Source organism: Grampus griseus (genome assembly GCF_964374135.1).
Source record: "Grampus griseus genome assembly, chromosome: 2".
Lineage (NCBI taxonomy): Eukaryota > Metazoa > Chordata > Mammalia > Artiodactyla > Delphinidae > Grampus > Grampus griseus.
This window is the reverse complement of record NC_139018.1, coordinates 3,285,661-3,571,972: the sequence shown is the minus strand read 5'-3', so window position 1 is coordinate 3,571,972 and position 286,312 is coordinate 3,285,661. Positions and strand designations below refer to the sequence as shown.

At 47.6% G+C, this 286,312-nt stretch overlaps 3 protein-coding genes across 8 annotated transcripts; 2 read left to right on the top strand and 1 right to left on the bottom strand.

The window, feature by feature from the left end:
- The first annotated feature begins 60,372 nt into the window (after positions 1–60,372).
- On the top strand, positions 60,373–193,027 carry PPP2R5C (protein phosphatase 2 regulatory subunit B'gamma). Of its 6 annotated transcripts, XM_082647304.1 has the most exons (16): positions 60,373–60,468; positions 61,411–61,476; positions 74,252–74,414; positions 140,288–140,487; positions 160,260–160,370; positions 161,368–161,460; positions 161,549–161,679; positions 166,143–166,202; positions 167,994–168,102; positions 169,501–169,554; positions 175,395–175,565; positions 176,967–177,094; positions 177,772–177,873; positions 179,835–179,907; positions 185,182–185,298; positions 190,565–193,027. In XM_082647304.1, the coding sequence occupies exons 1-16, from the start codon at positions 60,442–60,444 to the stop codon at positions 190,694–190,696; spliced, it is 1,737 nt and encodes a 578-aa protein (XP_082503430.1). In that variant the 5' UTR covers positions 60,373–60,441; the 3' UTR covers positions 190,697–193,027. The 6 variants fall into 6 exon arrangements, with proteins under 6 accessions (XP_082503430.1, XP_082503426.1, XP_082503431.1 ...); XM_082647300.1 differs by lacking the exon at positions 185,182–185,298; XM_082647305.1 differs by lacking the exons at positions 60,373–60,468; positions 61,411–61,476; positions 74,252–74,414 and adding an exon at positions 98,053–98,200 and having other exon boundaries at positions 185,182–185,304; positions 190,564–193,027.
- Positions 69,043–70,999, bottom strand: LOC309818470 (ATP synthase subunit g, mitochondrial-like; the record flags this gene model as incomplete). The annotated part of the gene is made up of 2 exons (XM_082648233.1): positions 69,043–69,427; positions 70,968–70,999. 2 exons carry the CDS (start codon positions 70,997–70,999, stop codon positions 69,043–69,045), a joined length of 417 nt encoding a protein of 138 aa, XP_082504359.1.
- Positions 193,028–220,092: 27,065 nt separating the features above from the next.
- On the top strand, positions 220,093–285,787 carry DYNC1H1 (dynein cytoplasmic 1 heavy chain 1). The gene is made up of 78 exons (XM_082649223.1): positions 220,093–220,474; positions 227,845–227,932; positions 229,903–230,076; positions 230,312–230,567; positions 231,102–231,288; positions 233,009–233,280; positions 233,372–233,599; positions 236,605–237,681; positions 238,380–238,559; positions 240,013–240,162; positions 241,803–241,949; positions 244,425–244,565; positions 244,916–245,092; positions 245,226–245,336; positions 245,420–245,539; positions 245,952–246,191; positions 247,794–247,949; positions 248,080–248,193; positions 248,429–248,539; positions 248,618–248,827; positions 248,994–249,140; positions 249,491–249,657; positions 249,760–249,933; positions 250,643–250,808; positions 250,891–251,079; positions 251,173–251,367; positions 252,036–252,318; positions 252,828–252,928; positions 253,523–253,682; positions 254,700–254,943; positions 255,119–255,302; positions 255,572–255,784; positions 256,540–256,778; positions 256,962–257,118; positions 258,761–258,988; positions 259,486–259,716; positions 259,865–260,005; positions 260,189–260,422; positions 260,509–260,715; positions 260,805–260,926; positions 261,391–261,556; positions 262,646–262,809; positions 265,147–265,276; positions 266,709–266,842; positions 267,514–267,628; positions 267,714–267,875; positions 267,957–268,171; positions 268,256–268,460; positions 269,775–269,948; positions 270,059–270,178; positions 270,431–270,551; positions 271,731–271,926; positions 272,408–272,525; positions 272,608–272,823; positions 273,558–273,770; positions 273,902–274,029; positions 276,186–276,339; positions 276,985–277,131; positions 277,228–277,378; positions 277,531–277,784; positions 277,861–277,995; positions 278,098–278,192; positions 278,367–278,541; positions 278,693–278,768; positions 279,471–279,631; positions 279,762–279,873; positions 279,976–280,036; positions 280,131–280,254; positions 280,394–280,507; positions 280,941–281,111; positions 281,200–281,417; positions 281,506–281,609; positions 283,119–283,330; positions 283,757–283,910; positions 284,469–284,611; positions 284,756–284,924; positions 285,133–285,260; positions 285,429–285,787. Exons 1-78 carry the CDS (start codon positions 220,222–220,224, stop codon positions 285,555–285,557), a joined length of 13,938 nt encoding a protein of 4,645 aa, XP_082505349.1. The 5' UTR covers positions 220,093–220,221; the 3' UTR covers positions 285,558–285,787.
- The last annotated feature ends 525 nt before the right edge of the window (positions 285,788–286,312 follow it).

The following is a 286,312-nucleotide window of genomic DNA, read 5'->3' as shown; positions in this document are numbered from 1 at the left end:
TCTGTGACCAATAAGGACCCCACTCACTCAGCAAATGTTCACTGACAACTCCTGGGTGCCAGGCCCTGGGCTGGGTGCTGGGGACACAGGGGTGGAGAGTGCCCTCAACGGGAAGGGACAGACCAGAACTCAGACTTTCCTTGAGGTCAGAAGGCCCAGAGGAGGGCTGCCCTCTAGGAAGATCAAGGAGGTCATCCTGGAGGAGGTGGCACCTGGTCAGCCCTCACAGGATGGGAGTGATTTAGCCATTATTATTATTGCTGTTGCTGTTTTTTGCCAGGCACCAGGCAAAGGGCTTCCTCTGCGTTGCTGTAACCGGTCCTCCTGATGACACTTAGTGGGTCACTGCCCCGTTTTGCCAAGGAGGACAGTTTGGCCTGTGCAGGACCACAGAGCATGGAGGTGGGTGATGGACCAGGTTGCCCACCGCTCCAGGGCCCAACGTGGGTGGGGCTTCAAGAATGATCTGCCCACCTGGCCCCCCTGGGAGCAGGAAGAGGGTATGTGGTCTGTAGAGTTTAAAAACAGTAACCAAACCAACTAAAAGTCTTTCCAGAGTCTGAACCTCGACATAAATACCCATCCAGCCCCACCGCAGCCCCCAGGCCACGCTGGATACAAAGGCCAGAGCAAAGACACTGTCTCCACCCTCAGTGACCTTCCTGGCGGTGACGGCATAGATTCTCCATCCCACCTCCTCACAAACTTCCCTTGCAAAACACAGGTGCCGAGTCTTCTAAGATCACGAATCAGCTTAAGTGCAGCCCTCGGCGGTGGGCGGTTGGGGTGGGGGGGGTCACAGCACAGGAGCCGGAGCCCAGTGGAGGCGCACACCCGGGTGAACCTGACCTCTCTGGTCCAATAGCCTCAGCACAGAATCGAGGGACGGTGCCGTCTGTAAGTCCTGAGGCCCCAGGGTCCTCGTGAGACACGAGGAAGCACCTGTGACGGAAGGCATGTGGACAAGAGCAGGGAAACGTTGGCTGTTAACACATGACAGCCACAGGGAATGTGGCGCAAGGGTTCAGGCCTCATCGCCAGTCCAGTGGACACGGACAGGATGGTGGAAGGGAGTGGGACCCTAGCAACCACCCTCTGGGACCCCAACCGAGGGCTCCCACGCCTGTGCCCAGCGCTCCAACCCCCATGGAAGGCCCAGTGCTGGGCAGAGACCCAGGCCATCACCGTCCAGAGAGACACATGCATCAGGGCTCTGGCAGCCCCAGGCCCCCCCAAGCGCCATCCATCTTCCCTCCAGAAACTAAAACCCACGTCCCCCGCTGTCTCCCCAGCACCCAGCGCAGGGTCTGGCACACAGTAGGACTGTTGCCCAGGACAGGGACGGGGGGTCGGGAACCCACAGGGGTAGCAACAGCTGGGTTTAGAAAGATCTGGAACGAGGGCCATCCCGGAGACCTGAGGCTGGATCTCACACACACACACACACACACACACACACACACACACACACACACACACACACACGGGGGGGGGTGGTGGTGGAACCGTCTCTAAGGCTCCTTAACCACCTGCAGTCCCAGCCCAGCTGCTATACGGACCTGCTTTGTTAATCAGCCCTGTGAGGACCTCACCAAGGTATCAGGGACAGGAGTTAGTTCTCCAGAGTCCAGGACAGGGTGGGAGAGAAGAGGCCTGTCCAGTCAAATCCCTGAGGAGGCTGCCTCTTGCAGGGTCCAAGGGGTCGAAATGGATGAAGGAAGGCCAATGACCAGCAGCTGCTGGTGGGTCCACAGGCCGCAAGTGAAAAATTACCCACCTGTGCATAATATAGGGTGTAATGATAGACTTTGACCACCAGAGGGCGGGCAATGATCATCTTTGCTTTTAGTATCGCAAAAATTACCACTTACTTATACAGCAGCAGAAAAGAAAGGTTTACACTTACTGATCATTCAGCACGTGCAAGGCACTATGCAAGTGCGTTTCTTTATTAACTCAGTCTTCACAACCACCCTATGAAGTACTGTAGCCATTTTACAGATGATGCATCCAAGACTCAGAGAGATTGAGTAACCTGCCAGAGGTCACACAGCAGTGACTCACAGATGTGGGATAAACCCAGGCCTTGTTTCCAGCGTCTGCACTCTGCACCCACTATACTGTTTCCCATTTGCCCTGTATGATTTTTCATGCATTCAAGTTCATGGTCTAGCAAATTCTCTCCCCGAGATGTCAAATTTTAACTTGAAATGTTAGGGGCAACACAAAGGAAGGTCCCTTGTGCCACAGGGCACACAGAACCCTCCAGGCTCCCTCTTCCCCAGCAGTCTTGCAGGTTCCTGACTGCAGGAAGGAGAGTTGTGGAGATCGAGGAACAGAGGCGGTGTGAGTCAGACAGAGGGCAGCAGGAACAAACACAGCAAGGTCCATTTGGGGACCGACACGTGGTTCCAAGGAGCTGGCCTGGGGCATGGCAGGAGCTGAAGAAGGTCGATCTGTGGCCGGCAAGGGGCCGCAGGGGGGAGCTATGGGAGTTTGAGGTTTTCCCTGCAGCCGTGGAGTGCTTATCTTGGCTCTTGACAAGAGCTGACTATTGCATTTTCAGGAATTTCTAAGACCGATTGTTACACACACATTGTTAAAAAGTAAGTTATATAACTTACAACTAAATTATATTAAAAACAAATATTCAAAACGTCACCTTGTTATTTTACTAAACTTCGCTCTGGTCTCTGCTCTCGAGGTCACTTCTATCTGTTTATCGGTAGAGTGGAGACAGCGTACAATTTACTACTGTGAGTCTCTTCCCCAACCCAGTTGAATAACTTCAGGTCGGTGGTTTGAAATTGGCCACGGTGAGTGTATTTACGCCAGTGAAATTGGCCAGCGTTACAAATCAGGGCTTTTTACCCAGAGAGTCAGTTGTTACACATTTACACAGTGAACCCCTGCCTGTAGCGGAGGGCACAGCGTGGTAAGAGCTGCACTTTGCAGAGATCTTGAGGTCAGGAGAACAAGAGACAACGTGCAAACAGGGAGCGCAGCAACAAAAGGATGCGCAGCTCAGCAAGTGGGACCCGGACACATTTGAAGTCCCAAGTACTTTCTGAGAGCCACTGGCTGACGTCCAGACACGGGAGATTAAGCCACCCCAAATCGGGTCCTCTGGCTGGGCTCCAAGGAGATAGTTCAGACAACTTGTTGGAGTTTTTTTGTTGCTGTTTTAAATTTTATTTATGTATTTATTTTTGGCTGCATTAGGTCCTCATAGCTGCGCGTGGGCTTTTCTCTAGTTGTGACGAGCGGGGGGCTTCTCTTGTTGCAGATCACGAGCTCTAGGCACGCCGGCTTCAGTAGTTGTGGCTCGCGGGCTCAGTATTTGTGGCGCACGGGCTTAGGCGCTCCACGGCATGTGGGATCTTCCCAGACCAGGGGTCGAACCCGTGTCCCCTGCATTGGCAGGCAGATTCTTAACTACTGCGCTACCAGGGAAGCCCCTGGTTGGAGCTTTAAACCCCCCAGCGGCAAGGGGAAGTTACCGCCCCACCTGCTCCGTGGTCCATCTGCTGCTTCAAATGCGGCCTGGGGAGGGCGCTCTAGGCGGTGCAGGCAGCAGCGCGTTCGTCTGGGGAGAGAGCACTGAGGGCCGTGACCGCTACCTTCCCCTGCCCAGATGTGGGCAGCTGTGCTGGTCAGCAGTTACAGGCGGAAGCCAAGGTCTCCGTTGCGCAAGGACACCTGCCAGGTGCCCACACTCGGACTGGGTGAGACCTGGACGGAGTCCCCACCCCCCTGGGCCAGGACAGCCCGGAGGGGAGCTGGAGCAAGGGTGGGGTCACTCCACCCCTCCTCCACCCCCTTCCCACCCCCACCCCCGTCCCGCATCCCGTGGGGAGGCTGGGCGCTGGACCTCTAGCTCCACTTCTGCCTCTTGGCTGTGGTGTGACTCCTCTCTCAGCTTCAGTTTCCTACTCTGTAGAACGGGAAGAGTGTCGTTTTTAAGGGTTATTCTTCTTGCCAGAAGGCGTTACCAGGGTATCTGAGATGCGTCGGGTGGCATTTGGTGGTGTCTGTCTGGGGGACCCCGTTATGCTTGGGTCCTGCTCCCTCAATCACCTTTGGCCTTTCTGGGAAGACACCCTTGGGAACAGTGGACAAACAGGACACAGAGAGCCCTTGGTCAGTGTCCAGCAGGGCCTCTGGGACAGCTGAGCTGGGGAACACCACTGGCCTGAAATCTGCAGATGGCCGTCGTGTGGAGCTGAGGGAATGACTGGGACACTCTGGGGTATTTCTGGGGTGCAGGCAGGCAGTAGAGGGCAGTCAGAGTCCCCTTGTCCACTGCCCCGTGGAGACTGGCAGCAGCCAGAGAGGGCAGTCACCAGGGCTGGACATGACCCTCTTAAGGGAAGAGCAGAGATGTGGACAGGGCAGCAATGCCCCAACATTTGCCCCTTTTTTAAAAATAGACTTTATTTTCTACAGCAGTTTTAGGTTCACAGCAAAATTGAGCAGAAGGTACAGAGATTTCCCATATGCCCCCCACCCCCTCCCCACACGGCGCCCCCCACCCCCTCCCCACACGGCTTCCCCCATTATCAACATCCCCCCCCAGAGTGGCATGTTTGTTACGGTTAACGAACCTACACCCATACCTCATAATCACCCCAAATCTGCAGTTTACATCAGGGCTCACTCTTGGTGGTGTACATTCGATTGGTTTGGAAAGTTTATAATGATATGTACCCGCCATTATAATATCATCCGGAGAATTTTCACTGCCCTACAGATCCCCTGTGCTCCGCCTGTGCACCCCTTTCTCCCCACCCCAACCCATGGCAACCACAGATATTTTTACTTTCTCTACAGTTTTTTTCTTTTCCGGAATGTCCTATAGTTAGAATCATACAGGACGCAGCCTTTTCCGATTGGCTTCTTTCACTTAATAAGATAAAATCAAGTTCCTCCGTGTCTTTTCGTGGCTTCATAGATCATTTCTTTTTAGCGCTGAATAATATTCCATTGTCTGGATGGACCACAGTTTATTCGTCCATTCACCTCCTGAAAGTGAACGGACAGACTTGGCTGCTTCCAAGTTTGGGCAATTATGAATAAAGCTATTGTAAATATCCGTGTGCAGGTTTTTGTGTGGACGTGAGTTTTCAACTCCTTTGGGTAAAAACCAAGGAGCACAATTGCTGCATCGTATGATGAGAGTATGTTTAATTTTGTGAGAAACCACCAAACTCTTCCAAAGTGGCTGCACCGTTTTGCAGTCCCGCCAGCAGCGAGCGAGAGTTCCTGTCGCCCCGAACCCGCACCGGCGCTGGGTGTGGTCAGTGTTCTGGATTTTGGCCGTTCTACGAGGTGTGTGATGGTATCTTACTATTTAAATTTGTATTTCCCTGATAACATATGATATAAAGCAACTTTTCATAAGCTTATTTGCCATCTGTATATCTTCTTTGACAAGGTGTCTGTTAAGATCTTTGGCCCATTTTTATTTATTTTTAATATTTATTTTAGTTAGTTAGTTGCACTGGATCTTAGCTGCAGCCGGCAGGCTCCTTAGTTGTGGCATGCAAACTCTTAGCTGCGGCATGCGTGTGGGATCTAGTTCCCTGACCAGGGATTGAACCTGGGCCCCCTGCATTGGGACCGTGGGGTCCTAACCACTGCGCCACCAGGGAAGTTCCTGGCCCATTTTTAATTGGGTTGTTTGTTTTCTTATTTTGAGTTTTAAGAGTTCTTTGTATATTTTGGATAATAGTCCTTTACCATGTATATCTTTTGTAAATCTTTCTACCAGGTCTGTGACTTGTATTTTCATTCTCTTGAAAATGTCCTTTTGTGTGTGTGAAGTATATTTGCTTTGCAATTTTGTACTAGTTTCAGGTGTATAGAATTGTGATTCAGTATTTTTACAGATTATATTCCATTAAAAGTTATTACAGAACAATGACTATAATTCCCTGTGCTATACAATATGTCCTTGTTGCTTATCTATTTTATACATAGTAGTTTGTATCTCTTAATCCCATACCCTTAATTTGCCCTTTCTGCCTTTCCTCTACCCACTGGTAACCACTAGTTATTTTCTGTATCTGTGGGTAGGTTTCTGTTTTGCATATACTTCATTTGTATTATTTTTTTGATTCCACATATAAGCGATACCATACAGTATTTGCCTCTCTGACTTATTTTACTAAGCGTAATACTTTCTAGGTCCATCCACGTTGCTGCAAATGGCAGAATTTCATTCTTTTTTATGGATGAGTAATATTCCTCTGTGTGTGTGTGTGTGTGTGTGTGTGTGTGTGTATACACATATACATATGACATCTTTGTCTATTCGTCTGTTGACAGGCACTTGGGTAGGTTCCAAATCTAGCTATTGTAAATAATGCTGCTTTGAACATTTGGGTGCATGTATATTTCTTGATGCTGTCTTTTTTAATTTTAATGAAGTCCAACTTATCAATTATTTCTTTTATGGATCAACCCTTGGTGTTATATCTAAAAAATCATCACCAAACTCAAGTTCATCTAGATTTTCTCATGTGTTATCTTCTAGGATTTTTATAGTTTTGCATTCTACATTTAGGTTCATGATCCATTTTGAGTTAATTTTTGTGAGGAATGTAAGGTCTGTATCTAGATTCATTTTTTTGCATGTGAATGTCCAGTAGTTCCAGCACCATTTGTCAAAAAGACTATCTTTGACCCATTGTATTGCCTTTGCTCCTCTGTCAAAGATCAGCTGACTGTATTTATATGAGTCTATTTCTGGGCTCTCTATTCTGTTCTTTGATCTATTTATCTATTCTTTCATTAATACCACACTGTCTTGATTACTGTAACTTTATAGAAAGTCTCGAAGTTGGGTAGTGTCAGTCCTCTAACTTATTCTTCTTTTTCAATATTGTGTTGAGTATTCTGGGGTTTTTTGTTTTTTGCCTCTCCATATAAACTTTAAAATTTGTTTTTTAATATCCACAAGATAGTCTGCTGGGATTTTGATTGGACTTTCATTGAATCCATAAATCAAGTTGGGAAGAATTGACGTCTTGCAATATCGAGTCTTCCTATCCATGAACATGGAATATCTCCCCATTTATTTACTTCTTTGATTTCTTTTATCAGAGTTTTGTAGTTTTCCTCATATAGATCTTGTACATATTTTGTTAATTATAAACCTAAGTATTTCATTTTGGTAGGGTGCTAATGTAAACAGTATTGTGTTTTTAATTTCAAACTTGTTCATCGCTGGTGTATAGGAAAGTGAGTGACTTTTGTATATTAACCTTGTATCCTACAACCTTGTTATAATCATTTATTCCATTTTTGGTCAATTCTTTCATATATTCTACATAGATAGTCATGTCATCTGCAAAGACATTTTTATTTCTTTCGTCCCAATCTATATACCCTTCACTTCCTCTTCTTGTCTTATTGCAGCATTAGCTAGGACTTCCAGTACAAATTGAAAAGGAGTGGTGAGAAGAGACATTCTTACTTGTTCCTTATGTTAGTGGGAGAGCTTCAAGTTTCTCACTATGAAGTATTATATTGGCTCTAGGTTTTTGTAGGTATTCTCTATTAAGTGGAGGAAGTTATCTCTCTGTTCCTAGTTATTACTAAGAGTTTTTATCATGAATGTGTGTTGGATTTTGTCCAATGATTTTTCTGCAAACACTGAAATGGTCATGTGATTTTTCTTCTTTAACCTGTTGATGTGATGGGTTATTTTAATTGATTTTCAAATGTTGAACCAGACTTCCATACCTGTGATGAATCCCACTTGGTTGTGGGGTATAATTCTTTTTGTACATTGTTGGATTCAATTTGCTAATATTTTGTTAAGAATTTTTGAATCTATGTTTATGAGAAATATTGGTCTGTAGTTTTCTTTTCTTGTAATGTCTTTGTCTGGTTTGGGTATTAGGGTAATACTGTCCTCATGGAATGGGACAGGAAGTATTCCCTCTGCTTCTATCTTCTGAAAGAGTTGTAGAGAATTGGTGTAATTTTTTCCTTAATATTTGGTAAGAGTCACCAGTGAACCCATCTGAGTTTGGTGTTTTCTGTTTTGGAAGGTTATTAATTATTGATTCAATTACTTTAATAGATACAGTCTTATTCAGAATGTCTATTTTTCTTGTGTGAGTTTTGGCAGACTGTGTCTTTCAAGAAATGTGTCTATTTCATCTAGGTTATCAAATTCATGGTTCATAGTATTCCTTTGTTATCTTCTTAATGTTCATGGGATCTGTAGTGATGTCTCCTCATTCCTTTCTGATATTAGTAACTTGTATCCCCTCTCTTTTTTTCTTAGTTAGCCTGAGTAGAGGCTGAGCAATTGCATTGATCTTTTCAATGAACCAGCTTTTGATTTCATTGATTTTCTCTATTGATTTCCTGTTTTCAATTTCATTGATTTCTGCCCTAATGTTTATTATTTGACTGCATCCTACATATTTTGATAAGTTGTGCTTTCATTTTCATTTAGTTCAAAATATTTTTAACTTACCTTGAGATTCTTTCTTTGACCCATGTGTTATTTAGAATTGTGTTGTTTAATCTCCAAGTATTTGGGGACGTTACAGCTCTCTTTCTGTTATTTATTTCTAATTCAATTCCACTGTGGTCCAAGATCGGACCTTGTATGATTTCTATTATTATACATTTGTTAAGATGCATTTTATGGCCCAGAATGTGGTCTTTCTTGGTGAATATTCCATGTGAGCTTGAGAAGGATGTGTATTTTTCTGTTGTTGGATGAAGCAGTCTATAGGTGTTCATTATATCCAGGCAATTGATTGTGGTTGAATTCAACTACGTCCTTATTGATTTTTTGCCTGCTGAATCTGTCCATTTCTGATGGAAGGGTGTTGAAGTCTCCAACTATAATAGTGTATTCATCTATTTCTCCTTGTAATCCTATCAGTTTTGCCTCACATATTTTGACACTCTATTGTTAGGCACATACACATTAAGGATTGTTATGTCTTCTTGGAGAATTGATTCCTTTATTGTTATATAATGCCCCTCTTTATCCCTGATAAGTTCCCTTGCTCTGAAGTTTACTCTATCTGATATTAATATAACTACTCCTGCTTTCTTTTGATTATTTTCACCATGGGATATCCTTCTCCATCCATTTACTTTTTTTTTTTTTTTTTTTTTTTTTTTTTTTGCGGTACACGGGCCTCTCACTTTTGTGGCCTCTCCCGTTGGGGAGCACAGGCTCCGGATGCGCAGGCTCAGCGGCCATGGCTCACGGGCCCAGCCACTCCGCAGCATGTAGGATCTTCCCGGACCGGGGCACGAACCCGTGTCCCCTGCACCAGCAGGCAGACTCTCAACCACTGTGCCACCAGGGAAGCCCCCATCCATTTACTTTTAATCCCTGTGTGTTTTTATATTTAAAGTGGATTTCTTGTAGACAACACATGGTTGGGTTTTGTTTTTGAAGCCACTCTGACAATCTCTGTCTTTTAATTGGTTCATTTAGACCACTGACATTCAAAGTGATTACAGATGTGGTTGGACTGATATCTACTATGTTTGTTACTATTTTCTATTTGTGCCCTTATTCTTTGTTCCTATTTTTGTCTCTCTACTCTTTTCTGTCTTTTTGTTGTTGTTTATTTGAGCCTTTTATATGATTCTATTTTCTCTCCTCACTTAGTGTATCAGTTGTACTCTTTTAAAACTATTTTTTGTGGTTGTCCTAACATATGCAATATATGTTTACAACTAATCCAAGTCCACTTTCAAATAACACTGTACCATTTCACAGGTAGTGCAAGTACCTATAATAACAAAATAATCGTAATTCCTCCTTCGCATCCCATGTACCATTACTGTCATTTATTTTGTTTATACATAAGTACACATTATGTATCAAGTAAGATGAATTAAGAATTAGGTTGATTAAGAAAAATAAAAGGTTTTTATTTTACCTTCACTTTTCCTTCTCCTATGCTCTTCCTCTCTTTATGTAGATCCAGTTTCTGACCTATATTATTGTCCTTCTCTCTAAAGAGCTTCTTTTTACATTTCTTGCAAGGCAGGCCTACAGCAACAAATTCCCTCAGTTTTGCTTGTCTGAGAAAACCCTTACTTCTCCTTCACTTTAGAAGGATAATTTGGGGGAGCCCCTGGTAGCCTAGTGGTTAGGATTCCAGGTTTTCCCTGCCATGGCTGGGGTTCAATCCCTGCTTGAGGAACTAAGGTCCCGCATGCTGCCCCATGTGGCCAAAAAAAAAGGAAAAGAAGAACTCCACCTTCCTATCCATACCGCCTCCCATATTTACCCAAATTCCTTGGTATACTTCTGGAACCAATGAGATGAGCCCACTCCAAAGCCTCTGAAATGGATCAAAATAAGGGAACCCTTATCTTACCTCTAAGCCACACCAGTGGCTGTACCCAGGCTTAACACCCCCATTCTATTTCCCATTTGAATGATGCTTAGCCCTGGGGCCAGGCAAGCTGCTGGGAGAGTCAAGGGACAGCCCAACCCATAGGGTTCCAGTGCCAACATTATGCAAGATGAACCCCTGCGAAGCCCCTCCCATTAGTCAGTTACCATAAAGAAGCTGAAAAACAAAAATCCCCCACAGAAAGTAAAGTTCCAATGGAATGAAAGCACCCCATCTCCCGCCCCGCAAGCCGGCAGACTCAACGGTCAGGCTCCAAGTGTGGTGAGGCCAGTGGGGGGCTGGGGGGGGTTATCCTTCACTAATCAGGTGGGTCCCCAGCATCACTTCCACAGGAGGAATTAATCCAGCCTCGAGAGTCACACGCTCCCCACAGGTCCCCAAAGTGGCCAGGATGATAAGGACAGGCCCCCATACCCCAGATCAGCCCCCACAAAGACTGAGTCTCCCCTCTGCTCACCTCCCCCCACCCCCAGAGCAGGGGAGGGACTGGGCACACTTGGGCGGAAGCAGGGAGCCAGGAGGAGGGAATTCCTGGGCTCCTCGGCACCAAGATGCTGGTTGTTCTTAGTTTACAGCTTAAGTTGAAACTCAGAAAAAATCTCCCACCAGGATGCAAACTGTGGGCCTCTCTCTGCTTCACAGATTGTCAGAGGAGCCTCCTTCATACGGCTGTTTGTCCCGGAAAGCAGGATTCGATACATTCCTCACCACGATGGAGTGGTACCTCATGCCCAGGTTTACCTCAAGTCCTCTGGCTGGGGGTGTCTGCTGCTTTCGTGCCCCAGGGTCCATCCTCCCAGCACGTGGACCCCACTTTCCCTGGAGGAACGCCCCTCTCAGCCATGTCAGCTGTGAGGCCACCCCCAGAGTACAAGGCGGTGATGATGCAGGGATGACAACCCAGAACACTCTGTTGGCTCGGGAGGAGAAGGGGCACAGGACCCTGGGCTTCAGTTTGTAAGAGCCTGAGAATCCCACTGACCTCCTGGAGCTCCAGTCATGTTGCACCTGAAGCCGGATCTAGACTTTTCCTGCTTTTGTGAACTGATAGATTGATTCCCTTTTCACTTAAGCAAGGCTGAGTCAGATTTTCTGCACATCCTACAACTAATGAAGCCTTCTTCCACTTAGAGTCCTGGGCGTTTAAGAATTCTTTGCTTTTATTTCCCCTTTGACACCCCCTGCCCCACACACAGTGTGTCACATACGTATATGCCCACAGTGGGAAAGTCTCCAAGGAAAGTTCTAGACCTCACGGTCCCTGCTCTGACCCTGCTCTGCCCTGGGCCTGGAGCTATTTGTTGCCGTCTCCTCTTCTAGAATATTCCTTAGTGGATGAGGCTGCTCCCAGGCAGGGTTCTCCCAGCTCCCCAAGCTCATCCCAGTTGGGAAGGGACCCTCTGTGTACTGGCCAGGCCCCACAGCCTGGTGGGTCCTCTGCTCCTGAACTTCCCTTGAATCTCCCAAGGGCAGCTGAAGCCTCCTCCCTCCAGCCCCCTCTTCTTCCTGCAGACCTGGGCTTCCCTGCTGTTCCTCACCCTCTGTCCCCAGGCCCCTGGGGTTCACTGCTCACCAGGTCTCCTTCTGCCCCTGTGCTTGCAGGGTGGACAGATGAGGTCTCATCCCTCTGTTCCCCATCCCTGCTTTGCCTGCAGGACCAACTCCTGTTTTTAAACTTAGACCAGGTCCCCCAAGGTTGATGTCCTACTCCCAGGGACAAGCACCTTCTGAGGCCTCTCCCCCTCTTACTTAGCTTCTCCACCCCCCATTCTACCCACCCCCCACCCCCCACCTCTTGGTGCACCTGATCCAGAGCCCACGGGTTCCAGCTCTAGGCCTTTTGAACTCCCTTCTTATCTCCTGAGATGGTCCTCAGGCTCAGCTGAACACGAAGATGAAGGGTCAAAGCTGTCCTTTCCCTTTACCTGGTCATTAAACACACACCACCACTGTTGAGAGTGAGTGTAGAGGGGCAAAGGCAGAGGCCAGGACCCCAGAGATGTTGCTGCAGGGGCGGCGAGTCGTGGTCAGATTCTGGATCTATTTTGAAGGTGAGTCCAGTGGGTTTCCTGGTGGCTTCCACAAAGGATGTGTAAATAGAGAGGGGTGACTCGGGGTTTGGGCCTGAGCACGTGGAAGGGTGGGGCTGCCATCCATTGCCCTTCACTGTCACAGAGGTGGGGGCAGAAGACAGAGCTGAGTCTGGGGCTGAGATGTTTGCCACCTCATCAGCTACCCTGAGCAACAGCTGGGGGTGGGCGGGAGGTGCAAATCCGGGAGGTGTCGGCATGTGGATGAGACCTCCAAGGGGTGAGTGTAGATAAAGACAGGGAGTGAGGATGGGGAGAAGAAGCTGAAAGTGCGTGCTGGGGACACAGCTCGATCCCTGGCTGGAGATGTGCACCAAACAGAAGGGAGGACTTAACTGGGGGGGGGGGGGGGTAATCTTGTGCCATCTGCACTTGGATTCCAAAAGCCCCAAATCTTGGGTGCCACAGACCACAGTCCTGGCGGAGAAAGGGGTGTGGGAATACAAATACAAGCGTTCCCACTCACCAAACAGCCCACACCTGAGTTCTGCGTGTATTCGAATGGGGTCTCCCTGACCCCATGATGTGACGTGGGCCCCCGCTGACAGTCTTTGCTCGACCACCTGAGGCTGCAGCAGAGGGCTGAGTGGGAGGGAAACGAAGATCTGCCCCAGTTCCCACAGGTGAAGTGGCCCGGCCACCTAGGGCCTGCCAATAGCCCTTGGGAGGGACAGCAACCCAGACGGAGCTGACACGTGGGAAAGGCCAGGCCAGCTCTCGGGGACCTGCGTCTCTTCCACCTGTCAGCACAGGACCAAGCGGGTGGAGAAGACTTGGGGCCTTTTATGCAATGACTGGACTGCTGACCACGCCCACCGACCACGCCCACCGCGAACTGCGGCGCCACCAGCCGCCCACCTCCGCCCGTGCAATCCGAATTTGTGCCCCCATGGGACGCACTGGGTAGGCGGTAGGCTCAGAGCTCCCTCACCCCACCCCACCCCGCTCCAACCCCAACCCAAACACCTCAGGCGGGACCCACACACAAGAGACAGAAGCAGAGCTGCTCTGGCTGAAAGGGTCGGGGGCTCAGAGCCCACCTGCTTAACCTTTACCTGACTGGGACCAGTAGGGGGGCACGCCCGCGAGAACACCAGGAGCCCACTTAATCCTTCAAACCGCGCTGAGAGGCCAGTGTCATCGCTGTGCAGAAGAGGAGACCGAGGTTCAGAGAGGACACAGGGCTCTGGAGTAGCACCCTTGTCAGTCTCCCACGTGGGGCCGGTTCTTCATGTGGTTTTCCTGCGCGTTCCTCCCCAGGCACAGGCTGTCTGTCTGGGAGACCTGGTTTCCTCTAATTATTTGTCATTTTACGTTCTATTTTGTTTAATTTTACATTCTATTTTATTTCATGTTATGTCTTATTATATTGCATTATATTATTTTGAGCACCAAGAACCTGGAGTCACATCCTGGGCCTACCTGCGGTCACTGCCCAGGTTGAGACACCAGGAGTGGGGCTGGGATAGGACCTCCCCGCCCCCACAGGTCAGCTCCTGCTGCCTCATAATGGGTCATCTAGTCACTGGATGGAAATATCATCAGAACCCGCCCCTGGGCCCCCAGGATGGGTGTAAAATAAAACAAATTTTTAAAATGTGTATGCAGCCAACCAAAAAGATGCCAGTGACTCAAAGGAAGCCGGACTCTCACATCCCCCAGGAAGTTGCGTTGGAGGCCAGTCGGCCCGGTGCTCCGGATGTCCACTGGCAAAGGAGGAAAAGCAGGCTCCCAGCACCCAGGAGATGCCCCGCTGGCTCTTGCTGACGTCTCCATGACCTGCCTCAGAGGGATGCCCAGAGGCCCTGACCTCCCCAGCCTCCCTCTTCCGGACTGATAGGCCTGGAATCCCATGTTCCCCAGGGCTGCCCGTCCATCCTCTGGCTCCACTGGGAAGACGTAGTGGCCTGGCCCCTGCCTGCCCTGGGAGCCCAGGCTGATCATCTGGTGGGCAGGCAGCCACCCACACTGGTCTGTCTGTGATGCAGGGGGAAAGGGAAAGGTCTTTGATTGAAATTCTCCTCCCCGTGAGGCTGACCTGGCCAGGCCATGGAGAATTTTAACACCACTCCTCCTCCTCGATCCCAGGTTTCACGCCCCCCTCCCCTTCGTGAAATGACATCCCTCGTTTCTCTTGTTGCCGCCATCCCCCTCCATGCCCTTTTGAGCATTTCCTGCACTGCTGCATCCCCCTGCCTTTGGGAGCTCACTTGACATTTCCAGAAGGAAGAAAGGAAGGGAGGAAGAGGGGGAGGGATGAATGGATGAAGGAACCAAGTAGAATGAAAGCCACTCTGAGCGCGGTGTCCAGGGCCAGATGGGAGACACTTCTCTATCTGGTGAGGGGTGACAGCTGGGGGGTTGCACAGGGGAGCAGAAGCTGGGGCTTAGAAGAGGCTCAGCAAGTGTTTGCCAGAGCTTCCATCACGTGTGGGGTGGCCCTTCCTGCCACCTAGAGCGTCAAATGAACGGGGAGAGGTGCAGGGCTGGGGAGAGGGAACAGCTGTCCTCAGCACAGCCTCACTGTAGTCTCGCACCCCATTTCCTTCAGGCTTCTTTGAACAAGTCCCTGAGAAGATGCTGGGGATCCCCAGGGGCCACTTGTGGGGATGAGAAGGTTCTGGTTTCGGGTTGGCTGCCTACCGCCTCCTGGGTAATCTTAATAAGCCCCTTCCTCTCCCTGATGTTCCGGAACTGCACTGTCCTTGTGTGGCTCTGAGCTGAGCTGAGCTGTAAGTGCAACACACACCCTGGAAAGTAAAGACAGCGGGAAAAATAGAATGCAGAATATATCGTTAGTAAGTTTTATACTGATCGCATGTTGAAATGATGGTTCGGATGTGTTAGTTAAATCAAATATATATTAAAATTAGGGTTACCTGTTTCTTTTTACATTTTCAATGTGGCTACTAGAACATTTTAAATTACATATGTGGCTCTCATTCTATTTCTACTGAAGGTGCTGCTCTAGAGAGTTCTAAGGCCTCTTGGTGTGAGTGCTATGATAACCCCCCATACACACACACAGCAAGGAGGATCTTGACCTTGTTTGCTGGTCGATCGATGAGTTGAGTAAGTGTGACATTAAGGTGGGGAGGTCCAGGCAGCCCGGGGAAGCAGGGGCTTCGGGAGGATGTTGCTTAGACAGGATGGGGAGGGGCTACTTGCCTTTCTTCCGGATCTTCCAGTTTCCCTGGGAGCTCCAGTGAGGGCTGGAGCAGAGAGAAGCCTTCTGTTCTGGAGAGCTTGCCACCCCCAATAGCGCCCACTCTTCTTCCAGGGGGTCAAACGATTTAACCTTCCGGAGGAGGTTCCCAAGAGGGTCACTTCCTTCCTCAAGTTCTAGAGCTGGGACGCTGCCAGCCACTCCAGGACTTGCACCCTGTCTGACCCACGGCCTGGCCGGTGCCAGCCTTACAGGGGCCGGAGGTCACCTCCTGTCAACCCTGGATTCATCCCAAAGGAGGCTGGTGGCTCATCTTGACGGATGCACGTCCCCAGGTCACAGGGACCCAAGGGTGGTGGCAGGAAGTGGAGCTCCCCCTGGGAAAAAGCCCAGTGCAGGGGTCAGGGGATCTGGGCTCGTGGAGGACTGGCTAGGGAGAGGACCCAGGCTCTTCCTCCCTCGGGTCAGCACAGTCCCCTCTAACCAGGTCACCGGGGCTCCATGCCTCCGCACAGGTGCTGGCGACAGCGTGCGTTCCCACGCAAATTTACTTCAAGGCTGTGGTCCTCTCCACCTTTTGAGCTCTGGAATACTGAATTTACAACAGGCTGGGTGGGACAGCGTGGTAACCCCCTTGCCACCCTCTGCATTCCCTCCCCCGCAGGTCCCCCCTGCTGGACCCGTCCCCCCATTCCTCCCACACCTGAGCCGTCCTCTTGTTCCCAAGATGCTGTTTCAGCTCAGCTCACGACTGTCCTGTTTGTCCCTCCACCTTCCAGAGCCCCCATCTGCCCCATGCCTCCCAGCTGTCCCACCATCCCTCCTTCCCAAATCCCCTGTGAGCGCTCCAGCCGCCCACCACCACCAGGCAGGCTCCCCCAAATGAGAAGCTACTCAAGACCCAGCCCTGGGGAGCCTCCCTCAGCTTCCAGAATGCCCGCCTCCCCCCGCCAACGCCTTGGCTGGCCTACAGGGAGTCTCTGTGCCAATTAGGAAAAGGCGCCCCTGCATGGTTGCAGGGGAGGGAGTGTGGCCTCCAGCAGCAGTTCCCACACCATCTGCAATCTGGTCTTCACTGGCCCTTCTTCCCTTTCCGACCGTGAGCTCTGCCAGGACAGTGACGGGTCTGCTGTGCTCACCACTGGGTCCTCAGGTGATCAATCAGTGCTGCTTCTGTGATGGAAGCGCCCGGGGGTGATGCCGCAGAAGAGGGGATGTGCAGGCGCCTGTGTGTGGACCAGCCTGGGAGGGGCTGGTGTGTGGCCGGGGTGAGGAGAGAAGCAGGGAAAGAAGGGGGCCCTTGGCAATGGGGGGATAGGTGGACAGCCACCTTGAGGTCCTGAGATGAGGTCCAGAGAGCACTGTTTGGACTGCGCAGAGCTGGGACCAGTGACCAGACAGTTAGATACAGATAAGTTAAAGACCGTGTTAGTTTCCTAGGGCTGCCATGACAAGTACCAGAAACTGAGGGCTATTATGGACTGAACTGTGTCCCCTGAAATTCACGTGGTGAAGCCCTTACCCCAGGAGCTCAGAAGGCGACTGTATTTGGAGACAGGGCCTTTAAAGAGGTGATTAAGGGGCTTCCCTGGTGGCGCAGTGGTTGAGAGTCCGCCTGCCAACGCAGGGGACACGGGTTCGTGCCCCGGTCCGGGAAGATCCCACATGCCACGGAGCGGCTGGGCCCGTGAGCCATGGCCGCTGGGCCTGCGCGTCCGGAGCCTGTGCTCCGCAACAGAAGAGGCCAAAACAGTGAGAGGCCCATGTACTGCAAAAAAAATTTAAAAATAATAAAAAATAAAGAGGTGATTAAGGTAAAATGAGGCCACATGGGTGGGCCCTCATCCCTGTGCCTGGTGTCCTTATAAAACGAGGAGATTTGACCCACAAAGGTAAAATGGGTCAAAGAGACACCGGGGATGCTTGAGCACGGAGTGGAGATGATGTAAAGACAGGGAGAGGAGAAGACGGCCGTCCACAAGCCAAGGAGAGAGCCCTCGGGAGAACCCAACCCTGCCAACACTGTGATCTGGGACTTCTAGCCTCCAGAACTGTGAGAAATAAACACGAGTTGTTTTAAGCCCCCCAGGCAATGGCATTTTGTTATGGGAGCCCGAGCAAACTAACACAGGGGCTTAGAATAGTTATGTACTGTCCCACAGTTCCGGAGTTTGGAACTCGGAAATCAAGGTGTCAGCATGGCCGTGGGCCAGGCCTCTCTCCCAGCTTCTGGTGGTTCCTTGGCTTTGGGCAGCCAGACTCCCATCTTCCCATGGTGTGTCTGTGTTCAGATCTCCTCTTCTTATAAAGACCTCAGTCATATTGGATTAGGGCCCACCCTAATCTCCTCAACTTAGTTACATCTGCAAAGACCCTATTTCCAAATAAGCTCACATTCTGAGGTCCCAGAGGTTAAGACTTCAGCACATGAATTTGTGGGGAGACACAATTCAACCTATTGTGGACTGAACGGTGTCCCCCCCAAATTCATATGTTGAATCCCTAACCCCCAATATGACTATATTTGGAGTTAGGCCTTTAGGGAAGTAATTAAGGATAAATGAAGCCAAAGGGTGGGGCCCTAATCCTGTAGGGCTGGTGTCCTTATAAGAAAAGGAAGAGAGGGCTTCCCCGGTGGCGCAGTGGTTGAGAGTCCGCCTGCCGATGCAGGGGACACGGGTTCGTGCCCCGGTCCGGGAAGATCCCACATGCCGCGGAGCGGCTGGGCCCGTCAGCCATGGCCGCTGGGCCTGTGCGTCTGGAGCCTGTGCTCCACAACGGGATAGGCCACAACAGTGAGAGGCCTGCGTACGCAAAGAAAAAAAAAAAGGAAGAGACACCAGAGATACCCTCTCTCTCTCCACACACACACTGAAAAAGGTTACGTGAGGACACAGCAAGAGGGCAATGTCTGCAAGCTCGGAGGAGAAGTCTCACCAGAAACCAGCCCTGGAGGCACATTGACTTTGGACTTCCAGCCTCCAGAACTGTGAGAAAATAAAATGTTGTTGTTTAAGCCGCGCAGCCTGTGGGGTTTTGTTATGTTTTGTTTTATGGCAGACCGAGCAGACTAAAACACAGCCCATAACAAAGCCTTATCAATTAAATCATTTTGTTACAAGTGACAGGAACTCAAACTAAACCACTTTATTTTTTTAATATTTATTTTTTATTTATTTATTTTGTTTATTTATAATTACTTTTTTTTTTTTTTGGCTGCATCAGGTCTTAGCTGCAGCATGCGGGATCTTCGTTGAGGCATGCGAGATCTGTTGTTGTGGCACGTGGGCTTCTCTCTAGTTGTGGCGTATGGGTTTTCTCTCTCTAGTTGTGGCGAGGGCTCCAGAGTGTGTGGGCTCTGTAGTTGCAGCACACGGGCTCTCTCGTTGAGGCGCACGGGCTCAGTAGTTGTGGCACACGGGCTTAGTTGCCCCGCAGCATGTGGGATCTTAGTTCCCCGACCAGGGATCGAACCCGCATCCACTGCATTGGAAGGTGGATTCTTTACCACCGGACCACCGGTCAGAAAGAAACCACTTTAAACCACTTTAAACGAAAAGAAAATGTCTTAGGTCGATAACTGAACAGACCAAGACCCGAGTACCACAGGACCCAGGAGTTGTCCGGCTCTTTCTGTCCCTCTTTCTGCATCTGCCTCTCCTGGCTCCTGGCTCCTCGAAGTGGCTCTGTCCTGGGGTAACTTCTCACCAGCATGGGGGCTGAGGCCACGCCAGGTGAGCTCGGCGTCCCCTTCAGCAACTTCTGTGGAAGGCGAGCACCTCCTGCAGGAGGTCAAGGTGCAGAGGGGCTCAGACGCCAAGGCCACACTTGGCGTGGGGAGTGGGCAGCTCAAAAAAAAGAACCCCAAATGAACACAAAGGCACCCAGGAGCCAACTGAGAGAGCTCCCAATGGCCAAAGTTGGAACAAATTGGGCAAGAAAATAAATAACCTAGCGTTGGATTGTAACCCAAAGTAGAACATAAAGATCCATGAGTCCATATGGATACAAATAAATGATTGAATAAATAAATGTGGGGAAAGAAACAAATCTCCCATGCAGAAGAATTCCAGATAATTGACGTAGCTGCTCCACCCTCAAGGAGGCGGGGCACAGCTCCCCACTCCTCAAGTGTCAGCTTCACAGCGACTTCCTGCCAAAGACCACGGTGTGGGAAAGGGGGAAGTCATTTATTTTTTTTTGTCAGGAGAAACCTGACAAACATTATCTCAGCCGGTTTATCAAGGTCCACGTCAACCAGGATGTTGATAGCATGTACCCTGGATACGACGTGATGGAAGTGAAACTTTACCTCCGTGGTTGTCCTTCCCCAGTCCCATAACACTTGTGTCATCATGAGAAAAACATCTAACAGTTGACAGATACCTTACAAAATAGCCAGTCATCCTCAAATGTCAAGGTCATAAAAACAAGGAAAGTCTAAGAAACTGTCACAGCCAAGAGGAATCTAGGTAGCCATGACAACTGAATGTAATGTAATGTCCTGGGAGGGATCTTGGAATGGGAAAAGGACATTAGGGAAAAACTAAGGGAATGTGAATAAAGTATGGAATTTGGTTAATAACAATATGTCAATATAAGCTCAATAATTGTGACAAATGTACCATGCTGATACAAGATGTCAAGAATAAGAGACACCATGTGGAGTTTACAAGAACTCTCTGGACGATCTTTTTAATAATCCTGTAACTGTAGAACTATCCTCAAATAAAAGGTTTATTTAAAAGTTTCAATAAAATGGGGACCAGTTGGGTTCTGTGATGGTTAATTTTCTGTGTCACCCTGACTGGCCAGGAGGTGTCCTGATTAAACGTTCTTTCCGGTGTGTCTGGGAGGGTGTTTCTGGATGAGATTACCACTTGAATCAGTGGACTCGGTCAAGCAGAGTTCCCTCCCCAGTGAGGGTTGGGCATCACCCAATCCGCAAAAATGACCTAAGAGTCTCCACGTGTGCCCTGAAGGAGATGGTCATGTTCCGGAGCTGCAGGGCTGGAACTGCTGAAACTCAAACAGCAGTTCATCCTGTGGTTGGCGGAATTACAAAGCAAATTGAACTCCCAGCCTCACAGGGCGTCTCCTTTCTGTTAAAGCGAGGGTGTTATCACTTTGCTGTACACTTGAAACGGACACAACATTGTTAATCAGCTATACTCCAATATAAAATTAAAAAGTTAAAAAAAAAGAAACAGAAAAACCACGAAGCCTTGTTAATATTGAATGTAGAGATGATTTACATAATTCTCTTAGACAACAATTGAAAATCATTCTATAATAATGTTAATATATTTGGATATTGTGCAGTCTTTATTTAAATAAAGATACATTCTTAAATGCTTTCGAAAAAAATAAAGTGAGGGCGTTGACTGGGGGAGCATGAGGACGTGTGGAGAGACCCTGATGAGCTAGGAAAACTGAACCCCCAAATTCTTTTGAGTCTTCTCTACCAGTGGCAGGGTCTGCCCACCTTGTAGGGGTATTGGACTCTCCAGGCTAGAGGTAGCGAACTTTCCACCTCCATCTGAGGGGATGAAGCCTACATGCCTAGGAAACTACCAGCTGCCTGATTCCCCTCAGGACCCACCCCATCACCCCTCTTTGCTTCTAGACCTATAACTAGACTCTAGTCCCAATGGGGCCCTAAAGATGGGGTACAAAGTGTGACTCATGAGGGGGTGAGCTGCGTTCCAAGAGAACTACGTGAGTTTCCTAATTTATAGACAGAAACCAGGAGCACGTGTGGGAATCGATACTAAGGGTGTGGGCTATGGGGGAAGGAATATAAGGTTGTTCAGGCTGAATTTTTTGACGTGGACTCACTACGCAGACATTCCGCATTTATGTAGCAGCTTAGAATGTTAGAAAGGGCTCTAATGGCTCCAACACGGACCAAAAGGTAGCCCAAACCTGAGGGAGTTAAACTATTCTTTGCTTGAATGTACAGAAAGGGACTCAAAGGCCTAGGCAGACTGGGAGGTTAGAGTGGCTTTATCATTTAAGATATACTCACCCACATGGGAGGGTCAGAAGACAGCTTTCACCGAGACTGTGAAGAATCAACGGGTGACAGGAGCCCCACCATCCTTGCAGGGCTCTGTGATTGTCCTTCTCTGTAGACCAGACCTCCCTGGGAACTGGGGTCACTAAGTTGGGAAATCTAAATGCAGTGGGAAGCGTTGGACCCAGGGTTGCCAGGGGCCACGGCGGCACTCACCAGCCCCTGGCAAGGGGGGCGTGGGGACCACAGTGGACGCAGAGTCAAAGCCACGGTGAGAATGGTCTGACTCGCAAGACCTACAGGCTGGCGCAGAGATCATGACGTTCCTAGAAGGGAAACAGTCAGGAAGCCCTCGGTTCTTACTTGGTCTCTATCAGCAGAACATTTCTGGGTCAGTACTTCCCTGGTGGTCCGGTGGTTAAGACTCAGCGGTCCCAATACAGGGGGCACGGGTTCAATCCCTGGTCAGGGAAATAGATCCCACAGGCATGCTACAACTAAAGATCCCATGTGCCACAACGAAGACCCTGTGTGCTGCAACTAAGACCTTGGGCAACCAATAAACGAATGAATGAATGAATGAATAAATAAATAAAACATTTCCAGGTCAAGTGAATACACGTCTGACCACAATCATAAAAGCAGAGTTATGGCCCCTAAATGGATTCCCAGACTTGAGGCAGTTTACAGACCCAGGACCCCCTGAATGAAGGGGAGGCCATATCCCCGTGAGGAAGGACGCTGTGCACTACTGAAATGTAGCACGTTAGGCTTTCTCCCAGCCTTCCCCCAGGTAAATACACACTGAGAGAAGGGAATAATCAGACCTTTTGAGGACTACTGGACACTGGTTCTGGACTGATTCCAGGAGACCCCAAATGTCACCCTCCCATCAGAGGAGGGGCTTGCAGAGATCTGGTGGTCAATGGACCTTTAGCTCAAGTCTGTCTCACAGCGGGTCTCCAAGCCCATCCTGTGGTTAACTTCCAAGTCCATGCGTAATTGGAAAAGACACACTGAGCAGCAGGCAGAATCCCCATGTAGGTTCCCTGGCCTGTGGAGTGTGGGCTACGAGGGTGGGAAAGGCCAAGCGGAAGACACCAGAACCTCCTCTACCCAGGAAAACAGTGAACCCAAACCACCACCCATCCCTGGAGGGATGCGGAGATTGATGCCATCATCAAAGATTTGAAACATGCTGGGTGGTGATTCCCACCACATCCCATCCAGCTCACCTATTTGGCCTGTGAGAAGACAGAGGGATCTTTTTATATAGATATAAATTTATTTCTCTTGGCTGCATTGGATCTTCGTTGCTGCACACAGGCTTTCTCTAGTTGCAGCGAACATGGGCTCCTCTTTGTTGCAGTGCACAGGCTTCTCATTAAAGTGGCTTCTCTTGTTGTAGAGCACGGGCCCTAGGCGCAGGCTTCAGTAGTTGTGGCACATGGGCTCAGTAGTTGTGGCGCACGGGCTTAGCTGCTCCGTGGCATGTGGGATCTTCCCGGACCAGGGCTCGAACCCGTGTCCCCTGCATTGGCAGGCGGATTCTTAACCACTGCGCCACTAGGGAAGCCCCAGGACAGATGGATCTTGAGAACAGCAGTGGATTGTCGTTGGCTTAGCCGGGTAGTGACTCAGTCGCAGCTGCTGCACCAGATGTGGTTTCATTGCTTGAGCAAATTAACACCTCCCCGGGCACCTGGTGTGCAGCTGTGAACCTGGCAAATGCCTTTTCCTCCATTCCTGTCCCTGAGGTCTAGCAGAAGCCAGATGCTCTCAGCCGGCGAGGGCACACACACACACCTGCACTGCCCGACCTCAGGGGTGGATCAGATCTCCCACCTGGGTCGTAATTTAGTTCACAGGGACATTGCCTGCTTTTCCTTCCACAGGACATCACACTGGTCCATTATATTGCTGACATTATGCTGATTGGACCTGGTGAGCAAGAAATAGCAACTTCTCTAGACTTATTGGTAAGACATGTGCATGTCAGAGGGTGGGAAGTCATTCCAAATAAAACTCGGGGCCTTCTACCTCAGTGAAATCTCTAGGGGTCCAGTGTGATGGGACATGCTGAGATATCCCTTCTAAGGTGAAGGACCAACGGTTGCATCCAACCCCTCCTGCAACCAAGAGAGAGGCACAATGCCTGTGGGCCTCTTGGGATTTTGAAGGCCACGTAGTCCTCATCTGGATGTACTGCTCTGGCTGATTCACCTAGTGACCCGGACTCTAGTTCTGAGTGGGACCCAGGACAAAAGAAGGTTCTGCAGCAGGTCCAGGCTGCCATCCGGGCTGCTCTGCCACGGGCCACATGATCCAGCAGACCCAGGGGCACCTCAAGTGCCAAAAGGTGATGCTGTTCGGTGCCTTTAGCAGGCCCTGTAGGTGAATTGCTGTGCAGGCCTTTAGGACTTTGGAGCAAGGTCCTGCTATCCTCCGCAGATAACTACTCTCCTTCTGAGAGACAGCTCTTGGCCTGCTGGGTCCTAGTGGATACTGAACGCTTGACCATGGGTCACCAAGTTACAGTGTCTTTCGAGCAGCCCATCATGAACTGGGTGACCCACCAAGCCATAAAGCTGGGCCTGCGTAGCAACACGCCATCACCAAATGGAAAGGATGTATAGGTGATCGGGTCTGAGCAGGCCCCCAAGACACAAGAAAGTTACGTGAAGAAGTAGCCCGCGTACCCACGGTCCCCACTCCTGCTACACTGCCTTCTCTTCCCAGCCCGCACCTGTGGCCCCATGGGGAGTTCCCTACCACCAGTTGACAGAAGGAGAGGAGAATCCAGCCTGGTTTACAGATGGGTCTGCACGAGATGCAGGCACCATCAGAAAGTGGGCAGCTGCAGCCCTGCAGCCCCTCTCTGGGACGCCCCTGAAGGACCGGGCAAAGGGAAATCCTTTCAGTGGGCAGAACTTCTGGCAGAGCACATGGCCGTGCACTTCGTTCGGAAGGAGAGATGGCCGGGTGTGTGATTATACACCAGTTCACGGGCTGTGGCCAGTGGCTTGGCTGATGGCCAGAGACTTGGAAGGAATAGGATTGGAAAATTGGCGACCAATTCGGGGAGGAGGTATAAGTGTAGTCCTCTGTGAACGGGCAAAAAGCATGCAAATATTTGTGCTTCCTGTGAATCTCACCAAAGGATGACTTCAGCAAAGGAGCATTTTAATAATCAGGTGATTATATTTTAATAATCAAACGGTGGTCTCTTTCCCCAGCCACCCCTGTCATCACCCAACAGGCTCATGGACAGAGTGGCCATGGTGGCAGGAAGGGAGGCTCTGCGTGGGCCCAGCAACATGGAGTTCACTCACCACAGCCAATCGGGCGACAGTCTGGCAGAGTGCCCAGTCCGCCAGCAGCAGAGACCAACACTGATCCCCTGATGTGGCAGCGTTCCCTGGGGCGATCAGCCAGCGGCTCCCTGTGGCAGGTTGACTACATTGACTCACTTTCACTGGGGAAGGGGCAGTGTTTTGTTCTTACTTGAATAGACACTTACTCTGGATACGGAATTGCCTCCTTTGCATGCAATGGTTCTGCCAAAACTACCATTGATGGACTCACAGAAAGCCTCCACACAGCATTGCTTCTGATCGAGGAACTCACTTCACAGCAGAGAAGTGCAGCAGTGGGCCCAAGCTTATAGGATTCACTGCTCTTACCATGTTTCCCGCCGTCCTAAGACAGCTGGCTTGATAGTGGAGTGGAATGGCCCTTTAAAGACTTAATCACGGTGCAGTTAGGTAGCAGTATTTTACGGGGCTGGTGCAAGGTCTTCCACAAGGCTGTACACGCTCTGGGTCAGCATCTAATATGCAGAGCTCTTTCTCCGGTAGCCAGGATTCACAAGTCCAGGAATGAGGGTGTGGAAATGGGAATGGCATCTCCCACTATACCCCTAGTGATTCGCTAGCAAAATTTTGTTTCCTGATCCCACAGCTTTGTGACTTGCTGGCCTAAAGGTCTTACTTCCAGAGGGAGGAGTGCTTCCACCAGGAGGCACAATAATGATGCCACTGAACTGGAAGTTAAGACTGTCGCCTAGCCTTTTTGGGCCCCTCCTGCCTCTGAACCAACAGGCAAAGAAGGGAGTTATGGTGCTGGCTGGGGGATTGATCCTGACCTCAAGGGGAAATTGGACTCCCACTCCACAATTGAGGTGGGCAAGGGTATGTCTGGAACACAGGGGATCCCTTAGGGGGTCTCTGTGATTAGTGTTCACGGAAAACTGCAACAACCCCATCCAAGCAGGACTACCAACGGCCCAGACCCTTCAGGAATGAAGGTTTGGGTCACCCCACCATATAAAGAACCATGACCAGCTAAGGGGCTTACTGAAGGCAAAGAGAATACAGAACGGGTAATGGAAGTAGGTCATTATAAATACCAGCTGTGATCATGTGACCAGTTACAAAAACAAGGACTGTTACTGTCATGAGTATTTTCTCCTTATTTTGCTGTGAATATGTGTGTGGGTTTTCTTTCCTCTCTTATTCCCTTATCATATATTATAAGATGTGTTGACTTGGTATCACAGTAGTGAAGTATTGTTCATTTTACATCATAGTATGTAAGTTACAGGATATCAAGGAGAAGAGTGAACATCACTCAAGGACGTTACCTCCTCTTCTGGGGAAGGAGTTGGTTTTTCTGTTGTATACAGGATAGTTATATTGTGTTAGGCAGAATTATGACCTTGTTATTATTTATTTGGAGATAAAGTATGGTTTTAGGAGGTCTGTGTGGTGCCTGGTTGACAAAGAATGAACTTGTGATGGCTAATTCTGTGTCAACTTGACTGGCCCAGATTAAACATTATTTCCAATGGTGTCTGTGAGGGTGTTTCTGGATGAAATTAGTATTTGCATCAGTGGACTCGGTAAAGAAATTTGCCCTCTATAATGTGGAGGGTCATCATCCAGCCCATTGAGGGCCTGAATAGAACAAAAGGTGGGTGAAGGAGGTGTTTCTCCCTTTTCTTTGCCTGACTCACTGTTGAGCTGGGACATCCCTTGCCATCTCCTCCTGCCCTCAGACTGGGATTTACACTGTCAGCTCCCTGGTTCTCAGGTGTTTAGACTCGGACTGAATTGCACCACCAGCTCTCCAGCAGACTGTGGGACCCCCCAGCCTCCAAACCTGGGTGAGGCAAGTCCTCATAGTAAATCCCCTTTCATGTACATAAATATCCTATTGGGGCCAATTCTCTGGAGAATGCTAATACAGTTCCTTAAAGAAACGCTGGGCGCCCAGGAACTATGTACCTACACACAATCTTAAACCTCACATCAAAATACACTCTGGATTCTGGATGGGCATAAGATTTTAAATGAAACCATAAAGTGCAGCTAATAGAAAATGGTGGTAAATATTTATATAATCTTAAAATAAGGAAGCTTTTCCTGAATATCACTTCAAAGGCAAACCCATAAACGATAGCTTTTACTACATAAAATGTGATCTCTGTATGGCCAATAAGAAAAACATAATATAGATACTAATAAAAAAGCAAATAATTATCTCATATACATTGTATTCCAGGCACTGTTATAAGGACGTTATTAACTCATTCAATCCCTAAAACAAACCTAAGGAGTATTAATATCATCTCCAATTACAGATGTAAAAACAAAGGCTCTGGTATGTAAAGGAATGTACCCAAAGTTACACAGTTAGGAAGTGGTAGGTCACTGTGACCAAGTCTGTGCTCTTAACCACAAAAGAAGCACACACCATAGACTGGGAAGGCTGAGAACATTATGTGAAACACATACAGAAAGAAAAGATGCATATCTTTATGGCAGTAACACACGTGGGCACTCTCACCCCTAAAAAAGAGACACACACCTTAATAGAAAAACAGGCAAATGAAGTAATAATTCAAAAAGGCAATCCACAAAGGAAGTAATTCAGCCAATGCCTTTTAGAAAAGATTCAACCCCCCAGTGATCAAAGTGGCAAATTCATACGAGGCACCTCTCCACCCTATCAAACGGGCTCTTTTTATTTTTTTTGCGGTACGCGGGCCTCTCACTGTTGTGGTCTCTCCCGTTGCAGAGCACAGGTTCCAGACGCGCAGGCTCAGCGGCCATGGCTCACGGGCCCAGCCGCTTCGCGGCATGTGGGATCCCCCTGGACCGGGGCATGAACTCGTGTCCCCTGCAACGGCAGGCGGACTCTCAACCACTGCGCCACCAGGAAAGCCCAAACTGGCTCTTTTGAACTCGTCTCTATGGGGTGAGCATGGCCAGGAGGATTCTTTGGAAAGCAGAGTCTGAGATGGGATGTTTATTAGGGACTGGGCTTGGGATCGATACCTGTGGATGGGAGGGGAGGGAAGCTCAGGGCTCGGGGAGAGGGAAATTGCAAAGCAGACACAGTGGCGGCTCCCACAGGGTATGCGCGAGCTGGAATGGTCCCTGGAGAGTCGTCCTGAGGTGGGTGGAGTTGGCTGACGTTATAATCCCATGCTGATGTGTCATTGCATAAGGCTGCCCCGAGAAGGGTCGGGACTTTGGGCAAGGTGGCTCTGCAGCTGAGCAATCCCTGCAGGACTGAGCTGAAGGCATTCCCAGCAGCTGGGGTGAAGGTCCTTCCAGGAAGAGGGATCTGTGTGACTCATCCCAAAGATACAGTAAAATGCATATTAAAAGTCAGTGAAAGATGCAACCCGCTTCTCCAAACGCCATGAGAGAGTTTCAAAGACAGCTCGAGTTCTCCATCATTCTTGTAAGACCTCCATGCCTCCCACCCCCCACCTCCAGCCTCTGCTGTCACATCCTTCCATGCCATCTGCTTTGGAGACCACCAGGATCTATCCTGTGTGCTTTGGAGACCACCAGACCCTGTATCCAATGATCTGCTGCCAGAACCGGTTCGTACCAGCTTACAAGAGCCGATTGTTCAGTTTTGGGGCAGGCATTCTGCAAGCCGGTTGTTAAACCATGGGTAATTTGAAACAAGCCATGGTGAGAGTATTTACACCACAGAAACGGGCAAATGCTACAAATCAAGCCAAAAGACAGTGTTTTCATCCCTGTTCTCCTCATCCACCAAAGAAGCCCAGGACTCCTGGGTCATCTCTTGGGGAGATGGGGCTGGATTAGGAGATGAGCACAACCTTATGGGAGCATCTCTCCTGTGCAAGTTCTCCCCATCTTCGTGGTCTGTGTCCAGACAGACCAGCTCTCGGTAGTGTCCTCCTCGTTCCTCATGTTTACTTTCAGATTATCCCTCCCACCTTCCCCAAACACTCCAGGTCCTGCCTGTGCTTATCTGCAAATCCCTGGTCCCTCTTACTTGTCCGAGAGATTTTCACTCATGGTTCATTTTCAGCCACTCTAAGCCTCTCCTGTCCTAATTCTTGGTGATCTGAAATCCACAGAGATGGTGTCTCCCTTGCTTGGCCTCCGCTCCTCCGACGATCTCATCTCCCACTCCTCCTTGACCTCTCCCACCCATGGTCATTCTCTCTGTCCAAGGCAGTGGCCGCAACGCCTGAAACACTGCTGGTCCAAAATGAGATGTGCTGTCAGTGTGACATACACACCAGATACACATCCAGATACAAAGATTTCAAAGACTTAGTACAGAAAAAAATGTAAAATATCTCACTAATAATTTTTTTAACATCTTTATTGGAGTACAATTGCTTTACAATGGTGTGTTAGTTTCTGCTGTATAACAAAGTGAATCAGCTATACATATACATATATCCCCATATCCCCTCCCTCTTGCATCTCCCTCCCTCCCACCCTCCCTATCCCACCCCTCTAGGTGGGCACAAAGCACCGAGCTGATCTCCCTGTGCTATGTGGCTGCTTCCCACTAGCTATCTATTTTACATTTGGTAGTGTATATATGTCCATGCCACTCTGTCACTTGGTCCCAGCTTACCCTTCCCCCTCCCCGTGTCCTCAAGTCCATTCTCTACGTCTGCGTCTTTATTCCTGTCCTGCCCCTAGGTTTTTCAGAACCTATTTTTTCTTAGATTCCATATATATGTGTTAGCATATGGTATTTGTTTTTCTCTTTCTGACTTACTTCATTCTGTATGACAGACTCTAGGTCCATCCACCTCACTACAAATAACTCAATTTTGTTTCTTTTTATGGCTGAGTAATATTCCATTGTATATATGTGCCACATCTTCTTTGTCCATTCATCTGTCGATGGACATTTAGGTTGCTTCCGTGTCCTGGCTATTGTAAATAGAGCTGCAATGAGCATTGTGGCACATGACTCATTTTGAATTATGGTTTCCTCAGGGTATATGCCCAGTAGTGGGACTGCTGGGTCGTATAGTAGTTCTATTTTTAGTTTTTTAAGGAACCTCCATACTGTTCTCCATAGTGGCTGTATCAATTTACATTCCCACCAGCAGTGCAGGAGTGTTCCCTTTTCTCCACACCCTCTCCAGCACATATTGTTTGTAGATTTTTTGATGATGGCCATTCTGACTGTTGTGAGGTGATACCTCATTGTAGCTTTGATTTTCATTTCTCTGATGATTAGTGACGTTGAGCATCCTTTCATATGTTTGTGGGCCATCTGTATATCTTCTTTGGAGAAATGTCTACTTAGGTCTTCTGCCCATTTTTGGATTGGGTTGTTTGTTTTTTTTGACATTGAGCTGCATGAGCTGCTTGTATATTTTGGAGATTAATCCTTTGTCAGTTGCTTCATTTGCAAATATTTTCTCCCATTCTGAGGGTTGTCTTTTTGTCTTGTTTATGTTTTCCTTTGCTGTGCAAAAGCTTTTAAGTTTCATTAGGTCCCATTTGTTTATTTTTGTTTTTATTTTCTCACTAGTAATTTTTTGAAGCCTCAATGAGTCTCAGATTTAAAAAATTTTTTCCACCTTTATTGAAGTATAACTGACAAATAAGAATTACATATATATATACATACAGTGTACAATGGGATGGTTTGATATATGTACACATTGTGAAATTGTTACTAAAATCAAACTAATTAACACATCCACCACTCCACATAAATTTCGGGGGTTTGGGTGTGTGTGTGTGTGTGTGTGTGTGTGTTTGTGTGTGTGATGAGAACATTTAAAATCTACTCTCTTGGCAAATTTCAGGTACACAATATAGTATTATTAACTAAATCAGACTTATTCATCATGCATAACCAGAACTTTGTACCCTTCAACCAACATCTCCCCATTTACCCCATTCCACAGCCCCTGATAACCACCCTTTGCTCTCTGCTTCTATGAGTTTGACTTTCTTAGATTCCACATATAAGTGATATATTGCAGTATTTGTCTTTCTATGCCTGGCTTATTGCACTTAGCGTAATGTATTCCAGGTACATCCATGTTATCACAAATGACAGGATTTCCTTCTTTATATGGCTGAATTTTATATACATACATATATATATACATAAACATATGTATGTATGTCACATTTTCTCTATCCATTTATCCTTTGATGGACACTTACATTGATTCCACATCTTGGCTATTGTGAATAATGCTGCAATGAACATGGAAATACAGATATCTCTTTGAGATACTGATTTCATTAAATTTAACTATATACCCAGAAGTGAGATTGCTGGATCACATGATAGCTCTGTTCTTAATTTTTTGAGGAACCCTCATACCGTTTTCTACAGTGGCCATACCAATTTATGTTCCCACCAACAACACATGCCAACAACTTTCATATCCACTGAGCTCTACAAGTCATTAGTTGTTCTCCCCACTTTTTAACTTCCCCTCCTCCCTTCCCCTCATACCCTCACTCTCCTTCCTCCCCAGGTGGCACTCAATGGGCCACCATTGCAGCTCCTGTCTCATGCAGATCTTCAGATCCCTCTCCTCCCTCTCGCTTTACTGTATTTGCCTGGGAAAACCTTGAACTTGGTTAAGTATAACATCATGGCAGCACCTGTTAAGTTGAATGAGGATGAAGGAAAACTTGCAAACACTGCGACTGGTCTCACTCAAGTACGCCCTCCGTGCAGACTGGCAATCCCACTACATGTCCACTCCGTTCCCCCCAAAACCCCAACACCTCCTTCCCCACTTCAAGACTTTGCACTCAGCTGATGAACTTATATCCTATTTCAGTGAGAAAGGGAAGCCATCCAAGGAGAGCATCTAGCCAGCTGCCTGTCCTACCATACCCTGGCTGTGCCCTAAGCCCAACCCCCCACTTACGTACCAGCTACCCACACTCCAGCAACTTTCCACCAGCCCTCATTCCCCTCTCTATTGGATAACTCCCATTATTTCCCATTAAAACAAAACAAAAACACAAAAAAACTCTTGATTCCTCATTCCACTTCCCTCCTCTTTTCAGTAAGACTCTTTGAAAGTATCCATTTTTACTGTTTCCAATTCCTTTTCTCCCATTTTCTCTTGAATCCATTTCAATCAGGATTTTATCTCTTACCACCACAGAGAAATGCTCCAGTGGCGCCTCTATTTCACTTGGGATAAAAGCTAAGGTCCCTACAATGGCCCACAAGACCCTTCATGATCCCTACGTGAGCTGGTCTCCTATTATCGTGGCCCCTCAGCAGCCACCATTCCACGGAGCAGGCAGGGCAACTATTTTGCAGTCCAAACCAGGGAGAACCTGGAGAATAGGTGTAGACCAGAGGACCCCTTCTTCCTGGCTACCAAGAGGACCCAGACATCCTACAGCCCTCCCCTCAAACACCAGCTACAATCCCGAGTAGAGGAGTCAAGGATGGGAGCAGTAAGAGATCTGAGTGGTCAAGCACTTCAGCCTAAGAATGATGAATTTCTCAAAGAATTGTTTAAATTATTGTGAGACTAATGTTATTGGAATGGACTCCTGTTTTCCCCGCCTCTTATTACCCAGCAGATGGTACCTCTGAGGAAAGCTCAGATTAATTCAGTGGGAAAATAAAGAAGCTCTGTTTTCTTTGCACATCTGATGTATTGTGAGTGGTCTTGTGACCCTGCTACACGCACACATATGCACAGAAAAAAGATGACAGAATACAGACCAAAACATTAACAGGGGTTATGGACGAATGATGACATGAGGAGTGATTTTTATTTTCTTCTTTATATTTTTCTTATTTTCTGATTTATTTTTCAATGAGTGTGAACTCATTTTATAACTGGAAGAGTATTTTCAACTTTAAAAGAAGGTGGAAACTTTCACTCCCAAATGAGATTGAGAAATAGAAACTGGATTTACCCTCCTGCTTGAAACAACCAAAATAAACTGGACCAAATATAAGAAATAAGAGTTCTAAACTCACTGGATTTCAGGCAACAAAACACAATAATCCTTGAGAATGTGAAAACAAATGAACCCCACAATTACCCTAGCTTATTTCCTCTAGAGGGTTCCCAGGCCATGGCACAGAAAGGGGTACCCAGGTGGAAGTTGGCATTCTTGTTGAGTTGAGAAAACAGAGTTGAGAGTCCAGGGAGACTAAGACGGCTAGAATTCTCAGGACAGAGTTTGAGAGAAGAGAGAACTGCATAGAGACAGAAGCCAGAGATCTGCAGAGAGTCCCCCTCAAGCATTCCGCAGGGAATTTTATCAGGACTTGCCTCTGAGAAGACAACCCAAGGCTGGGGGAAAAGCCATCTGAAAGGATTAGTGGTGACAGTGCCTGGTACTCACATAGGGCTAGGAATAGTGTCTGTTCCAACCAGCCAGACTGGAAACTTACAATTCATGGGACATTGGGTAAAGTACTCAGGAACGACTTTCCCTCCTTGGGAAATAATTAGTCCTAAAATAAAAGCTACCATGGAACCCCTTAACATATCATAAAAGCAAGCCCAGAAAGGATCAAACTGTGTCTAAGCAACTTAACTGTATTCCAAAAGAAAGTTCAACAATATTTGTAGCAATACACGATATCTAGCACCCAACAAGATAAAATGGACAGCATCTGGCATCCAATCAAAAATTTCCAGACATGCAAAAAAGCCAGAAACCATAAAGAGGAGAATACTCAATTAATCAAAATCAACTCAGAACTGAGAAAGATGTTAGAATTAGCGGACAATTAAAACAGTTATTAAAACTGTATTCCATATGTTATACAGAGGCATGAAAGACATAAAAAAGACTCAATCAACTTTTTACAGATGAAAACTATAATGCATGAAATGAAAGGAACATTGGGTGAAATTAACAGCAGATCGACCTTAAAAAAGAAAGATTAGTTCATTCAAAGACATAACAATAGAAACTATCCAAAATAAAACACAGAGGAAAAAAAAGTTTTAATGAAAAGAGCATCAGTGACCTATGGGACAACTTCTAGTGACCTAACATACATATAATTAAAGTCCCCAAAAGACGAGTTCAGAAAAATATTTAAATGGCCCCAAATCTTCCAAATTTCATGGTAACTATAACCCAGAAATCCAGAAATCTCAACACATCTGAAGTCCAAAGAACATGATGAAAACTCTATCAAGACACATCATAATCAAATTACTGGTCAAGACCAGTAATAAGGAGAAAATCTTAAAAGCAACCAGAGGAAAACAAATACATCGTGTACAGAGGAACAAAAGTAAGAATGGCAGCAGACTTCTTGCCAGAGATAATTCATGCAAGAAGACAGTAGAGCAACATCTTTAAAGAACTGAAAGAAAGAACTGCCAGTCTAGAAGTCTACACCCAGAAAAATTAGATTTTTAATAAAGAAAAATAAAGATAATTTCAGACATACACACAAGCTTAAAGAATTTACTAGCAGATGCGCACTATAGGACATGTAAAAGGATGTCATTTATGCAGAAGGAAAATGATATCAGGTAAAAATATGGATCTACGGAAAGGAATGAAGAGCACAAATGTTAACTACATGGGTTCATAGTTAAGTTTTTTTGTATTCTTTAAATTTTTAAAAAATATAATTTATTATCTAAACAAAATCAAAATGATGTGTTGTAGGATTTTGTAACATATGTACAAATAAAATGTACGACAACGTAAAGGCCATGAGGGGAAATATAGTGATATATTATTATGTTTCTTATAATATACATGATATAACACCACATGAAGGTAAATGGTGATAAGTTAAATATGTACACTGTAAGCCAAAAACAGCCACTAAAATAACAAAACAAAGGCTTGTAGCCAAAAAATCAACCAAGGAATTAAAATGGAATTATAAAAGCAGAAACCAACCCTAATGGCACCTTGATCTTGAGTATCCAGCTTCCAGAACTGTGAGAAAATAAATTTCTGTTTTTAAGCCACCCAATCTGTGGTATCTTGTTATGGCAGCCTAAGCAGATTAATATACCCTTAAAACAGTACTTCGGGGGAAATGTATAACATTCGATGCCTAGACTGGAAAAGAAGAACAATTTTAAATTGATGCCTTCAGCATCCACTTTAATAACCAAAGAAAGAAGAGCAAATTTAACTTGAAAGAAAGGAAACCATATGGTTAAAATGGAAATCATTGAAATAGAAAACAGAAAAAAACCATAGATAAAATCGATGACAGGGCTTCCCTGGTGGCGCGTGGTTGAGAGTCCGCCTGCTGATGCAGGGGACACGGGTTCGTGCCCCGGGACGGGAAGATCCCTCGTGCCGCGGAGCGGCTGCGCCCGTGAGCCATGGCCACTGAGCCTGCGCGTTCGGAGCCTGTGCTCTGCAATGGGAGAGGCCACAACAGTGAGAGGCCCGCGTACCGCAAAAAAAAAAAAAAAAAAGTCAATGACACCAAAAGCTGTTCTTTGGGAAGATCAATAAAATGAATAAACCTCTCACCAGACTGATCAGGAAAAAAAAAAGAAAGAAGATACAAATTACCAAAATCAGGAATGAGAGAGGCGATATCACCAAAGACTCCACAAATATTAAAAGGATAAAAAGGGAACGTTATGAACAACTTATACCCATAAATTAAACAATTGAGATTAAATGCACAAATTTCTTGATTGACACAAACTATCAAAGTTGTTTAGGATAGGATTCATTTAATTTAGAATTAACTAGAAATCCCTTTATTTGAATGCTGTCTATTGAAAGACTTCGATAATATAAATGCAAATATTTCTGTCTCATAAAGGAATATTTTTTGTTGTTGGATGACTTGGATCAGTCCCTCAATATTTATTTAATACCGTCTACTTAGACACCGGATGTTTCCAAGAAATAAAAGATTAAACATCCTAAAAAAAAAAAGTTGTCTCAAAAAGAAATAGATAACCTGAATAGATTTGTCTATTATCTATCTATTATCTCTTCATTACCTTCATCTATTAAAGAAATACATTTATAGTGGCAAACCTTCCCTCAGGGGAAACTCCAGGCCCAGATGTCTTCACTGGTGAATTCTACCAAACATTTAAGAAAGGAACAATATTCATTCTACCAACTCTTCCAGAAAATTGAAAAAGAATATTTCCCAACTTATATGAGACCAGTATTATCTTGATACTAAAACTAAGATATTTAAAAAAAAAAAGGAAGAAAAGAAGAAAGGAAAGGAGGGAAGAAGGAAGAAAAGGACAGACCATTACTTCTCAGGCATATGAACACAAAAATTCAAACAAAATTGTAGCAAATGGAACGAACGACGTACAAACAGGATGCTGAAAGTTGGATGAATCTCAAAATCATGATGCTGAGTGAAAGAAAGCAGACATAAAATACGTACACACTGCATGATTCCATTTGTATGCAATTCTAGGACATGCTATGTAATGTATAGTAACAGAAAAAAGATCAGTGGTTGCCTGGGGGTGTGGGCACCAGGGAAGCGGGAGGGAGGGCTCCGAACAGACACAGAAAACTCTGAGGGTGCCGGGTCTGTCTTATCTGGATTGTGGTGAAGATTTCACAGGTGGGTGTCTATGTCAAAACTTATTGTACACTTCAATTATGTGCAGTTAACGTAGTCGATTAAACCTCAGTAAAGCTGTTGTAAAAATAAGATGAAGAATCCCACACATGAGAAGTTGCTCTTCTCTTGTCCAAGACCTGCTTCCTGACTATCTGCTCTTGAACGATGAAGCGCTGGACAGGCGGATGCTGAGACACCTGCACCATGCCCCACGGCCCCCTCCCACCCCCGGGATGCCTGCCTTCTGAGAAGTTCAGAGTTTCCAGAGAGATGGGGGTTGGAGCCGGGGAGCACACGGGGCCCAGCTGCAATTTGGTTTAATAAGCCAGAGTTGGGCTTTCCTGGTGGCGCAGTGGTTGGGAGTCCACCTGCCGATGCAGGGGACACGGGTTCGTGCCCCGGTCTGGGAGGATCCCACATGCCGCGGAGCGGCGGGGCCCGTGAGCCATGGCCGCTGAGCCTGCGCGTCCAGAGCCTGTGCTCTGCAATGGAAGAGGCCACGGCAGTGAGAGGCCTGCGTTCCGAAAAAAAAAAAAAAAAAGCCAGAGTTACTTATTTCTAAGAGGCCCCAAGTGGGAGGCTGCCGTGCTTGGAGACACACCCTTTTCTCCTTACTCCCTGTGCCTTTTCATTCTGGAGCTCCTGATGGCTTTGCACTTCCTCCCAGACAGTGCTTTTGGTGTCCGTGCAAAAGAGCCCAAGCCTAGTCCTCGATGCTCTGAGCAATGGTTCAGGTCAGGGGTTCTCAGACTTTGGTGCACATCTGCCTTGAAGGCGGGGTGGCGGGGGCAGCCGTTGAATAAAAAGCTCCAGAGCAGACTCAGGAATTTCTGTTTTAACAAGACCCCCCGAAAGATTCTAACACCCACAACTGTTTGCCAACCCCTTGCATAGGGCCTGGGTGACAAAAAGAGTGATCACAGTATTCTCCCTGCGCGCAGTGTGGAAATACGCTCCACTTCCCCGAATTCTCCCGCAGAGGTGGCTCAGTGGAGGAGCCAGAGGAGGGCAAATGTCCAGCAAGAAAAGAAAGAATTGCTTTTCATGGAGGCAGGAATCACGGACCAGGGGTGTGGCCAGGGAAGCGTGGGAGGAAGATAGGCTTCCCGGCGCCAGTGGTGCCCTGCGGGGACCAGACAGCCACGGCCAGACCAGATGGATCCTGTTTCTACTTTCAGAAGGAAAAGAAGGCCCCCTGTCAATAGCAGAACCTGCCAATAACGTTTTCCCTGCCTTTCTCACTTAAATGATTTCAAGGGGTAGGAGGAGGGAACTAGAGGCAGGAAGGAATACCCTTTGCCTGCCTGCGAAAGCAAAAGACAGCAGCCTGGGAGGGATATGAGGGGAGTAGGATGGAGCCGTCCCCAAGAGGCAGCGACCTGCCAGAGGATCCCCATGATGGGGCAGGTGCCCTGGAGATACCGCGATGCTGTCAGCAGCCGGCCACCCTGCAGCAGGCACGCTGAGAGCAGAGGCCAGCTCGCTCTGCCCATCCTGCAGACGCAACTCCTTGGAAAGTGCCACATCCCTAGTTTAGACTTGGCCTGCTGTTCCCCATCAGACAGGAAGACTGGCGTGTCACAGAAATACCTTGGACTTTGCATTGGACAGGAGTTCAAATTCCAGTGTTACCATTTACAGGCTCAAAGGTCCATTTAAGGGGAAGCTAAACAGTTCACCTTTGGGGTCCCTGGCTCCCAAGGCCCTGGACCTCACTTTGTATTCGAAAATGTATTCTTTCCCTTCAAGGAACCACCCTAATTTAAAAGTTTTAGGACTCATAAAACTGGACCCACCCCTGAGAGGTGCCCAGGTCTAGGGCATGGGGATAATCATTACCATCTTGCAGGGTTGTCCTAGGGATTTAATGAGGTTGTGAGCAACGGCTGTGCACCCAGAAGGCACTGGAGCGCTGGTGCCTGGTGTCATTACAGAGCACATTGCATCACCCCTGACCACAAGGACCTGAGGCATTTGGATTTCTCTCTAAAACTTAGGGCTCTGGAGAGAAAATCATGTTGCCAGTACATCTTAGCAGCTTTTGGAAGCACAGAATTTCAATATTTAGACACTGCAGTTCTCTGATTGGTGTTGGGATTAAAGTAATAAAAACTCAGTCTGCAAAAGGAGGAGGATAGAAATCAGCAGATTTATTATTTCACAGTTGTTCCTCTCAGGTAAACACAACTAATAATATCTGCTTAACTAATTAATGAACACGGCATTGTCTTTGGGGCCTCGGGCTCCGCCGATGCTCTGCATGTCTACAGCACCCCACCCCGACCCATCTCAGAGCGCTTCGTTGATAATTAAGTGGGCGGATGTAATTATGCCTCTAATAGGCAGTAGTATGTGTGCATATTCAAGCATGTTATGTGCAAACAACAGGGTGAAATCAACTGTGTTCATTCAGTCAGTTGCCTCCCGTAAGCATCGTTCATATCTCTTCCAGTTACTTATTGCCGTGAAATGAATCACCCCCAGAACTTAGTGGCTTAAGACAACAATAAGCATTTTCAATGAGTATTGTATCATAATCTCCCCCGGTTCTGGTGGCTGACTGGGCTCAGCTAGTGTTCTTGCTGGTGAGTTGCAGTTGGCATCTTGGGGTAGAGCCATCTGACGGCTTCCTCACTGACACAGTTGGGCTTGGTGCTGCCTGTCAGCTGGGATCTCAGCTGAGGGTGCTGCCAGGACACCCACACACAGCCTCCACATGTGCACTGGACTTCCTTCTAGCATGGCAGCTGGGTGCTAAGTATAATGCAATGTCCTGAGAGAAAGTCTTTTTTTTTTTAATATTTATTTATTTATTTTTGGCTGCGTTGGGTCTTCGTTGCTGTGTGTGGGCTTTCTCTAGTTGCAGTGAGCGGGGGCTACTCTTTGTTGTGGTGTACGCTGGCTTCTCATTGTGGTGGCTTCTCTTGTTGCGGAGCACGGGCTCTAGGCACACGGGCTTCAGTAGTTGGGCTTGCGGGCTCTAGAGCGCAGGCTCAGTAGTTGTGGCGCATGGGCTTAGTTTCTCCGCTGCATGTAGGATCTTCCCGGACAAGGGATCGAACCCATGTCCCCTGCATCGGCAGGTGGATTCTTAACCACTGCACCACCAGGGAAGTCCGAGAGAAAGTCTTTTATGACCTAGCCTCGGTGGTCACCCAGCATTACCCCCACCATAGTCACAGACCCACCCAGTTTCAAGGGGATGGAACATAAGTCCCACGTCTGGATGGGAGGAATGTCACCGTCACATTGTGAAAAAGGGAAACCTTGTTGGGACCACGCTGGAATGTGCAATCTGCCACACAAGCCTTCCGAGTACAAACAGTAAATCATTACATTTTCCTTCAATTTAGACTCTAGGGAGGCCTGCTGGATGATTCTTTGTGAATCTGGTTGTCATCGCTGTCTATATAAGGAACTTACAACTACAGCTAATGAGCATGCATTTCTTTGAATGATAATAATCTATAATTCTGACTCTGCACTGTTCAAATTTATCTTCTTCCCACGTTTCCCAGGGAGAGCAGTTTTGCCATATCTCAGGGCATGTTTACCACCATCCCCACCCCCCAGCCCTGGGTAGCTGTTGCTGCTCCTGAGGCTGGTAGATTTGCTCCACATAAGGCTTTTCTCCGATCATACAGGTTACTGCTAGCTGGGGCACGTCTCTGTGGAAGCATGGGAAACAGTACACAACTGGGATTCAGCTACAGCAGCCTTGGGCCTTCGCCTATTTGACAGTCAAATCAGCAGAGGTGTGGGGAATTCCCTGGTGGCCCAGTGGTTAGGACTCAGTGCTTTCACTGCCATGGGCCCGGGTTTGATCCCTGGTTGGGGAACTAAGATCCCGCAAGCCACATGGTGAGGCCAAAAGAAAAAGAAAAAAAGTAGGAGGGCCTACAGGTGCTCTGTGGCCCCAAGGCCATTCTGCTTGGGCTGCAGCAGACGTGGACAAGGAAGGCTGTCTGGGCAGCAGCGGGCAGGAGGCCTCTCCCAAGAGGCCTGGATGCTCCTCTGCACGCTGGGCACCCCCGGCTTGCTGAGCTGAGGCTGCCCTTCCTGGAGGGATGACTCACAGTTCAGGCCTCCCAGCACTCTCATCACACAGGAAAAGTCCTTTCTGCACCCCACTTGTCACCTCCAGAAAACCTCTCTCCACAATCCGGGTCTGCGACTTTGAACTCCTTGAGCCCTGCAGCACATGGGATTCAGGGAGTGACCCTTTCTCTCATAAGCCACACCACCTCCACCTGTGGCCTCCTAGTCAATCCCTCCCCACCTTCTCTCCCCTTTTATTGTAACAGCCCCGTTCCTCCCGCCCAACGCCCCACGGTCACACATTTTAGAACCCGAGCCAGGTCACCCCAACAATCTCGATTTCAGCGTGAGCTTGTCCCAAAGCAAGGCAGGGAATTCCATGTGGACCCCACGGCTGGGCCTCCTCTCCGTGAGGTCATGTTCCCTCCAGGCCCACCCTTCTCTCTGCTCTGCATTTCCACAGCCCTGACTGTCCCTCTACCTAGTCTGCGTGGAGGGGGATTTGGGGGACAGTGGGGAAAGCATGGGGTCCTGAAGCGAAAGGCTCTGATGTGGGCTCATCCTTGTCATGTGACCTGGGCAAGCTCTTCACTCTCTTTGCGCCCCCCAACCCCACCCCTGCTCACAGGGTAGCCGCTCCTGTTGTTAGAGGTTGAACTGTTTCCCCCCCAAGAAAGCCATGTTGGAGTCCTAAGCCCCAGGACCTGAGAGCGTGACCTATTTGGAGATCAGGCCTTTGCCGAGGTCCTCAAGTTAAAGTGAGGTGGTCGGGGTGGCCCCTAATTCCACATGTGTCCCATGTATGGGACACATACACACACGCACACACACACAGGGAACACAACATGAAGACACAGGGAGAGGATAACCGTCTACGGGCCAAGGAGGGAGGCCTGGCTTCCTTCCCTCGTGGCCCTCAGAGGAAGCAACCCTGCTGACATCTTTGTTGTTGTTGTTTTTTTAAAGATTTTTTTGATGTGGACCATTTTTAAAGTCTTTACTGAATTTGTTACAATATTGCTTCTGTCTTACGTTTCGGTTTTTGGGCCGCGAGGCATGGGATCTTAGCTCCCCCGCCAGGGAATCGAACCCGCACACCCTGCATTGGAAGGCGAAGTCTTAACCACTGGACCACCAGGGAAATTCCTGCTGCTGACGTCTTAAGACGTCTTTCAGACTTGTAGCCTCCAGACCTGTGAGGCAATAACTCTGTTGCTTCAGCCTCCTGGTGTGTGGTCCTAGGACGGACACTAACACACCTGCCCGGTTGACTTCCCAAAGCGAGGTAACACACGGAGGTCCTGCGTGAAGTGTCGCTGACTCATTGAAACCATGAGCAATCATTGAGCGCCTATGGTGTGCCGGGAGCCACGCCTGAGTGCCAGGGGTCTGCGTGACCAACTCTTCTTAGGTCTTCGTTTGCTTCTTTACATGAGCAGCCCCCTTTTAAGTGGAATCAGTCTCAGACTCTTACAGTCCTCACAGCTCCTAGTTAACCATTAAGCACACAGTAGGCACCTCATAAATGCCTATCGAATTGATTCAGCTATGGATGTGTAATAGCTGCAAATTATTATTTTTTTTTTTTTAAGGAAGATGTTGGGGGTAGGAGTTTATTAATTAATTTATTTATTTTTGCTGTGTTAGATCTTCGTTTCTGTGTGAGGGCTTTCTCTAGTTGTGGCAAGCGGGGGCCGCTCTTCATCGCTGTGCACGGGCCTCTCACTATTGCGGCCTCTCTTGCGGAGCACAGGCTCCAGACGCGCAGGCTCAGTAGTTGTGGCCCACGGGCCTAGCTGCTCTGCGGCATGTGGGATCTTCCCGGACCAGGGCACGAACCCGTGTCCCCTGCATCGGCAGGCAGACTCCCAACCACTGCGCCACCAGGGAAGCCCTGCAAATTATTTAATGTACAAGTCTGTGTGTGGGCATGCTGAATAGTTTATCGTCTTCAGCGACATCCAGAACAACTAATCATAGTTTAGGTCCAAAATGGCCTCATTGATTTCTCACCACGACAGGCCTGCCTTGTTCTGTGGGGCGTGGCATCTGAGCCCGAAGGGGCAGCATCTCCTTTGCTTTCATGGCCTCATCTCACCTTGCATGGGTACAGATCATGGCTTTGGAGGGTGTTTTGAAACGAGGTTACCTTTTCTGGGCATAGCCGACTGTAGGTAAAAGGCATTTCATGCGACGCATCGCACAGAATTTTTATTCTAATAACCCTGTAGGTCATTTAAAACTGGCCGAAGGAAGGAAGGAAGGGAACGGGAAAGGCGAGCAACACATCTGGGGTGAAAGCAGCCTCTGCAGCGTGTGGACATCGAGTGATGCTGGGCAGAAGGGTTTTCCGCACGACTAGGAGAATGCCAAGCGCATAAATTAGAATGCCACCTTTTCCCTTCAAAGAGTGAATAATTATAGATGCCAAGTGTCTCAGGGAAAATCTGCTGGGCATATGGCCCCTTTTTCCTTCGTGCCACTTTTCTTTGCTCCTCCAGGGTCCAAAGAAACCAGCATGAATTAGCAGCTGGCCACAGCATCCTGACCCATGAGAAATAAATGAGGACATGTTTTCAAGTTCAATCTAAAACGCATTTACTGATTGCCTAAAATGTGCCAGGTCCCGTGGGAATACCGGAAGGGTCCTTCACAAAAGGGGTGTACAATCTTGCCTGACAGTCCAGTTCCATGATCGTTTATTGAGTGATTACTGTATACCAGGCACTGTGCTCAGCTGGGGCTGGGGGGGAGGGGTGGAGACATCAAGACAGATGTGCCATGATTCCTGCCCCTAAGGAGACTATAGAGTTATGGGGGAGAGCAGCTCATAGTCACTATTTTCTCTTTCATTCTCATAGCAATCGATAAAGGAGGCACAATCACTACGCCCATTTTACAGATGGGGCAACTGAGGCATAGAGTTCAGTGGCTTCCCTGCAACGGGGGTTGGAAGTGGAGAAGGAGTGTGGACCTAGCCTTGCTCTCTGCACCAGGCTCAATGGTAATCCCAGCAGAAGAGACACGAGAGATCCCAGGTGAGAGATGAGCGGGATACACAGTTGAGCAGCCACCAAAAATGCACGAGAGGGGACTTCCCTGGTGGTCCAGGGGTTAAGACTTTGCCTCGCAATGCAGGGGGTGCGGGTTCGATACCTGGTCGGGGAGCTAAGACCCCACATGCCTGGGGGCCAAAAAACCAAAACATAAAACAGAAGCAATATTGTAACAAATTCAATAAGGACTTTAAAAATGGTCCACATCAAAAAATCTTTAAAAAAGAAGAGGACAAAGAAAATGTTTCTCTAGGGGTGCTGAGACGGTGTCCTTGGAACCCAGAGGAGGGAGTGACTCCAGCAGGGAGACTGGGAGAGACACCAGGGCTGGGGTGGACTTTGAGCTGAGTTTGCAAATCGAGGAGGACTTTACTAGGCAAGGAGGTCGGGGAAGCGCAGAGCAGGCGCGGGCTAGAGCAGAGGCAGGACTGTGTGGAGAGGGGGTGCCGGGAAGACACGAGGGAGGCAGAGGAAGCAGAGGCAGGGGCAGAGCTCAGAGGGCCCTGCTGGCATGCTGAGGAGTCAGATCTGTCTTGCTGGTGCCGTGGAAAGTCTGTAAGGAGGAACGTGACCTGATCCAGCCCGTATTTGAGGAAGGTCACCAACAGTGAGCAGAATTGATCAAGTCAGAAATAGTTGGACATCTGGGGGCCATTTAAAAGGCTACTGATGCTCCAACACCTTCTTATGGGGAGTAGATGACCAAACCAGGACACTGACCCAGGGAGGCTGGGGCTAGGCCCCCGGGGCCAGAAAGATGGCAGATGTCCACCCAAGGCAGCCAGTGGCAGAAAGATCCAGAGGAAGGGTCCAAGGCAAGGCTAACAGGGACCAAGAGTGAATCAAGGAATCCACATCTAACAGTCCAAAGACAAAAGGAGGAGACCCTGGGCAGAGCCAGAAGACAGGCAGAGCTGGGAGACCACCCTGGACAAGAACCCCACATGAGGGTGGAAGGTCTCTGCCTTGTGTTTACTTGTCCTCGGCAACAGTGGTGCAACCCGGCGTCCAGGAGAGAGAGAGAATAGGGACTCAAAGGAGGGAGGGGTGTGAAGAGGGTGGCAGTGACGCTGACACCAGGAAGGGAGATTAAACAGAAGGACCAATTTCCTGGGTAGGAGTACCCACAGAGCTATGCATAGGAGCAAGGTAAGGTACCAAGAAATTCAGTTATAAAACTGCAGGTTTCATTGTTCCCATTTGTGTCAATGAAAACAAAAATACATATATATATATAATATATGCATATGCACAGAAAAAATGGAAAGATATACACAAAGCATGAACAACAACTGCCTTTAGAAGATGGGATTATAATTTGTTTTAACTCTTCTTTCTCTTATTTACCAGTATCTGCTAAAATCTGTGCAACAAATATTTTACTTTTGGAGTGAGTTAGATTTTCAAAACATGGAGAAAATGCAGACCCCTGTAACCAGGCCTACCCCACCATGCAGACACCTGTAACCAGGCCTACCCCACCATGCAGACACCTGTAACCAGGCCTCCCACCTTGTCAAAGCTGAGTCAAACAGCAATCTGTGAAACGCAGTATTATCTTGCTGGTCGGTGTCATGTCAGTAGCAGAACGGCCCAAAGATAATGAGAACATGAGATTATCCAGATCAGTACAAGCTGTAATTAATGATGGAGAAAACAGCCCAAGTCAAATGTACATCCAGCCAGGACCACTGTGAAAGCTGCCAACGAGCATTCTGGCTTCCTTTGCCCACCCCCACCCACGCCTCTATCCACCCTCATCCATCGGCTGGAGCAATCCTTTCAGGGTCTAAGTCAGATTGCATTGCCAATGTCTACTCATGCCTTAGGGCCTTTGCACCAGGTGGTCCTTAGGCTGCAAAGCTCTTTCCCAGTGTCTTACATGGCTGACTCCCTCATCGGGTCTAAGTTCAAATTTTAGCTTCTCAGAGAAGCCTTCCGTGATCATTGCAGCGAAAGTAGCCACCACCCACCCCTAACCGGGCGCTTGATGGAGTCTAACCTAGCTAGCACTGTCCATAGAACTTTCTGGGATGATGGGAATGTTCTGTATCTATGCTGTCCAATGTGGTAGTCCCTAGAGATATGTGGCTACTGCACACTTGAAATATGGCTAGGGTGGCTAAATAGTTGAATTTTATTTCATTTTAATTTAAATATAAATGTCCATGTGGCTAGTGGCTACTGTATTGGACCACATAGGCTAAAGCATTACTCACTTTGTTTTGGTTTTGGTTTTCTTCATACCCTATCAATAACCGAAATGACCTCACTCACCTGTTTGTCTACATATTCATTGTATGTCTTCCCCCATTAGGATGTAGGTTCTATAAGGGAAGGGGCTTGTTTATCCTCTTCACTGTTATAATCCCAACTCCAGATACACAGAGTAGGAGTGCCATAAATGATGCACTATAATAGGAGAAAAGGTGGACTTTGAAGTTCATTATCTTTACTTTGATAGTTCGGTTAGATCTTGTATTGTACAGCTATTGCCCAATATGCTGCATAACAAAAACACCCCAAAACCTAGTGACTTAAACAGACATCGTTTCATCTCATAGATCTATGGGTTACCTGAGGGTTACAGGACGGTGAGCTGATCCATGCTGGGCTTGGTGGAGATCACTCCCACATCTGTGGCTGCTTGGGGTGGATAATGCAGGTAGAGTTTGCAGGGACCATGCACCTCCAAGAACCGGAAGCTGGCCCGGGCACCTTCTCCCCATGGTAATGGCAGAAGCACAGAGGCTAAGGGGAGCACTCAGGCTTGCTGAAGATTAGGCTTGGAACTGAAACACCTTCACTTCTGCCTCATCCTACGGGCTGATGCAAATCCATGGTCGAACCCAAAGTCACAAGGCAGGGAAGCACGCTCCACCCACAATAGGAGGGCCCTGCAACAGTCACATGGTAGAGAGTTTGGGTACAGGGAGGAGTGAAGAATTAGGACCATTAATGCAATCTGCCTGTATTACATGGTAGAGGGTTTGGGTACAGGGAGGAGTGAAGAATTAGGACCAGTAATGCAATCTGCCTGTATTACACGGTAGAGGGTTTGGATACAGGGAGGAGTGAAGAATTAGGACCATTAATGCAATCTGCCTGTATTACATGGTAGAGGGTTTGGGTACAGGGAGGAGTGAAGAATTAGGACCAGTAATGCAATCTACCTGTATTACACGGTAGAGGGTTTGGATACAGGGAGGAGTGAAGAATTAGGACCAGTCATGCAATCTGCCTGTATTACATGGTAGAGGGTTTGGGTACAGGGAGGAGTGAAGAATTAGGACCAGTAATGCAATCTGCCTGTATTACACGGTAGAGGGTTTGGATACAGGGAGGAGGGAAGAATTAGGACCAGTAATGCAATCTGCCTGTATTACACGGTAGAGGGTTTGGATACAGGGAGGAGGGAAGAATTAGGACCAGTAATGCAATCTGCCTGTATTACACGGTAGAGGGTTTGGATACAGGGAGGAGGGAAGAATTAGGACCAGTAATGCAATCTACCTGTATTATTTTTGTAGCAGTTTGGGCTGCTGTAATAGAATCCCATAGATTGGGTGGCTTAAGCAACAAATGCTTATTTCTCACGGTTTGGAAGCTGGGAAGTAAGTGCAAGATCAAGGCCCCAGGAGATCTGGTGTCTGGTGAGAGCCTGCTTCCTGGTTCATCGAGTCCTCAGAGACAGGAAGAGACAGAGAGAGGGGAAACAAGCTTTCTTGCATCTCTTATAAGGGCACCAAGACCATCATGGGGGCTCCACTCTCAGGACCTAGTTACCTCTCAACGACCCCATTTCCAGGCACCGTTATGCTGGGAATTAGAGCCTCCGCATATGAATTTGAGGGGGATACAAATATTCTGTCATAGCACTACCATTAGGGCTTTTGGCTGCCAGGACAGAAACTCAGTCAGACTAGCCTGAGGAATAGTCCACGGCAAGCTACACAGAGGACAGACTCACATGGAAAGCCAAGGACAGAGGCTCTGACGGGGCCTGGCCTCCGAGAACCGGGGCTAGAGGACAGGTGTAGTTCCAGGGTGGCTCTGACCTCTGCAGTCCTGACTGCTTCCAGCGTGCCTAGGGTTTTCCATTCCCTTTAGCAGCTGGCCTCCTTGGCCTCTAATCTCTGTATCTTTCCTCTTCCTTCTGTCCCTGGTAAGTTTGGCTTAAATGTGGCCAAAACAGCCTCCCCAGCTCCCCGTCCTTCCTGATGTTCCAGCCTCAGCCCCTTTGACTTTTTGCTGCATTCTCTCTGAATTTCTTAGATCAGATGGCCCAGCAAACCTTCTCACATCAAAACACACCCCAAATTGTCGCCCAGACCACAGATTGGCCCCCCTTATCTGAGTCCCCTACATCTGGGCCGATTCGCTGTGGCTACGGGATAATGTGGCAGCAAACGTGCCTGAGAACAAGGCAGCCCCACGAAGGGCCCAGCACTCACGGGTCAGCAGCACAGAGGCTTTGCTGGTGCCTTCATGAGGAGAGAAGCAACGGGGGTTCAAAAGGCCAAGAAAACGGTGGAGTGTTGGCCACTGGGTATCTGCTGTTCTTCCATTTGTCCTGAATCTTCTCCTTTGGGGAACCCTCCTTCCCTAATTCCATGTAACTCAGGGGACTACGGGCTGCCTGTCAAACACAGTTCCCATTCCCTTCCCCCGCAGCTCTCTAGAGAGTCTGCACCCCAAAAAGGAGCACCCCGGTGGAGGAGCCAGAGCTGCGTCCGGCAGAGAGTGACGCTCTGGGTGCTGCATCCGGCACCCAAGAGACTGCCCAGGGCTCCTGCTGTGGGGACCCAGGCCACCCTCGTTTCGTGTTTGTGTCCCCCAGGACCCTGCCAATAAACCTCCGTATTTCGCTCAAGTTAGCGTGGAGTGCCTCCTGTTGGTTGGAACCAAGGAATCAATATTGTGAGCGTGCTTGGACAGAGCTCATCAGGGATGAAAGAGGCAAAGCACACAGAGGGTTTTAAATGGTCTTATTTCTATCTTGGTGTGAATGGTTAGAAAGTCTTCTCATAGATCAGGTTTGCGTTAGGGTTATCTAAGCAGGAAAGAAAGGCACAGAGGGAGATTAGGTTCACCCAGAGAAAACTTCCTCTTGCTTCCTCAGTTTGACTCAGACCAGCATCTGGAGTCATCACTTAAAAGCTGAGGGTACTGGGACTTCCCTGGTGGTCCAGTAGTTAAGACTCTGCACTCCCAATACAGGGGGCAGGGGTTCGATCCCTGGTCGGGGAAATAAGATGTCGCACAGCATGGCCAAAAATAAAATAAATAAAGTAGTATCCTATTAAAAAAAAAAAAAGCTGATGGTACTGCTGTCTTCCAGTGTGTTACTCCAAGACAGACACGAGAATGCACAACCTCAAGCAAATCAAATGCACAACCTCAAGCAAATCAAACAACAAAAATGAGGAATGTACCATTTTTAAAAAGGGAAGGGGGAGTTGTACTCTTTAAAAATGTCAATATCAAAAAAAAAGAGAAAAGAAAGATGGGCTTCCCTGGTGGCACAGTGGTTGAGAGTCCACCTGCCGATTCAGGGCACACGGGTTCGTGCCCCGGTCCGGGAGGATCCCACATGCCGTGGAGCAGCTGGGCCCGTGAGCCATGGCCGCTGGGCCTGCGCGTCCAGAGCCTATGTTCTGCAGCGGGAGAGGCCACGACAGTGAGAGGCCCGCATACAGAAAAAAAAAAAAAGAAAAAAAGAAAGAAAGAAAGGGCTGTAGAAATATTCTAGATTGAATATTCCAGATTGAAGAAGGCTAAAGAGACATGACAATTTTTTTGTTGTTTGTTTGTTTGTTTTGTTTCAATTTATTTTATTTATTTATTTATTTTTGGCTGCATTGGGTCTTCGTTGCTGCGCGTGGGTTTTCTCTAGTTGTGGCGAGCGGGGCTACTCTTCGTTGCGGTGTGCGGGCTTCTCATTGCGGTGGCTTCTCTTGTTGTGGAGCATGGGCTCTAGGCGCATGGGCTTCAGTAGTTGTGGCTCACAGGCTCAGTAGTTGTGGCTCGCGGGCTTAGTTGCTCCGTGGCATGTGGGATCTTCCCAGACCAGGGCTCGAACCCATGTCCCCTGCATTGGCAGGTGGATTCTTAACCACTGTGCCAACAGGGAAGCCCCGAGACATGACAATTTAATGCAATACCTGACCTTAGGTTGGATCCTATAGTGGAGGGGGAAAAATGCTCTAGAAGGTATAATTAGGTCAACCAACAAAACTGGAATAAGGGAAGTAGATTACAATACTGTATCAATGTAAATTTATGCATTGTGCTTATGTAAGAGAATACCCTTGTTTTTAGGAAATACAAACTCTAGTATTAGGGAGAAAGACCATAATCTAAGCAACTTACTCTCAAATGGCTCAGACAAAAATTATGTCTGTAGATAGGTAGATAGATGATAGATAGATAGATAGATAGAACAAATGGGGTGAAATACTAACAATGAGTAAATCTGAGTATAGGGCATATAGATGTTCTTTATACCATTTTTATTTTTTCAACTTTTTATAATTTAGAAAATATTTACAAATACATATTTAAAGGAAAAAGCTGTTGAAATGGTTATAGAATGGCTTTGATAGATTAAAATATAGCTTGCTTTTAATATTTGTATCTTGCTTCCAATGGAAGTCACTGATTCACACACACACACACACACACACACACACACACACAATTGGTTAAACGGCAGCTGATCGGATTGGTATTGTTGTGGAGTTCTTTAAGCACCTCCTAACCCCATGCCAGGCATGTTCATATATCATTTAAGCTCCACAACAGTCTAGAGGAATGGCTATGATCGTTTCCATTTTGCGTGTACATAGGAGGCCCAACTTCAGTATAAGCCACTGTCATGCCACGGTTCAGATGTGCTCCCACGGACTCATGCCCATGGCCTAAGGAAAGTAACAGTCAGAAACTCTTCTTCCCTAAAACCTTTGTGAGACCCCAAGAGCCCCAGGCAGAGAGGCAGCCCTGCTCTGAAACTGGGAAGCAGAGCAATGAAAAGAGAGGGTCTGAGTCCTCACCACCCCAGGCAGGACGAGGGCTCCGAGACCCCGCGGGCATCTGACACCTGGTGTGTATATGCTGTGGCTCGGAGTGCAGGTGCCTCCCAGGAAGCCTCTCAGGACTCAGGGGGCTCCAAGGGGAGGGGTGGGAGAGGACCGGCGGGTACCGGGTGGTACAGAGAGGGCAGGAACGACCACCTCCTCCACCACCACAGCAGCTCCCACCATGCAGCAGACACAGGACCGCAGCGTGATTCGTGAAGCCCGGTGCAAAATGAACATGAGGGGCCCCTTGTTCAAAAATATTAATAATTTCAAGAAGATAATGTCCGAGCATCAAACAAAGCCTGCGGCCTTCTGCATTTGGGCCCAGCCCAACCTCACAGGTCGCAGGCCTGTGAAGCCCTGACCAGACTCTGTATTGGAACTTTATTTTACAAAGCCCTTTGGGGGGTGGGGCATCTTTATCTCCACTCAGTTGATGAGGAAGCTGAGCCCCGGGGCGATTAAGTGAACAAGACATAGCTGGTGCGGCTCAGTAAGGAGTGAATGGAAAATGAGTGAACTTGCTCAAGATACACAGACAGCAAGTGGCAGAACTGGGATTCATGCAGGACCCTCTGCATGGATTCTCCGTCCTGCCCAGGAGTTCACAGCTGTAGACACCTCAACCTGGGAGCTAACCATGTGAGGGACCCATCTGTCATGAGTCCTAAATTTAATTTACTGTGAGTCAGAACTCATACCGTTATAAGCCTGCAGCAACTTCTACTAAATACCTGAAAGGGTGGCAAACCCTCTTTACCTTCTGAGTGTGGATTTGGTATCTGGAAACGCCAAAAGTCATTTTACGTCAAACGTGGTGAAGTTGAGAGTAATGTCTGGGTTTGCTTCTTTTTTTTTTTTTTTCCACTTTAAGAAGAAAACAAACTATGGCAAAAAAAAAAAAAAGTAAAGTCTCTAGAGTTCATTATTCCAAAAAAGATGTTTTATAAATCTTCTGAGAAAAGTACATAGCTATAAAAGGTACATACTCCTCCAAAGTGAAGGACTATTCTTCTGAAGGGGAAATTTTGGGGATGTAAAAATTGTAGCATTCATTCTAAAAGGCAGTCTCACTGAATCGGTCACCAAAACCTCTCAACAAAGAAAAGCCTAGGGCCAGATGGCTTCACTGGTGAATTCCACACTTAAAGAAGAATTAACACCAGTTCTCCTCAAACTCTTCCAAAAAATTGAAGAGAACAGAACACTTCCAAACTCATTGTATGAAATCAGCATGATACCAAACTAGACAAATACATTATAATGAAAGAAAGCAATAGACCATTATCTCTGATGAATATCGATGCAACAATCCTCAACCAATTACCAGCAAAAGGAATTCAATAGTACATTAAAAGACTATATACACCGCAACCAACTGGGATTTATTCCTGGATTACAAAGATGGCTCAACATGTGAAAATCAATTGATGTAATACACCACTTAACAGAATATCGGGGAAAAAACACCTGATGATCTCAACTGACAAAGAAAAAGCATTTGACAAAATTTAACACCCCATCATGATAAAAATACTCAACAAGCTAAGAACAGAAGGAAACTACCTCACAATAATAATGGCTATGTATAAAAAGCCAACAGCTGACATTATACTCAATGGTGAAAAACTGAAAGGTTTTCCTCTAAGATCAAGAACAAGACAAGAATGTCTACTTTCACCACTTCTATTCAACATAGTACTTGAAGTCCTAGCCAGAGCAAGTAAGTAAGAAAAAAAGGCATCAAAATTGGAAAGGAAGAAGTAAAATTACCTTTGTTTGTAGACAACATGATCTTATATGTAGAAAATCCTAACAATTCCCTTAAAAAAAAAAACTGTTAGAACTAATCAATGAATTCAGTAGTTGCAGGATACAAAAATCAACACACAAAAATCAGTTGCATTTCTATAGACTAACAATGAACAATCCAAAAAGGAAATTATGAAAACTATTCCATTTACAATAGCATCAAAAAGAATAAAATACTTTAGAATAAACTTAATCAAGGAGGTAAAAGACTTATACAGTAGAAACTACAAAACATTGTTGAAAGAAATAAGACACAAATATATTGAAAGACATCCTGTGTTCATGAATTGGAATGCATAATAGTGTGAAGACATCAAAACTACCCAAAGCAATCTGCAGACTTAATGCAATCCCTATCAAAATCCCAATGGCATATTTTGAAGAAATACAAAAATCCACCTTAAAATTCATATGGAATCTTAAGAAATCCTGAGCAATCCAAAGCAATCTTGAAAAAGGAGAACAAAGTTGGAGGTCTCACATGTCCTAATTTCAAAACATAGTACAAAGCTACAGTAATCAAAACATTATGGTACTGGCATAAAGACAGACATATTGAACAACGGGATAGAATAGAAAACCCAGAAATAACCCCTCATATATATGGTCAAATGATTTTCAACAAGAGTGCCAAGACCATTCATAGGGGAAGGACAATCTCTTCAAGAAATGGTTGTGGGAAAACTGGATATCCACATGCAAAAGAATGCAGTTGGACACTTACCTTACACCATATACAAAAATTAACTCAAAATGGATCAAAGATCTAAACATAAGAGAGCTAAAACTATAAAGCTCTCAGAATGAAACATACGAGAAAAGCTTCATGACACTGGATTTGTCAATAATCCCTTGAACATGACACCAAAAGCACAGGCAATAACAACAACAAAAAATGGATAAATTGGATTACATCAAAATTTAAAATTTCTGTGCATCAAACGACACAACGGAGTGAAAAGGCAACCTATAGAATGGGAGAAAATATTTTCAAATCATATCCATAAGGGGTTCATATCCAGAATATATAAGGAACTTCTACAACTCAACAACAAGAAAACAAACAACCCGATTGAAAAATGCCCTTGACTAGATATTTTTCCAAAGTGGATACACAAATAGCCAATAAGCATATGAAAAGATGCTGAGCATCACTAATAATTAGGGAAATTCAAATCAAAACCACAGTGAGATATCACCTCACACCAGTTAGGTTGCCTACTATCAAAAAGGAAAAAAACAAGTGCTGGTGAAGATGTGGAAAAATTGGAGCCCTTGTGCACTCTTGGTGGGAATATAAGATGGTGCAGCCTCTATGGTAAAAGTATGGCAGTTCCTCAAAACATTAAAAGTAGAATTACCATATGATCCAGAAAGTCCACATCTGGGTATATACCCAAAAGAATTGAAAGTAGGGTCTCAAAGAAATATTTACACACCCATGTTCATAAGAGCCTTATTCACAATAGCCAAGAGGTGGAAGCAATCCAAGTGCCCATCAAGGGATAAATGAATACACAAAACGTGGTATATCCATGCAGTGAACTATTATTCAGCTTATAAAGGAAGGAAGTGCCGGCACATACTACAACATGGATGAACCCTGAGGCTGTTATGCATAAAATGAGCCAGTCACGAAAGGACAACTACTGTGTGATTACACTTATATGAGGTAACCACAGTAGCCAAATTCATAGAAACAGAAAGTAGAACGGTGCTTGCCAGGGACTGGGGGGAGGGGAAAATGGGAAGTTGTTTCAGTTTTGCAAAAGGTGAAAAAACTCTGGATGTGAGTATACTTAAGAGTGCTGAACGGTAATTTTAAAACGGTTAACACAGTAAATTTTATGTTATGTGTATTTTACAATTAAAAAAGTTGTTTTGAAAGTCAGTCTCATTACCTCTCAGTTAAAACTTGGATCATGGTTCGTTCAGAAAGGCAGTCTTTTCAGGTCTCCCAAGACGGAGTCATTGCCTGTGAGGGAATTACCACGGTTTGTGCAGAAAGGCAGTCTTTTCAGGTCTCCCAGGACAGAGTCATTACCTAGAAGGGAATTTTGCTCACTAGACAAGGTGTTGCTCTCCTCTCTCTAAGGCACAGTTGAGGTTTTCTCTTTCTCTGTGTAAAGGGCAGAAAGATGGCAACAACGTGTGTGTGTGTGCGTGTGCGTGTGTGTGTGTGTAAGTACATTCAGCAAACTGTAGAGTTCTGTTCAGATGGAGAATTTCTTCTTAAACGAAGTCTGTAGACACAGTTTCGGCCCATTATCTCCTATGGTGCTCACAGTAACCATGGAGGGAGCAGGGCAGGTTGCATCATATCCATCCTATGTGGGTGTAGACCGTGGGTTCTCCATCTTGGCAGTGTTGACGTTTGGGGCAGGCGGATTCTTTTTTGTGGGGCTGCCCTGCTCACTGTGGGATGTTTAGCAGCATCCCTGACTTCTAACCACTAGATGCCAGTAGCACCCACCCCCCACCCAGCTGTGACAAGCAGAACTGTCTACAGACATTGCCAGATGTCCCCTGGGGGGCAGAATCACCCCCTTTTGAGAACCATTGGTTTAGAGGGTCTGAGCTCAGATCACATGCAGTCTACACATAAACCTGAGTCTTGTGATTCCAAGTCTCCCATTCCTCTGCAATACAAGGTTTGCCCACTTAAGGCCCCTCCAGAGCACCAGGCCCCCAAGCACACACACACACCCTTCTTTGCCCTGCTCCATGCCCTGGAATGGGACATCCAAGGAACGCATCACTGGTTCCCTGGCCCTCTCCCGGCCTCCCTCCCTGCACACAGGGCTCTGACAGTGACTCTGGCAGGCTCTGGGAGCACCACGGCCTCCCTCTGCCCAGGCAGGCATAGGAATGGGGGCAGCTCCCAAGCCATCACCCCAGCCGTGCTTTGCTCTCTCTCAGTCCTTTGCTTGGCCCCTGCCTGCCTCAATACACAGATCCTTCATTCATTTACTTCTAGTTAGACCTTCTTGACAGGGCCATCTCTTTCCTCCCTGTTAAAGCCAGTAACCCCAAACTTAGGACAAGAGCTCAAATTCAGCACTGAGCACGCTGCAGCTACTCACCAATGCCTTGCCTTCCTGCAAGCGTTCTGTGCCCGTCACCCCTCCTCTCTCTGAAACCTCCTAATCCTGGGTCTCTAATGCTCTTACCGTGTTCTTCTCTCTCCACCTCCGGTTATTTCTGTCCTGTCTTATCTCCTCCACTGGACTTAGGGACTTAGGAGGAAAAAAGAAAGGGATTGTATTTACATGAAAATGAAATATTTTGTGTTGTTTGCCCATTTTTCTTCGATACCAGTTACGAAATTTATTAAAATATTTTTAGAACTTTTTATGACTTTCATAGATTGTTTTAGAGCAATCTACAAAACTTTAAGTTTTTAAAATCTTCATAAATATCTCACCTTTTGGCTTCCATGGGGAAAGTACTCCAGGCATGCCCTGCAGAATTGGGTGGTATTTATCCCCAGCTGGTGGGACCACCTGGCCCATGGCACTTATCAAAGCTCTTCAGGGGCTAAGTAAGAGGCTTTTCTTAGTCTAACGAATACTCTGGGTGCCCTTGGGCCTTAAGTTGGTGACTTTGGGGGGCTTCCTTGGATCCTCAGAACTGAAGAGCACCTCATATCAAATCATGGTCCCCTTGGTGGCAACCAAACGGAGTGCTCGTTATGTGCCAGGCTCTGTGGCCAGCACTCCACACAGATACTTCATTTTATTGTAATCTGACTGAAATTGATTCCCCGCCCCTCAACCCCAAATCTGCAGGCAAACTTGTAGTGCGTGAATAAATAGATCCAAATTCAACAAGAAATGAGTGTTTAATGACAGTTCTCTGGAAATGAAGGGAGGAAACGGTAAGGGAGTAAATGAGTTGAACTCCTAGGGTGGGGAAGGCCTGAGGGGTAGCCTTGAAGTTACTGTCCAGTCCAGGCCATGGGCAGCCCTTGCCAGGAGAGGGGAGGAGCACAGGCTGGGAGCCTAGTGGGCAGAGTAGAGGGCCTGTAAGCACACCCCAGGCTGAGGGGGAGACAACACGCAAAGAGAGGCAGTGGGAGGTTGTACAACAGTCTGAGACCATGAGCCAAACCACAGAAGCAGGGGGATCAGTCTCTTCAACAAACACTAGGCCCTGGGAAACACAGAATGCCTGTGACGTGATCACTCCCCCAGGAAGCTCAGCTGAAAGCCCAAGTATGCGAGACCACCTCAACGCCCAGAGAGCCCAGAGGGGCAAGGACATGAGAAACTCAGGCTGATGTCCAGAGAGCCGACAGAGGGAGCTCTGGGTCAGGGAGGCCAAAGCAGCAGCATGGCAGGCAGGACCAAGGCAGGCCAGCCTCAGAGGAGGTGGTGGGGGTGAGGCCCCTGCGTCACAGACGACTTTGAAGGTGAGAGAGTGGGAAGCACTCCTGAGGGTGAACGCACAAAGGGGCACCACGGCCGATCCCAGGTCGGAGCCATCTTCTCTCTGCCCTGCTTTTCTGCACCAGCCTACCCCCCCCCACCCCCGAGTGAGGCAGCAGGACTCTGCGGTCCTATGGCTGACGACTGCAGTGCAGCCAAAGACCTAAGTCCTCTGGGACCTCTCTGAGCCTGAGAGAGACCTCAGGGGCACAAATGAAGCCATCCACTGTACAGAGAAGCCGGATGTGGAAAAAGCATTTCTAGGTTACCAGGGGCCACCTCAGAGAAGTGTTCCAGAAGGGCCGGGGGTGTCTGAAGAAAAGGGCTTCTGTGGAGTATGGGCAGTGTCTTTATGAACGCGGAAGGTGGGGCATCTCAGGAGAGGTAACCTTCAGGCACACGTGCACACACTCACCACACACATGCACAGATGTTGAGTAGGAACGTGTGCGCAGCATCTCTACGGCCCTTTGACGGCCTATTTCGAATCCCTTCTTCTGAGAGCAGGAGCTGCATCTGCCTTTAGCGTTCCTGTAAACGCCACAGCAGCCAGGACACTGCACGGTACCCCGGGTCCCCCGTGAACATTCTATAACTAACTGTTGGCTAACACTGGCTATGGGATGGCCCTCTCTAATGTGGACAAACGAAAACCAGTTCAGTGGCCATTAAGGAACACATGTGCCAGGTGATGGTGTTGATTCCAAGTTCTCTGGTAGCTATGGCGTCAAGGTCATTGGGTGGTAACTGGCAGCTTTTCTGGTATCTTGTCCTATACTTTCCCTCAAACTCAAACCGACCTGATAAATACGTACCCTGACATGCACGGACACTCTGAGTGTCAGATCTGCATCTCCATTTGCCAACTAAGACACCCCTGCTGGCATGTTGCAGATGCAACTCAAACTCAGCATGTCCCCAAACGGAAATCACATTCCCTCAAAAGCCTGCTTTCCACTCGTGGCCCTTCCTCGTCATGACGTTGCCCAAACTACAAACTCGAGCATCAGCCTTTTATCTTCGATTCTGGCTCTCCCAACTGAGCAAGTCGGCCTCCAGTGTATTTCTGATCCTTCCTCCTGTTATTGCCACAGAGATGCCTCGCTGGCAGGCATCTGGACCATAATTAGATCCTGGTTGTTCCCCTCCCCCAACATTCCTGCCACAGTGTCTTCTAAAGCACAATGCGCAAGTCACTCCCCAGCTTAGTATCCTTCAGTGACCCCGAACCAGAGTCAAAAACAAAGTCCAATTTCTCGCCAAGGAGTACTAGTCTTAATCGGAAGTCTTCGCTCCTTCACTCTCAACTCCGGCCATAACAGAATACTCCTGTGTTCTTTCACGCTTATGAGCCAGACCACTCTCACTCCAGACCTTGTAGACTTGTCATGTTGCACGTCACGCCTCGCGATTGCTGACTTTCTTGTTTCCACCCCAAGGACGTGGAGTGCTTGAGGACAAGGGTCGTGCCTTGTCTCCCCACAGAATCCCTTGCACTGGGCTTTGCACATAGTGGGCATCCAACAAATGTTTGTTGAATGAATGGATACTGGTGGCATAAACTTGTCTCAGGGAAGCCCCTGAGCCCCCTTAGAGCTCCATGGTCATAAACTAATAGTTTCAGAATTACCCTTTTTGATACAGACTTATACTGGGTTTATTAAATTGTCAGCATATATTTTATTTTAAAAATGAAAGGTTGGACTTCCCTGGTGGCGCAGTGGTTGAGAGTCCGCCTGCCGATGCAGGGGACGCGGGTTCGTGCCCCGGTCTGGGAAGATCCCACATGCCGCGGAGCGGCTGGGCCGGTGAGCCATGGCCGCTGGGCCTGCGCGTCCGGAGCCTGTGCTCCGCAACGGGAGAGGCCACAGCAGTGAGGGGCCCGCGTACCGCAAAAAAAAAAAAAAAGAAATGTTATTAACTAGAGGCATTGCTCTACCCCCCCGCCCCCCACTATTTTTCACTAATTGTTTTGGAGAAACTATTAACCCACTTAAAAGACTAATCAAAAACCGTTTCTTCTGCACAAACAGCTGTTTGAGCCTGTGCAGTTTACCTGAGGATATTCTTCTAAAAGCACACATTCAGACACCTGCAGGCACAACTCACTTTCAGGACCTCACACGACACTACTCACTTTAGATCTTTTTTTTCTTCTTTTAGCTTTCCCATGGCAGAGCCACACAGAATAATCAAACTGCTTTGCCTGGCGCCTTTCAGGAGTGAAAACTGGGGCCTAAGAGAACACAGTGGTTTCTAAGTGCCCAGTAAGACTCAGCACCTAATCATCACAGGTGAGACACCAATGCTTCCCGCATGTGAAATCCGCTCACTGTTGGGAGCCTTAACACCTAATGTATTTCTGCACTAGACAGACTGTGGAAGTAGTGTATCCAACAGTTAGCCTTCTTTCCTTGGAAAACTCATCTCCCCAGAGCTATGAGCGAGGCGAAGGAAATCACGTGACTCCTGGTCATGATGCAGAGGTTTCCTCACATGGTTTATGATCAAACCAAAATAAAGAAGAAAATAAAATCCCATTGGCGAAGCTGGAGCCTGATCTGCGGGGCGGGGCCAACAAGGAGGAGGCGGGCCTCGGAGGGCGGGCTGGACATCGGGGGCGGGGCCGACGGAGGAGTAGGCGGGGCAGCCTCAGTAGGTAGGGCCTAGCGAGAGCCCGTGAAATCGCCGCTCGCGTGGCTGACTGGCCTCTTCAGCCGCTACCGGGCACTTTCGAGCTCGGCAAGCGCCGCGGCGGCGAGGGTACGAGGCCAGAGGTCGGCGTTCGCACCCCGCCGGCTGCAGAAGTTGTAGCCATCCGTTTCAAACGTGCCTGTTCCACGCCTCACTTGCCCCCTGCTCTCTCCGTCCCGAACCTCCACAGCGGTCCCCGGTCTGTCGCCTCAGTTTGCAGCTCCAGGTTCCCTCCCCCAACTCGGCTCGGCTCACCCAGCCGCCACCGCCCCCGCCGCTCCACCTGAGACCGACTCCAGCCGGAGCGCGGCGGGGGACATCGAGGCCGCGCAGGGGCGGGGATACAGGAGAGCGTTAGGGCACGTGAGGGTGCCTCGGCCAATGGCGGGGTGTCTGGAGGGCGGTGGGGCGGGGCCGGCGCGGGGGCGGTGCGGGCGGTGCAGGAGGTGCAGGGGCGGGACCGCGGACTAGGGGCGGGGCGCGGCAGAGGGCTGGGGAGCGAAGCGGGAGGGGGAGAGGAGGGTCGGGCCGGGCCGGGCCGGGCCGGGGGAGGGGCGGAGAGCCGCCGCCGCCGCCGCCGCCGCCGCCGCCGCCGCCGCCGCCGCCGCCGCCGCCGCCGCCGCCGCCGCCGCCGCCGCCGCCGCCGCCGCCGCGAGCCTGGGAAAGGAGAACCGTGAGCGAGCGAACGATTCAGTCCCCGGGCGGCGGCGGCGGCGGCGGCCGGGGAGGCGCGACGGCCGGGGCGGGGGAGCTGCTGCTGCGGGGGGCAGGTGGCGGGAGCGGCGGCGGTGGTCCGCACCAGCCATGCCGAATAAAAACAAGAAGGAGAAAGTGAGTCAGGTACCGCGCCGCTGGACTGGCCGGGCGGGGAGGGCAAGGAACCGCGCGGAGGGCGGCGGGGAACTGCCCGGGAGCGGGGCCCGGCGGGGCTCAGGGGTGCTGCGAGAGCGGGGGCGCTCTCTGCCCCCTCCCGGGGTGGGGGCCGGGGGCGGCGGGTCGCGCCGGGGCCGCGGAGCCCAGGCCGGGACGGGGGTCCTGATGGCCCTGGTGGCGGCCAAGGTGGGGGGCGGCGTGGGTGCCCGCCTCAGGGCAGCGCGCGCGGTGGGCGTGAGGGGGCAGGTGGGGCCGCGCAGGTGGTTGACCCAGCCTCGCAGACGCCTGGGCAGGGGCTCCAGGGGTGAGGGTGCAGGCGCCTATCAGGGACCCCCGGCCGGGGAGATGGGCAGCGAACGGACTCCGCTTAAGGCTTAGGAAGAATCGTCTGCCTTCCGGAGGGACGCTCTGGGGCTCTGAAATACTATTATTATCCTGGGTGGCGGCGGCGGCGATGCATGTGAGTGTGCTGCGTTTGCATTTGCGGGGGGGGGGGTATGTTTTTGCTTCAGGTGGAGCTCTGTAGCGTTTCAGAATCACCCCAGAAATCCTCGCTCGCAGGGTTTAGGGTGGGAAGGAAAAAAAGGGATGTGGTGTGGATCTTTCAAGATGCTGAGAGCGCTGTATAAATGTGGGTTTACCTGTTTCTGCTTAAAGTTGTCAGTGCCACATAATGCAGACGAAGAAAACAAGGAGAATCTGAATTTGGGTGGGTGGGTGTCGCATCACAATATTGTATCTCTAAACCATACGATGTAGAATTTCTTGATGGTACTGATTAAAACTATCAAAAGTCATTGTTAAATTGTATAACTATTTGTAAAACTGCATTTTGGTTTATCTGATGTTTAGCAGTCTAAAAATTGAGAAGCTTAATTGATTCTGCTTTATGTTTCCCAGGAATCGCCAAAAGCAGGGAAAAGTGGAAAAAGTTCAAAAGAAGGACAAGACATAATAGAATCAGAGGTAACTATTCTTAAATATTCACTTTACATTTTTTCATGAACACCTTTTAACTTAGGGTAGAAAAAATGAGGGTGAGAAAACCTAGGGTCTTCTAAAATGTTTCCCTGTATGAGATTTTTTTCTAGTGTCTTTCATAATCCTCCATTTTAGTTATTTGGGTTTGTATTATTCGCCTTTGGGGAAATATAAATGTTTTAATGAAAGTTGTGCGTATCTGTGCTGCTAGTATTTTTAAGTTCATCCCCCACCCCCCAAATCTCAAATCTAGCAGCCCTCCTGTGGAGACTGGTTTCAGGAGCTCTCTCATACTGGAGTTGTTCAAGTTCCTATTAGTTTTCCCATCCTCCCTCTTCCTTTACAAGGGGCCGGATCTGTCTCTCAGCAGCTCAGCCTCTTTCTCCTGTCACCCTTGCTTTCCTGGATGCAGTCTCTGCTGCTCGTGCCCTGTGCTTTTCTCTGTTGATGTCTGTTCCCCTTAGCCTCTTTCCCCAACAATGTTGGTATATTTTGGCTTATCTAGTTTTGCTATTTTTGTGCAATCTTCTATCATCTTTCACATTTTTTTCTTTGTAGTGGCCAATTCTGACCACTTTTGCTTCTTGCCTTTGGGCTCATTGAGGAAACAGCTGGGATGCTCCATGAGGATTGTGTCTACCTGGTGGGATTGGGCTTTGATAGCATTTGCAGAGCCAGCACTTGGCTTTGCCTTTTCTTCCTTGTGACTAGTTGTTGAACTGGAGGACCTTGGGCTACGGGTCTAGGAGCTGCATGGACCCAGGCAGAGCTAATAGGCCCTTTTGAATCACTGGTAGCAGAGAAGCTGCTTAATTTGGTGTCATAGTTCTCCAGAGCTGGATTGTTGAAGTCCTTTGTCTTATCACAGATGACAGTAATTTACAAGTGTCAGACCCTTTCCTATAAGCCAAATTAGAGTAGAGTTCAGTTCTGTCTGGCAGATAAGACCATTATCTGCAGTAGCCTTTTTTTCTTTTTTTTTTTTAAGCCCCAGGTTATCTTTTCCTTATCATTTGGTACATTCTAAGCCTCCCTCCTCTTCAGGAGGTGGTTTATTCCAGCAAATCTGTTGCCCTCCCCAAAGCAAAAAACAGAAATCCGAAAGGTTCCTTAATTATCAATATTTTTGTGCCAGTCTTTCCCTGCCCTTTCTTTATAGCAGGCAGTCAAGCTTTACTGTGGCATTCTTGCATTTGACTTGATTACTTCCCTGTCACTCTTTTGACTAAATTGATTTAAATGAAATTTAGTTGCTGCGCAAGGGTGTATGCCTTTCCTTTTCCCTTTTTTGGTTTATTGATCTTGCATTAAAACTGCTTAGACTTCCTAGTGCTCCCCCGAACCTTTCTTGCTCACATACCTGTCTCTCACTGTTCGTGTCACACACACAAAAATCAGCGTGTATGTTTCATTTATTCCTGTTTTAGTGGAAAGAACCTGGCTGTAAGGATGGGAAAATGTTAAGTTTGAATCTGAAGAAAACCTCTCAGTAACTCAAAGATACCAAAGCCAATGATAAGTAAAATGTGTGTTTAAGGTGGATTGGGTTCTTAGATGGTCAGTTGCTTAAGATTCTTGAGGTGTGGCCTGCAGTGTCTTGAGTGTGATGCCCCACTTGTCTTTTTGTATCTTTTCTAGCGCTACTGTCTAAGAGCTGGAGCTACAGAGCTTGAAATTACCACTGAAAAATACTGAAATGTTGGGCCCTTCACTACTTCCTCCTAAGGATCCCAGAGGCAACATGGCATATTAACATGACAGTTGGCAGATCACTGTGTATATTTCGCAGGCGCACAAATTGAGGCACTTCCGTTCCTTTGAACTTGGAGTTGACCATTGCTTTTCCATTGTCTCTCTCACCTCAGTGTTCCTCTCTGTTCTTCATTTCTAGTCCCACCCCCTTACCAAGTGTGATGGACTCACGCAGGTGAATTAGACCATTACACACACTCGCTTCCTCTACTGTCTGCTGATACTACTCTGAACTCGAATATTTTAACCCCAACCGTTCACATAGGTCTGCAGTTCCCACGCTGCTTTTCAAACCTTTCTGATGTCACGTCACCTTCACAGTCAGCGTTGGTTCAGGTTACCCTGTGGACACCCCTCTGTTAGGATAGTTAGCATATCCAGGGCTGCCCAGCCCAAAAGGTGCAGAGTAGGTGCTCATCCGGGGCAGAGAAGTAATCCCAACAGAGAAAACTTGGCCTGTGGTTGACTTAAACAATACACCCCTTCAAATGTGGGGAAGGTCCTTACACAGAGGTCCTGGCCGGTGATAATCTGGCCTCGCGGAAAACAAAGGAGCAGGTGGCTAACATTGCAGACCACTTTGTGGTTAGAACAGGGGGACATTTGATGGCGTGGGTTTTTAGCAAGAAGTCCTGCAGTAAAGGATAGAGTGCTTCAGCCAGGGGCTTAGTGAATAAAATGCTGACTCCTGATGGCCATAAACGATGGCACCTAACTTCTGTGGCCCTGTTTCCTCTTCCCTAAAACGACTTGGTGAGTTTCAGGTTTGGCCATTTTTAAGTTTATGGGATAGATTAGGCGTGACCTCTCTTGAAAGTTTTCCCTGCAAGATATCTGGCAGGATATGTCTTCCCATGTAACAGAATACCATTAAGAGTCGTAACTGCTGCTGCGCAACTTTTGTCTTTTGGTAGAAACTCCTATTCCTTGAACGATGTGTATTGGAACATCTTTCTTTGCTTTTTTCTCTTTCCAATAGAATGTTTAATGTTTGATTTGCTTATCCATACGTGTCCTGGGAATCTGTTTCCGCCCAGTACATCCTGCTGGTTTATTTCATAGCACACTTTTAAGGAGTGAGGATGCAAATGGGCTCACAGGTAACTTGACCTTGGAAAACTGTGGAGATGGACAGAGGGAACTCATCTTTGAGCAGCTGTTCTCAGTGCAACACTCAAGTCTGTAGAAACATAGCTAGGCTCATTGGATGAACACTTAGAATCCTAGTAAATTGCTCAGAGATTCCTAAAGTCCATTTTAGGGGATCAGACCATGCAGCCGTGGGTTTTGATACCGTTATTTTAATTTGTGTACTGTGTCCAAAGTTACGTTTTAAAAAGTGTTCGCGCTTTTTGTAAAGTGATTCGTTGTAAGCACATTAAAGGTCGTTGTGTGTTTTTCTCCAGTTGTGTATCTTACTTATCCTGCTTCAGCTCAGTTTTGTTTGAAAGTCTCTACAGCAACTCTTACGTAATATCTGTTGCTGAAAGGAAAGCTGAACAATCCTCTCTCCAACTTGTTAGCTTATTTTGACCCCTTCCACCTTTAGTGGTAACTTTGCTTTCTCTTTATGACCTATCCGTTTACAGTCCCCTGGCCCCTTGCCCCCAGGGTTCCGGAGACAGGGAGCCAAGTCTTGCTGGGGTCTCATCGGTGTTGGAATTGTGTCTTAGAAATTTAAACTGAAATTTTAGAAATATTTACTAATTCATCTAGTAGTAACAGTAACACCCGTTACATGTTAATGGGAATAACGTTTTTATGAAAGACACCTTTCCATGAAACATTTTTTGACTCTCCAGTCATGTGACTCTGTAGCAGGCGTTTTAAGCTGAGTGAGTTGGAGGAGGACGAGGAAGTGGTTGTGTTGCTGTGTGGGTTTTCTGGGGAGGCGGCCGTGACTGTCCCCTCCCGAGAAGAGAGTCCCCGACTCCTGTCCCCAAACACCAAAAGCCTCTGTCTGGAGGCTGAATTCTGAGCTCAGGCTCTCACTGGGGGCCTCCCATGCCGCTTTTTCCATCGTTCTCTTCCCGACTTTTTCCAGTACAACCCTAAACTGGACTCCGGTGAAACGCAGAGAGGACTCAAAGGAATAGTACTTTAAGAACTTTTGTGGTGGGACTTCCCTGGCGGTCCAGTGGTTCACTCTGCGCTTCCACTGTGGGGGGTACAGTTTCGATCCCTGGTTGGGGAACTAATCCCGCATGCCACGCAGCCAAAAAAAAAAAAAAACTTTTTTGAAATTCTTACGTAATTATTTTATAGGAAATGGGAGTTCCCTGCTTTTAATTGCCATTCTTCCAATCAGTCCGCATCATCTTTGCTTAGAGCCATGGTGTTCAGGAAGGATGGCTCTGCAGAGAGGACAGTCCGCTGCTGACTGGAAGGACTTGGGGTCCGGAGGTGCCGTGAGCTCACTGTCCTCGGGGGAGTGAGGCTTCCCTGAGCCGCCCCCTCTTTGGCGCCCACTCCTGCCCTGCGCTACAAGCTGGATGCTTGGTAGGCCCTGAGTGTCTCCCACGGGTGACACCGCTGCTCTTGAGCGGCAGCCCACCCTCAGCACCATGGCCAGGTGTTCCCTGCGGGGCCGCCCTGTGATCCTGTGCATGTTCCCCAGCATCCTTGGTCAGCCCCACTAGATGCCAGTAGCTCCCCGTCCCCTCCAGTGGTGACAACCAAAAGTGCCTCTCGACGTTGCCCAGTGTCTCCTGGAGGGCAAAATGGCCCCGTGTTGCAACCACTGCTCTAGAAAGATCCCTCCACAGAGCATGTGCATTTGCTTGCAAATCATGCCTGGCACGTGTTCGTGAGAAGAGCAGTGCTGCTGAAACAAAAGGGACATCAAAATTCATGAGGGTCCCAAAGAGCTCTGATCTAGGTGGGCTGTAGCTTTCAGGTGTTTTTCATATTAGAAACTAAAATTGAAAATTTTTAAATATGCATTAATTCATCTAATAACACACCCATTACATGTTAACATAAATAGAGTCTTTTTTTTTTTTTCGGTACGCGCTCACTGCTGCGGCCTCTCCCGTCGCGGAGCACGGGCTCCGGACGCACAGGCCCAGCGGCCATGGCTCACGGGCCCAGCCGCTCCGCGGCATGTGGGATCCTCCCGGACCGGGGCAAGAACCCGCGTCCCCTGCATTGGCAGGCGGACTCTCAACCACTGCGCCACCAGGGAAGCCCTAGAGTCTTTTTATGAGAAAACTATTTACAGAAGTTCACGGAAAAAATGGCATTGCTCTATATTTTTGCAAATCTCTTTAATGTCTGGCTTAATAAAAGACAGCTGGCCTCTCAGGTCTGCGCCTGCGTTCAGTCTGTTTTGATACCACATCTCTGGTAGCCTTGAAAAATCAACATAACAATGGTTATAAAGGCAAAGCGTGTCTTGGTGTTATCATAAAAATAGTAGATCCCAGAAGGGGCCTAAGGGACCCCACTTTGAGAACTGTTGTAGAATACTTTTTCCCATCCTCTTTCTTGTTTATCTGAATCCTTTCATCTTTTTAGCTCCAACTCAAGTTCATTTTTTCTAAAATTTAAAGGAAGGTTTTTCTCACCATCTTGGAGCGTATTTTTTCCATATTTTCAGTTTGAATAGCAGTCATTTGCTGCACCAACTATTATGTATAGTGCCTTGGACAGCCTTTATTTCCCTGTGAGAGAGAGAGAAAGGTTTGTTTTGAGCGTCTCTCGTCCTGTGCAAGCACTGGTAAGATAAAGAGTATGCTATTGTCCTTACTCGTGAAGCACTGTTTTCTGTTACTTGTGAAGTGTCACATCTGTTGAGCTTGGACATTCAGGAGACTTGGGAGTAACTTGCCCCCGCCCCCCCGCCCCAGTCAGTCACACGTGCAGCCGCTGAATAGATGGGACAAGATGGAGCACGTTCTTGTAAAGAGCCACCTGGAGCTTTGAGTGAGGAAATCAGATGTCTGAAAGCATCTAAGCAAACACAGGATCGCCATTAAATTGTGGAGTTCCTGAGTGCGTGTTGGATGTGGCGTGTGTGTAGCAGGTAAGCTGGCAGATAAGATCAGTCAGCATCCCTGTCCCTCTTAAATAAGAGCTCCGTTACATGATGTGTAATTCTAGAAAGAGTCCTTCAAGCGACTTACGTGAAATCATGTAAAGTGTTGCAGTTCGTGGAAGCAGCTGCGAGCGAATGCAAGCCTTGAGCCCTGCCCCACGGTGGTGGCGAGGTTTCCACCTGCGTGTGGGGAGCTGGGAGAGTCAGTCTGCACCAGCATGTCATGGGGACATTTTCCTAAGTCACAGGGAAAATTCCTCTGACAGATCACAACTCGAGAAAGTCTTCAGTGTTTCCTTGAATGTTGGGCACCTGCCCAGGTCAGGGAGTGATGCCATCTGGTTTGGCCCAGCATTTTGGTAACAGCCTTGCATCTTGCTGTCAGTCTGTCGTGTGGAGCGGAGACTCCCCGGGCCGTGCTTCTCCCTCAGGTTTGAGAACAGCTGATGCTGGGAAGGGCTGCTTCCCAAACGCCGGCGACAGTGTCATCTTCGTCTTCTCCACCTGGGGGAGTGAGAGAACCGGCCTAGAAATTTAACTCTCCAAGGGTGGGAGGAAGAAAATCTTTGTTAGTTGGAAGACTTTGCGTTTTCCTTTATCATAAGTGTTTTTTAAAGATGAACTTGAGCATGGCTCTAAAGGGGCGTTAGCTCCAACCTAAAGCTGGTTTTGCGCAGTGGGTACCTGGCGGCTCTGAGGTGCTGGACCTGCGCCATCCAAGAGGTTAGTTAGCCTTTAGCCACACGTGGCTGTCTAAGTTAATGAAAAATACATTAGATTGAGAAATTCAGTTCCTTGGTCACACTAGCCACATTTCAAGTGCCCAGTGGCCACACGTGGCCAATGGCTCCCCTGCTGGACAGTAGATAGGGAGCATTTCCCACTTCACAGAAAGTTCTACTGGACAAAGCTGCCTTAGACCCTAGCAGTAGCTTCCAAAATAACTCTAATGTGAGCGCACTGAACTTAACTTTGTTAGCTATCACTCTTCTTAATATGAAATATCAAATTTAAGATTAAATTTAAGAGAAAAGACATAAATTGGCAAAAGAGAAGGAGATGGGTAAAATAGGGTAAAGAAACAGGTGAGAAGGGGCTTTGGTGGTGAGGTGGGAAGGAGGCCCTGCTTACCACTTGGTCCAGGACCCGCCTACGTTCTAAAGACCCCACCGGAAACACAGAGGAGGCCACGCCAGTCCCCACAGGAGTGGACCCAGAGAGGCCCCAGGGAGACAGCCACCTTGTCTGCTTCTCGTCTTCGTCTTTCTTTTTAGACATATATCTTTACGGCGGCGGCGGGGGTGCGGGGGGGGTGCGGGGGTCAGAACACACATGGTTTAAAAAAGAAAGTAGTGCGAAGTCTGTACTTTCCCATTTCACTTGATCCACTCTGAGCCCTGCATGACAGAGCAAACCTCTCTGGACTGTTCTGGTTTGCTCCGGATCGCACCGGAAGCAGTACGGTGTGGTCAGAGGGAGAGGATGGGCTCTGTAGTGGGAGGGAACATTCTCTCTCCCAGAGTCATCTTCCTCCCTTCATCTGGCCTTTCTCCTTCTCCCTCCCTCCCTCCCTCCCTCCCTTCCTTCCTTCCTTTCTTTCTTTCCTCCCTCCCTCCCTGACTTCATTCCCTCCTTCCTTCCTTCCTTCCTTTTTTTTTTTTTTGACACATTGCCTTATTTTATTCAAAAAACAGTCTGCTCATACATGGTCCAAGAATACCGAAATGATAAAGCAAATATAATCACATGTGAAAGATTGGTCTTCAAACATCATAGCCAATGATGCCACACATGCCTGTGATCGCTCCGGCATGAAACCACGTCCACACCTCAGTGGCCACCAAACCATTCAGCAGAGCTTCCTTAACTGTGAGCTGTTTGAAGCTACCGGTTTGAGCACCACTGACAATTTTTTTCAAGCTCTGAATAGCTGTAGGGATCTCAGCAGGGGTTGGAGGGACCAGCTCAACCTTGGCATAGTGCCAAAGTATGGCCAGTTGAGGCTTCAGGTAAGTCACAGCAGTGTCGACCTGCGCTAGGGCCTTTTCCGCGAGGTTACGGACAAACTGGTCTGTGGTTCTAGGACAGAAAGTCCGTCGCCCCGACTGGCCGGTTGCATGGTCATTCTCTTTCACGTTGCAGGCTTCCCTTCAGTAGATTCGCTCACTCATAGTCATCCAGCAGGTACGTTCTGAGGTCCTACTACGTGCTGAGCGCCATCGCAGGTGCTGGGGATTCAGCACGGGACACAGCAGGGCCCCTGCCCTCAAGCAGTTGGCTTTCGGTGAGTGCTGTGTGCACTCGTGTTTCCAATTTCTCCACATCCTCCCTAACACTTGTTTTCCTTTTTCTCTTTTTTTTTAAATTATAGCCACCCTAGTGGGTGTGAAGTGTTATGCCATCGTGGTTTTCATTTGCATGTTGCCTAATGGCTAAAGATCTTGAGCATCTTTTCATGTGCTTATTGGCCATTTGTATATCTTCAGAGAAACGTCTGTTCAAGTTCTTTGCCAGGTTTTTTTTCCCGGATGCACTGGGTCTTTGGTGCTGCGCACGGGCTTTCTCTAGTTGTGGCAAGTGGGGGCTACACTTCGTTGCAGTGCATGGGCTTCTCATTGCAGTGGCTTCTCTTGTTGCGGAGCATGGGCTCTAGGCGCGCGGGCTTCAGTAGTTGTGGCCCGCGGGCTCTAGAGCGCAGGCTCAGTAGTTGTGGCACACAGGCTTAGTTGCTCCACGGCATGTGGGATCTTCCCGCACCAGGGCTCAAACCTGTGTACCCTGCATTGGCAGGCGGATTCTTAACCACTGCGCCACCAGGAAAGCCCCCTTTGCCAGTTTTTTAAATGGGTGTTTGTCTTTCTGTTGTTGGAGTTCTTAACGCAGGCATACCTTGTTTTATTGCACTTCACTTTGTTGTACTTTGCAGATACTGTTGTTTTTATAAATTGAAGGTTTCTGACAACCCTGTGCTGTCAGATGATGGTTGGCATTTTTTAGCAATAAAGTATTTTTAATTAAGGTGTGTACATTGTTTTAGACGTAATGCTATTGCACACTTAATAGACTACAGTATAGTGTAAACATGACTTTTATATGCCCTAGGAAACCAAACACTTCACGTGACTGCTTCATTGTGATGTTTGCTTTATTGCCGTGGTCTGGAGCAGGACCTGGAATTCCTCCAGTATCTCTGATATTGCCTGTACATTCTGGGTACTAGACCCTTATTACAAAAGTCGCAGATATTTTCTCCCATTCCATGGATTGTCTTTTCACTTTCTTAATAAAAAGTGTCTTTTGTGTCTTTGTGTGTGTGTGTCTTTGATGCACAAAAGTTTTAAATTTGTATTAAGTCCAATATATGTTTTTTCTTTTGTTGCTTGTGGTTCTGGTGTTATATCTAAGAACCCACTGTCAAATCCAAGGTCATGAAGATTTACCTCTGTATTCTCTTAAGAGTTTTATGGTTTTAGCTCTTAAATTTAGGTCGTGAATATGACTGGTCATTGATCTGTTTTGAGTTAATTTTTGTTTATGTGTGAGGTAGGGATCCCCCCCCAATTTCATTCTTTTGCACGTGGTTACCCAGCTGTCCCAGCGTCATTGGTTGAAGAGGCTGTTCTTTTCCCACTGAGTGGTCTTGGCTCTTAATTCTGTTCCATCCATCTATCTGCATGTCTGTCCTTACGCCAGTACCACACTGCTTTGATGGAAAGGCATGCCGCTATGGGGTTTCAGCTACTGGTTAGTGTGATACAGATAAAGCAGCCGTGGAGGGAGCGGGAGATGCGTTGAGTTCCGACTCCTCGCCTCGTTCGTGTGGAATCGCCACCCGGGTGCCGCAGCCCCTTCACCGTTGGGCTTATTTCTAGTTGTTTTCCCTGCCACATCGGTGACTCGTCCCACCATCCGCCATCTGCGGGAGCCCGGGTTCCCAGAGACACCCCCCCGCCCACGCGCCTCCGCTTCCGGGTCTTGACCTCCTGTCTAGACAACCAAAAGCCTTCTTGTGGGCCCTTCGGCTTCCACACCTGAGCCTGAGGGCCTTTTAAAAAGGGAAAGCTTTCTGTGTCATCGCCCAGCCCGAACGCTCTCCATGGCTTCCAGCTCCTTCAGATAGAGGGGAGCTCCGTAGCTTGGGCGCCTGGGGCCGCGTCGGCCTCGGCCTCGCGCCGGCTGCACGCGGGCTCTCAGTGGCGCTCGCGCGCACGCACGCACACGCACATACGCACGTGCGCCCGCGCGCACACCCACACGTAGAGCTCCTCCCCTTGGGGTCCTCAGAGCAACCCTCAGACTTCACAGGCACCTCAGCTACGGGTCCCTGTGCGGGGACGTCCCCTCGGGGTTGGCAGAGGGACGGAGTTACAGCCGAGGGGGCCAGGAGCGACGCCTGGGCAGCGGGGAGGGCCTCGCCAGGACCTGAGCGTGGAGAGCGGGCCGCCAGGCCCAGCCCCAGCAGAGGGGTGGTGACCGCGGTTGCGGGAGTTTGGAGACAGCCCTTAAGCTGGACGGGGTGATGGAGCCAGGTTTTCTTTGCTAGACGCTCACTCTGCCCGTCCCGTCCCGAGGAGAGCGCTCTGGAGGGAGGCCAGAGGGAGAGGCGGCAGGTGTTCGGGTAACTGTTGTCCCGGACGTTGGAAGCCTTACCTCAGCGTGCGCCCTGTGGTGGCTGTCGATACCCCTGGCCTCGGTCTGCTCCGTGTATTGGCCGGATCACCCAGTCCTAGTGCAAAAAGCTCCGTTCGGTAAGACGCACAGTCCATTCTCCTGTCTGGGTAGGAGCAGCGGTGTTGTTTTTGCTCATGTCTGTACCCAGCTGTTTGTCACGGTCATTATGTGCATGGCACTGGGTTCGGCATTACAGGAGAATAAAAAGGAAACGGACTTTAGTGTGCAGGACGTGTGTGTCTGTAACAACATTGGAAACGAGTACGTCTCCTAGGAGGGGCTGTTTGAGACTGTGGAGTAACCGCTAGGGCTTTCTGGGGGCATCTAGAGAAAGCTGTGCAGGATGGTTTTAACTTGGGGAATTCCGTGGAACAGGAGAGTTATGGACGGTGTTTGTAAGGAAGAAAGACCCATGCTTTCATGATTAGGTGGAAAGAACGACAGACATCGTGGTCAGAGCCCAAGAAAGCACATTTCGAGGAAGGAGCTGTTGGCTGTAGGAGAAAAGGGAACCCAGGCCCTGGCTCACGGTTCAGAGTTCTGTCTGTGCGTGGCAGTATGGCTTCTTGGAAAACTCTTTCCAAATATCCTTAAGCACCTTATTAAAAAATAAAGCAGCTCTCACTTCTTAGTAAAAATCCCATTCAAGGATGAGAGCATATAGTTGGGGGCTCAAGTCAGTGTGTCTCTTTGGCGCTCTGTAATCGGAAGGGAATTGGCAGGGTCGTGTTTCTAGGACGAGTTTGGTGGGCTTTTTAAAAGAGCCTGTGTGCACGTACAGAGTCCATCCTTGAGCAGAGAGGAGGGAGTGTGTTGCACAAAGAATCTTGACAGCGGACACTCACCTCTGTGGCTGTCAGCCGTCACTGCTGGGGCCGAGCACAGCCAAGCTCCACAGGGCTCCTGGGCAAGCTCGACCCGTTAGCCTGCACGGATGACAGGGGACCCCCGGCTCTGCTGCGTGTGCCCTCACGCTCATCCACCGCCTCTGCTTGAGTGCTGGCAATGCTCCTCACCTTGCATGTCAACTGCGCGTCGTGGGACAGCCTAGTTGTCACGGAGCAGGCTGGAGATGAGCACACAGAATCTGGAGCCTGGAGACAAATGCAAGGAAAGGCTAGAAACAAGGGCATTTCCTGTTGCTCAAGAGGAAAGCGCCTTTCGGTAGCCTTTACTGGTTTTTGAGGGCTGAATGTGAGCAAACAGGGAAAGCTGTCATTTATAAGGTATTCAACTATACTAGTTTCTTGTTGGTGCTGTACAAATGACCACAAGCTTAATGGCTTAAAAGAACACAAGCTCATTATCTTAGAGTTCTGGAGGTCAGAAGTCTGAAATGGGCTGAAATTAAGGTGTCAGCCTGGCCAGTCCTTTCTGGAGGCTCTAGAGGAGAATCGTTTCCTGGGCTTTTCCAGCTTCTAGAGGCCACCTGCACTCCTTGGCTCAGGGCCCCTTCCTCTGTCATCACAGCCAGCAGCGTAGCATCTTCCGTCCTCTGACCTCTGCTTCGTGGCCTCCTTGCCTTCTCTTGTCTCGCAAAGACCTGTGTGATTGATTACGTGGGGCCCTTCCTGATGACCCAGGATCATCTGCCATCCCAGGATCCTTAACCTCATCACACCTGCCAAGTCCCTTTTGCCAAGTAAGGAAACATTCATAGGATCCAGGAATTAGGATGTGAACATCTTTGGAGGGTCACTATCATCAACCTATAAGGAAGAAGTTTGAAAGAAGATATGGGAAATTAGGTATATCTGTGAAGTCTCTTGAAATGTAGCATTGGTAGGGGTGGGATGTAGCCTCAAACTCCAGCAACTATAAGGGGTTGAGTTGTTTACAGTAGCGTGAAGGAGACTATCCCAGAGCAAAACTTGGATTTTTAAAAATTTTTATTTATTTTATTTATTTATTTATGGCTGCGTTGGGTCTTCGTTGCTGCGTGCGAGCTTTCTTTAGTTACGGCGAGCAGGGGCTGCTCTTCGTTGCGGTACTCGGGCTTCTCATTGCGGTGGCTTCTCTTGTTGCGGAGCATGGGCTTTAGGCGTGCAGGCTTTCAGTGGTTGTGGCACATGGGCTCCGTAGTCGTGGCTCGTGGGCTTAGTTGCTCTGCGGCATGTGGGATCTTTCTGGACCAGGGCTGGAATCTGTGTACCCTGCGTTGGCAGGCGGACTCTTAACCACTGTGCCACCAGGGAAGTCCAAAACTTGCATTTTTATGTGTATTTTTTGCCTATGCTAATTGTGCTATAAAATACAACCATTTGATGTACTCATTTGTTTTTGTTTTCATTTTGGAAACAGATTCCCAGCAGGAAAAACAGCCTTGTTGCTGCCCCGTCTGCAGTATCTAGTAAAGTAAAAGTGCCAGCCCCTCAGCCCATAGTGAAGAAAGACAAACGGCAAAATTCTTCCAGGTTTAGTGCCAGCAATAATAGAGAACTTCAAAAACTACCATCTTTAAAAGGTAATTTTTATTATTCATCTTTCAAAAGTTAAAAGTTTCCCCATTTAGGGGGAAAGAGTAACTTTTTGATAGTTTGCTAGTTTCTTGTACCTTTGCTGTGTTTAAATTCTGTAGGGTTATTTTTTCTTTATTCAGTTTTTTTAGATTGAATGTCACTAACTTAACCAACTAATATTTCAAATTCCAGAGCCATTTAAGATAAAAATGTAATCATGAGTACATTACAGGTACAAAACACTTAAAAAAAACACACACACGCAGAGGAAAGACTTTAAATCTTTTCCTGTTAATTGTAATTAAGCTAGCCAATTTTCTTTTAAGTAATTCTCCTCTTTCATTTGTCTTAGAGCTCCAGAAATTCAGAAAGGAGTAACTACAAGTAGAGTAATTGTAAAAACTGTGGTAGAAGCTCTTCATTATTCTGGTGTTGGGGAAGTGAGGGCTATAACGATAGTCCCCTATGGACTTGCTCCTTGTGAGTCATTTGGGGAGTACCTCTACCCAGGGTTTCCTACTTGAGACTAGTCAGGGAACAGTGCTCTTTGCTTCAAACGTCCCCCCAAACAGCACAGCCACCCCTTTCCGTCTGAGGGTGTTCAATCCCTAAAAGTGCTCCTCTAGGAGATCTCGAAGTACATAAAACCTTATTGCGGAAATAGGGTAAGGGCCCCAAAGTCAAATGTGAACCTCTGAACACTTTTACGTTTACTAAAATATAAGCCTAGTGTAATGAAACATCAGACAATTTTCATACCTTAAATTCATAGCAGTGGGTCTTCTGCAGTCAATTTTCATCACGTATGAGATTGGAGCAGGAAGCTTGTCATAACTACAGGTGTATTCCAGCGCCTTCCACACTGCAGGGCAGAGAGCCAGAGCTCAGTGCAGGTGTCCGGGATTGCTGGACAGGGGGAGGGGTAGATGGAGAGAGGAAGAGGTGGAGGGATGGAGTAGTGGATAGAGGGAGGGATTTATGGATTCACGGATGCATTTCTGGCCCCTCACTTGCTAGGAATCCAGGCTCTCCTCTCGCTGCATTTTACAGAGCTTGTATCTGGCGTATATTTGGTTTAGCTTTGTAGTAGATGACATGCATATAGGTCATTTTTGAGGAGTCTCCCCTCCCAGATAGTCCATACCTTTCTGATGCTGTTCATTCATTCATCAGATATTGTGTGGAACACCTGGAAACCGGCCCTGCTCTCGGTTCGGGGAGACCAAGAGCCTGCTCTGCTGGGGCCAGCACCCTCGCCCACTGGCCTGCTGTCACCCCTCCCCAGTGCCCTGAGGAGGCCCAGCCGCAACACTCAAATGTCTGGGGTGGAAAAGGCTTCCCATAGCTATTGCTGAGCCTCCAGGGTCCAGGCCCTGTCCCTAGTGCCCATCAGGGATGTGCGCTGCCAGGCAGAGCCTGTACTTACACTGTGCCCGGAAGGAGCACACCCACATATCCAGAATTTCCCACTGGTCAAGGCGTGCCCCTCACTGGCCTTGTCTGGTGCATCTTTATGCATGTTAAAGTGATTTTGTCTGGCTCAGACAAGAAAGGAACTGATTGGAATTACATTAAAGGTATATTAACTGGGGGAAGATTCATGTTTTTATGATACTCTTTTTCCATCTAGGAACCTGGTGCATCACCTCCATTTTTCGGGTCTTGTTTTCTGACTTTTTAGAAGGTTTTATGATCTTCTTGGGATTCTTTACCTTTGCATTAAATTTATTCCTAAGTGCTTTATAGTTTTTGTCACTCTTGTGATGGGGTTATATTTTTTTCATTTCTACTTCTAGTTAGTTCTTACCAATCTAATGAGATGCTGTTGGTTTTTTAAATATTTTCTTATTCTGTCACCTTATCAAATTTTCTTATTGATCTTAGTAATTTTTTACTAGCATCTGCACATATAGTCCTGTCATTAGTAACTAGATACTTTTCTCTCTCTTCCAATATTTATACCAACACATACTGGTGGTTTTAATTTTATTATGCCGTTAGCTAGGACCAGTAACAGAGATAACAGAGGTGAGAGCAGGCCTCCCTGTTACCTCCCATTTTGGTCAAAGGCTTCAGCATTTCCTCGTTTCATGTGAAAATGGCCCTTGGTTTCTGGTAAATCGCCTTCACCCAGCCTGCTCCTGCTCCATGGTTCACATTTGCTTGGCTCTTACCAGCACCACCCTGGCTGGTTGGTCTTGAGCTAGCACTGCTGCTGAATTTTATCAGGTGCCGTATGGTTTTTCTCCTTAAGATGTTAATTTAATAATTGCCGTGTTGATAGATTTTCTGGTTTTGAGCTATTCTTGCATTACTGAGATAAACCTCAATGTTGTCGCAGTATGTGATAACTTTTCTACGTGCTGGGTTCAGTTTATTAATTTTCGTTAATCTGCTTTCATATCTACTGTGTGAAGCTGGGCCAGAGTTTTCTTCCTTTTTTGTACTACTGTATTTTGTCAGATCTAAAATGTGTTGATCCTGGCACTTCGTGATCTTTCCTGAGGATGGTCTGTCCGTTTTTATGCCACTCTCTCATGCTGCCATCCCATGACAGGGATTGTAAAATGCACCCGATTTTAGCAAAAACCAAATGTGGAATAACAGATGCATCTTACAGTACATGACATAGGGTGAAAAGGTTGCTTTAGAACTCAGCTGGGCCTAGTGCTTTGCTCGGCGATAAATCTGCAGATTCCTTCCACGTTAGGTCAGTTTAGAGTAGGTCACGTATTGAGTGGTACATTGTGTTCTTTAATGAATCATTTAATTTCTTTTACCTCTGTGGTGGTGATGTCTCCTTATGAGTTCATTTATTCTTTTGATTATTTTGTTTTCAATATATTTCACTTCCACTTTTATCTTAATTACTTACCCTGTTTTGTTTTATTTTATTGTTTTCCTCATTTATTAAGTTAAATACAGAGTTCACTTAAAGCCATGTATTCCTCTGAGTATAACTTCAGCTCTATCCATAGATTTTCTTTTCTTTTTTTTTTCAAATCATAGCCTTTTTTTAAGAGTTTTATTGAGGCATAATTTACATACTGAAAAATTCACTAACTGTAATTGGAAATTTTGATTATTTCAATAAACATGTAGAGTTGTGCAACCATTGCCACAATACAGTTTTAGAATATTTCCATCACCCATCAAAAAAATTACCTTATGGGCTTCCCTGGTGGCGCAGTCGTTGAGAGCCCGCCTGCCGTTGCAGGGGACACGGGGTCGTGCCCCGGTCCGGGAAGATCCCACATGCCTCGGAGCGGCTGGGCCCGTGAGCCATGGCCGCTGGGCCTGTGCGTCCGGAGGCTGTGCTCCGCAACGGGAGGGGCCACAACAGTGAGAGGCCCGCGTATCGCAAAAAAAAAAAAAAAAATTACCTTATGCCCATTTGCCATCAATCCCCACTCCTATCCCCAGCTCCAGGCAACCACTCATCTGTTTTCTGCCTCTAAATTTGCCTTTTCTGGACATGGCCCATGAATGAAATTGGCAATATGTACTCTTTTACTTTTGACTCTTAATATAATGTTTTTGAGGTTCCTCTACTTTGAGTGGTTTCTTTCTAATGCTGAATGATATTCTCTATTATATGGATATCCTACATTTTATTTATCCATTCAACAATTGATGGATATTTGAGTTGTTTTTTTAGCTATTACGTATAACGCTGCTCTGAACATTTGAATACAAGTCTTTGTTTGAACATATATTTTCATCTTTCTTGGGTAGATACCCAGGAGGGGAACTGCTGGCTTGTGTGGTAAGTTTATGTTCAGCTTTTTAAAAAAACTGCTGAACTGTCTTCCAGACCATTGTAAGTTCCCACCAGCAATGTATGGGGTTCCGATATACCCACATTCTTGCTAACACTTGTCATCGTCTGTCTTTTTGATTATAGTCTTTCTTATGGATGTGTACTGGTATCTATCTCCTTATGGTTTTAATTTGCATTTCCCTACTGGCTACAGATATTAAGCATCTTTTCATGTACCTGTTAGCCATTTGTATACGTTGTGGGGTTTTTTTTGGCTGTGCTGCGTGGCGTGCGGGATCCAAGTTCCCCAGCCAGAGATCGAACCCGTGCCCCCTGCGGTGGAAGCGTGGAGTCTTAACCACTGGACCACCAGGGAAGTCCCCTGTATATCTTTTTTGATGAAATGTCTATCAGATCTTTTGCCTGTTTTTAAATTGCCTATCTTCTTATTGCTGAATTATGCCAATTCTTTATGTAATCTGGATATGAGTCCTTTATCAGGTATATTATTTACAAATATTTTCTCCCAGTTTGTGTCTTGACTTTTTACACTCTTTAATAGCATCTTTGAAGCCCCCAAATTTTGAATTTTGATGAGGTCCAATTTATTCCATTTTTCTTTTATAGATCTTGCTTTTGATGTTGTATCCAAGAACTCTTTGCCTAACTAAAGGTCACAAAGTTTTTTTTCCTGTGTTTTCTTCTAGAAGTTTTCTAGTTTTAGTTCTTATATTTAGGTCTGCGATCCATTTCAAGTTAATTTTTTGTGTAATGTGAGGTAGAAGTCTAAATTCATCTTTTTGCATATGAATATCCAGTTGTCCCAGCACCATTTGTTGCAGAAGCTGTTTTTTCATGGAGTTTCCTTGGTATCCTTATCAAAAAACAATTGACCACAAATGCAAAGTTTAATTTCTGGACTCTCAGTGTTATCACATCAATCTATGTGCCTGTTTTATGCCAGTACCACGCTATCTCATTGTGGTATCTCACTGTTGTTTCAATTTGCGCTTCTGTTATGAGGTCGGGGGCTTTTACAAATGTTTATCGGCCCTTTTGCATTGGACTGCCATTTTCTTAATTTTTTTTAAAGAGTTTTTATTCTGGATATGAACTCTCTGTTGGTTATATATGTGTTGCAAATACTTTGTTCCACTATAGTTTGGCTTTCATTTTAGCCATTCTGGTGAGCTGGTTTCAAAGTTAACTGATGATGAGTGAAGTTAAGCATCTCTTCGTAGGTTTATCGTCTGCTCAGATATATTATTTTGTGAAGTTCTGGTTTAAGTCTTTGGGCCCTTCTTTCTACTAGGTTGTAAGATTTTATAAAAAATAGATTTGTAGGAGTTCAGATGTAGGTCCTTTGTAGATATGGGAATTGCACATTTTCTTCTACTCTTGTATCTTGAATTTTCACTCTCAAAGGCGTTAGCACTTTGAGAGTACTTTGATCTGTTTAATATATCTTTGCTTTCCACAGAGTAGTGAAGATGTTATCTTATGTCTGTTTTCCTAAAACTTTCTTTGACCTTTCGCACTGGACTGTACAGTCTATGTAGAGTTAAGTTTTGTTTCTGCTGTGATGCTAGAGGTCACAATTCCTTTCCTGTGTGGCTCTCCGTCTGGCACAGCACCCTTGTCGAAAAGGTCACCCTTCACTCACTGTGGTGTTATCTTTGTTGTAAATAAAGTACCATCACTGTGCGGACCCGTTTCTGGGCTCTGTTTTGTTCCCCTGGCTGCCTGAGCTGTGTCGGGAGAACCACTAACACACCCTAGGAGGTCTTGGTGTCTGGTAGTGTAAGTCCTTCAGCTTTTTCTTCAGAATTGCCTTGGCTCTTTTCATTTCTGTATAGGTTTTAGAATCAGTCATTTGTCCAAGAAGTCCTGCCTTTTAGTGGGGAATGGTATTTCAAGACCACAATCTGGGTGCTAGGATTCTCGTTGCTATTGGAATGATCACTGTTCACAGGACTTTGTAGTAGACCAAATTAGAAAATAGGGTTTTTTCAGGATATAGCACATCAGGAGTTCATACTGATATTTTCCGCTCAAATGCAGGTTTGCAGGCATTTATTTAACTTCTGTCTTAAGTACCAGATAATTATTCATTTACTTTGTCCCACATTATACACAGTGTATTTTCAGAAAAATGATACCAACATTGTGACCAGTGTGACGACTGAAAGGTTAAAATTTTTGCATCTTTTCATTTCCTTCCCCCTCCGCCTTTTTTATAGTTTAACTGCCTTCATTCTCAGAGCACATAGTCGTGACAAACTGTATTCTCTCCCTCCCATCCCTGTTTACACTTGTTCTCCACGGGAATATACAGCTGGCGCTCACCTCCAGTCTCTGTGCTGATACCCCTCATTATTTTGGTGTGAAGCGTCCTCTCTAGGACACTTTTATTTCAGACTTCAAAGAATGTCTGGATAGAAAGTCCTCGGTTCACGTTTTCTTTTTTTTTTTTTTTTTTTTTTTTTGGTTCACGTTTTCTTTTCATGAGTATCTTAAGGATGTTCCTCCACTTCCGTCTGTAATAAAGCATTGCTGTCAGACTCTGATGTCAGTTTAATTTTCCTTATCTTACAAGTTACTTGGTCTGTTTGCTTTGATGCCTAAACAGGTTTTTTTCTTCTTTAAAGTCCAGTAATTTCGGAATATATCATTCTGGGTCGACTTTCCCACATACGTGCTATGTTCTTTAAATGTATACCAAATCTCTTTTTCTTGGATTATTATTTTGAGGATTTGTTCTGTTCCCTTGCTTTCGTTTACTCCTGTGGAGACTCCTATTGTATAAATATTGAATCTTCTTTGCCTGTTTTTATGTTTGTTGTCTCCCTCTGGGTTTTTATCATTCCTTTTTGATTTAATTTTTTTCTCTTTTTCATGTACTATTCCCTGTAGGGCATTTTATGTTGTGCTTATTTGCTCTTGTGTTCTTTTCAGTTAATCTTCATTTCCGAAATTATTTTTTCCGTTTTTTAATTCTTTACAGAGTTATTACCTATTCCTGAGTTTTTCTGTTAATATTCATGTAGTCCTTTGACATTACGCTATTCCTTTAATGTCTTTTGTCTCATCCTGAACTGTTAGGCTGTAGTTTTCAGTGTCCTTGTGGGACGCCTCCCTGTCATCCTTTTACTGCTGCATAGGTGTCGTTTAGTTCTTTTTCGCTTTCTCCTTATGAGAACTCCGTGTAGGACTTGACTTTGATCCCTCCTGATGCTCGCGTGTGTGTGAAATTAGAGAAGAGGAGCTTGGGCTCTAGAGCTCTAGCTTCGGTTATTTTTGTGAAACTTTCTAAAATGTGGTGGCTTACCTCCTGAGTGCCCTGATTTGGTTCTCTTCCCCTGCTAATGTTTGGACCTTCTTTTTCCATTTCCTCTCCTGCCCCTCTGCTGTTCAGTCTGGATTCTCTTCCCAGCAGTTTCTCACCAGTGTGACCTAGTTCTGGAAGAAAGCTACGGCTGCTGAATTTTGAGGGTTCCAAGGGCCCCTTCAGTCTTGGCTGCGGGCTCCTTGCCCTCATCCATTGTGGGGTACAGACCCCTTCTGCTTTCAGCCGCTGTTCTCAGGTTGGTTCACCGGGCTCTCTGGTTATCTCAGAGTTCTCAGCTCCAGAGGACGCCCGTCGTTCCTCTCTGCCGTCTTCCCCCAGACACTGATAGCACACGAGCCTGTGGCTGCTGGTGGGCTCTCCTATATGCTCACGTGTCTGTGGGGACACATTTTCACCTAATTTTGTTGTAGATGTTGGCTCTGAGTATTTGATTTTGCCTGCTTGGTTGCACTGTATGATTTTATGCAAGAATTTGGGGTGGTTAAAAAAACTCTGCCACAATTTTTTCAAAATATCTAAAACTTGGAAGCAACCAGGATGTCCTTCAGTAGGTGAATAGATAAACAAACCATGATACATCCAAAATATGGCATATTATTCAGCAATAAAAAGAAATGAGCTACCAGGCCATGAAAAGACCTTAAATGCACATTACTAAATGAAAAAAGCCAATCTGAAAAGGCTGCATCCTGTATGATTCTAACTACATGACATTCTGGAAAAGGCAGTGGAGACAATAAAAAGATCAGTGGTTGCCAGTGGTTGGGAGAATGGGGGGATGAATAGACAGAGCACAGGAGATTTTTAGGACAGTGGAACTCGCCATATGTTACCGTAATGGTGAATACACGGCATTTTACATTTGTCAAAACCCACAGAATGCACAAAGCGAACCGTAACGTAAACTGTGGTCTTTAGTTAATAGTAACGTATCAATATTGGCTCACCAGTTGTAAGAAATGTGCCACATTATTGCAAGATGTTAATAATAGGAGGAACTAGGGGAGGGTGGAGAGGGGTATGGGAACTCTGTACTTTACATTCAGCTTTTCTGTAAACCCAATAATTAAAGTCTATTAATTTTAAAAATGGCTGCCAGAGGCAGGGGGTGGGGAGGTAGGCGAAATGGCTGAAGGAAGTCAAATGGCACAAACTTGCAGTTAAAATAAGTAAGTCACGGGGACGTAATGCACAGCATGGTGACTATGGTTAATAATAATGTATTGAATATTTGAAAGCCGCTACGAGAGTAGATATTCAAAGTTCCCATCACAAGAAAAAAAAATTTTGTAACTGTGTATGGTGATGGATATTAACTGTTAACTAGACTTATTGTGGTGATCGTTTTGCAGTATATACAAATATCAAATCATTATGTTGTACACCTGAAACGTATATAATGTTTTATGTCAATCATACCTCAGAAAAGGAAGGCTGCCACTGCCATCTCTTCAGGCTCCTCCATCGTTGAGTATCTGAATCCCAATCTTTTAAGCCCTCCATACAGTATTACTGTTTTATTCTGTTGATGACCATTTAGATTATCTACGTATTTACCATTTTATTCTTCATTCCTTTTTGCATCTCAGACTTTCCATCGGAGGTCAAAACCTTGTTTGAATACATCATTTAGAATTTTCTTTAATAAGAGTCTGCTGGTGGCAAACTGTTTATCTGGAAAATGTCTTCATTTGCCCTCATTCTTGAAAGATAATCACTGAATATCTAATCGTAGATTTTTGTGTTCCTTCAGTACATTGAAGATAAGTATTTCATTGCCTTTTGACTTGCATTAGTATTGAGAAGCCAAATTCATTCTTATTCTTTTTTTAAAACTTTATTTTAGTTACTTATTTTTGGCTGCGTTGGGTCTTCATTGCTGCGCACGGGCTTTCCTCTAGTTGCGGCGAGCTGGGGCTACACTTAGTTGGGTGCGCGGGCTTCTCATTGCAGTGGCTTCTCTTGTTGCAGAGCACGGGCTCCAGGCACGTGGGCTGCAATAGTTGTGGCGCGCGGGCTCAGTAGTTGTGGCTCGTGGGCTCTAGAGCGCAGGCTCAGTAGTTGTGGCGCATGGGCTTAGTTGCTCCGCAGCATGTGGGATCTTCCCGGACCAGGGCTTGAACCCGTGTCCCTTGCACTGGCAGGTGGATTCTTAACCACTGTGCCACCAGGGAAGTCCCCAAATTCATTCTTTTTGAAAGTATTGTTTGTAATTTCTGGCCACTTTTCTGATTTTGACTATGACATTGATTTTTTTCCAGTGATTCCATTGCCAGGGGTCCAAGTATAGATTTCTTTTTTATCAGTCTTTTTTGCCATTCACTTTGAGTCTGTGGATTGTTATATTTCCTCAGTTGTAGAAAGTTCTCAGCCATTATGTCTTCAGTTGTTATCTCTGTATTAGTTTCCTTTATTTTCCCCCTTTGGCTCTAATCAGATGTGTATTGGAATCTTTCGTTTACTATCTTTAAGATTGTATTTTTCAACCTTTTTGTGACTTACCGTGCTATATTCTTTTTTTATTTTTTAACATCTTTTTTTTTTTTCTTGGTTGCATTGGGTCTTCATTGCTGCAGGTGGGCTTTCTCTAATTGCGGCGAGCAGAGGCTACTCTTCGTTGCAGTGCACGGGTTTCTCATTGCAGTGGCTTCTCATTGCGGAGCATGGGCTCTAGGTGCACGGGCTTCAGTAGTTGTGGCACGTGGGCTCAGTAGTTATGGCTTGTGGCCTCTAGAGCACAGGCTCAGTAGTCGTGGCACACAGGCTTAGTTGCTCTGTGACATGTGGGATCTTCCTGGAGCAGGGCTCGAACTCGTGTCCCCTGCATTGGCAGGCGGATTCTTAACCACTGCGCCACCAGGGAAGTCCCCTCTTTTTTTTTACATCTTTATTGGAGTATAATCTCTTTACAATGTTGTGTTAGTTTCTGCTGTACAACAAAGTGACTCAGCTATATGTATACATATATCCCTATACCTCCTCCCTCTTGAACCTCCCTCCTACCCTCCCTATCCCATCCCTCTAGGTGGTCACAAAGCATTGAGCTGATCTCCCTGTGCTATGCAGCAGCTTCCCACTAGCCATCCATTTTACATTTGGTAGTGTGTATACATCAGTGCTACTCTCACGTCTTCCCAGCTTCCCCTTCCCCCCACCTCATGTCCTCAAGTCCGTTCTCTACATCTGTGTCTTTATTCCTGCGCTGCCACTAGGTTTAGCAGTGCCGTTGTTTTAGATTCCATATATATGCGTTAGCATACAGTATTTGTTTTTCTCTTTCTGACTTACTTCACTCTGTATGACAGACTCTAGGTCCATCCACCTCACTACACGTGCTGTATTCTTGATCAGAGTTTCACGTTATCCATGGTGAAGGACCAGTTTTCTTTTTAATTTTCAACCCACCATGGACTAGTACTTTCATAAAATAGAGTAAAAATAAGTTACTAGAAAAATGGAATATAAAATACAGCCACAAAGTTTTAAATTTCAGATATTCTTTTTTCATTTATGGAAGTTCTATTTTTAATCTGCTGTGTGACTTTTTAAAAGTATTTTCCTATTGCCTTGCAGAAACCATCAAATTTGTCATTTCTTTTAGTCAGCACAGCTGCTTTATAGTCTGTGTGAGATATTACCAACATCCGAAGTCCTTGTCGCATTTTGCTCATGACGTCTTATTTCCTGTATACCTGACTCCTTTTTAGTGTATGCTGGTCACTGTACTCAAATGTCTGAAATAAATTGAAACCTAGGATAAAAGTATCATCTTCAGCAGGGATTTGTTTTTGCTTCTGCCGGACAGCTGGGGTCACTACCAGCCTGAGAGTGCCATAAACCGCAGCACTAGTGTGTGACTTGTTAAATTAGCCAAGATGATTGTCCTGTAAAGTGTCCCCCTTATTCCCTATAGTTCCTGAAAATGGAAACCTTCTGTGGATAGAATATACCAGGGGTGGCGCTGTGTAACTCAGGAGACAGTTTCTTTATTGTGAGAGATGCATACTGTCTGATGACTAGCAAAAGTGATGCTAGATTTTACCGCTGTATTACAGTAAGGTGGTGACCGATTGATCTCTCCATTGCACAGTATTTCCCTTTGCAATTCAGAAGTACCAGTGATAATCTACAAGGTATATTTTGGCACCCTGCCAGTGTCTGTTCCCCATCAACCAATGGAAATCCTATTTCCATTAATGCTTTCAGTCAACTCAGGAGAAAGACACTAAAGGTATAAGATTTAGAAACAAAGAGGTGAGATTGCTTTTACATGCAGAGCTCATTAGATACCTGAAAACATCCAAAAAAATCAGCTGAAAAACTAGTGCAAACTATAAGATAATTCAGGAAGGAAGCAGGAGGTGAAAGCAAGATGCAGAAATCAACAACCTCCAAATAAACAATTAACAATTATTTAGAAGACATAATGGAAGAGGAGATCCCATTTACAATAATAGCACCAATAATGAAATATCTGGGCACACGCTTGCTAAGAAATGTGCAAAACCCACATGAGGGAAACTTAAAAACACCCCTAAAGGAAATGAAAGTGGCCTTGAACAACTACACACTACACTCTTAGAAAGGGGGCTTGAACATCCTAAAGATGCCAGTCCTCTCTGGGCATTTTAAAAATTTAGTGGAATCACAACAAATATATACCAACAGCTCTTTTTGGCAATGAAATGAGCCAACTCAAAGTTCCTACTGTTTGTAATAATATCATTATTGTTGTCAATCATTTTAATATGATATAGCAATAATTACGTCAATGAAATTAGAAATAAAGATTTTCAGTGTAAGATAAAGATAAAACTATGAAAATTCAAGAAACAAGTGAAAACACTACAATGTTATGAATGCACAACTAAAATATATATATTCTAGAATATATGTTTATGTTCTAGCTCCCTCCACTGAAAGTACCTAAAAGCAACAGCAGTCCAGTAGCAACGACCACCCACTAGTACCCTGATTTTGGTCTCTAATATCATTCCCCACTGAAAGGAATCAGGGTTCGTTGAAAAATGGCTGATTCCAAGTCTGGGGCAGGGAAGGTACAAACAAGCCTGGGGGGACATCTTACTGTGTCACAAATCAAGGAAACAAAAATAAATGAGGCCATGCCAAAAAATACACAGCAGCTAGTCCAAGTATCACACAATGGTTAAAATTATGCACCTGAACATAAAAAAGAGTATGGGGGCTTCCGTGGTGGCGCAGTGGTTAAGAACCCGCCTGCCGATGCAGGGGACATGGGTTCAAGCCCTGGTCCAGGAAGATCCCGCGTGCTGCAGAGCAACTAAGCCCATGGACCACAACTACTGAGCCTGCACTCTAGAGCCCGTGACCCACAACTACTGAGCCTGCGTGCCACAACTACTGAAGCCCGTGCACCTAGAGCCCGTGCTCCGCAACAAGAGAAGCCACCGCAATGAGAAGCCCGCGCACCACAACGAAGAGCAGCGCCCGCTCGCCACAACTAGGGAAAGCCCACGTGCAGCAATGAAGGCTCAGCGCAGCCATAAATAAATAAATAAATAAATAAAATCTTAAAAAAAAGAGAAGAAAGTATGATTTTAGTAGATTAAAACACACTGACATCAATGAAACACATAATGATATTCAAAAAAGAGAAAGCCAAAAAAAATTTAGTTTTCACCATTTGAGGGAAACTTGTAACTGAAAGGCAAAGAATTAAGCTTACCCTCACTTTCCAGTAGGAGCTGTATGTCAGGATAACCAAATAGTTCTATTTGGCAAGAAATAGCTCTGCTTTTAGAAGAATGCCAGATTAAACGTTGAAATCTCTAGAGAAACTATTGACTCAGGCAAGGATTATCAAGTGGTGTCTAATGCTTTAATGGAAATAGGAGCATGATTTAAACACCGTTTATTATTCCCATGGTTTTCAGCTGCTGTAAACCGTACTTTAATGTAAGTCTTTTGTTGTTCACACTTTTGAACCTTTCCTTAAGCTGGAATCAAGGAAGGGAAGTACTGATCAAAGGCCACGCGTTTTCAAGAACCCTTTAGATGTGCTGTCCAGAGAGGTTGCACCATGAACACTTCTGCCCAGGGCGCAGGAGGTGCCTGTCTGTCCCATTGCCCCTTTCTAGTACTGAGGCCATTTAAATGCTTAAGTCATTCATTAAGTGGAAAATAGTATTTCCTGTTTTTATTTTTTTAACGTTGAGGCTGAATGTAGTCTTCAGGCCCTGTTCGTTCAAAGGTTTCTCTGAGTTAGTCCTTTCTTTTAATATTTTCGGTCTGGAAGGTAGAAGTGTTAAATGAAGAGACCAGTTTTTTTAGGTGACTAATGAATCATGAACTTTGTTTCTTGAGGCCGTTCTCCTTGTTTTAGGAAAGAAAGGCCTAGGGAGAAGTCAAAGTTATAATGAAACAACTAGGGCCTAAGGTTAACTGGAGACCCTGGGGCAGAAATTTAGAAATGCTCAGTGTTAGGCCATTTGGGAAAGAAGTTGTTACATTATTGTTCGGAGAACTTAACTGAATTTTTAAAAATTGGCTTTTGAGTGGCAGTTAAAAGTTTATATGCCTTGCCCTCCTTTTGTGCAAATACAATACTTCAACCTCATTCAAAGCAGTTTATTTTCTGATACAATTGAAAGTCTCGCCATACAAGTGATCATTTTTTACTGCTTAAAAATGAATTAGCATCTGTTTAGAGGAACTTTACCTCTTGCCCATTAATTGAAGAATAAAAATGGAATGTGAGAAGTTACCATAGTGCCTGTTCTAATTCTCATGGCTTCAGAAACTCAGCTTTCATCAGTCTTGTTTGTGCCACGTTTGATTCTGTGTCTTCTCTTGACTGCCCACAATAATGGAAGGAAACTTTCATCTTGGTGAGGCATGTGCCAGTTCACAGCAGATATTTACTGACCACCTGGGCTGTCTGGACTGTGGGGAGGTGGTCAGGACAGTGACAGTGACCAGAGGTGGCCCTTGCTCTGAGGGAGGCCGCAGACCCAGACCCAGACCCTTGTTCTGGCGGTAGCTGGGGAGCAGAGGTGCCATGGATGCTGCTCTTGTGAACAACTGAGAGCTGGTCTCGTGTCAGCCTGAGCCCAGCCTCGAGCCACAGCCTGGCCCTAGGGCGGCCTCCTGTCCGCTCTCGTCAGGCCACAGGCATGGCTTTTACTCCAGGGTTGGTCTCAAGCCTCTGCCTGTCACACCCTGCAAGCCCCTTCTGGGAAGAACCCAGGGCGTTGGTTTCAACTGGCAGCTGTAATCTTACGTTTCATGTCCAGCTCAGGCCTTCCCCAGACCTCACCTGGATTTCTCCCGGCACCTTACATCACACACAGACGCACACACTTTGCTTGCGTGCCCTTGCCCACGCCCTGCTGGCTCTGCCTCCTCCAGTGTTTCCTGAGCCACCCTGGCTCAAGCCTGCCTTATCTTTTTTCCTAAATGGTGGTAAAATATACATAGCATAACATTTATCACTTCAACCATTCGCAAGTGTACCATTCAGTGGCATTAAATAGATTCACATTCAGTGTGCCCATCACCACTGTCTATTCATCGTCCCCAACAAATACTCTGTGCCTGTTAATACCTCCCTCTTCCCCTCCCCTAGCCCCTGGCACCTACCATTCTACTTCCTGTCTCTGTGACTTTGACTCCTCTAGGGACCTCCTACGAGTGGAATCATACAGAACTTCCTTCCTCATTTTTAAGGCTGCACAACATTCCATCGTGTGGAAGGAGCACCTTTTATCTGTTCATCATGGTGGACACTGGGGTTGCAGAACACACCACACGCTGCTCTGTCTAAAGTGTCACTGAGGGCAGAGGCTGTTTTGGTGCCCAGTCTAGCATCTGCCACGGATCCCCGAGACACAGGTTTGCTGAAGGAATGAAAAGCCCTCTGGGCCCGTCTGCCTGTCCTTCCCACATCCTTCCATTTTCTCAGAACTGTTATGGGGCTGGAACCCCTCCCAGGCTCACGGCTCCCTGCGCCTTAGGTTCTTCTTTGTGAAGTGAGGTTTGTTGCTAATAGTCAACACGAAAGCACTTTGGCATGTCACGTGTGCTCTGTGTACTTTGTGTGGGTTTCCTACCTTCTCAGAACAAGGAAGGGGGTGAGGACTTGCTTTGGCTTTAAAGGTTTTCCAGCCTAACTGTGGCAAGAACAAAAATAAGCAAAGGTCTCCCAACAGCGCATTCGGGGCAGATTTTACACCGTCTACTCCGCTCGCCTCCGCTGGCCTTTCCTGGGATAAGCTTGTCCACCCTTTTAAACCACTCGCAGGACTCACTCAGATCAACAGGGCAGCAGGCGCCTGTCCCTTTGACCTTGCTGTTGGCAAGCAGAAGTGCCCTGGCAACCTTTGAACACAGCTGAATGCTAGGTATCTTTGATCTGCCTAAGGAAGAAGTCTATTTTAAACTGTAAGCGAAGCCAAATTTTTTAGGTTAGATATCCTACCCAACAAAATGTACATCACCCATGCCCGTGTAGTTTCCGGTTAAGTGTCTGCTCTGCCAGCAGTGTCAGTGCCTTGCAGTTATGACACCACAACTCTCTGGGCTCAAGACACAACCTTCTTTTTTTTGTTTGTTTGTTTGTTTGCGGTACGCGGGACTCCCACTGCTGTGGCCTCTCCCACCGCGGAGCACAGGCTCTGGACGCGCAGGCTCAGCGGCCATGGCTCACGGGCCCAGCCGCTCCGCGGCATGTGGGATCTTCCCGGACCGGGGCACGAACCCGCGTCCCCCGCATCGGCAGGCGGGCCCTCAACCACTGCGCCACCAGGGAAGCCCCCAAGACACAACCTTCTTTTAATGAAAGAAACTGTAAACCTTCTTCACTAAAATATGAGCATACTTAATTTGCCCGTAAAATTGCCCGGGGAGATGAAAATTAAAACCTTCAGCCGAATTTAGAAATGAAAATGTGAAAGTTTTATTCAGAAATGCTACCTACAAATGGCAGTTTGTTTTTAAATAAAAGCCCAAATAAAGTGACAGAGGAAGCAGAGAATAAAGAATAACTCCTTTTCAACCTTCATCTTTGTGCAGTACAGAGATGCTTGTGTTTGCGTCCTTGACGGGTGGACGCACTGAGAGCTGTGGTCTGTCTGCCCACTTTCGGTTCTGGAAGGAGCTCTGCACTGAGCCCAGAAGGGTGCCTTTCCTCCGAGTCAGCTCAAGCCCTTCAGAGCGGCAGGAAGGTTGTCATGGGAGAGTCCAGAAGCGTGGCTGGAGGGTGCCATGGGGGGCACGAGGGCTGGGCACAGACAGCAGTGGAGGGTGTGGTGGGAGCCTGGATGGGGGCTCTGCATGCAGGGGGTGGGACGTGTCGTTCTCCAGGTGGTTAGATGGCGTACCCCTCTTGGTTACGCGCCACGGGGATGGGGTATAAAGAGTGGTGAGGGAGTTTTGCAGGATCAGAACTGGGTGTTACTGCTTGATTCGGCCCTTCATTCAGTCAGTTTGATGGAACGCCTGCTGTGTGCCAGGCACTGTCCTGAGGCTGATGGGGAAGAGACCTGTGGCCCAGAGAGGGGAGAGGAAGACTTCCCAGAGGGGTTAGTCCAAGCAGAGACCCCGTCAGTGGCTCTGCGGCACCCTCACACTGCAGCCCCAGGGTCGAGACCCTGCTCTTCAAGTGCTACAGTGTCCACTGCTTCCAGCACCTTCCCTATAATGGCTGGAGCAACGTGCGGTGGGATCCTCCTTCAGTGGCAGCTGCCCCCTCCTGAGCTCCCCGCTCCATCGGTGACGTTTGTGCCTTCTAAAAGCCCTGGCGGTGGGGTGATCACAGACAGCCCCTTTACAGGCGAGGAAAGAAGAACCAGCCTGGAGTTACTGAGGGCGGGCGGCCTCTCCCTGAGTAGGCGGTGAAGACTTATGCCCAAGCCAGCGATGGGGCTGCACGTGAGCCTCCTCCAGTGTGTTTGCTGAGTCCTTGTTTCATCCGTGAGGAAAGTACTCTGGCGGCTAATTGAACCTCGAGAGCTTAGATGAGCCTATTGATTCAGTGCAAACTTGCAGTAAAAATTTAAGGAGTCCGTAATGGATTCTTCAAGACGGGGAGTCAACATCCTGTAATTTGTTGTTCAGTTTGTCATGCCTAGTTTAGGCTAATTTTGGTTTGTGTGTTTTTACATACTTGATCTCATTTATGCATCACCATAAATTTTTGCATCATATTTCCTGGGTTCCCATCACAGCCCTTTCTCTGTTCTTAGCCTGTGCCTGAGAGGCAGCATTCACTAAGGGATTCTCTCTGCTGTAACTTAATCTACATGTCTTTTTTAAAATTATTACTTTTAATTTTCATCGAAGTATTGTGTGCTTATTTTAGCAATACTGAACAATATAGAGAAGTTTCAGAAAGAAGAACTACCCATAACCATAACACTCCACGGTGACTACTGTTGATATTTTGAGAGTGTTCCTTTTTATGATCATACTATTTCTGAAAAATTATACACTGCCCTTCTCACGTATATTTTTACTTTACACATTCATAAATATTTTTGATGGATGTGTAATATTTCACTGTGTGGGATAATCCCTTTGACATTAAGGTTGTTTCTGGTATTTTAGAATCATAAATAAAAATGTGATGCTCTCAAAAAGAATAAAATACTTAGAATTAACATAGGAGGTGAAAGACTTGTATGCTGAAAACTACAAAACATTGCTGAAAGACATTAAAGAAGACACCAGTAAATGGAAAGCCAACGTGTGTTCATGGATTGGAAGACTTAATATCGTTAAAACATCAGTACTGCCCAAAGAGATCTTCAGATTCAATACAATCTCTGTCAAAATCCTAACAGTGTTTTTTTACGGAGATAGAAAAATTCATCCTAAAATTCACATGGAATCTCCAGGGACCCTGGATAACCAAAGCAATCTTGGAAATGAAGAACAAAATTCTTAATTTCCTGATTTCAAAACTTACTGCAAAGCTGCAGTAATCGAATCAGTGTGGTACTGGCATAAAGACAAACACATACACCAATAGAGTAGAAGAGAGCCAAGAAATAAACCGTCACAGGTATGGTCAAATGGTTTTCAACAAGGGTGCCACCCACTCTGGGAAAAGGACAGTCTGTTCAACAAATGGCGCTGGAAAAAGTGGATCTCCACATGCAAAAGAATGAACTTGGACCCTTATTTTACACCAAACACAAAAATTAACTCAAAGTGGATCAAAGACCTTATAGGAAAACATAGAGGAAAAGCTTCATGATGTTAGATTTATCAATGATTTTTTAGCTATGACACCAAAGCACAGGCACAAAAAGCAAAAGTAGATAAATTCGACCACATCGAAATTTAAAACTTCTGTGCAGCAAGGGACACAATCAACAAAGTGAAAAGGCAACCCACAAAATGGGAAGAACTATTCGGAGATCATCTATCTGATAAGGGATTAACATCCAGAATTAATAAAGGACTCCTACAGCTCAACAAGAAAACAAGCCGTTTAAAAAAATGTGCAAAGGGTAACTTCCCTGGTGGCGCAGTGTTTAAGAATCCGCCTGCCAAATCCACCTGCCAATGCAGGGGACACGGGTTTGAGCCCTGGTCCGGGAAGATCCCACATGCCACGGAGCAACTAAGCCTGTGCACCACAACTACTGAGCCTGCGCTCTAGAGCCCGCAAGCCGCAACTACCGAGCCCGCGTGCCTAGAGCCTGTGCTCCGCAGCAAGAGAAGCCACCACAGTGAGAAGCCGGCGCACCTCAATGAAGAGTAGCCCCTGCTCGCCGCAACTAGAGAAAGCCCGCAGGCAGCAATGAAGACCCAACGCAGCCAAAAAATAATTAATTAAAAATAATAATAATCCGCCTGCCAGTGCAGGGGACACGGATTTGATCCCTGGTCTGGGAAGATCCCACATGCCACAGAGCAACTAAGCCCATGAGCCACAACTCCTGAGCCCGCGTGCTGCAACTGCTGAAGCCCACGCGCATAGAGCCCGTGCTCCACAACAAGAGAAGCCACCGCAATGAGAAGCCCGTGCACCGCAACGACGAGTAGCCCCTGCTCGCCGCAACTAGAGAAAGCCCGCGTATAGCAACAAAGACCCAACGCAGCCAAAAAAAAAAAAAAAAAAAAAGTGCAAGGACTTGAATAGACATTTCTCCAAAGAAGATATACAAATGGACAGTAAGCACATGAAAACATGATTAACATCACTAATCATTAGGAAAATGCAAATCAAAACTGCAGTGAGATACCACTTAACACCCACTAGGATGGCTACTATCAAAAAACAGAAAATAGCAAGTGTTGGTGAGGATATGGAGAAATTGGAACCCTTGTGCACTGCTGGTGGGAATGTAAAATGATGCTGCCACTATGGAAAACAGCATGGCAGTTCCTCAAAAAACTAAAAATAGAATTACCATACTTTGCACTTTTGGGAATATACCCAAAAGAACTGGAAGCAGAGACTTAAATAGGTATTTATATATTCATATTACAGCAGCATTATTCACAATAGCCAAAAGGCAGAAATAGCCCAAGTGTCTATCAAGGCATGGATAGAACAAAATGTGGCATACCCCTATAATAGAATATTATCCAGTCTTAAAAAGGGAAGAAATTCTGACACATGCTACTACATGGCCGAACCTTAAGGACACTTACGCTGAGTGAAGTAATTCAGTCACAGAAGGACAAAAACTGCATGATGCCATTTATATCAGGTACCCAGAGTAGTCACATTCATAGAGACAGAAAGTAGAACGATGGTGGCCAGGGGCTGAGAGGAAGAGGATGGGGAGGAAGTGTTTAATGGGGACAGATTGCCTGCTTGGCAAGATGAAACGAGTTCTGAGGATGGATGGTGGTTATGGTAGCACAACAATGTGAATGTACTTATGCCACTTAGAGCTGTACACTTAAAAATGATTAAGATGGTAAATTTTATATTATGTATACTTTAGCACAGTTTTTTTTGGTTTTTTTTTAAATTTATTTATTTATTTTTGGCTGCATTTGGGTCTTCATTGCTGCGCGTGGGCTTTCTCTACTTGCAGCGAGCGGGGGCTACTCTTCATTGCGGTGTGCAGGCTTCTCATTGCGGTGGCTTCTCTTGTTGTGGAGCAGGGGCTCTAGGCGCACGGGCTCAGTAGTTGTGGCACGCGGGCTCAGTAGTTGTGGCTCGCGGGCTCTAGAGCACAGGCTCAGTAGTTGTGGCACACAGGCTTAGTTGCTCTGCGGCATGTGGGATCTTCCCAGACAAGGGCTCGAACCCGTGTCCCCTGCATTGGCGGGCGGATTCTTAACCACCGCGCCACCAGGGAAGTCTCAGCACAGTTTTTTAAATAAATATCTTTTAAAATGTGATGCTCACTCATGGCTACTGCATTTTTGGAATGGACTCCCAAAAGTTAAATTACATAAACAAAGGATCTTTACATATTGCCAAATTATTTTCCAAAAGGATCAGAATAATTTATAGATTTGTTGGCAAGGTTACAACATGCCTTTACCAGTATTAATTATAATTTTTTAAATTATTGCTGATTTGATAGGTGAAGAAATACTTTTTTCATATAATTATTGAGCGGTTATAGTTCTTTTGTAAACTGAATCATTTGAACACTGAGGTCTCAGTGTTTTTCTAATTAATCGCAGTATATTATTAACCTCTTGTAGTTATAGCATTTATACTTCCTTTTGATTTTTGGAGGGAACATACGGAAATTTGTAAATTTTTTAATGTGAGGAATATCCCCTCAAGGTTTGTCCAGTGTTTTTTAATCATCCTTTTCTGGCTTGAGAATTGATATACTCACTTCCCTTTTCTTCCCAAAGCTGTGGGGATTTGTGGGGGGTATGATTTGACTTTTTAAAAATTTAACTGTGTTTGTTTTTTTATTTAACCCGTCTCAGATTTTATTTTGGTAAGACTTAAATTGACTTCTGCCCACATATAGCCAACCAGTTGTCTGAATAATCTTCCCCTTTCCGTGGATTTGAGCTTCCTTCCTTATCCAAATATTACATTTGTACAACTACACTCACTGTTTTGGGAGCTGTTGCTGTCTGTTCCAAGACCTGTCTCTTAAGCCCACATCACACTGTCCTTCGTTCATAAGCTTTATAGTTGGTAGGACCAGCCTTTCTCATGAGAAGTGTTCTCATTCTTCATGCTTTTAATTTTTCCAAGTGAACTTGAGAATTATTTTGTCAGATACCCAGAAAAATAAGGAGACTCCTCTGAATTTTGAATGGAATTGCTTTAAAACTATAAATCAATTTGGGGAAGTGTTAACATCAGCTTATTTATAGTACGTATGCTTCCAGTCCCGAAACACACCTTATCTTTATTTGTGCAAGTCTTTTTTTTTTCCTCCATATTATTTATCTGCTTGTTTGCTTATTTATATTTTAGAGTATGTTTCATCAGTGATTTCCAGATCACAGACTTTGAGTCCTTTAAAGAACTACTTTATATGCATAAGGCTGCAAAACAGCATGGGGGAAGATCACTAATAAAGTTGAGATCCTTTGATCTGAGATCATTAGGGAAAATACATCAACAAGTGTCTTCACTTTTTCTTTGACTTTAACCTGTATATTTTATACAAAGAGTCTAGGAGTCTTTCCGTGTTATTTCTGCATTCCACTCAACAGCACAATCTTAGGACAGGCACATTTCCCCATCTCATCTCATATGAAGTATTAAACTGTTTGAGAACAGGTCCCTCTCTTTTTAAAGTAAGATCTACAGTAAGCATCTGCTTCCTGACCCCTCACAGAGCCCCCTGCAAGCCTCGATCCTTAATGCTGAGTTCATCTGGCACCATTTCCTGCGTGAGGAGGTGATAGTTCTGGGAGAGCCATCCTTGCGCATCTGGTGCACCCAGAGGGTCAGCAGCCAGAATCTCAATTCACAATACCTGACTGGGAGCACAGGCTGTGCAGACAGCAGAGGAGCCAGGCAGGTGGGAGGCCCATCACATGACACCCACTCCCCATTGCTTGTTATCATTTAATTCATGGCCAGCTTTGGAACCCAGCAGCTTCCTTCAACTCTGCGGACGGGGGCAGGGGTAGGATTTGGTTTGCTTTCATTTATTTTCTTAATGGCTGTTGATACACATAGTAAAACCTACCTTCTTACTAATGTAGGGGAACTTAATAAGCACCCCCAAACGATTGTAGCACTTCATTTGCTCATTGAAATGTGTGGAGTGCCAGCCCACAGATGTACTGCTAACCCCGGTCCATTTCAGGTGTTTCTTACTGTTGTGTATTATGTTTAGAAACCAAAGGGCTTTTTGGTTCTTGTTCACAAGCTGGGAAAGGGGGGGGTGGGGGGGGGCGAGGGGCGTTGTGTGAGAATTTATAGAAAGAGAAGACATGGTTTGGACAAACTTAGTTGTGTGTGTGTGTGTGTGTGTGTGTGTGTGTGTGAAGGAGTGAGTAATTTTTTTCAGTTCTGCCTGGCAAAGAGGTTTTTCTCATAGCTTATTCATTTTCATTTGGAGCTAGTAATAGCACTTCTTTTTGTAGGGAATCATCTCTCCAGCACACACGTACACCCCCTCCCCAGGCCAGGATACTCCAATTCAGAAATGATGTCCTTCTTCTTCAGCTTTTCACATTAACCTTTTTTGAAGATAGGAAATTAAGATCTGAATAATAGCTTTTAATACTAGACCCATTTTAAAAAAAAGTGAAATATCTTTTTTTAATTAAAAAATTTAATTTAAACAAAACGTAAAAAATTAAATAAAAGTGGTATGTTGACATCTTTAAGGTACAAAAATAAACACTTGCATTCTATTTTATGACTTTAACTTTCACAGCCAGGTGGTATAAATAACTTTAACTTACAGCACTTTCTACCTATTAAATTTAAAGAAGCTTTCATTTTTCATATAATTTTTTAACTGAATTTTTCCAATAAAAAAATTAGATCCCGAAAAAAGTGTTTGAAGATTATTAATTCGTAACTTGGTAGTAGGAAAGGTTGAACAAGAGTCCAAACTGATGAATTGGGATTGTGTAATATTTGGATAGCCAATTTGCTTTAAAAAAAAAAACAAAACTAGGTTGCCAAAATACTAAATATGATACAGATATTTAAAGTAATTAGAATAGAAAATAGGAGGTGGCCAGGCGGGTATAAGGTACCAGTGAATTTGGGGTACCAGTTAGAGAAATGCTAAAATTTAAAGTTCATGCAGACACACATGCACACTTTTTTTTTTTTTTTGTGGTAGCTCTCTCAGAATCATGTGTTTATAGTCTGGCCAGGGTTGTGGCCTCAGTCCTGCCCCTTAAGAAATGGGATCTTTGCCTAAAAGTTATTGAGAAATGAAGACTGCAGAAAGCCAAAAAATGTCCAGGCTTTTCATGCACACTGACAGCCAAACAGAATGCTCTTTCCATTTGCAGTTTTTTTAGTGTCATTTTAAGTTGCAGCTTCCGGCCAATCAGCGAGCCCCGTGCCTGCTGACATCACGAACCAGCCAGTTCCCTCCAGCTGCAGAGCTTCAGTTTGTCTTTTTTTTTTAAACTAAAATGGAGGCTGGTTTCTTGCCTTAAGGAGTACATTGCCTTTCCCGCTGAAGTCTAGATGTTGACATGTAATAAAGCGGGCAGCAGGATGGTGGTGGATGCGGCCAACTCCAATGGGCCTTTCCAGCCCGTGGCCCTTCTCCATATTCGAGGTAAGTTATTGTGTGTTTCACTGAAACGGAACCTTCTGTGGTTAGTTAATAAATGGCTATTGTGCTTCAGATAAGAAAAGCAGGAAGTCCTTTCTAGTAGAATTCACCCCGTTTTGCGGCAGACCTAACCAGAGGAGGCTGGGTGTGTCACTGCAATTTGGCATTTTACGAACTACTTACAGAATTTGAGTCTTGAGAGAGGCCTTGCATGCATAGTTCAAAGCTGGTTTTTCTGCTTTCTGCTCGCTCTCCCATCCCCCTTTCAGAGCCGTGCTGATGTCAAAGGATGTGAAGTCACTGCCCGGGGAAGGCATTGGGCGGGGGGTAGGAAGGAGAGGCGGGCGGCACGCCTGGCCAAGTTGTCCGTGCGCAGAGTTTCTGTTACATCTGTGTTGCTTAACACCCTGAAGGTTTCACCGGGACACACGTCTGAATTAACGATGAATTGCAGTCAGAAAATATGCAGAAATGATTAGAAAAGAACTTCTTTAAAAGGATTGTTTTCGTTCTTGCCCTGGAGCCTAAAAGAGAAATAGACTCGTGCTTTGAAATATTGGAATCCGTCGTGGGTCATAATTTCTGAGCTGTTAGCGTTTTTATTGAATAGTAGGAGATACTTTGCACTTAAATAGGCTTTGTATTGACATTTGCCTTTAAAATTTTAAATGGCAACAAGTTTTCGATGAGTGTATAGATCACTTTTAATAATTACAGTTTGCCACTTGTAGTTTATACGGAATTGGAGTTCAGAATTTAGCTTAAAACACAATTAGCATAGTAATTAATAATTATATTAAAATATAGGTATCAGGATAATCATATACTTTTTCTTAGCATTTAAAAGTATTTGTTATACAAATTTTTTGTTCATAATTGGGTGAAGTAGAAAATGGATGTTAAGCTTCATCATACCACTTTAAAATTTATACAGTATCACAGCTCTGTCCCTAACAGAACAGTTCTGTCAGAATCTCCTTTAAGGACCCATGTCAAGGAAGGGTGGGGGCAGGATCTCTAGGTGACTAATAGTCTGTATGACTAAAATACCAGACAAGATTTTTCAGATCCTAGGGTGTTTGCAGATAAAGGAAATAAAACCACATGAATACCCAGTCTGTTGGAATAAAATGGGTGTTGCTTTTCTCTCCAAACCCTCTTGAAAGAAGCTGGTGGAAATTAATGTCCACAATGACCAACCTGTAGGTCACATTGTTTTGTAGTGCACCCAGGAAAGAGCAAATGTTGACCACAGATGGCACTCAGGTATTTTAGTTGCAGGAGCCAAATGGGCAAAAACAAAATGTAATTGTGTTTCGATATAAGTTCTTAAATGGTGACTGACTAGCAAAAAGAAAATTTTATAGCATATAAAATGTGTATTTTGATACTTTTAAGGTATCTTCTTATAAATAACAGATTGTTTTAGTTTGAGTTTTCTGATTTCATTAAACATTTAATGTACTAGTCATTTTTTGAACTTTATTCTGAAATGGAATTGTTTGATTTTATATCTTATACCACATTGTTGTTGTTGTTTTTAATTCCAAGACTTTACTGTGACCAATTTGAATTTTTTTGCTGTTGGTTGAGTGGTTGATTGCTGTCTGATTGTGAAGGGAAAAAGTAGTGAAGCGTATTAACCTAAAAGAGACTTGAGATTTTAAGAAGGGATAACCTTTAGGGCCTAAAACTAACTTCTGGGTCAAACAGTGAACTAGCTAAAACTTGAACGCTTGATTTACTCATCAGGACTTTTTAGAGCAAGCATGTTAATGTGTGGTTTAGCAAAATTTATTTTGTTTGTATTGGCTTTTAGAGTCTTGATCAATTTAATATCCACTATGCATCTCCTCTGTATGTCCAGTGCTGAGAGTCCCCACCCCAGAGAAATGGATGGTTTAGTGGGAGACCCACACAGGGGCCCTGGTGCAGGAGGGGCACAGGAAGAGCTGACTCTGGGCAGGTGCTAGGACAGAGAGCAGGGGCTGATGTAATCGTGATGCTGGGAAGGGGAGGGGGCAACACTGAGGCTTACCACCGACTCAGGGTGCATTTAGAGAAGAAGGGTCTTCCGCACAGAGGTAAAGTCACCAGCCCAAGGTCACTCAGCCTGTAAGTGGTAGGGCCAGAGTCCAAACCAAGGCAGTTAAACAAACCAAGGCAGTTGTTTTGTTTTGTTTGGAATCTTTTAAAAAAAAAAAATTTTTTTTTGTTTTATTTTAAAAATAGAAATGTTGGCTGCTTGTAGAACCTTTTGCCACAGGATTATAATAGCGGGTTTTCCCCAGTGTCTTATCAACATCCGTGCGTTTCAGTGGCCCCTGGTATATGACAGTTTTTGTGCCTAGGGTCCATTTCTTCATTCATTTTACAAATATTTGTCAAGTCGCTACCACCACGTGCCAAGCAGGAACCTAATTCGGAATATGAAGGAAGCCCTGTGGCCCAGCTTTCAGAGTTTACAGTCCCCTGGGTGGTGGGGCAGTCAAGTGAACAAATCAATCAATACGATCACTAAACTGATGAGTAGTCCCAGTCGGTTTGATATTTGTCTCCTATTACATAGTCTAGAGTTTGCAGTTAATATAGTGAATTAGCATATCCTAAAAAGTCCAAGTGTGACAGGAACATGTTGCTGAAAAGTCTAAACTTTTCTGTCTGTAGAAGGAGAAGGCGTCACCTGGAGGAACTTGATGGCTGTAAATTTAGCTTGATGACTTAAATCCTGTACTTCCAGGGCTGTCCGAGAGAACTGTCTGCGATGGTGGGAATGTCCTCTGTGCTGTCCACTACAGTGGCCCCTGGTCACATGTGACTGTTGAGCCCTTAAAACGTGGCTACTGCAACTGAGAAACTGAATTTTTAATTTTACTTCATTTTAGTTATTTTAAATTTAAATAGACATGTGTCTAGTGGCTGCTGTATTGGACAGCACAGTTCTAGACTGGGATCGAGAGACTTTTTCAGAAAAGGCTGGAAAGTAAATATTTTTGGCTGAGAAAGCAGCCATAGATAGGCATGACTGTGTTCCAGTAGAGCTTTATTTACAAAAGCAGGAGGCTGGCCAGATTTGGCCCATGGGACATAGTTTGCCCACCCCTGTTCTAGACTATTCCTTGAATTGTAATTGCCTGTTAAGTATAGTAAAATATATTTCACTTCCAGAGCCAGGTTTAAGGCAAGAATAGCCAAGCCAAAAAAGATGTTAATGGCCAGAGAGGAAGAGAGCGACCTCCATCCTGTGCCAGCTGGCTTTTACTCTGGCCTCAAGCAAGTTGTTAACTGCTCCGATCTTGTAGTCGGTTGGTGAGTCCTGTCTCTGAAAGACTGAGGAGTAACCTCGGCCTGGTGGGGAGCTGGAGAGCAAACTATTCTCCGTGTAAACCCATTTTTCCTGGGAAATGGAAGTCTGATTATAGAAGAGTTTGTTTTCTCACAAGTGTTCCTGAGTCACCAATTCAATGAAAGTCTTTACCTTTCCAAAAAAACTTAGAAAAGAACGAGCAGGGGGCAGTGCAGGGTGTCAGCCCGAAGGCTTCCTTTCCCGCTGCAGCCCATCTGGTGACTTAGCCAGCGCTGCTAAGCACACCTGTGCACATGCACGTGCACTTGCACGCGGGTTCCCAGGTGTGGGACACTCCTGCGTGATTAAAGTCAGTGAATGTTGTGAGGATGGATGCCTAGCACTGTCCTCATTCCCAGAACTAGGAAGGAAAAATGTCATTGACGACCAAAAACAAAGACCCCTCAAGAGCTCAAACCAGTGATGCTTTCTCTCCGAATAGTGTATCAGTCCAACTCAAGGTGTTTGCTGCACTAACATCTGTGTGTTGTGTAGCTGTCACTGTCTATGAGGCGGCTTTTTAGAAGTACACCTTTAAAGCTCCCTGGAATGAGCCTGTGTGAAGTTGTTTTCTCTTGTCATTCCTGCCAGTGAGGAAGGAAACCAGAGTAACAAATAACTCTCTGGGGGGTGCATGTCTGTGTTAAAGCCTGCACAACTTTTGTTAATTAGTCTTCCCGGAACTGATCATGACTCCTGCCTTGCAGCAAAAGCTAAACTCCTAGAATTTTTTCATTAAAAGATGTTAATTGTGTGGAAGAATGAGACAAAAGTAAAGAAGCAAGGTTAGTAGTCAAGAAAAGGGTGTGTGGTTTTGCATCTAGGGAAGGACCGTGTCTTCGAAGGCACAGAGGTTTGGGGTACGCCCTGCTCCATTTCCACACATCAGGTAGCACTGCAGGGTGGTTCTCCTCCTATCCGACGGCGGCCTGCCAGGTGTGATGCGCTTTTGTGAACACTGCCCGACTTGTTCCTCCCAGCATTCCTGCCCGGGAGGTCGGCCGGATGCATCCTAGTCACTCCTCCCCAAGCTTACCAGGCTGTAAGGCCAAGTCCAGGGCCCCTGCCCCTGTGTCAGCTACATGTCCCCAAGCTGCTGCTGGTGGCCGTCCCAGAAGGAAAGGCAGCCACATATGTCATCTTCTGGTATTATCTTTTTGACCTTTTTTGGAGACCCAGCTAAAGCTGGCCTGCAGTCTTTGGGGAGGCTCTGGATTTCCAGGTGATAAGATGAGACAAAGCACCCTTCTGTCAGCCCAGCTCCTGGCCATGCAGAGCATCCCAGACCAGAGGCCGGAGCAAGGGGCCGGTGCAGGCAAGACCTCTGTCACCCACATCTGCTTCCAGACAAGGCCCACCTCACCTCCTCTTCCCTGTCAGATGGGAAAAGTACCACCAAGGATGCGGAGAACTCCAAAACTGGGGTAGTTTCTCTCACTAATGTACTCAAGGAAAAATCTTTCTTATTAATCTTGGAAAGACGTGGCTAAAGTGCACAAGGATAAACTACTACAGCAAGAAAAATCTGGTTTTGTTTCAGGCCCTTGAATTATTCATAAATCAAAAACCCCTCTAGTTAAAAAGAAAAGCTAAAGAGATGTAACAGTCAAATATAGTGAGTGAATCTGTATCAGATCTTTGTTCTAAAAACAAAACAAAGTAAAATCAAGCCTGCAGAAGACATTGGTCGAGTGCAGAGCGATGTGGGACGCTATGGAATTACTGTTAGTTTTAAAGGGATTGTGATTGTAGGCACTGTCCTCATTCTTAGGAATTGCAGACGGAGGTATTTAGGGGTGAAGTATCATGATCTCTGCAACTTATTTCAAATAACAAGGAGAAAAATAAATGTAAAGCAAATATGCTAATATGTGAACAATTGGTGAATCTGGGGAAGTGGGTATACAGGTGTACACGTTGAATACAAGTATTCAGCTTCTGTGTAGGTTTAAACTTTTCCACGTTTGAGAGAAATGTCTTTAAAATGTGCTGCTTTAGAAAAAATGTGCAAAGCACATGTAATTACTTAGAAATTGTTTCCTAAATAGTGAGCAGTGGTCTTTTATATTCAAGTTTTGGCTTTTCCTGTGTTTTTCCTTTTACTCCATTGCTGACAAATTAGTGGCCAGTGAAATAATCAGGCGGTGAAATAATCAGGCGGGGGCTTGGTCATCCCAGGTGGGGTGAGGTTGAGACCCTGTAGCCCAGAGCCTTATTGGTGGCCTCCTGCAGCCAGCACGGTCCCCTTGTTGCTAACGTGTAGTGACTGCACAGACAGCTGCACCATCTTACCAAACGGTGTTTTTGGGACATACACCTTTTTTTGATGTTTATTGGCATTTTTATTGGACTTTTAAAGCCTAACAGTTTATGGCACGCTCTTAGGTAAAAAACAAGGTTCCCTCTGAACTTGAGAGGCAGGGTGCTTAGTGGTTAAGGGCGGGGGGTCTGAAGCCACAAGGCTGGGTTCGGATCCCTGCTCCCACCCCACCACTGGTTAGCTGAGCTGTCTTGGGCAGGCTAACTCACTTCTCTGCTTGGAAATGGGAATGAAATGGGGATAAAAGGACCTACCTCTCTGTATTTTTATGAGGGTTAGTTAAATGAGTGCATACACACAAAACGCTTAAAATGGTGCCGGAGTGTTGTAAGACTATGGGAAGTGTTAGTGGTTGCTGTGGTTATCGTCTCTTTTCTAGGTCACTGTGGTAATTCAGAGCCCAGCATCTTAACCACAACTTATTTTATTTTTCCGCTGCTGTATTACCTGTATTTGTTCATCTTGAAGCTTATCTGTCTCTGTCTCTGTCTGCTCTCTCCCTCTCCCATTTACCAAGCCTCTCTTCTTGCAATTTGCTTGTCATTTCACCACCTGGAAGAAATCAGTATCATTGATGATCCTGGAGTGTGCACTGTGTTCTGCTTGTAGACTGTGTGTAAAATTACCTAGTAAGGTGATCCAAAGTCTCTCTAGTCAGAGTGTACTTACTGACCCCCTTTCAGACTTTTCACTCTCAGGGATCTAGTCTGTTAATAAGAAATCAGCTTTTAATACATTCCTCTCCTCACCCCATTTTTAACTCTTTTGAAGAAAAGTGTTTTAGCATAAGATTCATAAGGAATTCTACTTTTAGAAGTTAGAGATTTTATCTGTGATTAGTCCCATATAGGGTGACTTCACTTGTCATTTCCCCTTAGTTGTATTTAAATGCAGATGTTGCTTTCTGATGCTTTAGCAACTGGACTTCCAAAAGTTTACTGTCAAATTGTCAAATCCCATTACATTAAACTCCTGAATTCCTTTTTTGTGTTGGGATTTTTAAATGAAGATATTATTTGGTGGGACTTCCCCAGCGGTCCAGTGGTTAAGGCTCTGCGCTTCCAATGCAGGGGGCACGGGTTTGATCCCTGGTCAGGGAACTAAGCTCCCACATGCTGCACGGTGTGGCCAAAAAAAAAAATATATATAACCTTATACCTTATTGCTTCAAGTTTTAATATTGTGGTATTTTTAATAGAGCTTGAGCTGTTTCACCTGTTTGATTAGGTTTTTCAGTCTCTGCTTTGTCGTTGATGTGTGTGAACTTCGTGTATTACATTTGGATTTTTATCTGCTGGTTGTGTTATTCACCAGCAATGTGTTCTAATTATGGTATTTTGACTTATAAAGTTATGAAAATAGTAATGTTTCACTCTAGGGAGCAAGCCTAGTTTTCCTAAATTGCTGGTCCTTTATTCTTGGTAGACTTCAAGGAGGAAGAAATGGGGCGGGGGTGGTCTGTGTATGTTTGCATTTGTAGATCATTTTGATACATATACAACTAGAAGTTGTTTTTTTCACCTTCAGGTAGTAGGCCAGGCTTCTCTAGGGGTGGTATATGATAACCTTGTTTTCACAACTCTGAAGCTGTGACGATATCCTCAGCATTTCCATAGGGCAGTGTTTGTAGGTGCGGTCATTGGGCCCCTGGAGTCCCTGAGATACTTCCAAGGGATCTGCAAGGTCAAAACTGTCTTTCCAAGACTGCGAAGGCCTTTTTTGCCTCTTTCACCGTGTGGCCGTTCGCCCTGATGGTGCAAAGCCAGTGGTGGGTAGAAGAGCTCCTTGCTTGGAGTACGCAGTGGTGTCCAGCTAGAAACCAGCGTATGCTCCACCACGCCACACCAGTCGGACCTAAGACCATCCTTGATGAAGCATGAAACGTTAGGGTTGGTAAATCTCAGCTCTTGCAAACACACCTTTTAATAACATTTTGTGGATGATGTGCAGAGTTCACACAGAGCCCTCGGGCACACCGCAGTACGGTGGCAGTCTCTAGGAGCACTGCACGGTCGTGTGAGTTGCAGGCTGAACTAGCCACTTTTTTCAGGAACATCATTTTTATTCAATACTTGAAAGAACAAAAGACAGACAGATTGGGTTAGTAAGACCTGAATATTTGACGTTTGCTTTCTCGAAAAGGAATGAAGGCAGCCTGTCAATTCAGGGGAAACAGCAGTGACACTATTTGTTGCCCATGATAAAATTCAGACTTGCAAGCAAAAATCTGAATTTTGGAAAACGTGTATCCGCCAGCGTGAACCTGACAGCTCCTGGTGCTGACGGCTCCTGGTGATACTAACAAACAGGGCTTCTTGATGTGAACGGTGGAAGATCTGCATGACTGCATGCCATCACATTCAGTGATGCTGCAAACATGCATGGGCAGGAGACACATTGAAATTGCAGGACACATCTCAGGGTTTGAGGTCACTGAAACATCCATCAATATGGTTCCAGATTCCATGGTGCAACTAATCTTTAAGAAAGTACCACTTACCGAATGTTAGCATAGAATCAAAGAAGAATATCGACAATTTTTTTTAAAAGCCATTGAAATACCTCCCGTTTTCAACTAAACATGTCTGTGAAGGCTGGGCTTCTTTTCATATACTTCAAGCAAAATACCATATCAAACAGATTGAATACAGAAGCAGAAATGCAGGTCTACCTGTCTTTTAAGCAAGGCTTTAAAGAAATAGGCAGAAATGTAAAACAGTGTCATTCTTCCTGCTGTTTTTTTAATGAAGTTATCCTCAAAATGATATTTATGTTAGCACGAAATGAGTCCATTCCTCTCATCTTAAATGAATTAATAAGTAAATGTTTTAAACATTCTCTAATCTGGTCATTATCAGTAGGTAGAACCCACGTGACCTAAGCTCTTCAGGGTCCTCCAGACTTTTTTAGAGGACATGATCCTGACACCAAAAAAACTGAAGACCCTTGGCCTAGGAGAGCTCTCTAGCATGAGCAGGATGTGACCCTGACCCTGTTTTTTACCAAGCCTCTGTATTTTTTCTCTTCCTACCTCAAAAAAAAACTTCCCAGATTAACTAGTCAGCTAGTAATGTAAACAGGTCTCTCAGGCCACAGTGGGAGGTGATAACTCCACCCAGCGTGTGGGCAGTGGAGTCACCCCAGGACCCGGGGCCTCTCTTTTGGCCTTAGTCAGCTTCCGTTTGTCTTTTTAAAAAAATCCATATGTGAATATAGCCACTTTGAAAATTTTTTTTAATTACGAATAAAACTAAAATTCTCCCTAGCTTTATCCCCAGAATCAGTCTCCTACCTTTCCTGGCATCTCAGAGCAAGTTGTTTGGAGTTTGCTGTATATCATTCCACATCTCTGTCTGCGTGTGCGTATTTTCACATTAAATAATGTAAATATGGATTTATTTATTCACTGAAAGTATACAGTATTTTTTTTTTCCTTTTTTTTTTTTTGACACGCAGTGTTCCCGGACCAGGGATTGAATCCAGGCCCTCGGCAGTGAAAGCACAGAGTCCTAACCACTGGACCGCCAGGGAATTCCCTGGTTTTCTATTTCTTAAGAAAAAAAGTTGACATGATAGCAGTTTTAGAAAACTAAACTTCTCACAAGGTCTTAGCATCTTGATAGCTTTCTAAAATAATTGCTGATGTTCAGAGCTAGTGTTACGTTATATTATCCTGAATTTGTACTATGTATACATACATTACATAAACTCTTAAGTGCGGTCTTCCGCGTCTTCCTGCTAATTTGCTTTAAACTCTCTTGGTGGACATCTGGGAGGAGGCAGGAGCTAGAGGAGCACCTGCCCTGTGCCTGGGCCATCCCAGGGACCATCGCAGACACTTAATGCCCAGAGCCGGATGGGAAAGAAGCTCTGTGCTCGTTCTACAGACATCAAAAACGAATGTCCACGAGCAGACCTGACCAGATAGTGAGTGACAAGGCCTGAAGAAACCGTGCACTGTTTGACTAGAACTTGGACCACTTCTGCCACACCAAGCTGCAGGAAATGTGGACAGTTCTGTGTGCTTGAGGCCTGGTCCCGGGGAGACATCTCACTTGAGAGAACGTGGATGACCCTTCTTGCCTGCTGTTTAGAATATTTTACTAGATGTTGAAAACGTTGGGATTTTGTCAATTTAGTGACCCCCCCCTCCCCTTCCCAAATTAGATCTAATCGTACCAGAATCGAGCTAGCGGACTCAAGGCGAAGGCCTAACAGTGTCGCTTACCGGGTCACTGGTGTCCTTGACTGTCTCCATACCTTCCTGAGTCTGCGAATGCATTATATTTTAAAATGCGTTTGATTAAATTACTTATTTTCAAGGGAATTGAAAGAAAGGAGCTTAGATTCAAATTCCAGCCTGCTGTCCCTGAGGACAAAAGTACAGGATAAGAATGAGCAGATTCCTCCTTTTCTCTTATCCTTAGTTAAGAGAAATGCTATGCTGGTAGAAAACTTGAGTGACTGTCCAATGAGTGAGGGTTTTTTTTAAGACTTTAATACAGATACTTTTTTCTTTGCAATAAAGTCACAAATGACATTATATTGAAGAGGTGTTATTAATCTTAAACAAAGGTTAACTTAAGTTTACACTTTAAGCCAAAGTTAAACTTGTGATGTCCTGAAATGTTTTGCTTGTCTTCTTCCTCTCTGCCTACTTCTTCCCCTTAAGCACTCCTTTCTTATTTTGTCTCATTTATTCTCCAGAGGAGGCCATCAGATATTTAAACTGACCTTTTCTAAGGCATGTAAACTTTCTTGGGTTGACTTTTCTTATTCAAATAGTACAGTATCAGTGCATATGAATTCTGGATTTTTCACTTCTAAGTGTTGTGCATCAGTTCAATGTAAACTTTCAAAATTTTAACCTTGAATTTTTGCGTTTAATTTGGTATGAGTTGCAATTATCAGTATCCAATTAAATAAAGGTAGACTGTCCTGCCTACGTAGATTAGGAAAATACCTTTTGGGGGGTATGCGTGTGCATATGCACGCACATGTGTTTCTGTAAAGCCAAATACCAACTTATAAAAAACAGTTCAGTCTCCAGTCTTGTTTAGTATATAGGCTTAATCCTTTGCTTATTTGAGCCTTTCCTCTATTTTAAAAAAGGAGGAGAGCCTTTAAGTGAAATGTAAGCTAAACTTGGAGCCCCTAAAATAATTTTTAAAACTGTACATCATGTTAAAAATATAAAGGGGAGTTTAAGAAGCATATTTGGTAAAGTGTTCTTCATCAGGAAACAGGGACTTATCAGCCAGTTAATAGCCTTGACTGTGACATCCAAAGTAACTGAAACACGCTGCCCAGGTAAATATTTATACCAGTTAGGAGTGTGCAGAAATGAGGCACAGCAGCCCAAGAGCCAGTGCAGCTCAGGCGTCTGCCATCCCTGTGTGCTTCCTTGCATACTGTCTGGTACACCAAGCATTACCGTAATGCATTTCTTCCAGAGTTTTTCAAAATTGTGTGGCCTTAAGAGAGATTGTTTAGGAAGACCAGTTTCCTCGGAGCAGTTTGGTCCTCCCCGTCTGCAGCATGGCCGAATAGCCAAAGGAGGGTGGAGACGCTTGTCTGTCATTAGCGCCCAGGAACCTTTTTCATCTTCAGACCTCCTTGCAGGTGTTCATTAACCATCCTATTTCCTATGAGACAGCAAACAGGTATTATTAGTCCTATTTTTACGGCTGTGGAAGCCAAGGCAGAGAGGTTCCCGGACTTGCCTAAGGTCAGAAGGAAGAGCTGTTGGGTTTTCTGACTCACAACTCCGGGCTCACACCTCTCTGGATGTGCACAGGGCTGCTCTCACAGGCTCCTTTATCACAGAGATCTAGCCACGCAGTACTTTCTGCTCTCAGTTTTTCACAGCGGTGTAGAGTGCAGTGCAGCTGAAACCAGGTTAGTTGATCTTATGGTGTCATCTAGAAAAACAGGAGATGCAGATTCTGGGTCATGAAGGTAAGGCTGTACCTTGGGGGTTTGTGGGTACGGATGAAATTAAGTCAGTGGGGCCTAAAAGTGCACCCACTTGCCCCTTAGCGTAGCCTGGAAACTCCCGTTGAAGAAACATGGACTCGGGGACTGCTTTCCACTTCGTTTAAGGAACTTGTACATCCTGAAAGATTTACATTGAAGCTGCATTTTCAGCATAGCTAATGAGTATTTCAGTGCTGAACATAAACTTAGTACTGGTAAAGATTCCTCATGAGTAATTCTTTGAATTTAGAACAAAGTGAGATATATTGTTCTATTGGTAGTAATAGAATTTGGAGCTTTTGGGCTGTAAGGAGGAGAGACATTCTTTATCTGAAAACTGGCTGTTTTAGTTTAGGCATTTGTCCGAGGGGAGACAGTAGTAAAGACAACTACTTCTTGATGATGTATACAACTGAGAGGATGTTTACATTGTAGTTTATAAAAAGCCTGTGAACTCATGTTCCTGATTTTCATAAAGCCCTACGATACTCCGTGTGTGTGCTCTTGTTGACTTCAGTGTTGGTAGCGTAGCCGCGCTGCATCCTTTGTTGTGCCACATAAGGTTAAAAGTAAGACCAAAATTTTTAGTTAACTGAGTTTGCTTCAAAGGGAAGGAAAACTTTATGGAATATACCTAACAGAAAGGAGAACAAAATTTAGCTTTGACCTTTTGCCTTACGGCCACCTAAAGCTTTGTCTCATTCCCTTGACAAATATTTGTAAATCACCACCTTGGTGGTTGGCACTGTGCTGGGCGCTGAAGGTGATGTCTGTGCACCTTCAGACTGGCACCAAGGAGGAGGGAGCGGGCCTGGGGGCGGGGGCAGGCCTCCCAAGAGAAGTAATACTTGATAAGCTCACTGGTGGTCCCCGGTTCAGCGCACTGGGGAGTGTGTTGTGAATGGAGTGTGGCAATGTGGTGAGAGAAATGCTGGGAAAGGGTTTATGTCAAGTAAGTAGCGTCTCTTTGTGGACTGATGAGTGGAGTACGCGTCAGCGAGCAGTGGATGAGGAGGCCACTGCAGAGTGTGCCGCCCCCGCTGGTCCTCGCGCAGGGAGGGAGGGCCAGGCTACTTCTGTTACGGCTCCACGGTGAACCTCAAAGACAGGCGGGAAACTAAAAGTGATACCTTTGTTGGGGGGACGCCAGGGTTTTCACCGTGCGTGTGTGTGTGTGCGTGCGCGCGTGTGTGTTTGAACCCCGTAAACATAATACCTATTCAAAAACGTAAAAGAGAGGCAGAGCATTAAGAGTAGAGAGCATATGTGATTATTGATCTTCACGGTCAGAATCAGAGGGTACTGTCTTTCTATGTTTCTGTGCTGTGCTCTTAGTTAACTGGCTAGAACACAGTATGGAAAGGCCACGATCATGGATTTGGATTTGAGACGTGACCAGAGGTTACCTTTGCCGGTCCTTGCCCAGCCTGTTTACGTGCACACCCTCACTCGTGAGGGCAGCAGAGCATGGAATGCAGGAGGATCGGGCAACTCAGTCACCCTCCACACCCCAACCAGGGCCTCACTCAGATCATCTGGTTCTGATTGAACTGACCTTTCATTGTTGTGTTTCATTTTGTTGAATGAACCAGTTTTGCTGTGCTTCAGGTATTGTCACTCTGCGGTCAGCCCTCTTTCTTTCTTGTGTGTGAATGGTAAGGCTGCCAAAGCCAGATCTGCTGCAGACCCGAATTTCAGCGTCGTCTTCAGCAGAGTGTGTTTTCAGAAATTTCCAGGGCAGGAGGGGGAATTTAAGAAGGAAGTTGGGGAAGGTGAGGCCGAATGGCTTTGGGTTTCCTGGTGGCACAAGGGGAGGCCTCTGCAGAAGGTTGAGGGGCAGCGGTGACCTGGGACGTGTGAAGGGTGAGAGGGAGCTGACCGGACTGGTGAAGTGTGCTGCGGCCTGCAGGGCGCAGTCAAAGGTGGCAATCGTGATCATGATCCCTTAGTAGAGATATGCTTTGCAAACACTTTTTCCAAGTCTGTGGGTTGTCTTTTCACTTTCTTGATGGTACTGTTTGCAGCAAAAGAGTTTTTAACTTGGATGAAGTCCAGTTTATCTAATTTGTCTTTTGTTGCTTGTGTTTTTTGGTCTCTTATTTAAGAAATCATTGCCTAATCCAAAGATTTGCTATGTTTTCTTCTAAGGGTTTTATCATCTTATCTTAGCTCTTACATTTGGTCTCTGATCTATTTTGAGTTAGTTTTTGTATATGCTGTTAGGTAAGGGTCCACCTTTATTCTTTTGAATGTGGCTATTCAGTTTTCCCAGCACCATTTGTTGAAAAGACTGTTCTTTCCCCATTGAATGGACTTGGCGTGCTTGTTGAAGATCAATGGACCGTAAATGTGAGGGTTTATTTCTGGACTCTATTCTGTTCCATTGGTCTGTATGTCTGTACCACAGTCTTGATTACTGTAGCTTCATTGGAAGTTTTAAAATCAGGAAGTGGGAGTCCTCCAGCTTTGTTCTTCTTTTTCAAAATTGTTTTGTGTTCAGGATTCCTTGCATTTCCATGTAAATTTTAGGACAGTTTGTCAGCGCTCCTGGCCTCTCTCAGTAGCCTTGTCTGGGCTAGAATCGGTTAGATCAGGACAGTGCAGTTCACACTCTGCCTGGCAGTTCCTCTGACTGAGGGAGAACCGGCTGTTGTTGGAAGTCTGGGGCCATGGGCCTGATATGGTCTAGTAAGAACCCCCAAAATGTTTAAGTTTCTGAAGTCTTGGGTTTTGTCACAGAAAGCTATTTGAATTTTGTATTCTGTTTCATAATTAATACTGTTTAATTTAAAGATGTTTAACATGATTTAATTGCTTTGTAAAACTGATATTCCAGGAAGGGTATGTGTCTACCCCGTAATAAACATGCACCGCCCCCCTCGCACATGCCCAGACCGCATGCCCCAGTTTAAAAGGCCGAGTTGGGGGAAACCCACCCATTAGAGCTTTTGTGTTTGTAAAGGTTGTTTCTTTGACCGTCTGCTGTCTAACCTCGCCAGACCCAGACCCCGACCCCAGGCTGGCATCCGTCCACCTGGGTGAAGTGGAATTACCTGATTGTCAGTGTGTCGGTGTCTCTTGCAAAGCTGCCATCCTTTTCTGTTGATTCTTGAGGTGGATTTAGACCTGGTCAGTCTTGGCCATCAAAAAGATTCCTACAGGATGAAACCCGTTTCATTCCCTAAGTTATCATTTTTTGGAAGATCAAGTTCTTGGCCAGGAGTGCACTACGTAGTTTATCTAGGTTCAGATGTGCCGAAGGTGACAGCCCAGGATCAGTCATTTCCAAATGCCTGCGCTGCTCTGGGGCAAGGCTTTTACCTGTCCAGGCAGAAATAAAGATGATATAGTGTGTGTCTCTCATAAAGCTAAGTTTATTCAACTTACAGGTCTATCTATTCTAGGATTGTCTTTTTTGGTATTAAAATATCTTTTATGATTTGTTTAAATGTTCCTATTTGTCAGTTAGGGTGGTAAGCCAATGTCAGTCTTTTAAGATTCCTTGTGAAATTTTACTGGTCTGTGAAATCTGAACCCCAGAACATCATTTTAAGCCACAAATCCCAGATTTGTACCTTGTTTACATTTGGAATTACCACATAATAATTCAGACAATTTATGTAACTTAAAAGTCCATTTTCTATTTCCCTTATATGAGATGTCCAGAACAGGCAGATCCGTAGAGACGGAAAGCAGATTGGTGGTTGCCAGGGGCCGGGGGAAGAGAGACTGGAGGGGGACTATTTAAAGGGCGCGTGTGTTCTTCTAGGGTGATGAAAAAGTCTTGAAACTAGAGAAAGGGGTTAATTGCACAACATTGTGAACGCACTAAATGCTACTGAACTATGCACTTTAACATTGTTAATTGTAGGTTTTGTGTGAATTTCTCCTCAACTTTTTTAAAGCCATTTTATTCAATGTTGTAATTATATATGAGCCGGAAGGTGGGAGGGGGGTGTATCAGGTTATATGAATCCGGGTGAGCACAGGATATATGCTTACACACACAGGTATATATTATTAATTTGTATCTCTAAGCATAATCATTAGAAGCTCACTAGGTAGACAGACTTTCTGCTTTGGGACAGCAGAAAGGTTCGTGTTGATACTCCACTGAAACGCGAAGGTGTTCTTTATTCTCACCTCACAAACGATCCACATTCTCCAGCTTTTTGCAACCTTTCACCCTGGAAAGTTGAAGTTTTGAAATCACCTTCAGGAGAAATTGGAATAAAGTTCCTCTTGATGCTCTGTCTGGTGGCTCTGTCTTAGTGTTTACTGGGACGCCAGCCACCAGGCTGGAGGCAGTTGGCAGTGTTCTGTCCTGTAACCCTTGAAAGGGGACCGTGATTTGTCCTCCCCTGCCCCCAAAAGAGAATGGAGGGAAGGGAAAGACCCTACATTATTTTTAAGTGAGAAGAACCCTTATTATAAATTCTGAGTACAGCGTAGTAGTTGTTGTTGTTTTTTAGACTTTCTCTCCTTGATCGTTCCAGAAGGAAACGCACAGGAGGGAAACTCTGGGTTAGGGCCCCGCCTGGACTAGGGGTTCTGGGGCAATCTGAACGCTCACCACTGTTCAGGTTCCTTAGTTTCCTGAAGTAATTGAGCTTGTCACCTTGCCTTCATTTAAAATACTGATTGTGCTTTACTTTTAACAGTTTCAAGATCTCATAATAAATAGTCCACGAAGGTGGATTTGTTTTAAGGAAGGCGATTTTCCACCTAACTTTGACTTTATGTTTGTAAATGTTTTGAGTTTTGTCAGTGTTTAAATGGTTTTCCGTGCGTCAACCCTGACCGCAGAGGGACAGTCCCAAGCACGCTGGTCACATGGAGGAGGAATTCACACATGGCTCCACCACCGTCACCACCAGCCCCCCACCCTGTCACCCTTTCATGTTGCCTTCCAGTTGTGTTTCCCCATGAGCTGCTAGCCGCTCAGTCCCACTTTGTTGCTTGGCGGTTGTCGTCGGTGTTGTTTTTTGCTTTGCGGCATTGAAATTGTAATTGAAACTGAACACTGATGTAGCGTCCATGGTGACGAAAAAGAGAAGTTTCGGAAGCCGTTGCTGTTTTGTCCTCTGCTGCCACAGCTGATCGCTCAGCGTTCTGGCCTCGTAAGAACTAGAACTGAAATTAGGGCATGCATGGTGTTATCTAAACCTCAGATTCTGTGAGTATCATTTTGTAAAAAGAGTAGCATTTTTGTAATGAAAACATCTGCTTTGTGCAGGCCTATCGCCAAGGCAGAAGATCTTAATTAGATAGCGTCCTGACTCAATGGAAGCCTGAAGTGTGAACCCTAAAAATGCCAACTGCTCTTCCACTCATTCTCCAAGGCTCCGAAGGGTGTTGTCCATAGGAGAGAGAAAATGTCTAAATCCGTTAATTCAGGTTCGTGTTATCAACTCATATTCTACCACCCCTGTAACATTTTACACCAGTGAAATCTTCAGTTGTCACAAGTGGAGCTGCATAGGATTTATGAGCTGTACGTTGCTTCCTCAAAATGAGAGCAGGGTTTCACTGAAACTAACGAAGGGCGATCTACCTCAGAACTGTAAACAAATTCTCAGTTGTGACTTTGAAGGTTCTGACCTGATTTGGTCCTGCTTTGAGGCTGACGACAGCTGAGGGTTAGCCCAGATCAGCGTAAATCAGAGCAGCCAAAAAGTCACCGGAGCTCGGGCTTCTGATGGGACGCCCCTGAAGGGAATGCTGTGCAGGCTCTGTGTGTGCGAAGCCTGTGTCTGATGAAATGGATCACTTCTAGCAAAAGGTGTTTAGTTGAAGTTTAACATAACTCTATTACTCTATTAAAAGAGACACACGTTTTCTGTCGAGTTAGGTCGAATTATAGCTCTTCTATCAGATACTTGAGTTTAAAGGTGTAAATGGGTAATTCAAGTCCATAAAGCAAGAAACACAAGATAAGCAAGAGGCTCTGCCCTCAGGGAGTTTGTGGTCTGAGCATAATTAGAAGTAAACATCTGCTGGGGAAGCACAAATGAAAGCGGCCCTAGAGCTGCATGGGGCTGCAGGAAGAGAGGATGATGAGGTGCCAAGGGTGCATCTGCCAGCCGGCTGGGCTTTCCGCGGCCGGGATGGGCTGGGAGTGTGAGGGCGACCTGGCAGAGCAAAGCGCGGGAAGGTGAAGAAATGCAGGGGTGCAGGTGCAGGGGTCAGGGTTGGACACATAGCTATACTGGGGCCTTCTTGTAAATGTGTTCGCCCAGCACACGTTTCTGAGCACTTTTGTGTCATACCTGTCATACCAGGTGAGGAATATAAAGGTAAACAATCCAGGTGCATACAACTGCAAAGCCCTGTGATAGGGCGGTAGTGGCAGCTCTCCAGGGTGTGAGCAGCCCGCAGGAAGGGCACCTTGCTCAGCTTTGGTGGTGTTTGTCTTGTTTGTTTTACCACAAATGAAATAGGAGCCTTCTTGTTGGTGTCTATGATAGGTTAATGTATAAGACGTGCTTGCATGTTTATATAAGACATTTTATTGTTTAAATTTTGGCTACTTCCAAAGAAGAATTTGATAAGGCCTAAAACATTAGAACATGCGCAACAGTATATTAAAGAAAAAAAGTTATTAAAAGACAGTTTGGAGGGCCAGTTCAACCTTTGAATGGAGCTATGTAACAGTTTCAGAAAAAAATTTATGCTACTGATGGCCCAATGGGCATAGCATCTTTTTTTTTTTTTTTTTTTTTTTTTTGTGGTACGCGGGCCTCTCACTGTTGCGGCCTCTCCCGTTGCGGAGCACAGGCTCCGGACACGCAGGCTCAGCGGCCATGGCTCACGGGCCCAGCCGCTCCGCGGCATGCGGGATCCCCCTGGACCGGGGCACGAACCAGTGTCCCCTGCATCGGCAGGCAGACTCTCAACCACTGCGCCACCAGGGAAGCCCCGATAGCATCTTTTTAAGCTTCCTTCTAGTTTGTGATGCTAAAACCAATGCAAAATGCACAAAGGAAGGTGCTTACCTTCCTGTTTGATTTGTGAGGTGGGACATGCCCACCTTATTGTAGTCATTTCCTTAAATAAATAGAAGAATTCGTCTGTTACTTACCCTGGTTAAAGTTGGGTTTAATTTGTCTGAAGACATTCTTATTTTAGCAGCAATATTATGATGTAGATTTGAAGGCAAAACCTAAAAGAACTAATTGATTGCCTGGGATAGATGGAGAGATTCTAACACCGGGTTCCTAAATAAGTCTTTTATTTATAGAACCAAAGACTGGAAGGGGGTCAGCAGAGGCTGAGAGGAACTGATCCCTCGGTAAGAATGTATGATAGGGCTTGAATGATCTTGCTTCTCATTCAGGACCGTAGAGGGTGACTCCAAACCATGCATCTTGCTGGGTGCTAAGAGTCAGCATAGAAGACTGTGAACCAGCCGCAAGAGGGTTTCTGTTTTGTTCTTTATGCGGTGGGCAGCCCAGGATGCCTCCAAGTATGGTCGGTATGCACTGCTGGTGGCACAAGAGATGATTTTGAGTGAACATTATTTTAAAAGTTATACATTGATGAATATAAAAATATGTAATTAGCATGTCAGATCCACAATTTCTTGGATTATTGTTGCTTAGGACAGGGCTTAGAAAAAAGGGTGTGTCCATTTAAATAAAAACACCAAGTAAACGATAGCACGACTGTGCACACACGTGGCAGGTATTGAGAAGGCGTTTGTGAACGCCTGAAGCACAGAAACCCTGGGATGGGCCCACTGAGCTCATTCCAAGAAGACTGTTCCAAAGAGCCCCCAGTCTCCCGTTTGGCTCCAAGCACAGCAGCCCCAGTGGAGCCGGACTTGGAGCCTGTAAGGTCTGGGTTCCGGCAGCCCTCAGGGAAGGGCACAGCGGCACAGCTCACAGCTGTCTGTCCACTTCCGGCCGCGCTCTGGCCTTCCCTGCCCTCTTCCTCCACCTCCTAGCCTCACTGTCACTGCCTCTTTGTGCCCTCATTCACCGGGGAATTTCTCTGCATCTCTCTAAGCCTTTGCTCAGTGGTATAGCTCGAGTGAGTTACTTAACCTCCTGAGTAACTTTCCTCATTTGAAAATTGGGAATAGTAACATTTCTCAGTGGTGGGATAGTTGTGGGTACTCAATGAGAAGAGGGTGTGAGCGCCTGCCACAGAGTCTGGAACGTACTAAAACCCGTCGTGTTAGCAGCCACGGTGAGTAGTTCTGCCCGGTTCTTCCCTTGTTTCCAAATTCATATCCCAACTACTGAAAGCTGATTATTGGTACTTCACTTTTCAGGGGAAGAGCTTTGACTTGGCCAAAACGTTTCCCTGGGATCAAGTTGTTTACTCTTGGCCCAGGCTGCCTGGGAGTGGGGTCTGGATGTTAGAGAAACCTGCAGCCTGGGTCTGCCCCTGTGGCCGACAGTGGGCCTGCGCTGGGGTCTTCATTAGCCGGAGAGGCACTCAGCCCTGCTGGCGCCGAGGAGTCTTGGCCAGCTTGGTCTGACTGGAGCAGATGTTTTAAGAAGATGGGGTTACTGCAGGTCAGCGAGGAGATTCCTGGACTCTCGAAGTTTGGCACAAGTTGTTACAGGATCAGAAAGCTGCCTAAAAAGACTAATTTAATTATGTGGCGTGATAATCCTTCAGAAACTACCACCGTGGGTAACTAATCTTAAATTTTGCGTTCATTCCTGGCTCTGATCATCTAGCCCAAGGGACCGCTCCCTTATGTTCATTTGGTTTATTTTGAGAGGACACAGCGTGATGGAGTGAGAGGACCTGAGTTTGAGCTCCATCTCTGCTAGCTAACCATCAGGGCGACTGACTCTTCCAAGACAGATCTCTCGCCAAATTGTCGCAGGGATCTCGCAGCAAGGTGTTTGTAAAAGCGCTGTTGGGAACATCGAAGTACTGTACGCACGTTTTGTCTGGAATTTTCTCTCTGATGTGGCTCAGAGTGCTTCGGTGGTGACTTCCCATCTGCATCGAATCCAGAGTTTAAAATGGTCTGTTCCTCTGACTGACCAAATATGGTCCAGTCAGGACGGTTGTGTCGCATGCAAAGGGTCACCTTGTCCGCCTGGCCAGAGTGCAGCGACTGACATAGCCCCCAGAAGCCTGTCTGTGGGACGGGAAAGCCCTTGTCTCCGTCCAGCCTTCCTCGTCTCTGTGGAGGTTGTGTGTGAGGTTAGAAACGGTGACAGAGATACTGAGGCCAGTTTCAGGAGGAAGTGGTCTTTCCAATCTGGGCCCAAAATAGTCTTCTCAAAAAAGGAGAAGAAGAAAGATCATGACATTAAGTTAAATGTCACTTGTTTAGGCATCTAAGTGCGGCTGTTGACGTCCCACAGGCCACCAGTAATTAATCTGAGAAAGTATTTCCCTCTCAAGTTGAGGTGGTGGTTCTAGTAGAAATTCCTTTCCCAGACTCACTGTCTCGTAGGTGAAACTTCAGAGCCCCATTGCCCGTCCTGGCATCCAGGTCTCTTAAAACTGTGAGGTCATATAATGCATGCTTAATGCCCAAGCTGCTGTCAAGTTGCTTAGGGGCATTTATACAAAGGATTTATGCATTAAGATACCAATTTGGTCTTATCGGGAATCTGGTTGGAGATTAGAGCAGTGACTCTTTATTGTATGCTGGGAAAAGTCAGAAATTAACCCTCTAATACCCTCTCCTCTCCCAAAAAGCCACGAGAAAAAGTCCTCACATTTTGGAAATTCACTTTCTTAAATACAGCTCACTTGTGAGCACATGATAAAAAAGCCTCAGAGGAAGATTAGAAAGTCTGGCAGGGTTTTCTATTTTGCTTGCCTTTCTTGCCAGAGTCCTGGAGAAGGATTTTACTTTTAGGAGTGTGTTCAAAGCACATTCACAGTAAGCGGAAAATGCAGCCTCTGTCTTCAGGGTTTGGGGTCTCTGATTGCAGCCGGATTGATGGCCCCAGCGCTGTTGCTTTTGATGCGGCGAGCACAGCTCCTTGGCCGGGGCCATCTGAGGAAGACTGGCAGGTGCTGTGACAGCGGTGTTCTGTGGCCGCGAGTGGGAAGAAGGGGGTGGGGTGGGGTGCCTCAGGGGCGGGCACTGGCTGAGAGCTGGTGGGCTAATTACACCAGGGAACCCTTGAGGGAGTGACTTGCAGCTTGGGGCACATTTTGCAGGTGGCTGAGTATTCAGGAGAATGCGGTAGAAGGAGGAGTGGATGCTCTGGATGTTTAGTTGGTGGTAATGTTATTAGGTCAGACTTGGAGTTAAGGCAGAATCCCAGACATCTGACGACTTGTTTAAAGGGTTCCTTTGTACATCCCACCCTCTCGTCTAGGATATGGGCTATTGCGGAACTTGGCCTATGTCAAAGTTATTTATATTAGGCACCACTGATTTTAATTCACAGTTTTTTTTTGAGGAGTTTTTAAGGTCTTAGAAATAATATTTTGTTAAGGTTTGCAGAGACTGGGTGACAGACACAGTCTTTATCTTGACCAGGAACATCAAGGCCTTGATTCTTCCTGTAAGGAGCAGGCAGCGTGTAGGGACCAGCCTGGGATATTTGAAAGGGCTCCTGGCCACCTGCATGGTACCAGTATGGACAGAAGTGTCCCCTCACAGGCATGCTCCTTGTTCCCACAGGCCTCTGAGAGGCTCGAAGCCACACTGCCTGGGCTCAGACACCAGCCCTGTCGCTTCTGAGCCTTGTCACCCTTAACCTCTGTGCGGATCTGTTTCCTCATTTGTGTAACAGGATTCGTGGGCTTAGAGGAGTTATAATAATACCTGGCACATAGTAAGTACTCAGTAATGGTAAGCTATTAGTATTCCTTAAAAGAGTTAAAAGTGAAGATAGTATGGAAAATTAGCAAGATAAAATACAGTAGGAAATTAGATTTTCAAAATTGTTTAAGGACATTTTTCAGTCCCCAAGCAAAAATAAATAGGATTAGATTCCCAGCAAAAAAGCATCTGAAATGCTCCACGCAGTTGAGGCCAGGAAGCTGGACAGGATTTCAGCTGAACTGTGGGCGGAGAGCTGGGGATGGAAGTCCCCTGACCTGCCCGCGGAGAGAGAGTGGCAGCCAGGCCTGACTGCGGCCACGGGCAAAGCCTTCCCTTCTGGGCTGCCGACCTGCCAGCTTGAGACCAGAATCGCAGCTTCTAGGATCATGCACTCGCTTACAGCTGGTTTTATCATTACTGTAAACATGTCATTCTGTTATTTTGGAAAGTTATACTTCAAGGATTATATGTCAAGGGTCTGAAGATAGTTCTTTTCCAAAATACTATTTAAACTGAATAAATTTATTTAAATATAATCCAATGTTAAATGTCTGGCTGGGATATTGCATACATTTTTCTAGACTAGCAAAATTTAAGGATTATTTCCATAATTTTTAAAGTTACATTTACCCTTAGATGTATACTACTGTATATAACAAATTGAACAAACATGGTTCTTCTCACTTCTTTAAATCCTACAGTGAGATGGGTCATACATAAAAGGGTGTTAAAAAGAAATGGGCTGTAAAGATATGTTAGGCAGATGCAAAAAAACCCGAGTCATAACACTAATAGTGGGCAAAGTTGAAATCAAGGCAAAATAAGATTCAGTGAGACAGGATTACTTCACCACCCCAAAGTGCACAGCGCACAGGATGGCAGAGCGACCGTGAACATACGCGATTTACCCAGGTGGTTCTGTGTCCAGAGCTAGAAGGACTGCAAGACAAAACTGATAAGGGGCTTCCCTGGTGGCGCAGTGGTTGAGAGTGCGCCTGCCGATGCAGGGGACGCGGGTTCGTGCCCCAGTCCACGGGGATCCCACATGCCGCGGAGCGGCTGGGCCCGTGAGCCATGGCCGCCGAGCCTGCGCGTCCGGAGCCTGTGCTCCGCAATGGGAGAGGCCACAACAGTGAGAGGCCCGCGTACCCCAAAAAAAACAAACAAAAACTGATAAGGCCGGGGTTGGGGCAGCGGGGGTGGAATGTGCCTGGATGGCCCTACCTGTCCCAGATCAGGTGGTGACTACAGATTATCATGGTGAACCAGGGAGACTTCAGAAAACAAGTGCTCACAAGGTTTGTACATTTAACAAATAATAGTTCGCAGAGAAAACCTCTGCAGGGACTTCCCTGGTCGTCCAGTGGGTAAGACTCCGTGCTCCCAATGCAAGGGGCCCAGGTTCAGTCCCTGGTCAGGGAACTAGATCCTGCACGCCGCAACCTAACCTAAGACCCGGCGCAGCCTAAATAAATAAATATATAAATATTTAAAACAAAACAACAAAAAAACACCTCTGCAATTTTCAACAAGTTGAAATAAGTAGAAACCATATTCTCTCATCATAATGCAATAAAAATGGGGATAAATGGAAAGGTAGAAACCAGGCCTCAGGGCAGAGAGGGCGTTTGTTGCTGCTGGCGTGGCCCTGTCTGGATCTCAGCACCACTGGCTGCTCCTTAGCGTCCGCATTTAAGCCCCGAGTTGTCTCCATGGACAGGCCTCCCCCGCCTCATCTAACCCATCACTAGGGTTTCTTCTTTCCTAAAATCATTTTGTTTATGAGGTGTTGAGATTTTGGTTTTACTTGCTTGTCTCCCTCACTTGAGTGAAACCCATAAAAGCAGGCCCTTCCCTGCCTTTTGAAAGCTTCATCCTCAAATGAACAAGTTGGTAAAGGTAACAGCCGCGCTACAAGGACTGTTTATAAGCGCATCCCGTCTATTGTCTGTCATCGGCACTGTCATCATCCTCGCTGTACTCTTGGGAGGGCGAAGCACAGGCTCGACACACTGCCCAGGAATGAAGGACAGGGTTGGCCAGGCCAGCTGTCTCGGGCCTGGGCTCTCCTACCAGAGCCACGGTGCCTCCAGTGGGTGACTGAATGAAACAAGGTGACGGCTTACGGAGTTGATGTGTGACACGATTATTAAGTAAGGATGAGAGGAAATCACTTAAACGCTTAGAAAGAAAAGGACCAAGATAAATTAAAGAATTACTGTCTTCTCTAAAGACAAGCAGAAACAAATGAAGCAGGAAACTGGGGGAAAAGGAATGAAACCCAAGAGCTGGTTTTGGAAGGAGGGCCACAGCAGCGAAAGGAGAAAGGAGAGGGGAGAGATGCTTCTAGCCAGCCTGGTGGGAAGGAGAGAATCGTGATGTTAACAGGCCAAGGAAAACAAATGGGAACATCTCAATAAACGTGAAGACGGCATTCTGTAAAATTCAACTTTCGTTCCCGATTTGTCGTTTTGTTTGCTCTTATTTTAACTTTTTGAAATAATTTCAAATTTACAAGTCGAAGAATGGCACAAAGAATTTTCTTTATCAAGTTTCACTCATTTGTCAATATTTTGCCACATTTGCTCTGCCGTTTCTCTCACGTGTATATATTTATATTCAGTGACCTGGGGTGGGGGAGTCTCACCAGCCCCTCCCCTCCTTCTGGGCCCTGGGTCCGGTTTTGCCTTGCTCCCCCAGGCGGCGACCTCTGGTGCAGGGCTCATCTCTTCGGTTTCTGTTATCTTTTCTTGTTGATCCTATAAATCCTCACTATTTTGTGAGCTTGTTGATGCCTTTTTTTAATATATATATACATATTTTTAAATTTTCATTTATTTTTGGCTGCGTTGGGTCTTCGTTGCTGTGCGCAGGCGTTCTCTAGTTGCGGCTAGCAGGGGCTACTCTTCCTTGTGGTGCGCGGGCTTCTCACTGCGGTGGCTTCTCTTGTTGTGGAGCGCGGGCTCTAGGCGCACGGGCTTCAGTAGTTGTGGCACGCGGGCTCAGTAGTTGTGGCTCGCGGGCCCTAGAGCGCAGGCTCAGTAGTTGTGGCGCACGGGCTTAGTTGCTCTGCGGCATGTGGGATCTTCCCGGACCAGGGCTTGAACCCGTGTCCCCTGCATTGGCAGACGGATTCTTAACCACCGGGCCCCCATTGTTGCTTTTAAACGGCTTTTTTTTTTTTTTGCTTTACACGGGTGTGGCCTCTCCCGTTGCGGAGCACAGGCTCCGGACGCGCAGGCTCAGCGGCCATGGCTCACGGGTCCAGCCACTCCACGGCATGTGGGAACTTCCCGGACCAGGGCACGAACCCGTGTCCCCTGCATCGGCGGACGGACTCTCAACCACTGCGCCACCAGGGAAGCCCTTCACTGAACTTTTAGTGAGGTTTTAGAAGGAAGTAGAACTAGGTAAATGTGTTCCATCATTAATCATAAAGCATTTTTGGTCACGTTATTTAAAAAAAAAAAAAAAACACCATGAGAAGATTTATTCTTATTAGAAGGTTCGATTTGTTAAATTGTAGCACACGTGGACAGTGAAATTCCAAACAATTAAAGATATGTTGGTCTATTTATTGATCTACAGGACATTCTTGACAGAGGGTTGAGTAAGGTAAAAACAGGAGCGAATGAAGCATGGTCTTCAGTAGCTCAGTCATTCACGTCAGCACATCTGTGTGCGTGGAGAGCACCCCCCGCCCCAGCAGGTGTGCGCCAGAATGCCCACAGTGCTGCTCGCTGAGCTTGCCTTCCTTGTGTTGTTTGGATTTTATTTATCCTACGGTGAGCGTGTGTTATTTTTCTGAAACCAGAATTCTTCCGAAATGTGTAATACATGTTGACCAGTGGTCGGCTGCATGCAGAAAGGTTTCACGTGTAAGTTCAGGCCCTTGGTTTCTTATATGTTCCTCCCTATGGTGCCCGCTTATACGTGACCCATTCTAGAGACCTGTTGTATTTTCATCTTTCCGCCCTCTGGGAACTGCTGCCAGCACCCTGGTCTTTGAGAGAAGCACTCTCCCATCGTCTTACAGAGCCAGAAAGAACCTTATTTTTCAGAGGCAGAAACTGTGGCCCAGAAATGCCAAGCAGCTGGTCCCAAACGGGGCACAGCAGTGTCTCCTGCTGCCCCGGTCTGCTTGCCGCTTTCCAGTTTAACTTGCCTCCTTACGCGTGTAAGCTTCAAGTAGCACCCCTGCCCCTCAGAAAACCCCAGCTCCACCGTAATCCTTTATAAACCTTCCAAATTTTAAGGATATTTTCCCACTCAAACTCCGTTACGCCACAAATTGATAGTCTAAAACGTCCATGAACTCATCGGGGAGATTGGCTCCTCCATGACCCAGCAGGCACATGGGTCATAATTGGATTTGGGGTCCATTCAGCCCCTCTCGGCCAACAGTTAAGGAGCTGCCCTTGCGCCAACACTGTTCTGAGAACCAGAGCAGCAGGGCACGGCCGCGGTGCCCTGTTCGCCAGAACATCCGTGTAATCGCGTTACGCACAACCAGACACCGTCAGCCTGAGAGTCGTCCTTTGTTAGGTGCAGATCTAGTTGCTGAGTGCAGTGCATTAGTGGCCTGCTTGGAGATGCCTGGAGAGGATGAAAAACGTTGCTTCCGTGACAGACATTTTTTAAGGGTAGGAGCATAAACAAGATTGAATGATAGAAGCTAACAAGTCACTGCATCTGATGAACAGAAACCAGAAACCAGCACCGTTTACGGAGGACGCACTCCATCTCAGGCATCACTCTAGCACGTCACGTCTGCTAATTCACAGCCACCCCACTGCGTAGTTACCCCCACTTCCCAGTTGAGGAAACCAAGGCCCAGAGGGATCAAGTATTCTGCCCAAGGTCACTAAGGTAGTTACAGGTGGAGCTGGAATTCCAGCCCACGTATTCTCACTTTCCACCCCAGTTCTTAATGCCTTTGTTCTACTGCTGCCTGGTGTCTCGGGGGCTTAATAAATATCTGCTAAGTGGAGGATTCAGAGTTAGAAACTAAGGGGGCAGCTGTGCCTAGTGATGACCTCAAGGTACCCCGAGCAGCAGTTGTCTTGATTTAACTATAAAACTTGGACCATAAAGAACTAGTCTTTGGAAGTACCTTGTTTTCCCAAATGGCACCAGCTCAGATCGCCAAATTCAACTGTGGCTCCAACACTGGAGGACAGGGACGGCTTGTCCAAAGGCCACGTCCTGCCCCAGGTCGGGCGAGTGCCCTCGGTGTCCAGACAGGCGCTTCCCCGGGGGTACGTTATGGTGTGCTCCTTTCTAATAAAGTCCTTCTGGTTTAAAATATAGAAAGCAGTCAAGAATAGAGGTTTCTCAGGGTCGAGAGAGGGAAGGGCCTGCCAGGGGGGACCAGGCAAGGCCGACAGGCAGACAGGGAGCAGATGCCCAGGCGGGCAAAGGACCGAGAGCTGGCGTCCTGTCTGAAAGGAGGGGCACCTCATCCTCCCCACCCGGCCATGCCTGTCCTGCCCGGAGACACGGAGGCTGCAGCTGCCTGTTGGAGCTCCTCGTGTGGCCCCTGCCTCCGCCTGCAGCTCTGCCCCTCGCCGTCCCCACAGGCGGGTCGGGCTCCTCTTCCCAGGTTCAGGAGCATCTCACGCGGTAGCCAGGCGGAGCCCTCCTTAGGCCAACAGGTTCTCCCCCTCGCCAAACCCTGCATGTCAAGAAGATAGGAACCAAGTAGCAGCAACATCTCGATTTGCCATGTAATTTGGGATCAGCTATGCAGAAAAGGATCAGCTAAATGTCTTTCAACACATACCAGAACACAAGAGTGTTTCTTGTTTTAACTAATAATAAAAAAGTCACATACTTAGGTGGCATGTTTTTCTCCAAGGGCAAGTGAACCTTTCGGTCAACGCCTTGGATGACGCACTAAACGCATTAGGCTTTAATCCGAGAAGAACGCCCTGCGCAGGGGTGTCGAATCGCTGCTCAGGAGCACCTGCGGTTGTGTCTTTGTCCCGTCGTTAGTTTTCGTGGCACATTCATCGAGCGCCTGTTGTGTGCTGAGCGTACCGCGGAGGTGGAGGATGCTGTGCCCGTCTTTATCTCCATGGTCCTCCCCAGATGAGGCCAAGTTCAGTGTCAGACATCAGAAAGCCCCTGGGGAGGGCTTCCGCTCCATGTCCCTGGAGGGGCGTGGGCCACCCCCGCCTTCAGAGTGCGCTGAGCCTTGGAGACGGGGCGGGGGCAGGGGGTATCGTTCTTCGTCACTGGCCGGTAACCTTACCATGACTGGCCTCTGAGCAGGGATTAGTTGATGGGCGGGTGAGCTGAAGACTGGAACCCAGCACAGGTAAACATCAGCACTAATTAATTAACACTAGACCTGGAGGGATGGGGTGGTGGGCATGTGAGGAGGTGAGGAGGCTGGCGGCTCCTGCGAGGGGGAGGGAGGCGTCCAGCACCGCTCTTTATCTGCTTCACCTCCTCAGAGGGTGGGCACACAACACACGTGCACACGGCCCCTGATTTCGTGGTTCCCAGCGTCCTGGTGCCTGTATCACTTTAGAGCCCTGATTCCCGGGCTCGTTCTCCACGGGACCTGGCACACGGGCCTTCAAGGCTTATTGCTTGCTGCAGCCCTGAGCCAGACATACGTGAAGAGCCCAGAATCCATCCTAAGAGAACTCGTTTCCAGAAAGAACCGCTCATATCTATTTGAGACACAGAGAAAGGAAGTAGAGAACACAAATAAAAACTGAAAAGACTCTATGTATTTTTTCAGGATATCCTTCTCACAACTCCACACTCTTCTATCTGCTGGTAAGCATATTAAACGTTCTGCAGCCTGCCTTTGGCCATCTCTTATTTGCGAAATGTAGTGAAAGCAGTTTTCCTGGAATGATGCCCGCCCTTGCACTTTAGGCAAGAGCTTCTCCATTGCCAGAGCTGTTGGTCGGCAGGCGCAGTGGTGGGGTGTGACGCTTCAGCAGGAATGCCAGCCTAAGTGAAGGATGAGGCGATACAACCAGAGGTGCTGGACGTTTACTGATTTGTACTAGTGGTGAGGGTCTGTCTAATTTGTTCCCAACAGGCATTCTAGAACTAGGTTCTTAAGCAGGAAATAGGGCCTTTGTCAACGCTGCTGGCGCTGTATCTTTGTGCTCCTAGGAATTCGAGCCGTCTTAATCTTTAACTGTCAGAGAGCCAAGGCTTTAATTCAGCAGACATCTGTGGAGTTCCTCCTGTGCGTCGCCTGTGCCAGGAGGTGGGGACACAGTCCTGAATGTCCGTGTGTGTCCGCTGTCTTACAGCTTAAGGAACCTGAGGCTTAGAGTCCTGTCCTGACTTCACCATGTTCTTTATGGTGGGGTCTAGGCTAGAAATCAGTATGTTTCTTCCATGTGACTGCCCTCACTGAGAAGTTCACTTGCCGTAATTAAGAGCTTCTCTGAGGAAACCAGTCTCTCCTGGCCTTTATCTCACCTCAGTCTGACCCGCTGCTTCCGGCTCTCCTCGCCCCACATGCCTCCCCCACGCCGTCCCCAGTGAAACTGCCGGTTCTCAGGTGCAGAGAACAGGAGCGAACTAGACCTTGGCTTCAGACACCGCTTTCTGAAATGAAACTATCTGCCTTATAGATTTACGCTGTAGTTTCACAGTGTAGAAAGGGACGTTGGGCTGGGGGTCAGTGGTGGAAAGTCGCGAGGAAAGTGAATATTACTGCTTTCTCTGCAGATAAAGGCAGGCTGAAGAATGGCAGGAAAACCAGAAGGGAGGGAAGGTCTCAAAGGCTGGAGGGAGGAGTGCCCAGGTTTGTGGGGAAGCCAGTTGGCTGTGGGATTTACACGAGATCGGCTTGTCCTGGGTAGACTTCCACCGCAGACTCGGCCCGGGGGTCGTAGGTCTTTTCCTGTGGGAGGGAGGATGTAAGCTTAGTGAACGAGTGCAACAGAGCTGATAACCTACAGAATTGGGATTTGCAAAGGGAACGTTCACAGTGGATTTCAAGCTATGGTTGTCACCAGCAAAACTTGTTTAAAGTGAAAGTGGCGATGTAGAAGCTGCTGGGCAGTCTTGCGTCGCCAGATCTACGTCCAGATGAATAGAGCAGGCAGTGCTAACGCTTTGCCCGCGCACTGGGATGCCACCCACAAGGACTGGAGAAGGGCGACTCCAGCGCAAGCGAGGGCAGGAGGGAGGGAGGGCTTGGTGCTCTTGGTTATTTCTCTCCGAACAGCAGGTAGACAGTGCTCGACACTCTTAGCCAGACGAGCGCTCTGGCCCCTTTGCGGTACCAGCTGGTTACTAGCTCCTTGCGTTAGGTAGTACAGAGCGTGACACGGGGAGCACGTGGGCTGTATTTGAATGGAATAACATCCATCGAGAAACCTGACCAGAGGCTCAGTATGTGCGGTGAAGTCCCATCAGATCTAAGACACTGTGGATTGTAGGTCAGACCTAGTTTTAAGAACCACCAAGAAAGAAAGAGAAAACAGCAAGGGAAAGAGGAACTTGATCTGTGGGAGGTTAACGTAGAAAGTGTAAACATTAGAATGGTTGAACTGTGATAACTTGGCATTGTGACACTGAGAAAGATTTATTGTAATTTTGAACATCATCAACCAAGTTAGGAACTGTTTGAGAAGATTAACTCAATTTTGGAATTATGTAGGTGCCAAGGATCGGGGTAGAATTCGTTTCATCACATCATCTACATGAAGTGAGTGTTTCATTCAGTATGTTTATCATGCTTTCAAGTTGTAGAAGTTTGGATTTATGGAGTAAGAGATAATTGTTACCAAAAATGATCCCTGCTAGGCCAGCACCCTGAGGAGCCGTGCTTGGTGTCATGACTGCCTCGCGACAAGGCTGAGAAATTGGTTCCCAGACTGTTGCCTTCTCCTTTGAAGTAGATCTTCCTACTTCTGTCATCCTCATTTCAGTCCCCCGTGTCACTTCTGAAAAGATCTTTTTCCCAGGTCACGTTGTGTCACTCACTCATCTGCTTAAAAACCCTCTGTGATCAAAGCGATCTACTCACAGTACTTCTCAGATTATTCTATCCAAATGCAAACCTCTGAGAGTCCAGAGTGCTGAAATGCCTGTCACAAGCGTCCAGGTTTCCTGGAAGAACTTGATTTTGTCCTGAGTTTATATGGACTTTGCATTCTACTCTGATACATGTATCATCATTTTAATACAAATATGGTTTAAGTTATGGTACCGCTCAGTTAAACTACCTGAATTCCCTTCTTTCAGATCGCCTTTTTTTATTCTGAGCAAATATTTGAGGTCCCAGTATGTGCTTGACCAGTTCTAGATACTGAGGACAAAGTAATGAACAAGACAGAGTTCCTCCTCTATGAAAAATGTTTGACTAAAGATCCAGTGTGATTAATTTAGGGTTTGTAAAGTGTAATCTGTTATTCTCATTTAAGCCTCTGTCTTTTTGAGGAAAATTGGTTTTCCAGGAGAATTTGCCCTGTAACTTCAAGGCCCTCCGATTTGAGAAGTGGGCACCTGTAGATAAAGTCTTTGCAGCTGAGCGTGGCCCCGGTCCCTCCACAGTGAGCCTCAGCCTCCCTGAACTGATGTGGCTCCTGCCCTCCCTCCAAGGCCAAGCTCAAATGCACCCCAGGAAACCCTTTCCTGCACCTGCACCCTGCCCCCCCACCCCCAGGCCCCATCACACCTCACACGTCAGTACACTTCTCATATGTTTTAGTTGTTATTTTCTTTTAGATCAAGTATCATGTTTAAATTTATCTCTGTGTTGTCATGCCTGGTACAGTGCCTGGCATGTGTATGTCAGATAAATTTTTTACTTAATTCCTTACGATACAGGCTCCACGTGTTCAAGGCTGGTGCCTGCTCTGCTCTGCTTCATACCAGATGCTTTAGATCTGATAAGTCATACCACAATTTTTATATTATACATCTGGAGTCATAATTGCTGATCTTTTCTCTGAGAGGAAGAGGGAGAAACTTTATATAATTAGAAAAATTAGAGATCACTTAGATTTCATCTGGACTGGGAAATTTTTTCAATTAAAAAAAAGAGATATCCAGAGCTGAAATTCTTCCACACAAATACCGCATAGAGGGACGCTAGGAAATGTGCTGGGATCGTGTGTGTCGTGTCCCAAGTAGATGGAGGTTAGTTTGGAGATTGTCGGTGTCTGTTCCCCTAAAGCTGTCATGGAGGACACGCCACGTATACCTGTGCCTGGAGTGTGCGTGCTGGGCGGCTCGGGGAGACCCAGGCGCCGGCTGCCGCGCTTGCCTCTTGGGAGGAGGGTCGGAGGCAGAGGGTGGCTGTGGAGGAAGGAGGCTCGTGTCTCACTGTGTGTTCTTGAGGGCCTTTTGCCGTAGGCACGGATCCTGGGCCTTTTTAATTTGTAATGTGACTCACAGCGCGTATAGAACAACTAAAGAGTGTCATGAATAATTACAAAGCGAATATTTCTGTAACCAGCACCCCTACCAGGCACCCCTGGAGCTCCCGGAAGGTCCTGTATTCCCAGCGCACAGGCATATTTGTCTGCCTCTGTCCTTGGTGACGCCAGACCCCGCAGCCCTGCCCAGCAGTGTGAGACCTCCAGCCGAGCACAGCTCCTCCCAACACTTGTTTTCCTCAGACTTTTTGCCATTCTTTTGGGTGTCTTGTGATATCTCATTGTGGGTTTTTTTTTAATTTATTTTATATTTTTATTTTTGGCTGTGTTGGGTCTGAGTTGCTGCGCGCAGGCTTTCTCTAGTTGCAGCGAGTGGGGGCTACTCTTCGTTGAGGTGCGTGGGCTTCTCATTGCGGTGGCTTCTCTTTTTTTTTTTTTTTTTTTGCGGTACACGGGCCTCTCACTGTTGTGGCCTCTCCCGTTGCGGGGCACAGGCTCCGGACGCGCAGGCCCAGCGGCATGGCTCACGGGCCCAGCCGCTCCGTGGCATGTGGGATCCTCCCGGACCGGGGCACGAACCCGTGTCCCCTCCTTCGGCAGGCGGACTCTCAACCACTGCGCCACCAGGGAAGCCCATGGTGGCATCTCTTGTTGCAGAACATCTCTTGTTGCAGAACATCTCTAGGCACGCGGGCTTCAGTAGCTGTGGCACATGGACTCTAGAGCGCAGGCTCAGTAGTTGTGGCGCACGGGCTTAGTTGCTCCGCGGCATGTGGGATCTTCCTGGCCAGGGATCAAACCATGTGCCCTGCATTGGCAGGCGGATTCTTAACCACTGCGCCACCAGAGAAGTCCCTCTCGTTGTGGTTTTAATTTGCATTCCTCTGGCCATAAATGAGTGACAGCCTTTCACGAGTGATTAGGCTTTGGGGTATATTCATGAAGTGCTTGGTTAAGACGTTTGCCTCCTTTTCTGTTGGTACTCTGAATATTTCTTACTGATTTATTGGAAATGCTTACATATTCTGGACATTAATTCATTGGCTATATGTATTCAAATAGTTCCCCCACTCTGTGGCTTGTCTGTTCATTCTTTGTGGTGTCTTGATGAAGAAAAATGTTTGATTTTGTATAGTTCAATATATCAGTCTTGTAATGATTACAGTTCTTAGGTCTTAAGAAGTCCTCTACCTCTTTCTCTCTATGAGATATTCTTTTGTATTATTTTCTAAAAGCATTAGAGTTTTGTCTTTCAGACTGAAGTCCTAACCCTCCAGGAACTTATTTTTTATTTTTGCATATAATGTGGTCCAATTTCTTCTTCTTTTCTTTCTCCTTTCTTCCTTCCTTTCTGTCCCAGCGCCATATTTTCAAAGACTGAACTTTCGTCACTGTTCTGTAATCCAGTCTGTCCTAAATCAGTTATCCACGTCTGCACAGGCCTGTTCTGGGCTCTGTTCTCTGTGGCAGTACAGGGCTGGGCCATTGTCATTTATGAAGCTTCCCCGCTGAGTCTAGATTTCTGGAACAGCAAGTCCCCCCACCCTGCCGTTCTTCTCCAAGGGTCTTGGTTGGTGTTGACCCTTTGCTTTTCCACGTAATACCTTTTAGAAGTCACTTAGCACTTCACCGAATTCTCTGTTGGATGTGGATTGGGGTGGCACTGAGCCTACAGGTCAGCTCCTTAATCTGGGAAGCGTTATCTAGAGAGTCTGGGGGTAAGCATCGAACTGGGTGGGGAGCTATGGGTGGGGAGCTAGCAAGAGCTTCCCTCTGAGAGGGCACGGAGATGAGGGAGCCGCTCTCACCGCTTCCTTGCAGCGCGTTGCTCAGGCAGGGAAGAGAACAGTGTGGGCATTTCCAAGTGAGAGGGTGGCATACACAGAAAACTGAAGGGAGTTACAGATATGCCGGTAGGATTAGTAAGAGTTGAGGTAGCTAGATACAAAAGTAATACCCCAAATCTGTTCTTTTCTAGATCACAGCAGCAGTTAGAAAATTCTTCAGTCTTTTTAAAGGTACACTTTACAGTAGCATCAGAACTTAATAAATACCTAAGAATAAATCTAAAAAATGATTTATTTTTTAGATTTACGTTTTTAGGAGAAAATTGTAAATTTTTATTGAAAGACACTTAAGGAAAAAAGTAATTGGAGAAATATTCCATGTTCATGGATTGAAAGATTCAATATTGCAGCGACTGCTGTTCTCCCCATATTGATAGGGGAAATTTGAAGGGCCGTGAATAGTCAAGACATGAAGCAGAGAAAGGGGAAGGAACTTAGTCTCACACATAGTAAGGCCCGTTGTAAGGCTCTGAGAGTCCGTGGTGTTGGTGCCCAGAGAAGCGATGGTGCAGCAGAAGGGCTCTCGTGTCCGCAGACACTTGATCCAGGACAGAGGAGACGCAGGAGGCCATGGGGAAATGGTCATTTCAAAAATGGTGCATGAATTTTACTTTCAAAAACAAAGTAATACCGCCGAACTGTTCTCGGTGGGGGAAACTTGCCATCTGCTAAGTGTTCTCGTATGCGAAATAGAACTAAGTGGATTAGTGCATATTAATGACGAATCCCAAATTTACTCCAAATTGTTAGTAGTTGGATTCAACTTTATTCCTGCTCACTTTGTACTAAGAATAAATACACTGGAAAGACAAGAGGACCCCAGAGCTGAAGGATTGGCTCTGTGCTTTTGGAGAGTTTGCACGCTGGTTTCAGTTTTGTGTGGTGTCTCTTGTCTGCAGGCTCAGGACAGGCACATGTTCGTAGACTCGTGGCCCCATACTATCAGGAAGGTGGCACAAGTGCTGGGAGGGTGGGGGGCGGGGAGCGGTGGACGCACGGGGGTCTCTGAAAGTCAATCTGCCTTAGCTGCTTAGCAGAGGAGTACATGAGTGAGCGCAAAGTGGTTCCCACCCTTACGGGCATGCCTCTGAGGGCATCTCTCCAGGTGATGTTCTCTGGGCCTGTGGTCTGTGCAGCTCTGGCTTTTTGTCTCATTGGGGTTATGTTTATTTGAGAAAAGCCATCATCTGCATGCTAGAAAGGCCTGTCTTTCTGTGACTGTCCTACTGAAAGTTGGTCCTTTTTGTATCTTGGAATGTTTCTCCTCACCACCAAGACGTGTCATGTGGAAGTGGGCTTGGCTTTTTTTCTTTCCCCCCATAGTTTTTCTCCTCACAAATAGAGTTCACATGATGCCTCTTCACATACAGTGGTAGTTTAGTGATGCAGCCTTATCATGTCCTATCCTACAATTTGGTGGTTAAAATTTATTGTCACGTCCATCGGTCCCTTCAGTAACTGAGGTACCCAAATGCTCAAAACACCTGTGGAGTCAGCTGTGACATGCTCAGTCATTTAGGATTCACTTGGGAAGGCCTGCCCACTGCCCAGCAGTGGCCTCCAGACCCTTGATCAGACTTACCTGGCAGTAGAGTAGTCTCAAGCACACACCTCCAGTGCTCAATTCCTATACTAAATACCAGTGCATCTTACTTTGTTATTCTTTGCAGAAGAAAATATCAGTAGAAGTTCTACTGTCATCACCTTGGGTAGCCCCCAGGGCTCACCTCCACTTTGGAGGTCAGGGGTCGGTGGAGGTGTCCACTCCTTATAGCTTGGTCTGGCGTGCCACTGATGTGAGAACGCTGCCCTCCTCCACCGTGGGACCAGGAACACTCACAAAGCCAGAAATGGGGGCTGCCCCCCACTCTGGGTAACTTCATTGAACATCCCTTTGCATCATTTATTAATTACAGGCTTCCCTTTAGTACGTATGTTTTTAGAAGGATGACCCGTTCTCACCTTCAGGTGCCATGGGTTGGAGTCTTTTCTCTGCTCCTCGCCCCCTGCAGGTTTTGCATGAGTATGTCCATGTGGTTTGCTCCTGGTATCATCAAGGATTTACCTTGAAATAATTGGGAAGTATCCCAAGTTCACATTAACAAATCAGTGAAAATAGTTTGGGGAAGGGGGGAGGGGGCGAAAAGATTTATACAAACATGAGGTACTTGTGACATTATTGGTGTAGAAGACTGTTACAGCGCTTAGCGTGAAAAATAATAATAAAAGGGTATATTAATAATATAATAATAATAAAAGGGTATATTAATAATATAATAATAATAAAAGGGTATATTAATAATATAATAATAATAAAAGGGTATATTAATAATATAATAATAATAAAAGGGTATATTAATAATATAATAATAATAAAAGGGTATATTAATAATATAATAATAATAAAAGGGTATATTAATAATATAATAATAATAAAAGGGTATATTAATAATATAATAATAATAAAAGGGTATATTAATAATATAATAATAATAAAAGGGTATATTAATAATATAATAATAATAAAAGGGTATATTAATAATATAATAATAATAAAAGGGTATATTAATAATATAATAATAATAAAAGGGTATATTAATAATATAATAATAATAAAAGGGTATATTAATAATATAATAATAATAAAAGGGTATATTAATAATATAATAATAATAAAAGGGTATATTAATAATATAATAATAATAAAAGGGTATATTAATAATATAATAATAATAAAAGGGTATATTAATAATATAATAATAATAAAAGGGTATATTAATAATATAATAATAATAAAAGGGTATATTAATAATATAATAATAATAAAAGGGTATATTAATAATATAATAATAATAAAAGGGTATATTAATAATATAATAATAATAAAAGGGTATATTAATAATATAATAATAATAAAAGGGTATATTAATAATATAATAATAATAAAAGGGTATATTAATAATATAATAATAATAAAAGGGTATATTAATAATATAATAATAATAAAAGGGTATATTAATAATATAATAATAATAAAAGGGTATATTAATAATATAATAATAATAAAAGGGTATATTAAGTAACGTTGGCAGCGTTCTCCAGCCAAAATGGTGATTGCCTCTTCCGTGTTCCTCTTCCTCTTAGGTCAGAGGACTCAATATGGTGTTGGGCCTCTGGGTGGTGTCCTGGGACTTGTCCTGGGCAGCTGTCCTCTTCACATCCCTTTCTAGTTACAGAGCCCTGTCACGGGGTTCCTGACAGTGCCCACAGGCTACAGAATTTTGTCTCATATTATGCTATTTAGTTGGTATTCTCTTCCGGGCTTAAGACTGCTCATTAATATGTCCTGAAACAAGAATGTTGGTGTTATTAGTCCGTGTACAGTTTAAAATTAAAGTAAGCCAGTGTCACTCATGGGCAGAATTCAAAATCCATTCTTTTTTTTAAAATTCTGCTTCGTAGGAGTAATTGTAAGAATTGGGTCAAATCCAGGGTCATGGTTTATTACCTAAGAGTCAGGCACTCTTGAATACCAAACACTGAAGTGTAATATACCAACAGTGTCAGTCCCAGTTAGTTTTTATCATTTGGTTCACATTACATGATAATCAGAACAGTAAAGTCAGATACAGGTTATATTCTGTCATACCTTCTTTCTTCTTTCAAGATTAGCAGTGCTAACTTAATAGTTTTTAAAGAGCTTATTTTTTAATTATTACAAAAATAACTCACACCGGTAAAGAATCAGAATACATAAAGGTAAAAAAGCATATTCTTCTGCCACCTCCACTCATTTTTATTCCCAGTGGTACAGTCCTGTTAACGCAGCAGAAAGTAAAGATTTTTAAAATATGGTGACCAATAAGAAGCTAAATTAACTTGCATTCAAAAACCATATGGAAATACTTGATAGGGGCTATGGATGCAATATTTTTACAACTATATTCAACTTGATTGGTACAATATACTTTTTTTTAAACAGTGCAGTTGTAAATGTAACCACATGAGGTGTTAAAAAATAAAAGAGGGCTTCCCTGGTGGCGCAGCGGTTGGGAGTCCGCCTGCCGATGCAGGGGACCCGGGTTCGTGCCCCGGTCCGGGAGGATCCTGCATGACGCGGAGCGGCTGGGCCCATGAGCCATGGCTGCTGAGCCTGCACGTCCGGAGCCTGTGCTCCGCAACGGGAGGGGCCACAGCACTGAGAGGCCCGCGTACCGCAAAAAAACAAACAAAAATAATAATAATAATAAAAGAGTTCATGAGATTATGCTCACAAACTTCTTTTTTATAAACTATAAACGAAAATAGTACAGTAACACCTTAGCTGTCTGGAACCCTGGGACAATTGACAGTTTCCAGAAAGTTGAGATTTCCTTGCTTTTTAGAAGAATTTTAGATAGAAATTCTATGAAAAAAGAAAAAGATTTTACTCTGCTCTTCCTTCTTATCATAATAGGTTTGTTTTAGTGTTTTGGTGACAGCTAAGTCATCATCAGGTGGCTCTTGGGGTAAATGTGGGCTTCTCAGTTCTCTGCGGCACCAAGGACATGAGGAAGCCAGAAGGTTCCACGTATACAAGCTGTGGCTACAAAATGCACTCATTTAAGATGATCCTGGCAAAGTGGAGGGTGAGCAGAGGTGTCGAATTGAGTGAGGACTGAAGTCAAGCACGGAGCTTTTCATTGAAAAGGGCTGGATATCTGCATGTACAGATACCCAGACATTATAGTGACTGTTACTCATTTAAGTGATTCCAGTCACCTGGACTCAGAATGTTTATGGATCACAGCTCGGTTCCCATGGTCCCCTGAGTCCCCTTCAGGCAGCATATCCTCACCCCTTGCACCGGCTGTGCACTGCTGACCTCTGCGTGCAGTGTGGGAACTAGGGGAGCTCCCCAGGAAATGGGCCATTCCGGTGGCTGTGCTGAGTGCCTGCTGTTTGCAGGGCTCCACACTGGGCATTAGGGGGTACCGAGAACCAGGAAACAATCACCTGGGACCTGCCCTCAGACAGCAGCTAGATGGGGAAGAAGTGCCCAGCAAGGCAGCTGCCTGTTAAAGGCAGTAGGAGCTTAAAGACAGCCCAGGAGTACGTCCTCTCTGACCAGGCAGGGAGGGAGGCCTGAGCAAGAACCCCAAACAGGAGGGGGCGGTTAGGGCAGGAAAGGAAAGCAGGGTGGGCGGGGCGGGCTCTGAGGCAGAGAGAGGCGGGTGGAAGCAGGAGCGCCAGGCCCCGCCCCTAGGCGCCCACTGGGGTGCCGGCTGTTGTGGGGAAGGGCACCCAGCAGCTTTGATCTCAGGACCCCTTCACGCTCCTAAAAACTATGTAGGACCCAGAGAGCTTTTGTTTATGCGGATTTGGCTACCGATACTGACCACGCTTGAAATTAAACCAGAAAAAATGTGTGTTTATTAATTCATTAAAAATAATAAACCTTATTACATGTTAACAGAAATATCACACTTTTATGAAAATAGCCATATTTCCTAAAACAAAGACAAGTTTAGTGAGAGGGAGGCATCATTTTCTCTTTTTGCAAATCTTTTTAATGTCTGGCTTAATAGGAGAGAGCTGGATTCTCCTGTGTGCCTCTGCATTCAGTCTGTTGCCACATGTTTTGGTTGAAACAATGTAGGAAGACACTGATTGGGAAAAGGAGGAGTATTTTAATAGGCTTTTCAGATAGTTGTGGACATTTTCTTTGATACTACACCAAAACTTAACAAACGAGAAGTTTCTTGAACGAATCTGCAATGTGGACTCTGAAACCATGTGAATAAACTCTCTATACACTTTATTACATTAAAACCCAGTGGACTGGGACTTCCCTGGTGGCGCAGTGGTTAAGAATCCGCCTGCCAATGCAGGGGACACGGGTTCGAGCCCTGGTCCAGGAAGATCCCACATGCCACGGAGCAACTAAGCCCGTGCGCCACAACTGCTGAGCCCACGTGCCATAACTACTGAAGCCCGTGCGCTTGGAGCCGGTGCTCCACAACAAGAGAAGCCACCGCAGTGAGAAGCCCACGCACTGCAACGAAGGGTAGCCCCCGCTCACTGCAACTAGATAAAGCCCACGCGCAGCAACAAAGACCCAAAACACAGCCATAAATAAATAAATTAATTTTAAAAAACAAAAACCAGTGGAATCTCTTGCCCTTTGAATGGCTCTTTTGCCCTTGACTGATACTGTAACACCATTTATTGATCACGTGGAAAATACTGGTTCACTGAGTCATGGAGATCTTTGGAGCCATTTTGCAGATCTTGGACACATTTCAGTCAATGTGTCTATAAACCCTATTCGTTAATATCACCACTGATCTCATTTTCACTGAAAAAAGCTGTCAAGCTCACACTGGCAGATTGGAGTTTTCCAGACCTCCCAGAATTCTAGAAAGTCACACAGAGCTCCATCACTTTCCAGCCCTGCACTGACCCTCTATGCCTGTATCTCGTCTCTGTTATGTCATTGCAAAGATTACATTTTGTAAATATGTATAAAGCTTTTAATATGGCACCTGGCCCTGGTAAGCACTCCCTCAGTAATATTATCAATTGCGCTCTTTCTGCATTGTTGACATCGTGTGTAATGTGCATTGACCATAGCCCGCGTTGAGGAGGAGATGTGCTTTGTGTGGGGCACCAGGGTGGAGACCCTCACAGCGTGTGTGTGACAGCTCGTTTGGGAAGCTCCACACTGATGCCACTTGTTGTTTGCCAGCTGGCCGATGGATGGCCACTGTGCCCTTCCCCTGGAAGTTCAGAACAACAGCAGACCTGAGGGAGCATCCTTCCTGTGACCTTTTCTTACCTTGTCTGTACCTGTTGCAGCTGTCACGCGGTGTGGGTGTCCGTGCCCCTCACTCCACACCGGGGCTGTGGTTTTTGCCTCTTGTTCCACTGCCCAGCACAGTGCCAGCATGTGATCATTGGTGCTAGGTTATGTTTGTTGAATGAATGCATTTAGAAGGAATTTATTTTGAACAGTAACTCTGGACGTGGCTTCAGAGAGTTAAAAAGTATAGAAACTTTATCATACGAAGCATATGATCTGAGCAGTGACTAGCTGTTCTTTTTTCCTTTCATTTTCTTTAAGGAATGTTTAACCTCTATTCACCCCTACCCCATCTCTTATTTCTTTTTTTTTTTTTTTTTTTTTGGCGGTACGCAGGCCTCTCACCATTGTGGCCTCTCCCGTTGCGGAGCACAGGCTCCAGACGCGCAGGCTCAGCGGCCATGGCTCACGGGCCCAGCCGCTCCGCGGCATGTGGGATCTTCCCGGACCGGGACATGATCCCGTGTCCCCTGCATCGGCAGGCGGACTCTGAACCACTGCGCCACCAGGGAAGCCCCATCTCTTGTTTCTTGAATCTCTATTAATTCGAAATAAAAATAGTAGAAAGCTTAAAAGTATTTCACAATAATTCTGGGTTAAGCATTTTTGCAGTCAATATACTTTGCTTTCTCCTTTTCAGATGTTCCTCCTGCTGATCAAGAGAAGCTTTTTATCCAGAAGTTACGTCAGTGTTGTGTCCTCTTTGACTTTGTTTCCGATCCACTAAGTGACCTAAAGTGGAAGGAAGTAAAACGAGCTGCTTTAAGTGAAATGGTAGAATATATCACCCATAATCGGAATGTGATCACAGAGCCTATTTACCCAGAAGTAGTCCATATGGTAAGTGATTACGGTTTAACCAGCGTGTCCCAAACCTGAGTTACAAACAGGACTCTGATATTCTTAGACTGTGCTAAGACATTTGAGCCTAACATGACACTTGCCACGAAAAAATGCTGCTGTTCAAAAATTTGTACTTGTACCTCGAAGAATGAAAATCTTTGTAATATGTCCTGGATTACAGCGAGGGACCTTCTAGGGACGAAAGTGCCCTACATGTGTTAACTCATTTAATCCTCACAACTACCCTGTGGGGTAGAAATGTTAGAACTTTCATTTGTACTTACTGCCTTACCCTCTTTAAATCTTTTTTAAGATATATAACATTAATGTAATAGTGCTCATATATAATTTAGAAGTAAGCATGTTGTCCATACATGTACAGGAAAATTCTAATGATGGGGAGGAGTTAAGACAGTGGTGGGACCAAGCTGGTGTCAGGACAGTCCACCCTGATGAGCTGAGATGCACCCAGCTCTTGTCATCCTGTAGTTAGTTCATCGTTGGTTTCATTCAGCCCCAAAATCTCAGTCTCCTGTTCCCGGGTCCTTTGCAGGTCCCATTGTGACCTCAGTCACTACCGCCTGGAAACATTTCATGTGATACCATTACTAAAACTCTTACGTTTGACACTGAACTCCAGTTTTCTCTTGAGCTTTTTTGAATTGTTGGTGTTTTGTCTGCTTTTGAAATAGTACTCCCCAGTTACTAGGGAATCCTCGTGGCTTAACATAAAATTTTAAATGCTGATTTCCATTGAACTCCTTAAGTTTCTGATTTTTTCCCCAAAGCTATATATTTCAAAATTGACTAGACTCGTTGACCTAAAATATGTTTCTTTCTTACGTTAGTGTGTTTGCTTTGGAAAAAGAAAGTCGGGTTCTTTTTGCATTCACAATCTGTTGTATCCAAAGTTGAGATCAACCTGATTAATTTATTACTGTTAACTCTTACAGTTCAGAATTTACCAGCATGTAGTCAGCCTAGGACTGTGAGAGCCGTTTGGGTTCCTCCACCAGACTCCCACCAGAAGAACCGTCACAAGCATATACTGAGCAGTAAATCCTCAAAAACCTCACCCATTCAGACTAAGGAAAGTTGCGGAATGTCTTCTTTTCCCTCTCGGTTTCAACTCTCAATTACTCTGGAAGGCCTCCCAAACCCCAGAATCACAAAGAAAAATCCCTAATACTTTCTCCTAACACTCTCATAATTCTGTTGTTCACAGTACATTTTGTAATCCTCCTGGAACTTTTTTTTTTTAATGGCTCAGGGTAGGGATATAACTTTGTCTTATAAAATGATTGAAAAATCATTAGTCCCTACATTGTGTGTTGAACATTCCATTTTCTCCGTCGATTTTAAATGCTGCTTTATTATATATTAAATTCATTCTCTTTTTGAATTACATGTACTAATATGTCATCTATTAAATTTATAAACACGTAAGTTTATTCTATATTAAATGACACGTATGGAAGGTTTTTCAGTTTCGACAGAGCCTCGGCTGCCTGCAGTCCCTGAGTCCCACTCTTAACCCAGGAGGGAGGAGTCTGCGGAGCCCAGTGAGGCGAGGCTTGGCGGGTTGGGGTCAGAGCCCTGCCCTTGCACCACGTCGGGCCTGCCTGCTTGAATCAGTCTCTCCCGTGCGTTTCACAGAGGCGGTGCGCATTACCAGAACCACCTAGGAGACCGGAAGCCCTTGAGACTTTTTTTAGATTAAATAATCATTACTCCTCATCTCCCTGTTAAAACCATGTCCTAATAGCCAGGTTCTCCTCCTGCCGTCTTAGCTTTGTTCCCCACCCGGAAATTCAAGCCATCTTCAGAGTATTGGCCACTTTATTTTGCCCCTAAAGCACGTAGCAGACACTTCCCGAGTATGCGCTGAGCACTTTTTCAGATGAGGAAGTAGAGTGGTGACCAAGGCTTCTGCCCTCCCAAGGCTCTGACCAGTAATATGTCATTTTAGGTTAAGGTAAGGCAGTGAAGAAGGTGAAACGGGGGAAGTAGGTAGAGTTACAGGACTGCCCATGAGGCGGGAAGAAGGTGCAGAGAGAAATCTGGTACAAGATGAGTTACACTGTCCCATGAAGATATGTGCACAAGAGGCGCTTTTCCGCGTCACTTGAGAGAACAGGGGACAGACCGTCCATTCTGTCCTCTGACTGGAGCGAGGGCAGGAGAGAGCACAGCCGTTCCCTTACCTCGAGCTTGAATGAGTGGTGTGGGGCAGAGAGGATTTCTGTTTTGTTTGCTGTTGTTTTGTTTTCTATAAAGACAGAAGGCATTGATGACAGATATGATGATGAAGAAGGCGTGTGGTGGGGATGGTACTTGGCAGTGGTTTCTAACCCTTTCAGGAGTAGCGAGTGGGTGCAGATTTCAAGCAGCCAATGGAAGGCCTCCACCCCAGGCAGTGCCTGGACCCAGCAGGGCAGGTGTAAGAAATGGGGGCCCCTTTGTAGTTCCCTCTGGACGCCCCTGGTGTGCGTACCACTGAAGTGGCACTCAGCCAACTTGCTTGAAGGATTGCCTGGTGTGTGTGTGTGTGTGTGTGTGTGTATGTATTTTTGTTTTGTCATAGTTGTTTTTTGTTTCGTTTTGTTTTGGTTTTTTCAGCCGCGTCATGCGGCATGCAGGATCTTAGCTCCCCAACCAGGGATCGAACCCATGCCCCCTGCAGTGGAAATGTGGAGTCTTAACCACTCGACCACCAGGAAAGTCCCTGTGGTAGTATTTTTAAAGACGTTAATGCCCACTTACTGTGAAGAATCCAAAGCTCTACAGATGTTATACTTCTTACGTTTACTTCTTTTAAATATGTTGCCTATTAGACTGTGCTGCTGTATGTTTTTTAACAGAGTTGTTGAGAGGTAATTCACATATACAATCTACCCCTTTAAAATGTACAAGTCGGTTGTCTTTAGTGTATTCACAGGACTGTGCAGGCATCGTCACATCTAATTTTGTAACATTTTCATCCCCCTGAAAGAAATCCCATACCCATTAACCATTACTGCCATTCCTCCCTCACTCCCCACTCCCCACTCCCCACCCCTGGTAACTACTCATCTACTTTATGTCTCTATAGATTTGCCTAACCTGGATCTTTCTTAGAAATGGCATTATACACTATGTGGCCTTCTTTCATTTAGCGTAATGTTTTCAAGTTTCATCCATGTTGTAGCGTGTGTCAGAACTTCTTTTTATTGATAAATACTATTCCAGGGACTTCCCTGGTGGCACAGTGGTTAAGAATCCGCCTGCCAATGCCGGGGACATGGGTTCGATCCCTGGTCCAGGAAGATCCCACATGCCACAGAGCAACTAAGCCCGTGCGCCACAACTACTGAGCCTGCGCCCTAGAGCCCATGAGCCACAACTACTGAGCCCGTGTGCCACAACTACTGCAGCCCGCGCGCCTAGACCCCGTGCTCCACAACAAGAGAAGCCACCGCAACGAGAAGCCCGCTCACCACAACGAAGAGTAGCCCCCGCTCGCCGCAACTAGAGAAAGCCTGCCCGCAGCAACGAAGACCCAACGCAGCCATAAATAAATAAATAAATTTTAAAAATAATAAATAAATAATGTTCCATTATATGAATATATACCACGTTTTATTTATCTATTCATCCATGGATGGACATTTGGGTTATTTCTGCTACTTAGCAGTTATGAATAATGCTACTGTGACCATTCATGTACAAGATTTTTGTGCATATATGTTTTCATTTCTCGAGTGTTCACCTAGGAGTGGAATTGCTGGTGACGTGTTAACACTATGTGTTTAGCGTTTTGGAGAGCTGCCAGACTGCTTTCCAAAGTGGCTGCACCATTTATTCCCACCAGCAGGGTATGAGGGTTCCAGTTTCTCCGCATTTTCAATACTTGTTACTATCTGTCTTTTTGACGGTAGCCATCCTAGTAGGTGTGAGGTAGGACCTCACTGTGGTTTTGATTTACGTTTCCCTCTTGGCTAATGATGTCCAGCATCTTTTCACGTGTGCTGTGTATTTTTATACATCATAGACAGTAGTCCTAGAAATTAACGGAACCTTATAGATCCTCTAGCCTGACTTTTATTTTCCAGATTTCAAAAACTTAGGTTCAGGGAGATGAGGATGAAAAGGAGAATTACTCAGGAAGGGAAACTCCTGGCATCTAAATTCTCAGGCCTAAATTACATAAACTCCATTATCTCTTAATTTCACTCATTTTTAAAATATAGTCAGCCATCTGTTTTTGTTTTTTTTCAATTGACTAATCTGTTTTTCAGGCATTGGCATTTCTCTCATAGTGAAAACACTGATAGCAAAATCCAGCTAATAGCGTAGCCACTTTTTTCACAGAACACCATTTTTACTTGAAGATTGACAGACAGGTTATTCAGACTTGGATATTTAGGGAGCATTTTCTCACAAAATAAAATAAGAATGTCACTTTAAGGAAAATAATTGACAGTGTTTGTTGCCAAAGATAAAATTTGAGCTTTCAGGCAAAATTTTGGATTTTGAAAGATTTGTATCCACCAGTGCAAGCTTCAGCTTCCGGGTGCTGCAAGCTCTCCTGCTGAGATTGGTGTCGTTATGAATGAATTAGATCTTTAATACACACGACAGAAGGAATGAGGCATGGTGATGCCTGCACAGTCCTGTGGGTATACTAAAAACAATTGAATTGTACACTTTAAAAGGGCGGATTGTGTTATATGTGAATTATCTCTCAATAACTCTGTTTTTAAAAAGCATAGCAGTCCAGTCCAATAGGCAATATATTTAAAATATATGAATACACATAATTCAGTGAGGCCAGTATTTTCTAAATGACCAAAACTGATGATCCCAAATCATTCATCGGCCAGAGGGCCGTTCAGAATGCAAGACACACCAGTGGATTTTCGTGAATTAGAGACCCCCTCATTGATAAGATTTATGATTCCACAGAATAGCTAACCTTTAGTAAACTACCACTTATCAAGTTTTGGTGTAGTATCAAAGAAGTCCACAATATCTAAAAGGGCTATTAAATACCCCTCCCTTTTCCAACTACATATCTGCTGGAGACAGTCTTCCTATATTTCCACCAAATTAACATTCTGAACATAGAAGCAGATGTAAGAATCCAGCTGTTTTTTATTAAACCAGACAGTAAAGAGATTTGCAGAGATGTGAAACAGTACCACTCTTCTCACTGAATTTGTTTTGGGAAATACTTTTATTTAATATGAGTTGTTTTATGAAATAGCAAATGTTATGAAAAATTTATTTTTTATAAATTTATATTTATACTGACATAATGGGTTTGCTATTTTTTAATGAATGAATATTTTTAAAATTCCTCTGCTTTAATTTCTACTGCAGTCAATATCCATAGATATAACTTGCATAAACAAAAGTTCTTTGGGATCCTCAATCATTTTTAGGAGTTTAAAGGGGTCCTGAGGCCAAAAAGTGTGCGAACCACTCGTCTCAAAGAGCGCTGCCCCAAGGCCGCAGCACCAGCGCCACCTGGGAGCAGGTCAGAAACGGCGTTTCCTGGGTCGCAGCGCTTTGCTTACACGTGTTCTCCAGGTCATTCTGAATGGCCTCCCTGCCTTGCCCCCTGAGGTTAAGCCCTCACATACTACCTGTGACAACTCTTAACTCCCCCTGGGCTGTCAGTTTCCAGAGAGAAAGGTTTGGGATGTCAGAGGCTCAGTAATGCTCACTCTGGAGTCTCCTGCCTGGACAAGGGCACTAAGACTAGTCTTAGTCACAGATGAAACCACCTGCAGGTCAGAAAAGGAATCGGTTAGATCAATGGTTGAATGAAGTGGATGGCTCAAAAGTGCTTCACGTCAAGATGGACCTCTCTAGAATTACCCACATCTTTGGTGCTGGATTACTCTGTAGCAGTCAGTGAATAAGATGTGGGGTGTGGGGCTTCCCTGGTCGCGCAGTGGTTAAGAATCCGCCTGACAATGCAAGGACACGGGTTCGAGCCCTGGGCCGGGAAGATCCCACATGCCGTGGAGCAACTAAGCCCGTGCGCCACAACTACTGAGCCTGCGCGCTAGAGCCCGCGAGCCACAGCTACTGGAGCCCACGTGCCACAACTACTGAAGCCCACGCACCTAGAGCCTGTGCTCCACAACAAGAGAAACCACCGCAGTGAGAAGCCCGTGCACCGCAACAAAGAGTAGCCCCTGCTCGCCACAACTAGAGAAAGCCCGCGTGCAGCAATGAAGACCCAATGCAGCCAAAAATTAATTAATTAATCAATTAAAAAAAAAAGATGCAGAATGTGCCCTTACGCAGTCTACCCTTACCTTTCCGGGAGACTGTGTTCTAGAGGAATAGAGAGCAAACTGTTAATAGTAGCTGCCTTTAGATAGTGTGATTATGTGGATTTTCCCCTTTTATGAGTAAATTTTTGTCATTTTAAAAAATTTTCATGATGATCATGTATCACATTTGCCATTATCAAAAATCAATAAATGCGTTTTTCTTTAAAAAAAAAAAAAACCTTGTCGTGTATAGTGTAATAGCAGTACTGTCCTTATCAGGACTCATGTTGGGTTTCCAGGGAAAATGAGTTCATCATGGTATTTTAATGCGTACTGCTTGTAAATGACTAGATAGTACCTTACAAGTTTTCTTTCATGCTTAGGGTTCAAGTCAACATTTTCTGTTAAGGTCAGAGGAGTTTTTCTTGGGTCCTGTGGGAGGTATCATGCCCAGATCCCCAGGATGATTGTCTCGTGTTTCATTTAAGGATTGATGTTGGACAGTCTCCTTCTACTGTTTTTATATCTGATGTTTACAGTGTGTACTGGAAAGTATTACTTGTTGTAAGGGTGAAGAAATGAGAGAGGAAAGGATGTTTTGAATTCAAGGAAGTATATTAACCAGTGAAGCTTCCAATAGTTCTTTCAGGTAATGATTTAAGTCACGCATTCCTCTTTTTGCTTAGTTGTTTCTGTTTTGCCAAAGTCACAGTAACGTGGGGTGAAGAAGCACTGCCATCATCGATGAGCTAAGGGGAGATTCAGGCATAAAGTGCTTTTTGAAAAACAGCGAATGATTTTTCTACTTCAGATACCCCGTGAGCCGTTTCTTGGAGATTTGTTCTTATTTTGAGAGAATTACCCTTTGTTTTGTTTGATGTTTTTATTAAGTGTGTGCTTATTTTAAATAAGTGAAATAAATGTAAAAAGAGAAAAAAAAGTTAATCTTTTTCCGTACTCCACCCCTCGCCAATTCTACCTAAACCCACCCCCACCTCCAACCGCCACCAACTTAATTTATATGTACTTTTTTTTCCAAAAGGCTAGTAAGCGATCTTCCCCGGTTGGTCCAGTGGTTAAGACTGCACGCTCCCAATGCAGGGGGCACAGGTTCAATCTCTGGTTGGGGAACTAAGATCCCGTATGCTACACGGTGTGGCCTAAAAAAAAAAAAAAAAAGGTTACTAAGAAACTTTGGGGGATGCTGGGTATATTTATCGTCTTGGTTGTGTAATGGTTTCACAGATGTATGTAAATGTTAAATGTATCGAACTGTACACTTTACATACGGTAAGGTTATACCTCACTAAAGCTGGGGTTTTTTAAGCTCCTAAATTGATAGGTATTTCTGTTGGTCTAGGGGCACAGTGAAGAAATTACTAAGATATTAAGGGCATTGTGAATCAAGAAGGTTTGAGAACTTAGAGCCTAGAAAATATTTACTATCTTTCTGTAGCGTTTTAAATTATTTTTAAATTTACATTCGGCAAGATTACGTTTTTAGTGAGGCGTTCTCTTGAGATTTGATAAATACGTGTAGTCATGTAACCACCGCCGCCACAGTCGATATAAAACAGTTTTATGACCCTCCAGAAAAGTTCTTCCTGCTACTCCTTTGAACTCAGACCTTCCCCTTATCCATTATCTCTGGCTACCACTAATCCGTCCTCTAGCTCTGTCATTTTGCCTCTTCCAGAATGTCATATAAATGGACTCAGAGAGTGTGTAGCCTTTTGAGTCTAGCTTCTTTAACTTAGCGTAATCTGTTTGATATTCCTCCATGTTGTTGATGTATTAGTGGTTTGTTCCTTTTTCTCAGTAGTATCTCATTATATAGAGGTATCATGATTTGTCCACTCCCCAGTTGAGGAATATTTGAATTGTTTCCAGTTTTTAGCAATAACGCTGCTATAAATATTCATGTACAAGTTTTGGACATAGACTTGGGCGAGCACATAGGCGTGGGATTGCTGGGTCGTATGATTAAGTATTCATTTAACTTTCTAAGAAACTGCCAGACTGTTTTCCAAAGTAGATGTGCCGTTTTTTGCACTCCCGCCGGCCACGTGCGATAGTTCTGGTTGCTCCAATCCTTGTCAGCGTTTGGTGTCTTGAGTCCTTTCATCTCATTTTGACTTTAACTTGCATTTCCTTGATTAGTGATGCCGAGCATTCCTTCCTGTGTTCGTTTGTGTATCTTCCTTGGGGAAGTGTCTGTTCAGATCATTGGCCTGTTTTTTAATTGGGTTGTTTTCTTATTGAGTTTGAGCCTTGTTTACATATTCTGGATACAAATGCTTTGACAGATAAGTGATTTGCAAATATTTCAGTGTGTGCCTTGTCTTTCTATTTTAACAGTGTCTTTTACAGAGTTTTTCATTTAGATGAAGTCTAATTGTTGATTTGTTTCCTTCATGGCTAGTGCTTTTGGTGTCATATATAAGAAGTCTTTGCCTAGCCCAAACTCAAAAAAATTTTCTCCTCAAGATTTTCTAGTTTTACATTTAAATCTATGATCCATTTTGTCAGTTTCGTTTCTTGGCCTATGGATGTCCAAGTGTTTGTTGAAAACCATTTGTTGAAAAGACTAACCATACTCCATTGAATTGCCTTTCCACCTTAATCAAAAATTAATTCACCATATTCGTGAGTCTGTTTCTGGACTCTGTATTCTGTTCCATTGATCTAGGGATCCTCTTGCTTATGCCATACGGTCTTCATTATTGTCACTTTATAGTAAATGTTGAGATCAAGTAATATGAACGTTCCAACCTTTTTATTCTTTTTCAAATTGTTTGGCTTTTCTAGTTATTTTATCTTTTCAAATAAATTTTAGAATCAGCTTGTCGTTATCTACAAAATAGCCTTCAGGGGTTTTAATTGGAATTGTATTGAATATATACATTTGGAGAGAATTGCTGTCTTAACAATATTGAACCTTTCAATCCGTGAACACAGTATATATCCCCATTTTGATCATCTTTGTTTATAGTTTTCAACATGTAGATCCCCTATGTATGTTTTTAGACTCATAAGTGAGTCTTTTATTTTTGGGTGCTACTGTAATTGGGGTTTTTATTTTCTATCTCTAATTGTTTCTTGCAGTTGTATAAGGTGCTGCATATTATTCAGTGCATAAATATTAGTATTATTAGTTGAATTGACTCCTTTATAACTATAAAATGATCCTTTTATCATTGGTAATATTATTTTCTCCAAAACGTGCTTTGTATGCTATTAATATAGCCACTCCAGCACTCTCTTGACTAGTGCTAATGTGTATAATTTTCCTTCCTTTTATTTTTGACCAATTCGTATCTTTATATTTAAAGTGGGCTTATCGTAGACAGCATATAGTTGAGTCTTGCTCCTTTTTTTTTTTTTTTTTGCGGTACGTGGGCCTCTCACTGTTGTGGCCTCTCCCATTGCGGAGCACAGGCTCCGGACTCGCAGGCTCAGTGGCCATGGCTCACAAGACCAGCCACTCCGTGGCATGTGGGATCTTCCCGGACCGGGGCACGAACTCGCGTCCCCTGCGTTGGCAGGCAGACTCTCAACCACTGTGCCACCAGGGAAGCCCAAGTCTTGTTCCTTAATCAAACAATCTCTGCCTTTTGGTTGAGGTACTCAAACCATTAACTTGCATTGTTAAGTACTGATGTTGGGTTTAAATCTACCATCTTGCTGTATTTTTTCTCTGTTTATCCCATCTGTTTTTTGTTCCCTTTTCCTCTTTTTCTGTTTTCTTTTGGATCAATTGAATACTTTTATAATTACAGTTTCTTTTGTTGGCTTTTTGACTATCACTCTTTATTGTTTGATCTCAATTATTTAGCTTTTCTAGAATGCATCTTTAACTTGTCACAGTCAGCCTTCAAGTGACAATACACCATGTAAATATCAGTTTACAGCAGTGTACTTCTATTTCTTCTCCACGAGTCTTCCTGCTATTGTCATTTTACTTCTTCATATGTTATAAACCCCACCGTATATTATTTTTAGAAAACAGTTCTATTTTAAAGAGATTTAAATAATTTTTTAAACTCTTTTATACTTAACCAGATAGTTATCATTTTCAGTGTTCTTCATTCGATATCCATCTGATATCACTTTCCTTCTGCTTGAAGGACTTTCTTTGATTTCTCTTGTAGCACAGATCTACCGGTGATTCATTCTTTTAGCATTTGTTCATCTGGAAAAGTCTTTCTTTTGCCTTTGATTTTTTTTTTAACAGATCTTTATTGGTGTATAATTGCTTCACAACACTGTGTTAGTTTCTGTTGCACAACAAAGTGAATCAGCCATATGCATACACGTGTCCCCATATCCCCTCCCTCTTGAGCCTCCCTTCCACCCTCCCTATCCCACCCCTCTAGGTCATCGCAAAGCACCGAGCCGATCTCCCTGTGCTATGCGGCTGCTTCCCACCAGCCACCTCTTTTACATTCGGTAGTGTATGTATGCTGATGCTACTCTTACTTCGTCCCAGCTTCCCCCTCCCACCCCATGTCCTCAAGTCCATTCTCTATGTCTACCTCTTTATCCCTGCCCTGCAGCTAGGTTCATCAGTACCACTTTTTTTTTTTTTTTTTTTTTAGTTTCCATATATGTGTGTTAGCATACGGTATTTGTTTTTCTCTTTATGACTTAGTTCACTCTGTGTGACAGACTCTAGGTCCATCCACCTCACTACAAACAACTCAGTTTCGTTTCTTTTTATGGCTGAGTAATGTTCCATTGTATATATGTGCTCATCTTTATCCATTCATCTGTCGAAGGATTGCCTTTGACTTTGAAAGATACGCAGGCATACCTCATTTTATTATGCTTCACTTTACTGCACTTCGCACATTTTGTGTTTTTCACAAATTAAAGGTTTGTGGCAACCCTGCATCAAGCCAGTCTGTTGGCACTGTTTTTCCAAAATCATTTGCTCACTTCCTGTCTCTGTGTCACATTTTGGTAATCCTCAAAATATTTCAAACCCTCCAACAGCAAAAGATTGACTCTCTGAAGGCTCAGATAATGGTTAGCATTTTTTAGCAATAAAGTATTTTTTTAACTAGGGTATGCACTTTTTTTTTTGGACATAATGCTACTGCACACTTAATAGACTACAGTATAGTTTAAATATAACTTTTATAAGCACTGGGAAATCAAAAACTTTGTGTGACTAACTTCTTTCTGACATTCACTTTATTGCAGTGGTCTGGAGCTGAACCCACAATACCTCTGGTGGGTATAGAACAACAGGTCAAAGTTTAATCCTTTAAAAATTTTGCTCCACTCTCTTCTCGCTTGCATTATTTCTGGTAAGAAATCTGCTGCCATTCCTATCTCTGTTCCTCTGGACATAATGTATCTTTTTCTCCTCTGGCTACTTTTTAAGATTTTTTCTGTTTTTCTTTTTAAGCAAGCAACTTGATTATGATGTGCTTTGGTGTAGTTTCCTTCTTTTTCTTGTCTTTGGAGTTCATTTATAGTTTTTATGAAATTTAGGAAAGTATTTGGCCCTTATCTCTTCAAATATTTTTTTCTGTCTCCCACACCTTGTCCTTTAGAGGCTCCAGTGAAATGTGTCTTAGGCCTCATAGAGTTGTTCCACAGCTGACTTATGCTCTTTTTTTCTAAAGTCTTTTTTTTCTTTGTGTATTTCGTTTGGTGATTCCCTTTGCTGTCTTCAAGTTCAGTAACCTTTTCTGCAATGTCTCAGCTTTTGTTAATTTCCCTCCATAAATTTTTCTTCTCACGTTGTAGTCTTCATCTCATGTAGTTTATGCCTTTTCCATATCTTCATGTCTCCACCTAACTTTTTGAACACATAGAATACTATCTTAGCCTTATCTGTTAATTCTACCATTGTGTCAATTCCAGGTCAGTTCAGTTGATTGGTTTTCCTTCTTGTTATAAATGACATTTTTCATGCTGCTTTGCGTGTCTGGTCATTTTTTTATTGGACGTCTGACCATGTGGGTTTTGCCTTGATGAGTACTGCGTACCGATATGTTTCTAGTGATATCTGGGGATTTGTTTGGGATGCAGTTACTTGCAAACAGTTTGATCCTTTTGGTTCTTGCTTTTAAGATGTGTTAGGAAGGACTATAGTCATAATCACTCTATGGCTAATTATCCCCCACGACTGAGACAAGACCGTTCTGATTATGAGCCCAGTCCTCTGTGAATTAATGGATTTTTCCAGTCTCGTTGATGGGAACAGGAACTGCTCCGGCCCTGGGTGAATACTGGGTCTCTCTGGTCTTTTCAGGTGGTTCTTTTTGCAGCCTCCAGTAGTTTTCTCACCCCAGTGGGCTGTTCAGTCCACTTCTGAATAGTTCAGGAGGACCTCTGCAATCTCTGGAGTTCTCTCTGTGCAGCTCTCTTCTCTCTGGGACTTTGCCTTGCAGATTCTAACCACCTGTGTCTGCTGGACTTCACCCGGGTTCTTTCTCCCTGTGCTGCAACTTGGAAATTCTATCAAAGGAGAAAGCGGGACATTTGTTCCCCATCTCTCAGAAATCTCTCTCTGTCTTGCACTATCTGAAATCCATGTCTTGCAAACCAGAATTCCATGTGTTTTTCCTTGGGTTTTTTGGTTGTTTCAGGAAGTAGGGCAAATCCCATTCCTGTTACTCTGTCTTGTCCAGAAGTATAAGTCTCTGCTTCGTTTATAATAGATACTCGATCAGTACTTAATTCCATCCACACAGGTGATCCAACAACGATTCTAAAAAACATACTAACCGAAGGTTATTTGCATAATTTATAATTTTGTAACTGTATGCATCTGGTCAGTGGTGGGGGGCCCACAGCAAGAAAACAGTTGGGTCTACATATGACTAGGAAATAAGTACTTTAGCTCTGAAGCTTCCCTTCCCTTTTCAGTTCATTTCTATCGTGTAGAATGCAGAATGTGTAGTTTTGTTTTGTTTTTTAAATTTTATTTTATTTTTTATATTTATTTGGCTGTGCCGGGTCTTAGTTGCAGCGTGTGGTATCTTTTAGTTGCGGCATGCAGGATCTAATTCCCTGACCAGGGATCTAACCCGGGCTCCCTGCATTGGGAGCACAGAGTCTTAACCACCGGACCACCAGGGAAGAACGTTGATGGTAAAGTCTAGTTGGTGGCTATATCGTTAGTCACTATAAAATTCAACTGTTTTGCCTTGAGGTTTTTCATAACAAGATATTAGGGAATAAATCATTCAGAAGCCTTATGTAAAACTCACCTTTGGACCAGAGTAAACAACTTAAGAAAAACTTGCAGTTCCAATGTTGTGTTTAAATAGCACCAATTGAATTATAAGTATTACAGATGAGTGGTTATCTTTTGCAGGTAAATTTTCTATTCTTAAACTCACAAATAAAAGTAAAAAATAAACTCCTATGCATAATTATAAATGACTAGCATATTTTCATTTGAAGAAGATGCTGTTATACACTTAGTTGTGAAATGGTCATAAAATTTAAAAGTCCACTGTTGAAAACTTGAGAGTAAATTTCCTTTATTAAGTATTCTACAAAGATTTGTAGGTATTTATTTCTAGATCTTTAACTTTGATTGAGAGCATATTTTAGTGATTGTAAAAATAGCAGGCTGTTCAAAGTAAGGGTTTAGCTTGTAGTTCTTTTCTTCGGGCATCTATTTGGAGGTAAAGCTGCATTCTTTGAAAGCAGCTCTTGCCTTAGAGAAAGTGGCGGTGTGGATTCGTGGAGGAGGAGAGCCAGCTTCACTCACCTCTCGTGCGAGTGCTTGCTCTGTGCCAGGCGGTACCATGGACCTTGGGAGGTGGTACCAGGAGGGAAGACATTAGGCCAAGAATTACCCGACCATCCGGTTATATTTGAGACAAAGATCGCAAAGGAAAGGGGCAGGATGATAGAAGAGCTTGAAATCAGGGACCCAACCGGGCCTTGGGTCGGGGGAGGCTCCCCTGACGAAAGTACACTGCAGCTGAGAGCTAAGGTTTAATCGGGAAGTTTTTAGGTAATTACTTGGTGTTGCAGTTAATAAGGTGACTGATAGGTGCTTTTCCCAAAGGATCCGCTTGCTCTCAGCAGGTCTTTGAGGATCTACTAGTTGCCGGGCGCTACGGCAGGTGATGGAGGGTCAGCAGTGAGTGAATCGTCAAGCGAACATTCCCCAGGATGATACCTGAATTCTGCTGTGAAACCAGATTGAACTAATTCTACAAGTGAGGAAGGGGACAGTTCTTCCCTTTAAGATTGCTACTAGGATTTTTACCATCCACGTAAAAAACGAGTTAGAGTTATATGTAAGATTGCTTTTAAAGTATAAATTGCTTTGTGGAGAAGTTACATCTTTGTGATGCAATGTCATCTCACACTGGAGAAGGGAAGGGTCCTCATTCGTTCGGGTATCCTTCAGTGCCTTTGTTAGGGTTTTCATGCTCTCATTGAAGCCTTGTAACTGGGTTACAAGGGGGTTGTGAGTCCCTAGGCCCTTGGTCATTTTTGTGGCCTAGTACCTGGGGTCCTCCTATCGGTTATGTTTCCTCGTTGCCTGTTGTTGGTGGAGAAGATGTTGCTGTTAGGTTGGGGTTTTGGGTTTTTGTATGGGTGGCCCAGCTGTGATGGTCTGTTGTCTCTGCTGGTTTTTCCAGTTATATCATTTGCAACCAAATGACGGCTTTCTATTTAAAATATAATGTGGAAGGACTCCCTACCTCCCCACCTCCAAAATGTATGTCTTAGCAATATGACCCTCAGAACCTGGCATTCCTGTTATAGGAGGAAGAGCTGTAATTTGGCCTTTGGTGGACTCACCTTTATAAACCCTATCACATGAATAAAACAAAATCAAAAGCATAGTAGAAAACCCTTGGGGCGTCCCTGGTGGTGCAGTGGTTAAGAATCTGCCTGCCAGTGCAGGGGGCACAGTTTCAATCCCTGGTCTGGGAAGATCCCACATGCCGCGGAGCAGCTAAGCCCGTGTGCCACAATTACTGAACCTGCGCTCTAGAGCCCACAAGCCGCAACTACTGAACCCTCATGTTGCAACTACTGAAGCCTGCGCGCCTAGAGCCCGTGCTCTGCAACAAGAGGAGCCACTGCAATGAGAAGCCCGCTCACCGCAATGAAGAGGAGACCCCGCTCGCCGCAACTAGAGAAAGCCCGCGCACAGCAACGAAGACCCAACACGGCCCCACCCACCCCCCAAAAAGAAAACCTTTGTGGTTTTAAACAGAGAACTGGGGCTTCCCTGGTGGCACAGTGGTTGAGAGTCCGCCTGCCGATGCAAGGGACACGGGTTCGTGCCCCGGTCCGGGAACATCCCACATGCCGTGGAGCGGCTGGGCCCGTGAGCCATGGCCGCTGAGCCTGCATATCCGGAGCCTGTGCTCCGCAACGGGAGAGGCCACAACAGTGAGAGGCCCACGTACCGCCAAAAACAAAACAAAACAAAAAAAACACATTTAAACAGAGAACTGAATAATCAACCTTTCTTTCCTTGCTGTCTCTGAAATTAGATTATCAGTGTTTCTTTTTGGAGCATATCCCTTCCTGTCTTAAACCTTTATATGTTCCACTGTACTGCAGTTGTGTCACAGCGTGAATATTTTATTACTTCGCCCACTGGTGATGAATATTACAGGTATAGAAAGGCTGCGTGTTATTGAATTGTGAGAACTTTGCATAAACACTTCTTGAGCAATTTTGGTTTGCGTTTATTCAATAAATTTAGCAACTGGGAGAAGAACATCTGCAGGATCATTTAAATACTGAAAGTAGAAAATGTCAAGAAAGCTGTAAAAGCAGGGGCTTCCTACCACCACGGTCAGTGCACACCACACGCGGGGGCTGCACGGGTCACATACATGCACGCGTGGTGACGTGTCTGTTTCCCATGCGCCCAGTGCAAAGAGAGGCTTTACCCTCTTTCAACAGGTGAGGAAACCAAAGCTTGAGCAGGCTTCTCAGTCTCGGGTCCTGGTCTGAGTGAGAAGAGGGCCTGGTGAGGCTGTGCCCTGAGGCCACACTGCCTCTCTCTGTGCAAGAGCTGATTCTAGCTCTGTGTCCAGGGATCACGGTGCACTCCGAATCGGTGTGTCTCAGCCGAGAGGTGGTGATGGATCTGCGCAGTCTGCATCAGATCTAAGACTTCTAGACCTACGGTAGAAACAGATTCCCTCTGGTTTCCATGGCGTGATGCTGACAACGATCGCCTTCTGTGGCTCTCAGACTACGCTCCACGCGTGCAGACAGCGTGCAGATGTCAACACCATGGCACTCCACTAACTTGACCCCTGAAGCTGCTGTGCTAAGAAAAGGTGGAGGGTTAGAAACCCATGGACAGCTCAAGGTGGCCTGATTTTTGCCTTCTGCTCTCTAATCTACATATTAGCTTTTAGTATCTTTAGCCTTCTCTAGAGGTGAGCATTAAATTAACGTGGTAGGAAAAGAGGGTAGAAATTACAGTGTGAGGTTTTTGTTGTTGTGTGAAAGATAGAACTTTTTATCCATTAGAGTTGGCCAGTAATAAAACTGCCTGGTTCGAGGGTGGTCATCCTCCCAGGACATGAAAAGGGGACTTTTGCATTCAAAGCAAGTTGGTCTATGGCCCCTTGCAGGCCCCTGACTCAGCACCTGGGATTCGGTGAATGTGTAGGTGTTGCGGACGGGCTGTAGCTGACTGAACACTGTGCAGTGGGACTTCAACTTTAGGCGGAATCATTAGCTGTACTACAGCAGGTCACTCAGGAATCTCAGCTGACCGGGTGGATCAGTCAGAGTCCTTCCAGAGAAACAGAACCAGCAGGATGGAGACAGACAGAGAGAGACAGAAAGAGGGATGGATGGGTGGATGGATGGGTGGGCGGGTGGGTGGATTTTTGAGGAACTGTCTTATGCCTTGTGGAGTCAGACGGGGCAAATCTGAACTCCGTGAGGCAGGCTCAGACGCGGCCATCCACAGTGGAATTACTTCTTCCTCAGGGAAACCAGTTTTGCTCTTAGAAGACTTTTCAACTGATTGGTTGAGGCCCACCCACGTTCTCCTTTACTTAAAGTCAGCTGATCTAGATGTGACCACAGTTACTAAACGCCAACAGAGTGACACTCAGATTGCTGTCTGGTTGAATAATGGGTACTCTAAGGTGTCACACGGGTACGTTTTATTTTTTTCAGCCATCGCCTTTAATCACAATCTGTTATATCTCCCTTCCCTGCCCCTCTGGTTCCAGCTGTCGCACCTAGTTTATCGCTTCAATCCCCAACTCAGAACCTCATCTGTCCCCACCTTCCCCTTGGGCAGCTTGGCCGGCGAGGGACCTAAAGCGGGAGAGGAGGGGCCGAGGGCCACAGCGCCTGTGCCTGATGTCCTGCGGCAGCCTGGCCTCTGCCCGGGCGGCGGCCCCTCCCAGGGGGCATCTGTGCTCTGGAGAGCGTTGGGCTTCCTGAAAGACCCTCCCTGAGGGGCAGCCGTCCCCCTTTGTGCCCCAGCCTCCAGCCCCTGCCCGGGCGAGCTGAACACTGCTCTCTCCCCCCTGACCCCTGCGGCCCTCACGTGCAGCCTCCGAGGTGGCCCGTGTGTGTGCTCCCCTCTAAGTGCCCTGTGCCACGATGTCACGGGCACTCGGGCAAGTCTCCCAGAGAGGCAGCACGGCGGTGCCCACAGACACCTCTGCCCCCGGGGACGCGGCCTGGATCCACCGTCCCCACCCTGGTCTCTGGGTGACTCTTGGAGCCCCCGATCACTGGCTTTGAGGGAGAGGATTGGGAAGCCCCCCCCAGGAGTGCTGCACCCCCCTAGGAGTGCCGCACCCCACAGAGGCCTTGGGCTCCTTTCTGACCCTGTCCTCTCCGCACTCCACAGCCAGGGGTGACAGGGCTGGTTCTGCTGCCCCCATCCCCACGCTGCAGGCCCGGAGGAGACGGTGGCTGGGCTCCCAGTGTCCCCTTCTTCTGTTCTGTGGGCTTTGGGATCGGGGGGCCTGGGGACCAGCGGTGGAGGACGCGCCCCTTCTACCTGACAACATCTGTCCCAGCCTGTGTTCACCGGTCACTGTGGTTTGGGAGGCCTCTTGCTGGGCCGTGTGCACACACCCCATTCACCGGTTCCAGACCTCCTCCTCCTCTCTTTACTTACGTCAGAGGAGCATTACTCATATTTCTATTAAAAGATTTCTTTCATTCCTTGTTTCTGGCTTTTAGTTACTCGTTCCAGCCATTCTTTGTTGCTCCCATTCCTGGACTGTCTGCGTCTGCTCCTCTCGCACGACGCAGAGAGCAAACATTTGATGCTCGGCGCTTCTAGAGCCCAGGACTTGGGGAGTGTGTGTTTTTCTTCATGGAAAATGGTGTTGCAGGAAGACAGGATAAAACAAAACGGGTGCCGTGGAGTTTTAGCTTGGTCTTTACAAGACTGTTATCCGAACAGCCAGGTTTGCTCTGAACCCTCCGTAGAGACCCTCGCTGTTGTAGTGGAGTCGGATTCTATCTTGTGGGTCAGGTGTTTTGATTCTGTGCTTCTGGGCTTGGAAGGACGGAGGGCTTTTTTTGATCACTAGAGTCGAGCTCTGTAACCGGCATATGGCGTGTTCAGAGATTCGGTGAGGTAACATATTTAAACTGACTCCGAAAGAAACATAGGTTATAAATTGGTGATAGTGAAAAACTAGACTTCTACATTTATATCAGGAACCTGTCAATATATGTTGTGCTTTATTCATATTAACCATACAGGCAGTAAAATGTACCTGTGCCCCAAAGAATTGTGGATTTTGTGTAGAAAACATCTGTTGTAAATAAAACACGCTGATTTTTATGAAATGGAGATTGACTGGAGCCTGGGGTGTGGGAGAGTGGTGAGGGACAGTACAGGGTGGAGAGCAGAGCAGAGGGCCATGAGGCATGCAAGGGAATCGTCCAGACTTTGTGTGTCCCGTCCAGTCCCTGGGCACACGGACCAGGCTGTCCCATGACATGATGACTCCTCTCCTTGCTAACATTGCGGCCCTTTCCCTGGAAACGATCCTCTAGCCACCCACCTGGGAGTTACTCTGTCTTGACTTGCCGCTCTCATCACTGTCACTGCAGAGGACTTTGGCAGGGAAGCTGTTCACGACCTCCGGTGTGAAGCGGCCTCTGCCATTTTCTCACCGTTTTCACTTCTTTGATCTCTGCTGTTTCTTTCGTAATCTCACCCTTTTCTTACTAGCGCTTTGAACTTTTCTCCTTGCTCTGCACTTACTGGATATAACAAAGGCCTTAGGTGTCATCCCTGCCCATCAGCATCTGTTGGCACTGGTTATCTGAAAGGTCAGGCAGGAACCTTGGTGGCTGGCTGGCTGTCCACGGCCGTGGGTCTAGCTGTGGCTTTGACCCAGGCTCTCAGGACCCACACCACTTCCGAATTTTGAGAATAAGGACGAGCCAGATAACCACTGGAAGCAGTTATCATTAGAATTCCTTAAGATTGTTTTAAATGTTCTCTGTAAATATTTTTAATGTCCTGGTTATAATTATAGGATATGTGGATTTTAGTTTGCAGTTAACATGTTTCGAACATTACCACCTTCCTCCAACCCTACGGGAGCAGAATTTGACCCAGAGGAAGACGAGCCAACGTTAGAAGCAGCCTGGCCTCACCTGCAGGTACTGGATTCTGGGGGTGCACTAGACACAGAAGGGCGGGGGTCAGCGTGGGGTCGGGGGGTTCTCCGAAGCAGGAGCCCTGGGCCTGGGCCTCTCCAGCTGGTCGCAGATGGGCCTCTGCACTTCGGTGTCATAGACCCTGCAGACCTGTACGTGTGAGAGCAGTATTTTAGCAAAAGAGAGAACATTTAATGGCTCTTTGTTTGGACGCTCGGCAGAAACTACAAAGTGACAGAATTGCCAATATATTTTCAGTGCAAGTGACCGTGGGATTGAGGGCGGAGGTCTTATGCGAACATTCCTCAGTGTGTGTGCCCGCTGTGCGCCCCGAGGCCCATCTGCTTGGCTGACGCCTTTTTTCTAACACGTTTTTAAGGAGAAAGATCGATTGGGCAGGGCGCATGCCCCCCTGCCCCGAGCTAGATCGGGAGGTCTGGGTCAGCTGAAGGAGGGGAGATGGGGAGGTGAAAAACCTGGGAAGGAGCTCGATGGAGAACAGACAGGAAAGGCCATCTCGGTAGCAGAACGTCCCCTCCCACAGTGTCATGTGTAACCATTCGTGAAGGGGGAGGAACGTCCCGGCCCCGGGTGACTGTGTCTGTGACCTGCTCACCTAACACTCCCAGCTTCCTGTCCACCTGGCTTTCTGCTGGGACACTTGGAGGTGACAGGCTGCAAACCCCACCTGGGATTTGGTCACAGCCCGGCTTATGGCTGCTGTGCACTGTGGTCTCTGAGCATTGGTGACAACAGCCATGGAAATCATTTGTGGAAATGCCATTTAAGGATGTAGTCTGTGGTTCTTAGCTAATAACTAAAACAATTACCATCATCCGTTATAATTAAGCCATGTGATTTGACATAAATCCTTTAGACATGTGCCCTTTTTTTTAAGGCTGATACTTGCAGACAAAGATTCAACTCATGGTGTATTTTTAATCTCCATTTAATAAAATCCCATGTTATTTGACTCACTGTGGTTTTTCTTTCCTCCTAGCTTGTTTATGAATTTTTCTTAAGATTTTTAGAGTCTCCAGATTTCCAACCTAATATAGCGAAGAAATATATTGATCAGAAGTTTGTATTGCAGGTAAGGTGCAAGTTAGCTGAAACTACAAACGCTGTAATCCACCGTTAGAGAGAATACCGCATCACTGAGTGTCTTTTTCTTCTTGAAGCTTTTAGAGCTCTTTGACAGTGAAGATCCTCGCGAGAGAGATTTTCTTAAAACTACCCTTCACCGAATCTATGGAAAATTCTTAGGCTTAAGAGCTTACATCAGAAAACAGATAAATAATATATTTTATAGGTAAGTCAGCGTGGGGGTGACATTTCCCTTTTGCATGTGACGCTCCTGTTCACACTCGATGTCCCACCTCGTCGTTGGCTGTAGCAAAGTGGCTGGGCAGCAGGAGCGGCCGTTCCTGAGCAGCGGGCTCGTCGTTGGCAGGTGGGCCCCATCTATACCTCCGCCTCTGCGCTGGGCAGGGCCGCCTTCCCTCTGTGCCTGCTTCCCTCCTTCCGCCCGCCCCCCCCACACACCCGGTGTTTGTTCCGGCTTTTACCGTTAGGCCCGGTCACCCTGAACGTGGTTCCTTCTGTGTGGATGAATCGCTCCCTCCAGAGCCAGCGGTTTCCTCGCACCGGTGTGGTGCTCGTTCGTCCCCGCTGAGTCTCAGTGAAAGAGGGAAGGAGTGAGGAGTGAAGTGGGGAATCTTTGGAGACTCCTGCCGTGCACTGCTGGAAGCAGTGGCTGAGGCAGCGCGGTGTTCAGCGGTCGCAGCCTCCCCAGGCCTGCAGGACCACAGAGGCCTGGCTCTGTTTTAGTGGGGAGGACCCTGCCCCAGGGCTCCTGGAGGAATGTTCTGACAGTCCAGCTCAGTGTTCAGCCTGACCCCGTGACCCCTCACACAGCCTCCCTGTCGCCACCCCTCTGAGTCGCAGAGTCTTAACGCCCCTCCATCTGCCGGCTCCTATGCCGACACGCTCCTTGGACAAGCGGGTGTAGGTCCTGGGCGAGCCCTCGGGTGCCCCTCAGGCTCCGGGCTCCTTCCACACCAGGGCCTCGCAGCCTCGCCTGATCCTCCTGGAACGTTCTCACGTTCCCTTCCACCAGCCCTTCTCCTCACCCGCCCAGGCTTCCGGAGACATCCCTGCGCCAGGGAGGCTCGCAGCTTGGCGGACGGTCCGGCCTCCTGGGAGGGCAGGCATCGAGCCAGCGCTTATCTCACAGCCCCAGCCCCAGCTTCCTACCTGGCTTCTGGGGGCTCCAGGTGAACGTTGATGGATGAAACCGTCAGTGTGGTTTCTTCTCTGTCCCTGGAATGCTCACTGCACGAGCAGTTGACTCCATGAGTTTTTAGGGGACAGCTTACCCCACGTGCCCCGCACTCCAGGATGCCGCAGGCAGTGAGGAGTCCTGGCGGTGACGGGCGGCCAGCCCCTGCTGTCCCTCGCCCTGCCTGCCTGCGGTCGCGAGGTCCAGCGCCCTCCTTATCTTCGCACGTGATGTGGCCTTTGGGTGTCGGAACCTCCAGCTTGCATGTGGCTTCCCTTCAGACTCCCTCCAAGCTCCCCACAGCCCGTTTATATGATGGAGCCCAGGCTGGACACACCGGCTTAGGTGGTGGCATCGTGTTTCCTAAATGTTACCTTCCTATTTTGTATTTCTTGGTGTCGTGTTTCCTTTTTAACAAGACTGTTCCTTGGCCGACGTACTTATCTGTCAAAACGTAGCATACACTATTTAACCAACAGCAGACAGGTAGGATTTCAGTTCCAGTCTTTTAGGCTAAAATGGAAGCTCTGCCTGAAGGTTTCTTCCCTGCTCACATAGGTTCTGTGCAGAATCACCAGTCAGTGCCTGCCTCATACCTTAAGGAACCCCGACTTAGTAACTGAACTACCTAACTAGGCTGTTGTTCAGAAGTTACGGAGTGCAGCTCAACTCTCGCTGAGCACTCAGTGCTGGAGTGTGTGGTGTCCTCGTTTTGTTTTCGGGAGTCTTTTCTGTAAAAACCGTTCCTGATGCGTCCGATCAGGAGGAAGCAGGTCCTGTGGATCCCACAGCCGGCCTGACTCTCCACCTTCAGCACCGCCCCCTCCTCATTCCATGTAAGAAAAATTGCAGATGATCTCGAGAGCTGTATTCCGCTCATCTGCGTCCCACGGGGTGTAGCTGCGGCTGGTTAGACAGTATTTCAGGCGTGTTTGGTTGACCTTCCTGGAAGTGTTAGTGTGAGGTTCCTACTTACTTCTGTGGGTTCTCACTCCAGTCAGCATCTTCACAGGTGCGTTAAGCGCAGCTCTGGGTGAGGGATCGTGCCTGCTTGGCACACAGTGGAGCCTGAAGGTTGGGTGGCAGGTGGAACCCGGGCTTCAGTTCTCTCTGCTGCCGAACAAACCCCCGCGGCTTGGGAGCTTAAATCAGCGTTTGCCATTGCTCTCATTCTGTGACCTGCCCGGGCGGGGCTCCGTGAACGTGAGCGGGCAGCCCCGAGACCGAGTTCTGCAGTGGCTGCCCGTGCTCCTCAGGGCTTGGCCGGGGCCTGGTGCGCACCGGCCTCGTCCCTTTGTACCGGTCAGAGCCACTTAGGGAATTGAGGACAGCCCAGCTTCAAGGGGGAGTGACTTCCACCTCTGCGTGTGCGGCACAGAACACGTCCTCCAGGAGGGAGAGGAATAGATGGCGAGACTGTCCTTCACAGGCAGGTTCCAGCTCAGTTTGGGGAGAGTCCTAGTTCCTTTTGGCTGAAAGAGGGAGGCATACTGTAGCCTGCTCTGCATGGGCCCTTAGGGCTTCCCTCCTGTTTTGCACCCCACTTTCTTGTTTCCCTCTGGAAAAGAAAGAAGGGGAGCTACACTTACATTCTCTTTCCTGTACCTACTCCAAATCTACAAAATAGTCGGGAATGAAGAATTTACCGATGAGAATATAGCAATGTTGATCTAGGAAAACAAAATGGCTTTTGGCTAAAGGCTGCCCTTATTTAAATGTTAGTACTGCTGGAGACAGATCACAAGTGGTGCCCAGGGGCTCGGCCACCTCCACATGCCGAGCACCCAGGCTTCAGGAGCCTCGCCCACCTGCTGCCTGCACAGCCCTCCAGGTGTAAACAGAGGAAGAGGGACTGAAGTTGGGTGGTTGCACTATTACTTTGTACATCTAAACTGTTTTAAGTATTTCAAATAAAACAGGTGAAGTGAAGGGAGCCTCAGGTGGAGTTTCACAAACAAACTAAAGCACCTCCCCGTGGAGATGCCCAGGGAGGCTGGGGCTCCCATGAGGCCGGCTTCCCACCTCAGGGCAGGGGCAGTGGCGGGGCCGACGTGTCTGAGGCTGACACGGGTGCCCCACGCGCAGCGCAGCCTGTCCCCTGCTGCCCGTGATCTGACCAGCCGGGCTGCCGGGGTCCATCACGGGTACTTTCCCGCCTCGACTCCGTGCTGTGGCCGCATTTGTTTCCGTGTCACTGTGTTTTGCTGCTCACTGGTTCTGACCCCGGTCCCTGTGGTCTCAACTCCAATCTGTCTAAGCTGGTGTCTGAGCCTCCGTGTGCCTGCCTTGCCCGCCCGTCGCCCACCTTTGTTCTAGCCAAACGGGCTCTCTCCTCGCTCCGTGCCCCCCCTTTGAAAGATCTGTCAAAAACCAGAGACGTTAGACCCGCTCCTCAGGAGTACGTCACATGTTGTGGGCGTTTGACCTGTTCTGGACCTTAAGGTCACTCTTCCGTTTGTTTCAAACAGGGACAGTGAAAAATTTTAATCATCACAAACACTTATTTTCGGCCTAGAGCTGGCTCTAAACTAGTAGTTTTTGTCTGATAGGCAGGAACCTTTCTCAGACCCCAGACACCTCTCGCTTCAGGCGGAATTCGCTGTGTGTTGGTTTAGCCTGACGCCAGGTGCGCCAGGCTGTGGGGCAGGAGCAGCTTGTTTCTGAGGAGTCCTTGGAGAGAGAAGATGCTTTCCTGCTTCCTGTCCCTGTTCCCTCTCCCTGGGCCCAGTTTATTCAGCAGTAGTGTTTCAAGCACCGGTCAGATACCAGGCTCGGCCCTATAGCACCAGGGGCGACACGGTAACGATAAGTCGTCGTCCCCATCCTCAGGCTGGCACAGGGTGCAGGAGCTGCTGGGAGCCCCAGGGAGCGTGCGCGGGGGCCCCAGGGAGTGCTTTCTTGGGGCAGGTGAGTCGGGCTACTCAGATGGGTGTTTCAGAAGACGGCACTTGAAGCAGCACAGGGAAAGTGTGACGTGTCAGTGAGGGAGTAGGGGAGACGACCCCAGTGGTGAGGAAGTAACTTGTACCCTTTGCAGAGACTGTGCTAAATATTGGAGGCTTTAAATTGAGTAAGATGTCAACTTAGGCTGAAATGCAGCAAAAAATAAAATGGATTAAGCGATGGATAGAGATGTATGTGTGATAAAGCAAACAGCAAGTTGTTCGCTGTCAAATCTGGGTGGTTGAAATACAGGTGATCACTGTAAACATCTTTTCACTTTATGTCTGAAACTTTCAAAATGAAACGTTAGGGAGACATTTGAGCAAGCCCATGCCCTCTGCCCTCCAAGTGTCTGCATGTCCAGGCTTTGCGGAGTCTCTCTGGTAACACTTAGCAGAGCCCCCGGAACGGTTTTCACAAATAGATTTGCTTATTGTTGCCTGGCTACGTGGTTTTCTTCCTAAAAGCATTGTTTTCGTATTCAGAGGATTTTAGTCTTTTCCAGCCATTATTTCAGTGTCTAATTCTAAATGACAAATTGCTTTTTCTAGATTTATTTATGAAACAGAGCATCACAATGGCATAGCAGAATTACTGGAAATACTGGGAAGGTAAGTTGTCTCTTTGTTGTCGGTAGCGAAAGGCCTTAGATGGGATTTATGCCGAAATGATCCAGTTCATTGCATTCCACAGCCCCCTCCCCAAGGCAAGGCAATTTAAACCGTTCTCTAAAAGGACGTAAAGAAGCCTCACTTAATGGCCGGGGCTGGTGAGCTCTTGGATCAGAACTGAATGACACTAAATGACAAACCTCTCCCATCCCTATGGTTCCACACGTAGATTCTGTTTCATGTACCTCAGGAGCATCGCTATGGGAACACAATTTCAATTATTTCCTCAAGAGCAGTGTTAAAAATAGTTACATTAAGAAGGTTTATATTTGACACTTAGAAGAAAAATAGGTCATTTATTATACATTTGGGGTATCGAGTAAATGCTAACGTGTCGCTTTGATTTTATAAATTTTTCATATGTATACTTATAAAATAATTAACATTTCAAAATTTCATCATCTTAATCCAGGTAGAGTTCTTGCTTGCTACCTTTTTTTTTTTTTTTTTAAATCAATGACCTATAGGTTTTCTGTCAGACCTCCTAACTCACTGATTCCCAGACAGAGTTCCTCAGGGTTCCACGGCTGAATAAGCTGGGAAGTGCTTCTTCCGCAGCACCGTACTTGGGGATTCAGTGTATGTTAGCAGCTAAAGGTTTTGAGGAGTCCTGCAGGGGAGAAGCTGTACTCGTGCTTCATCTAGCGATTCCCAGAACTATCTGAACACAGTAAGCTTTTCAAAGGAACACTGTTGTCATCTGGTAGATCTATGGTCCAGCCCTTCTGAAAACAACTCTCCTCGCTGTTTCAGATATAATGTAAAACAAATGACGGTCCTCGTGGAGAACTCTACACTGACATATTCCTGGGATTCTCTCTCCCAGCAGAGTGTAGTGAGTGCTTGAGTCGGTGCCCTGACTAGCTGTCCGGCCTTACTTAACCACTCTCGCCTCCCGTTTCCTTATCTATAAAATGGCAATATACTCATATTCACGTCTGAGGTTGTTGCAGGGCTGGGGTGAACTGAGTAAAGTGTCCAGAGAGCCTGCCACACCGCACGCAAGGGCCTCAGAGGTCCTCTCTTGTTCCCTCATTTGAACGCACACACCATCCTGGAGGCCACTTCAGGTTAACCCTGCCTGCAGCTCCCATGTGCCCCAGGCTCATGAAGGAGGGACCAATTTAGAAATCGCTTGAACTGCTTCGACAGCTCGCAGGAACTTATACCGCGTTATAATGCCAAATAGATAAAATACTTGATGTCACAAACAAAAGCTTCAGCTTGGAGGTTGAGAGCAGGGGACCCCCTTTCCTTGCGGAAGGGGACAGCTTTCTCGTTGATTTTGAAACAATGCCAGTTTGCACACTCAGACCCTGTTCTGCCAGCACTCGCGTGAGGCAGGGTCTCTCTGGGAAAGTGTGAATTCCTGAAGATGGTGAAGGCCGGAGGAAGGTGCCGGTGTTCCACCCGAGCTACTACCCGGTCTTCATGCCCTGCCTAAGGAAGGAGGTTTTGCCCCCAGACACCCCTGCTCTTCTGGGTAGCTCCCTGTACACTCAGAATTTTTAAATTGTCCTGTAGTTACAAGATAAAAGTGACTGTGCTTCCCTGAAGGTGTTTAATGATCTTTTAATTTCTGCTACTCTCCTCCCTCCTTTTTTCCGGCACACATGGTTGGCTTGCTGGTTTTCATGCTGAAAACAAAAACTGAAAGAAAAACAGAAAGATTATGTTTTTCAATCTGGAACTTGTAAATATTCAAACTTTGGATAAATTCTGTTTTCACAGTATAATTAATGGATTTGCCTTACCACTGAAAGAAGAGCACAAGATTTTCTTATTGAAGGTGTTATTACCTTTGCACAAAGTGAAGTCTCTGAGCGTCTACCATCCTCAGGTAAGGGCTCCTCCGTGACGTTGGTGGGCCCGGAGCTCGTCCGTCTCTGCTTGGACATCAGTGAACTCGGGATACTGAGCCCCAGCCTCTAACTGGGAGTGTTTTGTCTCGTATATCACAGCGTTGACTTGGGTGTCAGGGTGCTGGTGATGAGCGAAAGGATAAGGGAGTAAAGAGAGATTGCTTTTGAGAAAATCAGAAAAACCTCAGGAAAGGAGAATTTCAAAATTGGTTGTAAGCACTGAGAAGGGAGTGGCTCACGCGAGGAAGGGGTCAAGGAAGACCTCTCCGGAAGGCTTCCTGTGGTGGGATTGAAACCTAGCACCTCACAGACAACGCCTCTCTGTCCACGGCCAGTAAAATGGCTTAAGAAAAAGTGGTTTGGGGACTTCCTGGCGGTCCAGTGGTTAGGGCTCCGTGCTTCCACTGCAGGGGGCATGGGTTCGATCCCTGGTCAGGGAGCTAAGATCCTGCATCCTGTGCAGCGTGGCCAAAAAAAAGTATATATTTCTAAAAAGAAAGAAAGAAAAGGGTTTTTTTAAAAAACTGTGGGGTTTTTATAACTTTGAAAACTGAAAACCTGATCCATGAGTGGTTTCTATCTGGTTGGTCAGCTGCATTTCCCCAGGAAGTCTATGTTTTCCTTCACTCTTCCTATTCTAAGTTCCGTGCAGACAGAATGTAAGCTACACTGACTGCAGCGCAGAAGGTTCTGGGGAGACGCCCGCCGTCACTGTGGGTGCAGGGTGGGTGGTCCCCACGTCTGGGTCCAAGGACCAAGAACCCCCATTCTGCGGGACCTCCCTCGGGGAGTTTGCCTCATGGCATCAGAAGGTGTATCCTTAGACGGTTCTAATGACACTGGCTTCCTGGGAAATCTTTCACTTAGAGTTTTTTCCTCTGATTCCTATTGCCTGGTAATATCTTTACATCCAGCCAGTTTGTTACCGTGTTAGTTGTCCTGTATTAGAAATTAATAGTTTAGGAATTTAAGATGGAAACAGATTTTAATTTGCTTTTTCCCAGCAGTTAGATTACTTGTCCATTACAGTCTCCAAAAAGGGCACCAGAAAACTCCCACCAAACCTGGCCTGGCTTGTCGGTGTTGGTTTAAAAGACTGTCTCCTGGTTTATTTTAGTTTTCTGATGTTCCTTTTGCAGTTGATCTGTGTTGCACACTGATCCTGGGGTCCCTCCCTCAGAGCCCCTCCCAGAGCCTCCAGCGGGGCCACTGGACGGAGCCTGTGTCCACCCAGGAGAAGGGCTGTGGGGGACATTGCGGGCAGGGGACAGCACTGATCACATCCAGCCCTGTCTCCCCACAGGAAGATGTCTAACGGTGATACAGCATTTCCATGTTAAAATGGAATATTAATACTTTTTCTCCTCTTACTGTAGCTGGCATACTGTGTAGTGCAGTTTTTAGAAAAGGACAGCACCCTCACTGAACCGGTAAGTACACCCTCTCTGGTCAGGGCCTTGTGATATAGTGTGTGTGTCTTAAGTGTCAGTATCGCAGTCTGGCCGCTTCCCCAAGACAGCTTCTTCATCTTAAGTTATAACACTAGTGAACACAAACTGATTTCATTCCTGTGTTACAAGTTTTCAAACTGTAGTGATTTTAATTACAAGTTCCCTTGTCGAAGTGATTGTTCCTGTAAGAAGATGGCCGTCTTCTCCCTCATTGCGTTTTACTCTGAACGGCGTCCTGCTAAGTCATGTGCGGTTTAATACTCCCACGTCGCTTGGTTGAACAGCATAGGTCACTGACTTCAGCCAGAGGCATTGTAGCAAGGGTTCAACATGCTTATTTATACTAAAGAGATTTTACTGTCTTGAAAATTCTTTCCAAGTTATGGTGTCACTATTTTATGGTCATTGGATCATAAATGAACATTAGATTGCTACTGGTCAGTGTTTAGATCTCTAAGTTTCTTGGCATTTTATCTTTATTAAAAATAAAAAGGCTATTGTAGCCAAGATTCACAAAGTCTGGTGTGTCAGGTGCCAGTTGAAGCATATGAATACACTTTTTTATCAGCTTTACGGAGATGTAATTCACATGCCATACAGCTCACCCACTTAAAATGTATGATTCATATGGTAGACCTAGGTTTTATATTTCTTGTGGACCCAATCAGGAATTAGGATATAGCCTAGAATATAGTCCTATACACATAATATATCCTTAGAAAATACTTAGTAGTAATTTGATAATTATTAGCATCATGATTTAAATTAGTAGATATAGTACAGGAACAAATTTTGTTCTGTATGTGACCTGCTTTTCATATGATGGTGTACAATTGCTTTTGTTTACTTCTCACCAACCATCTTGCACCTTGCAATTTGGAGTTTTAGTCCTCAGCATTAAAATGTTTTTGGTGTTTCTTCCTGTTCCAGGACAAAAATCAGAAAAATCAAAGGTATTTGTTTAATAACTTGCTGTACTTAAAAAAAAAATGTATGATTCAATGGTTTTTGATATATTAGGTTATTAATTTGTTCAATTGTGGTAAAATATACTATATAACAAAATTTTCTGTTGTAAGTGTACCGTTCAGTGGCATTAGTTACATTCACACTGTTGTGCACCTGTCACCACTGTCTCTAAAACTTTATCATTGCCCCAAACAGAAACTCTGTCTTCATTAAATAGTAACTCCCCACTTACCCTCCACCCTCCCCCTGATAACCTCGAGTCTACTTTCTGTGAATTTGACTGCTCTAGATACCTTACGTAAGTGGAGTCATACAGGATTTGTCCTTCTGTAACTGGCTTATTTCACTCAGCGTAATTTGCTCAAGGTTCACCTATATTGTTGCGTGTGCCAGAAATTCACTCCTTGTTGTGGCTGAATAGTATTCCACTGTATGGCTAGACCACATTTTGTTTATTCATTTATCTATCAATGGAAATTTGAGTTGTTTCCACATTTTGGCTGTTGTGAATAACACTACTATGAACATGTGTGTGCAGATCCCTGCGCTCAGTCACTTTGGGTATATACCCAGTAGTGGGATTGCTGAATCATATGGTAATTCTGTGTGGTTAGCTTTTTGAGGAAATGGCATACCATTTTCCACAGCAGCTGCACCATTTTGCATTCCCATCCGCGGTACACAAGGCTTCCAGTTAATCCACATCCTCGCCAACACTTGTTATTTTCCATTCTTTTTTATTATAACCATCCTAGTGAGCGTTTTTTGATTTGCATTTCCCCAATGACTAGTGACCTTGGGCATCTTTACACATGTGTGTTGGCCATTTGTGTTTCTTCTTTGGAGAAATATCTTTAAATTCATTGCCCATTTTTTAATTGGGTTGTTTTTACTATTGAGTAACAAAGCAGGAAGTATTAGATGCTAGTTTAAACATTTGAACATTCTTTTAAAAGTCACTATTGGACCAGAAAAGGTAAATATTGTAATTCCTGAGTCTTTCCTGTCCCTTTAGTGGTCTTTTACAGGTTTCTTGTGAAATTTTAATTTTTATAGTTAAAAAAAATAGAAATTCTTAATACTGTATTCTTGAATTAAACTGCTTCTGATCTCTCCTTTCTTTTTAAGCTTTTAAATTCTATGTGTAGCCTCCCCCATCGCACCCCAAAATTCAGGAAAAGCCCCTGGTCATATCCCTCAGCTGCTGCCTGTGGAGGTGATGGAGGCTGCCCTGCTCTGCAGCCCCTTTCAGAGTGACCCATCCCCGTACCCCATCCCTGGGGTCTCCTCGCGCCTCTGCCTCAACTCTGTCCAACATTCTGGAAGCCCCCAAGAAAATGTACCAAATCTTATCAGACTTCAGTATCACACAAAGTATTTACTCCAACTTAGGGTGAGGATGTGTTATTTTATGCTCCTACTAAACTGAAGACATGTTCAGATAGGGAAAGAAAAATGAGATGACACTGATAATTTAAAAAGCCCTCTTTAATATTTTTCTTCAGTGGTGACACATCCTTATTCCTATCTGTGTTTGATGGTCTTCTCCAAACTAAAGTACCATGTGAAGAAACCCTAACACATACCCTGCCCTCTTCCGATTTCAAAAATAAGGAGAGAAAGAGTGTGCGGTTTTCTGCGATGATTTCTCTTGGTGCATGTTTCTCATACTCTCTAGTGGCGAAAGAATTCACCGAGTGTTACCCCACATTTCTCACGGCCTAAGGGTCCCCCCCCCGAGCCCACTCCCTGCAGGTCCCGGTCCCCCGGCCCCGTCTGTCAGAGCCTGGTCCTAATCCTGCTCCAGCAAGACTCAGTGTGCGCATCCCACCCTCTTCTGTCTTCCACCTGAAAGTAATGTGAAAGCCGATAAAGTTTATAAATTCCCACGAATAACGCTAATACAGCTTCGCAGGAGTGAGGGCTTTTAACTGCGCTTGGCTACAAGGCAGGAGACGATGTGCTGGCTTCGGTGGGGTCCTTCCATCTTCAGTGGTAGATAGAAAACCCTGACTCGGCACGAGCACAAAGCTACCTCAAGCCCCCTACGCCCAGTCCCCAATATTTCCACCCAGAACCACTTCATCTCTTGATCTCCTGCAGCAGAGGTAACATAATTGCTCTCTGGATTACAGAAGGCAGATGAATTTTCTGCACATTAAAAATGTTCAGAGCCTCGCCTCAGTAAATTCCTTCCTTTGAAACTTCACGTATTATGACAACACAAAGCCCGTTTTGTCTTACTTCAGCATCGAAGGCATGTAGGTAATTAGATGAAGGTGTAAGCTCTCGCGAAGGTGCTGGGAAGGGCAGTCGGCATACGCGTGCGTCTCGTGGTCCTGCACCTGTGGCACCCCGAAGTCTGTGTGTGTCCAGGCTCGGGAATTTTTAAAGTCTGATCCGTTTAAAAGACGTTTGTTGCTCCTGTCTGTAACCTGTAACTACTATTTTTATTTGTAAACGTTGTACAGTGCCCAAGAGCTTTCTGGGCACGTCGAACACTTTTCCACCCACCTGTCTCTTGAGGCTGATTGAGTTTTACTCTGTGGCCTTTTTCCCTGGTGTTGCAGGACGGGAGAGGGGCTCCTTGGGACGCCAGGCTCGCCTGCCTGCCCTAGCCACCCCCTCCCCCCCGCCCCGGGAGCAGGCCGCCCATTGGGTTTCCCCAGGAAAGCTCAATCCTGAAGTGCGCCCAGCCGCAAGCAGCCATTGTTGGCTCAGAGTAGCTTTCCCCGAGCGGACTCCCACTCTGCAAAATGCAGGCACCCTCGGAAGCAGCTGAAACGTTGGGTATTGGTCATAGGTCATTCCAAATAGTGTGAAAAGTAAGCCCAGCATATACCTCTGATTCCAGAAATAATACCTTTTCCAGAGACATCAAACAGCTAAATCAATTGTGTCCTGTAGTTCACAGCTTAATGTATTTCTCCTAATAAAATTCCATTTGCTAAATGACGAGGAATGGTGGATTTGTGACGTGATTTGCATCTGCTGTGTTCTTAAAAGTGATGCCAATACACAGTGTCTAGTAGGTACCCAAACACCTGTTAAATGGTTTTGAGCAAAAAGTAGGAAAATCATTAAATGATGCATTTTAAAAAATAATCTCTATTTTTTTTAATTAATTAATTTATTTTTTGGCTGTGTTGGGTCTTCGTTGCTGCTCGTGGGCTTTCTCTAGTCACGCTGAGCGGAGGCTACTCTGCGTTGCGGTGCGCAGGCTTCTCATGGCAGTGGCTTCTCTTGTTGCAGAGCACAGGCTCTAGGCACGTGGACTTCAGTAGTTGCAGCACGCGGGCTCAGTAGTTGTGGCTCGCGGGCTTTAGAGCGCAGGCTCAGTAGCTGTGGCACACGGGCTTAGTTGCTCCGCGGCATGTGGGATCTTCCCGGACCAGGGCTCGAACCCGTGTCCCCTGCTTTGGCAGGCGGATTCTTAACCACTGCGCCACCAGGGAAGTCCAATAATCTCTCTTTAAAGACAGTCATGTCATAAATTTTTACGTCAGACTTCAAAACTAGGAGCACTTTTAGAGTAAATTTTGGAGTTTTATAAAGTGTAAAAATATAAAAGATTATCCAGGAGCCTGAAGGTCAAAAGCATAAGATAGAATCGTCCTAAATGAATGTTGTTGAAAAGCCCCTTGTTTTTAACCGCAGTGAGGACTCACAGGCTGGCCTGTGAGCACAGCTGGCATGATCTGCAGAGCCAGAAATGACTAGTGCATGGAAACCACCACCAATCTGGAAGCATGAGCATTTGCAGTGGTGTTCACAGCAGTCCTGAGGCCGGGGGCCGGGATGACGGGTCCAGAGATCGCTGTGATAAGGCTAAACAGCTGCTTTAAGTAACCGGTTGCAGTTGTACAGTTAGGTGTGCAAGTATGTGTGTGTGCTTTACATATACGAACAAAGTGTTTTGGATCACTGTACTATTGTAGGTAGCTAAACTCTCAGGGGTATTGTTAATCTGCATTCCAAATCTGATATTTTGGGTGAAGAACCTTTACTGGTAGGAAGTTTGGGAACTGCAGGAACACGATAACAGAAAGGTTGCCCGGCAGAAGCTGCCTGTCTGATGGGCAGGGAACACAGTGCCCAGCACTCACCAACCGGGAGGCTGCTGCCGCCTGACGAGACGTGCCTCGCAGGGAGCGGCTTCATGGGCCTGCTCTGGGTGGGGCCCCAGCCAAGGCCAGGCTGCCGCCCATTCGCTGCGGCCAGCAACTTCTCAGGCACGTGCATGGGTCTAGTAATAAAGTCTTCTCAGCAGCCCCAGGGCGAGGGTCTTCGTGCCCCCAGACTTTGATGAGGGCTGTGGGGCACCGAGGGGTGGGCACCCGCCCGTGGCCACACACAGAGGGCTTGCTAGCATCAGTGCTTGACATCTCTCTTTCCGATGTGTTTTAGCATGACTGAAAACACTGTGTACGCACACTGTGTATGTATGTCTGTGTACAAATATATATGAACAGTCAGTTAATTTGAGAGAGAAGCCAATTGTGCCTCTGTGTATATGTCTCCACACTAAGATATATATATGAATTCACATGCTCTGTGTTTCTCCACTGGTCTTGTTCTCTCTGAACTCTCCTACCTGCCTCTTTTTTTTTTTTTAAGGATCTGACTCTTACTGAGATGGTAGTTAATCAGAGTGGTTCACATAAATTAAAACTGTGATTCTGAAGTATATAAAATTAGACCTACCTCTCTAATTATAAAAAACCTACATTCTAGTTTACTGAATCACTGTTCCTTCTGCAAGGAAAAAAGCGCCACCTTGTCTTGTGGCTTTGCAGAGGGGGCGCCTTACTGAGGAAACAGGGCGTCACACTGTGTTGTCTCTTCCGTAGGTGGTGATGGCACTCCTCAAGTACTGGCCAAAGACTCACAGCCCAAAAGAAGTCATGTTCCTAAATGAACTAGAGGAGATTCTAGACGTCATTGAACCATCAGAGTTTGTGAAGATCATGGAGCCTCTCTTCCGGCAGTTAGCCAAGTGTGTCTCCAGTCCCCACTTTCAGGTATGCGGCCCGGAGACGGTGGGCTCGTGTCACTTCCCTTTGGAGCTGGTAGGTCGCGGTGTGGAGCTGGTCATGTTTTGCTTCTCGGGTAATTTGAAGGTAATATTCAAGCTTTTGCTTCAGTGAATTTCAGAGTAAGATCCTGAGACTTCAGCTCTACAAAATACACTCTAGCACCTCGTCCCCCCTTGTCACTGAAAACGTGTTTCTCCATAAGAGTAATTAAAAGCAGCTTCTCTGTAAACGACCTCTGGCTCTCTGTTCACTGGGTTCCCAAACGCACACAACCTTATTCTCCACAACTTGAGTGGTCGATGCTCACGGAGAAGATAAAACTGTTTAGCTTTGCGTTCCCTCCCTCCATGAGCTCTTCATTTCTGACATATACGAGTTTGCGTCCCTTTACGCTTTAAAAAACAGTAATGGTTCTGATTCTTGTACCTTCCACATTCCTGTGTGAGAGGTGCCTCGGTCATGCCACTTCCCACTTTTCCTGATTTCCTCCTCACACCTTCCAAGCCCCTTTCAAAGGTCATCATCCCCAGTGGCTTTTCCAGCCTGTCTGCCTTCTTTTAACATATTGGGGACCCCATCCTTTTGTATCGTTGAGACGGTATTTGTTGTGAACTCATCGTGAACAGGGTAGAAATCTAGGCACAAAAGGAGCAAAGCCTCACAGTCACCAGGGAGTCGGCAGCCCAGCGGGAGAGGGGAGATGTGTCCGCACAGCTGACATCCATGTCTGCGTTGCCGGCGGTTTCAGAACTGGCCGCCTCGGTGGCCTCCGCCCCTCCCGTGTTCCCTTGCTGCCCTCCCTGCTGTCATCTCACATCCCCTCCCTCAAGTGCCTCTGCAGGGACAGGCTCCGCCACCACCCATTTTAAGCGGAAGCCATGTTTCCGCACACATGCCAGCACTCCCTCCCGTCCCCTGCTGCTGTTCGCCACACGACTTAACACTTCTAGCAAGTCAGACAATTCGCCCATCGTTTGTTTACCCCCATAGAACGTAAGCTCCACGAAAGCAAGGATTTCTGCCTCACCTGGTTCACTGCAGAATCCTCAGTGCCAGACGGCACTGCCCGTGGTGTAGACGCGTAATAGATGGGCGGTGGATGGCTGACGGATAGGTAAAATGAACTCGTTTGACTTGTCTCCTCGGCATCTAGCCCATGTCTAGCCGAAATGTTCATTGAACTCATGAAAAAATGAGTGACAGTGATCTTGACAGACAGGAAATCATCTGCCTCTCTGTTGAAGGCTCTTCAGGATTACCGTCTGTAGAGTATTTTAATTTGTAGAAATAATAATTTTCCAATCCAGTATAATTCATTTTGCTATTTACATATGTAATAGAGCACTTTGATCATCAAAAACAGCAGTCATGCCCTCCGTCTTTCAGGTGGCAGAGCGAGCGCTGTATTACTGGAATAACGAGTACATCATGAGTCTCATCAGTGACAATGCAGCCAAGATCCTGCCCATCATGTTTCCATCCTTGTACCGCAACTCAAAGACCCACTGGAACAAGTAAGAGAGAGCTGGCTGCCGTCAGATCCGGCCATTTTTAAAGTTTGCATATTTTGCTGATACTTCAATTGTGATTGAATCCAAGTCTGACTATCAGTTAAAACACAAGACGCTGACTTCTTTGTGGGCTGTGTCTTGGCCTTCCGTTCACGTCCTTATCCCCGTGCCGAGCCCACGTAGGGCGTATTGCCTCACTCCCCGCCTCCCATCTCATCCCGGGTGGGGTCGGGAGCAGCATCTCCCGGGCCGCCTCTTAAGTTCCCTCCGGAACAGTTAAAGATTGTCACAACCTCAGGACTCAGTCCCTGCAGGGACACAGTGGCCACCCCACACGCGGGGGCCCCAGAGCCCTGCTGGCACTCACCCTGGGGAGCCAGAGAGAAGAGCAGGTAACCTAAACACCACTAGGACTCTTGACATCTGCCCCTGCTTCTCTCCTTTGTTCTCTCACTTGCTGAGGATGAACAGACTGATTTACTCAGTGGTCATCTCCCGAGACCTTAGCAGTCAGTATGGATGCCATGTCATTTTCTCTGCTGAACTGGTACTTGTGAAATGTGGGCCATTGAAATGGGCTGATAAGTCGGGAGAGGAAACAGTCTGTGGTGGAAGAGGGAAGGGAGACAGATCAAAAGAGATGAAGCATTCTGAGTTTCAACATGAAGCTTTCGTTACAGGACGATACATGGCTTGATATACAACGCGCTGAAACTCTTCATGGAGATGAACCAAAAACTATTTGATGACTGCACCCAGCAGTTTAAAGCAGAGAAACTGAAGTAAGTTGCTCCTTTCAGAAGTTATTCTTTCAAGGATTTTTTTTTCCTTAATTCTAAAAAACCTCTCCCATTAGTTTGTCCTAAAAAGGTATTCTTCACTTTAAAGCAAAATCAGCCCTTTTGTACTTGAAAAGCAAATTAAAACTTTGTTATGATAACTTATTTTCAAAGAAAACATGTTTAAAGTTAGCTATTCTCTGGGAATTCCGTGGCAGTCCAGTGTTTGGACTCAGCACTTTCACTGCAGTGGCCCCAGGTTCAATCCCTGGTCAGAGAAGTAAGACCCTGCAAGCCACACAGTGCAGCCAGGAAAAAAAAAAAAAAGTTAGCTGTTCTCTCCGTTACACTACTAGTTTAATCATTGCAGAAAGTGCATGTATAGTCACGAATTTAACTTTCAGGGTCTTTGCTTTTCTCAGGGGACACTTAAAGGCAATAACGTGTAGTCATTTTTCACGTTTGTCAGGCAGGAATTTGAACTGTATCCTGTAAGGTTTATATGAAAGAGCAGGAATCTTCATCCAGCATAGCTTTATTCTAATTTGTTGATCTCCATAAATTCGGGTGTTCTCTGGAATCTAGTGCCAGAGTCCCTCACAAAATCAGGGCCCTGCTCTCATGCTGTGAGGACTTCAGAACCCACATCTGTCCGGGGACAGGCTAGAACAGGGGTCCCCAACCCCGGTTAGGAACCAGGCCGCACAGCAGGAGGTGAGCAGAGGGCGAGAGGAGCTTCCTCTGCCACTCCCCATCGCTCCCCACCGCTCCCAGCCGCTCCCCATCGCTCCCCACTGCTCCCAGTCGCTCACATTCCCAGCTGAACGATCCCCTCCCCCACCCCCAAGTCCATGGGAAAATTGTCTTCCACGAATCCGGTCCCTGGTGCCAAAAATGTTGGGGACCGCTGTGCTAGATGACTCTGTCCCTAGGCTATGCTCGTAACAGTATGATTCATTAATTATCAAAACCACATCTTCAGAGTCAGGTGTGGACTGTGAGCAGATCTGATTCTTTGTCACTTGGAGCCGAGGTAGATAGACTTTGAATGAATGTAATTCAAATTACAGTACACATATAACAAAGTGCCACGTTCTTTCCTTAGACAGTATGCGTTTACCTGTGTGCAAGGCCCTGTTACGGGTTCTGGCAACATAGCAGCGAATGAGACAAACAAAAACCTCTGCCCTTACGGAGTTTACATTCTGGGTGGTGTGGAAAGAGAAAGACAGCAGAATACAAATGAGTAAGACATAGTGTGTGAGGGACAGTGACAAATGAAGCAGGAAGGGGCACAGGGAACCCGGCTGTGGGCTCTTTAAGCCTTCGGGCTGCCCAGCCCATTCCTGCCTCAGCTGAACGCAGTGTCCAGGTGTGAAATACGTGAACATCGGGGCTTTTCTAACGGCGCATCCTCTTTCGTGGAACATCCCATTTCTGAAAGGGACCTTAAAGATCATGTAGCACATTTACTAGATTAAAAAAAAAAAGAGTCGGTCCCATGACAAGTCATGTGCTGAAGGTCATGTGCCTTGTTGGTGTGGACGTACAGGCTGCGCCTCCGTAAGGACGTCTTCACCTGGTTCCTTCACACTAAGGTGTGGTCTCACTTTTCATGGGTATGTAAGCTTCTCACCAAAATCATACATGTCCTGTGATGAAGCGACAAAACAAGGGGAAGGAGGGAGACATAGATGTGCTTGTGCAAGTGTTTCTAAGAGCTTAAATTCTTAGACATGTTAAAATTTTGGTGTATTTATATTTTTAACTCTTTTCCTCTAAGCCCAGTTTCTTTTTTTTTCCCGTTATGTACCTTGTGGTCACCACTGTGACGTACATGGAATAATACCAGACAGTGACAAAGGGGAATAGGTGTTGTGTTGCTGGCCACGTTCCCCCTTAACATTTTCTCTCTTGAATTTGATTCTTTTCTCTAACACCGATGACATTTTGCTATTTTTCAGAGAGAAGCTAAAAATGAAAGAACGAGAAGAAGCATGGGTTAAAATAGAAAACCTAGCCAAAGCAAACCCCCAGGTACTAAAAAAGAGAGTAACATGAAAACGTCTAGGGTGTAACTTGAATGTTTCTATGAGATAGGAGTGTGGATTCATCGTGAGAGGGGAGGGAAATCAATTTCACTAACACTGTATATGAAAATATCTGCAATAAAAATACTTTTCAACTTTGTACAAGTACTTATTTTGCCCCACAAAGGTTTTTACCACAGAATTGACATTTTTTTTATTATTATGCTTTTAAAATAAGATACGAACCTTATGAATACACTGTGGTAAAAAGAAAGTCAGGATACAAGCTCTGTTTTGGGCCAAGATTGTAATTTGCTTTCTCAAATGTCATAGATGCTGTAGTTCAAACAATATTTTCCTTTCTTTTTAATATCAAATTAATTCTAAAGGAAAAGAAATTAGATTTGAAATAGATTTAAGTATGAAGTCAATGTCCTCTTTCCTAAAATGAGGTTTCTGCAGGCTGAGCCTTTCTTGTTAAAAGGTGACCGACTTCCGTCATCTTAGCCGCTAATCCTTTCTCCCATCCCAGCACGCCCTGGCAGGTGGGCGCCAATGACGTGTCTTCTGGAACTGCCAGCACTGAAGCAGTGTCCCCCCATGCATTACCTCGGGCTGACCCCCAGGGGCTGGGGGTTGGAGCCCTGTCCCAACAGACGTTCTTTCTGATGCTATGTGCCTGTCCGATTATCACTGAAAATCATTTGCCACACTAAGAATTCTCAGGCCGTCCTTAGCTCCCCAGAAAAGATTTTACTTTCTGAGGAAAGCTACTCGGCTGCCCCTAAAATCCTGAAAGGTTCAATACAGTGAACCAGATTACAAGCTATCTATTTATTTTCTTTGGTGAGAGGTATGCATAAATCATTATTATCTCAGTTGCTATGTGGGTTTTCAATCTCTCTGATGTTTAATAAAAAGTGATACATGAATACAGAGTTAATACCTAAATAACAACATACTGACTTGTATTTCCTCTGATAAAACTATAATCAAGACACAAACCATAGGAAAATTGAATGACATCCTTAAGTGTATGTCCTTGATGCCACCTGAAACAAGTAACTGGCGTTTTTCTAACCATTTTTATTCCATGCTCTTACACAGAAATGCTATTTTATGTGAAAATAGCATGTGAAACTGTGTAGTAGCTAATTTAGGTAGATAGCTATGGGTATGTACTTCTTTTTTTTTTTTTTTTTTTTTTTTTTGCGGGACGCGGGCCTCTCACTGTTGTGGCCTCTCCCGTTGCGGAGCACAGGCTCCGGACGCGCAGGCTCAGCGGCCACGGCTCACGGGCCCAGCCGCTCCGCGGCATGTGGGCTCTTCCCGGAACGGGGCACGAACCCCTGTCCCCTGCATCGGCAGGCGGACTCTCAACCACTGCGCCACCAGGGAAGCCCCTGGGTATGTACTCTTAAGAATAGAATTTATGTTGAACGTGAGGTTAAAATACTGACTGACGTTTGTTGTAAGACACAGTAAAAGCATACGTCTGGGGCAGTGGGTGGATGGACCCTGCCCGACGGGGCCCAGGCCGTCTTACTTTGTCCAGACGGCCCCGTGCCGAGGGCAGACGGGTCCCAATCAGGGTCGTCAAGGACCCCGTCACACACACCCTTGAAATCAACACCCTTGAAAAACATGTAAACTATATACAGATCAGAGTGTCTGATTTTATTTATTTTACCTGGAAAATAGGAATAATCTCATAGAAAATCGCATAAAGCCTTACATTACAAGCGAAGAGCTGGCTGTGACTGTGTTAGCAAAGGTGGCCTGGCCCCACTGCTGTGCTGTAACAGATGTTCCTTCCAAAATATATATTGTCCTCATTTCTCTTTTTCTGAACTTTTCCTAAGTGTTCTTACATCACATTTTTATTCCTTTGGCTGCTCTGTGTTAAAATGTCTCGGGCCACAGCCTGAGTGCGGTGGGCTTTGCCTGCGCTCACCCCTGCATTGTGCTGTGGCGCTCTGACCTGAGCGCCGTCCTGCTCGCGTCTGCGTGTGAAAACCGTCTGTGACCACACCCCAGCAGGTCCTGTCCGCATGCTCCAGTCCACCGAGCAGTGTCTGAAACGGAAAGTACTTCGTGGGCTAATGTCTCCAAGTGGAAACGAGGGCCTTGGTACCCGCTGTTCACCCTCTCTCGAGTCCTTTCTAAATTGTAGTCGTTGCTTGCCATTTACAACAGCAGCAAAAAGTAAATCGTGTTGTGGGTAATACAGCTTGCGTGCCACTTCCGTAACGAAAACACGTAGGTGGGTTTTTGAAGCCCGATTCCCCATCTCAAATCTGCCGTTTTGAGAAATGATTTAATAGCTTCCTTATTTTAGGTGGGTTCCCAATCCCTCACTCTGTTCACTGGCGTGTACCTAGAAGTCTTCCTGATGCTGACCCTTGTGTTTTCACAGGCTAAGTCTTTCGTCTGCTTGGAGATGTGAAAGCAGGTCCCCGTTTAGGCCGGTTGGGATTTGGAAAGCTGTGGTCCTTCAGGATTTGAGTTGTGTCTGTTTTAGCAGTTGTGGCGGTTTAATTTTTTCATGTTATTTAATTTTTTTATTTAATGTTTAATGTGATTTAATTTTTTTTAAGTGAAGATTTTAATAGTGAAGATTTCTAACGTAGTGAGGATTTCTAACATAAATACGCTTTTCCTAGTCCACCAAAAGAGGCCATGTCACAGTTTCGCTCCTGTCTCCCTTTTGTGGGGATCATGTGAAATGAAGACAAGGCACTTCTGTGAATTTTAAGTGTGGCTCTGGCTCAGTGTTTCTGCCCCTTTGCAATGACAAGACGACGCCCTAGGAGGCCCAGGGCACAGAGTCTGGCTGCCTGCCTTTCCTTTGGGAGATGAGCCTCTCTGGGGAAACGGGCCTTCCTTATTTCACCTGTCAAGACCTTCAGCCTCGGGAAGGTTTTTATTCCTAGTGAGAATCCTCTGCCCCCGAGCCTGCTAGTGACATCGATTTCCTGTAGGCATTTTGTAGCATCCTTGTGCGTACTCTTCCTTGCCCTGAGCCCCAGCAGGGCCTTGGAGCCCGCACTGCTCTAGGCACGGCCGCTGGCAGGGTCCGTGTAGAGCGCTGGTGTCCTCTTGGTGCGGCCGAAGCTGAAGATCCCGCACCACCGCCCGAGCACTGCAGTGTCTCTGCTCTGTCTGCCCCGCCCAGCTGAGCCCCAGGGGGCAAGGCGCCGTGCAGACCCCAGCTCCCTGCGCCCAGCAGGTCACCACCTCTCTGGGCAGATGGGTGCCAGCTGCGTGTCCCAAATGCGCTTTCCCAGGAAACAAAACTGAGAATGAGACACGGCCCCAGGTGTTAAGGAGGGGAGCCAGGATGGAAGCAAAGAGAATCCAGTCCGCGCGGTCGGATGATAGCACGCGCTGGGGGTTGTGCCGGCAATGCTGGCGAGAGGCCTGGTCGCGCCTTTAGAGACACGTAAAGGAAGGCTGGAGGGTAGGGTGGCCACGGCGAGGCGTCCCCGCGGCACCAGGACCTTAGCCCCCAAGAGTGCTGGGCGCCCTGGAGGCGGAGCCAGCCTCTTAGAGGCTCACCTAAGGGGCTTAACCAGCCGGGGACTCAAGGCAGGGGAAGGGGCGACTGGGAAACCGAGCTGCTCATAGACGGAGCGTCACTCATGGGGGAGGGTGGGTGTGATCTGTGTCAGGGACAGAGCTGGAGAGGGGGCAGGACCCGTGGGTTTTATGCCCAAAACAGTGTGCAGGTGTCACAGCGTCATCCAGAGCTAGTGGCCTCGGCAGGCTTGCGCTCAGGAAGCTCTTCCGGACACTCGGGGGCTCCTGGGGAAACATGTGGAGATGCCGCTGCTGGACGGGGCTGACGGGGGGGCGGCAGGCATAGCGCGCCGCGGGGGCCTAGGTGCCCATCGGGTGGAGGAAACAGAGCCAAGGGTGTGGCTCCCGCGAGGAAGCGGCGCATTTCCCAGGGTGGTGGAGAGGCTGGGCCAGGCAGCCACGGGGGCCGGTGGGGGGGTCGGGGGGGCGCGGGCGAGGGTCGGCGAGACCCTCGGGGCGTGAGGAGGGGTACAGACTGTCTTCCCAGCAGTGACAGAGGAGCGGGGGGCGGCCGGCACCACAGGCAGGGAGGGGCAGCTTCAGGGATGATGGTGGCCCCCGCGTGGCCGCAGAGCGGTCACCCACAGCCTGGTGCCCGGCGTCCCGTCGGAGAGGCGAGGCCCAGAGCCGCGGGGGTGAGCCGAGGGGTCGGGGGCAGGAGGGGCTGCTGAGAGCTGAGCGGCCCTCTTGGTCGCTCGCACGCCTGGCAGGAGGGAGGTGGTGGGCCAGGCGGGTCGTAGGGGTGGGTGCCGCGGGGCCCCAGGCAGAGGGGCTCGCTGTGGCCAGGAGGGCACGAGCCGGGCACAGGGCGTGGGGGAAGGGGTGCGAGGCTGTGGCTCGGAACCCCAGCTCCCCCTTCACTGGCCTGGGGCCCCGCGGTTAGCGTAGGTACCTCAGCGTTCCCGTCAGCCAAGTGGGATCATAGCAGACACTTTACAGGCTGTGCTTGGAATAGCGCCCAGCTCGCGGCAGACGCACAGAGAGTGGCCGCCAAATGCTGAGGACAGTCAGGGCCTTCCGTGTGCCTTAGCTCACCCGCGCCGTCACAGCCACCTCCAAAGTGATCTCATACCCACGTCCCACTCACAGAAACAAAGTCAGAAACCCGTCCTGCTCACAGCAGGGCCTGACTTGGCCCAGACCCCGAAGAGAGTGGAGTCCCAGGGCGCCCCGTGGGGAACAGGAGCGGAGCCAAGGGGACCCCACTGACACGTGGGCGTACCAGGCCTCCCGCAGGGCCGGCCACGGAGTTGCAGAGTGAGGTGCGAGCTGTGGGACCGATCGGGGTTGTGTTGTTTGGGAGGAGAGCAGAGAGGCTGTGAGTAAAAGGGTGTGATCGGTGATGGGGTTTAGGCGAGTCTGGAAAATGCCGAGATGGGCAGATAGAGGAGGGCAAGGCTGTGCGCAGAGGTTGGGGGCTGGAGGTTTCCACGGGAAGCTTCCCGTGACCAGATCCAGGCTCACGGGGAGTCAGCAGGCTGGAGGCTCCAGGGTGGGGCGTTGCCCAGCAAGGGGCTGGGACAGTCTGGAGTGAGGCGATGCCCGGGGCCCAGGCGCTGCAGGTGTAGGCCGGGCAGGGAGCACCTCCCTGCACGTGGGCTCCCTTCAGGAGGGGCCGCGGGGGGTGGCCTGGGCCAGGAGCCCCGGAGCCGAGCCCTGAGCGCTGACCTGACCGAGAGTGACTCCGCGCTTTGCACTGCAGTACGCAGTGTGTAGTCAAGCGAGCACCATGAGCCTTCCGGTGGCAGTGGAGACAGATGGGCCTTTATTTGAAGATGTGCAGATGCTGAGAAAGACAGTGAACGCAGAGGCTCGCCAGGTAAAAGTGCACAGAGCTGCGCTGGGCGCGCTCCTTAGAGACTTGCTTAAGACGTGCCTGTGATCTTAGTGATGTGATAGACAGCAGTGCCTCCTGTGTATAAGCTAAAGTGAAAAATGCCATGGTGGTGATCTTACAGGAAACGTTTCATCCATATATCTGAGATCAAATTAGTAGAAACAGTTTTTAAGGATTAAGTATGTGCCTGAAATGTCTTTCTTCATTTACTTTAACAGTAATAATCCCGATTCTTCACTGCAGTCAGATGTTAACGAGAGCAAAGACTCAAAGGTTTGCGGTGATGTCTTCCCCCTCTGCGCGCTCTGCCCCCGTGCGACTTCTGCTCTGGCCCAGAGGCGCCCCTCTTACTTCTCCACAGTTACTGCCGGCCCCCGGGCCCCAGGACATCAGGCAGAGCCCTCATCCTCTCAACAGCAGGGTCGCGCTGCCTCGCAGGCCTGTGCCAGGGTCAGGGCTCTGTCAGGACCCTCACGCAATACCCACACTCAAGTGGTTTTGTTTCCGCTTTGTGGCGATGCATATTTAGATCACCACCGATCCAAAGAAAGGCCCCTATCGCTAAATGGGGAACCTTTGCGATTTAGGCTTTAAAGAGGGTAGTGGGTGGAGTTCCCACGTATAAGGAGCCTCGCAGTTGCTGTAGGTCTCTGATTGTACCTCCTGTTCTCAATCCTTGCAGTTGATAAAGTGCTAACTGGATTTGGGGATATGGCCCTTTCTGACTCTGAAACTTTAATCCCCTTTGAGCTAAGAATTCCTAAAGACATCCAGCACTACAATTCTGAAAAGTAACAAGTTAGGCTAAAATTATACTGCATACTGAATGCAGATGGTTTCTAGATGATAGTGTCATTCTGAGCTCAGACAGAGAGGGGTTTTTTTTTTAACCTACTTGTTTTTAACTCAAGTAAATTGTATTCCCCACCTGATCAGACAGGATCAGGCATCACCAAGAGCACAGGCTCTAGACCATGCAGACTGCACTGCCCAACACGGCAGCCCTGAGGCACACGTGACATGTGGCCGTCTGCACTGAGCCGTGCTGCAGCCCAAAACACACCCGGGAGCTCCCAGGCTTAGTGTGAGGGAAGGACCTAGAAACATCCCCTTCATAATTTTCTGTTACTGACAACATGTTGAAATGATAGTATTTTGGATCTACTGGGTTAAATTTTTAAAATATTATTAAAATAAATTTCATCAGTTGCTTTTCACGTTTTCGATGTGGCTACTAGGAAATCTGGGATTCCATATGTGGCCGGCATCGTCTTCCGACCAGGCAGCGCCAGGCCAGTTGCCTTTCCCTTGGTGCTTCCAGAGTAAAGCACCTGCACTGGCCCGTCCTTGCCCCTTCCTGCCCGGCTAGTTCTTGGCCTTAGGTTAAGATAAAAGCAGGTGGACGCAAACACGAAACATACAGTGCAAGAACAGCAGTAACTCGTTTTTTACTTCATCCAGTTGGATTCCATAATTTCCTCGCAATATTCTTAGCAGTGAACAGATTGAATAAAAAACGTGAAAATCCTTATCTTTCCCTCTTTCTCTGGGGTGTTAGTTTTCCTACTTCTTAATTTTTTTTTAAACTTGGAAAGGAATTTGAGGCCACCTCTTTGATTACCATTTTGATGTTTTGGCTTCAGGTGGGTTAAAAGACGTGAACACTGGCCTCGTTACTGAAGGCGGTCAGAGGAAATCAAAATCAGGGTCCCTGCTACCAGCAAGCCTGCCCGGGGTTTGTGACCACATATTAGTCTTTAGGTCACTCGGGCCGTACAACGTAGAAAAGGAAACTGATGTCTAACAAGCCAGTCTTTACACATTAAATATTTTTAGGGTTGGAGGATTTTTGTTTTTGGTAGGTACATCCTTGGACTTGATAATTAAAGCTAGGAAAAGAATAAACTATGCCCAAAATGTAATGAACGTATTACATAATTACGTAATCTATGGACCTGTGGTTTCTGATTTAGGGCCTACTCTGTAGGAGATGAAGGAACGCAAATTAAAATAGCATTCTCATCTTGAGTAAGACTACCTTTGAAAGTCAGCTCTAGTATCTCCGTGGTGGCCGATCTTCCAGCGGCCCTTGGAGGAGGGCGTGTCTCCCTCCTTCCCTGCAGGAGTTATGAAGGAAGCAGCCTCTGTAGTCATCTCCTCATTAGTTGTGAGACACCACGTGTAGACAGGACATTGCTTGGAGAGCTCTTTCAGTTTGCTGGTTTGTTTTCATGACTTTTGAAATTAGACTGTATGACTGAGTTTTCTGTGTAATTGACATTCTTACAAAAATCATCCCCCTACCCATAACATTTAGATCTCTACAGATCACATTCCTGGGTTGGAAGACTCCATGCTATTAAGACGTCAGTTCTCCCCCAAAATTAACGCAATCCAGTCAGAATCCCAACAGGCACTTTTCTTTTTTTGAAAGACATAGACCAGTTAATTCTGAAATTCACATGGAAATGCAAAGGACCTAGAATGGCCGAAATAACTCTGAAAAAATAATAAAGTTGGAAGACTAACACGACCCAATTTCAAGACTTACTGTAGATTTCTATTGGTCAATTGAATTTCCCCCAAATATCAAAATAATCCCGCATTTCTTTGAAATGATTCGAATGTGGGCTCGGGATGCATGTGAGGGAAACGACAGTGTTGCCGGAGAACCGGGAGAGGAGACCCTAATGCTAATGGAATGTACTTGGTTGGAATTTTGTGGAGGAATTCAATTACCTATTTACCTGTCGGAACCATGATTTGGGTTTCTTTTGAGAAGATTGTGTAACCCTATATAGAACCTCCAAAATAAACTAGTAACATTCATGTGAATGACATTTATATCAGAGACATTTAAAATGTTTTACAATTCTCATTTTTAACAGTCGGTCGGGAGGAAAGCAGTGTCAACCATGCAGTTAAGGAAGGTGTAGAAAGACGGAAGGTGGGAAGTGAAGGTATTCCTTACTCAGTACGTAGAAGTGTATTTAAGGCTTTTATATTTAGGAAAATCACTGACAATGTTATGTACATGAAGTATTTTCCCTTTTTTCCCTGTCATTCCAGCTTGTGATGGTGAAGACAAAGAAATCTGGTCCCTCGAGAGATTTTTGATGAGTTCTGTCCTAAATTCAGTAGTAAAACGTGCGCTCTTCTGTATGACCCACCCCGATGTCGTTTTCCCATTTACTGTATAGATTTAGCCTTTCAGCGTTGCCATTTTGCTGCAGACAGAGGCCGTTTCTCTCCGGCTCGCACCTCCATAGGGGCGTCTGGGGCAGCGTGTCCGTCTGTCTTGTCTGCCCACCGTCAACAGCATGCTCGGCCCACACATCCCTCCACCAGTGTCACTCGTCTAGAGGGACCGTCTGCATGCTCTCCTGCCTCCCCTTTTTCTGATTTTTTTTTTCCCGCCTTGTCGCTTGTGAAATTGCTCTCTGCTTTACACACTGGTTTTAAATGGCTATGCAGAAAGGCTCAGATGGGTCCATCACACTCTGTCCTTCCAGAAGCTTCCGGGGTCATGTTTGCCTTCTCAACTTGCATTTATTGGTTCCAGGCATTTTTCTGTCAAAATGTTTCTTCTCTTTGGAATGCCTGTTGCAGCATTTATTAAATATTTCAAGTATGGGAAAGGCCTGATTTTGTTTTGCTTCACTTCGCTTTGTTTTACAGCTCCACCTGGAATGGACATAAAATTCAGGGTAGAATTTCCCTCTGAGTTTTGCATTGGTCGAAGGCAAACACGCTCCACAGATGAGACCACTCTTACAAGGACTGTGACCGTGACAGGCAGCCCCTCAGGGACGGAGGGGCCTCCACAGTCTCCTGACATGCGGGGTTGTCCTGAAGGCATCTTACATTAGTTCCCAGGAGAAAATTACCAGAATTCCTGCCTTTGCCATAAATGAACGTTAATATTCAAATAACAGTTCTAGAAATAATCCTAAAATGATGTCATGGAAAATTCCTTACAAACCTTGATATTATTGAGGTTGTCAGATACAAGTTTGCAAAGAACCCTAAGAAACATTAGCTCTGCAAAAGTGTGCACTTTTCATACATGGCGTCTGCAAGGCCTTGGCTATTTCATTAACGCAAAGAGAATTACACTCTGCATGTCGTACCACCGATGTTGGCAAGCTGGGTGCTGTGAGGAGTGGTTAGGGATACGTTCTTTCTGTCGTCAAGTGATTGACTTAATACAGGTTTTCTTCTGGTAGGAGTTTGACCACCACCACAAACGTAACTTCTTCTCATTAAATATAATCTCCCCTTTGCTGGAGACACTAAACAGAAAGGAAGACGGGGTTCTGGTTAAAGTTCCTCATGTGCTGGCAGCTTCCTGGACGCTGTGTCTAGGTGATATAGGTGGCTCGTTGTTTTGTTTCAAAGATACTGCTATTGCTGCAATGGCCCTACTCCAAAACCGAATAACTTGTTTAACTATTATGCCTGGAAATGGACACTTTCGGTGTATAAACGCCCCATATCAGGGCCCCCCCGCCTTTCTTTGCAGACACAGATCTCTAAATCCCCATGCAAAAAGGGATTCATGTAGGGTTTTTTGTTTTGGGGTGTTTGTTTTTGTTTTGTTTTGTTGAGTAAAACCAAAATGTCCTAACTTTAGGAAAAAAATGGAATGGAGTGGGAGTCTTATATCTTACCCTTATTAGGAAATTTTATACAAATCATTAAATACAGTTTTTCTGAATTCTAGAGGGTTTTTCCCCCTACATGACCCATTTAATACCTCTCATTTTAAGTATCTTTTTTCAAATTTGATAGAAGTTTTAGACCTGTTATTTATTGGCTTCGAGTCCAGTTTAAGTATGTTATTCATTCTTTCTTTTTATTTACCTCCAAGGGAAATTTCAACTTCCTGAAATGCTTCTGGAAGGGACATAGCCATAAACTGACTTCGGTAACAGTTTGTGAAATAGGAAGATTTTACCATTTACGGGATTTACTGAAACTGGTGAATTTGCAAAATAGCGGTACTCGATGCTCTGTACAAAACTACTCATTTTAGAAGACCACAATGCCAATATCATGCACGCCGTCCTTGGGTTACTCTTAATAAATGAGGCGTTCTTGGTTAATGAGGGTGATAAGAGACATCCCGCCCTTTGTGTGCTCCAAATCCCCAGGGAGGCGCTGAGTGTGGGCACCGCTGGCTCAGGGCAGAGCGAGCACACTTCCGGGTCGCTGGGTCTGTAGCCAACGCCGTGCGTTTTTATTCCAGGCACAGAAGGACCTGAAGAAGGACCGGCCCCTGGTGCGCCGCAAGTCCGAGCTGCCCCAGGACCTGCACACCAAGAGCGCCCTGGAGGCCCACGGCCGTGCTGACGAGCTGGTCCCCCAGGACGGGCGCTAGCCCCGACGCCGTGCGCGCGCCAGCCCCGCTCCGGTCTGTAGAAAGTACACGCTCTGTGTGCCATGCAAATCAGTTACACTCAAGTCAAAGCTTTCTCCAACCCCGTTCCGTAGGCAATAACATCCTTCCGCCTCAGCTCGAGACTAGGAGTTCAAACAATGGTGACCACCCAGGGCCACATGCCGCCCATGGTGTCCCCTGCACGGTCCCAAGTAAGCCGGTTTTCCAAAATCAGAGCTAAGGAAAGCACCCTAGTCATCATCTTCACGTTCTCCCCAAATGGAATTCGCGATCATTTAAGATAGGTGGTCCAATGGTAACATCAGTGTTTTTCAAATCAAAGGAGCGCTTTAAACAAGTATTACCTATTTTTAAGACTTTACAACCCTTGAGATTGTTTCCACGTGATTGTTAATGCCAGCAGTTTCTTTCTGGGGTTTTTTGGGTGGTTTTTGTTTTTTAATCTCATTGAAGTGGTTCCTTGCTGTCATCATTCCAACACCGCTCAACTGGGAAAGTGACACGACAGTCCCCGGCCGCTGTCTTTTCCTAAGGTCCTGCTTTACTTTGACCAATGCCACGCGTACCACGTCCTGCTGCTTCTGCGTATCGCTAAAGCCATATTTCCAAGTCTGCGGTCCAGGACCAGGATCCGGGAGTGAGCACGTAGGAGAAATTTGTTTTAAAAAGAGCTTTCTCTTGACTGGAATTGGAATTTTAAAGTGATGCGTTCGTGTTTTACTCTTTGCAGAATGATTTCTCTCTGCTTACACGTTGTTGCCCTTGAACAAGGCTCTTCAATTAATAAAATTATATTCTCTGAGAATTCCACATTTTGTAGAAAATTAGGACGAGATCATTTTGAGTGAGGCCAGCTCTCGGGCCTGATGCAGGCCACCGCTGCCTTTGGGCAAAAGTAGCAGGAACAGCGCCGTGGGCAGGCACCCCCCTCCCCGCAGTGTGGCCCTGAGGGCTTCGTGGAGGCGGCAGCAGCGATGGCTTCCAAGGAGTCTCTTTCTGTTGAAAAGAGCGCACGTAATAGACGCCTCATAAGGAAAATACAGCGTCTTGAGTTTTCCTCGGTCTTCAGTGCTGCTGAATATTTCAGGCTTCCTTGCATGGATTCAGCTTTTTGTTTGTCATGGAACAGCACGAGGAGAAAAATCTTTAAACTTAACGCTTTGTTCTTTATTTCTCTCCGGGTGGCCAGTATTTTGACTTACTTATCCTGCTTGAAAGCTATCTGAGATGCGTACTGCTGCTCTAAACCAGTGATTCTAGTTTCTTCTGTCTCTGGCATAAGATTCTATAACTTGATGTTAAATGTCTTGATGCATCAAAGGTAAAACGTGGCTTCTTTCAGGATCTGTTTTTCAGTTGAGGTCTTGGGAATCCACTCAGACGTTGTGAGAAGCAGACGTGGTTCCCTGTGCAGCTGTGGTACCTGCTGCCCGTTGGTTTCACTTAAACCCTTTGATGATGTTTATTTCCTTGTTTCCTGTAGGAAAATCATTTGGAGGGAGGGGATTTCTGGTGTTCCAAGCAAGTGCTAAATTAGAAGCTGCCCCGGCTGAAAGGGGAGAAGCCCTCTTTGTGAGCAGGAAGTATCCATCCACTTCACCATGATGAAATTTATCCTTTAAAAAAAGTTTAGATGCCTTCTCCTTTTGAGGGAAAAAGGGTGCTTTTTATTGTATAAAGCAGCGTCTTATGTATTTTGATAAACCATTGTTTGAACTTCCGTCTTTAGCTGATAGATTCTCAGATATACTTGGTTTGGATGTTCTCAGTTATGTTTGTGACAGAGGTTTCTGGGAAGCCTCTCCTCTTGCCCTAGGGAAAAAGCAGAATACCAGTGTTTGGGTGATGTGGAAAGCTCAACGGATAAGAACATCTTTTTGTCTAGGTTTTACTTCTGCTCTTTATTGAAGACAAACATTCACCAAAAAGGGAGGAAAAAAAAAAAGTTTTGAGAGAAACTAATTTTCTTTGACAAGAGTATTATTTAATATTTTGGCCTATGAAAGTTTTCCTAGTTAGTACTCAGATTCCCTGTGCTAATTGTTCAACTGACATATTATTACATAGATACACTGTTTATTCTGTACCAAACTGATTTCAGAAGTACTACATTGAAAATAAACTGGTGACTGTTTTTCTTCATAAAGTTCTGCGTTTGGCATCTTCACTCTTTCTGAAATGTATCTGTACATCAGAAATGTCACTATTCCGAGTGTCTTTTTAGTGCAGCTTTAGTATGGCTTCCTTTTAATATTGTACATACATTGTACCTTTGTTTTATGGTAATGAGTAATAAAAATGTCGACTTCATATTTTGTACAAAATGTCCTATGTACAGAATAAAAAAAGTTCATAGAAACAGCAAAAATAGGTAAGTGGCACAATTATTTTTCTTTAGAAAATATCTGTAACTTTATGCTTTAGTGAAATGTTAAGTACCTACGTATTTTTTAACATTTTGTAATTCAAAACTTTTTGTTTTGACATTGTTTATGAAGAGAAACTTCATACACTTGCCATTTAATATGCTCTTTTATCTAATTTTAAAAAAAACTCTACAAATGGTGTATTATATGGACTAAATAAAGAACATGTGAATTTTACTGCTCATCATGACGCTAAATTTAGCCATGGTGTTGGGCAAGCCGGTTCCGATCTCTGTCCGGCGACAGTTAGGGGCAGGGCAGCCCCGCCAGGGATACCGGCTGGAGTCCCTCGCTCAACACTGGCTGGGCGCCCACGCTGCCGTCCATCACAGCCACGTCTTTGCTGAGCCTTCTGTAAGGTCATTTTTCTACTTTTCTAATGGGAAAAAGTAGAGATGACCTTTTAACGACCACCTCTTGTTTTGTGAGTAGGCAAATGTGCATCAGAATGCTGTTTATAGAAATGGAATTATTTGAGCCCTAACCATGATGTTTAAAATTATCCTTGAAGAGACACTGAAGTCTGGAGAACAGAGTCGTGTGGCTAAGAATATGAGTTTGGGATCCTAGCTGATCCACCCCCTTCTTACTGGGGGCCTTGCTGTCCTCACCGGTGCTGTTACCAAGAGGTCGCTGGGGGTAGGCCCAGTCCCGTCACTGCAATGACCTCGGCCTCCCAGCAGGTGGGCTGTGACCCAAGCCCCTCAGTTCCTTTATCTGCCAAACGGTCCCTGTGACTCCCCCCACCCCAGGACAGAAGTGCAGAAGTCGCCCTTGGAGCTGGGGTGTCTAGGAAGGGGAGGTGTCTAGGTAACCAGTCGTCTCGGTTATCAGTCTGGCAAGGTAAGGGCCCAGGCAAAGTCTCCAGGGTGGGATTCTCTGGCAAAAGAGACTTCCTGACTTCACTCACTCGTTCATAACACGATGAACAGGCCCCCTGCCCAAACCAAGAAGCAATCCAGTAACCGTACCTTAATCTACGTCCCTCACGAGCTTTCTTCTCCAGCCTGGAGACCGGCATGACTTCATACCATAGCAAGTTGCTTCATGGGTGATGAGACCCAGGTCCCTGGAGGCTCAGCGAGCGTAAAAGCCACGTCTCCCAATTCCTGGCCCCTTGCTCATGCCGACATGATTTGAGACCCCAGATCTTCTCCACCTAAGGTGATGCTGGGACCGTGTCGGATCTCTGATGGCTGTGCACGGGTTCCCGCCGCCAGTCTGCACACACCAGTGCCGGGCATGATAAAGGGCTCCCCCGTACTCAAGACGAAAGGGCAACGAGCCGGTTCCCTTCCATTAAAGCACTATCTATCCTTTAACTGACATGCTTTTCCTCCACTCTTGGCATTAAACCTTCAGGAAATGGCAAACACAGGACTTCCCTGCTGGCGCAGTGGTAAAGAATCCGCCTGCCAACACGGGGCACGGGTTCGATCCCTGGTCCGGGAAGATCCCACATGCCGCGGAGCAACTAAGCCCGTGTGCCACGACTACTGAGCCTGCGCTCTAGAGCCCGCGAGCCACAACTACTGAAGCCCGCGCGCCTAGAGCCCGTGCTCCGCAACAAGAGAAGCCATCGCAATGAGAAGCCCGCGCACCACAACGAAGAGCAGCCCCCGCTCGCTGCAACTAGAGAAAGCGCAGGCGCAGTAACAAAGACCCAACGCGGCCAAAAATAAATAAAATTAATTAATTAATTTTAAAATTAAAAAAATTTTTAAATGGCAAACATAAATAGCAGTTTCTTAGTAATTCCCTACTTGAAAACAGTTGGCAGTACCGTGGGCCACCCTCCACCCCCCGGAAAAAATAATATGGCAACAGTGCAGATCCGCCTCCTGACCTGTGGAATCTGGAATTCTGGGAACCCCTGGTCTAGTTCAAAACCCTTGTTTTACAGAAAATGAAATAGACCCAGAGACAGGAAAGCCCGGAACTAGTGGGCCTTGGCACCCGGTCCATCGTACATATTTAATGGAATCTCAGAGTTGGGTGCTTTTGGGTCATCCTTTATGTTGCCTGCCACTTGCATTCTTTCTAGGTTGTGAATTTTTTAAATATCTCTAGGAAAATGAAAGATTTACTTGAGATAGGCAACAAGCTTCATATGGAAATGTTTTTACTTTAACAAGTAAAAATTTAGGTATTTCCTGAATAGAAAAAAATGCCATATTAAAATCCAAGTTTCTCAGAACATTTGAGGAAAGCTTTTTGGAGTCATCCGTGCATTGTACAGGATGTACCAGAAATGCTCAGTCATTTATAACCACACATTTTCTATTTGAAAAAAAAAAGTACCTTTATTTTTCACCCGTTGCTCTTGCAAAACTTGAGTATAATAAATTAAAATCAAACACAGGCCCCCTAGAGTGAAGACTTGACCCAGGTGAAGATAGCGGAGAGAATTCCAATCAACAGATGTCTGTGCGCATGTGGGCGCTGGGCCCTCAGGGTGCCTGGGACGGTCTTGACACCCACACATGGAGGGGCCGGTGCTGGCAGGACGGGCCACACCTGCCTGCCACCTCCCAGCCACGACCCTGCCCTCTTCTTCATCCCAGGGATTGATGCTGTCACCCCTGCTGGTCAAACCCGGAACACAGCCTGGATTCTCCCTCCACTAGGGATTCTTAAATCGGGATTCTTAAATCCCAGAGACCGCGCCTCCCAGGTACATCTCTGTCCATCTGCCTTGCCCCGGCTTCCAGCATCCCCCAGACAGTGTGACGGCTTTCTCTACAGAGCATCTTAAACGGTGATCATGTCACCCTCTTGCTTAAAACACTTGAGTGCCTTCACATGACACTTAAAGAAAGCCTGAACTCCTCGCCATGGAGATAAGAATCTCTGCTCTGACTCCTGCTGACCTCTGCAACCCGTGTTCGATGTGTTCCATCAGTGGCCTCCATGTCTCACCCGATGATGACCTCTTTCCCACTGCAGGGCCTTTGCACAGGCTGTCATGCCCATCCCATCCCCCAAAGTGGCCTGGCTGGCTTCTTTTTATCCCACCAGTCTAAACGGCAATGTTTTCTCTGAAAGAGTCCTTCTCTGACCACCCTATCGAGCTGGACACCCCCGTTACCCTCAGCCCACCCCTCTCCTGCAGAGCCCTGATAAAATTTGTAATTCTATTTGTTTCTTAGTTAGGTGCCTCCACCGTCAGACAGGGACCTCATCTGCTTTTGCATCGTGTGTCCCCAGTGCCCAGCTCTGCCCCGGGTGCAGACTTTGCTCACTTTGTCAGGCGAATGAAGATGCAAAATGCTGGGATGCCCGCCGGGGAGGGACTGGACCCCTGAAAGAGGCAGGCCGTTGCGGAGTCTCGCTGACTGCTCATCCCGTCACGGGGTTTACGGGATGTGCCAGACAGTAATGGTGGTGATGAGCTTCACAGACATCCTGCTTCTGCGGAGAGATGCCCAACAAGTCAGGATCACGACAGGCAGAGGGCGGGGCGCTGCAGGGGACGTCTCATTGGGCTCCGCTCAGTGAGGGTGGAGAATGTTCCAAGCAAAGGGATGTGTACAGAGACCCAGCGATGGGGGAGGCCTGAAGTTTTGCTGGCGCTACACCGTCACCAGAGGGACCAGGGAAAGCAGCCGAGGAATGAGGCTGCAGACGTCGGCAAGGGCCAACTCGCTGCGGAATGTGGACCTTAGCCGATAGGTGGGGGGTGGGAAGGTGGGGGGGCACGTAAGCCCCTCAAATTGAATGAGCTGGGGAGAGTGGGGGTCCCGTGCAGAAGAGCGAGGACCGGTCGGGAGGAGCCAGAGCCGCCTCAGGGTGCGAAGTTTCTGCTACCGCTGGGACTCGGGGCGTCTGGCCGTGGGGACCAGGCGGAAAGCCCCTGCGTTCCCAACGCCCGCGTGTCAAGGAGTCGGGCCGCGATGGCAAGGGAAGGAAGGCTGGTGGCCGGAGAAGGCTGTGCAGGGTCCCTCTGCACAGAGGGTGGACGGGGTGTCCACGTGCTCTCCCACCACCCCAGCGCCAAGCTAGGGGGCAGCCCGGGGACAGAGACTCAGAGGATGCGTGGCCTGCCCTGTTCTTAGCAGGAGCAAAGCTCGTGCCTCACCCGGGTGGCGGGGATCCAAACACTGCTCTCATCCTTCACCCACCCCTGCCCGCCCACACCCTTGACCAGACGCAGGAGGCACACAGGAAAGAGAAGCAGCAAGGTGACCCGAGCTCAGTTGGGTGGCGCTGAATGGTGATGCCATTCGACCTCACGCATTTGGTCCATTCCCTCCACACACGTCTTTGTTGTATTCTGAGCAGGATGGCGCTATCCTCGAGCACCTCCCCTTGGGCAGAAGAGAATGAATTGAAGACGTAACTAACTAGCCCAGCTGCCTGGGGCCCGGAGGCAGGTGGGGTCGGGAAGGGTCTCCGGAGGGCTTGGCCATCGGGGGAGGCTGCTGACCTCGGAGAGAGAACCGCTGGGCATGGTGGGAAGCAGGACGGAAGGTGAGGACGTGGACAGGGGACGTCTCAGCATCTTGATGGAGACACTGGGGTTTAGGAAACCAGAAAACAGGCCCTGCTGCAGGGGGGCTGCTCAAGTGTGTTTGTGCATCAAAGGGAATAAGCCCATCGTGGGGTCTGTGAAGGCGACAGGGGCCTGGAACCCAGAGCACAAGTGCAGGGCTTGGTCTTCAACAGGAACAAGGACAGATTATCCATTGTAACAGAAGGAAGGCAGAGAGGGAGGAATTCATGTAGATGCATAGATTTGCGGCGGGTAGATGAGCGAGTTGCCCTCTGATCCCCTCAATGTTCAGTGAATCCTGAATGTCCAAATGAGGCTGTACTGAAAGTGAAACCGGTGGTGTGATTCTCTCTGGCCACATGGGAGGCCCAGGGTAGGGCGGCAGACCTTCCACCTCCCACCACCTGCTCGCCCCTCCTCCAGGATGAGGTTTTGCGATTTACCATTAATTCTCCCTGAAACCGGCTCTTGCGAGGACGCTACAGGTGATGACCCAGAATTCACAAGAGGTAGCTGGCCTTTCTCTCACTATAAAGGAGGAAAAAGAATCTGTTTCCTCTGACGGTGCCTCCCTGGGGTTGCATCCCCCTAAGCTTTGAAGAGACATCAAACAGGTGATTACCCCGTAATGCCCCCCGAGGGCAGCTGGGACAGATGCCAGAGGGCCCCATCCACTCATGGCAGCTTTCTAGCTCACCCTCCAAAGCTGGGCTCCAGGGAGGAAGGCGACTTGTAGCCTTCACACTGGGCTGCGATTCCAGCTCCATCCCCCTCTGTGCTCTCATCTGTGAAATGCAGATAATGATTCAGTCCTTCTAGGTGTTTGGGAGGATTAAAGAAATGATCATTTAAAGTGGGCAGAGGGGGCTTCCCTGGTGGCGCAGTGGTTGAGAGTCTGCCTGCCAATGCAGGGGACACAGGTTCGTGCCCCGGTCCGGGAGGATCCCGCATGCCGCAGAGCGGCTGGGCCTGTGAGCCATGGCCGCTGGGCCTGCGCATCCGGAGCCTGTGCTCCGCAACGGGAGAGGCCACAACAGTGAGAGGCCCACGTACCTCAAAAAAATAAACAAAAAATAAATAAAGTGGGCAGAGGAAGCTCAGCAGACGGCACCTGCTGTAATTGTTATTGTTATGTGTCCTCACCCCGTTTCACAGTGAGAAAACAAGGGCTCCCGAGGGAACGGGGGGGGGGGTGCTCATCCACAGAAAAGTCAGCCACCCTGGTGGGAGGAGCTGGTCACCATGGACCAAGAAGGAAATTCACACCACAGTGGGGAGGCTGGGAGGAAATAGCATTTATGTTTATTGTGATGGCTATGCAAACTTGTACAACTCTTTAGAAGGGCAGTTGGGTAATGTTTAAAATATTAAATATTAAAACTATTTTAAATGTCATGCCTTTGACACTGCAAATCTGCTTCTAGGAATTTAGCCACTGAGACTGTTCATGGTAGCCTTATTCTCCATAGTGAAAAGTGGTAGAAGCCAGAGAATGTATTAAATAAATACAGGTGCATCCTGAGAACTTAGAGCTCCTGGCACATAATGGCTCCATCCAAACCCCGGCACTGAGACGATCAAACTCTAGCCTGGTTCTAGCAGCAGGAGGCTGTGTCCCTAGGATGACCCCAGCCCCCCATTAAAATGCCTGCCTGAGAAAGCCCAAGGCTGCCAGGAGAATTTCCCATTTGTTCCAGCCAACCCCTGACCACAGGCCCGGACCTGCCTTCCTCAGAGCATTTACGAAGAAGGGCTTACAGTTATGAACCTTGCTCGGTCCCTTTTGAGGTGTATGTGTACCTTCCACAGCTCAGGGGTGTCTTTCTCAACGACCTGAAAGCCACTCCCTTGAAATGGACTCATCAGGAAGCATAGGGCTTTTATGGAGGGTAGAATTCTGACAGGTAATTATCGGCTAGCAGACACAGCCAGCCCAGTCTCATCTACACTGACCCACCATTGGTGATTTTTCACTTGAGCGCCACTGCCCACACCCCTCCCTACTCCCTCATCCTCCCTTTAAAACACCAGTCACCTCTGAGGGACTTCCCTGGCGGTCCAGTGGTTAGGACGCGGCGGTCTCACTGCCAGGGGCCCGGGTTAGATCCATGGTCGGGGAACTAAGATCCTGTAAGCCACGCAGCATGGCCAAAAAAAATATATGCAATAAAAAAATTTTTTTAATAAAAATGGGCATAAATCAACTATACTCTATTAAACACTGGTCACCTCTGCACAAATCAGAACAGAACTCAGCTCTTTCCCCTGCTGCCTGTAATGACTGAATAATATCTATTTTCACCACTTTAACTAATGTTGTCTATATTTATCTTCGACCATCCATAGAATGGAATAGTACATAAACTTTAAAGAAGGTTTTACGTGGGGACTTCCCTGGTGGTCCAGTGGTTAAGACTCTGCGCTCCCAATGCAGAGGACCCAGGAACTAGATCCTGCATGCCGCAACTAAAGATCCTGCATGCGTCAGTGAGGATCCCAAGTGCTGCAACTAAGACCCAGGGCAGCCAAATAAATAAATATTTAAAAAAAAAAAAAAAGAAGGTTCTATGTGGAGAAGCACTTAAGAGTAGTGCCTGGAACACATTAAATGTATTAACTATTATTATGGAGATTAACATTTTTTATCTGTTGGGAAAAAGAATGCATTATGGGTGTATACATATATAAAAATGTATTGAGCCACAGACTTAAGATTAGTATATTTTATGCTTTCAACTGTTCCATAAAAGTTTTAAAAAATGGAGACTGTGGGGCTTCCCTGGTGGCGCAGTGGTTAGGAATCTGCCTGCCAATGCAGGGGACACGGGTTCCAGCCCTGGTCCAGGAAGATCCCACGTGCCACGGAGCAACTAAACCCGTGTGCCACAACTACTGAGCCTGCGCTCTAGAGCCTGTGAGCCACAACTACTGAAGCCCGTGTGCCTAGAGCCCGTGCTCCGCAACAAGAGAAACCACCGCAATGAGAAGCCGGCGCACTGCAACGAAGAGTAGCCCCCGCTTGCCACAACTAGAGAAAACCTGTGCACAGCAAGGAAGACCCAGCACAGCCAAAAATAAATAAAATAAAATAAATAAATTTTTTTTAAAAATGGAGACTGTATTAAAACTATATGTTCTTACATGGAAAGTTATTCAAAATATATGTTTAGATGAAACAAGCAAGTTCCAAAACAGTTTGCTTAACAGAATCATATTCTATGCATACACATATATAATATCCCCAAACAGAATATATCATATACTATATATAATGTCAGTATGTGCAAAAAATAAATATTTCAAGAGCTTATATATTTCTGGAATATGTGCACTAATTTTACAAGTGTACATTTTACAAGTGTACATTCCTGTTCCAGGTTGCAACACTTGGAATCAGCCAGGTCCTGATGCGAGACGCTCAGGCCGTTACACTGACACGCAGTCTCCCTCCTCACCACCAGAGGGCCGCCAGGAGCACCCGCCGGATCGCACCGCCGCCTCCCAGCATATGAGAGGCCTGCCTTGAGCCTCCTCACGCTCAGGTATTTTTACATAATCGCTGGTCAGATTGTACTGTAAACTGGACACTCTGTGCTTCTTGACGCGTTCTCCCTGCATCACACATTCTGAAAGCCTTTAAATGGAAAAAACAAACATTAACTCGGTTATGTTTCTCCAGCCTAACAGTCATGGGTTCTTCAAAGCTAGAATAGGAGAAAGAATGAAAGTAATTTTTTTTTTGATTGAAGTGCAGTTGATTTACAATGTTGTGCTCGTTTCTGCTCTACAGCAAAGTGATTCGGTTATACATATACATACCTTCTTTTTTATATTCTTTTCCATTATGGTTTATCTCAGGATATTGAATACAGTTCCCTGTGCTATACAGTAGGCCCTTGTTGTTTCTCCATTCTGTATGTAATAGTTTGCATTTGCGAATCCCAAACTCCCAGTCCGTCCCTCCCCCACCTGGAAGTAATTCTTACTGAGCACCTACCACATGCTGGACTGTCCCGCTGCTGCACACAGCATCTTATCAAATTCTCACAACAATTAGGTTGGTGGCATTAATCCCCATTTTTCAGATGAGAACACTGAGATTCTGAGGGATTCAGTGATTTACCCAAGCTCACCAGCTAGTCACTGGTAGAATCTGCATCCCTGCAAGCCAGCAGGGTCCTAAGAGTTTGCTTTACCCTCTATAAAGTCCCCACTTGTCTCCAAATTTATGAGTGAAGAAAATAAATCCAGGGTGTGTTGGTGGGAGACCTCAATCAGAACTCAAGTGTCCAGATACCCAGAACGTGCCCTTGCTAATGTGCCCTCTGCCTTCAAGTTTGGTATGCGCCCGGCTGTGACCAGTGCAGAAACACGAAGGCCTGGCATTGCTCTCTGACTTGCCATGTGGTTCAAAATTCAAAAAGAAAAACAGTAAAAAAAAAAAAAAAACAACTTTCCTTCCTCTCCTCTCTGCCCTCTCTGCCCTACACCATCCACTCACCCAGTTCCACTCCCTGGAGGCAAACTTGCTTGTTTTTCCAGAGATTATTTTATATGTATGCAAATCAATGTTGTAGTTGGTTTTTTCTGAATTGCAGTTCCCTGGCTACGGTATCCCCGAAAACCCAGAGACAGTGTCACCTATATTACTAACTATCCCCATATCACAAAGACAAAACCTGAGCCCTTGGGAGCTGGAGTGAACTGCCCAAGGTCCCACAGCAGGACAACTGAGGGTCTGAATCTAAGGATGGCTCTGACCTGGGCAGGCCCCTGGGTCCTGCTCTTCCCAGTTTCCCTTTTGTGTTTGTGTCACTCTCTCCCGCCTCCCTTCCTTCTCTCTCCCTGCTGTAATCACTTACAAACCCTCACCTCCCTGAAGTGTTGCTAAATTCGAATCACAGGTGGGAGGACCTTAAAGGTGGAGTCCAGCCCTCACACTTTACAGATGGGAAAACTGAGGCCCAGGAAGGCTCCTGCACATGTCGGATTCTACATCCAGCCCTTGCTCAGCCGTTCCCTTTCCCGCCTCCATCTGCCCAACTCCCTCCTGCTCTTGCATCCCTCACATAAACAGCCAGCCAGCTCTTCATGTGAGAGCACCCCTGGTTTTGCATCTTCCAAAAACACGCATCTCATCAGTCCACACCTTCCTAGCAACCCTCCAAGGGTCAAAACGCTGGCCCTACGCCTTCTCTTCTCTCCTCTTCTCCTGTGACAGGCTGGAATCTTACCCGTGCCGTTCCCCCCTCACCCTGACTCGGTTATTAGCTATTTATCCTTCAGTCTCAGCTCTCCCTGGTGACCAATCCAGAGGCGCTCACGGCTTTTCCCTCAGCCCCAACCTCCCTGAGTCTCCCGGAGACCATGAGCTCAGCGGGAACAGTGCCTGGGCCTGTCTTGTTCACCACTGTGTCTCCAGTGTCTGGCGCTGTGCTCCACCCCTCCACTCGCTAGTTCACAGGCTCCATCATGGTTTGATGGAAGGATGAATGAATGAACGATCCGGCAGAGGGAAGAGCCTGATCCCACCAGGGAGGTGTGCAAGCAAAAGCTGTGCGCGGTGATACCAAGTGTTCCTGTGAAGTAGATTGAGGAGTGTGCGGAGGGTAATTGGGAGAAGTAAAGTTGGAATATTCTCTTCCCTCTAATAAGCATCTGAGGACATCTGTGCCAGGCCCCGTGCTGACAAAGAGCCCATAGACGAACTAAGTGGGGCCCTGTTAGTCCTGTGAGGGTTCTCAGCACCTAAGTCTGATGAGAGCCCCTCCGCCCCCACCAATCCCCAGGGGCTCCTACACAGCCTATTCTGCATGTACCTGGAAGCGGATCACAGCCTCCGGAACCCCAGTCAAGGACCACAGCTTAAGTATCCCTACTCTAGGTGGAACGAGAAAAATCAAATGAGTGCTTGGAGCGCGAGCCACGCCAAGACAGCAGTGAGGACGGAACCCAGCGCTTCGGAGACGGTTGCGGGGACAAGGCCTTAGGGCCAGGGAAGGAACAGCGATGGAAGGCCCTTGGACCCATTTTAAGAAACTTATCCTAGTATCCAGAAACTGGGATCCGGGCAAACTTCCCGCGCCCAGAAGGGTCCTAATCTCCGGCTCGGAAAGATGACGCAAGCAGCGCGCGAGTACATGCCAAAATACGACTGCCCCGCCCCCGCCGGTGCATTGTGGGGGGTTAAAGGCACCAACCGGATACAGGTCTCGCGAGCGAGCGAGATTCACGCGGATGACAGAGATTGGGTGGGGAGGAAAGGCGAGGCTTCTACTCTCCGAACAAGAGTCCCGCCCCCCGGCTGGGATGGGCCAATCCCAAGGCCTCCCGCTCCTGACCCTGCGGATTGGTCCGAGGGCTCACATGGTTAAGTGGGCCATGGGGCGCTGGACCGAGCCGAGTCCCGGGCACTTGACCGAGGCGGCGACGGTGTCTTTGTACAGGGGTGAAGGGCCGGAGAGACCTAGAGTCAGAAGCTCGCGGGCTACCGGCCGGTCTCGGCCTCCGCACGCGGCCGTGGGCAAGTCGAGTTCGAACACTTGCTGAATAAAGAACCCGCCTTAAAGGTGATCTGGCCCTCAGTTCCCTCGCCTGTGACATGGGTACAGTGTTGCCGGGAGAACAGGGTTGCCTCAGGTCTAGGTGAGGCGGGGTGAGTGGAATGCCTGCCAAGTAAGAAGCGGGGCGAAGTCCTGGCTGGACGCAGCGGCCCGGGGAAACGGGCACCCTGTTCATCTGCCCAGAAAGCTGGCCGTGGATCACGTGTTGAGCCGAGCAGCGCCCCCTGTCCTCGAATGGCTTCAGGGACCAGTCGTAGACAGTGGGTATGTGGCGGGCCTGCACCCTCTAGGTGCGAACCACTTGACTTTGTTGTCTTAACTAGATCTTTCCAACAGCGGTGCGGGGTCAGTGTCGTAGATGGGGAGACTTTGCCGAGGCCGCACAGCCTGGAGTGAAGGAGCCAGGGTTGGACCCAGGCATCAACCTGCTCAACCCGCAGGCCTTCCAGCAGTGGCTCCTGCACCCCGAGGGGGCCTGTGCAGCGCCTCCAGAAGGGACTCGGCCCTCGTTCATGAGACCCACTTGTCACTCGTGTCCCCTCTGCTTCCATCATCAGCCTCAGTGTCTGGAAAACCTTTACAGGCCTGTGGTGTTCTGGGAGCATAATTAGGATGCTGGAGCCACGGCCCAGAGTTGCAAGTTTCACTGTACAGGATGGGGCCTGCCCCTGAGCAGTCTAGGCATGGCCACATCGGGATCCTTTTCCCCAGAACCAAAGGCACCCACCGCCCGTTAGGATGTCTGGCCCTCAAGAGGAGGGGCTCTCTGACACATGAGATCATCACAACGGACCCTGCTTCACTTTCTGTTATTAGACTATATTAAGAAAAAGAAAAGGGACTTCCCTGACAGTCCAGTGATTAAGACTCCGAGCTTCCACTGCAGGGGCACAGGTTCGATCCCTGGTCGGGGAACGAAGATCCCGCATGCCCCGCAACGTGTCAATCAATCAATCAGTTTTAGATTTACTGAAAAGTTAAGAGTAGGGAGTGCCCTTATTACAGCCTCCCACATACACACATAGACGGGCACACACACCATTTCCTTTATTGTTAACATCTTGCATTAGTTGTACATTTGCTACAATTGATGAGATGATATTGATACATTATTATTAACTAGAGTCCATAGTTTGTTCAGAGTTTCTTAGTTTTTCCCCAGTGTGTTTCTTCTGTGTCAGGATCCCATCAAGGATACTGTGTCACATGTAATTGTCCACCTCACTTTCTCATTCTGAAGGTGCTGTATTGAGAGAGGTTAAAGAAGCACGTAATTGCTTAACTTGTTCTTGGCTTTAAGTCTGAGAAAATGCTATGGAAGAGGCTGCTGCTGGGGGCTGCGTTTTGGTGTTGTGTCTGGCGGGTGCCAGCCAAGTGGGGCACTGGGTCCTGGGGGAGGGCGGGGCCCTGAGGAGGGGCTTCCCTCCAGAGCGACCCTTCTCAGAGCGGCCCCTCGGGTTGGGGTGATGGGAAGTTATGTTTAGAGGATTGAAAATTTCTGTTTGGGGTGATGAAAACATTCTAGACATGGATAGTGGTGACGGTTACACAAATTTGCTTAATACCACTGATTGTACACTTTACAATGCTTAAGTTTTGGGCTTCCCTGGTGGCGCAGTGGTTGGGAGCCCGCCTGCCGATGCGGGGACGCGGGTTCATGCCCCGGTCCGGGAGGATCCCACATGCCGCGGAGCGGCTGGGCCCGTGAGCCATGGCCGCTGAGCCTTTGCGTCCGAAACCTGTGCTCCGCAGTGGGAGAGACCACAACAGTGAGAGGCCCGCGGACCGCAAAAAAAAAGAGCTTCCTGTGAGTGGCTAGCTGTGCTGGCCACTTTGTCTCATGTATTCCTCTCATAGCTCCAGGGGCAGTTGCACTCATTAGCCTCATTTAAATAAGGAGAACTTGGCACAGAGAGGTTAAGAGACTCACCCAAGGTCACACAGCTGGTAGTGGCAGCGCCAGGATCCTACCAGAACCAGGACTTTCTCACCACCCACTGCCGTGCCAGCCAAGCATTCCAAACCCCTCCAAAGCCAGCTTAGTAACAGGAGAAAGGTGTCCCTCAACAGGCCTGCACGTGAGGCTGGTGGGTGACTGCGGAATCCTCTGTCTGGTCAAAGTGAGGACTAATCAACTATTGGTGGGAAGCGCTGGTTGCCTGCTTTTGCAAAAAGCTGCAGTGGTGACCCTTGGTTATTAAACACATGGGTCTGTGTTCTGCAGCAGTGTTCTCCAGGTATCACCTGTAAATCTCCAGCCCCACACTGGCTGGGTTTTGACGTTGCACCAAGAATTCCGTAGCCAAGGAATTTAAGAAACTACACCTCCCCTGCCCCGCAGAGACTCACAAGGCCTTCTAGAGGCTCTGAAAAGTCCTGTCCAGAAGAAACTCGTTAAGCTTTGTCTAACGTAGTGATTCCCAACCTTATGTGACCCCAGAGGCCCATTTTCAATGCACGACCAGCCCCCAGCCTCCAGGTTGCCGTGCACAGCTGCCCGGGCGATACTGGGAAACGTGCTGCTTCTAAGCAAGGGGTCTCACATCTTCACTTCGTGGAAGAGGAGCAGACGTGCAAGGAGGTTAAATGGCTTAACCACGGCCCCTCCTTGCTCAACTTAGGAAGTAAATATGAAATTGTTTCGGTTACAGAAACAGCAGTTGTCAAACTCACAAGAAGGCTGACTGGCAGTGCAGGGGGATTCCAGCATCTACTGGGATCAGGGAAATAGTACATGTTTTCTGATGAAACCCTTTAGATCCTACCACTTTCAGGGCAAAATGGGGGTTTTGTCTTGTCAATAAAATCGTGGAAGTGCCCCATCTCTGCCCCCATGGTGAAAAGGGATCATTGCACTGAGGTTCAGCAAAGTCCCAACCTAGCAGGACACTGCCCTGTGCTTTACACCTCACCAGATAGGGAATTCCACTGAAAATGTGGGAGCACCCCATCAAACGTTTCCATCCTTTGGAGTAAAGAAGGAGATTCTTTCTTCAAAGTGAACACTCAGATGCTTAACCCTGTGAGCAGAGTTTTGGATGGCTATGCAGTTGCTCTAGGCCAGTGATCACTGTTTTACAGATGGAAAGTGGAGGTGGGCGCCAGGGGACACTTGGGAGAGGGAGGGAGCATCGGCAGCCCCCCTGTGCTTGGTGCCACAGTGGAGACTGGAAAAAAGACAGTCCACGCGCTCCTGGTGGTTAGAAGCCTCTAGACACAAGCAGTCTCTGAGTCTGAACTCCTCCTCTGCCTCTTGCTACCTGTGAGACCTTAAGCAGTTTACTTCTGCCTTCGGCTCTATTACCCCGTCTTCAAACTGCGGTGATAATAAGCTACCTTGTTAACATTGTGGGTGTCGGATAAAGCCGTTAGATCGGGCCAGCTCGTGGCGGTAGCACAGCCGTGATTATCGCAAGCATGACTCTCCGGCCACAAACGTGTGTGCAGGAAGTTCCACTGGCTCCGTTTTCTATAACAGCCTAATTTCTGACCCCAGTTCCCATTCCACGATTCCACGGACTGGCGCATCACAGAAGTCACTTCCAGAGTCCTGCCCCTTCCTAAGTCAGGACTCCCACAGGGACAGGGCCTGGGGAGGGGAGAGTGGGGACCTGTTGGCCACTCATCATTTATCCACACCGGTACTGCAGGCTCCGGGTCCCATGCCGCAATGCTGTCCCCAGCCTTGAGGACCACTTTGGCCAGCCTGCCTGGGGTCCTACCACCTGGGTGCACAGCCTGCATTGCTCTCTGGGGGCTGGTGGGCAGCAGGCCCGGGACCTTGTCACCTGCCTTCCCACTGCAGCCCAGGGAATCTTCCCACGGCCCAGGATACCTCATCGCCCCCTACTTCTCCAGGACACTTTGCCCACAAGGGAGACTCCAGTTCTTCTTTCCTTTTCCTTACATCCTTGCTTTCCTAGGGGCTAGAACTTCTGGGAAAAATCAAAGTCTGAAAGACCCACAGACACCTTCTGCTTTTAATCCTACGGCAAGGGACCCAGGCCAGCTCCTGCTTGCAGGGGGAGAAGGCGCAGGAAGACAGAGGGAAAGTGGCAGTGTAGGTGGTCCCTACTTTGCACAGTTCCGATGTGCACAGATTTTAATTACTGTGATCTAGTTAAATAACGCCAAATATCAGTTATAGTTAATATAGATAATATTATATAGTTATAATATAACTATATAATATTGTAAATATTAATAATATATATAATTATTTATTATATATATTATTTATATAATAATTATATATTATATAATGATATATATAATATATTATAATAATATATAATAAAACTAATATATAGAGTATATATTATAATTATAATAAAACTAATATATATATTATAATTATAATATAATTATAATTATATTATAATTATATATAATAATTATAATATAATATAATAAAACTAATATATTATATAGTTATAATATAACTATATAATATTATAAATATTAATATATAATATATTATTTATTTTATATATTATTTATATAATAATTATATATAATATATTATAATAATATATAATAAAACTAATATAATATAGTTAATAATATAGTCAAATATCAGTTACCTCGATGCGTTAACGTGAGTAACTGCGTCAAGTACTAACTGTGCTGCAAGCTATTCAGTCTGCAAATCACCAGCAGGTGCGCCTCAGACCCACAACCCATCATGGCGCTACTTTCAAAGTCGGTCAGGGCTTCCCTGGTGGCGCAGTGGTTAAGAATCCGCTTGCCAATGTAGGGGCATGGGTTCAAGCCCTGGTCTAGGAAGATCCCACATGCCGCGGAGCAACTAAGCCTGTGCGCCACAGCTACTGAGTCTGCACTCTAGAGCCCGTGAGCCACAACTACTGAGCTGGCAAGCCACAACTACTGAAGCCCACGAGCCTAGAGCCCGTGCTCTGCAACAAGAGAAGCCACTGCAATGAGAAGCCCACGTACCACAATAAAGAGTAGGCCCCCACTTGCCTACTCTATTTGCCTACTCGCAACTACAGAAAGCCTGCACACAACAACGAAGACCCAACACGGCCAAAAAATTAAAAAATAAATAAATAAAAATTTAAAAAATAAAAGTTGTTGGTCACCACACACCTGCTACTCAGTTCCTACACAGCCAGCAAAGTGTGTAGTTGTGTTGCCTTCTGTGATAAACCCACTTAATGTCTTACAAAAATGCATCATTGACACAGGGAATTGGCCAAAAGGTGGAAGTGCAGGAAGGGTGCCAAAAACACTAATAAAGCTGGCAGTGCAACTGGAGTGAAGGGTGACGGTCCTAGAAGGAAAGGAGGACAAGGGAGGGTTGGGGTGCAGGCTCTGCCACTGCTCCAGGGCTGGAGGTGTGTGGCTGAGGGACCTGGGGAGGGACAAGAAGGAGGAAGATGCCGAGGAAGTGGTGCTGGCAAAAACCTTCGCGGTAAAGGAACTCGGAGACGTGTCAAATCACTCAACCTGCAAAGGTCACGTTGGAGGCTGGTCCAGACCTAGAAAAGACGATGACGGTTCACCATGGCAGAGAAAAGATGCTCATTCCATATCCGAAGTTATACAATGAGAAGAAGGCAAGCACTGCCCAAACTACTCCTGATCAGTTTTTTTTCTTAAAATTGTGGTTAAATACACATACTATAAAATCTGCCACCCCGTCCACTTCCAAGTGTACAGTTCTGTGGTATTAAGTACACTCACACTGTTGTAAAGATTCAGAGCGCTTCATGAATTTGTGTCCCCCTTGTGCAGGATCGTGCTCACCTTCTCTGTATCCTTCCAGTTTTTAGAAAATAAATTTATTTATTTTTGGCTGCATTGGGTCTTCGTTGCTGCGCACAGGCTTTCTCTAATTGCGCCAAGTGGGGGCTACTCTTCGTTGTGGTGCGCAGGCTTCTCGTTGCGGTGGCTTCTCTTGTTGCAGAACACGGGCTCTAGGTGCACGGGCTTCGGTACTTGTGGCTCACAGGCTCTAGAGCGCAGGCTCAGTAGTTGTAGCACGTGGGCTCAGTAGTTGTGGCTCTTGGGCTCTAGAGTGCCCAACAGACAGTGCTCCAGATAGAAGCTGTCCCATCTGCCCGGGTCTCAGAATAAGAGCACATGCAGCAAAGTCACAGCCAACCCCAGATAGACATGGAGCTGGGGCAAGAAATGTTCTAGCCACTGAGGTTTGACTGTCATTTGTCCCTGCAGTATAACCCAGCCTCTCATGATTGATACAGTTACCCTTACTTTCCCTGAGGTTGTATGTTGGAGTTTGCTCTACTGGGTTCTGTGACTACAAGTGCAGAGATCACTTCAAAAACCTTCCCCCGGGTTCTCTAAAAAAAAACTAAAAATAGAGCTACCATATGATCCAGCAATCCCACTCCTGGGCATATATCCAGAGAAAAACATACTTTGAAAAGATACATGCACCCCCTATGTTCATAGCAGCACTATTCACAATAGCCAAAACATGGAAGCAACCTAAATGTCCATCGACAGGTGAATGGATAAAGAAGATGTGGTACATATATACAATGGGATACTACTCAGCCATAAAAAAGAATGAAATAATGCCATTTGCAGCAACATGGATGGACCTAGAGAATATCATATTAAGTGAAGTAAGTCAGACAGGGAAAGGGAAATATCATATGATATCACTTATATGTGGAATCTTAAAAATTGATACGAATGAACTTATTTACAAAATGGAAACAGACTCACAGACATAGAAAACAAACTTATGGTTACCAGAGGGAAAGGGGGGTAGCGGGAGGGATAAATTAGGAGTTTGGGATTAACACATACACACTACTATATATAAAATAGATAATCAACAAAGACCTACTGTAAGGCACAGGGAACTCTACTCAGTATTCTGTAATAACCTATATGGGAAAAGAATTTGAAAAACAATGGATATATGTATATGTATATATATAAGTGAATCACTTTGCTGTACACCTGAAACTAACACAACATTGTAAATCAACTATATGCCAATATAATATAAAATTCTTTAAAAACAAAAAACCCCCAAAGCCTCCACCTGGTCATAATGTTTCTTGCTGATACAAACAGATGGAACAGAAAGAGAGGGCACGGAGCAGAAACTTATGTTTGAGGGAGCACAAATCACCATTCAGGAAGTCCCAGGAAACCAACAAAAGAGCTAGCCTTGCGCTAGACGTCCCTCAGCTTGTGGTCCAGCAGATTCTTCATGAGGGGCAGAAAGCGAAATCTTACCACCTGCACCTGCAATTTCTGCTGTAGGTGTCAGAGGTCCCAGAAGATGAAGCTCGCTCTGCCGGTCCCTCACATTTAATGACCAGACGGTATTCCATGTCAATATCAGAGTGAATCCTGGAATGCTGCATGAGGACACTGAAAGCAGCATGTCGCAATGGCACTCATAAAAGGTTTGCCCAAAGCTCATATCTTTGTGCCCCATCAGACACACAGGTCTTTCGCCCATTCTATTTTGCGGAGGACACAGTGACAGACTCGCAGTGGGGTGATCTATCCCACAGCCACAGGAAGTCTCAGACAACTTCGTTTTCTGCAGAAGGAGACCTAGCTGCCTTCCGTCCCATAGTCTTAAAGCTTCCATGATGCAGGATTCGGTGTGCCGGTCAAATTATTAAGCTGTCTCTGGAACAGTGGTGCATTCATTCCCTAGGGCTGCTGTAATAAATTACCACACGCTGGGTGGTTAGAACAGTAGAAATTTGCTCTCACGCAGTTCTGAAGGCTGGACATCCACAATCCAGGTGTTGGTAGGGCTGGCTCCTTCTGGAGACTCTGAGGGAAGATCTGCTCCAGGCCTCTCTACCGGCTCCTGGTGGCGGCTGACAACCCTTGGCTTGTGGACGAATCGCTCCAATCTCTGCCTCTGTCGTCACACATTGTTCGTCCTGTGTGTGTCTGTGTGTCTGGGTCCAAATTTCCCTTTTTCTTATAAGGACACCAGTCATTGGATTTAGGGCCCATGCTAATCCAAAATGACCTCATCTTAATTGCATCTGCAAAGACCCTATTTCCAAGTAAGGTCACATTCACAGGTTCCAGGGGTCAGGACTTCAACGTGTCTTCTGGGGGACGTAATCCAACCTCTCAAATCCCCAGATATCCCATCAAGTAACTCTTCATGAAGACGCATTGAGAACTTTATATTTGTGTCGCCTCTTCCCAAAGTCTTGAGGAAATGAAGGAATGCATTGTGGGTTTGGAAGGAGATGAGCTCCAAACACCTGGGATGACTTAGAGCGGCGATCAACACGTGCGTGTGACGTGAGGGACATCATAGAAATAAGCTGTGACCGTGTCTTTACAAATCGGCTTTGATGTGTTTGTAGCTAACACCTGCTGAGTAATACTAGTTGTTTTTTTTTTTTTTTTTTTGGCTGTGCTGTGTGGCATGAAGGATCTTAGTTCCCCGACCAGGGATCAAACCCATGCCCCCTGCATTGGAAGCGCAGAGTCTTAACCGCTGGACTGCCAGAGAAGTCCCACTTTTTTTTTTTTTTTTAACTTCTGTTCTTTTAGAATCAGCCTGTAATTCACCTGAAGGGAACAGAATTACTCTGTTTATTTCCTCAGGCCTCAAAGATTCCCTCCTCACCCACAGTGAGCAAAGACGCAGTTCCAGCCACTGGCCCACTCTAAGGTTCAGTGTTAACCAGAGCAAGCCCTGGACCTCATGGAATCACGTTCTAGGTGGGGACTCAGACCCTAAGCAAGAAGCACAAATATGTGTCATGCAGGGAAACGTGCTCTGGAGGAAAATGAAGCAATAAACAAAGGGGTAAGCAGTGGTGGTGTTATTTTGAAGGCCCCTCTGAAGGGTCACGCTTGAGCAGAGGTCTGGCGCAGAGAAGGAGCAAGCTCCTTAGGACCCTGGAGGGAGAGCATTCTTTTTATTTTTTATTTTTTAAAAATTTTTATTGGGCTTCCCCGGTGGCGCACTGGTTGAGAGTCCGCCTGCCGACGCAGGGGACACGGGTTCGTGCCCCGGTCCGGGAAGATCCCACATGCCGTGGAGCGGCTGGGCCCGTGAGCCATGGCCGCTGAGCCTGCGCGTCCGGAGCCTGTGCTCCGCAACGGGAGAGGCCACAACAGTGAGAGGCCCGCGTACCATGCAAAAAAAAAAAAAAAAAATTTATTGAAATATAGCTGATTTACAGTGTTGTGTTAGTTTCAGGTGTACAGCAAAGTGATTCATATATTTTTTTTCAGATTCTTTTCCATTATAGGTTATTACAAGATATTGAATATAGTTTCTCGTGTTATACAGTAAGACCTTGTTGTTTATCTATTTTATATAAAGTAGCGTGTATCAGTTAATCCCAAACTCCTATCTTATCCCTCCCCCCCACCCCCCTTCCCCTACTGGTAACCATAAGTTTGTTTTCTATGTCTGTGAGTCTTTCTGTTAGGAAGAGCATTTTAGAAAGAGGGGAAGACCCTTAGGCTGGGACTGGCAGTGCAGGTGGAGAAGAGATGCCCGATTTGGGAGGCGTCCGGGGAGAGTGGCAGGGTTTGCTGCTGGACCAGACGGAGATGTGAGGGGCTGGGAGTTTTTTCAGAGACACCAAGGAACACCCTGAGCACCTGGGTGAGGCAGGCAGTGTTTCCTGGGATGGGGAGCTCTGGGGGTGTCGGGGAGGGGAATCAAGGGTTCACTTCTGGGCAAAGAACAGGTGGGACAAATAGAAAACAAATAGCAAGATGGTGACTTCACCCAGCCATATCTCTAACCCCACACCACCCCGCAAATAAAGGGCAGAGATTGTCAGGATTTTTTTTAAAGCAAGAGCCAACTATAAGAAACCCACTTTAAATATTGGGTTGGCCAAAAAGTGCCTTCGGTTTTCAAATAAAAATAGAAGACACGTCTTTCATTTTCACCGAGAACTTTATTGAACAAAGTAGTCACCCTTTTGTTCCACTGCCTTCTGCCATTTTTCAGGCAACTTCATAATTCCATCTTCCCCAAACTTTTTATCTTCTTGATAAAAGGTACTGTTCCGAGTACCTTTTACAGTCTTCCAGGGAATTGAAATTTTTTTTCCATTAAGAGAATTTTGTAAAAACCGAAATAAATGGAAATCCAAAGGTGCAATGTCTGGTGAATACGGCGGATGAATCAGAACTTCCCAGCCAAGCGGCAACAGTTTTTGCCTGGTCATCAAAGAAACATGCGGTCTTGTGTTATCCTGATGGAAGATTATGCGTTCTCTGTTGACTAATTCTGGACGTTTCTCGTCAAGTGCCGCTTTCAGTTGGTCTAACTGGGAGCAGTGCTTGTTGGAATTAATCGTTTGGTTTTCTGCAAGAAGCTCACAATAGAGGACTCCCTTCCAATCCCACCATGTACACAACATCACCTTCTTTGGATGAAGACCGGCCTTTGCTGTGGTTGGTGGTGGTTCATTTCGCTTGCCCCACGATCTCTTCTGTTCCACATTATTGTACCGTATCCACTTTTCACCACCCGTCACAATTTGTTTTAAAAACGGAACATTTTCCTTACGTTTCAGTAGAGAATCGCATGGGGAAATATGGTCAAGAAGGTTTTTTTCGCTTTACTTACGTGGAACCCAAACGTCAAAGCGATGAACATAACCCAGCTGGTGCAGGTGATTTTCAGTGCTTGACTTGGGTATTTTGAGTATGGCGGCCATGTATAACGTTGGTTGTTCTCAGTTAATGTCTTCATTTGATCGCTGTCAACTTCAACTGGTCTACCCGACCGTGGAGCATCGTCCAGCGAGAAATCTCCAGCACGAACCTTCGCACACCACTTCTCACACGTTGGATCAGTCACAGCACCTTCTCCATACACTGCACAAATCTTTTTTTGCATTTCAGTTGCATTTTTACCCTTCCTGAAATAATAAAGCATAATATGCTGAAAATGTTGCTTTTTTTTCTTCCATATTAAAATGGCTGCACAGAAATTCACCAATTTTGGTACTTTTTTTTAAATGCACGCTGATGTGACAGCTGTCACGTACAATCTAACAAAATTGTTTCGAATGAAGTTAAAGACAACTAAGTGCTACTAGAGCCAGCTTACGGAAAAAACCGAACGAACATTTTGGGCAACCCAGTATAAAGGCACAGATGGGGTAAAAGCGAAGGATGGAAAGGACATCACACTAACACTGATCCAGAGAAAGCCAGAGAGACCGTGCTCATATCAGATGAAGTAAATTTCAGAGCAAATAATGCTACCAGGAATAAAGTGGGGCGTTTCACTGTGATCCAGGGGTCGATTCATGAAAAGGACACGACAATGCTTTATGTATCTAATAATAGAGCTTCAAAATACAGGAAGCAAAAACAGACTGAACTGCGTGGAGAGAGACAATTGCACAGTTATAAGCCAAAAGTTCAACACCTCTTTCAATAGGTAGAACAAGTAGCACGGATATAGGTCTTAACACTTTCAGCCAAGTTGGCCTGATTGGCATTTTCTAGAACACTCCACCCAACAACAGCAGATGTGACTTCTAAGGTTGGGACTCATCGGTGTGCAGACGTACTGAGTGTCACAGGGCTGGGAGGGAGTGTTGACAGCACACACAAGCCGCGCAGTGTCAATGGCGTCCAAGGGTCGAGCAAGAGAAGGGCCCAGAACTGGTCACTGGATTTGCCCACGTGGAGGCCATTGGTGACCTTGACAACAGCACTTGCGGGGGGGGGGGGTTGGTCTGGGTGAGAGGCAGTCCCCACCTATGCTCATTTTCAAGGAGTTTTCCTGAAGAAGTCAGCAAAGCATGAGAAGTGCTGGCAGGAAGGTGTGGCAAGGGTTTCTCGAAAGAAGGGATGCATTGGAGCAGCTTGGACGTGGCCGGGAAGAACCCAGGAGGGAGAGAGGGAACGTTTGAGGGCGAGGGCAGGATTTCAGAGACGATGTCCATGAGAGGTGGTGGGGCCCAGCGTCCCCAGGGAGCGGTGGCCGTGGCTGGGGACACAGACAGTTCTCAGGTAAGAGAAGAGGCTGGGTACCTCCAGAGGAGCGGCCAGGGCAGCGGAGGCGTCCCGGGGGGCTTGCGCGCAGGAGAGAGACTGAACTGTCTGCATTAGAGGCAATCTCCTCTAACTTTATCATTGGGCGGTGGGATGCAGGCTGGACCACGGGCTGGCATTTCCCTCTGGTCACCGCCATTGCTCGCTTTGCGACCCTGGACGAGTCACCCGGGTGACCTTGGGAAGGTGAACCTGGAGGCGTCCCCGGGACGGATGGGGCAGCAGGCTGGGAGGAGGCCTAGGAGCGACAGGAAAAGATTCCGGGGTGCGCGTCCTCCGCGGCGCCACTAGAGGGCGCCAAGCGACCGCTCTGTTCCTTAGCGGCGCTTCCCACCCCCACCCGCCCGCCCCCCAGCCGCGTTCAGCCCGGCTCAAAGTCGCCAGGAGCCCGGGGTGATTCCAGACTCACCCAGAGGCTCATCAGACAAGGAACCGAGACAGAAAAGGGGGGGATGCCAGGACGACCTTCATCAGAAAGTGTCCTGTAGCCCGGTGAGCGATAGGTGGGTGGAGTCCCGCGCTGGCGACGGAATGACGCTGCCTGGTTTCGAGCAGCTGGGAAGGTCAAAATCCAAAATATGCTCTGTGGACCGGCCGCCGCTGCCACCCGGCACCGCGTTCCCGAGACGTGAGGCGTTGCTTTCACAGCCATTAACCAAGCACCCACGTTGCGCCAGGCCCTGCTGGTGCTGGGAATGAGCCCATGGAATGAATGAATGAATGAGTGAGTGAGTGAATGGGCGAACCCAATGTGGAATTTCGAGGGGGGAGAGGGGAATGCCAGACGCAGAGCCTGAAGGTGCTGGGCCAGCCGGACTTCCGCTGAGGGCTCAGTGTGGCCCAGGGTTGGGAGAGGGAGAGGGAGAGGGAAGATGGGGATGAGAAGGAGCCCTCAGCTTGGATTTGAGGGGCCATCCAGTGCAGTACTTGAAGGAGAAGGGCGGGGAATGGACATGTGGACAGTTCATCACCAACTTCTGATAAAATACATGTGGCCCAGCAGCCACTACCATCCCCCATCAACTTAGAAAGAATTCTCTCTCGCCAGCACCCACTGCCTACTGCCAACTGAAAGCAGCCTCTACTATGAACAAGAGAAAGCGGAGATGCCAAACAGAGTTTGCGGTGGGAGAGGCCAGGTTTGGGTGGAGGGTCCCCCCCAACACACACAGAGTCAGCTCGGGGCAGAGTCCTGCCCCAGGAGGCCAAGGGAGCATCTCACAAAAATATCCCCTTCCCTGTCAGCTGGGGGCAGTCTAGCCAGCCCCCAGGATAAGGAATTTAGAGTGCTGGGCACCCTCTGTAGGCCGTCAGTCAACATAGACCATTCTTCTTACGATGTATTTATTCAACACAGCAAACATCTTTAGAAAACAGAAATGCAGGCACATTTGATCAATGTACGGATCCTTGTAGACTGATGGTTCAGGTTCCTCTGATTTCCATTCTCTTAGAAACAACAAACACGTTTAATTTTGAGCCTATCTCACATATAGGGCTGCACCTCCGGAGCCTGCTGCCCTGTTGCCCAGGCTCGGAGCCAGATTGCAGATGTTTGAGTCCCTTGGATGCCCAAATGGCTGCGTCTCCTGGGTGGTGCTGACTCACGGTGCAGGCTGCAAGCAGCCGCTCTCCATCTGCCAGTTTGCTGCTGGGTTTCTGGGGCTCCAATGGTGTGTGGTCAATTCAGAGTTCACTAACCTGCACCTAACAGATTTTCTTCCATCCCTGTTCCTACCCCAAAGGACATGGGGCAGGGGGCAGCCCTTAGCAGAGTGCCTGGTATTGAGTGAGCTCTCAGTGTTAGTTGTTGGTGGCGTTACTATTATTCATTACCATTATGATCATAGCACAAACTCATTGCAGTGCTTTGTATTTTTCCAGGAAGTTTATTTAGATCTGCTCGGGCATATGATATAAGACTGGACTAGTGTGAAATAAGTCAGACAGAGAAAGACAAATATCATATGATATCACTTATATGTGGAATCTTCAAAAATGATACAAATGAACTTATTTACAAAACAGAAATAGACTCACAGACAGAAAACAAACTAATGGTAAGCAACAAGGACCTACTGTATAGCACAGGGAACTACACTCAATATCTTATAATAGGGATTTCCCTGGTGGTGCAGTGGTTAAGAATCCGCCTGCCAATGCAGGGGACACAGGTTCGAGCCCTGGTCGGGGAAGATCCCACATGCCGCGGAGCAACTAAGCCCGTGCGCCACAACTGCTGAGCCTGCACTCTAGAGCCTGCAAACCACAACTACTGAGCCCATGTGGCACAACTACTGAGCCTACGCACCTAGAGCCCGTGCTCCGCAGCAACAGAAGCCACTGCAATGAGAAGCCTGCGCACCGCAACGAAGACCCAATGCAACCAAAAATAAATTAATTAATTAATTTAAAAAAATCTTAACCTATAACGGAAAAGAATCTGAAACAGATATATATATATCACTTTACTGTACACTTGAAACTAACACAACATTGTACATTAACTATACTTCAATTTTAAAAATGCCACAGAAAAAGAAGAGTGGACTGATGGAAGGCAGGAGGAGGATGGGATATTAATCTGTCCCCTCTGCCATGAGCTTCTTAAAGACAAGAATCATCTCATTAGTCTTCATGTTCCAGCAGTTCCTGGGGCTTGGCACTGGGTAACTGAACAAGAATAGGCATACTGCGTGTTTTGCAGTTTTCCAAAGATGATTTGGGGAAATCAAATCATCCCATCATCGTTCTACCAATCAGGATTCAGCTCTCTGACTGTGCACTTTGATATAAAAATAGCACCTTTGGCTTCCCTTCCTCCACCCAACTTAAGAAGCGAGTGATGAGTTTGAACTTTCAAAAGCCAATTACTGCTCCTTATAATAACTGTCATTTCTAAACCAAGAATGTGGGCAGCCTCCATTCTGGCCCTTATGTCATCTCGGTGTACTGGAGGAGGTCCAGGCAAATGGGAGCTGGGGGGAAACTTATTGGGCAGGCACGGCAGTCCCTGCCTTGTGTGGACCCAGATGCTGAGGCCATCGGAACGACAGCGTCAGCCCCGGCTGCTGTTCTAGGTGGATGCTTGTAGGACCACTCCCCCGTGGTCCTCACGGCATTCTGGGGGGAATTATTTTGCCATTAGCAACCAGAACCTACAACAGCCAGGCTTCACCCCACCGTTCAAGTGTCACCTTCTGGCTTTCCCGTACATCGCTCCTACAGTCAGGCCTCTCTGCTTTTGCAGAAGCTGCTTCCTGCTCTGGGAACGTCCCCTCCCAACCTCCTTCTTTCCAGCCTAGCAATGTGACACTTCCCTCATCTCCTCTCCCTCTGAAAAAGATCCTCAGTCTCCCTATGTATATTTAATAACACAGATGACTATATTCTAGCTCAACACATCGTAGTCATTCATTCGTTCAAAGAAACTACACAGGTTAAGTGCTTAGAACAATGTCAGGCACAGGCTAAATGCTCAAAACACGTTAGCTCGTTAACACCATTCATTCATTCAGTATTAGTGCAGTGTCTCAGACTCTGTGCCGTTCGCTGAGTCCACAGCAGTGAACAGGACAGACGTAGTCCCTGACCACCTCTCACCGCCCCCCGCAAGTTCCCACCGTTAGGGCTTGAGGTGTCGGTACTGCGGAGCCCCGCCCAACACTGGAACTACGAGTCCCAGAAGGCTGCGCGGCGGAGTCACCCGGGCCGCCTGAGCGCGACGTCGTGACGTCGGTACCGTGAGGGGGCCCAGTGGCTGCGGCGGGTGCCGGCCGCGGGCGACGGGAGGCGGGCGGCGGCGGCGGCGGGGCGGGGCGGGGCCGGCGGGCGGCGGCCTTTAGGGAGGAGCCGGCGCTCCCTCTCCTCAGTCGGCAGTGGGCTAGCGGGTGGTCGGCTTGTGCTGCTCGTTTCTCTCGTGCGTCCGCCCGCTCGCTCTCGCGCCGAGTCGCGGCCGCCTTCTCAGCGCTGCCTGCGGGTCCCGAGCGCGGCGCCATGTCGGAGCCCGGGGGCGGTGGCGAGGACGGCTCGGCCGGCCTGGAGGTGTCGGCAGTGCAGAACGTGGCCGACGTGTCGGTGCTGCAGAAGCACCTGCGCAAGCTGGTGCCGCTGCTGCTGGAGGATGGCGGCGAGGCCCCGGCCGCGCTCGAGGCGGCGCTGGAGGAGAAGAGCGCCCTGGAGCAGATGCGCAAGTTCCTCTCGGACCCGCAGGTGCACACGGTCCTGGTGGAGCGCTCCACGCTCAAAGGTGCGGGGCCGGGGCTGCGGTGGGTCCCCCGGCGCCCCGCCTCGCTCCCGCCACACCCCTTAACGCCGGGGCCTCAGGGTGCCCCCTTCCGGGTCGCGAGGACGGAGGAGGTCGCCCAGCCTCGCCGTCACCCGCAACAATGGGATCGCTTTGTCAGCTCGGCCTCAAGATGGCCGAGTTGGGTGGAGACAGCGTCTCCCGGGCTGAGCGCGGGCGGAGGCCGCATCCCGGCCTCCAATGTCACATGGGCTTTTCGGTTTCGATTTGCGTCCAGGCCAAGGCCGGCCTCGGGAGGGATGTGTCAGGGGTGGCGCCGGGGGCAGCCTGGATTGTGGTCCTTCGATCGTCCGGGTGTAGGGGGAGATACTGGCGAGCCGGAGCTGGGGGAGCCCTGACCGGCGGGCATCCCAGCCTCTGCCTTGTGCGGACCCAGATGCCGAGGCCCAAGGAGTGACAGTGACAGCCCCGGCCGCGAGCGGGGCATCACTGTTCTAGGTGGATAGCGCACGCAGGTCTCCCTCTTGGACTTAATGCTGTCCCTGTTGAGTGGGTGCATCTGCCCACTTCAGACGCGAGAAAACTGAGGCTCAGTCGAAGTGACTGCCCCAAGGTCACACCAGCTAATCCTACTCCCTAGGCTAGACTCAGCATCTCAGTGTCCAGCCCACTGCTTGTTTTCCTTCATCATGCCTTGTATTTGTGTGCTGCTTAGATGATCCTAATGATGGCCCCGTGGTCTTTGAATCTATTTTACAGATCTTAAAAGGAGAGAGACTTAGGTTAGGCACCTAGTGGAGGGACGGGACAAAAGGTTTGCATATTCCAGCAGTCTCCTCAAATAGTGACCTCCCAAAAGCAAGCCTAGGTTCCTCTTGAGAGTGGAGCTTGCCTTCAGGGAGGGTTTCCCCTTGATGCTTTCAGACCATTTTGTAGCCAATGGCGAGCTTATTTGACAGCACATGTCTGGGTGTGGCACCGTCCATCCGGGAAGCCAAGGATGATGTCCAGGTAAATGCTAGCTTAGCACCAAGGATTGGGCATTGTCTGAAAGTGTTCGGAGACAAGCTTCTTATAATCTCAAAGGCTGTATGGTTCTGTCAGTAAGAGAATCTCAACTCTCTGCCTCACCGCTCCCCTACACACACTTAGTTCCTTGCAGATAGTTTGTTTCTTTCAAAGGTTTTTCCTACTCAGGAGATGCTTCATTGTAGCATTGACCTCTGCAGGAGGGTCAGCGAGTGTGACCCAGCGAGTGTTTGGGGTTGTTTTCCTGCATGGAAACTGCTACTGTTTAAAAAAAAATTTTTTTGACTCATCTGTTTTCTTTCAAAAAAAGTATATAGTCACAATAGAAAATTAAAGTATACAGATAAAATTAAAGCCACCTGAAATCCTTCGACCTGGATATGACCACTGTCAGCATTTTGATATCTGTCTTTCTGGTCGTTTTTTAATGAATATACATTATTTTATTAAAATACATTTTAATCTGCATTGTTACTGTATTTTGAGTAGCTTTACCTTGGCTGATTCTTGATCATATTTTCATTGCACAGTTTTTGTTTTGAAATCAGTGATTTCTACCTTAGGTCTCCGTTTCTTTTTTACAGAAAAAAATGGTAGGTTTTGTTCTTTGCTTCTAGAGTGCTCCTCAGTGATTCACTTTTCTCAAACAACTTAGAATTGAACTTTGCTAAAATTATTGGAGGGGGACCCTATTTCTGTTGAATGCTTTCTGGTGCAAATCACCTCTGTTTTCTTGATGGGTCCATTTTCTCCTTTCAGCAGAGCGAGTATCCACGGATCCAAATCTTGGCTCCATAATGACTTGCACTTTTGAATGTTGACTAGGTAATGAGACTGTCTGCAGTTGAAATCCTATCTCATTCCTGGATTTATAAAAGTCCTGGAAGTATTTCTAGTAATTCAACCTGTCTTAACTTATTTTTCACTTACAAAAATCTGAGGAAGAACTATGGCGTCCCATCAGTCTTCTTAGCATCCTGGCTACACTAGCATAATTTAGACATAAGTGTTAGCCCAGGTCACTTAGAAGGACGGCTGGTTTTTATGAGGTAGCGTTGCCATTTGCACATTTAATCAAATACGAACATCCAGTAGTTACTTACGGTGAAAAGGCAGGCTTGCATTATGATGTGGAGAATAAATCTGAATGGTTTGAACTGAATAAAGACCGCCACCAACAATGAAGTCATATAACTTATTTAATGAACAGGAGAAGTTACTTTTACTTTACCTTCCCCCTCTTCCCCCCTTTTTTATGGAAAGAATTTTCCAAACACATGTAATTGTATATAGAAGCTTTTTTTAATATGAAGGTATATCTCTATATGTTTTTTTAAGTACTCCAGCTAGCTTTAAAGTTTTTTTGTTAAAGTAAAGCCGCCTTTAAAGTGTAGAATAAAGGTAGTGACTGTAACACTAGATCATTTTTTTTTTTTTGGCCTGCGAGCTCGTAGTCCCCCATCCAGTGATCGAATCTAACCCGTGCCCCCTGCAGGGGAAGCGCGGAGTCTTAACCACTGGACCACCAGGGAAGGCCCCCTAACAGTTAATTTTGATAGTGAAGAGTTGGTGAAAGGGAATGTCAAATTGTAGCTCCCCGTTTTAAAAAGAGAAATCTCCTTCCTGTAATTCCTGGCCTATAGAAAATTGTTTTCCTCATAGCGTACTTCTAAAAGTATGACCAGGTGGGTGATCCCTACGTGATAGGCATATTACGATGTTAATGACACTTTTGTAGCGCTTTTTACCTGAAGTGCATTTTGGGGTGTGTTCTGTCCCGTGAAAGGTTGGGTGGTGAAGGTAGGGACTGGTAAGGATGCTGCGGTTTGCAGCTGCTGGAGTGGTGGTTCCAGGGCTTGTCTGGGACCAGGCAGGGGGTTTTACGCTCTTCATTAGTGCAGAGATGACTGGAGTCTGGAAGAAAGCCATTGCTCCTTGCAGGACTCAGCTTCCTAGAGACGCGGTGGCGTACGGAGAGGTATGTTTTTGTGGAGTTTTAAACATTATTTTTCTGAGGACTTAATTTCCCTAAAAAGAGAAGAAATGTAGTAGATGGATGAGTAAAAAGTACTCATTTCTGGCTTAGACCCCAAAATGGTTAATAAAATGATTAATAAATTAATAGGAAACACTTGCTGTGACGTGGCACTGTCTTGGAGCACTGGGCCAGGAGTCCATCAGCCTGAGTTCTTGCTGTCCTGTGCTGTCACGCCATAGGTGGGCCCCCCACCCTCTGTAGGACAAAGCAGTCTGCAGCAAGATGCTTTTTAAAGTGAGGTGTTTCGTAGTGAGTGGAATTCATGTACAGGAAAGGGAAAGCAGTCATTACTTCTTTTTAAAAAGTAAAGACAGATGGAAATTTCGACTCTCAGCATCATGGCTGGGAACGGAGGGAGAGATTTAGTCCAGCGCCTCTGTCATGAGTGAGGAAACCAAAACCGCAGGATTTTAAGACCCAGTTAGGAAAAGGATGTTTTAAGAAGGATTCTGAAACCTAAGAACTAATTTCTCTGTTGAATTCCTTGGTATCCATTAAATAGGAGTGTTTGTTTTCATTTACTTCATAGCAATTATTTCTTTTGAATTAGCGTTAGCCTTAAAAAGCATGAAGTCTTAAATCCTTTAGGCATCACTGACTTAGTTTTTTTCACTTCCTTCTCTTTTTTTCTGGAAATGTCAAGAGGAGCCCCAGTTTTACCTTGTGTACAAGGATTACATGGGGTTCAACCCTCCTTTCAAATTCCCAACAATGTTTTGATGGAGGAGAAGACTCAAGACGCTCACCACACTCTTAGCCTTGTGCGGGGCAGGGAGTGGATGCGAAGAAGTCACGGCCTCAGAAGGAGGACAGAAGGGCGGGTGGACGTCAGGGTGGCTGGAGGAAGTACCAGGGATGGGAAAGCGGAGAGCTACCAGGAGGGCGCGTACCAGGAGGGAGTGTACGACAGCGAATCGCCCAAAGTAATGTGGTATTAGGAGTCTGTTTGGATTTTAAAGGGAAAAGAAAAGGAAAGATAAAGAGAGCCAGGAACACGTAACACGTCATCTGGCCAAAGAAAATGACTGGCTTCGTTTGGTAGCTTGAGAGGAGGCTTGCCCTGTGGCTGGAGAACGTTGGGAGGGGAGAGGGAGGGAGGGGATGACCGAGGGCAGGAGAGCCCGCAGCCTCCCCTCACCCCTTTCCAGTTGCCTGTTCACCAGTCTGCGGACACATACCCATCTACCTAGGAGAGGTGGTATGAGTCTTAAGGTAATTGAATGTGCATCTGTTTGTATTTCATTAAATGAGGCACATTGCTTACCTAATTCACAAGGTAATGATACAAATCACTTGTACTTTGAAATACATTCATCTTTCAGTAGAAGCATATGCAGAATAGTGCTAAATGACATTTTGAACATCTCTAGGAATTTGATAAACTCTCAGAAGTTAACCAAAGAAATGTCCACAGGGCGCTGTAAGATGTATCAGTATGGCTTGCAGCACAGGAACTCGAGAGTCGGGCGCAGCCTGTCTGCGCTGGTATTTTAGTTCCCTGAATGTGTTAGTAGGCAGCACAGTATCAGTCTGTTGTGTATTAACCAGTAACTTTAGCATCATTAGGAAACTGGTTCAGACTTTACCGAAAGTGGTATTACCTGATAAACGTGCAGATGGTGTTCGTATATAGCAGGATTAGTACCCTCTTTGTTGGGAATCAACTAATAAGTGTCTTTCTCTCCTCCTTTAAACAATTTTTTTTAAAGTTTCTGCAGAAATAGAATTATTGTTATTTGGAAAATACAATAATTTATAAAGAGGCAGGAAAGTTTAAATTGTTCAGCAGTTTATGAAACAGTGTCATGTGTTCTTTATAACGGGAATCGGACATCCTCAGACTTCATGGGGTCTTCGTATTTATGGGGAAGAGCGTTAAAAAACTAATCCAAAATGTAGTTTGTGGCTGATATTAATAATGACTTGCATAAATTACTGTCATCAAAGGAAGTTAGACTTTTACAGAGCAGTAGAGGACACGTATTTTGCATACCCGTGTCTGAGGATTATGTCATCGTGTGTGCGTTCCCGAGCCCAGCCGTCTCCTGCTGCATTGCAGTGTTATTCCTAGCGCGGGCTGGGCTGGGCTGGGCGTTCACAGTGGTCCCCAGACAGCCGTGACTCATCACCTGGCCTGCTGCCAGTTCCTGTAACCCTGTTCGCATTAGGATGTGCTGGGGATGTGGTTAGATGTTGTGTCCAGTTGGCATGTTTTCTGTATGATTTTATTTGTATAGAGGATGCCGCTCTGTCCGGGAGGAAGATATGATTCAAGGTTACAGCATATTTTTTACTTAGTAATTTCCTTTGGTGATTGTAGAATGTTACTTTTATTGTCTATTTATTGTTTGGGTGTTATCTTAATGACATATTTTATATAAGTCATAGAACAGCATTATTGAAAGTTCCAAAAATCAAGGGAAAAAATATTTCATAATCCCACCACCCTGACAACTATTTTAGGTTGGGGGTATTTCCTTATACTCTTTGTCTTTGTGTTTTACAGATTGCAATTATATGTTTGATTGGTTTCAGGCAGTATGATTTATCTTATCTTGTGGTATGTCCACATTTCAGTAGTTAGAAAAACTCAGTTGGTTGGTTTGGGGTTTTTTTCAGGTAGTTAGAATTTTAAAAAACAGCTAGGGGGCTTCCCTGGTGGCACAGTGGTTGAGAGTCCGCCTGCCAGTGCAGGGGACACGGGTTCGTGCCCCGGTCCGGGGGGATCCCACATGCCGCGGAGCGGCTGGGCCCGTGAGCCATGGCCGCTGAGCCTGCGCATCTGGAGCCTGTGCTCCGCAACGGGAGAGGCCACAACGGTGAGAGGCCCGCGTACGGCAAAAAAAAACCCAAAAAACAGCTAGGAAGTCACTGGCATACGAAAATGTTCCGCCACTCACTCCTCCTCTCCTTCCTAAAATTATACTAAAAACAACATTTTGGAAGAGTAATTGTCTTGATGAATATATATTTATATATATATAAATAAATATACTAATACTTTATATTCTTTTAGTGTGAATTTTGTATTTGTCTCATCTTAAAACGAAAGAAGCAAATAGCTTTTGTGCGTAGTTTTTAGCATTTATAGAAACCTTTTAGACCACCTAATTTCATATCCCACCCCCTCCTCTGTTGCCCCTTTTACGTTTTACGAATTTGAAACTGACAGGAAGAAAAATGACTTTCCCGAGATCACTTAGTTAAGTCTACTGCCTTTGTTATTACACCATGACGTAGAAGTGAAGGTGAATCGTACATATCAAGTTAGATTAATCCTTCGATATTAATTTTTGCTAATGCAGTTATTCCATACAGTATGTCGTCCCAAAGATGATTCAGCTAGAGGGTGTACCCATCTAGCTGATCAGTACTAGATCCAGAGGTTTGTATTACTTCCCATTTTTATGATTTTTATATTAATTTTTCAATTTTCATTTTTATCTAGAAATTTTATTCGCATGTGTCTTGAGTTATCTTAGCATTAAATTCCAGTAAGCTTTTTCAAATCACTGCTGTATTCCTAAATTGACCCCAGAGCAGGCTGTGAAAGCGCCGTAAGAGCAGAGGGGACAGCCAGGTGAATGCCCCCTTGGTGACCTGGGGATGCTTCTTGCTGGGGGCTTCCCTGGAGGGGCCTTAAAGAGGGAAGAGGGCAGGCTGTTGAGGAGCCTGGGTTTGGAATCAGACTTCTGAATTTTCACTCTGTCCCTTTCCAGTCACATGTCTGAGGGCAATTTACTTACATTCCTTGCTTGGAAAATAATAATAATAATAGTCATGCCAAGCCCCATAGTGTCGTTGAGGGGTAGATGTGTGATGCGCCTAAAGTAATGCCTGTCGCATAGCAAGTGCTGAGTAGACACCTGAGCAGAATACCCTGGGGCTGGGGGTGGGAAGCGACCTCTGTGACTGGAGCACAGGGGATGAGACTGCTGGGATGCGGTGGGGAGAACTTGGCCTTATCGGACACCACCTAGCACCGCCCTGGGGCCGGGGCCCACTCTAGGCAGCGGCTCAGTCAGTCATTCAACGACCCAGGCATGCCAGTGCGTCCCCAGTTTACAAACAAGGAAACGGAGATGCCAAGAAGTTAAGAACCTTGCCCAAGATCCCACAGCAAATAAGTGCCTGGGTCAGCAGTCAGAAAAAATGGGTAGAAGGGAGAATTCGGTAGAGCCGAGTCACGTAGGGGTTTAAACGTCAGGCTGGGGTTGGGGTGAGGCTAGTCGTGCTCTGAACAGTTGATAAATTAAAAATTGGAATACTGACATGAATTTGATAGAATATTTATTATGATTTGTAGAGGATGTTGGTGATGAAGGAGAAGAAGAAAAAGAATTTATTTCCTATAACATCAACATAGACATTCATTATGGAGTTAAGTCCAATAGGTGAGTAGTATGAATATACCATTATTTTGGACTATAAACTTGTGAGGATTAAATGTAAATCCTGATCGACTCAGACAAAGATGCTAAGAAAACACTCAAAAGATTTCTGCTCTTTAATTCAGTTTCTTATCTTTGATTTTATTTATTCAAATTAAGAGGATTTCCAAGTCAGTATAAAATCTAAAATATTTTTATTTTAATTGCCATATCATGGCATCATCCATTCTAGGTTTGAGCCATAATGTACTTAGCATATCTAATAATGCTCTCAGAGTATACCTGGGTTTTCATTATTACAAGTAAGTAGTAAACATTCATAGGTACACCGGTCTGATTCTTTTTAGGATAAATCCCTAAAGATAGCATTACTGGTTCAGATGTGATGCATCATTGAAGTCTTTAATGTGTGTTACCAGATCTCCCACCTTTTAAAAAGGTTGTGCCAGTTTATACTCCAGTAGACATATTCAAATTCAAGTGCATAAATGTTTATCTTGCCTTGGCTTTTTAAAACTTTTTACTTTGAATAATTTCAAGCTTACAAGTGTTGCATGGGTAGCATGTAGAACTCCCAGATGTCAGTTAACATTTGCCACGTTTGCATCATCATTTTTTTTCCTGAACCATTTGAGAGTTATAGACAACCTGCCCCTTTATCCCTAAATAGTTCACAGCATTTCCTAAGAACAAAAACATTCTTGTTCACAGCCTCAGTACAATTTTCAAATTCCAGAAATTTTGGTACAGTATTACTCTAGGTATAGTACGTATTCATATTTTCTCAATAATGTCCCCTACAGTATTTCTCCCATGATCCAGAATCCAATTCTGTGTCTTTCTTTCTGCGTCTTTGATGACATTGCCATTGTTGATAAGTGCAGGCCAGTAGTTTGACGGACTGCCCCTCCATTGGATCTGTCTGATGTTTCTCCATGGTTACAGTCAAGTTGCACATTTTCAGCAGGAATACTACTGTGACTGTGTTCCTTCTCAGCGTGTCACATCAGGAAGCTTCACTGACTTTTTAGAATAATGTGAAGTATTATGTATAAAGTACATATACGTAATATGAGAACTGGAAAATTCAAATATTGCTTCTGTTGAAGCTGTTAATTCAACCACCTTTGAGCACCTGTTATGTGTAAGATACAGCAGTAGGTGTGCAAAGGAATAAAACATAGCTCCTTTTCCCAAGAAGTTTATGGTCTTTTGGGAGAAAGGATGGCAGATACACAACTAGCTGTAATACTTGGCCAAATCTTAGAGGTGTAGAATACCATGAAACGAAGACTGGGGAGATTGCTCCTGCTTAGGGATGGCCCCACGGGAGAAGTGATGCTGGAGTTGGCTTTTGGGGGTTACTTGGAATTTCAGCAGATGAATGTAGGTTTCTTAAGCAACTACACAAAAGCACATGAAGTTTAGAGAATGGGCCATGTAGTTTAAAGGGTGTCTCAGGTGGGGTAGGGGGTGTGTAGCAGGAGATGAAGCTGGAAGGGTTGGTTTAGGCCAGGCTGCAGGGGCCTGGAGTGTCCTCTCATCACTTCAACCTGCAGGTGACTTTTGTTTAGTCAAGTTGACATGTGATTCAATGCCGTAAATGAATGGGACAAATTATTATGAGATCGGATTTAAGTTAATCGGGGCTTAGTAACTTGCAATTGCTAGGGAGGTTAGTTTTCCTGAGGGCAAGGTTATGAACTCAACCCCCATGTGAGATAAACTAACTTGGTCTGCTTTCATGGTCACATGTTATAACCTTAACCTTGATTCGCTAGTTCTCACATAGGTGAGTAAAGAAAGAGAAGCAATGTATTTCACTATTAGAAAAGCAACAATTTAGTCTATTCCTAATATGATTTAAAAATTAAAACATTCAAATGAATTTTTAGTTTGCATGCAACACAAAGAAGGCGCTGAAACTGATGAAGAATGAGACTGTTCTAATTTCTTCTTTTCCGTGCTCTCAGCCTGGCATTCATTAAACGGACTCCAGTGATTGACGCAGACAAGCCAGTGTCGTCCCAGCTCCGCGTCCTCACACTCAGTGAAGACTCGCCGTATGAAACCTTGCACTCTTTCATTAGCAATGCGGTGGCTCCTTTTTTTAAGTCCTATATCAGAGAGTCTGGCAAGGCAGACAGGTAAAAACCATTTTTCCTTTGTTAGTTTGAATGCCGTGTTTTACTTAACGTTCACAACACGCTGTGGAAGATGATGTAAAATTCAGAAATCGGGAGGGAAAAGCTAGTAAACCAAGAGGATGTAAATCTGTTGCATTAAGAAAATGTGTATTATTAACATTTGACAGACCTGAGATGATAGAATCTCTTTGGAGACCAATAGCGCTAAAGTTTGAGGCATTTCCTGTCTTTTTAGGGATGGTGATAAAATGGCTCCTTCCGTTGAAAAAAAGATTGCAGAACTTGAAATGGGACTCCTTCACCTGCAGCAGAATATTGAAATTCCAGAGATCAGCCTGCCCATTCATCCAATTATTACAAATGTTGCAAAACAGTGTTATGAGCGTGGAGAAAAGCCGAAAGTTACAGACTTTGGAGACAAGGTTGAAGACCCAACTTTTCTCAATCAGTTGCAATCTGGAGTTAACCGCTGGATCCGAGAAATTCAAAAAGTAAGAGCACAGTATTGAAAATGTCATGTAAAACGCTTTCCTCTTTAATATCTGTGAGAAAACTGGTCCGAGTTCTTGTCAACGAGGTGAATTCTGTGATGACTGTTAGCAGTACCTCCCACTGGTCCTGGGAATGCTCAGTGGAGGATTAATGTCGGCCCAGGGGTGGAGTGGAGTGGTCAAGGGTACCGTGTGACATGGTTTAAATACCATCCCTGAGAGAGCGCTAATCTCAGCTGTCTCAGACCTTTGATTTCTTTTTTTTTTTTTTTGGTTGTGCTTTGTGGCATGTAGCATTTTAGTTCCCCAACCAGGGATCGAACCCGCACCCCCTGCAGTGGGAACGTGGAGTCTTAACCACTGGACCTCCGGGGAAGTCCAGACCTTTGATTTCAAACTAAACCGCTTATAATACAAGGAAGGAAATCTGCTTGAAATGTAAAAACTAAATTATAATGCATGTTCTTAGTTAACGGTACGTTTTTTACCTTTGTTTAAATGCTGAATACTCTTGAATGTTATTTTATATTTAAGGTGACCAAACTTGATCGAGATCCTGCCTCAGGAACTGCCTTACAGGAAATCAGTTTTTGGCTAAACTTGGAACGTGCGTTATACCGCATCCAGGAGAAACGAGAGAGCCCAGAAGTTCTCCTGACGCTGGATATCTTGAAACACGGCAAGCGTTTCCATGCCACCGTCAGCTTCGACACTGACACAGGTAAGAACTAGAGCTGATAGTCTGATCAATAAGCTGTTGACCTGGGTTTTGTGATGAAAATGAATAGATGCACCATCTTTTCTGACTGTTTACTTGGCAACTTATCTCATCTTTCCCCCAGCTCTAGGTAATGAAAATGATTCTCTCACATACCTCCCTTTCCCTTCCAGGGTTTTAAGAACATAAGCCAGTTTCTAGGCATGAGTACAGGGGACGCTGGGAGCGTCCCTCCTGTTTTCTCAGTTACTTGGTTCCTTGAGTAGGCTGTACTTTTTTAGTGTAAAGTCAAGTGTGCTTTTGACAATCCAAGCAGAAACACAGTTTATGTTAAGCAGAAGTTCTTTGCCCACAGGGCTGTGGAAGGAGAGCTGGTCAGTACTTTCTCTTCCGCTATTTACCTGCCCCTTTCCTCTGTTCTCTGCCCTCCTCCCTGTTCTGAAAAGTAGTCAAGATAAAGTTATTTTCTGAACAGGCAGCAGGGGGAGTGATGTTGAATGAGCATGTACCAGGCACACAAATGTGGAATGACTGGCCATGGGTGGACATTGCTCTACCACTCTGTGCCCACCAGAGACGTGTTAGAACAAGTCATCAGGACTGCAGCAGTTGTCATGTTCTTTTCTTCGCCTCCAAAAAAGGTTGTGGTGCCCACATGTTACATGTTAGAGGGAATTCCGGGTGGAAACCTTCCAGTTATTTTGGTCATACTGCATACGTTCACTGGGATATGGGCACTCACTAGTACTGAAGTGTATACCTTGAATTTTTTAATACCTCTGAAACCTTTATTTCTTTCCTAATACATTTCTTTTGTAAATCTTATGCCAGAGGAAGTAAAAAAAAAAAAAAAAAAGACCAGGAGCCAGGTTTTTCTGTGATTCCATGTCCATAATACATTCCCCTAACTTGAGCCATGGGTATAAAATTTAAATTTTACTGTTCTTAAGGATGATAAAATTCTAGTTTTTTAAAATTAAGTAGGGCTTCCCTGGTGGCGCAGTGGTTGAGAGTCCGCCTGCCGATGCAGGGGACATGGGTTCGTGCCCCGGTCCGGGAGGGTCCCACGTGCCACGGAGCGGCTGGGCCCGTGAGCCATGGCTGCTGGGCCTGCGCATCCGGAGCCTATGCTCCACAACGGGAGAGGCCACAACAGTGAGAGGCCCACGTACCGCAAAAAAACAAAACAAAACAAAACAACTAAAGTAGTGGGAGATGCAAGAGGGAAGAGATATGAGCATATATGTATATGTATAGCTGATTCACTTTGTTATAAAGCAGAAACTGACACACCATTGTAAAGCAATTATACTTCAATAAGGATGTTAAAAAAAATACTAAGGTGGTATTACTAGAATGTTTAGATAATATAGAAAGCAAAAAAAAGATGAAACCTTTGGGGCTACCACTCATAGCCTTTGGAGTGCATATGAGTTGTCTGAGTTGACTGATATTCTTAAAAAAGCAATAATGAGACCACACTGGGATTATCTTGTTAATAACACTCTTTTCTTTCAAATAGCACAATTTCTGTGTCACTAAATCTTTTGCAACATCAAAATGCTCTGTTGTGAGGATATACTTTCGTTTACTTAACCAGTATTTAAACCTAAAAGAAATATCTTTTTGCTTTTTTTTTTCATTGTGGTATAACTGACATATAACAACATTATAGTTGTCTCACTTCATGTGAAAACCATTAACTGTTTCTATGTTAATCTAGGTCTGAAACAGGCTTTGGAAACTGTGAATGACTACAATCCTCTGATGAAAGATTTTCCTCTGAATGACTTGCTGTCTGCCACTGAGCTGGACAAGATAAGGCAGGCACTTGTTGCAATTTTCACCCATCTGAGAAAGATCCGAAACACAAAATACCCCATTCAGAGGGCACTGCGTTTGGTGGAGGCGATCTCAAGAGACTTGAGTTCTCAGTTACTCAAAGTGCTGGGCACTAGAAAACTGATGCATGTTGCTTATGAAGAATTTGAAAAAGTGAGTTGTAATATATCAGAAAACCAACCTGGGGGCACTGAGATGAAAATCCGCTTTAATAATAAACTTCCTTTCTTAAATTATATACCAGGTTATGGTCGCGTGCTTTGAAGTCTTTCAGACTTGGGATGATGAATATGAGAAACTCCAGGTGTTGTTGAGAGACATTGTCAAAAGGAAAAGGGAAGAAAACCTGAAGATGGTGTGGCGCATCAACCCTGCCCACAGGAAGCTTCAGGCTCGCCTGGACCAGATGAGGAAGTTTAGACGCCAGCACGAGCAGCTGAGAGCTGTCATTGTCAGGGTCCTGAGGCCACAGGTGTGATTCACATTCTAGAAATTCGTATGTGCATTGTTTGAATGACCCTCTCTCTTTTTTTGTTTAGATTTAACTACTTGTTTCTGTTTTATACTGTGAAGTACTTCCTTAGCTCCGTTTTTACCCTCACTGTAATCTTTTAAGATCTAGTGATTCTGAATCCTGGTGTTTCAGTTCAAATCTTTCACATTCTCCATCGATTCATCCCCATCTCCAAATTGCATGGACCCCAGAGCCAAACTTCGTGGGTTTAAATCCTAATCCCACCGTTGAACTAGCCATGTGCCTGGGGCACGTTATTTAACCTTTTCCCCAGACCCCTTATCTCTAAAATGTGGATAATAATTGCATTTGCCTCAGATTTATTAAAAGAATTAAATGACTCCTTTTCTTTGTTCGTGCTTTTTTATCTCTTCTCAGTCCACCACTCTTCTTCACCAATGCCTTTCTCCCTTTAAAAAACCCAGGCCAGAAATACTTATAGGTAGAAGCGTTGGTAAGTGGATAGATATAGGATAAAGCCAGTACAGAGCCAATGTTAATTATAGGCTCTAGATGGCGGTATATGGGTATTCAGTCTAGAATTCTTTCTACCCTCCTGTAGTTTGAAAATTTTGTAATAAGCTGTTAGTTGGGTTGAAATTATGTCTAGAAATTATGCCATCTAGAAGGGTTCATTCTCCGATAGGAGTGCCTGCTATTCAGGGTGGAGCAGATTGTTAGTAACGCATCCTCGGCATCTTTTTACTTAGTGCGGTACTAATTTATATGTACACGTGTGCGTGTGTTGGTTTAAATGTTAACCCTTCATTGTGTCCATGAGAGACTTGAGACTGGGGCTGATTCGTTCTGGCCTAGGGTGTCTGGACCCTTTTTTGCCACGTCCCTCTTCCCAGATATCATTGTTTCAAAAGATCATTGTCTGCTTTCTTTTTGTTTGTAAACCATATGGAATATGTGCGTCCTTTACATTTGTAAGATGTATAATAAACTCAGGTGTGCAGGCATACATTCTCAGAACGGGCTTTTGGACTACTTAGTCTGTTCACACGTAAGATAATTATTGATATGGTTGGATTTAGACCTGCCATTTGCTATTTGTTTTCCATTTGTCTCATTTTGTTGTTTCTCTGTTCCTGTACTGCCTTCTTTTGTGTTATTTTTAGTATATCATTTTAATTCCTCTATAGACTTGTACTGTATTTCTTTGAATTTTCTTTTTTAGGGATTACTCTAGATCTTTAATTTATCGTGATGTGCTCAGTACTGACTGAACCTCATAACCGGTGTAGCCCTGTCTCCTCCTGCTTGTCGTACTTATAACAGTGGAAATAACACTGTTCTTTCCATACATGTATATTACATACCTATTACATGTATTGTAAACCCAGCAATACAGTGTTACAAGTTTTGTTTTAAACAGTCATATATATCTTAGAAAAATCAGGAGAAGAAAAGAAAAATAATAATACAGTCTTTTACGTTTGTCCCCGATTTATAGTTTCCAGTTCTCTTCATTCCTTCCTATGGCCTCAGTTACTCTCTGCTGTCTTATCTCTTTAGCCTAAAGGACTTGCTTTAGTATTTCTTGTTCCATAGGTTTGCTGGCAACAGTTTCCCTCATTTCTCGTTTATTGGGAAAAATATTTCACTCTCATATTTGAAGGATAGTTTGACCAGTTATAGAATTCTTGGTTGACAGCAAGCTGTAAATCTGCCCAGACTTTTCATTCTTGCGGGGCTCCCCAGGGTCTCCTGTGTGTCCGTGTAATTTCGTACCTCGGCCCTCGTCAGGCTGTCTTTTCCAGAATCTCCCCTTTATGCTTATTGCTGTTGTCCTCCCACCTGCAAAGCTGCGGGTTTTCCTGCCTGAGCTGGCGGATGGGAGCCCCTCCGGGCAGGACGGCCGTCAGCTCACTGCTCTTACCTGATACAAACACAGCTCAAGGTGCTGGCCGCCATTGCTTGTTTTCCGCTGTCTTGAAATGGCTGCTTAATCACCGTGCCCAGTTTTTGCTCCTACACTGTCATCACCCAGAGTCCTCAGAATGTTTTTAAATACATAAACTAAAACGCACAGGTTTACAAATAAACAGTTGTCAGCAGTTTTGAAATTGTGATCTAGTCATCTGTGTGCTTCTCCATGAACATGTAAATGAGCAAGACCTAGTGACAGGCCTAATACCATAAGTTTGAAGTAGTGAGCATAAACATGATCGTAGGATGTGTACAGCTGTGATGTGATGAGGAAGGAGTTATTGATGACAGAGTCAGAACTGTGAACAGCGGTGGCTGTAGCCCACATTCGTCATTGAAGGAAATGCTAAATTTAATTAGGGAGTTAGTGAAAATAATGATTTTCCCCAAACAAATTCACAGACTGTCTGAGTTTCATTCGAGGCATCTGTGGACCCCAGATCAAGACCCCTGCCTAGTGTTATAATTCTGTGAGAGTGTGGGCCTGAGATATGCCTGGAAGTCTTAACATTTCCTGAGGCAAAGATCCTGTGTGTACTCTGCTGTCTCTCCAGTAGCATGAAGGGAACTGAATGGACTCTTCTCAGTTACCGTAGCACTTTATCTGTCCCTCTACTGTGGTATGGACCGATGGATTATAATTTAAAGTTTAAAAAAAAGAAAAGAAAAAGGAAAAGCATGTTGGATACTAACTTTGTACGTAGCACTCCTGTGAATTCCTGAGCTTTCCAATGCAATTTTAATCATAGTCTAAACACTGAAGAGGGAAGAACCCCAAACCCAGGTTTTAAGACATGTTCTTTTAGCTTAAGCAACAAAACTACATTGTCAGAAGATCTTTCCAGCACAGAGTTAAAACATACCATATAATGTCTTACATGGTCTCGTTGAGTTGTAGTTATAAAACGTTTGACTAAACGTTGAACCTGCGTGGTGGACGGGTCATCTTGTGTGGCGTGTGCTGCTTGTGCGCGACGGGATGAGTCTTCATTTGGCAGACGTTTTCGTTACGAATCCTCTCCTTCCAGGTCACAGCAGTGGCACAGCAGAACCAAGGAGAGGTGCCCGAACCCCAAGACATGAAAGTAGCCGAGGTTCTCTTTGATGCTGCCGACGCAAACGCCATAGAGGAGGTCAACCTCGCTTACGAGAATGTCAAGGAGGTGGACGGGCTCGACGTCTCCAAAGAGGGCACGGAGGCCTGGGAGGCTGCGATGAAGAGATACGACGAGAGGATCGACAGGGTGGAGACCCGGATCACCGCTCGCCTTCGAGATCAGCTCGGCACGGCCAAGAACGCCAATGAGATGTTCAGGATTTTCTCCAGGTTCAACGCGCTGTTTGTCAGGCCTCACATCCGTGGGGCCATCCGCGAGTACCAGACCCAGCTGATCCAGCGCGTGAAGGACGACATCGAGTCTCTGCACGACAAGTTCAAGGTCCAGTACCCGCAGAGCCAGGCGTGTAAGATGAGCCACGTGCGCGACCTGCCACCGGTGTCGGGGTCCATCATTTGGGCGAAGCAGATCGACCGACAGCTGACGGCCTACATGAAGCGTGTGGAGGACGTGCTGGGCAAGGGCTGGGAGAACCACGTGGAGGGGCAGAAGCTGAAGCAGGACGGAGACAGCTTCCGCATGAAGCTCAACACGCAGGAGATCTTCGACGACTGGGCCCGCAAGGTGCAGCAGCGCAACCTGGGCGTCTCAGGCCGCATCTTCACCATCGAGAGCACGCGCGTCCGGGGCCGGTCCGGAAACGTCCTCAAGCTGAAGGTTAACTTTCTCCCCGAGATTATCACGCTCTCCAAAGAAGTTCGAAACCTCAAGTGGCTCGGCTTCCGAGTCCCACTGGCGATTGTAAACAAGGCTCACCAAGCAAACCAGCTCTACCCGTTTGCCATCTCGCTGATCGAGAGCGTTCGGACTTACGAACGCACGTGTGAGAAGGTGGAGGAGCGCAACACCATCTCCCTGCTGGTCGCGGGCTTGAAAAAGGAGGTGCAGGCTCTGATCGCGGAGGGCATCGCCTTGGTGTGGGAGTCCTACAAGCTCGACCCCTACGTGCAGCGCTTAGCGGAGACTGTCTTCAACTTCCAAGAAAAGGTGTGTTCTGCTTTCATCCTCCACGTCCGGGGAATGAGCTAAACCCAGCGATGGCTAATCCGTTAATACATTAGCTCCCCCGCAGAGGGCACGCGTGATCCCTACAGCTTAGGGCCGAGTCCGCTGAGAGGGAGAAAGCAGCCTTTCACTCACCGGGCTGCTGGATGGTGTTGCGGCTTTAGGGAAGCCGTTAAGTGACAGCCCGAGTTCAGGTCGGAAACCAGTAGAGAGGTGAAGGGCACGAGAGCTTTATTACTGGTAAAGCTGCGTGGAGAATGGGCTCTCGATCTGCAGTCGTGGTGCTTGCGGTCAGTCTGCCCCAGACCTGGACTTCCACCCCAGACCCTCGCCCAGCTGCCCAGCTGCCACTGCGGGCAGGACAGAGTCCACTGGTCTGGTGCGCGGCCGGCTCCCAGCGAGGGAAAGTGCTGAGCGGAGCGCGTTGGTATCCTCCTCCCAAACTGACAGTCGGAGGTCTCCCTTCCCGGGAGCAGGGGCAGGCAAGGGGGGAAGCTGCTCGTTTCCATACATTTCCCTTCCTCCACAGAGACACAGGTGTGTTCTCACGCCAACACGTAGGGTTAGCGATTTGTGGAAGAACTTCTCTGCCTCGGACATTTATTAATTGAGAAGAATATACGTAAGATAAAGAAATAGAGTGAGTGGCTGTTTTAAATACTAAGTATACCTTCCTTTAGGTGGATGATCTGCTGATTATTGAGGAAAAAATAGACCTGGAAGTCCGGTCCCTGGAGACTTGCATGTATGATCATAAGACTTTCTCCGAGATCCTGAACAGAGTGCAGAAGGCTGTGGACGACCTCAACCTGCACTCCTACTCCAACCTGCCCATCTGGGTCAACAAGCTGGACATGGAGGTGGGTATGGGGCCTGTTCCACACGGTGCTGCCCACTTGTCTGCTGTCTGCGTAGCGGTGGGCCCTGTTCCATAGCTGATTAGTTTGTCACTGAGAAGCGCGTTTCCATAGAAGTTACCAGTGACAGTCCAGTTCTCTCCGGAAACCCCGTGTAGCTAATGGTAGAGCTGAGCTGTGGTGTTGGCCGTAGCAACCTTCTTTGTGGTGTTGGCCGTAGCAACCTTCTTTGTAAGGTGGGAGCAGGGAGCTGTGGGGGAGGAGAAGGAGCTCTCTCTGTTTTCTGGATATTTGACAACCTCCTACTTGCCCTTCCCTGCTCTGCTGATAATTTAGGTGGTTCTTCCTGGCCCTCTTCTCCTGGCACCCTTCTCTGACCACCTTGTCCCCCTCCACCATCCCACCCAGCATCCAAGAACCTCTTATTCCTGGTGGAGAGGATCTTGGCTCACGCGTGTAGGGGTGTGTGTGTGTGTGTGTGTGTGTGTGTGTGTGTGTGTGTGTGTGTGTGTGTGTGTGTGTGTGTGTGTTTGAAGCATACTTGCCACCCCATGTTGCTTTCTTGTCAGTGTATGTCAGAGTGCAGCTGTGAAGTCTCTAGAAGGAGGATGTTTTATGGCGGAGGTCACTCAGTGGACAGATGGTAGTTGGTCAGTTCTGAAGTTGTTGTGTGTGGGTCACAGGTTTTCTCCTTTAAAATGGATACAGAAGTTGCAGTGTATCCACCAGTGGGACCCAAACAGTGAAAGTTCACAGGCCCCCCTCTTCTGAATCGACTGCAAGTCCCAGTTTATCTCAAGCCGCCCTCGCAGCATTCCCAGGATGGTTGTGTGGCCAGACGCTAAACAAGACATACAGACATCCTAGTCATAGGAAATGTATTTGTCAATCTGTTTGTCTCGTTACAGATCAGAAGAGAATTCTGGCCTTCTTCTTTACTTGTTGAAAGAAAATGGTCACTGTTTGGTGGCGGCTGTTAACTAGACTTACTGTGGTGATCCTTTTGCAGTATATACCAATATTGAATCATTATGTCGTATGTCCAGAACTAATAATAATGTTACATGTCACTTATGCCTCCGTTTTGAAAAGAAAAAGAAAATTGTTTAATCTCCAAATTATAGTTTTCTAGTTTTATCTCTGAGGCTACCAGGAAAATGCTTTTGTTCTGTAAATTGTCTATCATACCGAACAAATATCCAGACCTTCGCTACATCTGCTGCGTTTGTGTTGGTATCTTTATCCCTTATAAGTGGGGATCCTGCAAGTGGAAAGCACAGTCAGCCTAGCAGACGGTGATCTGAGGCTGGAAGGGGAGGAAATGAGGCTGAGAAGCAGGGGCGAAGGCTTGCAGTCAGAAGCAGTCCATCCTGGACCTAAAGCATCAGCTTTCCGTTAACGTGCTCTGAGCTAACGTTTGGAAGAAACAATGTTCTTGGACGTGTTTTCTCTGCAGATTGAAAGAATACTGGGCGTCCGCCTGCAAGCTGGCCTGAGAGCTTGGACCCAGGTGCTTCTTGGACAAGCTGAGGATAAAGCAGAGGTTGACATGGATACGGACGCACCTCAAGTTAGTCACAAACCTGGAGGAGAGCCAAAGATCAAGGTCAGTATTTCCCAGGGCAGCCGATTCAATAGTAAATTAAACAAGGTTCTCCCCTTAAAAACTACCAGGGAAAAGGTCACTTTACAGTGGAGAAACCTGACAGGTGCCACCACGCTCAGCTGACCCAAGTCAGCATCCCAGGGGAGATGTATGCTGTCACCTGTGGTGAGATGAGAAGGGCTCTTCACCCCTATGGTCTTCCCCCCAGTAACTATGAGGAAAACGTCAGGCGAACCCAGGTGGAGGGCCATCTCACAGGACACCAGAATGCCACGGTCATGAGAGAGAGACAGGAAAAGCTGAGAAAATGTCACAGACTGGAAGGGAGTGAGGAGCTGTGACAACTAACTGTGATGTGTGTCCTTGTTAGATCCTGGGAATCTGACTGAAGTCAGTGTTTCAGTTCATAGTATTATATCAGTGCTGACGTCTTTGTTTTGGTAATTACACCACGTTAGAGGAAGCTGGTGAGGGTGTATGGAAACTCTTCATACTTGCCTTAGAACTCTCCTGTAAGTCTAAAATAGTTTCAAAAATAGAAGTTTTTTTTAATAGAAAATAATATTTAGAAATAAATTTACACTGGGAAAAAAAAATCTCTGCTTTCTAAGCATGTATGATGTGTAAGAAATCATTTCCAGAACTGAACATGATAATCTGCTACAAGCAGGTGTTCAGACTATGACCCTAAAATGTCACTGTTTTCACAAAAATCTGAGTCGAATTCTTGTGAGAGAATGCAGTAGCGCACAGGACAGCAGTCTGTCTCCAAGCCAGCTGTTGCCCATTCGTGTGACGGAGTGGTCAACTGGAGCCTAGCAAGCTTTCCAGAAAGTTCTGTTCAGACTCTGCAAGTAGGTCCCTGTCTCCTGTCGTGGGTGGTGGCTATAAAGCTGTCCACCTCACACTGATTCATTAAGCCATGTGTTAGTTTTATGTAGTTTACAGTATGTGTGTTATATTTACCAATAAAAAGGTCTCACAAAACAGAAGCCTAGAAGAGCTGGGCAAGTAAAAACTTTGATCTGGGAGAAACAATTGGCGTTTCTTTTCTACGCAGACTTTATACCTTTTCTTTTTTTTTCCGCTTTTATGCTTGAAAAATGTTTTCACTTTGGAATATTACAGATATTCATCCCCAGAGTGTACTTTTTAAAATACTGAGATGCAGAAAAGCCAGTGAGTGTGTCTGAGTGGATACAGTATCTAGTGGAGACTGAGCTGGAATTCTCCATTAGCTTAAAGCACTGGCAGGTGGCACAGACTGACCCCGACTTGTAAACATACATCAGTAAAATCAGCCTCGTGTCACTGGTTTCTCAGGTCGCAAGGTCCTCGTGTCCAGATATCATCACACACGTCATATCCGATGGTGCTTCACGGAGCACCTGTTGTGTGTATGACACCCAGGCACTGGGGGACCCAGGAAGGACCCAAGCAGGGCCTGCCCTCTGACCTCCTCTTCCTTGGCGGGGGCACAGACCACAAACATGAAGTCAGGGAAGACCGAGTCTGTTGATAAAGTAAGACTTTGTGGTTCAGACGGAAGTAGTTTAATAATTAGAGAGAGAAAGTGTTCTTTATCAAAGCCATTTTACTGAAATAGATTGCTGAGTAAAAATGAAATCTTTGCTTCATAGAATGTCGTCCATGAGCTGAGAATAACCAACCAGGTCATCTATTTGAACCCGCCAATCGAGGAGTGCAGGTACAAGCTGTACCAGGAGATGTTCGCCTGGAAGATGGTGGTACTGTCTCTCCCCAGGATCCAGAGTCAGAGGTACCAGGTGAGCTCTGCGTCTCCCTCTTGCTCTGGGACTCCACCTCCACGCGCCTCTTTAAAGAGCTCCTGACGCGTCTTTTCAAACTCCAGACCTCAGCTCGGCACTCTGAGGGAAAGCTGGAGGAAGCTTTGTGTGACCTGACGTTCTTCCCAGTAGTTACTTTTCCACACAGTCGGGTTTGGAGGTCTGGTGTCAGTGGTCTCTTAGAAATTCCCTCCGTGAACTTCTGTGGGAATTTTAATTCCTGCTTTTCCCTGCCCACCCTCCCACTTGCATTTTTATTATGGGAATTTGCAAACATACCCAAAAGCAGAGGGAATCATGTGAGCTCATAAATAAAGCTCCACTTTATTTATCAACATGTGGCCAATTTTGTTTCATCATATTCCCTTCCCCACCCCGCAGCAGTAGATTATTTTAAAGCAAATCCCAGATATAGTATGCTCTTAGTAGGACACTCCTAGAGCAAAAGGAAAACTCAAGAGACCGTTGCATTCAGTCCCTGGTCTCTAGGCAATAGTACTTCTAAACAGGACCAGTGGTTTTCAAATAAACATATTCCACGATCTCTGCTGTAACCGACTTTTCTGGAAGACAGTGATCCTATCCGGAGGCGTGTCTCTTTCCTTGACTGTGAACGTAAGCTCAGTTCTCTTTGTCCTGCCCCCTCCTTGCCACACTCTTTTTGCCGGCTCTCCTGGCTTTCCTCCACCTTGCTGGCCTGTCTGCTTCACTGGCTCTACGTGTTCAGCGCCGTCTCCACCCCACTCTCTCTGTGTCTCATCCAGCGGGTTGGCTTTAAATACCAGTGCCACAACTCCGTGTTCCTGTCTCCAGCCAGGCCTTTTCCTGAACTCCAGACTGCCGGTCCCTTTGCCTCCTTGGCGTCTCCATGTGACCACCTGATGGACGTGTCAAACTGGACTTGTCTCTCAGACCCCTCCCTCAGATTTGCTCCTCCCCCAGTCTTTTCTTTCCCATCCTCCAACCTGCTTCTGGACACCCACTGTCGTTATCTTCAAAATTAACCCTAATCGGGACTTCCCTGGTGGTGCAGTGGTTAAGAATCTGCCTGCCAATGCAGGGGACACGGGTTCGATCCCTGGTCGGGGAAGATCCTACATGCCACGGAGCAACTAAGCCCATGCCACACAACTACTGAGCCTGCGCTCTAGAGCCCGCGAGCCACAACTACTGAGCCCACACACTACAACTACTGAAGCCTGCATGCGCCTAGAGCCCGTGCTCCACAGCAAGAGAAGCCACCGCAATGAGAAGCCCGCGCACCGCAACAAAGAGTAGCCCCTGCTCGCCGCAACTAGAGAAAGCCCGCGGGCAGCAACAAAGACCTGACGCAGCCAAAAATAAATAAGTTAATTAATTAATTTAAAAATTGAAAAAAAAAATAACCCTAATCTGTTTCTTACCACATCCAGCGCTACCACCGTCCAAGGTACCATAATCCCTCAGTCGGATTATTTAAGCCCCCTCTTGACTGGTCTCTCTGTGTCTGCTTTTGCCCCCTACAATCTGTCGTCAACACAGCAGCCAGAGCGCGTCTTAAAACTGTGTGTTCGCCCTGACGTTTCTCTTTTCGGAGCCCGTTAACGGCTTCCTGTCTCGCCCACCACGGCACCTTGCTGGGCCCCACGTGACACGCCGCCTCCCTGATCTGCTCCTCCCCTCACGGCTCTGCTGCAGCCAGCGCTGGGCTCTTGCTCATCCTCACACGTGCCAGGTGCACTCTTGCCCCTGAGCCTTTGCACTTGCTCGGAAGCCCTGGGAGCAAGTACTCACCAGGCTCCCTCCCTCCACCTCCTGGTCCCTGCCCATGCGTTACCTCCTCAGTGAGGCCTTCCCTGGCTCCCCTGCTCAAAATACATCCTCCCTGCTCCCACGTCCCCTCGCCCCCTCTTCCCTCCTTCCTCCATGGCACTGCTCACCCTGTGACATACTGCGTATTTTGCTTTTCCCTTAGTTGTCTCTCTCCTCCCACAGAATGTAAATCTATGTGAGCAGAGGTTTTTGTCCGCTTGTTGTACCTACAATAGTGCCTGGCACGTGACAGCCCACAAGTGGTTGAAACAAAGGAATGACTGTGTCGCGGGTTCCAGCATCCACGTTGGTGTTAACACTTGGTCGTGGTCACCTCACGCTCTCGTAGGCGCCACCTTCGGTCCTGCCTCCTTGGATGAGAGGCTCAGGTCTTGCAGGGCCCTGCTCTGGGGCGCCTGCTCTCTAACCGTTTTTGCCTTGTGCCGGTAGTGACACCACATCTTTTGGCTTGTGGTTGATGTTCCTTTTGTTGGTTTGAGGAGTTATATTATAAGTAGGCTTCTGGTTACCTGTGACTGGGATAAGTGAATGTTATCCCTTAAATACAGTTTCTTTCGGTTTATTTTAATTAAGTGAAAGTGACTCTGAGATTCACATTTTCGTGCGCACTACCTGCGTTCATTTCTGGCTTTGTTTGGTTAGGTGGGTGTCCACTATGAACTGACCGAAGAAGAGAAATTCTACCGGAATGCTCTAACACGGATGCCAGATGGCCCCGTTGCCCTGGAGGAATCCTATTCTGCAGTCATGGGCATCGTAACTGAAGTCGAGCAGTATGTCAAGGTGAGAAGCTAATTACATTCAAGTATGTTGTCTTACACACTTAGGGGTATGAGATTTAATGAATATGGAGCTAAAAGGCCTTGACTATGTGTAATGTAAACGATGAGGTGATATTTGCTGTCTTAAAACAAGGAGTGAACAATAGGGCAAACCTTGTGGGATATTAATCATTTTGGAGAACAGGAAACTATTCTCTTTTGATAGGAAAATTCTGAGGATTGGAAGTGAGAGTTTTCCTAACGGCGATGAAAGAACATGAGACTTTTAACAGAATATGAAAATATATGTTAATATTTTACAAAATGAAAAGTCAAACTGTAGTGTTTAACTCTGTTCTTCTTCACTTGCAGGTCTGGCTTCAGTATCAGTGTTTGTGGGACATGCAAGCTGAGAACATCTATAACAGACTCGGGGAGGATCTCAACAAGTGGCAGGCGCTCTTGGTGCAGATAAGGAAGGCCCGAGGAACCTTTGACAATGCAGAGACCAAGAAGGAGTTCGGACCAGTAGTCATAGATTACGGCAAGGTGAGCTCTGCTGTCTCACTGAAAGGTGTCCAGGGAGCTGGGACGGCAACATCTGACTAAAATGAAGTTGAGGCATAAACACTCCAGCGTGAAAGACTTGCTCATCCGCTGTCGTGTGCTCCTTCACCTGCAGGTCCAGTCTAAGGTGAACCTGAAGTACGACTCTTGGCACAAGGAGGTCCTCAGCAAATTTGGGCAGATGCTTGGCTCAAACATGACAGAGTTCCACTCCCAGATCTCCAAGGTGAGGAGGCAGGGTCCTGCCGGTGTGATGAACCCCCTGGTGCCCCTCGGCTCTCCGTTAAACGCTCTGCTCTCTCCGGACAGTCTCGCCAGGAGCTGGAGCAGCACTCCGTGGACACGGCCAGCACCTCCGACGCTGTGACCTTCATCACCTACGTGCAGTCTCTGAAACGGAAGATCAAGCAGTTTGAAAAGCAAGTGGAGGTGAGCTCTGTCCCTCACTGTGTCTCAGGTGGGGTCTACGGCGCGTCTCTGTCGTGCCCCTGCCGTGCTTGTAAGGGTGGGCAGGTGATTCTTAGGCACTTCAGGGTTTGAGAACCACAGGCTCCTGTCTTTTAAAATCTTTTGCTGTAGTTGTGGGCCTTCAGGTCCTCAAACTTGTATTACCTTCTCATAGTTTGGAAGGAGGGTGTGACGCCCAGCTCTAGCACGCTTAGACCCTGCTCGGGGCCGCCCGGTGCAGCCAGGAGCAGTCGCGGGACTGGCCACGGCGCCGTCGGGAGGGGAGCACGTGTGCTCCATAGCCGCGGGGTGCCTTCCCGTCCGTGGGAACCTGACGGCAGTCTCTGCTGCCCTTGTGAAGGAAAGTGCTAAGTTTATTCTGTAACCCTCAAAGCTCTACCGCAACGGCCAGCGCTTGCTGGAAAAGCAAAGGTTCCAGTTCCCGCCTTCCTGGCTTTACATTGACAACATCGAGGGAGAGTGGGGGGCCTTCAACGACATCATGCGGCGGAAGGACTCTGCCATCCAGCAGCAGGTGGCGAACCTGCAGATGAAGATCGTCCAGGAGGACCGGGCTGTGGAGAGCCGCACCTCCGACCTGCTGACCGACTGGGAGAAGACCAAGCCTGTCACGGTGAGTCTCGCCCCCGGCGCCGCAGCTTCTCCCAAGCCGGCAGCAGGTGACCTGGCGTCTCTGCTTTCGGAGACTTAAAAGGCCCTGCCATGGCTTAGATTTCCAGAATGAAGACTTTTCCCTGTAATTAAAAGGAGCAGTACTTGCAGGTAGTGGATTTGGAAACACAAAAGCCGACGTAGACCTCCTCGTGACAGTCACTTAAGTCAGGGAATTGTTTTAAAGACTAACGTTTTTCTGTTTGTAAGTTATCCTCTTACTTAGGCATAGTCAGAAGTTAGAATTTCCTCTCTCGTGGACACAGGCCAAGCATCCCGCTGCCGCCACTGCTAGGTCTGTGCAGTGGGGGGCAGCCCTGAACTCTGACGTCATTGTCGCGGTCGTTAGGCTTTCTGTACCGGGACCTGCCACACCCTGGTCTCTGGGTTCATTCAAGTATTTATTGAGCACCGACTATATTCTGGGCAGCAGAGATACAGTGGTGACCAGAAAGGAGCCCTACCTGCATGGAGTTAACGCTCCACTGGGGCACGGAGGGTAAAGAGTGAACGGGAAGAACAGGTATTTTAAGTCAGATGGTGATACGTGCCGCGGGAAAGGGGTGTTGGTGCTTTCCTGCTCTGCAGGGGGTTGACATGTGGAGGCTGAGGGAGGGGCTGGCAAGCGTGCCGTGGCCAAGGGGGCGTCCAGGCAGGGGGACGGCCAGTGTGGGGCTCAGGCACGTAGGTCACGGTCTGCCTGGCTCACTGGGTGGAATTCAAACTTAGACATACACGTACGCATAGAAGGGGAAGGGTTTCGAAATGCTCTGAACGTCAGTCTGGCTTTGTAGTGTGGATGGAGGTTCTCCGCACCAGTGCTGGGGGCTGATTTGGCCGCCCCACGTCTACTGGGTTGGCCTCTGTGCTGCTGGGCCCAAGGTCCTGCCTTGTGTTTCATTTTGGCCGAGGGGCCCCGCTGTTCAGCAGGCTTGTGCTTTTGCTAACGCCAGAGCTTCCAGGCTCTGCAGGGGAGTGAGTACTGATCACTAGACAAAGAGTGTGATCACCTGAATTTGAATATCTTTTGTTGCCTCACCTTGCTAGTAATGTGTTAGAGTGAAAACTTCGATATTTTGTGTAGTTATCCTCAAAGGTTATCAGAATGGAAAGGAAGTGTGTCAACAGTGTTAAGACTGAAGCAGAGTCTCCTCCAGTGAGAACAGTGCTTTCCTTTTCGTTCTTCTCTCGGTAACTGATAAACGACTCCGCACCTCAGGGAGGGCGTGGCTGGCAGCCCCAAGCACCCTGTCCCCTCAGTCAGGAGCGTCCTGCTCCAGGCCCAGGTCTGTCCTGACTCTTCTCTTCCATCTCCCTCGGCACTTAGTGAGGGGATGGCTGAGTCGAGAGGTGCTCCATCTTCCCCGTGTCAACCCTGGAGGTAAAAGTTCATCCAGTAATGGACGTGCATCATCAGTGTACAGCTTTTGGATGTTTATGCACGTAGACGTGTTCAAGGAGTCACATATTCTAGAAGCCCAGCAGGCCCCCTCCACCGTTTCGGAGCCAGAGCTCGTGTGTCCTGAGCCCCGGCTCTGATCCTCTGGCCTTGACTCTGCTTCAGGGCAACCTTCGCCCGGAGGAGGCGCTTCAGGCTCTCACCATATATGAAGGAAAGTTCGGCAGGCTGAAGGACGACAGGGAGAAGTGTGCGAAGGCCAAGGAGGCGCTGGAACTGACAGATACGGGACTTCTCGGTGGCAGCGAAGAGCGCGTCCAGGTACGAACCGCTCCAGCGGGCAGCTGGGGCCGGGCCCCTCGTGCTCACGCTGCTTCTGGCCCACAGTGTCTCGAGAGCCGTGGGGTGGTTCTGCTTCCAAGTTCAGCTGCTTTACTCTGCTTCATCGCAGGTGGCCTTAGAGGAGCTACAGGACCTCAAAGGCGTTTGGTCAGAACTCTCTAAGGTCTGGGAGCAGATCGATCAGATGAAGGAGCAGCCGTGGGTTTCAGTGCAGCCTCGGAAGGTACGTGGAGCTACCGGTAGCTGTTATGTACGCGCCTTCACGCACTGAAAGTTGTAGGCGTCACCTAGAAACTCGGCAAGCAAGGAACTGTTAGAGTTCACAAAACGTCACTTGATGGTCGTTTACATTACTCATCCAGATTAATGTAAAATTTCTCCTGAAACCATTTTAAAAATATTCCATCGTTTAAAGGAATGTTGGCAAACTAAATACCGTCTTGTGTTTCTCTTGACAGCTTCGGCAAAATTTAGATGGCCTCTTGAACCAGCTGAAAAACTTCCCCGCACGATTACGGCAGTACGCGTCCTACGAGTTTGTCCAGAGGCTTCTGAAAGGTTACCTCAAGGTCGGTGACCCAGAGCTGCGGTCACAGGTGTCCGCTAGAAACACGCCACACAGGTAACACGGCCCCGTCTCCCCACAGATAAACATGCTGGTGATTGAACTGAAATCGGAAGCACTTAAAGATCGCCACTGGAAACAGCTGATGAAACGGCTTCGCGTAAACTGGGTTGTTTCTGAGCTGACCCTCGGCCAGATCTGGGACGTTGACTTGCAGAAAAATGAAGCGGTTGTCAAGGATGTGCTGCTTGTAGCACAGGGGGAGATGGCTTTGGAGGAGTTTTTGAAGCAGGTAGGTAATAGGCTGATGGGCATTCCAGATCTTGTTTCAGGCTGTGACATAGACTGACGTAGACTGAGCCTCACATGTGGTCCCTTTTGTCTCCGTTACACTCGGTCACTTGTGTGGCTGGCGAACGCCCACATACTGATGACGTGCCTCTTTCGGTTTCATTCAGATAAGAGAAGTGTGGAATACTTACGAGTTAGACTTGGTTAACTATCAGAACAAGTGTCGCCTGATCCGAGGCTGGGACGACCTCTTCAACAAGGTCAAAGAGCACATCAACAGCGTGTCCGCCATGAAGCTCTCTCCGTATTATAAGGTACCGCTGTGGGGAGGTGTCCCTCCCGCACATCCACCGTTGTACCTTCAGACTTACAGTCAGGGCCTTCCCAGGTGGTCCAGCGATTAAGACTCCGCGCTTCCACTGCAGGGGGCACGGGTTCGATCCCTGTAGGGGAACTAAGATCCAGCATGCTGTGTGGCCAAAATAGATTCTTTTTAAATAATTAAAAAATAAAAATGGCCAGACTCACAGTTCCCAGGTGCCTCTGGTAGAAAATGTGAGTCACGTAAGTTGACAGGATCTTTATCTGCATGTTGGCATGAGTCCTGGTGTATCTGAGAGTGGAGAGTTCAGCAGTTGAGCTCTGCCTTCCATCCACCCGCTAGGTGTTTGAAGAGGATGCCCTGAGCTGGGAAGACAAACTGAACCGGATCATGGCTCTCTTCGACGTGTGGATCGACGTGCAGAGGCGCTGGGTCTACCTGGAGGGCATCTTCACGGGCAGCGCAGACATCAAACACCTGCTGCCAGTGGAAACCCAGCGGTTCCAGAGGTACAGCCTCGAGCCGGGACGGAGGGCTGAAGGGTAGGCTTGGCTAGTGACCACCCTTTGCACGAAGGCTGACGTTAACCTCCCTTTTAATTTGATTTGTAGTATCAGCACGGAATTCTTGGCTCTCATGAAAAAAGTATCCAAGTCTCCCCTGGTCATGGATGTTCTGAACATCCAGGGGGTACAGAGGTCGCTGGAGAGATTAGCAGACCTGCTAGGAAAGATCCAGAAAGCCCTGGGAGAGTACCTGGAAAGAGAGCGCTCATCTTTCCCCAGGTGAGAGGGTGGTTTTTACGGGGACTGAAGGGAAGGTCCGCTCCGGCGCCTCCTTCCCGCCCCTCCCTCCCTCCTGGCCTGTGTGTTCGTCACTCTGGCGTCAAGGGTTTTGTTACCAGTAACCGATTCAGTGAATACCGTTTCTCCTTCATCCATTGCTTCCTAATTATAACAAATAATCCTTAATTTTCTACCGTGGGTTCATTTACTAAGCTTCATTTAAACTATTATTCACCCTCCCAGGCAGCTAGCATCTCTTAAAAATTTAGCTGTGATTCTTTTTTTTTTTTTGGCCACACTGTGTGGCATGCGGAACTTCCCTGACCAGGGATCGAACCCATGCCCCCTGTGGTGGAAGCACGGAGTCTTAACCACTGGACCACCAGGGAAGTTGTATTTTATTTTCTAAGTGGCATTCTTTTCTTTCTGAATAGTTTGCTTAATATAAATAGAGCAGGTTTTTAAAAAATTCCTAAGGTGCAGTGAATTACATGAAACCCATTGAACTTCTCTTCAGGATCTGTTAGGTGAGTGTATATCTTTTGCTGAGGGCTGGAAGAAATTTGGATGTGATCTGAATTCAGGCTGGAGGTGGTCCGTCACAATCCATATCCACCTTCCTTTCCTATACAGTTTGAAGTTTTGCCTTGATTCCCCTTATTTGTGTATATGTAATGTTTTAGCAACTTACATGCTATTTTAATTTTAGGTTTTATTTTGTGGGTGATGAAGATTTGCTTGAAATCATTGGAAACAGTAAGAATGTAGCTAAGTTACAGAAACATTTCAAGAAAATGTTTGCTGGTGTTTCGAGCATCATCCTAAACGAAGACAACTCTGTCGTCCTGGGCATCTCATCCCGTGAAGGAGAGGAGGTAGTTACATTCATTGATTGTAACTTAGAACACTTCACTCCCATCTTTGCGCACTTTAATTCTTAGAGTTTCTTTATTTCAGGTTATGTTTAAAACTCCCGTGTCAATTACTGAACATCCCAAAATCAACGAGTGGCTCACCCTAGTAGAGAAGGAGATGAGAGTCACGCTGGCCAAACTCCTTGCTGAGTCTGTTACAGAAGTTGAGATTTTTGGTAAAGCAACTTCAATTGACCCAAATACCTACATCACCTGGATTGACAAATACCAGGTACTGTCCAGTAGAAGGGGGACAGTCTGAAGGTGAGGGCACTGGCTGATCTTTAAAACCATCCTTTTGGGTCTTGTGTGCCGTGTCTCGCAGGCCCAGCTCGTGGTCCTGTCAGCCCAGATTGCCTGGTCTGAGAACGTGGAGACGGCGCTGAGCAGCGTCGGCGGGAGCGGCGACACGGCCCCCCTGCACTCCGTGCTCAGCAACGTGGAGGTCACCCTCAACGTGCTGGCCGACTCGGTCCTCATGGAGCAGCCACCGCTCCGGAGACGCAAGCTGGAGCACTTGGTTAGTCCCATTCCTCCCAGCCAGGCTCCTGGGGCTTCGCCTCGGACAGTTGAAAGAACTCACGCTTGAAAAAGATCCTAATTGGTGTCAGGGAGAAAAACAAGTGGATGGCCTGGGGTGTGTACTTGACTCTCTGGTACTGTTGAAAGGCAATCTTGGGGGACAGGAGTTAACACACACGACCTCCCGACACAAAGGGGTGACACTCGTGCCTCTGGGTCTTTCACACTCTCGTCCTGTCCTTCGCAGAGAACACGCCCCGTGGCGGACCAGCCAGCGTGTCTCTGAGCCCGAGTGCTTGCTGCTGGCCTTTGCACTGCCGTGTGCAGCAGATGGACTGTTAGGATAGAGACAGCTCTTCTCCCATCACGTTTTATGCTAGTTGCAACTAGCAGAGTTTTTGTTTGTTGTTTCTTTGTTTTTGCTGCAGCTCTTGATTCTGTGTAATTCCATTGTGTGAATAACAGTTTTATTGTTTTTAAAAGTGAACAACAGTTCTGTTGTTTTTAAAAGTGAATGTTTACACTGTAACTGGACCTAGAATCTCAATTTAAAAGTCTACTGAATAACCCCTGCACCCCGAGGATACGCTTACGTACTTTAGTTTACATGCTTCAGCTCATGAAATGTACTTTCTGATAAGCTCTTTAAAGTGACTCTTTCTTCAGATCACAGAGTTGGTTCACCAGAGAGACGTCACCAGGTCCCTGATGAAGAGCAAGATTGACAACGCCAAGTCTTTCGAGTGGCTCAGCCAGATGCGGTTTTACTTTGACCCTAAGCAAACCGATGTGTTGCAGCAGTTGTCGATTCAAATGGCAAATGCCAAGTTTAACTATGGCTTTGAGTACCTGGGTGTCCAGGACAAGCTGGTCCAGACCCCCCTCACCGACCGCTGCTACCTGACGATGACACAGGCCTTGGAGGCCAGGTTGGGCGGGTCCCCCTTCGGTGAGTCCCTCCCCACACCTGGACAGGTGGAGTCAGATAGGAAATGTACTTTTCCAAGATTAAGCAAATGATCTAAACGTACTTCCTAACTGCCTGGCTGGTACCTTCTAAAACTTTAAATCCGTTGGCGGCTGTCGCATTTATACTTGACCCTTGAACGACGCTGATTTGAACTGTGTGAGTCCACTTAGACGCAGCGTTGTTTTAATAGATAGGCAGTCGGCCCTTCCTGCTCACCGGTTTCACAGCCTCAGATTGACCCAACCGTGGATTAAAGTTTCCGTCCGAGGTTGGTTGAATCCAGGGATGCAGAACCTGTGGCTACGGAGGGCCAACTATTGGACCCGAGGGTCCATGGATTTGGGTAGACGCAGGGGTCCTGGACCAGTCCACATGGAGACCGAGGGATGATTGTACTTCGGTTTTTTAAAATGAATTGCTTTTTACAGTTCTTAAAACTAAAGGTGTGTTCTTACTTGAGTTCTCAATTCCTTTTCTTCAAACAATAGGGCCTGCTGGGACTGGGAAGACCGAGTCTGTCAAAGCTCTCGGCCATCAGCTTGGACGCTTTGTTTTAGTTTTCAACTGTGATGAAACCTTTGACTTCCAGGTGAGAAGCTCTGTGGGAACCACCTAGAGTTAAGGGCCTGAGAGGGCTGGGTGGGGAATAGCAGGCGGCACCTCTTTGAGCTGTGTTGGCCTTACAGCACAGCATGGTCCTCTGGGGACAGGGTTACTTGAGCTGTTGGAGGTTCCCAGCACGTGCTTGACACCGACTTGAGCTTCACGTCTTCAAATTCTTCAAACTCGTCAGTGTAACATATCTTCCTGGTGTCTATGCCTGGGAATAAACAAATATTATGGGAAAGGTTTTTTAAACAACGTGTTAACCTTGTTATTGGGATTTTATTGGCACAGGAGGAAAAATGATACGTTACATCTGTACCACAGTTTATGAGGCACTTGACCTGTGGGGCTGGGCTCCTTGCCTCATGTGTGAAGCTGATGCCACCTTCACAGCCCCTCCCACCACCCCCCCACCCTGGGAGGAAGACAATATTGTTCCCATTTCAAAGATGAGCAGACAAGGGTTTCAAGATGTGATTTGCCCAGGGTGGGACCAGTCATCCAAGCCAGAATCGGAGCCCCATACAGCCAGCACCATGGCCGTGGTTTCAGCTCCCTTCCCTTCTTCTCGTTTCAGGCGATGGGACGGATCTTTGTGGGGCTTTGCCAGGTGGGCGCGTGGGGCTGCTTTGACGAGTTCAACCGCCTGGAGGAACGGATGCTGTCGGCCGTGTCCCAGCAGGTGCAGTGCATCCAGGAGGCGCTGCGCGAGCACTCCAGCCCCAGCTACGATAAGAGTGAGACTGGCTTCTCCTTACAGTTGCCTGGAGGGCGCAGAGGGGGTCGCCTCTTTGATCAGAAATAAGCGAGACTTTAACATAGCTCCAGGACTCGCTGCTGCAGGCGGGGCAGTGCATCCTGAGTGAAGACAGGCGGTAGGGCCCAGGGTAACGCTGCACCCTCGTCCCAGAGCAGCCCCGCGGAGCCATCAGTCCTTCCCCTGTAGCAGAGTCCCTGTGCTCCCTCCCCCGGCGTCTGCACACAACACAGGTTTGAGCCGCTCTGGGCCCCCCGCATTCCCCTCCCCCTCCCTGCATCCCACAGAGCCAAGCCTCCTGGCCAGAGTGTTGGGAACGAGCCCTCGTCACGGTGGGAGTGCCTGCTCGGAGGGCCCCGGGAGCTTCTTGCGCACACAGCCTGGGCTCGTGAGCTGGAGGACGTAAATAAATACATCCACGTTGGAGAGTTTACCTTTTAAAGTTCCCCTTTTTCCCATAATAACGGTAACTCATCTTACCAGACCTCCTAAATAAAACAAAAGGAGTGTCAAATCAGTACCTGTGTACTCCATGTTCCGTGTTCTCCTATGGAGGAAGTCTGATCCCTAAGTAGTCCAGGGATGGGGGGCGGGGGGGCTGTTTATTTTGTGTTTTCCTTTGATGACCCTACGAGAGGGTCATTCTCGTGACTTCAGCCGGTCAGTTTTGTCACAACATGGATTGGTTTTTATTTCTGCAACTATGGTTGGGCTGTGTTTCTATTCTTGCATTGACCTTGTGACGCTCAGTAATGCACAAATAGTGGGCTTCCTGCCTCTGGGACTTGATCCGTTACACATTCGGACGGTTTTCGTGTGGGTTAAGTGGGTGAAGATGGGCCTGCCTGGGCCGGTGGGCATCGTGTCTGGTGAGAGCCTCCAGCTCCCCTGGAGTCCTGGGCCGGCAGGGAGATGGGTGCTTGCTCTGCAGTTTTAGAGAGATTTTGGAGTGGATTTTTGACTATCACGAGTCTTAACACCATCCTCCGATTTTCAGCCTCTGCCCCCATTACTTGTGAGCTGCTGAACAAACAAGTCAAGGTGAGCCCAGACATGGCCATCTTCATCACCATGAACCCCGGCTACGCGGGCCGGTCGAACCTTCCAGACAACTTGAAGAAGCTGTTCCGGAGCTTGGCCATGACCAAGCCCGACCGGCAGCTCATCGCCCAGGTCATGCTGTACTCACAGGGCTTCCGCACCGCCGAGGTCCTTGCCAACAAGATCGTCCCGTTCTTCAAGTGAGTCACTTGAGTTATTCCGGATCGTGTTTCTGGCATGTGTCAAGTGTGCCATTTAAAGTTTACCTGTGTAGTTGCAACACTACCTTCCACGTATCCGTCTCTGATTTCTTGCTGTTCGATGCTCTTGGTGCTCAAAGTGTACTGTTTTTTAAGAAAACGCTTTCTCTTTCAGACTATGCGACGAGCAGCTCTCTTCTCAAAGCCACTACGACTTTGGTCTCCGAGCCTTGAAGAGCGTGCTGGTGAGCGCCGGAAACGTGAAGCGGGAGCGGATCCAGAAGATCAAGAGGGAGAAGGCGGAGCGCGGGGAGGCGGTGGACGAAGGAGAAATCGCGGAGAATCTTCCCGAGCAAGAGGTGGGCGGGGCACCCCTAACCGCTCAGGCCCAGGCTCTGCTTGTATTACCCTTTGCCACCCTGAAGTCGTGCCTGGAGGGCTCTCACTGTGGCTCACGTGCCCGGGGTGAACGGAGGGGACCCGCATTTGACGGGAGGCCTGGGGGTGGGGGCGGGGCGCTGGGCCTCACTGCTTGCTCACGGGACAGCTGTGCCGTGGGTCCTCCGGGGACAGGGCAGTAGACCTGGAGCCGCCCCCCCGCAGAGCTCATCCCCTTCACCCCACGCAGATCCTGATCCAGAGCGTCTGTGAGACGATGGTGCCAAAGCTGGTGGCAGAAGACATCCCGCTGCTTTTCAGCCTCTTGTCGGATGTGTTCCCTGGGGTCCAGTATCACCGGGGCGAGATGACAGCGCTGAGGGAGGAGCTCAAGAAAGTGTGCCAGGAGATGTACCTGACATACGGAGACGGAGAAGAAGTCGGCGGGATGTGGGTTGAAAAGGTAGCTGGGATCGTGGTGTTGGCTGGCGCCTCACAGACCCCGCAGGTGGCCACAAGCGGTAATGATGGCCGTGGACTTGGTGGAGAAGCCGCGTCTTACCGGGCTTTGTCCACCAGGGGCGTCGTCTGGTTTGTGGAGATTTGCCCCAAGTCCTGTTAGGATTTTTTCTTAACTTGAGAGTAGTGATAGGGAAACTTACCTGAAATTTTCAATTACGTGGTACAGTTTGTTCTCTGAAAATGCTGGCTAAAAGGGGATCACGATGAAAACCGTCTATGGCGGTAAATGATCTGCTTACAAGACTTCCCAGTACCATGATTAACAACATAAATGTGTAATCAATAGGGTTTACATTCTGTATCGACTTCTTTCCTTTATCTCCTCTGTGAGATTCACTTAAGAAAAAGCGTGTCACGTGCACAAGCTGTGCGTGCTGATCCTCCGCTGCGGTCCTGGGTTAGACAAGGCGGCTCGTTCATCCGGTCTCTGTCCTCCCGGCAGGGCACCTCAGGGGTCTCTCCTGAGGCAGCTCGGTGAGCATCTCCTGACTCAGTCAGACAGCTCCACAGTTCAGTAAAAACCCTCTGTGTTTGCTGTGCTGTGGCCAGTTGAAGGTCTCTCTGGTTAGAAAGTCTCAGTACTTGCCTTGGAAGAGTCACAGCACACGTCTCTTGCTTGGCGGCGGGAGAAGTGGTGAGGAACCTTCCACCTTCTTTCTCTGGAGTGCTTATGGTGCTGGTCGGTCTGGCCCTCAGGTTCTCCAGCTCTATCAGATCACCCAGATCAACCACGGCCTGATGATGGTGGGGCCCTCGGGCAGCGGGAAGAGCATGGCCTGGCGCGTTCTTCTGAAGGCTCTGGAGAGGCTCGAGGGTGTGGAGGGCGTGGCCCATATCATCGACCCTAAAGCCATCAGCAAAGACCACCTGTACGGAACCCTGGACCCCAACACCAGGGAATGGACAGATGGGCTGTTCACACATGTTCTGAGAAAGTAAGTGCACTTGGGTGGGTGTCCGCACTCTGGAGAACTGGGACCTAGGCACTCTGTCCTCGTGGTAACAGCGTACGTTATTCTTCTTACCACGCTCTGGACAAATCAAAGTCACTTTAGAAACCGTTACAGGCTGAGCGTTTTCAGCCTCAGTCACGCGCTGCTGTAAAATCCTCCCACCAGGATCATAGACAACGTGAGGGGCGAGCTGCAGAAGCGCCAGTGGATCGTCTTCGATGGCGACGTGGATCCCGAGTGGGTGGAGAACTTGAACTCGGTGCTGGATGACAACAAGCTGCTGACCCTGCCCAACGGAGAGCGCCTCAGCCTTCCGCCCAACGTACGAGGCTAAGTATCCCACCCTGACTGCCTGGCGCGCAGCCGGGGGGGCGGCTCCAGCCTCTGTGGCAGCAGTCAGTGTCGGGGCCTCTCTGTGCTACATGCTTTCCATTCCTGTGGCTGGTGAGAAATGTTTTCAAAGCGTTCATTCATGACTTTCCACTACTTGCTGAATATTAAGCCTACTCAGTAATTCCTGGGTAGCCTTTCCTACGACTCCGTGAGGTGGGGTTGTAGTTGGGATTCCTGGGAAATGGCAGAACAAGGGATTTACATATGGACACTTTCAGGGTCATCCCTTGGAAATGAGCCCTTGATCCAGGTCCTGACCACGCCCCCTGACAGCGGTAAACATGGGCAGGCCTGGCCTGGGCGTGCGTTCATACTTTGACCCCACTTTTCTGGAGTTCCGTCGTGTGCCGGGCCTTGTTCTAGATGCTGAAAATGTAGCTGTAAGCAACACAGACAAAACCCCTGCTCTCCCAGGGCTCACAGTCTGAGGTGGGAGACAGACAGGATAAGTGGTGATGGGGCTACGGAGAAAGTAAACTGGAGGAGAGCAGCCGCCGGTGCCAAGGGGTGGAGCTTGCACTGGCAGAAGGGGCGGCGCCGAGGCTCCCCGGGGAAGCTGAGGGCACGAGGGGGCGGCTCCTGTGGCTTCCGGGCGTTCCAGGTGGAGGGGCGGATGGCGGGGGAGGAGCGTCTGGCTGTGCCCGGCGTGTGCGAGGAGAGCGGGGCAGTTGGCTGATGTGGAGAGAAGTTGGGGCGGGACCCAAGGGGGAACAGGCGAGATGAGGTCAGGCCCGGGGTCACTGAGGACTGGAGCTTGCGCGCTAGGTGAGCTGGGAGGCCACGGCACCCCAGGCACAACCGTGGAGGTGCTGAGAAGTAGCTGAGCTGTGGGTGTGAGTTCAAGCTTGTTCCAGTGGGGTCGCCTGACGGGCTGGAGGTGGGTGGAAGGGAAGGGAGGAGTCCGGCCGCACTCCTGAGCCGCTGGGGAGCAGGAGCCTTTCCTGCGACGCAGGGTCAGCATCGGTGGTTATCGCCGCTTCAGAAACCAAGCCGCGGGTCTGGGAACATGCACGTATGCAGACTCGTGTCTTGATTTGACTTGTCGGGTTCTTTTCTTACAGCTCACTACCCAGTAGATTCTAACTGTTGTCAGAAAGATTGATCTCCTTGTGAGGCGTGTTAGCAGTGATGTTAAGGCTCTGGGATCAGATGGTCCAGTTTGAATCTCAGCCCCACTGGCGACTAGCAGTGGGACTCGGCGAGGCTGCCAACCCCACGTGCGAAAGGGGACCCTGCTGGCCAGCCTGCCGGCGGGTTCGAGGCCAGGAACCTGGCCACAGCACCTCACTGCTGACCCTGCCACCCAGGGAGCTGTTGGCTCCGTCCCACCAGAGCTCCTCTCCTCTTCTCTCCTCCCCACCACACACAGGTTTTTTCCCGCCCAGATTCTCAGGGAGAGAGCGTTGGTGGATGTTGTGATGAGGCAAACCGTAGACATTTTTACTTCTAAACCAAGTGCAGTGAGATTGGATTTAAATTGCTCTTTCAGTGGGCATATAGGTAAAGTATTAGTACCCGGGTCTGTACCAAACCCATGTCATTAACCGTGCTCGGTGTTCTCTTCTCTCAAGGTGCGCATAATGTTTGAAGTGCAGGACCTGAAGTACGCCACCCTGGCCACGGTGTCGCGCTGCGGCATGGTCTGGTTCAGCGAGGACGTGCTCAGCACGGACATGATATTCAACAACTTCCTGGCCAGGCTGCGCAGCATCCCCCTGGACGAGGGGGAGGACGAGGCCCAGCGCCGGCGCAAGGGCAAGGAGGACGAGGGCGAGGAGGCCGCCTCCCCGATGCTGCAGGTACGCGGGCCAGCGCCGCTCCGCCGAGTGCAGCCAGCTGGCACCTGAGGGTGCTGGGCCGCGGCGCAGAGCGAGCCGGGTGTCCCACCCTGAGCATCTGGAAGGCGGCGTGCTTTTCACGATGGTCACTGCTCCGCTGCTGAAGCCGGCCACTCGCTGGAGGTTTGCATAATCAGTGCAGTCGCTGCTGCAAAAGCGTAGCCGTGCACGGAAAATTTAAAGAATTCTTTCAGTTTTCTTTGCAAATTGATGAAAGGTGGACCTTTTGCATTTCGTTGGTGAAGACCAATGTTCCTAGGAAGCGTGATTTTTTTTTTTTGAGAACCACCAAGATGAAGGAATAAAGGGTTGGTCGTTGAAGCTTCATTCCTCATTTTTTCAACCCATAAAACTACTTTTCACAGTTGCGTGATCCTCTCCTGGGCCTAGGTTAGAGGAGATGAAAACCTCCCCGCTTTTTGAGATGGTAGCTAAGCATCACTCACTCCCTCCTGTAGATCCAGAGGGACGCAGCAACGATCATGCAGCCGTACTTCACGTCCAACGGCCTGGTCACCAAGGCCCTGGAGCACGCCTTCAAGCTGGAGCACATCATGGACCTGACACGCCTGCGCTGCCTGGGCTCGCTCTTCTCCATGCTGCACCAGGCCTGCCGCAACGTGGCCCAGTACAACGCCAACCACCCCGACTTCCCCATGCAGATCGAGCAGCTGGAGCGCTACATCCAGGTCAGGAGGGGTCCAGCTGTGGCCAGGTGCTGGGGGAGGTGCCGACAGCATCTCTGGGCACCACTGCTTCAGGGTGACATCGTTGTAAATGTCTTTCCTTTATTGTTGAAATTCCATTCAAAACGGGACCCACTTCCTATTCCAATAGCGGTATCTGGTTTACGCCATCCTTTGGTCCTTGTCTGGAGACAGTCGGCTGAAAATGAGAGCAGAGCTGGGTGAATACATCAGAAGGATCACGACGGTGCCACTGCCCGCTGCTCCCAACATCCCCATCATCGACTACGAAGTGAGTGCGCGCCTCGACTGGATGTCGTCTTTTCTTTCGTAGGAGGGTTTTGTCCTTTTAGTTTTCTGTGGCACAAGGGATGCAGGTTGACTTGGAGGTTCTGACTTGCATGAAAGCGAGCAAGTCTTGTAGGTGAGCAGGTACGTGGGTCCCAGGGTGACCGGCGCCCGCCCGTGTGTGCAGGTGTCCATCAGCGGAGAATGGTCGCCGTGGCAGGCCAAGGTGCCTCAGATTGAAGTGGAGACGCACAAGGTGGCCGCCCCTGACGTCGTCGTGCCAACGCTGGACACCGTCCGCCACGAGGCCCTCTTGTACACCTGGCTGGCCGAGCACAAGCCGCTGGTCTTGTGCGGCCCTCCTGGGTCTGGCAAGACCATGACGCTCTTCAGCGCCCTCCGGGCCCTGCCCGACATGGAGGTAAGGAGGCTGGAGTGGGCAGTGGGCCTGGGGCTCCAGCACGGGGTCGGCCTTCCAGCACCTCACTTGTTTCTTCCCTTCTCCAGGTCGTGGGTCTTAACTTCTCCAGCGCTACTACTCCAGAGCTCCTGCTAAAGACTTTTGACCACTACTGCGAGTACAGACGCACGCCGAACGGGGTCGTCCTGGCCCCTGTTCAGCTTGGGAAGTGGCTGGTGTTGTTCTGTGATGAAATCAACCTGCCAGACATGGATAAATACGGGACGCAGAGGGTCATATCCTTCATCAGACAGGTGTGTTTACGTCCACGAGGTGCCCTCTCCTCCACAACGTGTCCTGTTCACATGTGCCCCTAACGTGTCTCACTCCCCCTTGCCCTCAGATGGTGGAGCACGGAGGCTTTTACCGAACCTCAGATCAAACTTGGGTGAAGCTGGAGAGGATCCAGTTTGTCGGGGCTTGTAACCCGCCCACTGATCCTGGAAGGAAGCCCCTCTCTCACAGGTAACACACAGCCCCGTAGACTTCCCTGATCTCACACACACCGGTTCCGGGTTTGCTTTAAATGTAGCATGACGAAACTGTAGTTGTCATTATAAAAAGGTAACAAAATACTGCTCGTCGTGGGGTTCCTCTGGGGTTATGTCACTGTGCTGGGAACACACTCAAAATGAAAGCGACGACTTGCTGGGCAGTAGTGAGCTGCCCCAGACCTGCCTGTAGGGCCAGGATGAGGCTGAAATAAGCCTGAATCGTTTTCCCACCTTTGCTCGGTTCTTTTTCGGTTTTTTGCATCTACAGTTACGTGTCAGACCCAGGCCCAAGTAGTTTGAGTGAGACCTCAGCTGTGGCGCGAAGCCGTGGGGGCGGGTCAGGAAGCCCCGGGTCGGCCTGGGACAGGGAGGCAGCCCTCCCAGGCATGCTGCCCCTCACCCCATACGAGGCTGAGCCGGGCTGTCTTTGTGTAGGTTCCTGCGTCACGTGCCTGTGGTGTATGTGGATTACCCGGGACCCGCCTCCCTGACGCAGATCTACGGTACCTTCAACCGGGCCATGCTGCGCCTCATCCCGTCCCTGCGCACATACGCAGAGCCTCTCACCGCGGCGATGGTGGAATTCTACACCATGTCCCAGGTGTGTGGCGTCTCTGCCCCGTCGTGACCGAAAGGCTCTGTTGAGAGACTGAGCTTCACCTGGAGCTCCGGCTGAGCCGGGAGACTTGCTCCAGGGTCTCAACAGATGATGCTTCCGGCAGGTTCTGCAACCGCGAATATCCTCTTGTTCTTGCCGTCCTCGTCTGGCACGTGTACATGTATTCATTCCCCTTACGAAACCGAGACCGTGCTGTGCCGTTTCTAAAAGGACGTGGCCACTTCTGTTTTAACAGCACCAACATGTGCCTGTTTGTACTTGTTCTTCTGCAGTGTTTGTGGTGACTGCATGTGGCCAAACCTGTCGGGGCTGGACCGGTTACAGTTCCACCACAATGCCTCTTTCAGCCTTGAAAAAATATTTATTGAAAAGGTCTTTGCCCACTGGGACTTCCCAGGCAGTCCGGTGGTTAAGACTCCATCCCTCCAATGCAGGGGGCGCGGGTTCGATCCCTGGTTGGGGAGCTAAGATCCCACGTGCTGCGGGGTACTGCCAAAAAAAAAAAAGATCTTTGCCCACCAGATGAGCAGAAGTGGCTCTCACGGTTTTGGCTTGCGTTTCTTTGTCAGCCTCTGACAAGGGCCCTTGCAAGAGAACTGCCGACTTTCCCCTGAGACGGCCATCTTTTTTTTTTTTTTTTTTTTTTTTGCGGTACGTGGGCCTCTCACTGCCACGACCTCTCCCGCTGTGGAGCACCGGTTCTGGACGCGCAGCCCCAGCGGCCATGGCCCACGGGCCCAGCCGCTCCGCGGCACACGGGACCCTCCCGGACCGGGGCACGAACCCGCGTCCCCTGCATCAGCAGGCGGACTCTCAACCACTGCGCCACCAGGGAAGCCCTATTTTTTTTTTTACGTATAAATCTTTAAATATAATTAATTGCAACATAAAGTGAGCAACTTGGGTCTACTGAACAGTAGTCCCAACATTATTTACCAATTCATTCTCAAATATTCCAGGGTCTAGAGTCTTTATTCTCAATATAAAAATGTTATACTGCATTTGACTTTTTAACTACTTTCCGTGTCTTAGGACATTTACATGTAACTTGCATCTTTTCGATTCCTGCAGGAGAGGTTCACTCAGGACACACAGCCCCACTATATCTACTCGCCCCGTGAAATGACCCGGTGGGTGCGAGGTATCTTCGAGGCACTGAGACCCCTGGAGACTCTGCCTGTGGAAGGCCTCATTCGGATTTGGGCACATGAAGCCCTCCGTCTCTTCCAGGACAGGTAAAACCAAGGATGTTGACCCTTCCGACCCCCCGAGTTAGGGTCTGCATGAGGCAGGCTGAGCTGGTGATGGACAGGAGTGAGGTGGCGAGGGCAGCCTTGCATCTGGGAGTTGATCACGGCCACCCCTATGTACGAGACCCCGACGGCCCTGCTGGTTACCGGTAACCTCGGGCAAGGCACTTTAACTCACCTCTTTCACTGTCGGGTGGGCCCCACACAAGGTCAGGGCACAGAGGTCACAGGTGAATTTCAGTGCCTTCTAACAGCAGCCTGGGGTGCAGTTCCGTAACCACCACCCCTTCCTCACCCTCAGTCTTTGCTCTCATCAGAGGATTTGCAGCTGTATCTCTGGGACTTTAGTTTTCTCTTTTTACCTGTTGGCCACTTATTTCAAGTCTAGCAAGTTTTGACTTTTTCTAGTTAAGTGACCAGTACTGAAGGGAGAGACTTGCTAGCGGCTGTAGTGGTCAGCTTGGATTGTGGAAGGTTTTGTGGTTTGAACATTGTAAGTCTCAGTAAAACGTTGAGTCGTTTTCTCTCTTAAGGCATCTTGAAAGTTATTGACCTTTTTTTATTATTATTCATTTATTTTTGGCTGTGTTGGGTCTTCGTTGCTGTGCACAGGCTTTCTCTAGTCTGGGCGAGCAGGGGGCTGCTCTTCGTTGCGGTGAGCGGGCTTCTCACTGTGGTGGCTTCTCTTGTTGCGGAGCAAGGACTCTAGGCACGAGGGCTCAGTAGTTGTGGCGCACGGGCTTAGTTGCTCTGTGGCATGTGGGATCTTCCTGGACCAGGGCTTGAACCCACGTCCCCTACATTGGCAGGCGGATTCTTAACCACTGCGCCACCAGGAAAGTCCCTATTGACCTTTTTAAATCAGAATCTTTTTCTAGTATTCTTTGTTTATAGTTGTGTACGGTCTTTGTCTTATAGTAAGTTCTTAGTTTTCCTAGTTCCTGCTCTGTCGTTTTTATTGATTTTTCTTATATTGTTAATTTTATGTATCTCAGCACTGCAGTCCTTCATAGCCTTTTAGGCTCATTTTTGATTAGTGAGAAAAAGTTAGACTTGTGTTGCTTTAACTCTAAACTTCTAACAAACAACAAATCTTAACTGATTTACTATTTAGTGCAGCACCACGATTTCCTGTTGCAAACTATTTGGGGAAATGTTCTGCCCGTGAACAGGTTACTCGGAACAGAGCAAGAGGGGCTGCAGAGTAGGAGCAGGAGGGCAGGACCCCTCGGGCCCGGGCTACGTGTGAGGTCGCCCGAGGTGGCCCATCCGTAGAGGACACGGTCCCAGCAGGACAAGCTCCTCTGACCACTCATGGCCTCAGGTGTGGGTAGTCGTAGGAGTCGGTTAGTGGTTACTCCCCTGGCAGAACGCAAGGCAGGTGGTTCCCTCCAGGCTAAGAAATACTTAAGCCTTTGGCAGCCACACGTCTGGACCAGTTATTCTTGCCTTCAGGCAGCTTTTCTCACCCATGCTTTCGAGGAGTCTTGGAATATTGCGTTGTTGTAGATGACTGGGCTCCACGCCAGCCTCCTTGGAGTTCTCATTTCCCACAGAGCTGCCCTGCAGAGAGCCAGGGAGAGAGATGAGCTAACCGAGGCAGAGCGGGGGCACACGAGCCCTGGCAGCCCAGCTTTGAGCTCTTGTATTGCGGCTCTGCCACTTTAAAAGGCGGTCCTTTTTATGTTACGTGCGCTACCTTCATTCTCCCTTCTTTAATTAAAAAAAATAATTGGGCTACAGTATCATTTTTATATTTCTTAACATACCAGAGATATAATTTTGTTTAGATTGAAATATCGCAATAGCAGTTGTGCTTCTAAATTCTGGTTGGCTACGGTAAGTACGTGACATGCTCATTGGACCTTCACCTCGTAGCCTAAGTTATCATGTATTCAGCTGCTCAGAAGGACCTCCCACACCTATAGGGACAGTTAGAGTCTCACCTGCTTGCTCTGTGGTTTCCTCTGTAAACCTTGTGTTTCCAAAACTGTACACCTTGTAGTTCTCTATTTCTGTTCCCATAATGCTCCTTGATACTTGAAACATTTATATTAAGCAAGCTTAGAAACTAAAATGAAGTTTTCATTTTGTAAATCAATGTAATTAAACATTTTTAGAGGAGTTTTTTTTTTAAGATTTTCGTGTTTAATATCTATGTTTCGGACTACTTAAGTCGTCTCGAGTTCAGAGTCTTAGGTGCTTCCATTTGTAGAAAATGAAAATTTCTGGTAGAAGACTAATGCCAGCCCTTGGAGTAGCCCACAGCACCCACAAAACCAGGTGTTTTCTCATCATGGCCTCTGTCTTCTCTTCCGACAGACTTGTAGAAGATGAGGAGAGGCGTTGGACCGACGAAAATATTGACATGGTTGCTCTGAAGCACTTCCCCAACATAGACAAGGAGAAGGCGATGAGCCGGCCCATCCTGTACAGCAACTGGTTGTCAAAGGTAACGCGTCTACATCACGTTAGGAATACTTTTCTTTGCTCCTGTTCTTCTAGTTAGAATTCCCTTCTTGTCAGAAACGTCTTTTCCTTGAAGGGCACTATAAAGGAAGCTGCAGCTATAGGCATGATGGGCCATGTATTTGCAGCCGTTGATAATTCAGGGCAGAGAATCCCAGGACCACTCCAAGAGCTGTGGATCCAACCAGCAGGAGACGGGACTTCAGTGAAATCAGGGCAGTGAGGGATAACTTGTGTGAAAATGTTTCGTCTACTAGGATGCTGAACAGAGTGACATTTCCAGAATAGCTGTGAGCTGCCATTTTCTCTGAAAAAGAGAGCCGACATGCGACATCGTAGGAAAGGACAGGCTTGATGTGCATGTCCTTCGGTAGGCGATGCTGATGTAGGAATGAGGACAGCCTTCCTTTAGGAGCTCCGTCTCATAGGGTGGATGGCCCCACCTTGGGAGGGCTGACCCTGACATAGGGGCTTAGGCAAGTGTCCATAGGCCTTCATCTGAGTGTCGGCAAGGGCATGGCAGGCACAGGGCCTGATAGGAGCAAAGGCACAGAAGCAAGACGAACAAGAGAGATTTGCTCAGTGTTTCTAGAATTTCCTATTTATTTCTAGACTCTAGATACTAATCCTGTTTCATTTATGGGCACCATCTTCTCCCAGTGGCTTGTCTTTTCACTCTCTTTATAGCGTCTTTTGAAGAACAAACATTCGTAACGGAATATCGTTTAAACCCTTAATCCATCTGAATTGAGTTAGTGTATGGGGTGAGCTGTGGGTTCATTTTCAGTTTTTCTTTTGTGCATGTCCACGGTCCCAGCACTGGGACTCTGCAGTGTCGCACTGTCACATGGGTTTCCCTGTGCGCGTGAGTCTGCTACAGAGCTCTGTCCTGTCCATTGGTCCATTTGCTGCTTCCTGTGCTAAAACCACGTGGTCCTGATCACAGTTCTAAGTCCACCAGATAGGACAGTCCCTGTCCAGAGCACCTGGTTCTTAAAGGGGTGGGTCGTCTTTCCAGTCTTGGGCTCTTCCCCTTCCAAACGAAATTCAGAATTGGCTTGCCAAGTTGCACCACCCACCACTGAGATTCTGACTGGATTACATTGAATCTGTGTGTCAGCTGGGTGGAACTGACATTTTTAGTTGTGTGTTCTTCTCTCCATGATCATGGTGTATCTCTTCATTTACTTAGATGTTCTGTGATGCCTTTCAGTGAAGTTCAGTTTTCTCTGTAAAAATTTTCCATGTCTTTCCATGTCTCATCCTAGTTTACTTATACTTTTGTTCCTATGTTATAACTACCTGCTCTCGTCTCATTTTTTGACAGTTTCTTGGTATATGGAAACATAATCCACTTTGCTATAAGAACTAAGATGATTTCTTCTTCGTGATTGGATCTACCTTTTTTCCTACAGGATTACATCCCAGTAGACCAAGAAGAGTTAAGAGATTATGTCAAAGCCAGGCTGAAAGTCTTCTATGAAGAAGAGCTCGATGTTCCTCTGGTCCTGTTTAATGAGGTGTTGGACCACGTGCTCAGGATTGACCGGTGGGCTTTTTGTTGCTGCAGCCTCACCACTCACCCGAGCTGCTCTCGATCTGATGGGGGCGGGGGTCAGGCCAGGCCTCGTGCTGTCCCCTTGACGGGCCTCCCACGCCCCTACCTTCGTCTGCCAAGCGACTCCCGCTTCTTAGTCCAGCTCTGCTGAGCGGAGCTTACCACCGGCTGCGACTACAGCCCTTCACCCTCCTGCTAGAATCGGCCTGTCTCCCTCGAGTCATCAGGGTGTCCGGGGGCGGCGCCATGTCTTTTTGATCTTTGCCGCCTCACCGGACCTGGCGAATAACAATTGCTGTACGAATGTTTAGCGTACAAATTCAAGTTAAAACACGTTCCAGGGATGCCCTGGTGGCGCGGTGGTTGAGAGTCCACCTGCCGATGCAGGGGACGCGGGTTCGTGTCCCAGTCCGGGAAGATCCCACATGCCGCGGAGCGGCTGGGCCCGTGAGCCATGGCCGCTGAGCCTGCGCGTCCGGAGCCTGTGCTCCGCAACGGGAGAGGCCACAACAGTGAGGGGCCCGCATACCGCAAAAAAAAAAAAAAAAAAAAAAGGCGTTCCAAATGTTGTAGACTAATCTTGAGAAGGTTTAGGACTTGAGTGTCAAAAGGGGAATGGAGCATAAAAGCCTGACTCTTTCTTCTTTCTGATAATGTTTCAGAATATTCCGTCAGCCTCAAGGCCACCTGCTTTTGATCGGGGTCAGTGGAGCGGGCAAAACCACCTTGTCCCGTTTCGTGGCCTGGATGAACGGTTTGAGCGTGTACCAGATTAAGGTGGGTCTGGCCACAGCCTGTCAACCCCTATTCATGCACGCAGCTCCTTGAGCAAGAGAGGAGCTGACCTGCCCCGCCTCTGTAGGTCCACAGGAAGTACACGGGGGAGGACTTCGATGAGGATCTCCGCACGGTGTTGAGACGTTCTGGCTGTAAAAACGAAAAGATAGCTTTTATAATGGACGAGTCCAACGTGTTAGATTCTGGATTCCTGGAGCGGATGAATACCCTTCTGGCCAACGGAGAGGTAATCAGTGACACGCCGCATCGTGTTACGTGGCGCCGGCTTCCGAGGACCGGCCAGCCACGGTGCCGTCTTATTTCCTAGGTTCCCGGCCTCTTCGAAGGAGATGAGTATGCCACCCTGATGACCCAGTGTAAGGAGGGGGCCCAGAAGGAGGGCTTGATGCTGGACTCGCACGAGGAGCTGTACAAGTGGTTCACCAGCCAGGTCATCCGCAACCTCCACGTCGTCTTCACCATGAACCCATCCTCAGAGGGGCTCAAGGACCGCGCGGCCACCTCCCCCGCTCTGTTCAACAGGTACGCCGATCCCACTCAGCTCTGCTTTCCGCGGGGCAGACCCTGCTCTCGGGAGCTGTTTTGAGATGTGGGCATCTCTTTCAGGTGTGTGTTGAACTGGTTTGGGGACTGGTCCACTGAAGCTCTGTATCAGGTCGGCAAAGAATTCACTAGTAAGATGGACCTGGAGAAGCCGAATTACATCGTGCCTGATTACATGCCAGTCGTGTATGACAAGCTGCCGCAGCCGCCGTCTCACCGGGAAGCCATCGTGAACAGCTGTGTGTTCGTTCATCAGACTCTCCACCAGGTGGGTTCAGTTTTTCGGGGGAGTTTGTTTTTTGTTCTTTTAACATCTTGATTGGAGTATAATTGCTTTACAATGGTGTGTTAGTTTCCGCTGTACAACAAAGTGAATCAGCTGTACATATACGTATGTCCCCATATCCCCTGCCTCTTGCGTCTCCCTCCCACCCTCCCTATCCCACCCCTCTAGGTGGTCACAAAGCACCGAGCTGATCTCCCTGCGCTATGCGGCTGCTTCCCACTAGCTGTCTGTCTTACATTTGGTAGTGTATATATGTCCATGCCACTCTCTCACTTCATCCCAGCTTACCCTTCCCCCTCCCCCTCCCCGTGTCCTCAAGTCCATTCTCTACGTCTGTGTCTTTATTCCTGTCCAGCCCCTAGGTTCATCAGAACCGTATTTTTTTAGATTCTGTATATATGTGTTAGGATATGGTATTTGTTTTTCTCTTTCTGACTTAACCTCACTCTGTATGACAGTCTCGAGGTCCATCCACCTCACTACAAATAAGTCAATTTCGTTTCTTTTTATGGCTGAGTGTGGGTTCAGTTTTGAGATCATGGCAAAAGCAAAACTAACTGCTGTACTAACGTAAAGCTAAACCGATGTAAAGGCAGACCCCCAGGTGCTTTGGATTTGACGCTGTACCATCACCCACAAAAGAGATGCCCGTTTCTCACCTGTTTTCCTACCTCTGTCAATGACGTCTCACCCCGCCTGTCGCCCGGCTGTGTGTTCCGGAGCCGTCTGGCCCCTTCCCTGCCCACACTGATTCCATTTGCTTCTCTCGCTGCCCCTCTGGCCAGGCCTGTGTTCTTCCCCCAGAGCAGGGGTCACGCACTCTCTCTGCAAAGGGCCAGGTGCCAGCTGGGCTCCTGCACGGCTACCCAGCTCTGCCACTGTGGCGTGAGAACAGCGTTGCCATGAGCAAGCATGGCCGTGGGGCTGACACTCCGCATGCAGAGTCTGCGCTGCAGGGTTTGACGGGCTGGCTGTGGTTTGCTGCCCCTCCTTTAGACTCTTTTTGTTAGAAGAGTCCAGTCTGCTCCCCTCTGGAAGGCTCTGTGAAGACCACTCTGAGCCTGTGGGTGTCCTGTTGGCCCTTCCCTACCCCTAGAAGTCGGAGGAGAAGCTCAGAGGTGTGAGGGCTCCTTGCGGTCCCGTGGGCGCCTGAGCTAGACTCCGTTTCGAGCGATGCAATTCCCGTGGGCTGGGGCTGTGCCGTCGCGCCACACCAGCGCAACAGTTATCTTCTGAGGTTAAGCCGCAGAGGACGAACGTCCTGAAGAGTGAAGAGATTTGACTTTTTTCCAAAAGGCTAATGCTCGGCTAGCGAAGCGGGGAGGCAGAACCATGGCCATCACGCCCCGCCACTACCTCGACTTCATCAATCACTACGCCGACCTGTTCCACGAGAAGCGGAGCGAGCTGGAGGAGCAGCAGATGCACCTGAACGTCGGGCTGAGGAAGATCAAAGAGACGGTTGACCAGGTAGGTCGCGGCCTGAGCAGCGTTTTCTGGGGCTGCGCTGGGGAGGGCCTCTTAATTTGAAGGTAATTGCCGCGTGTTTTCCATTTCCCTGACGTGGTTTTGTTCCTCAGGTGGAAGAGCTGCGTCGGGACCTCAGGATAAAGAGCCAAGAGCTGGAGGTGAAGAACGCGGCGGCCAACGACAAACTGAAGAAGATGGTGAAGGACCAGCAGGAGGCGGAGAAGAAAAAGGTGCTTCTGTGTTTTGGGAACCGTGGCCTGTGTGGGCCGGGCGATCTCTGTGTCTCATGAGGGAGTAGGGAGTTTAGTCCGAGATGGGTTTTAGGGTTGAACGGGTCTGTAGTGGGGGCAGGGTGTGTGTGTGTGTGTGTGTGTGTGTGTGTGTCTGTGTGTGTCTGTCCCGGGCGGCATGAGGAGTGCCACTTTAGGACTCAGCGAATTAACCACTGCTTACCCCAGAGCCGAGCCGTCCTTCCTTTCTAGGTCATGAGCCAAGAAATTCAGGAACAGCTGCACAAGCAGCAGGAGGTCATCGCAGACAAACAGATGAGCGTCAAGGAAGATCTTGACAAGGTGGAGCCGGCCGTCATCGAGGCCCAGAATGGTGTGTGCACACTGTCAGAGGTCTGGCTCTCTGGGGAGGGTGGACAGATTAGGGGGCCTTCCCCCAGAGGTCCCGGTTATGTACGTTTCCACAGCGTCATTGATAAGTCTCAAGTCTCTGAAGCCTTTTCTAAATACTTAAAGACTGTCTTCACCTCTTAAAGCAAAGTTTCCGTAAAGCTAGTCTGTTTCACCATAGTGAAGCCCTTCTCATAAGAGAAAATGGACAAAATCAGCTTTTTGTCGGTACGTTTTTTAAAGTCTGGTGATGTAAATATGCTATTTGCAAATCTCTGGCTTGAATTTCATCCAGAAATGTCGTGAAGTAGGCAGTGTTGCTGTCTTAACTGTAATTATTAGAGTGTCCTGGTCGTGGCCAGCGATGACTAATTTAGTTATTGGTAGCAGCCCCCATCCTTCCTTTTCCACCCCATGTACCTGGGAAATGCTGCAGGAGGGAGCGCAGTGACCCGGCGTCCCGTCTTAGTCTGCAGTCTGCCCGGTACCTAGGCGTGGCCTTAACCCTGGGCCCCTTCCTGCCCATCAGCCTTTAACTTACTTCAAATAACCCAATTGCTTGTAGTTTTCACATTACACCACAAGAGGAATTAAAATGCACCATAGATTTTCACTGAGAGTTGTGCTTTGATGAGGATTTAATTTAGCTCTCACCTGCCAAAGAATTACTTTAAAAAAGTGCTTTAATAAAAGTTCAGGTTAGGAAAATGTGCATTTCAGTTTATGGAAAGTGTTGGCCATTTTTTTTTAGAACTGTTAATTCCACATCTTCACCCCAGCCGGTAAAGACAACTTCTAAATTGTGGCAGACTGAAAAGGTCTTTGTTCAATTGGTGTAAAATAAATGAACAATTTTGCTTTTTTTTTTAATACTTAAATCTTCACAGAGGTAAAGGAATTGATGAGGATTTGTGAGACATTTTTAAAGATGCTGTCCTTCTTACAGAATGTTGCGATTTACGCTTAGTACAGCAAGATCTCTGTCATTATTTTGGCCACTTCAGCTATTCCAGAGGGTTTTAAGACAGAACATCCCACGTTCACTTGGATCTTCTGCGCACTTGTCCCTTTTCTGGTGAGAGTCAAAGCGTCTGGCTGTGCTCTGGTCCCCTTCTCACCACGTCCTTTCCACCCCACCCTCTTGTGCTCCCGCCACGCCCAGCTGTGAAGTCCATAAAGAAGCAGCACCTGGTGGAGGTGCGGTCCATGGCCAACCCCCCTGCCGCCGTGAAGCTGGCGCTCGAGTCCATCTGCCTGTTGCTCGGGGAGAGCACGACGGACTGGAAGCAGATTCGCTCCATCATCATGAGGGAGAACTTCATCCCCACCATCGTGAACTTCTCTGCCGAGGAGATCAGGTGGGTGGCACCCGGTGGGGGAAACTGATCTGGTGGCCTGAGGTTCTCGTGTTTGCTTGTGGCCTCGTGTCTCTGGCTTAGCGCACACAGAAGGTAATGTCAGCTCAGCAGTTGCACAAACACCTTTCCAGGCCATTTCCACGCAAACTAGTCAGATTTCCTCTCCCCACTCCTGACAGTAGTTCCCTGACCCCTTTACCTCTGTGAGCCGCATGCTGCTCCGTCCCCACGAGTGGCTACGAGCACAGCGCTGGCCCTGAGCTTGTCTCCTGTCGGGGAACAGGGAAGGGGCGGGAAGGTGAGAGTCCTTCTCAGCAGCAGTGGCCTCGCCACCTGAGAACTAGGGTCGGGCTGGCTCATCCTTGGTGCTCACTGGAGCAACAGATGGGAGCTGGCTCTAGTCTTTACATTTTGATTCCCTGAAAATTCTTCTTTACTTTTTGCCCTGCACATGCTTAGAAATACAATTCCTCTTTTGCAGTGATGCCATAAGGGAGAAGATGAAGAAGAACTACATGTCCAATCCTAGTTACAATTACGAAATCGTCAATCGGGCCTCCCTGGCCTGCGGGCCTATGGTTAAGTGGGCCATCGCACAGGTAATCAGCCTGGCTGGGAACCCCTGTGCGAGGGGGCCTAGTGTCCCGTCCCTTTTGCAAACAGTCGATCTGCCCTCCGCAGCTTAACTACGCCGACATGTTAAAGCGAGTGGAGCCCCTACGCAACGAGCTGCAGAAGCTGGAGGACGACGCCAAGGACAACCAGCAGAAAGCCAACGAGGTGGAGCGGATGATCCGCGAGCTGGAGGCCAGCATCGCCCGCTACAAGGAGGAGTACGCGGTCCTCATCTCGGAGGCCCAGGCCATCAAAGCGGACCTGGCTGCCGTCGAAGCCAAAGTAAGGTGGTCGTCACGAGCGCACTCTTTCTGCCGCTCCCCTGAAACGCTGCCTTTCGGTGTCCTTCACCGTGCCGTGCTCGCTCGCCTCGCCGGGGGAAGCGCTGAGAGTAACAGACGACAACACGGGCCGCACGGACCGCGGTCATCCCGGGGGATTAGCTCTTTCACATCCACGGGGGTCCTGGTGACTGTTTCCTGTGCGTTTACTGAGTGGTGTTAGGTGGATGGCAGCCGGGCACTCTGAAGCCGGGGAATCCCTCTCCCCCGCGGTCAGCTCCAAACCCATTTGTTCTCCCGCCTTGGGCTTCAGAAGTGGCATCACCGAGGGCCTCCTTGTCAGGCTCTCCCGTCCCTCTGCTTGTCCCTTCTGCTGTGGTCCCTGTCGCTCTTGCCCCCATTCCTGTGTCCTCAAAATGGGCGCTTTGGCCTCCCGCCTCTGGCGCCTCTTCCCTCCAGGTCAACCTTCCCCTGGAGGCTCCTTCCACCTGCTTCCTGCCCGCGTACCTGCTCACACACAAGTCTCAAGGCTGACACTTAATTCTCTACACTCATCTTATGCCCTCAGATTCTGAGGCTTGTGTCGTCCTCAGTTGTGGGTGATCTGGGTCCCAACCTCCTTCGGGATCTGAACCATGAGTGTGCTTGTCTCTCCAGCCCTCCCAGACCCTGCCCACCGTGGGCAGGAACGGATGTGCACTTTTCAGCATAAAGCCTGTTTGGTTTTCTTTTTAGGTAAACCGGAGCACCGCTCTTCTGAAGAGCTTGTCTGCTGAACGGGAACGATGGGAAAAAACAAGTGAAACTTTCAAGAACCAGATGTCCACCATCGCCGGGGACTGTCTCCTGTCAGCTGCGTTTATTGCTTATGCGGGTTACTTTGACCAGCAGATGCGCCAGAACTTGTTTACCACCTGGTCCCATCACTTACAGCAAGCCAACATCCAGGTAACCGTCCGCAGGGAATTTCAAAAAGGTGGGAGCCAAAATGAGGGTCAGTAAGCTGTCACCATCTCCACTGGGAAGCTGTGCCTGTCTGCGTCCTGAAGAAAAGGATCCGTAACTGCTGTCCCTCTCAGTTCCGCACAGATATCGCGAGGACGGAGTATCTGTCCAACGCTGACGAGCGTCTCCGCTGGCAAGCCAGCTCCCTACCTGCAGACGACCTGTGCACGGAGAACGCCATCATGCTGAAACGCTTCAATAGGTAAGTGCTTGTGCGCAGCAAGGGCACGGGTTAGAAGTCTTCGTGTGCAGTGCTCCCCTTTTCATTTTTTTTCAAAACACACCTTTAGAAGAGGGGAATAGGACATTGGGAGGGTCCGCGTGCTCACCTCTGATGGTGGGCTGGGCACGGTCCCTTTTTCTTTCGTTGTGACTGTCCAAACTGTCCTACAATGAGTGGATCTCATGTAACCTTTTTTTTAAAAAAAAAAAAATTATTTATTTATTTATTTTCGGCTGCATGGGGTCTGCGTTGCTGCCCGCAGGCTTCCTCTAGTTGCGGCGAGCGGGGGCCACTCCTTGTTGCGGCACGTGGGCTTCTCACTGCAGTGGCTTCTCTTGTTGCGGAGCACAGGCTCTAGGCGCACGGGCCTCAGTAGTTGTGGCATGCTGGCTCAGTAGTTGTGATTCACGGGCTCTAGAGCGCAGGCTCAGTAGTTGTGGCGCACGGGCTTAGTTGCTCCGTGGCATGTGGGATCTTCCCGGACCAGGGCTCAAACCTGTGTCCCCTGCATTGGCAGGTGGATTCTTAACCACTGCGCCACCAGGGAAGCCTCATGTAACCTTTTGAAATTGATGGGCATGGCTGTGTATTGGGCGAAAATCAAAACAGACCCTCTCGGGAATTCCCCGGCGGTCCAGTGGTTGGGACTCGGTGCTTTCACTGCCAGGGGTGTGGGTTCGATCCCTGGTTGGGGAACTAAGATCCCCCAAGCCATGCAGTGCGGCCAAAAAACAAAAACAAAAAACAGACTGTCTCTTAAAATATTACAAGAATTGGAAGTGTTTAGCTAGAGAGAGAGTTAAGGGAAGCGGCTCCCTGATTTTGGTTTAAGGAGGGGGCCAGAGTAAGAGGAGGAACGGGCCTGCAGCTGAGGGGGGCTCACAGAGCAGTTCAAGGACTGACCCCCTCCTCTGTGGCAGCTCCCAAACCCAGCCACCCTGGGTTTTCTTTCTCTTTCAAAAAACTGATTCCCAGAGTCCTATTTAACCATATCTGCACATCTTGGAACCTTTGAGCCCTTGCTGTATATGCCACTGTCCCCAGGGCACAAAGAGGAGCCAACCCTCAGGTCTCACAAGTGGCGCGGGGTCTCACCAGGGGCCGCTGGCGGGAATGTCCATCCATTGTGGCGTCTATGAGGGGTCTGTGTGGGGGGCTGCATTTGTCTTACATGGAAATGCATGCTTCCGGGTGTCCCAAAGCCCGGCACTCGTGAAGAATGATGCATCTCAGAACATTCACAGGACAGAGTGTGTCCTACCAGAGGCCCGGAAATGCCTCTGACGCCCCTCGTTGGGGCCAGTGAACAGGTCACCGTGCGTCCCCCCCGGTGGGAGGCCGGGGGCCCTTGCAGACCTGGCCCTTCGTCCAGAGCCTGCGTGTGAGGGTGCTTCCGGCAGGCCACAGTGTGGGGTGGTGTGCTCCCCCGGGGACACACGTGTGTCTGTGAACACATAAACCTCCTTTGTGTACATGGACCACAAACCGGTGACCAGGGAGGAGGGGGAGGGGCGGTTCTCACCACTTGCCCTTTCGTAGCTCTTGAATTTTGTACAATCACGTTTGTGTACTATGTTTTTAACATTTTTTTGTTAAGCAGCTGTGTGACCCTGGACAAATGATGTTCGCCTTTCTGTGCCCCTTTTTCCTCCTTTGTGAAATGGACGTGAGGATAACACCTATCTTGTAGGGTTATCGTGAGCATTGAGTGAAGGAGGGTCCTGGGCAGCGTAAACCCTTCCCAGCCGTCAGCTCGCGGGGCTGCAGCAGCAGTGGTGTTGATACCTGCCCTGCAGGAGTTGGCCCTGAGAGGGGCAGCAGTAAATTCTACAGAGAACAGTCATCCTAGTGCAGTATGCTCGGACTTCTTAGAGAAGCACTGTGTGTCCCAGAAAGAAAAGCTTTGACTACAGCCCTTCTTAGCAGAGTCTGTGGTTTAGTTACCTCCCCGTCATAGAAGTTCTTCAAAAAGATGATTTTAGTATTAAGCCTTAGGTCACGTTGGTCTCTGCTGATACACCTGGAACCCACAGCTGAGCGTGGGACAGCCTTCCTGTCATCTTGTCGGGCTCTGCCTGCCACGTCCTTGTGCTTCCTGTGGACCTCTAACCTCCTTCTCTGGGGCCCGTCCTCAGGTATCCACTGATCATCGACCCCTCAGGACAGGCCACAGAGTTCATCATGAATGAGTACAAGGACCGCAAGATCACACGGACCAGCTTCCTGGACGACGCCTTCAGGAAGAACCTGGAGAGTGCGCTGAGGTTCGGCAACCCCCTTCTGGTCCAGGTTCGTGTGCATCTCAGCTCTGCAGACTCTGCTTCCCACAGGGATGGCCTTTAGGGCTGCATTTAGGTTTTTGCAAACGCAGTTGATGTGAATCACATAATACGTGCTACTTTTTGAACTTTGCAAGACGTCATCTGATATGAAAGCAAGGTTAGGGGATTACCCGATGGTCCAGTGGTTAGGACTCCGCACTGTCACTGCTGAGGGTCCGGGTTCAACATCTGGTCGGGGAACTAAGATCTCACAAGCCGAGCGGCGTGGCCAAAAAAGTTTTAAAAAGGCAAAGCTAAAGCTCTGAGATCTATAAAAAATCCAACAGAAGCAGTGTTTGCACTTAAAATTCTAGTTGGTCTAGATCGTCACCATCCACCGGGACAGCGACGGAAACGTTCTTTAGCTTGTGCTGAACTGCATGGCGGCCCCACTGTTGAGCACTTCACGGGCCAGCGTGACAAGGAACTGAACTTTCAATTTTGTCTAAGTAGCCACGTGTGCCTAATGGCCACGTATTGGGCAGCGCAGGTCTAAATAGCTGGGTGGCTTCTGGGGAGATGTGTTTATCTGGAGTAGGAAGTCAGTTATATGGGTGAAAATAAACACTGTAAAACTCTCCCTGTCAATGACACCTCACATATACACACGTAGGACGTGGAGAGCTATGATCCAGTTCTGAATCCAGTTTTGAACCGTGAAGTCCGGCGAACAGGGGGGAGAGTGCTGATCACCCTCGGTGACCAGGACATAGACCTGTCGCCATCCTTTGTCATCTTCCTGTCCACCCGGGATCCCACGGTAAGGGACGGGGCCCTCCTCCGTGAAGACGGGGCGGCGTTAGGTGAGGCTGCGGATGTGTAGCAAAGCTGCCTGGTCTGTCGCCCCTTTGGGCAGGTCGAGTTCCCACCTGATCTCTGTTCCCGGGTTACTTTCGTCAACTTCACCGTCACCCGTAGCAGTTTGCAGAGCCAGTGTCTCAATGAAGTTCTCAAGGCAGAAAGACCTGACGTGGATGAAAAACGTTCCGATCTTCTTAAACTCCAAGGTATGTCTCTGGATCCGTAGTTCTCGGTGCAGGTCGGGGGCCTGAACTTTCACAGGACGAGGGTGCGCCGGGCTTGTGTCGGACGCATCACGGAGCACTCCGTGGAAAGAACTAAGTCCTGTAGCGAGCTCTGGGTGTTCTCATCATTTAAGGGGAATTTCAGCTGCGCTTACGTCAGCTGGAAAAGTCTCTGCTACAAGCTCTGAATGAGGTGAAAGGGCGCATTTTGGATGATGACACAATCATAACGACCCTGGAGAACCTCAAGAAAGAGGCCGCCGAGGTGACGAGGAAAGTCGAGGAGACGGACATTGTGATGCAGGAGGTGGAGACTGTGTCCCAGCAGTACCTGCCGCTGTCCACCGCCTGCAGCAGCATCTACTTCACCATGGAGTCCCTGAAGCAGGTGAGCGGGGCCGCGCCCAGCCGGGGGCTCCCGCCCCGCCTGCACAGGCGCTAACAGTCGCCTTCGCCACTTCCAGATACACTTCCTGTACCAGTACTCCCTGCAGTTCTTCCTGGACATCTACCACAACGTCCTGTACGAGAACCCGAACCTGAAGGGCGTCACCGACCACACGCAGCGCCTCTCCATCATCACCAAGGACCTCTTCCAGGTACGGCGCACGCCCGGCTGTCCCGGGGTGCACGCGTGTGTGCAGTGGGGGGCTCGGGAGTAGTGCTTCAGGGTCGGCAGTGCTTCCTGCATTTGGCTCCAGGTGGCGTTTAACCGGGTAGCTCGAGGCATGCTGCACCAGGACCACATCACCTTCGCCATGCTGCTGGCGAGAATCAAACTGAAGGGCACCATCGGGTAAGTCGGCTGCCCCGCCTCACTTTCCACCAGAGAACATCGTCATTTTGCAGCCTGCCTGCTAGCATTTTCTGATGGGATGAGCTTTTTTTTCTTCTTAAAGCCATTATTGCTCTTTTAGTGACAGTAGAAGTGAATCTGGGAGACCCCAGCTGACTGTTGCCCCCTTCCCAGGGAGCCCACCTACGATGCCGAGTTCCAGCACTTCCTGAGGGGGAAGGAGATCGTCCTGAACGCTGGCTCGACGCCCAAGATCCAGGGTCTGACGGTGGAGCAGGCCGAGGCGGCGGTGCGGCTGAGCTGCCTGCCCGCGTTTAGGGATCTGATTGCGAAGGTTCAAGCAGACGAGGTAAGTGTCTTGTGAACGCTCCCGGGGGGAAGCTGGCCTTACTCCCAGGGAGTCGCGCGTGTCGTGTAACACCCAGGACGTTGTGCGGTGTTTTCTCACGTCAAACATCGACACGTTGGTCCCAACCTCACTTCCGCTGTTGCCCCCACAGCAATTTGGCATCTGGCTGGACAGCAGCTCCCCAGAGCAGACGGTGCCGTACCTCTGGAGCGAGGAAAGCCCTGCAAGTAAGCCCCACGAGGCCTCCCCCGTTGTTTTCATTCTGGACCGGAGTGTACAGTTGGGCTTTGCTGCTTGAATGCAGGGACGCTCCCCAAAGATAAAAAGCCATTGATTCCTGAGATAAGTATTTCGGTGTTAAAACTTAGGAGACAGCTTAGGCGTAAGAAAGCGAAAAACTCCCAATTCCTGTTGCAACTCATGCTTAAAGACCAAAAGAGAAATAGATCGGAAGGTCCTTGCCCGACATCGGGGGGAAACCGGCTGGTTTCGAGCGTGTTACGCGAGGCTCTGGACCAGACAGGCCCCACGATGGGGAGGAAGAAAAGGGTGATGTCCAGCGTGGCTGCAGCTCAGTCGTGGGCTGTAGGGTGTCTGTGATCTTAGACGTTCCTGAGAATCTTCAGCGTTCTCCACAAATGGGTACGATGTAGTTAGCCATTTAGAATCAGTCACCGCTCATCACCCACAGACCCAGGCGTAGGTCTTGTCACAGCTCTTCCCAGAGGGCTCAGTGACAGCGTGGAGGTGGTGGAGTTCTCAGGCAGAGAGGACAGAGCGGGCGTCGTGGTGTCTGGGGTGTTTGAGCTGAGTCTCGGACAATGAGTGTTTGCAGAGCGAGAGCTGGTGGCAAGAGCAGTCCAGGCGGGAGAACATCTCAAAGTCTGTGCTGTCACCAACCCCCAGCCCTTCTCACGGCCTCGTTTCAGCTCCCATCGGGCAAGCCATCCACCGGCTGCTCTTGATTCAGGCCTTCCGCCCCGACCGCCTGCTGGCCATGGCTCACATGTTTGTCTCCACAAACCTCGGGGATTCCTTCATGTCCATCATGGAGCAGCCGCTCGACCTGACCCACATCGTGGACACAGAGGTACGCTCTGGCCCCGCGGACTCTGAACCCAGCCCGTTTTCACGAGCCCCTCCGCAGGGCTCTCCTCCCTCGACAGGTGCGCTGTCGGGTGGGATGCTCTCTCACCCAATTCCGACTTCCTGATCTGCAGGTAAAGCCAAACACCCCTGTCCTAATGTGCTCTGTGCCTGGTTACGATGCCAGCGGGCACGTGGAGGACCTCGCAGCTGAGCAGAACACACAGATCACGTCCATTGCCATTGGTAAGGGTGCTTGGTCAGTTCCACGGGGGGCACCCCAGACTTCAGTGTGGGTGGGCGTTGAAGTCCAAGTCCACGTGCTGACACTAAGCTTTCTGGTACCAGGCTCGGCAGAAGGCTTTAACCAAGCAGACAAGGCAATAAATACAGCCGTGAAGTCGGGCAGGTAGGCTCGTTGGGTTTTGCTTTACCAGGCCCGAGTGCCCAGGAACTCAGGCCGGAAAGTGAGGTGTGGCTGCGGCCTTGTCCCTGCCCTGCAGGTGGGTAATGCTGAAGAACGTGCACCTGGCTCCGGGCTGGCTGATGCAGCTGGAGAAGAAGCTGCACTCGCTGCAGCCGCACGCCTGCTTCAGGCTCTTCCTCACCATGGAGATCAACCCCAAGGTGGGCGGCACGGAGGGCGCGAGGCGGGGCGCGAGGCGGGGCGCGAGGCGCTGGTTTGGCACCTGTGTGTCCGTGTGCACGTGTGTGTGAGCTGAAACACACGTGGAAACCGCGGTCACGGGTGCCGTGTCTTGCTCAGGTGCCCGTGAACCTGCTCCGAGCGGGCCGCATCTTCGTGTTCGAGCCGCCGCCGGGCGTGAAGGCCAACATGCTGAGGACCTTCAGCAGCATCCCCGTGTCTCGGATATGCAAGGTGAGCACGGGGCTCGGAGTCGAGCTGGGTGCGGCGGCCACGCGGACGTCCGGGCGCCGAGAGGAGGCCGGGGCCCGGCTCGCGGGCAGGGGAGCGTTGTGGCAGGAGCGGTGCATCGGTTCTGTGTTTCTTAAGCGCTGTTTCCTTTTGTGCCTTAATCCACCTTTTCTACCATTTTTAGAAACTTGTTCTCTTCTATGTAATTTTCTGGTTACACAGCGTAGTTGGGAGCACACCTTTATTAATATAAAAATTGGCGTAGTTTTCTCCTAACGACAATATTCGTGTTAATTACTAAGATCACAGTGGTTCCAACGTTAGTACATGGAAAGCTCTTTTTAAGACTTTGATTCCGACAGGATCTGCACTATTTTCTTAGCTAGAAAGGGGGCTGCGTTCTGGTGATTCTCTCCTTGCTAACTTCCCCACCTAGTCTCCCAACGAGCGTGCTCGCTTGTACTTCCTGCTGGCCTGGTTCCACGCCATCATCCAAGAGCGCTTACGATACGCACCCCTGGGGTGGTCGAAGAAGTATGAATTCGGGGAGTCTGACCTGCGGTCGGCCTGCGACACGGTGGACACGTGGCTGGACGACACGGCCAAGGCAAGCGTGGGCTGTGCCGTGGGGGGGGGGGGACTCGCGTACAGGTGGCCGCCTGCCGTGGGCGTGACCAGCCTCCCCCACCGCCCAGGGAAGGCAGAACATCTCTCCAGACAAGATCCCCTGGGCGGCGCTCAAGACCTTGATGGCGCAGTCCATCTACGGCGGCCGGGTGGACAATGAGTTCGACCAGCGCCTGCTCAACACTTTCCTGGAGCGTCTCTTCACCACCAGGAGTTTCGACAGTGAATTTAAGCTGGCCTGCAAGGTCGACGGGCACAAAGACATCCAAATGCCAGACGGCATCAGGTATGCGTCCGCCCCCGGGACCCACAGGGGAGGCACCGCGCGCTTCCGGCCTGCGTGTAACGGCACTAACAGCGTGCCGCCTTTCCAGGCGAGAGGAGTTCGTGCAGTGGGTGGAGCTGCTCCCGGACACGCAGACCCCCTCCTGGCTGGGCTTGCCCAACAATGCTGAGAAGGTCCTGCTCACCACGCAGGGTGGGTACCCAGCTGTCCTCCCCCAGACCGCACCTCCCTCCCTCCACTCCGGGGGGCAGGGAAAACGATCTGCTCCCGCTGGTGTCTTTCCTGCGGTACAGGCTCCGTCCTGGGGAAAAGGCTCGATAGCTGCTTACATGGAGTCGGGAAATTGCATTTAGGTTTTTTGTCTTAGATTCAGAAGAAATTTCACTTTTTCTCTTGTTCAGTTTTCTTAAACTCTTGGGTTAAGTGACGTTTTAAATCTTTTAGTCTCTTTTTGGAATACGCTTTTTTGGAACTTCAGGACTATTCAAGAAATCATCTAACCCAGTGGTTCTCGAAGTGTGGTCCCCAGACCACAGCTTCAGCCTCCCCTGCAAATTTAGACAGGCAGGTCCTCGGGCCCCACGCCGGGGAATCAGAACTGGACTTGCTGGGGCCTGGCGTCTGTTTTGATAAACCCCCCGGTCGCTGAGACACTCAGGTTTGAGAACTGCTCATCTGAGCCAGGCTTCTCTTTATGGGAAACAGGCCCAGAAGACGGGTGATTTGCCCAAACTCATACCCTGGTTGATAGAACAGACCCCAACAGTTCACCTCAGGCCCGCGATTCAGCTCTGTAATGAGAAGAACCCCTAGCCATGGGGCCTGCTTTCTGACTGACGACGACCTTGAACGCGTGCCTCTCGCTGGGGGAGGTGGGGGGTGGCAGGCCCCACAGGTGACCAAATGGGAGGCCGGGCTGGCCAGCAGGGAAGCAGAGGAGGGCTTGAGGCCTGGGTGCTGGGCAGGTCTCGGCCGGGGGTGGGGGTGGGGGGGGCGCTGGGCCTTGTCTCATACAGCAGCGTGTACTGAGATCACTTAGCGAGTTAATACCGTGCTGCCTGCTGGGACCGGCGCTGGGTCCCGCTCAACACTGTAGTGAGTGTTATCTGAGCCCCATGTCACGCCAGAGCTGATGGTGCCCCAGGTGGTGTGGCCCACGTGGAGGCCGTGAGGTATGAGCCACAGGGGCCTGGCTTGGGGAGGCTGAGCCCTGTCCTCCAGCCCAGCCTCCAGGTGAGAGTGCCACTCAGGAACTGGACTTGGAGCGCCCCACTCGGGTCAGGGACCCGCAGGCAGAGGCAGAGTCCAGAGCCCGCGGGAGGCCGCCACACGGCTCCGCGCAGTCTCAGCCGGAAGTGGTCACGCGTTAGCAGCCCAGGTGGCCTCCCTGCCTGGCGCTGGCGCGCCCCAGAGCCCACCCCCTGACGACAGTGGATGCGCGGGCCTAGCAGAGGCCTCTGGGGTTTGCACTCGGCCACTGGAGCAGCCCAGCAGTCAGGACTTGACTTGGTGGTGCTGCTTCTTCTGTCGTTGCCGCCTTACCTTTCTGGTCAGGCCGTCCTCCGTGCTTTAGGACAGGTACCCACGTGGTACCTTGCAGGGCACACAGTTACACCTGTGAAACAAACGCAGTGTGCGGCCTTTACCTTCAAGTCCCTTTCTCTCTGCTCTCCTGCTGTGCACTCTCTCCCTGCGGCCCAGGCGTGGACATGATCAGTAAAATGCTGAAGATGCAGATGCTGGAGGACGAGGACGACCTGGCCTACGCAGAGACGGAGAAGAAGACGAGGCCGGATGCCACGTCCGACGGGCGCCCCGCCTGGATGCGGACGCTGCACACCACCGCGTCCAACTGGCTGCATCTCATTCCTCAGACGCTGAGCCACCTCAAACGCACGGTGGAGAACATCAAGGTGGCTGGCCCTTCCCCCGCCGAGTCCTGGGGCTTGGGGGGGTCCTAGCAAGTGGGACCGGGCGGGTCGAGCCGACCTCAGTGTTGTCTCGGAGCGCACGCGCGCCTGGGCCGGGCTGGAGGGAAGTCCCTAGGATGAAGGTGGTGCGTCTTCCACAAGGAGGTGAATGACTCGCAAGGAAGCGGCGGCAGCCGTTCTCCTCTACAGAATTGCCCAGAGCTGCCATCGGTCAGGCAGGCCCGCAGCTTCATGCGAGGTCTAGTGCAGGGTCGAGCTGGGGTGACACTGTGAATAATACGGGGAGGGCTATGAAACCGGGGCTCCCTGAGGCTGAGTTACTTCTGGTTGTCTTTTCTGCTGGAGAAAAGACCTCTTCCCAGACTCCCTCCCCTCCTTCACTCTGGCCTTCTTTCCCAACACCTGTAGGATCCTCTGTTCAGATTCTTTGAGAGAGAGGTGAAGATGGGCGCCAAGTTACTCCAGGACGTCCGCCAGGATCTTGCTGACGTTGTGCAGGTGTGCGAGGGCAAGAAGAAGCAGACCAACTACCTGCGCACACTAATCAACGAGCTGGTGAAAGGTGCGCCCGCGGTGCCGCTGGGGTGCAGGGGTTCTCCCGGGAGCCCCTCAGAGTGGCGGCAGGTCCCAGCCGGGCCTCGCCCAGACTTCCCTCAGGGCAGCTCGATGCCCGCACCTGGGAGCAGACTTAGAAACGCCCGAGAATTTGTATCCGTTTTATGCTGGTTCACTGAGCACTGAACAGAATCTTTACTCACTTCTGCAGTCTTTAGGGAGGACTAGGGCAGGGTGCTGGAGTCCAAAGGCACAGGGACCCCCGGGGTTTCCATCGGCTCTGAGAGCCTCCATTGGCAGTACCGCCGAGCCGCCTGTGGCGGGGGTTTGTAGCTGTGGTTCCTCGGAGCGGTTGTGCTCCTCCAGACGCGTCCTGTGGGTCACCCGGACTGGGCGCGGAGCACGTGCGGTGGGGATGGTGGCCCATGCAGGGCGTGAGGTGCACCAGGGAGGGGAAGCAGCAGAGCCTGCACGCGGGGGCAGACCTGCCAGCGCTCAGCTGTGCGCCCACCTGCGCCGGGGGAACTGTCGGCACTGATGCCGGGCCGGGGCTCCTCGCTTGCAGGAATTCTGCCCCGGAGCTGGTCCCACTACACGGTGCCCGCCGGCATGACTGTCATCCAGTGGGTCTCCGACTTCAGTGAGAGGATCAAACAGCTGCAGAACATCTCACTGGCGGCTGCCTCTGGTGGCGCCAAGGAGCTAAAGGTGGTGGCCACTCCTGAGGAGCTGGGGGAGGGTCCCCGGGGAGTGTCCCCAGGAGGGTCCCCGGGGAGGGTCGGCAGCTGGCCCGGGTGCTGGCTCTCGGGCCCGGTGGGGCCGGCTCTCATCTGGGACTGCTTCTTCCCACAGAACATCCACGTGTGCCTGGGCGGCCTGTTTGTGCCCGAGGCGTACATCACTGCCACCAGGCAGTACGTGGCCCAGGCCAACAGCTGGTCCCTGGAGGAGCTCTGCCTGGAGGTGAACGTCACCACCTCGCAGAGCACCACGCTGGACGCCTGCAGCTTTGGGGTCACGGGTGAGTGGGGGCCACTCCGGCCGGCCGGGCTTCTCTTCTCTCTCAGGTTCCCCTCCCCTGTCCCTGGGCCTGCAGCTCAGCCATCGCCCCCTCACGGGCCGCCTGCTGGTGGTTCCCACGCGAACGCGTTAAGTTAGAGCCCAGGCCTGTGGCCACGCAGCTCGTGCTCCCCTCGGGGGGTCCTGACCGTCCGCCCCCACCACCACAGGGTTGAAGCTCCAGGGGGCCACGTGCAACAACAACAAGCTCTCGCTCTCCAACGCCATCTCCACCGTCCTCCCCCTGACGCAGCTGCGCTGGGTCAAGCAGACAAGCGCAGAGAAAAAGGCTAACGTGGTGAGTGGCTCCTTCCTGTCCTCTGTGGTCAGGGAGGCTCTGAGGACGCCCACCGGGCGCCAGGGCGACGTCCCCGCCCTCTCCCGGCCGCGAGTCCCTGCGTCACAGGAGGAACCGTCCGTTCCCTCTCGCGTGAAGCCCCTGCCCCAGAGCCCCCTTTCCTCGCAGGTGACCCTTCCCGTCTACCTGAACTTCACCCGAGCAGACCTCATCTTCACCGTGGACTTTGAAATCGCGACCAAGGAGGACCCTCGCAGCTTCTACGAGCGCGGCGTTGCCGTTCTCTGCACCGAGTGAGACTCACCTTTTCTAGCGCCCCTTTCTGTAACAGTAAAATTAATATTTAACGTTTATTCGTTATTAGGATGTGTGGAAGGTACGGACTTGTCAAAGGAAAGTTGTTGGTGTGAGGCTAGAAGAAGCCGAAAGAAGCCAGACGGCTGGGAGGTGGAAACGGGAGGGATACAGGGACGTGGTTTTGAGGGCCGAAGCATGGCTTGTTTTATGAAATAAAACACTAAGCATGAGCCGGCTCCGGCCTCTTGTCTCAGCTCTGGCTCCTGTGGACACCCTGGACCCTTCACAACACAGAGGCAGCCCCGTTCCTAGGAGAGCGCTGGCGCTCCCGGGGCGTGGGGCTGGCGCCGTGTCCGTCACCGGGAACCCGTGGCCCAGGTGGACGCCCTCGTCCCGCCTCCTCTCTGGCGCCTTCGTTCCCACGACCCTAGGGTGGTGGCTGGAAGTGACGGGCATGCTGTCCTGCGAAGCAGGTTTCTGGCCTGTGCGGGGCCTCACGAGAGCTCCTGGGGCGCCGGGGCGCCAGCCCAGGCATCAGCGCAGGCCCCGCCATGACCCCGGCCGTCCTGCCACGGGCTGCCTGTGAGCCAAGCTCGGGCCCAGCGAGGTGACGGCCTGAGGCCTGACTGGACACCCTGGCCCTGCCCACACCCTCCCAGCCCCAGCGGCCTCCGCGGAGCGGCCAGGGGCCTCAGAGCCGGAGCCACCTCCCACCCAGCTCCGGACGGGCCCTCTGGGGTCCCTGGGTGGCCTGA

What these genes read in the sequence shown, in the direction of transcription:
- PPP2R5C (XM_082647304.1), top strand. Translation starts at nt 60,442, where the DNA reads ATGCCGAATAAAAACAAGAAGGAGAAA. An exon ending in ACCCAGAAGTAGTCCATATG is followed by an intron (nt 140,488 to 160,259) that starts GTAAGTGATTAC and finishes TGTGGATTTTAG; the next exon opens with TTTGCAGTTAACATGTTTCG. An exon ending in ATCAGAAGTTTGTATTGCAG is followed by an intron (nt 161,461 to 161,548) that starts GTAAGGTGCAAG and finishes TTCTTCTTGAAG; the next exon opens with CTTTTAGAGCTCTTTGACAG.
- DYNC1H1 (XM_082649223.1), top strand. Translation starts at nt 220,222, where the DNA reads ATGTCGGAGCCCGGGGGCGGTGGCGAGGACGGCTCGGCCGGCCTGGAG. An exon ending in AAGATCGTCCCGTTCTTCAA is followed by an intron (nt 254,944 to 255,118) that starts GTGAGTCACTTG and finishes TTTCTCTTTCAG; the next exon opens with ACTATGCGACGAGCAGCTCT. An exon ending in ACAGCCGTGAAGTCGGGCAG is followed by an intron (nt 280,037 to 280,130) that starts GTAGGCTCGTTG and finishes CCTGCCCTGCAG; the next exon opens with GTGGGTAATGCTGAAGAACG.